The 288,358-nt window shown below is 38.8% G+C and overlaps 1 protein-coding gene and 2 pseudogenes across 1 annotated transcript; 2 read left to right on the forward strand and 1 right to left on the reverse strand.

Moving 5' to 3' along the window:
- Positions 1-11,597: 11,597 nt before the first annotated feature.
- Positions 11,598-200,173, reverse strand: LOC149264174 (putative WRKY transcription factor 4). The gene is made up of 5 exons (XM_089427553.1): positions 199,559-200,173; positions 197,440-197,544; positions 104,127-104,959; positions 103,866-104,030; positions 11,598-12,797 (listed from the first exon to the last, which is right to left on the reverse strand). Exons 1-5 carry the CDS (start codon positions 200,018-200,020, stop codon positions 12,317-12,319), a joined length of 2,046 nt encoding a protein of 681 aa, XP_089283679.1. The 5' UTR covers positions 200,021-200,173; the 3' UTR covers positions 11,598-12,316.
- A 10,804-nt stretch (positions 200,174-210,977) lies between these two features.
- On the forward strand, positions 210,978-211,633 carry LOC149264175 (CBS domain-containing protein CBSX3, mitochondrial pseudogene; annotated as a pseudogene).
- Positions 211,634-213,390: 1,757 nt separating this feature from the next.
- On the forward strand, positions 213,391-213,975 carry LOC149264176 (thioredoxin-like protein Clot; annotated as a pseudogene).
- The last annotated feature ends 74,383 nt before the right edge of the window (positions 213,976-288,358 follow it).

The following is a 288,358-nucleotide window of genomic DNA, read 5'->3' on the forward strand; positions in this document are numbered from 1 at the left end:
GCAGAAAGATGCAGAGCAGGAACAGGTTGACGCAAAAAGACACAGCGCAAAGGCAGATTGACGCAGAGCCTGCATGGGCAGCATGACATTGGGCCAGTGTGAGAAGTTTGACACAGAGTGATCCGGATTTATGTAGAAACGCAACAAATTACGGAGATAACCATAAATACAGAGATGCAGCAGACATAATACTTCATTTCATTAATGTAAAATAATGAAATATGCTTACAAACATAAATGGAAATAAATTAGCTAGGGCGATGGTAGCTTATTTCTAAGAAGAGATGTGGCGGCTACATGCCTCTGAACTGTGTTACAATGAGGCTCAAAAGCCTGTTTATTATTAAGAAGCAATGGAAAACCCTAAACATCCAAAAACCTAACCCTAGGAGATGAAGTGCCAAACTATGGGCCTCAGGTAAATTAGTACATCAACTTACCGAGGTCATAACTTTGGCATACGATCTTTGTTTGATGCGCACAATACCTCGTTAGAAATATCTATCCGAGGAATACAACTTTTGAGTGACCAACATTGGTCTATTACCCATGTTGGTCCTAGTTTTCCTAAAAAACATCATTTAGGTCAACAAACAGCTCCCAAAGTTTAGGACCCAAAAAACTGCCAAAAATAGTAAATTGTGCTACAAATAAGGAAACTGAAAAACTGAAAGAGACAGTTGTGGGGGTCCAAGTGGGATAGGCGAGTGGCCACCAACATCCAAATAGATCATTCTTGCCCCCTTAGGAAGCAATGGTCCCCATCGCGTTGAGTGCCTCCATGAGATGGGGAAACTTCCACTGAACTTGGTTCCTGGTGAGTTGTTCGGCAATCTCTTATGTGTCTAGTAATGGTGGGAAGCATGGTCAAGGGCGCTCCACATTGAACACTCGATGCAAGCCAAGGAATGGGGGAATGTTGTGCTCCAAAGCATTGTTTCCCACTGCCTTGGTAATGGTGTAAGGACCATATCGAAGTGGTCTGAACTTCCGATTGGCTCTTGTAAGGCATTCTTTCTGCAGATGCAACCAGACTTTGTCACCCACTTGAAACTTGTGTGGCACCTGATGTCGATCATTTATTTTACTTGGCATTTTCCAGAATGGAGCGACGATATATCAGCCCATTGAGTAGAGGTGCTCCAAGAGTCAAATCGAACGAATGCTTGACCTGACCGTGCAATGGTACCACTATGGGTGAGGAGAAGATGTTCTTGTCTTCTTTCATGACTGTATCCACCTGCTTCTGCTATGTGGAGGAACACTTCCCGAGGGCCATGGATGTGGCTACGATCTTCCCCTTACTTTGAGAGCGAACCAAAAAGAAAATGAATTTCCTAGTCTGGGAGATGATCTTACTGCATTTCTTAGCAGAGATCAAAGAGGTGGCGATAGGTGGGGCTACCTCTGGTATCCTGTATAATGAATTACCCAAAGAAATAACAACAGTGCGAGGCCTTGACTCATACACAGCATGTCGCTTCCATAAGTATGGTTGGCTTAATAATACATCACAAACATCAAGAGATGCAACATCACACAATACCTCATCTGTGAAGCGCTTAATGCCATAGGGAAGGCAGCGTTGCTAGCAGACTCAGAGATCTCGTCCTTGGTGAAGCCACCCGATATTGTATCGTTGTGGGTGTGGTGTAGTCGGTAGGACTAACCGCTTCATGACCTCTGCTAAAATGAGGTTATTTTGGCTGCCACTGTCGACAATGAATTGCAATGGAGAACCCTTCACCCACATTTGTGAGTGGAAAAGACGCTCCCCCTCCTCTGGATCTTCAAGGTCATTCTTCTGGATCTTGGCGGTGGCAACAGTGACGCTGGGCTCCACATCAATGATTTGCTTCCCTTTGTCATTCCTCTTGTTGAGTTCTGACTAAGGGTCGGAACATGCATCTGATTTTGAAGCCTTCAACTTAGCCACCAGCGACTGCTTGGTCCGACACTCACTTGTGTTATGAATGGGACTCTTGTGGAATTCACACCACTTTCCTATGTCCTTTGACTTTGTGGTGTTGTTATTTTCTTGCAGCTTCGATGGGTTGCCTTGGGTTGCCCCGTCTTGGCTTTGTCCTTGGTTCTGCGATTTGGGGAAGCCTTTCTCTTGCTTCGGATTCACAAATCCAAAGTCTCGCTTCTTCTGTTTAAACCTTTGCTCAGTCTTGACAGCGTATCGGTATTCCGTGTCGAGCGAGGAGATGTCTACGAACTCCATCTCATCCTGGATATACTTGTGTAGGCAGCCGCAGAGTTTGAGTACCAAATGCTGCTCAAAATCCTTGATACCCAACTTTGTGCGAAGGGTATGAAAAATATTGGTAAACTTTGACACATCTTAGTCCCTTCCCTGCCGCAATGTGGTCCACTTTATGTATTTATCCTCATAGCTTCCGACAGGGTAGTACTGCTCCTTTATGGCGTCCCGGAATGAATTCCAAGTGGGAGCGGATGAAAACAGTGAGTCTGTACTTTCATCCTTCTTCTCACAATAAGTTTCTTACCAGTCCTTGATGTGGGGTCAACTTTGAGAAGAGCAAAAATGATCTTTTCCTGGCTGGAAAAATCATGAACAGAAAAATACCCTTCTAGCATATTTAGCCATTTATCTATGGCGTCTACATCTATTTGGCCCTCAAATATGGGAATGTCAAAGTTTACTTGTACCTTAAATGGTGTGGCATTTCCAAAGTAGCTGTCCGAAGTAGCTACGTCACCCCTGGTTAGTCGCATAAAAGATTTGGGAAAAGTTGTCCATCATCGCGTTCCTCTATCGCTCGAGGGCTTCTTCGAGCAAGACTTTGATAGAATCTCTTGCGCCCTCGTCTTTCTTTTCATCTGCCATGGGAGACTATCGGGATTTGCAAGGCTGATCTTGCAAAGGTTCAACTAGATCGAGCCCTAGCTACTTATATCCCGACCGCGTTGGGACATGCATAGAAAAACAGAGAAAGAGCAGACCACTCTGATACGACTAATACGGATTTATGCAGGAACGCAACAAATTACAGAGATAACCATAAATACAGAGATGCGGCAAAAATAATACTTCATTTCATTAATGTAAAATATTGAAATATGCTTACAAAAATAAATGGAAATAAACTAGCTAGGGCGATGGTAGTTTATCTTTGAGAAGAGATGTGGCAGCTACATGCCTCTGAACTGTGTTACAATGAGTCTCAAAGGCCTATTTATTATTGAGAAACAATGGAAAACCCTAAACATCCAAAAACCTAACCCTAGGAGATGAAGCGCCAAACTGTGGGTACATCAACTTCTCGGGGTTGTAACTTTGGCATACGATCTTCGTTTGACGCGCACAATACCTCGTTAGAAAGATCTATCCGAGGACTACAACTTTTGAGTGACCAATATCAATGTATGACACATGTTTGTCTCAGTTTTCCCAAAAAACATCGTGTAGAGCCTCAAAAAGGCTTCGGAAGTTTAGGACCCAAAAAATTGCCAAAAATAGTAAATTGTGCTACAAATAAGGAAACTGAAAAACTGAAAGAGACAATTGTGGGGGTCCAAGTGGGATAGGCAGGTGGCCACCAACATCCACCTGGATCACAGAGGGACGCAAAAGGATTTCGGGGAAGAGGAAGTACTTCACCTGGGTCATAAATTTGTCAGGAAGCGTCTGTAAAATTTCTCGTTCCTGTTTTGCTGGTTTTAATTTTGTACATGAAAATTTGTTAAAGAATAATAAAATCCTCATCTGCCACACCAGTTTTCCCACATTTGTTTTTTCTAGGGAAGATTGTCCAAAACTAACTCTCATTGTGATTGTATTTGTGCTAGTATTTTTTTCCTTACATTTACTTTCTACAATGTTTTAATTGTGAAGGCTGCAGTAGAATATATTTCGATATTTGTTGTAAGAACACTGTGAATAACTTATTTCTGGGATAATAACTAGAAGAAATTATATTAATCACTACAATAGAATTTCTATTTAGAAATTTTCACAATCTAAATAATTTGCTCTATTTTGTTTTCCAGTCATTGCTTCATACCATTTTACTTACTAATTTGTGCAAGTAATTATGACCATGATTTTTTAAGCAATAATTTCCTTTTTTTATCTAAAATAATTTCATCAAGTTATTTCTGTATCCATGATATTGACTTTTGATTTTCATGAAGCATCACCTCAGAGATATCTTTGAAGTCTTCTTATTTAGAAATTTTCACAATCTAAATAATTTGCTCTATTTTGTTTTCCAGTCATTGCTTCATAGCATTTTACTTGCTAATTTGTGCAAGTAATTATGACCATGATTTTTTAAGCAATAATTTCCTTTTTTTATCTAAAATAATTTCATCAAGTTATTTCTGTATCCATGATATTGACTTTTGATTTTCATGAAGCATCACCTCAGAGATATCTTTGAAGTCTTCTTATGAAGCCATTTATCGATTCTAACTTCATTTTCATGTTATGGAATGTCAACATCTTCTTATATGGAAACATCAAAAATAATTTGTTCATATTTAACATGAAGGTATCCAGTTCTTCAAACCAAGGTAAAACGAGAATTATGTCGATCACTTATTTAAACATAGTCACAAACATGAATTGAATATACATTTGCAATTCTTAATTTTTACTTGCAAGTTCCTAATTTTGTATTTTCCTTTTGAAATAAGAGATTTATTCTCAATTATATTTGATTTTAGAATTAATAATTGGTTTACCAAATCAACATTAATATAATTTTCGTCATGATTCTCGCTAATAATAATGTCGACCTTTCTTTTCCTTTGAATACTCTAATTTAATGTATATAATCCATAACATGAGATCATGCTACCTTTATATGACAATCTTCCCTTAATCGCTTTTTACTTTCCTTTTTCTTACTTTTAAGTTAAACTTGTCATTATATATGTATGTTATTAAAAAACTACATATTTTTAATATTATTTTTATTATTATTTTTCAAGTGACTTTTTAATAAAAAGATAATTTAAAGTAACTTATTATTTTATAATTTATCTTTCTCCTTTTTCAAATTGGTTATTTTATAAAGAGTCATGTACTTTCATCAAAACTAATTATTATTTATTATTTATATTATTTTAAGGTATTTATGTTCTTATTATTTATATTATTTTATGGTATTTATGTTCATTAAAATGGAGTTCAACTTCTTCAAAAATCTTCTAATCAACTTCCTTCAATTTTGTTTTCTTTTTCCTTTTGAAGTTGAAATGTGACCCTAACTATCAATTTTTTACGTCTTTTTTCAATTCTAGATTTTATTTTTTATTTCACCATTTAGGATTTCCTCAACTTTCTTGCAAACTTCCTTTTCATGTTTTTTGATAGTATCTTCATCCACAGCGATGCTTCTTTTCTTATTTCAATCTATCAACCTCATCTAATAGTTTTTTATTATGGTTTCCTAATATGCACATTTCTTCATCTTTCGCTTTCAATTTCTCTATTGACTCGTCATTTTTCCACCTCCCTTTGCTACTATTTCCTTATTTTTATTTTGAATCTACTAATGAGTGCTTCATATCTCACCACCCTTCACCTTGATCTCTTTTTTTACTTCTTTTAACTCATCTTCAATTTTATGCATTTCCATGAGCATCATGGCTTGACGCATTAGGTTGAAATGTTAGCATCATTTCGACTTAAACAAAATTGATAGAACACTATTCTTCAAGTACTACCCATGTGGTGTTTCGTCTAATATCATTATCAATATTCATCCTCTACTTCTAGGCTTCACCAAAAAAATAAGTTCTTCCAATTGAGGAGTAATGTCATATTCCTTTACCATCTACAACCATTCCATAGGGTTGATTTTCTCTTTATCTTCATCGGCTAAGAATTCAAGCATTGTCATTTCTTATTCATTAAGTTCTTGACCAGAACCCTCAACTTATAACTTCAATATATTAACAACAATGATCTCAAATAACTATGATAAAGTTCATGATGTTTAAAGAATACCTCTTGGAGATCACTTGATCTTTTCACTACTTTAGGTATAATAATGCATCTTCCACATTTCTAAAATATTTTGATCACATTTCGTTGTATATTAGCACATCATTGAACTTTAAAATGACATAATTGTATAAACAAGTCATAAGCAATTTACTCCTTCACCTTTACAATGTTCTTGGTGCATTACTGAAGCTAACAAGTATAAACATTATGCAATGCCTATCAATTGTTGACAAACATTTTCCATCCATCTTTCACTCAAGCCAATTGATATCCCATCTTCACATCAAGCTTGGACGAACTTGGCTCCACAAACATATAGCCAAACAAATGCAATTATATGTAAGTGTGTGTTATTTTTTAAGTTAATACACATTTTCTAATGACCACAACCAATTAAGCATGTTAATGCTTCTTGATGTGAAGGTCCAATTAAAAGGAGGGATTTCAACTTTGACCACCACTTTGAAAGTAATATTCATACTTAGCACGAACAATATCTAATGGTTGAAGTATAGAGATATAACAAAGTATTATAACTAACATCAAGAGTATTAATTGTAATCAAGAAATTAGTTCCCAAACCAATAAAACACATTACTAATTAGATTTGGAAACATTAATTGCATAAAAAAAAATAATAAATAAATAAATAAATAAAATATCTTCAATAAATATCTGTAGGTTTATCAATATTTGTTATTGCATCAAGACTTGGCCCTCAATGTTTCTACTTCCTGTTGGAGAATCATTTCACATTTACACATCATTTATAATTTAATACTCACATTTCCAACTATGGGGAGACTCTCATTTCACAAGTTGCTCCCCTTCAACATAATACTATAATGCTGTTTAGATCATTTATATGTCTCGCAACATTCAATAATTTTCCAATTCATACTTGTGTTGATACCAAAAACGATATTATATTTACTAGTCAAATTATATCCTAATTAAAGTTGTGAACATGTGCCCTTGATCAATTTTGCACACTCATTTCCCAATAAACTATGAAAAAGCATATACTTACAATTAATAAAATCTATAATACACCATGCTGCAAATACAAATCAAGTTCCTCAATGATAAGGGATCATTTAAATTTACAATATCTGAGTTCCCTTAATGATGAGGGAAACATTTAAATTACAAGGTAGGAATTACAATAAGCATTTTCAAATCTCCAAGTCCTAAACTCTGTCTTCCCATTTCTATTTTTATAATATTAAAAAGAACTATACACCTCACCGAAAATATTGTTTATGTGATAGCCAATTGTAACTTCTACAAATGACACCCACCATGATTACTTGAATTCTCATTCAAGTAAGGGTACATCTAGTTATTACACTGCATTAACTATTTCACGACCTCTAAACAAATTAAGCACAAAAATACATTCTTGCTCAATCACTCAATGTCTCCCATAATGCTCATGCTCACACATTTTCTTAGCTTGTTCAACATTTTTTTTCACAGTTGTATTTATTATCCTCTGTTCTCTCCTAGGTCATCTGATTTTCCCTTTCATACAACCTTCATTTCATTTCACATAGTTATTCCTTTGTTACACTGTAATACATAGTTTAGTTATTCCTTTGTTGCGCTGTAATACATAGTTATTCCTTTGTTACGCTCTAATATATCCCTTGACCAGCCAAAAATAGGATTTTTTCCGCCATTTCCTTTATCCATTTATGTATTAATGAATCTCAAGAGTATTATCATTTAACATTCCAAATATGGTAATACTCAAGCCTAGTACGTTTAAAAATAAAGACAAAAAGACTACATGAAAGCATTATTATTCTATAACCTTCCTTACAACGGACCCCAAAATGGAGCAAATTTCAAACCTAGTTTCTTCAATAAGCGATCTTATAATCCCAAAATCCTTGATCCATTTTCCATTTAAGTAAGATTTTCAATTTTGATTGTAAATGAAAGAGGTCTTATACATCCCAAGCAGGTTGATAGAAAAAGACGAAAAAGGCCATAAACCAAGAATTACAAGAAAACTTACCTAATGATATAACTACGTGCAAAGAGAATATTACAACTCTTATATACAAAGGTTATCACTATGTATGAAAACTAGTCAAATCCATGTTCTAGAATGAATGTTCTGCTCAAATTAAAACGTTAGTCACATTATTTTTTTGTAAGCTTCTGCAAAAGATTTATATTAATAAAAGAATGTATTACAATGAGTACATATAGCCTTCGACACTCCAAAAAGACTAACCTGAAAGAGCATGCCTTCAACCAGGTGAAACAAGAAAGAACACCATTTCTACCTAATCAAACGTTAGTCACATTAATTAATCCATGCTCGCCTTCAAATTTTCCCGTGCTCATTTTGTTATATTTCTATTTTTCCATGCTAAATTATAGATCTCGGCTTAGTATAACTTCCAATCTATTTTTCTAATTGCGTCATATATTTCTTCAGCGAAGTAGCAACATAAATAATCCTATGGTCGACATCATTATCTCGCATGTTCTGGGCCATCTTTCAGTCAACTATCCTCTTCCAAAGAAGAGCTTGTTTAAGAGTTTACTCGCCTCTTCTACGTCAACCTCAAGCTCTGATTCAATTCTGCTGTCCCAGAAGAAACATTTGTATACATCAACTTTGACTTCATATTCAACTTAGTCTCGTAATCACTAGGTTAACAGACAGTGGACGGTTTGGATCATTATACTAAACCAGGTAACGCAAAATCTGCAGTATGGTGTGCCTATGTTTTGTCTCCTACAACCAAAAAAATGATGTACCATTATAATCGTTACTTTCCGCCCCGCTGCAATGTGGATTAAACCATTATAGCATAAATTGAACAGATGTTAAATATTTATGTTTACAATTAAACAGAAGAGTGGATTAAAAGTAATACTACTAGCACTTACTAATATTCAGCAATGAACTGCCAATGCCAAGTAAACCTTAATTAGAAATAACATGATGAGCAAAAGCACCCATCAGATTCAAGGCCTGGGATTAGGCGCTCCACCTCAACTTTAAAAGTCGTATTCTGGTAATTCAATTTTAAAACAAGGTCCAGTGGTCCCAAATGACCAGTGTTCATATTCTGGTAATTCAATTTTAGAGCAAGGTCCAGTGGTCCCAAATGACCAGTGTTCATATTCTGGTAATTCAAGTTTAGAACAAGGTCCAGTGGTCCCGACTCCCAAATGACCAGTGTTATCGGAACCAGCTGATCCAACTGGTTTGGTCAAACTGGTCTAGTATGAGGTCTGAAACCAGAAATGGCCGGTTCGGTACCAAACTGGCTTTTCTTCACTAAACCAGCAGGTTCAGTTCAATGTGACTAAAGACATTCCCAATGCAATTCAGTTATAAAACAATTAAAAAACAAAACAAAACAAAAATAGTGGGACAACCTAATATTCAAGCATATAGCCTCATTGAATTTCATATGGAGAAAGTAGAATTTTAGATATCGCTCAAAATCCAGCAGACTTTACGAAATTTCAGGATTTCAAGATTAGGCAGATTGCAATGTTTCCATTGGATTTTGTCATGTACTAGGCTATGGTACTAGTATTTAATCAAGAGCACCAAGCCCTCTATGTGACTTGATGTTAGGGGCATTGGTTGTTAAACTCTATCATGACCCTAGTGCAAATGTACCCATCACTCAAACAAAATCTTGATTTGACATGCTACATTTATTCTATCTTATTTTAATGCTTAGAAGATGATATTGGTGAGGAAGATTCCAATATATGCAATGATTTTGATGACATGTAGGTATTTGTTGTAGCATGATCTTTTTTTGATGCTACAGACCATCTAGAGCCTATTTGTTGATGTATTTTCGGCTCACATATGGATTGCAATCGGTGCTATTTTGGTTATGTGCACCCTTGCATGCTATATAAATGAAAACTTTTGCTCATTTGTGTATAAATGGTTTATATATGTGTGTGTGTGTGGGGGGGTTCACGGACACTTAGTGGTCACTACATCCACGGGAAAATCCATGGAGATCAACCCAAAGGGATCTACCCACCAGCGAAACTAACAGGGCTTAATCCCAAGGGCGTCGAGGAGATTTGCCCCCGTGACCTCCCAAATGGCGAGATACTTATCAATGGGAACTCAACCAACTAAGCTATCCCTTGCAGCGTATATCAACCCGAAGGGATCTGCCCGCCAGCCAAATTAGCAAGGCTAAACCCCAAGGACGTTGAGGAGATTTGACCCTATGACCTTCCGAATAGCGAGGTACTTATCAATGGGAACTTAACCAACTAAGCTATCCCTTGTGGCTTATATATATATAATTTGAATATTTTGTGTTTTTGGTGAACTGGTTTTTTGGTCTGGGTTTTTTACCGGTTTTCAACCAGTTCCCAGTTCAGAGGGTTTTATTTAATGTGTTTTTGGTCAACCGTTTTTTTGGTCTGGGTTTTTACCGGTTTTCAACTAGTGCCCAGTTCAGAGGGTTTTATTTTGTGTGTTTTTGGTCAACCGGTTTTTTGGTCTAGATTTTTTTACCGGTTTTCAACCAGTTTCTAGTTCATAGGGTTTTCTGGTTTGGTTCCAATAACATTGCAAATGACAGAACAAATAATGCCTCACACAACCCCAACAAACACCAAGACTTAAAACAAACATAACCCATCTAGATATACTGAATGAAGACAAGAAAATGTTGTTGCCTGCAATGTCACATGGTTCGGGTTCGAGTTCAAGGTCGGTTTGAGCTCAAAAGGAATTATAGGATAAAATAGTAAGAAAACAACATCAATAAACATCAAAACTGTTGTTGAATTTAGGCCTCTGTGATCCATAACATATTTTTTAGAGGAGTTTTCGGCGGAAATCACATCATAATTCATTTGTCGACGCGTTTCAAACCAACCAGTGTGGTTCATCGTCAGGACCACTAATGAACCACACTAGTTGGTTCGAAACGCGTCGAAAAATGAATTATGATGTGATTTCCACCAAAAACTCCTCTAAAAAATATCAAAAATGTTATCATGGACATAGAAACTGCAAAGATAAATTACAAGCCTGAGATGTGACATGAAGTTATGAGTTTTGATCTATGGACTTGGTCAATGGATATAAGGTTCGATGAGGTTCGTCGAACCTCAAAACAAATGTAAGGCTCACCAAAATTCGAACCTCGAGGTTAAAGTTTGACGAACCTTGTGACATAGGTTGCCTGTAATATTTAGGTTTTTGGGGCTACAATTATTTTTACATGCAAATCTCTCTTTTCAGATCAGTCAAAGAAATCATTATTTCCCTCTATAGCAAATACCCCCAAAAACTCTTAGTATTTTGAAGTGCACCAACCTCTTACAGCTTTTCAGACTAAAAAGTGTTCATTTCGAGACCATATATTTTCATTTCCAATGCCAAGGCAAAGATCAGCACAAGAAGAAGAGTTGTGACTTATAAGCTGTTGTAAACAACAAACAAGTTAATGTTGCAAAGATAAGATCCTGCATTTATGAGTGTTTCAGTAAAAAGTGAAATTTTGAACGTTTCAAAATTTCAGAAGTGCCTGGTTAAAAACATTATCAAGATGTCTCAAATACATGTCCTTAAATTTCTGACCCCAGTTGACATGAATACAAGAAACGTCTGATCTTTCAGACCAACATAACTTCAAGGAAGATAGAGCTAAAATCATTGAGGCAAATCTTATCATGAATTTTACAAGAAACGTCAGAGACGATGCTATTTTGAGTGTCTCCAACCTTGGGTGTTGAAACATACCTAATACTGAAGTCTATGCCCAGCAATAATACCACAGAATAAAAACTATAGCACATCGCTGAAGATGCTGTCAAAATGAATAAGAAGCCTCAAAAAGCTCTACAAGAAGCCAAAAGAATTTACAGAAAAGTGTAGTATGCTGTCAAGACAGAAGGGATCACGCTAGAGCCATAAATAAATAAGAAACAGAATTCCACCTTCTGCCATTGGAAACTTGAATGCCTTCTGCCAACAAGAGGACATATGATCCAGGAAGCAATAATACAACTACTAACCCCACAAAGAAAACAAAAGTAGCACTTTCATTTTGACATGGCATTGACTTTATTTGTCCGAACGCTAAAGCCTGAGCACTTCATGGCTGTAGAATTCTTGGCGGAAATCCTAGAACTGGGCCATGCAGCATGTTTATAGTCCCTGCAGTCATAAACGGACATCATTTGGTGAACCCAAAGTAATGGTAATACAGTTTAACTCCATGTGCAAACTTCCAAGTACACCACCAAATACACATTGGAACCATATCATTTGTGCCCATACTTTGGCTCAAACCCACAAATTCTTAAAAAGGGTTATTGTTCTTCCTTTGGTCTAATAGTCCCCAACACTTGCACTGTTTCTGAAAGAGGTACATTAACACCACCACCAAAAGACCCTCCTGTATTTGTGTATGTCAATAATGGCACACTCGTTGAAACAGGGGCAGTATTCTTCATATTTTCACTATGGCTCTTGTCACAAATGGCTAGCACAGGTTCTCCACTTTCTTTATTGGCATCATTCCTCCCTTCAGGAGTGCTCTCTGAAATCCTGCTGAAGGCAGATTGTTTGTTTCCCATCTGTTGGCTCATCAATACATTTGCTCCAACACTATGATTTACGGTCTGAACCTGTGAAACAGCTCCTGCTACATCATGGCTGCTATGTCTTGCAGCTGGCACATCATGATTGTGCTTTCCCTCGTATGTCGTAATAACAGCTTTGGCATCAGTTGATGCTCTTTCAACATGTTTACGCACAGGACATCCAAGATTGGTACACTTGTAATAACTCCTGATAAAATCAAACATAGAGGCATTATCATGTTAATATAAATGTACAACATGGCTAATATATGCTAAATGAATACACAAGAAGATCTGCCATGGAAACAAGAAGTCTTACAAAGTAATTAATAATATATTAAAAAAAGGCATTAACCAATTCCTTTTTCGAAAGTAACTATTAGAACTAAAATCATGTGCACAAGGGTATCATAACCATATAAGATTGTTCAAAGAAACAAAATGACAAAAAGAGTGTTAAGCTTCTGGTTTCCCTTTCACATTTAGCTCCAGCACATTTTGAAAAGTATACTAAGAATATTTAAACACAATGAATTCCAGATATATCATTTCAATATAGAACGAAAGGAAGACTGAAAAGAAAATGATCAAGCCGAGAATTGTTCTACTTGGTTTTCCAGAGAAAAAAGGTATGGAACAGAACTTGAGAAGAATTTCTCACAAAATTTCACTTCAAATTATGACTTCATATTGCATCATAACACAGATTTATAATACACAATTTGTTTCAAATTTGGACAGTGTATTAATTCTCCATCCCATGATAGACCAATGCAAAATTGTTTCACCCCTTCTAAAAATGTCAGCCATTTTGAAACTTAAGTCTACCCTATCATCTATGTGAACCTCCATGTGTTCCTTCTTTTTGCATGAAATGCCATATTCTTTGCTAGTTGAATCGCACTTTATGTGTCACGATACAGGGGTCTGGCTTGAGTTTGTTTAAAGCATAAATCACTGAACACCTGGCCATATCACTTCACACATTACTGCAATTCTTTGTTAGTTGAATCGCACTTTATCTGTCACAATAGAGGGGTCTGGCTTGAGTTTGTTTAAAGCATAAATCACTGAACACCTGGCCATATCACTTCTCACGTTACTGCAATTCTTTGTTAGTTGAATCGCACTCTATCTGTCACGACTCACAATAGAGGGGTTGGGCTTGAGTTTGTTTAAAGAATAAATCATTGAATACCTGGCCATATCACTTCACACTTTACTGCAACCACTTCTCTATACTCTCTTTTTTGGAGGACAATGCAACAGTTGTTCTCTTCTTGTAACCAACAAAATTACTCCTACACCCATCCTGAAAAAGCAACCTATGTTAGATTTTCTTTTAGCAATGCAATATATCTAGTCCTAGTGCATGGACCCAACCCTGCACACATGTAAATTCACACCATAATATTGATCCCAAGGGAGATCAGAGGCTAGCTAAGCCCAGGACAGTTTGGATTCATGCCAAAGAGAACAGGAATCTAAGTATAGAAGCACACGCCTCGTTGGTTTCTTCTTTATAAGAGCAATTTGCATACAAGAAAAAAGCACAGGCCACACATCACATACAACAATATTGAACAGTTTCAGAGTGGTAGACAGAATCACAGGAGCCACTAAAAGACAGGTCACACAGTCCAGCACTGCAACCCAGTCACACATTAAGAGGTTCCATCGTGGTAATACTTTGTCACACAGCTGAGCACATTGGCTTTATCACAGAAGCCCAAGCAGAACAGCACAAAGCAGACTGGTGCGATTTGACAGCTCAGCAGAAGTCCACATTGAATTGCAACAATAGCTACGGACGATCTTCCTGCAACCCTCTATTCCTCTTTCTAGATTTCAATCAAATACTGTACTATATCGGATATGAACAGATGAGAGATGAAATGTGATGTGTTACATAAATATTTCTACTTCTTAGGGCAATATAAATGGGGTTAGCTGAAGTTGCTTAGTTTCTAACAGGGTTCATGTTAGCTTTACCTGGTTGCTCACTCACTTTTCTCCTTCAACGTGGCCATAAAAAGCAGATCATCCTCCAGCATTGGCACTCTCAGCAAGTACTTGCCTTCGTTCCTATGGGGTTAGCTGAAGTTGCTTAGTTTCTAGCAGGGTTCATGTTAGTTTTACCTGGTTTCTCACTCACTTTTCTCCTTCAACGTGGCCATACAAAGCAGATCATCCTCCAGCATTGGCACTCTCAGCAAGTACTTGCCTTCGTTCCTGTGCACAGCAGAGGGGGAAATGGGGTGATGGCCGAGCGCATATCTTGGAAGCAACACAGCAGTTATGGAGACAGAGGTAGAGGCACATGCATGCCTCCATCATGCATGTGCCAGAAATCAAGAGATACAGTTTCAGCCTATCTTCTTTTTGGAGTGTTGTTCCAGATTTAGATTGAGTGTCAAATTTATCTTAGCTGCTGCTCTAAACATAGATTAGATACAATGCATGAAGATAATCTACTCCGGGAAGGAGGCACAGATCCCCAAAAGGCACATGCATGCATGCTATAGCTTTCTTCAGTTGGAGTGCACTATTTCTGGCAATTTCATCGAGCAGGCATGTGCCAGTGTTCAGAGATTCAGTTTTAGCCTATCTTATTTTTGGAGCATTGTTCCAGATTTAGATTAAACACTTAATTTATCTTAGCTACTGTTCTAAACTTAGATTATGGGCACTGCATCAGGGTAATATATTGCAGGAACGGCGGCAGATCCATAAAAGGTGCATGCATGCAAACTGCAGTCTTCCTCTGTTGGGGTGCACTATTCCTGGCAGCATAGTCCATGGGAGAATTAAAGTTAGGGATTATATTTTTAGCAAAGGCTCACCACAGGGATGAGAAGAATAATTTTTGTAGCCGCAGCAGGTGCACGCTGTTTGGGATAGATACAAATTTGAGAGACAGCATGTGGTCTTGAGTAGTTTGTGAAGATTTCAACACTGAAATTCTATTGCAGTGACTGGAATTAATTCTTCTAATTGTGAATTAATTTAGCAGTTTATTGTTACAGCAACAACGAATTAATCACACTACAATCTTCACAAATAAAAATGCTACGGAAGATAAACTGGAATCTGAGAAAGTACTAGCACACACACAAAAATTTGACATAGTTCTTTTTGGACAAAAGTCCCCGGAAAAACCCAACATGGGGAAACCAGTGCAGCAGCTGAGGGTTTTTATTATTAAGCAGCAGTAAAAAATTCTGAGTACAACAAAGATCATCAAATTGGCAAATCTATCCAAGAGAAATACTAGCAAAAATTATCTGAGGTAATTTACCCTCACTCGAAGCAATCCCGGCACTTGACTGCCTCTGAAAATCTCGTAGTCCAACTAGGCCCTGCGCAGGCCCTACACGTCACCCTAGCTCAGTCCCTCAAATGCTCTGCCTGAATCAGCTGCCAATCTAGTCGTCCTACCTGTTATTGACTGGGAAAACGCTTCTTCGGCCCTCTGGAAAGCTTTCCCAGCCTCTGGAACTGAAAACACCATCCTCTTCAGTTGGAACAAATTGCCTTCTTGAGGCCCTGCGCTACCTTTGTGCTGCCTCCTGGAGAAAATCTCGGCCTCCTCTTTCTGAGTCCCTGAAACTGGAAGAAATTCCTCTGCACTCACTGTCTTTGTCCCTCTTCGTCATTGTTTCTCTTCTTTGGCTCGAACTCGTCTGGCAACTTCTGCTGCTCTTTGGAAAATCAAATTGCCCAAGGAAATTGATCTCAAGTGTGTGTATCCTCCATCTACCCATCGACCTCCTCTTATAATCTCTAGTTGGGACTCCAACGGCCAAGATTAAAACATAATCGATGGCTGAGATCATTTTTGGATCGATCTGTGCGAACTTTTATATGATTCACACCTTTCTCAATTAACACTGATAAATTAATCCCTATTCCTAAGTTTAGACATAAGAAATATTTAAAAATAGGCTAATAATCTAATTGAGACACTTCTAAGTGAATTTCCAGAAACGATTTTTGGGTTATGGAAAACTCCTGTGTTTTAGCCTCTCCACAAAGTTTTGAGACTATAACACCTTTGATGCTACAAAAACTAACACTCCCTCTAAGCGAGGAAGGTGTTCTAGTGTTGCACTATTGCTACAACACTTTGTCTTTGTATCACCCTTTGTCACATTGTTGATGTCTGACCACTATGCATGACTACCACTGCACACCAACCACTGCGCAACTCTGATGTTGCATTTATGTTGCTGCTGACACTACTACATTGTTGCCAACTCTGCATCTGCACTGCAACTCCCTCTCAACTATTGTTGTTGCTACTGCCATCGAGAAGCATCCAAAATACTGAATCAACTGTGTTTGTGATGCATTTGTCTCCTGAGCATCTAACTGCTACTAGCCTTTGCATTGTCCATTGGGGAATTTGCGTTGTTTCTAACTCTGCTACTGAGCCTCCTGCTCTATTACCAGCACTGCACTGCTCCTCAGCACCTGACTACAACTAATCTGCAATTGTCACTTTGGTATATGATTGCATTAACTCACACTAATCCATCCTGCTACTGTATTATACTATGGACCCCCCGTAGCAAGGTAATGATCCATGAGGAGAGCACCTCAATGAACTTTGCCCAACCTCTGCTTTGCTCTAGGACTATAGCTCCATATCGCCCCACCTCACTCCTGGAGGTATAGCTGCTATCATGGCAAAATCTTCCTCCAACCTAGAGGACACCTTGTCTATCTTTGTAGACATTGTCCCCTGATCCTGCTTCTCCTGCTTATCCTTCTTCCTGAGAGGACACTGGGTACTGTAGTGGCCAAACTCGCCACAACATAAGCATTTGACCTTAGATAGGTCCTTCTTCTTCTTCTTCTCCCCCTCTCCCCAACTAGGACCCTTTTATGCTAGGACCACATTCTCCTCTTCCTTCTCACCCTTTGTGCCCTTGTTGCTACTTGTGTTGATGGTGCTCTTTAATATAACTTGCCTCAACTCCTCCTACTATAGGTCTGACCACATCCTGTCCCATCTAGGCAAAATGTCTCGGCCACTCCTCTGAGACATTGTTCAGTGCCAACCGTACAAGTTTCGCTGGTTGAGGTGCTTCCCAAACAGCTGCAAGCTAATGACAAACCCCCTGAATCTTGGTGATGAAGGAATCTATGCCTTCACCCATCTGCGTCCTAATGCTTCTCAGCTTCTCCTGCAGGAACATCTTCCACTACTCGGAAGTATTCTGATATAGTTGGTTGAGAGCGTCCCACATCTCCTTGGCAGTGTTCTTGCCAAATATATGAGAGACTATATGGTCCCAAACTCCATCCAAGATCAACCGCTTTGCCATCGCCATCTCTTTCTTGTATTCCTTCAGTTGATCTGCATCCTGGCGAACTGCCACCACATTTTCTACATGGGCTTTCAAGTCATATTCATCCAGAAGGAAGGACATCCTAGCCTTCTAGATGACAAACTTGGATGCCCTTGTTGAAATATGTAACTAGGTTTGGTCTTCAGATGGCATATGTAATCGTGATTTTATGTATTTAATGAAAAGAGAAAAAAAAAATTATTATTCTTGAGGCATGGGTTTCATGTTGATTTGGGGTAGCGTTGAATGTGCTCTAGCCACAAAAATTGGTGGAGAGGCTAAAGCACATGAGATCTCCATACCCAGAAAGGGTTTGGGCAGATTCTAAACAGTTTGGGAGATATTAAAATAATTAATATTTTTAATGGAGTCCAGAAGTCTAAACTTAGGAAAATTAAAATATTAATGTGAATTAATATAAAACTGTGTTAGAATGGTCCAAAAGTCATGGATCAAGCCAGATCTAATCTTAGCCGTTGATTAGGGACTTAATCCCGGTCGTTGATTTGTCAACGAGAAAAGCATAAGAGGAGGCTTGAGGGTCACTTGGAGAACACACCAAGAGATCAAGATTTCGATTTTCTGGGGTTGGGTTTGCTGAAAAGGTTGAGAGAGTGATCAGAGTTGCAACTGAGGGGCAATGAATACAGAAGCAGAGAGGCAAAGATAGCACCGGGAGGATCAGCACAATAGCCGGAGAGAGGGACACAGAAGCAGCCAAGGGTTCACGCAGAGCCAGCCAGGGCTCACGCAGAGGCAGCCAAGAGTTGCACAGTGCTTCAGAGGGTCAGCGTGGGTGACGCAGAGGGCTAGAGAATTGACGCAGTGCCTCCAGAGGCTGACGCAGACCAAGCCAGAGTGATGTTGGGCTAACGTTAGGCCAGAGAGAAACTAACGCAGTCCCTAAAGGCTGACGTTGGGGTTTCATGGGGCAGATTGGAGCTATAAAGCTGCCAGAGTGTTTATCCAGGGTTTCAACCAGAATATCTGCTTCCGAGTAGAGAGGTACTACTAGCCGAGATTTTTCTCTGTTGGGTGAGTCGGATTTGGCACCCAAATTGTATTTTGAAACTACTTAATAAATCAAACCAATGTTACTTGGGAGCGGGAGCGGGAGCAACCATTTTCAGAAGCTCCTGGTTTGGGAGCAAATCTCGGAGCGATTTTTCAAAAAAAAAAAAAAAAAATATATATATATATATATATATATATATATATATATATATATATATATATATATATATATATATATATTGATACATATATGTCAACAAAAACATGTAGAATGATGAATTAGATATAAAAAAAAACATTAAAAAAACATAGATTGATCATTGAACCATATCACATCAATCATCTAGAAATTATAATCTTCATCAACTATGTCCACAAGTTAGTAAAATACATATTACAATTGCAACATATTGAGTCTTGTGAATCATGATTCATCAAATTCAATCTTAAAGTTTCAACTTCAAGCTTTCAAAATTGAAAATTCAATATATAACATTTATCATCATTGATCACAAAAGTTGTACTTGTAAGCTAATTTTAACCATTACAAGAAGTAATATCTTAGATATTTCTAAGTCCTAACTTCTAAATGTTAACATGAAATGAAATGTTATAAAATGAAACATCAATAATGAAATGAAATGAAACATCTTTAGTCTTTCAGGAAGCATCATATTCATAATTCACAATCATTACCAATGAGTTATAATTGCCAACTTCAAACTTCAAATTTTCATTGTCACAGTGATATATTGTTTACAAAAAATATCATTATGATATGAAAGAGTCAAGAGTCAAGGACTCAAGACTCAACAGTTATGAAAACTAATAGAAACTAGAAAAGACAAGTAAACTATAAATCTACATGTGGTCCTTGCCACGAGAGTCTCCAGGAGTATGAGCAGGTTGTGGTGGTCTTCTAGGAGTCTCCCGCACAGACCGACGACCAGAACTAGAAGGCACTGCCCTCCACGTGAGGGTGTAGATGGAGGTGGCGACAGCAAAGGAACAAGGCTTGGACCTCGAGCACTGTTACTGGATGGTGGAGGTGGAGGTGGCATGGCTGCTACAGCTGCAGCTGCTTCATCTTCATCCCTTATAAGTTCCTCTTCCAGTTCTTCAAGATGCACTATATCATCCTCCAAATTGTCATCCTCTGGGTGATTGTCCCAAATTTTACATGTGGGATCCTCATAAGCCCGATCACAGTAATGACTCAACAACCTCAAGTTGTAGTGCACATAAACCAAGCTTTCTGCTCGGTTTTCATTGAGTCTGTTTCTTTTCACATTATGTATGAAGTTGTAGGTGCTCCAACACCTCTCTGCAGAAGAAGTATTCACAACCTGTGATAGAATTTTTTTTGCCAATTTTGGCAAAGTCCATGGCTGCCATATGTTTCCCACCATGTGAGAGCATCAAATTTGTCTTTGTCTTCCATTGCATGGAAGGTACCAAACAAACCAATGCCACTGAAGTATTTGCCTATTTCAAGGCGCACGGATGCACATTCCTCCCTATCAGGTATCAACTTTTCTGATGCTTGCAAATATCCACTAGTTACCTCTGCATCTAAATGGGGTTTGGTCTTAATCCCACCCCCTAGTGCAGGTTGGCCCAACCAAGATGTAGAGTAGTATTTTGGCGTAAGGATATACGCCAAGCAATATTGTAGAATATTAAGTCTATTCCACCGCTCACACACACAATCATGAATCAGTTTGTACAAGTCGGGATCTCTGTTATGAACAATATCTTTTATTTGCCCCAACATGGTATCCATCTGCTCATACACCTCGCCAATCACTGGTTTGTCTATATCTGCAAACCGAATCATGTGATAAATGGGCTTGGTGAAATACAATACTTGCCTCACACTTGTCCAAAACTGACCATCAAGAGCAGCCTCCTCCACCAGTTCAAAACCTCGCCTGTCAGCTGCATTTGTAGCCCTTTCCTTTAATACCTGCCAATGTGGACTTGATACCATGCTAGCCAATGACTCTCTTACCTTCAAAAGGCACCTGAAGGTGAGGTAATAGCTACCAAATCTGGTCTTCGCAATCTTCAACAACTCCAAATCTCGAGTGACTGCGCAAAAGGCCATGGGTATTGCTATGATTTGTAATAAATTTTATCATTTGTTTGCCTTTCTTGTACAAATCACCAATCCATTTGTATTGTGCATTTTTGTTCTTGACAACATCATGCATCAGAAAGTTCAATGTGTAAACCAAACATCCAGACCAAAATATGTTGGGGTATTTATCCTCAATAATTGCTCCCGCTACATTACAATTAGGAGCATTATCAGTGATGACTTGGATGACATTGTATGGCCCAATACGATCAATTGTTTCAAGTAATGCTTCTGCAATGTTGATGGTGATCCTGAACTTGTTTGAGTAATCATGTGCAGTTAGAAAGATGGCACCACTAACAGACACAGCAAGAACACTTATCAATGGCTTGCCTTTTACATTTGTCCATCCATCAGATACAATGGACACCCCATGGTCAGTCCAAGAACTTGTCATTCTATTCAAAGAATGTGATATTTTTTATTTTTCATGATCAAGTCCAACGGTTCTTGCCTTGTCATACCCAGGGCTCTTGTATCCTTTAGGGGCATCATTTATGGCAAAAACCATTTCGTGTCAATAAGGTGAGTGAAGAACATTGAATGGTATCCCACATGCATAGAGAAACCTGTAAACCTTTGAATCCACATCATTCCTACACCCCTCATCAAGGAAATCTGATATGGTTCTACGCCTTAAAGCTGATGACCTTGTGCCTCCATATCCACTACCTTGGGAGGATGTTGAAGGAGTTCTTTGTGCTTGTGATTGTGAGGTTGGTTCAAAGAAACCCCTTGATTTTTTTGATTTGTATTGGGCTTTCTCCTCTTCCCTTATGTATTTGGCTCTATCCGCTGCTGACACCGCTAGACAAGTTTTGATTCCTATTTGTTTGTCTCCATCCCATGGCCTTTTCCCGCAAAGGTGTTTTCTGGCACAGGTGTATGAACCTGTGTAATCATTGTTGCAATGGGGGCAATGAAATTTAGTGGTTCCACCCCCTCTCCCTACTTCAGGCCTGTTAACATATTTCCACAATAGGGTTTGGTCTTGTTTAGTTTTTTGAGAGTCATGTTCACCCTCCTCCAGCTCCTCCTCACTGGGTTTTCATCAAATCCACTTTCTTCAGCGTCTTCATCCCCCTCTTCATTTTGGCCCCTCCGTTTCCTACTCTCCAGCACCATAATAACCATAAAAGGGACCAAGAAGAGGAAAATGCCAAGAAATATAGCCAGGTCCATGATGTTTGATATTTGTAGGCTTTTGAATCTGCAAATTAATTTAATTTAGATTTATGATTTTTTTACTAAATATAGCTAATAAACTAAATAAACTAAATTAAACTAACTAAACCACTACCTAACTAAATTAAACTAACTAAACTAACTAAATTACTAAGTTACTTACCTCTTTGCACGCTTGCTCCTTGCTCCTCGCTTCTCCTCGCTCCTTTGCTCTTGCTCTCATTCAAGTGATAATGAAATATTTTTGGCCCCATTGTGTTTTTAAAACATAATTTTTTTTTAAAATTTGATTTTTTTTTTGGCGTCTGCAATTTTTTTTTTCTGCCGGATCACTCCCGTCGTCGGCTAAATCGCTCCCGGAGCGAAAATTTAAAGCTAAGGAGCGATCGCTCCTGAGCTGTAATTTTCGCTCCGGGAGCGACGCTCCCGATATCACTCCCGATTTTGGCAGGGAGCGGAAATTTTTTTATCGGGAGTGCGCTCCCGAGCCACTCCCACCCGAAGCGCGGATTGGGAGTGGGAGCGGGGGGGGAGCGCTCCCCCGCAACTCTGAATCAAACCCTTAGATAGCTGCACTAGTTTTTCCACATTGGGTTTTTCCAGGGACATTGGTCCAAAAACAACGGTGTCACTTGTGTGCTTGTTTTGTTTCCTTCAGTTGATGATCAGTAATGTGTTGAGCATGCACTTGTATTTATTTCCAGTATTTACATGGTAAATAACTTGTTAATTAACAGAACAAGTAGGTAAGAATAAATTAGAAAGTACATGAAGGGTTTCTAATAGGTTATAGACTTAGAAATTACAACATGGTATCAGATCGAGGTTGCAGATCACAGGAGAACTGAGGACATCAGTCGAGCAGAGCAGCAACAGCAGCAGCAGAAAACAGTTGCCCCGAGTAACAGAAGTTGTTCCTAGCAGAGTAGCAGCAAGGAAGGGGTGATGCAATGCCTGCATCATCAAGATAGAGCCAAGAAGAGGCAACGCAAAGGTTGAGGGGGGCAAAGACAGGCTCACGCAAAGGCCGGGAGGGTTAACGCAGTTGGCTGAGGAGGCTGATTTGCCAATACCAGGATTGCGCAGAGCCTGGGAGCTCTAACCTTCAGTTTGTTGGGGTTTATGAGGTTGTGAGTAAGTGGAGCTGGTGGGGTATTGTAGTCAGAACAGTACCTAATAGGGCAAGACCAAGGTAGAGGGAGTTCTTGCTGAGACGGATTTCTAGCCAAGGAATTCAGATCAGTGTTGTTGTTGCACAGACGATCAGAGAGGGGACATTTGACGTTGGCAAAAGGATTTCAAGGTGGGAAATCGAGACTCAAAGGGAGTCCAGAAGAGAACTTCCAGCAGGAAGTAGAGAGACTCAGCAGGAGTCAAACTGAGAACTTCCAGACATGAAGCGGAGAGACTCAGCAGGAGTGGAACCGAGAACTTCCAGATGGGAAGTAGAGAGAATCAACAGGAGTGGAATCGAGAACTTCCAGACGGGAAGTGGAGAGACTTGGCAGGAGTCGAACTGAGAACTTCCAGGCAGGAAGTAGAGAGACTCAGTAGGAGTCAAACAAAGAACTTCCAAACGGGAAGTAGACTCAACAGGAGTCGAATAGAGAACTTCCAGGCAGGAAGTAGAGAGACTTGGAGGAGTAAACAAGAAGATAAGAGAGATGGCCATGAATGGGCTGAGGGATCAGGACAGGTTGGATGAGGCATCCAACTTTGTCATCTGGAAGGCCAAGATCCTTTCTATTCTGTGTGCCATAAGTGCACACACACTACTTCAGTGAAAGTGGGGAGACATCGAGCTGTAGTCAGGCAAACTACAAGCGATGAGGGCCAAGATCCTCAAGGTACCAGCGTCTTGGATTAGACCTTGCTACGGGAGCCCCAAAGAGGAGTAGCAGTATTGTCGATGTCAATAGAGATAGATGCAAATGGAGCAACAGAGGGAGCTACAATGCAGGATTCCCAGGACAGCGCGAGGCTAGCAGGCTGCAACAGTGCGAGAGGCACGAGAGTGTTGTACCAGTGCAGGATGGCATAGAGAGGTGTGCAACGGTGCGAGATACATGGAGTTGTTGCAGCAGCATAGAGGTCAGAGAGGGAGCACTTGTCAGCGACAGAGGAAGCCTCAGCATCAGGAGTGTTTCTAGCCTGATGGAGATGTCAAAGTTGTGAGATCAGTTACTTACTTCTCAGTAACTGAGTTACAGTGCAGCAGTTAGCAGTGGTAGTGCTATGCGCAGCACGATGCAGCATGATGAGAGAGGTTGCAGTGCCGATGCAGTGGTGGCAGTGGCAAGGCCATGGGCAGTAGCACAGATGCATAAGGAATTTTCGTTATGGATGCAGCAGTGGTAGTGATAGGGCCATGGGTAGCAATACAAGATGCAGCAGTGTAGGGGATGTTGGGCAACAGGCCTAACATCAGCATAAAGACCAATGACAGATGATCAAGGTGATGCTCAGTGAAGAGTATTACTAGAGCACAATTCTCACTAAGAGGGAGTGTTGATTTGGGGTAGCATCGAATGTGCTCTAGCCACAAAAATTTGTGGAGAGGCTAAAGCACATGAAATCTCCAATGCCTAGAAAGGATTTGGGCACATTCTAAACAGTTTGGGAGATATTAAAATAATTAATATTTTTAATGTAAGTCTAAACTTAGGGAAATTAAAATATTAAAGTGAATTAATATAACACTGTGTTAGAATGGTCCAAAAGTCATGGATCAAGCCAAATCTAATCTTAGCCGTTGATTAGGGACTTAATCTCGGTCGTTGATTTGTCAACAAGAAAAGTATAAGTGGAGGTTTGAGGTCACTTGGAGAACACACCAAGAGACCAAGATTTCGACTTTTTGGGGCTGGGTTTGCTGAGAAACTTGAGAGAGTGATCAGAGTTGCAGCTGAGGGTATTGAATACAGAAGCAGAGAGGTAGAGATAGCAACGGGAGGATCAACGCAGTAACCAGAGAAAGGGACGCAAAAGCAGCCAAGGGTTCAAGCAGAGCCAGCCAAGGCTCACGCAGAAGCAGCCAGGAGCCACATAGTGCCTCAGAGGGTCAGCGTGGGTGACGCAGAGGGCTAGAGGACTAACACAGTGCCTCCAGAGGCTGACGTTGGGCTAACGCTGGGCCAGAGAGAGGTTGACACAATCCCTAGAGGCACGTTGGGGTTTCATGGGGCAGATTGGAGCTGTAGAGTTGCTGGAGTGTTTATCCGGGGTTTCAGCCGAAATATCTGCTTCTAGGTAGAGAGGTACTACTACCAAGATTTTTCTCTGTTGGGTGAGCCGGATTTGGCACCCAGATTGTATTCTGAAACTGCTTAATAAATCAAACCCTCAGATAGCTGCACCGGTTTTCCCACATTGGGTTTTTCCGAGGACATTGGTCCAAAAACAATGATGTCACTTGTGTGCTTGTTTTGTTTCCTTCAATTGATGATCTGTAATGTGTTGAGCATGCACCTATATTTATTTCCAGTATTTACTTTACATGGTAAATAACTTGTTAATTAACAGAATAAGTAGGTAGGAATAAATCAGAAAGTACATGAAGGGTTTTTAACGGGTTAGACATAGAAATCACAATATTTCATGCTCAAAGGAAATTTACTTTTAGGTTAAGCACCCATTGAGTGCTTCTATCATAAAGTCAATTGAGTCATTGTCATGTATTGAAGACCCATTTGTGCATGTTACATATTGTAAAGAAATTTATTTGAGTCAAAATAGAATCAAATGACCCTCCAAGACCTTGTCATGGCACAAAGATCAAGTCGGCCTACATGAAGGGACAAGTTGACCTAAAGAGAGCAATTCGTACCCCTCACAAGCCTATAAATAAGAAGGAACTTGACCTCATTGTGACTCACTCAAGCAAGTTTGATCTTCTCAAGATAGAATCTGGAAAAGAACGAAAGGAAGGAGAAGAACTAGATCGAAGTTTTTGGGCTTCTCTCTCTCTCTCTCTCTCTCTCTCTCTCTCGTGTAAGGGTTTCTACATTTGATGGGCAGAAGAATTTGCTGGACAAAAGAATTTGTTGGGCGGGTTGAAGTTGCAGAAGCATTTGTTGGGTAGGTCTAAGTTAAAGAAGAGTTTGTTGGGCATATCGAAGTTGCAAAAGAATGCATTGCGCAGGTCAAAGTTCCAGAGGAATCTGTCAGGCAAGTCGATATTGCAGAAGTTGTTGGAATCAAGGTTTGACTTGGTCTTCGAGTGTCTTGGTCAAGGGTCATAGGTCTTAGAATTCGTCAATTGAAGTTCTATAAGAAGAGAAGAATTCTTGTGGTTTTTCCTCTCAGTTGGAGAGGTTTTGGCCCTGGTTGATCGCCTACACCTTCTATCCTATTGTCTCTTTGATTTTATTGTTTGCCAATTGTTTGATGATAAAGAACACTAATAATAATCAAGTGTAAGAACAAGCTAATCAAGTTAAGTAAAAATACATCGCAAGCAGTTATCAAACTAAGAGAAATCACCTAATCTAGTTGCCCTAGATTTCTCAACAACCCCCTCCAACCTATCCTGATCTCTAAGCCCAGTTGTGGCCATCTCTGAATCTGATCGAAATTCTCCCTCTTCCTTTGCTCAGCGATCGATTCAGCTATTCACACTCCCTTCTGGAGAAAGAAAATATGCTTGCAGCTACTGTCGACTACAACTAGAAATTTGGATTTCTAGGCAAGAAACCCTCTGAGAGAAATTTCCCTCTGTATGTGCTCTTCCTCTTCCACTCAGCGTTGATTCCGCTACTGCAAACTACTACAAAAGCCTTATGCACCCAAACAAGGAATTTGCCCAATGAAAATACTGGATTGTTGCTCCCACTACCGGCTAGAATCACACAAACTGGCAAGCCGAATTTTTTTGCCCAACCACACTAAAAAATCTAACTTAGTCAAGCAACTCGTACTTCCTGGCTTAAGCTCTGCGTAGCTTCCAGAAATTTGTCCTGTTGCTCCCTTTGAACAACGAATTTCTGCCTCCACTTTAGAGCTTCACAGTCTGATCAAAATTGCTCTGATACCATGTGAAAATTTCAACACTGAAATTCTATTGCAACAACTGGAATTAATTCTTCTAACTATTAATTAATTTAGTAGTTTATTGCTACGGCAACAACAAAATAACCACACTGCAATCTTCACAAATGAAAATACTGCAGGAGATAATCTGGAATCTAAGTAAGTACTAGCACTCACACAAAAATTTGACAATATTGTTTTTGGACAAAAGTTCCCGAAGAAAACCAACTTGAGAAAACCGGTGCAGCAACTGAGGGTTTTTATTATTAAGCAGCAATGGGAAATTCTTAGTACAATAAATATCGCCAAACTGGGGAATCTATCCAAGAGAAATATTGGCAAAAATTATCTCACGGAATTTATCCTCACTCTGAGCAATCCCAGCGCTTCACTGCCTCTGAAATGCTAGCGATCCAACCAACTCTGCAAAGGCCCCGCATCACCTAGTGCAGGCCCCACGAACACTCTACCTGAATCGGCTGCCAATCTAGCCGTCTTGGACAATACAAGGATGCACAATATATGGGTGAGTTGTTTATTAAAGTTATTGAAGATGTAGATGTTGAAATTTGTGTGCAAATCATCACAAATAATGCACATGTTTGCAAAGTCGCTGGCTTGATTGTGGAAACTAAATATCCACAAATATTTTGGACACCATGCATTGTTTATTCGAATTTAGTGCTCAAATCTATTGCTTCAGATGTGACATGGATTGGCAATCTTATTGAGGATGCATGCCATATACGAAATTTTGTACAAAACCATACCAATGCCCTCACAATATATAAAGAGTACACACATCTATCATTGTTGAAGATTGCAGATACTCGGTTTGCTTCCTCATTCATCATGCTTAAGAGGTTGAACGAGGTGAAGGCCACTCTTGGGGCCATGATTGTTTCAAATCTTTGGTATTTTTGGAGAAAGACGGATCAAACTGCTTCAAAAAAGGTAAAGGACACAGTGTTAGATGATGGTTGGTGAGAGAGGGTGGATCTTACCATAAAGATCATAAACCCTATCATTTCTTTCTTGTAGTTTGCAAACACAAACCATCCCATCTTAGGAGAGGTTTATGAGGGTTGGGATTTCATGATTGACTCTGTGAAGACTATCATTATGGAGAATGAGTGCCCTGGATATGAGACAACAGCGGAGAGCTTACGGTCCACCATACAAGATATTCTTATCTCTAGGTGGGATAAGAATTGCACACCTTTGCATTGCTTAGCTCACTCTTTGAATCCCAAGTACTATAGTCAAGAGTGGCCCCGTGGTGGGACCTCACACAGATACCCTCCTCACATGGATGGAGAGATTTCATAGGGGAGGAAGAAAGAATTCAGAAGGATATTTCAGGACAGAGCATCTTTTCTTGAGGTGGAGGAAGGGTTTGTAGAGTTCTCCACTGGCACCAGGAAATTGGGGGGGGGTATGATATACTTGGAGATAGGGGGGTCAAAGATGCCTATGCTTGGTGGGCAACTCATGGGGCAGCATGCCCTATTCTACAATAGTTAGCCTTGAGGGTCCTCTCTCAAATTACTTCATCTTCTTGTTGTGAGAGGAATTGGAGCACTTATGGTAATCTATATAGTTTGAAAAAGAGCAAGCTTGAGCAATCCAGGGCGAGACAATGGTGTATGCGTACACCAACTTTCGTCTTATTTACAAGCAGACACAGGAGTGGTTGAAGGGAAAGACAAAGACGTGGGATGTGTTTCCTGATGATATGGGCTTGGATGACAATGTTGAGTTGGCATTAGCCAACATGGATCTTAATGACCCAGTGCTAGAGCTAGTGACTTTTGATGATGAGCCAGAGTATCTTGAGGGGTCATCCTCCACACCAATAAATGCAGCAGCAGATCTTGGATTGGGCATAGAGGAGGAGGACGGAGTAGAGTCAGATGATAGTGGCAGCGATGGTGATTATGACATAGAGGACATGGACTATTGATAGAGTGATGAGTCATGGACTCATGCCTCACTAGCTAGTGGCTAGTGACTCGTGAGTCAAGACCAATACCATTGACGAGTCACGACAGTGACGAGCTATGATATTCCTACTTATTTTGTATCTACTCTTTTGTATTTTCCAGTGGCATTCTCTCAGGAGTCAGTATCTATGTAAACAGTAATACATTTTGATTTTGATGACTTAATGGAAAATCTGCATTTTACGGTTTTAATATCTAAGTTCTAAATTTATAGTTAGTAGTTTCTTATGTGCTTGTACATGAACAATGAACATTGAACATTCAAGAATCAAGACCAAGCATATCACATTCTAATTTCTAAATTCTGATTCTATTTATTTTTTTAAAATGAACTATGAACTTTGAAGTAATTATATTTTAATTTGATTAGATAAGCTGCAGCCTGCAATTTAATATGGATGAAAAACTATATTTCGGTATATATATATATATAAAATGTGTCCCTCGTGTCCTGTTTCCAGGTCGCTGCGTTTCGTATTGAATACTCATATTTACATGTCCTCCGTGCCTCGTGTCATGTGACTTAAGCTAATAATCTAATTGAGACACTTCTAGGTGGAATTTCCAAAAACGGTTTTTGGGTTATGGAGAACCCCTGTGTTTTAGCCTCTCCACAAAGTTTTGAAACTAGAACACCTCCAATGCTACAAAAACTAGCACAGTTTGCTTTGTTCTCCCTTTCAGATTTATAGACAGTTCTGTGAAAGGATCGCTGTAGATTTTAGACTTGCTGTCATAATTTAGAGAACACTATTTTATGCAGATTAAGACAACAGTCTGTTGTTCTGAGCGTTCCCACATAATGCAGTGTCCAGACTTTTAAGCATGAAGTCCTGAATTTTAGTGTAAACACTGTCTGCATAGCTGAGAGTAGTGTAGACAGTTCTAGTTACGATTTTGCTCATCAGTAGTGCAACCTGTGTACCAGGAATTAAATTTCAACATGGTATCAGAGCATGTTTTCTGAGATTTTCCAGATCCATGTATAAAATGGGCCACTGTATGAGAGGGAGCTCTTAGACAATATCCACAGGTGTAATGCCATAGCTTAAGTAATTGATGTTGATCCTTGTCATTGGCACTTGGACCTGTGAGAGGATTGTGGGTGAAATTCCCAGGATATGTAATTCCCTAGCTTAAGTAATTGAAGATGATCCTTGCCTGAGAGAGGCACTTCGACCTGTGAGAGGGTTGTGGGCGAAATGCCCAGGATACTCCAGTGATTCAAGTGTTGTTTATGCACGAAAGAGGTGATCTACACTGCAATAGGATGTTGATCTGATTTATTTCCCACCATATCTGTTTGTTTAACGTGTGTTCTTGGGATTGCAGGTATGACTAGTCTCAGTCTTGCAGAGTGTGACCAGTTAGAAGGTGCTTCCAAATATACACCTTGAAAGCACATAATACAAATGTTGTTGGAGGAGGTTCATCTCTAGTGGTTGTGGAAGCTAAGGTTATAACTCCTAATCAATTGCATGCAGATGGCCAAACACAACAAGAAGACAGCCAAAGCAAAGAGACTCATCCTTGACTCTACGAGGAACCATTCGACCCCCCTCACATCATGGAGAAGTCGGCTAAGGAATCAAGGATATGTGTGATGCCTTGATCACTTTGTACCAGAGTGTAAATCTCTCTCACAAATGCCACTAAAGAACAAGTTTGCTATTACAGGCATGAGCAATACAGAGTCACAAAGTCACAAGCTACCTACTGAAGATCACTGAAATTCACAATGAGCTTCCTGCAATCCAAATGAAGGTGGGGCATGAGGAGTTGGTGTCCATAGCACTAAACGGGTTCTCTTCATCTTGGGACCTGTTTGTTCATGGTCTCTTTGCTCGCAAAAAGTTTTATAATGATTTCATCCAAGAGGAGACTAAGTTAGAGACAGTTTTAGCTTATTGTGGAGGAGATCTGTAACATAGCCCTCATTGAGAAGGTGAGGAGAGGATGTATGTAGGACCCAAGAGAAGCAAGAAGGAAGCTTCAGATTCTTCAAACCAACGGAAGGACTTCAGTCATGTGAAGTGTTTCAAGTGCCACATTATGAGTCATTATGCCAAGTAGCAGTTTCTAGGAGTGTAGAAGCTTCAATCATAGCAGATGGTACATCTCGACTTGAGACATCTTTCTCCATGGTATTGTGCCTTCCCTCTAATACCATTTCCATTTCGGATATAGGGTGATATGTGCACAGTGGATCTTAAGTCACCGCATTCATGTTTGTGTTAGAGTTCGACAACTTTGAAATTCAAATAGAGTTTGACACTTAAAATTTTAGCGATAAAGTTCGACATAAAATTTGACATATAGGAATTATATATATATATATATATAATTCAATTCAATTAAAGTTTAAACTTTAACCACATATATATGGCTGAAAAACACACATACACACAAAAAATATATATATATATATATAAACAACTATTACTGCTTTTGTTTATATAAAAATGAATTTATAAACAGTTCATAAAATCACAGTTATATATACATTGACATATAAAATCTACACATTGACCAATGACATATATACAAGCTGCGACAGTAACAGAAAATAATATGAACTCCACCATCGCAAGGCAAAACCATTAACAGGTTATGCTACTTCAACAAAATAATATGCAAGAGGAGATACAATTGTAGGCGTGCTTTCAAATACAATTACGAAGTATATATAATACAGGTTGGTATGAGCTTAACAATTCCACTGCATAACTCAGGATTAAAACATGATAATGACAACCTTGAACTCTTCATACGTTATTTTCTCTTTATAACTAATACTGTAGCATGTTAAGTTTAAGCTTAATGTTCAAATATAATGTTGCTCGGTTTAATTGCATTCACTGGCAGAGCCTAGAGGGTCGCCGGGTTGAGTGTGCAGTGTGTACTGTGACTGTGGATGCGGGGATCGAGTGTGAAGCAGCAGGGGTTGAGTGTACGCAGCAGGAGTCGAGGGTGGACCGGTGGAGTGAGGGAGTCTGGTGAGTGAGTCGTTTTGAGTCTGTGGAAGTTTTACCCTTCGAAGTTTTCCATTCTTTTCTTTTCTTTTTTATATAAACCGTAAAAAACCACCAAACCACTAAAAAAAATGCCCAAAAAAAAGAACCCTAACATGAATTTCACAAGTTTTTTCGAGTTCGTGAACGTATTTGGGTTCGAGTTTGCTTCAAGTTTGAGTTTGTATTCAAGTTCGGCAAACCAAATCGAATAAGTTTGAACTTTGGATTGCTTTGAAGTTTGGCGAATTTCGAATCCGAAGGATTTTGTTCACCGAACCCAGTGACTTAGAGTGGATCATCCACACACGACAGTCAACAAGAGGCTTTCTACAGACTCAAGAAAAAGATGCAAGAACACAGGTGGAGATTGGTGATGATGTCAGATATCCAGTGACCAGGATGGGTTTTGTCTCATTCCGCACACCTTCAAAAGATGTACTAGAGTTACCTGATGTCTTGTATGTTCCTAGTTTATGAAAGAACATTCTTTCAGCTATTTGCATCACAGATCTATAGTGCAAGGACGGGTTTAATGATCATGTCACTTGCACTATGGAGCACTACTTGTCTTGGAGAACATGCTGCAAGGATTGCCAAGCAGTGTGCAAGCTCTATGCACTTACTAAGCATGCCACTACTATTTTCTCAAGTAGTGAGTATAGATCAACATAGATTCTTGCTAATTTACTGAGACGTGGGGAGTCGGTGAGTAATCCACAACATGCATTTGACCATGAATCTTTGGGAACAGGCACGCAATACAAATCTCCATAGTCTGAACAAATGTCCTCACATCATATTGAATGACAGAACACTAGAGCAAGCCTTCATTGGTGGGAAACCTTATGTATCACACTTTCATGTATTTAGTTGTCTTGTTAATATTCATGTCTCTAATGTAAAGAGGACTAAGTCTGAACGCCCGAGTGACAGGGATATATCATTGATATAAACAAGGCAATGATCCCTGACATGGATTTGGCCATGTCATTGGGCAAAGGCATGCAATAAGCTTTCCATAGTCTAAACAAATGTCCTCACATCATATTGAAGGACAAGACACTTGAGAAAGCCTGAACTGGTGAAAACCTCATGTATCACACTTTTGTGTATTTGGTTGTCATGTTTAGATTTGTCACTAAGGAAAAGAGGACCAAGTTTCAACCCTCAAGCATCGAAGGTATATTTGCCAATTACAGTGAAACTCCAATGCTTATCAGAAATCCAATCCAGTGAACAATGACAGTGGTAAGTCAAGATGTTAAATTTGATGGGGATGGATGGTATTCTATGTCTCAAGAGCCTCCACCAGAGTTTGGGAAAGGAGATACGTTGATGTCCCAAGTGCTAATCAGAAAGAAAAAGAGAAATCATATTCAAAATAGCAAGTTATAATGAAAGCAGAGATGCCTCAACAACATCCAGTTCAAACAAGAAATCAAGATGGCTTACCAAGGCATTACAAGCGTGACAAGAACAAGTATGAGCACCTAAAGTTTCATTTTGGATGGGTAATCCTCCTAAGAAGTTTGCTACTCATGTTGCATCAATGACTTATATTCATATGACAGAACCTACCATCTACATGGAAACAATTAATGAACAGTGATAGCAAGATGTCATCACAATGGACTCTGATATCTGGAAAAAAATTCAAGAACCCATTGTGGAATTAGTGATTGATTCCAAACATATCTATGTCCAACTTTTGGAGGGTTATCTCAAAAAGACCATGTGCACCTTGTTGAAACTTGTGCTCCAGTTGTGAGAGTTTTAAGATACATGGGCACAATACCCATGATTGCAAAATTGAAGATATCAGCCCGAGACTTTCATTTACTGAATTATTTCTGTTTATTTAAGAGATCTTCTTAGAGTGCAAAATGGAGCAGTAGTCCTCTTTTACATTTCTTCAGATTCAGAGGCAGTAAACATTCTTTTGAAAAGCCTAGGAGAGGAGATGTTTGAGACATAGCGATAGTATCTTGGTTTGTTGGAATGTACTTTTCTCGTAAAGAGAACGCTAGTTTTACCTCATTGTTCGGTCACTATACTCCTTCAATGCAGCAATACATAACACATTGTCCTCTAGCATTGATGCTCTTGAAAGGTACTTAATTCAGCTCCTGTGCAAACCAGAGAGGGCACTGGGATGGTGTTGCAGCACCAGTGTGTCTTGGGAGGCACTCAATAGTGACACAGACTGGGGTAGCACCATAGCAGTACACACGTGCCATCCTTGGAGAGATTCCAATTTTAACTTTTATGTTTGCTACAACCATTTATGCAGTCATATAAACTAAATAAGAATCATCAAAATTGACTAAAAATCATCTAAAAATCACTCAAATTGATTAGCTAATCATTGAAGCTTATTTGGCATTAATATTTAGGCACCTTGTTGGTTTATTAAGGACTGAATCACTGATTTTCTGAGTTATTACAGATCTGATATACATCATTTTGAGGTCTGATCTGAGCATAATAAATCTGATCTATAGTGTCTAAGCAGTCCTATAATCAAGTGAATATCATTGGAAGTTAAATGCATTGATTTTCTAGCTTATCTTTGGCATATTGCATCACTTCTTGAATGCTGATATAAAATTGCAGACCTCTGAATACAAGGCTGCAGCAATAATAAATCACATATAATTCTCTAAAATTGGGTAAGGAATTTTTACAATTCATAATCATTCATGTGATTTGGGCTATATTTTAGTCATTGGCATCTTGTACTGGAAATCGCTGGCTAATTAGATAAGTGCTCTAAGTTTCCTAAATTGTTATCATTGTTATCAATCTTAACTCAAGTCTCACTCATAATCCTTGCATATCATTCTAGGAATATTTTTGCATCTAATAATTTACCTCCAAGCATAAGCTTGGTTGATAGACATTTAGAACAACCTTTCTCACCTAACATCAAATACTTGAATCACATAAACAATCTTAACTCGACTCGCTCATAATCCTTGCATATCATTCTAGGAATATTTTTGCACCTTGCATCACTTCTTGACTGCTGATATAAAATTGCAGACTTCTGAATACAAGGTTGCAGCAATAATAAATCACATATAAGTCTCTAAAATTGGGTAAGGAATTTTTACAATTCATAATCATTCATAGTTGAAGTGATTTGGGCTAAATTTTAGTCATTGGCATCTTGTATTGGAAATCATTGGCTAATTAGATAAGTGCTCTAAGTTTCCTAAATTGTTATCATTGTTATCACTTGTTGGTCAATATCTTTGTGGAATTATTGTAAGAAGATCTTTGGTTAGTTCTTGGCACTTGTATCATTAAGCACTTGGTCTTGTTTAAGATTGTCTTTCAATATATTGTTAAGTACTCTTGTTATAAGATAATCAACATCAAGTACTTGAATCACATAAACAATCTTAACTCAAGACTCACTCATAATCCTTGCATATCATTCTAGGAATATTTTTGCATCTAATAATTTACCTCGAAGCATAAGCTTGATTGATAGACATTTAGGACAACCTTTCTCACCTAACATCAAGTACTTGAATCACATAAACAATCTTAACTCAAGACTCGCTCATAATCCTTGCATATCATTCTAGGAATATTTTTGCATCTAATAATTTACCTCCAAGCATAAGCTTGGTTGATAGACATTTAGGACAACCTTTCTCACCTAGCTTGAGGAGCCTAGCACCTCTTTAGTGGTTAACACGGTGACCTTGCAGTCGTCAGAGCCACAGTCTCTACAGCGCCGGAGGCATCGAGTGGTTAGAACACAGGGGGAGGTATCGTTAATCAAACTTCTGCTTGCTTCTCGTTGGCTTCTATCCCACAACCTACTATGGAGACTAGTTCCAAAATAGTTAAGAGGAATGAACCATCTAGAACAGGCATATAATTAAAAGTAACCAAGATTCTTGCATTTCACGTAAATCTTGGGATTTGCACAGCATATAGGTTAGTTAAGCATTCAAGCAATGGTTGTTCATCCGGCCATTTGGTCCTTAATTGATATAAAGCAAGTAAGTTGACTCCATCAGACACTGGTCTAATTGATAGTTAAATATAATCTCTAAAATCTTGCTAAATCAACCAAGTGGCTAGGCCATTCAATCGTGTCTCCCGGACTCGGTGGTTGCAAACTTGTCTTTCATTTCTATCTTCCATAGGGATTAACCCCCATAGCATGTTGTTAGGAGATAGCTAGAGCGGGAGTGGGTGGAGATCAGAGTGATAGCCCCCGCCCTGAGTCGTCGTCGCACCATGCCTGTACAATCTTAGCGACAACAGCTCCATTGTTGCCCTTGACCTAGCAGTTGCCCTTTTAAGATCCCCTCCTAGGACCCCTGCTAGTTTGAGTGGTAACATGTCTCAAGGGGTCGAACTAACTTGCCCAGGTCGACTTGCACTTTTCTGCACATATGGGTTTCACCTTCAAAATTATATTTTTCCTTGACCAAATTAAATTCTTCCAAGGGCTAGTGGGGGCTTCTTTGGATGAGAAAGACTCTCCAATGGAGGGAATTTATCCCTGAGCTGCTAAATTTACAACTCTAGAGGGAGAAGTCAAGACTTCTCCAGCAACCCTTACTTCTCACTTCAAAGGGAGATCACCTCAAAATTCAAGATGAAGGATCTTGACTTGATCACTAATAGCATCAATGGCAGAGGGAACAAATTAGGATTACTATAATAGGATTTGTTTAACAAAGAATACCCTGTTAGGGTAACTGATGCAACCAAGATGATGGATCAATATCAGTTTATGGTTGAGCCAAGCAATGTAGCTCATGTGATGAAGTGTCATCCGGTCATGGCATAGTCATATATGGTATCAAACAGAGAAGTACAGTTGCAGGGTAAGGAGTGCTAAAAACAGAGAAGGATCGTATATCGCTTTTGATTGGGCCTTGATCTCGTGGATGAGTAAGAAGCAGACATTTGTTGCACTTAAAGGCCAAGTATGTTACAGCTTGAAAGGTGAATTATGAAGCAACATGACTGCAACTCATAGGATTGGTTGATCAGGTGCAGTTGACAGCATGATGACAAATCAAGGCACCTTGAGATCTAGTACCAATACATGGTAAGAGAAGACAGCAGTGAATATTGAGTATATCTCAACTGATGAGCAGACAGTTGATATTATGATGAAGCCATTATCCAGAGAGACGTTCGTGTACTTCAGAGACAAGCTAGAGCTTGTGGAGATTACCCCTCTCATTGAGAGGGAGTGTTGATGATGACAACAGCATGGATGGATATTCTCTGGATAAGGAGAATGGTTCAAGAGGCCCAAAGTGCTCACCATATAAGATTGAGTAAGGAGACCTAATTACTCACCATGAGGGGTTGAGGAAGGTTTGTACCCGATCACACACCGAAAGGGTGTAGTGAGGTCTATTAGCATTTGGACCCGATCACACACTAGGGAAGGGTGTAATGAGGTCTTTCAGTATTTGGACCCAATCACACACCAGGGAAGCGTATAGTGAGGTTTGTTAGCAACAAGATCCGATCACACCCTAGGGAAGGGTTGAGTGAGGTATTTCAACATCAGGGTTGAGTGAGGTATTTCAACATCAGGGTTTAGAAGTACTCCCCAGGAGGATTGAGTGAGTGCTTGCTAGTACTCCCCAAGAAGGTTCAGTTTCAGCATTTTGGCCTAGTGAGAGGCCTTGGGATTTAAGGACAGATCATTCTAGAAGAGTGAATCCTGCCTCTTAATATGTTGATGATAAGCTATGGATTAGGTACCACCATAGATATGCCTACTAGCAGATGTTGATAGTTAGACAATGATGCTTGTGATGATGATACTGAGATGCCTACTAGTTGACGCTGACATTGTGTCAGAGATTCCAACTAGTGGATGCTAACGAGATGATGTTAATGATGTCAGAGATGCTGACAAGGTTGGTGATAATTTGTTAAAACCTTTTCATAGAAAAATTTGTCAACATGAGAACATCTAGATAGTCATTATGAATACCTCCCTAGTCAAGAAGGAGTGTTGATTTTTGTAACTATGGTCGCTCTTCATAATGTATATTTGAGTCATTAAACTTTTAAAGCATATTTTAAATGCTAAAGAGTCAAAAGAAAAATATGTGTGTCAAGTCCCGTTTGGACTTTCAAAGGAAAGAAATTTGAAATTTTTAAATTGAAGTTTTTGGCTCCAAAAGTAAAATTGGCCTCCTACTCAAGTCGGCCTTCTCAAATGGTCTAATACCATGTTGAGAAATCAATGCTAGTAGATATTAAGGTTTGATTCCTCTTTCTTGATAGTTACTTGTGAACTATGTTGGCCTCTTTAACTTCTTTATTAGATTATCTTTTATCAAGCAATTACCAAATTGTATGTGTATCACAAAAACAAGAGACACAACATGTAAGCGCACAGGCAGGGCAAAACCCCTATAGGAAAACCCAGTCAAGAACTCTTTCTTCAGTGATTCAATTCATGATGAGACACTTCCAAACTTCTTAGACCTAGACAAAGACTTCCTCCAACCACCAAGTCAACCCTTCCCTGTAGTAGATAATCTTGACGAAGTACTCCAAGTGCCAAGTTCCCAGTACCAGCTTCAGTACAGATTTTCAGCCCCCCAACAGGAGAACTTCGACCCCAGCTTCAGAATTTCGGACATGTAGTAGAGACAGATTTTTGGCCCCAACAATTGCCCAGAAAACTTCACACGTGTGAGAGAAAGATAGCCCAAAACTTCAACTTCGGGTTTCCCAACAAACTTCGTCCTTCTCCAGCGTCTTCACTCTCTTTTTTAGCTTCTCTGTCTTGTAGACCGAACTTCTTCAGTGAGTGAGTGAAATAGGGTCGAATGCCTCTCCTTATATAGCCTTTCTGTTGGGTCGAATTTCCCTCATGTAGGCCGACTTCTTGGGGACAGGGCCGACTTGGTGTGGAGGTGACAAATTATCTTTTTGACTCAAAAATAATTATTTTTACATGATACAAAAGCCCAAGAAGGGTCTAATAAAAATGACAATGACTCTAATGACTCAAGACAAAACCTAGAAGTCCACAATGGGGACTTTGACCTAGAAAACATTGACGCAAGCATGAAACCCATACTTTAATAAGTCATTTTCTTTCATAATAAAAATTATTTTGACAAGTAAAATTATGAAGACCGAAGCTAGTTACATTCTTCAACAAAGCAGGCTACATTCATGCTGAGTTTCCTGGTCATTTTCAGGTCGAGTTTAGGCTCAAACCACTGAGAAATCTAGCTTGAAATCTTTGGGTAAGCAATCCCAGGATACCTCAGTTTGTCAGCGAGTTCTCTGAGGTTTCATCAGCCCGAGATTGCAGGTGGCTTTCTGGCCGAGCTCCAACAGAGAAGAGGTCGAGTTTCATGGGAGTTTAGGCCGAAAATACTGTTGAGATTTGTCACAGTGAAAAGGAAGACTGTCGGTCTGTATTCTGAGCAACGTTTAGGCCATGACTTGTGGAGTGGTCTGGCTATGACAGTGAAAGGAACAGCCTAAATTTTCTGGGTGAGTATGCCTAGACTAGAGTAGCTTGTCAACATAATTTATGGTCTCTTCTAACGTAGAAATCAAGGCTTACAGGATAGAGGTATTGGCATGAGTTTCCAAGAGGATTCATTGCTTTTGTTGACTCAGAAATCGAGCTACAGTCACAATTTATGTGCACAAAATAGAAGCTAAATCACAGTTGTGTTGAAGATTGTATGTGGGCTCAAAAATCTATGCATTGTGGCAGACACTTCACCTATCTTAAAGGGAGATAAGTGTTTTTATCTCCACGTTGTAAATATTTCCTTAATTGCAATCTAAATCCTCCTTGAAGACTGGTTTTCCCCTTGTGGGTTTTTCCAGGGTCAATTGACCAAAACCAACTATGTACAGGTGTAAAATTTCTGTGTGCGAGCTTGTTTGTTTATTTCTTATGTCAGCTGAAAAAGTGAAAGGGTAGAGTAGTCTTATGATTCATATTAAATTCAAAATTAATGCACATATCATTCATGTGCTAATGATGGGTTTTGGGCATTAAACCATGCAAAATTTTGAGATTGCGTTAGCCTACAGCACTTGCATATTTTTTTCTACATATGGAAACTCTCCACTTGCACTAATATTTGGCATTGCAAGTTTTGGTTGTGTTTAAGTAGGTTGCCGAGTGCTTTTGGAAATTGGGGGCGTCTTTGGTTGGACTAGCCATCTCCATCAATCACAAGGAACTCATAAGTCATTCAAGCCAACGACTTTCCAATGACATCAAGAGATATTGAAAGGGGGTTTCCATATGCCCTACTTGCTACTTCCATCGCATTAAAAATCAAATTATATCTCTTTCTTTTCTGTAAGTATTTTTTTATCAAACATAGAAGGCTAAAGTGTTGGGCTTAGTCCCGACTTTCCATTCATTAAATCAGCTCATGCAAGTTGGTTTAGTAAGGATTTTCTTGTAATATAAGTGTATATGAAATTAGCATTTGATCCATAATTTCTTTCCATCTCATGCACTCGAATTCCTCTTGCATATTTTAGTTTTTTACTTCTCTTACACACTAACTTGTCCTCTTCCTTTTGCATAGGTAATGGAGGTAGATTCGAATTGGAGAAGGGTTTGGAAGAAAATTTGATTGGAGAAAGAGAATTAAAGCACATACCTTGGAGGCCTTCTCACATCCAAACCCATCAAGATTACTACCACTTCCTTTTCCTATTTCTTTTCCTCTTCAAAAGCTTCACAAGTTGTGAGGAGTTGTAACTCTTACATTTCATTGTTCAATCAAGGCTTTCAAGTCTCTCTCAAGGAGAGTTTTCTTATAACCATTTCTCAAAGATTTCTTGATCACTCATTGTAACTCTTGGGAAAAGAGTAGTTATGCCTTTCATGAACATTGTAAACGCTTCCCAAAATAGTCCCTCATCTCCATAAGAGGGCACTCACGTCACTAAGAAAAAGGAATCATTTTTCTTTGGGAATTTTGGGATCCCCTCCTTGACATCCCATCCTTCTCTCTTTTGAGGGAAGGAGATTTTGAGTGTGCTTATGATTTTCCTGTTTTATTTCTTTCCATTTCTTGCAAGTAGATTAACTTACATTTCCTTTTGTTTCATGCTAATGTTTGTGAACTAATTGCATGCTATCTCTCCATTTACTAATGCGCATTTGATCTTGAGCTAGTTGGTTATTTTATGTTTCATCTCATTTGACTATCATTACATGCTAAGTTTCACTTGATCATTTACATGTTAATGCTCTCAACAATTTGATCTCATTTCCATTCAAGTGTCTTCTTACATGTTAGTTTAGTTTCATTTACATGCAATAACATCTAATTCCCAATTTCATGTTCATTTGATTTAGCTCACTACAATTTGTTTCATTTCATTTGCAATTTTGCTTTAAGCATTCTTCACATCTTAAGTAATTGCAATTGATCATTTTGTTTCACTAAAACCAACCTCCAACGTAACTTAGTTGTATAGAGAATAGGACACCTTGATCAATATTCATTTACCCAAGTTGGAGAAAGGTGACTGTGTGACTTGGTAGTTCAGGCTTGGCTTGCCCAGTGTTGGAGCGCTTGCACGTGGATTGACTTGGTAGACTAGGTGGATACTCATTAATGAAGCTCAGCTTCTTCACTTGAGGCTCCTTGCAACCATCCCTATCCTTACGAGGGTAAAGGTTTAGAGAGGAAGTCTCACTTTAGAATAGGTCTAATAAAATAAACCAAAGAGTACTCTACATCACACATTACATCATTTGCAATATCTCTATGTTTATGTTATTTCATGCCACTGTTGATCAAGTTTCAAGCAGCATTTTACAATTGCAAGTATTTCAAATTTATTTTCAAGCATTTCCATTCTTGTACTTGAATTATTTTCATTTGAAGCTCATTTGCTTACCTTGAAGTATCTCTTATTCCATTGATGCAATTTTACTTTCAAGTATATTTCATGTGAGCAAATCTTACTTTCAAATGCAATTGTATCTCAAATATTTTACTTTCTCTCTTCACTTGCATGTTCTTACTTTACAAGTACTATTTCTTTCCTTGAGTATTTCATTTCGCAAGTTTACTTATTTGGCACTGATCTCATCATTTTAATCCTTGCAAAGTATCCTTAATATTGGTATTGTCGCTTTGTATATTTGTTCACGAATGGTTATCTCTATATGTTCACAGTGATCTTACTTACTTTTTGAGGTATTTACATGTTTCAAGTGGTTTATTGTAAATTTGCAATTTGATGGTTGATGTATCTCTTACCTAACTTATCATTTATCTCCTAGAACTTGCTTAGTGTAGCATTGACCAAGCCTTAGATTTTCCTTAGGGTCTACCCCCGTTGGCTTCGACTTGGAGAGAGCCTAGACGGAGGAGTTGGGAATTGGGTGACAGCCCCAACTCACAACTTGCCCCCAAGGCCACACCAAGTGGAGTTAGGGATTTTCTCCATGCTAACCTTAGGTGTGGATTTAGGCAGCAACAAAGTCCAAGAGACCTCTTTGAATATGAAACCAAGCATCAAAAAGACATGTATTGATATGTATATCATGTGAATAATATGTATCACACACTTATCAATATGTCCATTTTCACGTGTGTATTAAGAGTGGTATCAGAGCATACCACAGATTTTGTAGCCTTAGGGCTTGTGAGCCACGAGTTCTATGGCCTTCTTTGAATTAGGCACCCTACAGATGCAATCCTAAGTGTGTTTTTGCTTGGTGCCATTCTATTCTCCATTCTTTCCTCTTATCTGCTCCTCAAAGACTGTTATTCCTACCAGATTCGACCTTAGACAATTCTCTCTTCAACGGTGTGTTTTTTCCATAGTCCAATTATGAAGAGATTCCAAGATAGATCAACAGGTTCTACAAAAAACATTCAGCATTAACCTGTTTAGGCTATTAATGGCAAAATACCTCATTTTTAGAATTCCAATCAAGAAGGAAAAATTGCAACACAGTGAGATTTCAAAACTGTTATCACTTTGAGAGAGCCCTTGCATCAAGTTTGTCTCTCCAAAGAAAATACGTAGACTATCAGGAAAATAGAACTCCTGAATTAGTAGCATAGTTATGCATAAAACTGAGCGTTCACATTGGTAGTAACATTAAGTTAAGGTGAGCACGTTGTCGATTTCCATGTATTAAATTTGGTTAAGAATTTGAAGCATCTCATCTTCCATATACGGATGTTTCCAAATCATGAGAAAATGGTCTCTTGCAATAGGAACTATTTGAAGAAGGCATCCCATCAAACCAAGTTGCATCGTATTTGTTGATCTCTATCTCTGTAATTGAAGATTAGCATGTGGATACATTAAAGATGCTAGTATTGGATCTTTTCCTACCTCCTCAAAAATTAGTTCTTTGTGCAAGTATAAACGCTTAAGGTTAGGAAGCCTTGGGAGAAAATTTATGAAAGTAACAGCAATCCTCTTTTCCAATGAACTACACACCCAAGATGGATGACAAGCACTTTCAATGGTCTCAATGTTCCCACTATTTCAAGAAATTTGTTCAGAGAGAAATTGTATCTTGGATATGCATCTAAATGCAACAACAACAACTCAATCAAATCACTTACAAGCTCCATTTGGAGCCTTTCGATGGTGGAGGAAAGCTCATAAAATGCCATTCAATTTACTCTCAAGTCTTCTATGTATGTGATTGATTATCAATCTTTTCATTGTCACAAGGCATATAATTGTTAGTTTTTGTAGCATCGGATGTGTTCTAGCCACAAAAATGAGATCTCCAAAACCCAGAAACCGTTTTTGGAAATTCCACTTAGAGATGACTTAATTAAATTATTAACCATTTTTAAAATACTTCCCAAGTCTAAAATTAGGGAATATGGTTAATTAATCAGAATTAATTGAGTCAAGGTATGAATCATCAAGAAACTCACACGGATAGACTCCAAGATGATCCTAGCCATTGATTAAGTTTTAATCTTGGTCGTTGGTGCTCCAACAGTGGACTGTAAGAGGAAATCGATGGGCACTTGGAGAACATACACCAAAACACCAGAAGTTTGATTTCCATGGATGATCGATTTCCAAAGTAGCAGCAGTCAGTTGTCGGAGAACCAGAGATCAAAGCAATGAGTGAGGAGCAGGGATAGTGAGTCCGGAGGAGATTTTCCATATCCGGAGAGTCAACTACAGGAGGGTCGAGTTTCCTTAGTGAGGTTGCACCAAGACAGCGCGGAAGCTTCAGAGGTAACAATTCGATTTGGCTAAACAAAGGGTCGATTCAGTCACTGGAAGGCAAGAAGATTTCCAGAAGGGACCAGCGAGTCATTCTTAGAGGCTAGATTGGGCAGACGGCTTGATCAGTTGCAGTTCCAGGCAGAGAGTACCAGTGGCTGCGCAGGCTTGATGCAAAGGTTGATGCAGGAGTTTCGTGGAGCCCATTCAGAGCCAGTTTTGGAGTTGGATTAGTGCCAGGTGAGACAAAATTTGTCTCACTAATTTTTGTGCCCAGTTTCTACTGTAGTGGATTACCAATGTGTGCATCCAAATTGTACTCAGATATTTCATTGTTGCTTAATAATAAAACCCTCAACTATTGCACCAGTTTTTCCAGGTTGGGTTTTTCCAGGAACAATTGTCCAAAAATAACGGTGTCATTTTTATTGTGTGTGTGCTAGATTTTCTCATTTTCCAGCACTATTTTTCTTCCGATGTTTATTTGTGAAAGTTGCAGTGTGATTTATTTGATATTTGTCATAGCAAATAAATTGTTAAAATAATTAACGATTAGAAAAATAAATTCCAATTGTTGCAATAGCATTTCATTTTTGGGAATTTTCACATGGTATCACAGCGCGAGTGATCAATCGAGAAGCTCATAAGTGGAGGCGAAAATTTCGTTGCTTAGAGGGAGCAGCACACCGAAATTTTCTGAGGCAGCGCAGTACCTTGGCAAGCAGACGAGTTGCTGGAGCAGAAAATTCAATTTTCAGTTGCAAGGTTGAAGAAAAGTCGATTTGCCCAGAATTGTAATTCCAACAGTTAGAGGGAGCAATTGCAGCTTAGATTTTCGCTGAGAAGATTTCTTGGTTGGACGCAGAGGGTTTTGCAGTAGCAGAACTAGTGTCAAGTGGAAGAGAAAAGCACACACAGCAAAGGGAAAAATTCTCTCAGGGAACTTCGAGTCTCAGAAGTTCGATTTTTCCAAGCATATTGGCAGTAGCAGCTAGCAGATCTGCGCATTCCAAAAGGGAGTGTGAGTAGCAGAGCAGCAGCCATGCAGAACGAAAAAGGGGATTTTCAACAATTTTTGAGATGGCCATAGCTGGACTTAGAGATCAGGATAGGTTGGAGGACTCCTCCAACTATGTCATCTGGAAGGCCAAGATGTCCTTCCTATTGGATGAATATGGCCTAAAGCTATACATAGATAGTGTGGTGGTCGTTCCCCAGGATGCAGATCAGCTAAAGGAATACAAGAAGGAGATGGCACGGGCAAAGCGGTTGATCCTAGATGGAGTCCAAGGCTATATAGTCTCACATATAGATGGCAAGGACACTGCCAAAGAGATGTGGGATGTTCTCTCCACGTTATTCAAGGCACTTCCATGCAGCGGAAAATGTTCCTGGAAGAAAAGCTGAGATGCATCAGGATGCAAAAGGGGGAAGGCATAGATCCCTTCCTCACCAGGATTCAGGAGGTCCGAGACCAGGATCCAGTTGCTGGGGCAGTGCCTCAACCAACAAAGCTATCGAGATTGGCATTGAACAATGTCTCTGAGGAGTGGCAAGTTTTCGTCCAAAGTATATTGGGGAGAGTCAAACTACCAGAATGGGACAGGATGTGGTCAGACTTGCAGTAGGAGGAGTTGAGGCGAACTCCGTTAAAGAGTTCCATCAGTGGCAGCAATAGTAGGGAATCGAAGGTGGTGAAGGAGGAGGAGAATGTGGCCCTCGCATCACAGGGTCCAAGTCAGGGGCAGGGGGAACAGAGAAGGAAGGAGGAGGACCTATCAAAGGTCAAGTGTGTTGATTTCTGGTAATATATTTTGCAGGGAGGCTTGCGCACATGTATTCCAAAGAACCCAGAAAGTGTTTTGGGAAATTCCACCGGGAGGTAGTTTTATTAAAATAATTAATTATTTTTAATGGGACCCTAAGTTTAAACTTAGGAAAATAAAATAATTAATGCATATTAATCTAACTATGTGTGTAACTTCTAGAAGAAGACGAGGATTAAGCAGAAATGATCTTAGCCATTGATTAAGGTTCTAATCTAGGTCGTTGAATGTCAACGAGAAGATTATTAAGAGGCTTGAGGGTCATTTGGAAGACACACAGAGAGTTGACCAGTCAAAACGAATTCCTAAAGCTAGAGGTAGCGCAGTGATTTGTAGTGATCACGCAGAGAGGGGCAGAGGGAGTTTTCGCTAGAGAATCTTCTCCAGGGCCAAGGATACTCACCAGAGAGGCAGAGAGACAGAGAAAGGAGGCAGCGCGGAGGGCAGAGAGGGTGATGCAGAGCCAGGGAGGGTTCAGGCAGGCCCCAAGCAGAGCAGCGCAGTAGCTTCCAGCGCAAAAGTTCGAGTTTGCTGAGGAAACTAGCGTTTCTGAGTCGGGAGGGCTAGAAACGGCTTATGAAGGCAAACCGATTATTAGTTGAGATGACGCAGTGACTTGGAGACTGATGCATGGCCCACGCAGGGGCGGTGCAGAAGTAGCTATGGAACTCCTAGTTCAGCAGCCGGATCAGTCGAGAGTTGCAGTGTACAGTGAAGTAATCTCACCAGTTTCTTCTGCTAAGTGATTTTCTTTGTAATTGGATTGTCGGAAGCCATCCAGTAGTTGTATTCAGAAAATTTCAACTTAATAATAAAAACCCTCAGATCTGTTGCACTGGTTTTCCCACGTTGGGTTTTTCCGAGGACGTTTGTCTAAAAACAACTGTGTCATTTGTGTTTGTTATAGACATTTTTGGGCACTACAACCCCAATCAAACATGTCTATAAACTAAGGGCTCCTAAGTCCCTAAAAGTGTTGTTTCATACCCTAAAAGAACAAGGTCAACTGATTACATCATCTCCCAGAAGTTCTCCACAGGAAACTGCTCAGAACTGGTCAAAAATGGACCATACAGGTTGCTCAGTGCTAAGGGTGCGATGCATCCCACCTGCCCAGTGTAAAAGGTGCGATGCATACTGAAAATCCCTTCTGTAGGGTGCGATGGGCGAGAGTGGACAAATGGCAGAGACAGTTTGCGAGGTGGATGATCATAGAATCTTCCAAAAACTTCTCCTATGACACTTGCCTCTCTGAATTCGCCCAGGGATGAGTAAGAGATCATCAATCTCCAAGTGGAATCAAGAACTATCAGAGAGAGGACACTAATCAGAATCCCAGAAGCTGACTCACCCCCCTGCAATCATCTATATATGGATCCCTCATCCCAGAGATCCAGAGGCTGGAATTTTGTATCTTGTAAGGAAGTGTTGTTGGTTTCTTGTTGGAATATCATAGTGTTGGGTGATCTAAGCTTTTCATGAGGTGAAAGAAGGGCTTTCATGCTGGAGGATGACGTTGGGTCAGAACAATTGGTTGTAATCCTCTTTGCTATTCTTGATATTAATAAAGTTATTCAAGTTTTCCTCCACATTCTTGTATGTTTGATGATATATGCATTTGTGTGGTCAATATATATTTGGTCCTATATTGTTTATGATTGTAGATCTCTGTTCTTCGATAGTATTATGCTGCTTTGATTCCACAGGTGCTCTTTGAAGCTGGGTAGACGAAGGAGAAGCGGCAAGGATCTATCAGAAGGGAGAGGAACCGAGCAAGGAACCAAGCGCAAGACTGAGGTTGGTGTCCTTCATTCCACTCTTATCTACTTCTCATAAAGGAAAACGAAAGTAGTTTTAGTTTGTTTGTTTCTAAGATAGCTACCAGTCTTAGTGGGACTAGCAGCTCCTAGTGGACACTAGATTTCCCGATAACAAAATGGCGACTCCACTGGGGAGCGAATAGATTGTCTGTTTGTCTATATTTGTTTGTTTTATAAACTTACAGATGAAGCCTGAAGTCAAGCCAACTAGCCTTCGAACTGCATTTGCTATGCAAGTGCAAAGTAGATCAATGTTGCTTTAGTCTATCTCCGAGTTTTGTTTATAAACTGAACAATCAATTTTCGAACTTTCTAATTGCCCTAGTGGTGGCTCTAGTAACCTCATTAGATCAGCCCCTGTGATTTATATTTACTAAACATCACTTGCTCGACCTAAATCCCTGAACTGAGCTGCAACTGTGACCCGGAACCCACTTGAAGTCTCGTCCCTGGACCATCGCATCTTCTCCTCTTGGAAATCTGGATGCATCGCACCTCCCGTGTGCAGTGGGTGCGCTGCATCGCCCTTTCCCTATGTTACAGGTGCACTGATCAAACAAGACCTCTTCTGCTCTCAGATTTTGGTTTCTGTGCTCACTCTCTCCAGCTCTATTCAGGTGTTTTGTTGTCTGTGATCAGTATACCACTGTGGAAACCCCCTTCCTTTCCATCATTCCGCCTCCATTGTGCATAGAATTGTGAATGTTTTTATGTATTTTGCGCCATTTTCAGTTCTCTTTTACAAAGTAGTAGCATAATCAAACTGTCGTCTTTTGATTTGAAAGTGTCGCAAGTGTCGTTTTCAGTCAAAGAAAAGAATTCTACTGTTCTTGATGGTCGATTATATAGTTACTCTTGTATTTGATTTGAATTAGTAGTTTTTCAAGTGTCGAAAGCAGTTTTCAATTCAAAATAGTAAAGTGTTGTCATTATTGTCCTTTCATTTTTGAAGAGAAATTTGTTAGTACAGTCACTTTGAAAAGATAATTCAGATTTGTACTTAGCATTCTTCTTGTCATTCACACATTAAGAAAGCTGAAAACAAATACATGCATGTGCATTTGCATTTAGACTGCTTGTTGGTTTGATTTAGGACAGTGCATCTAGTGTGTGCTCTTTGCTCTATGTTGAAAGAATATCGTCTCTCTTTCTTTAGTAGTTAGGATTTTCATTGCAAAAAGAAGATTAAACGATTGTTTATCATCTTAGATTGCATTTTAGGAATTGTATATCTACATCACGCGGTGAACCTAAAAGGCAAATTTCTTAAGAAAAATCAACTGTAAAATAAATTCAATGAACATAAAAACGCTTTGGAACCTAACGCACAACATCTAGAAGTCTAGGCTAGAGACGTATTCCGATGTCGTAAAGCCTGGTAACTGTCGTTTTCACTGTTGGTTGGGTGATTCCTCTTCTTTGAGACGACAAGTGCCAGTACGAACTTGTGCTCCCGCGTACCGTCGAGTATATATTGGGAGACCACAATAGGCTATATCCTTTATCCATAGGAAACCGTGTCTGCCACCCTACCGATCGCAATGCACTGAACACAACATTCGGGAAGATTGACTGTCATACCGTAAAAAGTATTCTGCAGTTTTGCGATTGGTTTGGTAATCCCTCTGTCTAGATTTCAGAGTAGTCTCTTTCGTTCCTTTTCAGACTCCTTAAAGGAAAAGGTCCATCTGAGCACTTGTCACTTCAAGCTCATTAAAAATCGAAGGCAACTAGAGTCATCTTTTGTTTTTCTCGACTCTTAAAAATTGAAAAAACAAGTTGTGTCAAAGCGTCTAAAATTTATTTCAATCGAAATAATATCACCATTCCCACGTTGGTCTTAGGTTGAGGAAAATGGAATCCACCAACCAAGGATTTCCCCTTGGAGGAAATCCTAGTCCTTTCTCCTCTTGGGGAGATGTTGGTGCACCTCATATGGCCACATTGTCACTTCCAGGATTGACTATTGGCTTGCCAATATGGCTCTTCTCGACCTCCGTCGTTCAGAACACCGTGATTCCTGAACAATCAAGTCAGTAATTGGATGATACTAAAGTTACCCCCCAACCTTCTACTTCATCCGATTCTCCCTCTCCTCCTTCCTCTTCGCTTGATAAAGCTGGTAAGGCCAAAAATCAAGTAACTAAGAAGGAGAAGAAGGGGAAGGAGAAGAAAGACAAGAAGAAGAAGGAGCCAAAGACGAAAAGGGGTAACCAGGCATCGTCTAGTGAAAATCCACACACTAAACCATCTAAGCCTAAATCTCCATGTGTCATTTGTAAAGAAGACCACTATCACCGAGATTGTCCCTGCATCCCTCGGATCTTAAGGGACTGGTCTCCTCGTTTGCACAACCCGGTGTCATCAACCTCTGAAGATCATGTTGAAAGTACACCGTCAACTAGTGAAAGCGAAGCATTTGGACAAAAAAGGAAATTTAAATTTCCTTGTAAATTGTGTGAAGGCGATCACGTCGTCCATCGTTGCCCCTTCCTAGACAAAGCTAAAAGAGTTTTGGATGACCGTCTGGCTTCATCGCTACGGCTTCCTCCTGGATATAAGAAATTCTTGCCGAGTCCGTCGCTACTTGAAAATCCGATTGACACGCCATTATGGTCGGTCGAAGCATCTGCCATTGAAGATAAACCCGCTGAATCCATACCAGACCAAAGTCAAAAGGTTGAAGCGACAGTCGACCCAATCTTGTCTTCGAAAGGTCCATCTTCAAATGACACAATCACCGAAGAGAATGAGAACGACATCGTTCAAAATTCTTTTCGTAAACACAGACTCCGACAAACATGGGGGCAGTCTACTCGTTCCTTTACCGCAGGAAGGAAGTTCGTCAGAGTCATATCCGGCCATCTATTCAGTCCCACCTCCAAGCAACCTAGTCGTTTCCTTCGATTGGAATCTACTAGGCAGACCCCGTGTACCGACTAATCTACCATTCTGAATCATTGTACAAGCTTACAAAATGATCATGGTCGGTACCATCATAGATGAAGGGGCTTCTGTGAGTATCCTTTCCTCAACTACTTGGGAAGTGCTTGGCTCGCCATCGCTTCTACTTGAGATGAGAAATTTGACAGGCTTCGACAAAGGAACCAGTCGACCGTTAGGGATCCTTCCCAATGTGCCCACAACGTTGAGAAGGAAAACCGTTTACATGAACGTAATGTTAGTCCGAGGACCTCTAGATTATAATCTACTCCTTGGACGCGTCTATATTTATAGCATGGGAGCCATTGTCTCATCACTCTTTAGAGTAATGTGTTTTCCGCACGAAGGCAGAGTGGTCAAGCTCGTAGACCAGCTGTCGTTTCCCAGCTCACACATAGCTAATAGTCAAATGCCATCCCTAAATGGTCTTTTCACGCAAGGAATGTCTCATCAATCTCCAGTCCGTCCACCTAAAGAGCGCGAGTGATTCGGGAGGACATGACTGAAACCCAGGGGGGCATGCACCCTGGTCTGTTTTGGCAGGAAAACCTTGGGTATAGGGTAGGTTTCCGCGGAGGATATATGACTAGTCTGACACACTTGTCCGTTTAGGAAAATGGGATTAGACTGGAATAAGATTCCCTCGTCAAAGTTATGTGAGTGGAGGCGACCGCGCCACTCACCTTTGTCTATTTCGGTAGACATCGCCAAAGAAGCATTTTGTCTGCAACGCGGATGGAGAGCTTTCATATGGTAGCCTGGAAATTTTTTGCTATACCTGGGGCATGCAAACCCTTTTGCGTGCAAGCTAAGAGCGACCATTTTTTTCTTAGTTTGTAGTTTCTCAACCCTTTAAACTCGTAGGATTGGTCGTTCCTAGCTTGCATAAAGAAAAGATCTGGGGCAAAGCTTTGGAAGGTGCAAGCTCCATAAAAAATGGCATCTTAGATGAGATATCCTTATTATACGACTGGCACGAGCAGTTTTTTATGTGGAGTTCAAGCTCGTTAAAAATTAAACATAAGCAATGAGCAATCGTTCCCCCAGAGTTTAAGCTCATTAAAAAATGAACAAATTTCCGGTAAATAACCATTGTGAATGCATTATCATCACCTTTTGAGCCCTGGTCATGTTCTCATCATCACCTCCACTCTGTTTTAGCCGATCATTCACCTCCATTTGATTGTTTACCCCTTTCGAGGAATCGCTGCGAAGAGTGATCCTGTTAGCCATCCTTGTGACACTGCCGTGATTGGAAAATTCCAAACCTTACTTGGAATCAACTGCTACCTGAAATTATCACTCGTTCCTCAAAAAACGAGTCTCCTTTAAGCTCTTTTCACCTGACTTGTAAAATATGAAAAGATTGTCGAGCAATTGGCCTCTCCAGCGCGTTAAAGCGACTGGAAGTGCTATCCCTCCTCTAGATTTTAATCTTTTTGGAACTGAGGGACTATTACACAAAAAGGTCGAGCGCTTGTTTTATTCGGCTCGTTAAAATTACCAAAAATTCATCCCTTTTGTATTATTTTATACTTTTTCGGACTTAAGGGATTACATGACGAAAAAGGATTATTGGAGTTTCCTTTACGTCCCTTTCAGACTCTCTAAAATTGAAAAGGACCGAGTTATCTTTGTCGTTAAACTCGTTAAAACCGAATAGCGACAAACTTGTCCATACAAACAAGAACGAGTTTCACTGTCGCTAGGCTCGTTAAAACATAGCGACGGGTTTGCCCGAAGGGAAAATTATAGAACAAGCATATGTTATCCTCCTCAAGCTTGACAAAAATAAAGAGGTACTGGTCAGCAATGACTAGGGAAAAATTGGGAAGAAAACTTGAAGAAACTTTATTGGTAGCAAGTCGCTCTTGAACATGACACTTTCACTCCGCATCCGAGTCGGGTTGGGTTGTTCCATTCACCGGTCATATCACCATTGGTCCACCGCACCATCCATATTTGGGGTTAACGCTACCAATCCATGTCAGTGTCGCCGGTATTTTCAAGAGAAGTCGCTCAGAGAATTCACCTGTGTCTCATCCGCTGCAATACATTCACGCTCCATTCTTTCATGACCGCCACCCTGAACCCTATATCATCAGATCATTTTCACCTCCAAAATCATTTACTATGTTCCGTGTCGTAGATGTGGAATTCATTAAGGCCCTCCTACGACGGGTCGCTTCTTGTCGACATCAGCTCATTATCCAAGAAGTCGACTTAGGAACAACCCTTTCAGTACTTTGAAGCTTGCATGCCTCAATGGCAAGTTTCTCACTTCCGGCGATAGGTTTACATCAATGGCCTTCGACCGAAAGATTTTGCATGGTGTTCGACGCCAAGTCCCTTTTCACACCATGCGAATTGTACTGTAGTACCTTGAGGGTCATCATCATTATCGGTGATTCTTCTCGCGCCTATTAACAGCTTACATCATTGGCTGGTAATCAGGCGATGTCTTTCCATGTTCGACTCCAGAACATCTTTCACATGGATCGACTTGTACTCCGAGTGAAGATTGGACGAGTTTGAAGACCCCAGATCTAGTTTCATCCATCCGGGCTGCGATATATTCAAGAAAATAAAGACATCAAATGTACATTGTCGCTGCACAGATGATCATCCGAATCAAAGGATGATGACTCTATCAGAATCATCAGTCTCCCGCACAGACGGTTGTCTGTCTTATGTACATGAAAATGAATTTATAAAGCTAAGCATGGGAATGGCCGCCTCAGCTAGATCATGAAAAATATTATGAAGATAATGTATTGTATTGTATCTTATTACAGGTTGCCTTCCAGCTCGAAAAAACTTCAGATCCTCATGATAAAGCATTTCACCCGACATCAAAAGATTAACGACATCGTGCTTTAGGGGGCAACTGTTATAGTCATTTTTGGGCACTGCAACCCCAATCAAACATGTCCATAAACTAAGGGCTCCTAAGTCCCTAAAAGTGTTGTTTCATACCCTAAAGGAACAAGGTCAACTGATTACATCATCTCCCAGAAGTTCTCCACAGGAAACTGCTCAGAACTGGTCAAAACTAGACCATACAGGTTGTTCAATGCTAAGGGTGCGATGCATCCCACCTGCCCAGTGTAAAAGGTGCGATGCATACTGAAAGCCCTTCTGTAAGGTGCGATGAGCGAGAGTGGACAAATGGCAGAGACAGTTTGCGAGGTGGATGATCATAGAATCTTCCAGAAACTTCTCCTATGACACTTGTCTCTCTGAATTCGCCCAGGGATGAGTAAGAGATCATCAATCTCCAAGTGGAATCAAGAACTATCAGAGAGAGGACACTAATCAGAATCCCAGAAGCTGACTCACCCCCCTGCAATCATCTATATATGGATCCCTCATCCCAGAGATCCAGAGGCTGGAATTTTGTATCTTGTAAGGAAGTGTTGTTGGTTTCTTGTTGGAATATCACAGTGTTGGGTGATCTAAGATTTTCATGAGGTAAAAGAAGGGCTTTCATGCTGGACGATGACGCTGGGTCAAAACAATTGGTTGTAATCCTCTTTGCTATTCTTGATATTAATAAAGCTATTCAAGTTTTCCTCCACATTCTTGTATGTTTGATGATATATGCATTTGTGTGGTCAATATATATCTGGTCCTATATTGTTTATGATTGTAGATCTCTGTTCTTCGATAGTATTATGCTGCTTTGATTCCACAGGTGCTCTTTGAAGCTGGGTAGACGAAGGAGAAGCGGCAAGGATCTGTCAGAAGGGAGAGGAACCGAGCAAGGAACCAAGCGCAAGACTGAGGTTGGTGTCCTTCATTCCACTCTTATCTACTTCTCATAAAGGAAAACGAAAGTAGTTTTAGTTTGTTTGTTTCTAAGATAGCTACCAGTCTTAGTGGGACTAGCAGCTCTGAGTGGACACTAGATTTCCCGATAACATTGTTGTATCTTTCTCTATTGTTTAGTTTCTTGTTTCGGCATAGTATTTAATTGGTGTAGGCTACAGTGTATGTATTTTGATGTTTGTCGTAGGAAACTGCAAATAACTTGTTCATGTAAATCAAACAAGTAGGAGAAATATCATCAATGTTGCTGTAGGAATTCCCAAGTTTAAGTAATTTTCACATGGTGTCAGAGCAACGCAGGTGAAGCAAGAAGAACAGTGCCACAGAACTCAGCGTTCAACAGAAGAGGAGGTCGAAAAAGCTTCAGGAGGCAGCAATTTGAATCCCTGAAGGGGTTTGCACAGTCCTCGTCGGAGGGTTGAATTTCGAGACAGTCTCTCTCTGAGTGAGTCAGCAGAGAGGAGCAATGCTGAGCCTCTGCGTGAGGAAGAGCTGATGGCACGCGGTTTTTTCTGCAGGTCATTTTGCTGGGTAGAAAGATGTCAAAAGAGAAGAGAATCACAGTAAGGGAATTTTCCCTCAAAAGACTTCCCGCCAAGAAGTTCGTTTTCTTATTGGTTGAGCAGCAGCAATAAGAAGCAGAGAGGGCAGTTCGACAGTTTCGTGGCAAAGATGGCAACCAGTGGTTTGAGAGATCAAGATAGGTTGGATGGGGCATCCAACTACGTCATCTGGAAGGCAAGAATGTCATTCCTTTTAGATGAGCATGCTCTCAAGACATATGTCGACAGCGTGGTGGTTGTGCCTGCAGATTAGGATCCGTTGAAGAAGTACCAAGCAAAAATGGCGAAGGCAAAGAGAATGATCCTCAACGGAGTGAAGGATCATGTAGTCTGTTAGTATGTTACATCGTTGGCAGAGGGATTGCTAATGAGATGTGGGATGCGTTGTCTACGTTGTATAAGGGATCTTCCGAGCAACGGAAGATGTACTTGGAGCAAAAAATGAGATCTACACAGATGCAAAAGGGGGAGCGCGTAGATTCGTTCCTCACGAAGCTTCAGGAGACCCGAGATGAGTTATCAGCTGTGGGGTCTACACCTCAAGATCCCGAGTTGGTTCAAATGGCCCTCAATTTTGTGTCAGATGAGTGGTAAGTCTTTGTCCAGAGTATCCTGAGCAGGGTGACTTTGCCGAATTGGGATGAGATGTGGGCAACTCTCAAGAGGAGATGAGGAGAGACTTGGTCAAATGTAAACTTGACGGAAGCAGCAACAGCAGTGGGTCGAAGCCCAAGGAGGAGGATGAGAATGCAGCCCTTGCATCGAAGGGGCAACAGGAGCAGTGGAGGCAGAAGAAGGACGTCTCAAAGATCAAATGCTTCAGGTGTGGTGAAATGGGTCACTACGCAACATAGTTTCGTCTCAGAAAGAAGGACAAAGATGAGAAGCACGATCTGAAGGTTGCACCCGCGAAGATCAAGGAGGCAGAGTTCGCCATGACAGCCAAGATACCTCCAGGAGGGAGGTGGGTTGATTTGGAGTTGTAATTCGAAAGAGCTACATATGGGTAGGATCCTTGAGGAACCCACCTCTCGAATCAATTCCTTGGCACGGGAGCCCTGATCAGTAGTAGCAGGATAGACTAAGTGTCAGATGGTGCAAAGGAGTGTTGGAGCGACAGATGCAGTGGCTAGAATGCTAAGTATGAGTAGCGTAGTGCAGAGTTGCAATAGTGCAATAGCAACAACAACGCAGTGGCTTCAATGGGGCAACGTGGGACTAGCAGCAGTCGGATCTTCAGCATCGAGATGCATCTATATGAATAGTAATTTGGGATGTTTTTCCATTGTAGATGCAGTAACAGCAGCAGTTTGCATTGCAAGGGCAGTTGGTTGTGCCAGTGCCAGTGCCAGCAGCAGCACGAATGCAAAGATTCAGAGGGAGTTGCAGTATGGATGTAGTGTTGACAGTGGCAGGGTCAACCGCAGTACATGCAACATTTGCGCAGTAGTTGGTGGGCCGCATGTCAGACATCAAAAGCACAGAGGACGATGTTATGAAGTCAAGGTGATGCTTCAGTAGGAGGCATTGCTAGAGCACATTCCTCGCTAAGAGGGAGTGTTGATTTCTGGTAGCATCAGATGTGCTATAAGTCTCAAATTTTGCAGGGAGGCTTGGGCAGATGTATTCCAAAGAACCCAGAAAGCGTTTTGCAAAATTCCACCCGGAGACAGTTTTATTAAAAAATTAATTATTTTTAATGGGACCCTAAGTCTAAACTTAGGAAAATAAAATAATTAATGGGTATTAATCTAACCGTGGGTGTAACTTCTAGAAGAAGACAAGGATCAAGAAGAAATGATCTTAGCCATTGATTAGCTTCTAATATGGGTCGTTGAATGTCAACGAGAAAATTATTTAAGGAGGCTTGAGGGTCATTTGGAAGACACATAGAGAATTGATCAGTCAGCTCGAATTCCTGAAGCTAGAGACAACGAAGTGATTTGTAGTGATCATGCAGAGAGGGGCAAAGGGAGTTTTCGCTGGAGAATCTTCTTCGGAGCCAAGGATACTCAACAGAGAGGTAGAGAGACACACAGAGGACGCAGCGCAGAGGGCAAAGAGGGTGACGCAGAGCTAGGAAGGTCTCACACGCAGAGCAGCGCAGTAGTTTCCAGTGCAAAAGTCTGAGTCTACTGAGGAAGCTGACATTTCTGAGCCGGGAGAGCTAGAAAAGGCTTCTGAAGGCAGATCAATTCTCAATTGAGTTGACACAGTGACTTAGAGGATGACACAAGGCCCACGCAGGGGTAGCGCAAAAGTAGCTAGGGAACTCCCAGTTCAACTATCGAATCAGTCGGGACTTGCAGTGTAGAGTGAAGTAATCTCACCAGTTTCTTCTGCTATGTGATTTTCTCCATAACTAGATTGTCAGGAAGGCATCGAGTAGTTGTATTCAAAAATACTTCAGCTTAATAATAAAAACCCTCATATCTATTGCACTGGTTTCCTCGCATTTGGTTTTTACGGGGATGTTTGTCCAAAAACAATTGTGTCATTTGTGTTGTATCTTTCTCTATTGTTTAGTTTCTTGTTTTGGTATATTATTTAATTGGTGTACGCTGTAGCATATGTATTTCGATGTTTGTCGTAGGAAACTGCAAATAACTTGTTCATGTAGATCAAACGAGTAGGAGAAATATCATCAGTGTTGCAGTAGGAATTCCTGGGTTTAAGAAATTTTCACAAAGTGCTTCAAGTGTGGTGAGCTCGATCACTACAGCACACAATGTCCTCTCAGGAAGAAGGACAAGCAGGACCAACAGGCAGCATTAGCTGAGATCGACAAGTTGTCCTCCAGGTTGGCGGAAGACTTCGCGATGTTGGCAGCCATACCTCCAGGAGTCAAGTGGGGTTACTTGGAGTTGTGGCCATAAAGAGCTACAGAGATCTCCTTGAGAATTCCACCTCATGGATCATTACCTTCCTACGAGGGCCCACAGTATTTAGTAGCAAGATGAACAAGTGGCAGTTGATGCAATCAGTACTAGTGTTACAATTGTAGACTAGTAACAATCAGGATGTTGAGGAGTGTAGTGCAGTGTTGACAGCAAAGCAGGTGGCTCAGTGCAAAGTTGGCCGCAGAGCAGATGGCTTAGTCCAAAGTTGGCAGCTGCTAGTAACATTCAGGACTCGGGAGACATATGCATCATACTGAACACAGATGATTCAATATTTTCGATGCTTCTCAATACAGTAGTTGCAGTTGCAACGGCAATAGATGAGAGGGAGTTGCAGTGCAGATGCAGTGTTGGTAGCAGTATAACAGTGTCAGTAGCAGCACAGATACAGCGTCAGAGTTGCGCAGTGATTGGTGGGCAGTATGGCCAGAGATCAGCAGCGTAACAGAGGTGATACAGAGACAGGGTGTTGTGGCAAGATGTGCACTACTAGAGAGAGAACAAAGTCCTCACTAAGAGGGAGTGTTAGCTTTTGTAGCATCGGATTTGTTCTAGCCACAAAAATTGGTGGAGAGGCTAAAATACATGAGATCTCCAAAATCCAGAAATCTTTTCTAGAAATTCCACCTAGAAATGACTTAATTAAATTATTAACCAACTTCTAAATATTTCCAAAGCTTAAACTTAGGGAATATGGTTAATTAATCAGAATTAATTGAGTCAAGGTGCAAATCACCTAGAAACTCACATGAATCGAATCCTAGCTGATCTTAGCCATTGATTAAGTTTTAATCTTGGTTGTTGGTACTCCAACAGTGGATTATAAGAGGAAGTCGATGAGCACTTGGAGAACATACACCAGAACACTATAAGTTCAATTTCCTTGGCAGATCGATTACCAAAGTAGCAACAGTCAGTTGTCGGAGAGCCAGATATCGAAGGAATGAGGGGCAAGGATAGTGAGTCAAGAGGAGATTTTCCAGATCCAGAGAGTTAGCTACAGGAGGGCCAATTTTCCTCGGTGAGGTTGCGTAGAGGCAGCGCAAAAGCTTCAGAGGCAACAATCCAATTTGGCCAAACAGAGGGTCGATTCAGTTGCTAGAGGCCGAGAATATTTTCGAAAGGGACCAGCGAGTCAGTCTCGAAGGTTGGATTAGGCAGGTGGCTTGATCAATTATAGTTCCAGGAAGAGCGTACCAGTGGTTGCGCAGGCTTGATGCAGAGGCTGACGCAGGGGTTTCGTGGAGCCCATTTAGAGCTAGTTTTGGAGTTGGATCAGTGTCGAGTGAGACAAAATTTGTCTCACTAATTTTTGTGGCCAATTTCTCTTGTAGTGGATTGCCAGTTTGTGCATCCACATTGTACTTAGATTTTTCACTACTGCTTAATAATAAAACCCTCAGTTGTTGCACCAATTTTCCCAAGTTGGGTTTTTCTGGGGACAATTGTCCAAAAATAACAGTGTCATTCTTATTTTGTGTGTGCTAGTTTTTCTCAGTTTCCAGCGCTATTGTTCTTCCGCAATTTATTTGTGAAGGTTGCAGTGTGATTTATTTGATATTTTTCGTAGCAGATAAATTGTTAAAATAATTAACAATTAGAAAGTAAATTCCAGTTGCTGTAATAGGATTTTAGTTTTGGGAATTTTCACTATAACTAAATCTGTAAGGTTGAGAGCCAAGAGTGACAAACCTCTATAGGGCATAACAAAGCCACAGCTTCAACTTATGAAGAAGAGGGCAACATTAGGTTAATGAAAGTTGTGTAATGACTTCAACACTACGTTCCATGGAGTAAGGAAACCCTAATCATCTCCACAAGTCCAAAAACCTTAATCTAACCGACCATTGGAGAATTTCAACCCTCCCATATGTTGTAGTGGGAAAGATTGTTGGCTTTGCCAAAACAGAGGTAATGGCTCTAACATTCTCTACCATCAATCCTATCACTCAAGTTTGCAATTCCAAATCTTCTCTCAACTAAAGTCAAGTTTTGTTCTCATCTCGCAACCCCGAAATAGCACAAATAAGCGTTCTACTCATCTCATGTGATCAAGCTCTCGCATAATGGATTGGATTGGACTATCAAATGCACCACCTGGAGAAACATGTTTTTTCCAGTGTTGTGAAAAACGCGATAAAATGAAAAAATCGCGATTTTTTCCTTATGCCGATCAAATCGCGATAAATATACAAAAAAAAAAATCGCCAGTATTTTTTTCTACCGACTTTTATTGAAAAAATCGAGATAAAAACGAAAAAATCGTCGGGGGTCGCAACAGCGTGGTTTTATAACGTTTTTTTGGGTTTTTCATGCGCTCATTTGCATAGTCGCGAGCGAAGGGAGGAGGAGCTCTTGGAGACCAAGCTGAAGAGGCTTTTTAGTCAAATCTAAGTGCTTAGAGGAGAAAATCAAGAGAAGACCACTGATTTCTCCATAGAAACGGTATAAGGATTAATTTATTTTGTTTTCATTGTTTAAAAACATTGTTTTTGTATGTTTTTCATTGCTTTTGATTGGGAAACTTGGTATGGGCACCATTTTTCTTTTGTTTTCATTGTTTTTAACGATGTTTTTGTATTTCTTCATTGTTTTCGGTTGGGTAACTTGGTATGACTATGGGAACCAATTTTTTTTTGTTTTCATTTTTTTTAAACATTGTTTATGTTTTTTTCATTGTTTTTGCCATTTGGTTGGGTAACTTGGGTTTGGAATGGTTGGGTAATTTGTGTTTGAAACTTTGAACTTTGGAATGGTTGTTTTAGGTTGGGTTACGGGTAACTTGGATTTTCATTGTACAATCATCAATGTAAAAATTAAAAATTAAAATACTAAATTGTAATTTGTAAATTTGTAACTTGTAATTTTGTAAATGCTAAATTGTAATCCTAATCCTTATTTTCCCATAGGTTCACAACTGCACCAAAACACCATTCAAGACTTCAAGTTTGCAACTTCAAAGTTCAAAAACAAACATGCCAAGGAAATTGGATCCTTTCTGGGAATATGTTGTACCTGATGCTCCGAATGATAGAGTAAACTTGAGTTGCAAGTTGTGTGGAAAGGGGATGTCCGGGGGGGTGTACAGGTTGAAGTTTCACCTTGCAAAAACCCCTGGACATGATGTGGAGCCTTGTACAAATTCAGCTTCTGAACTTATCCAAAAAGCCATGAGAGCATTGGAAACTTTAGAGCAAAATAGAGAGGCCAAAGAAGAACTCAAAAGGCAACTAAAAAAGTCAGTTGAAGGAAGTGAGCCAAGTGGCACTGGTTCTACTGCAGCATCAGGCAATCCGGTAGTTGCATCATCATTTTTTGTTCCTCAAACCACACCTGGTTCACAGCCATTTATCGGTTCAATGCTAAAAAGAACTGAGAAAGAACAACCTGACAAGTTGCTGGCAAAATTTCTCCTCTAGAGTGATATTCCTTTCAGCGTTGTAAGAAATAATCCATTCCTACTATTGATGCTATTGCCAGTGTTGGCCCGGGGTACAAAATCCCTTCTTATCATGATTTCAGAGGCCAGATTCTTCAAAATGAAAAGCGTGACTGCACCCAAAGATTGGAGGATTTTAGGGCATCATGGGCACAAACAGGATGCACTGTTACGTCAGATGGTTGGACTGACCAAAAGGGGAGAACCCTTATAAACTTCTTGGTTAGTTGTCCCAAGGGGACTATGTTTATCAAATCTGTTGATGCATCTCATCAAATCAAAGATGCAAGAACTTTATGTGATTTGCTGGATGTGTTTATTTTGGAGGTGGGTGAACAACATGTTGTCCAAGTCATAACGGACAATGCTGCAAATTATGTTGCTGCTGGTAGGATGCTTATGGACAGGCATCCTACTTTATTTGGACACCTTGTGCTACCCATTGTATTGATTTGATGTTAGAGGACATAGAGAAAATTCCCTTTGTCAAAGATATTGTTGACTCATCAAAAAGCATTACAAAATTTATATATAATCATACATCTGTGCTTAACTTGATGAGAAGATTCACCAACAACAAAGAGTTGGTGCGCCCCGCCATTACACGGTTTGCCACCAGTTTCATATCTCTTCAATACCTCTTGATTTCTATGTGGGATGTGAAGAAAATGTTTCTTTCAGAGGAGTGGCGTACTTTACCAATGAGCCGCAAACCAGAAGGAGATGCCATATGCAGACTAGTTTCATACCAGGAAGACTTCTGGGCGGGAGTGCAGGAGGTGTGCGCCGTTACTGAACCTTTGGTAAAGGTTCTTCGATTGGTTGATGGTGAGAAGCCCGCAATGGGCTATTTGTATGAAGCCATGGACAGGGCCAAAGAAGCCATTCGGGCCTCTATGATGATAAGGGAGATGATGGGTTTCAGAAACAACTCCTTCTATGGGGAGTGATTGATGAGCGATGGAACAACACACTCCATCGTCCCATTCATGTTGATGGGCTTTTCTTGAACCCTGCATTTTCTTATGCATGTGGGTTTGATTTTGATGCTGAGATCATGGATGGATTCTTATCTTGTGTCCAGAAGATGGTGCGATCTCCAGAACAACGTATAGAGATCTCTAAACAAATTGAGACATATAGGATGGCAAGTGGCACATTTGGCTTTGAGATGGCTATCACTAATAGGGCGATTAAAATGCCAGGTATTTTTTAGTTTGTAACTTTATTTCAAATTTCATTGTCTCTTCAAATTCCATTTTTTTTCTTATGTTTATTTAAAATTTTATTTGTAATTTTGTTGTAGATGCATGGTGGAAAATGTATGGTGGCAGAGTACCCCTTCTGCAAAAGCTTGCGATTTGCATCCTCAGCCAAACATGCAGCTCCTCAGGATGTGAGCGCAACTGGAGTCTATTTGAAAAAATACACAACAAGAAGCGCAACAGGTTAACACTTAAACATTTAAAATATTGCAAATTTCCAAATAAATTTTCGAATTCATTAAACAATATGTTTTTTATAATATTAATTATTAATTATTATTTCATGATCTTTGTACAGGTTGGAGTCCCAGCAACTTAATGACATGGTCTACGTCTACTACAATCTTCGATTGTGTGTGAGGCAACTTGAGAGGACACCTGATGTGGATGCCATCTCATTGGATGGGATTGACACCACTGTTGCATGGAGGGTTGAGGCCGAGAGGCCTCTCATGGATTCTGCTGATGATTGGTTAGTGCAGGATGTAGTGGAGGGGGAGGAGGAGCAGGGGCAGGAGCAGGTGGAGGAGGAGGAGGAACAGGAGGAGGATGTGACACCGCCTGCCCGGGCTACCATTGCCACTAGTATAGGGCGTGGTCTACCTCCTATAGCTCCTACTTCTAGTTCTTCAGCTTCTAGAGCACATCAGACTCCATTGCCAGCTCCACCAGCACAGGCACCAGCGTCTACATCTAGAGGGAAAGGGAAAGCTGTGGCATTTTCTCGTAAGAGGGGCAGAGGAAATCAATAGGATTAGACTTTCATTTTATTGTATATGACATTATGACATGATGAGATACATTATCATATTTTTTGTTGATATTTTGAGGCTGAGTTGGGGCTCAGGAGTCAGGACTTACTATTCAGGACATGATTCAAGGTTATGTGTGATTTTAGTGCTAGAAATGATATTAAACATCTTATATATTAGTTTTTTTATCATATTTATGTGTCAATATATTTATTTTATGTTGTAGATGGTTTAGATATTAAAAAAATTGAAAAAAAAATGAAAAAAAAAATTAATATTTTTGTACCAAACAATTTTTTCCCGATTTTTTCCCGATAAATCCAATTTTTTCCGATTTGTCCCCCTTCCGATTAATCCCGATAACGATTAATGCAACATTGGTTTTTTCAGCGACCTTTGGCCCATTTCTTCAACGAAACCAGTCTTGTGAAAAGCGTGATTAAATCGCAATTTAATGAAAAAAATCGCGCTTTTTCCCCGCGCTGATTTAATCGCGATTTTTACATGAAAAAATCGGCTTTTTTGCCGATTTTTTCCTTAAAAAGCGCGCTTTTTTCGATAAAAATTGCGGGGTTGTCGTGCAGCGCAATTTATAATGCGTTTTTGGGTTTTTTGTTTGTCATTTGGACAGTGGGCGCGTGCGGAAGGAGGAGGAGGTGTTGGAGAGCAGCTGAAGAGGGTTTGTGACCAAATCTAAGTGCTTAGAGGACAAATTCAAGAGAAGACCACCGATTTCTCCATAGAAACAGTATGTGGATTAATTTTTTTTGTTTTCCTTGTTTAAAAACATCGTTTTTCTATGTTTTTCATTGTTTTTGGTTGGGAAACTTCATATGGGCACCATTTTCCTTTTGTTTTCATTGTTTTTAAATAATTTTTTGTATTTTTTCATTGATTTGGGATGGGTAACTTGGTATGACTATGGGAACCAATTTTATTTTTTTTTTCATTTTTTTTAAACATTGTTTATGTTTTTTCATTGTTTTTGCCATTTGCCATTTGGTTGGGTAACTTGGGTTTGGAGCTATGGATTCTAGAAATTTGTAACTTGTAATTTTGTAAATGCTAAATTGTAATCCTAAATTCCTATTTCCTGATCCTTATTTTCCCACAGGTTTGCAAATTCAAAGTTCAAAAACAAACATGCCAAGGAAATTGGATCCTTTCTGGGAATATGGTGAACCTAAAGCTCCGAATGATAGACAAAACTTGAATTGCAAGTTGTGTGGAAAGGAGATATGCGGGGGGGTGTACAGGTTGAAGTTTCACCTTGCACAAATCCCTGGACATGATGTGGGGCCCTGAACAAATACAAATCCTGAACTTATCCAAAGAGCCATGAGATCAATGGAAGAATTAGAGCACACTAGAGAGGCCAAAGAAGAACTCAAAAGGCAACTAAAAAGGTGAGCTGAAGGAAGTGGGCCAAGTGGCACTGGTTCTACTGCAGCATCAGTCAATCCGGTAGCTGCATCATCATTTTTTGTTCCTCGAACCACACCTGGTTCACAACCATCCATCGGTTCAATGCTAAAAAGAACTGATAAAGAACAAGCTGACAGGTTGATGGCAAAATTTCTCCTCTGGAGTGATATTCCTTTCAGCATTGTAAGGAATAATCCATTTTTCCAACCTACTGTTGATGCTATTTCCAGTGTTGGCCCGGGGTACAAAATCCCTTCTTATCATGATTTCAGAGGCCGGATTCTTCAAAATGAAAAGCATGACTGTACCCAAAGATTGGAGGATTTTAGGGCATCATGGGCACAAACAAGATGCACTGTTATGTCAGATGGTTGGACTGACCAAAAGGGGAGAACCCTTATAAACTTCTTGGTTAGTTGTCCCAAGGGGACTATGTTTATCAAATCTGTTGATGCATCTCATCAAATCAAAGATGCAAGAACTTTATGTGATTTGCTGGATGTGTTTATTTTGGAGGTGGGTGAACAACATGTTGTCCAAGTCATAACGGACAATGCTGCAAATTATGTTGTTGCTGGTAGAATGCTTATGGACAGGCATCCTACTTTATTTTGGACACCTTGTGCTGCCCATTGTATTGATTTGATGTTAGAAGACATAGGGAAAATTCCCTTTGTCAAAGATATTGTTGACTCATCAAAAAGCATCACAAAATTTATATATAATCATACATCTGTGCTTAGCTTGATGAGAAGATTCACCAACAACAATTGTTGACTCATCAAAAAGCATCACAAAATTTATATATAATCATACATCTGTGCTTAGCTTGATGAGAAGATTCACCAACAACAAAGAGTTGGTGCGCCCCGCCATTACACGGTTTGCCACGACCTTCAATCCCTCTTGAATTCTATGTGGGATGTGAAGAGAATGTTTCTTTCAGAGGAGTGGCGTGTTTTGTCAATGAGCCGCAAACCAGAAGGAGAGGCCGTATGCAAACTAGTTTCATACCAGGAAGACTTCTGGGCAAGAGTGCAGGAGGTGTCCGCCGTTACTGAACCTTTGGTAAAGGTTCTTCGGTTGGTTGATGGTGAGAAGCCCGCAATGGGCTATTTGTATGAAGCCATGGACAAGGCCAAAGAAGCCATTCGGGCCTACTATGATGATAAGGGAGATGATGGGTTTCAGAAACAACTCCTTCTATTGGGAGTGATTGATGAGCGATGGAACAACACACTCCATCGTCCCATTCATGATGCTGGGCTCTTCTTGAACCTTGCATTTTCTTATGCATGTGGGTTTGATTTTGATGCTGAGATCATGGATGGATTCTTATCCTGTGTCCAGAAGATGGTGCGATCTCCAGAACAACGTATAGAGATCTCTAAACAAATTGAGACATATAAGATGGCAGGTGGCACATTTGGCTTTGAGATGGTAATCACTGATAGGACAATTAAAATGCCAGGTATTTTTTAGTTTGTAACTTTGTTTCAAATTTCGTTGTCTCTTCAAATTCCATTTTTTTCTTATGTTTATTTAAAATTTTATTTGTAATTTTGTTGTAGATGCATGGTGGAAAATGTATGGTGGCAGGGTACCCCTTTTGCAAAAGCTTGCCATTCGCATCCTCAGCCAAACATGCAGCTCCTCAGGATGTGAGCGCAACTGGAGTGTTTGAAAAAATACACAACAAGAAGCACAACAGGTTAACACTTAAACATTTAAAATATTGCAAATTTCCAAATAAATTTTTGAATTCATTAAACAATATTTTTTTATAATATTAATTATTAATTATTATTTCATTATCTTTGTACAGGTTGGAGTCCCAGCGACTTAATGACATGGTCTACGTCTACTACAATCTTCGATTGTGGGTGAGGCAACTTGAGAGGACACCTGATGTGGATGCCATCTCATTGGATGGGATTGACACCACTGCTGCATGGAGGGTTGAGGCCGAGAGGCCTCTCATGGATTCTGCTGATGATTGGTTAGTGCAGGATGTAGTGGAGGGGGAGGAGGAGCAGGAGCAGGAGGAGGAGGAGGTGACACCACCTACCCGGGCTACCACTGCCACCAGTGGAGGACGTGGTCTACCTCCTGTAGCTCCTACTTCTAGTTCTTCAGCTTCTAGAGCACATCAGACTCCATTGCCATTTCCACCAGCACAGGCACCAGCATCTACATCTAGAGGGAAAGGGAAAGCTGTGGCATTTTCTCGCAAGAGGGGCAGAGGAAATCAATAGGATTAGACTTTCATTTTAGGTCCCTACATTGTCTAGAAGTGCACCAGCAACATTCTTTATGACCATTGGTTCAACAAGAAAATTGCATTTTCAACGATAGAAAGAGTCTTGGACCTTGTGACTTTCTTTCACCATGCATTATTATTTTTCAGCAATAATGTAATCACTTCATTTATTTTAGATCCATTGAGCATAACACTTGGATGGATCACTTGAATTAACAACTTTGGCAAAATGTCGTATTCATAACAGACTGCATGATAAGATAAGATAATTTTATTAATGTCCAACAAATGACCACAAATGTAGGTCAATGAGACTGAAGAATACATCCAATATGAATACAATGTGGGAGTGCAAACACCACTGCTACAAAATGCCAAAGCTAGCTGAAATAAAGAACACAACAATAATAGGGCAATCTTAAAATCATGTATATAATCAGATCAAAGGGCCTGATGACGTGGAGGACTAGGTGAGTAAGTCCAAGGTTGATGACGTCAAGGATGTCCAAGTCTAATAGACAACGATTGGGATGGCAACAGTGGTGTTGGCACACTATCAGAGTCCTCTGGATCCAATGAGGAATCTGGCCACAGGATCCTTGGGGGATGTACGAGCAACGGATACTCCTAACATCCAAGGCCAAAGGAAAAAAGCTATGAATAAGTGTTTGGTTGCTCTGTTGGGGATAGGGAGTGACTTGTTGGGAACTAGTCCCTCTAACGCTTTGGGTGTCAGTGCAATGATGTGCTCTTCAGCACCTCCGTAACGATCTCGAGGACACTGTTTGGCCTCGCAGGGGAGGAGGGTGGGGGGCGCACGCTGAGATGGAACACAATGTCTCACTGCTTTGCTATCTGAAATACTTTGCCTCTCAGCTCGTCTCTTATTGTTTGAGTCACCCAAATCAGCTTGAAAATATGATGTGCTTGTGTGAATCGTCCCTAAATTAGTCAGGGCATGTAGGATCTAAGATCTATATCTAAAAATCTCCCTAATGAAGAGGGTTAGGCATCTCTGGTTAGGATACCGGAAGAAGGTAGAGAAGAATCATCCTGAATATCTATATAGGCAGTGATAGCACCCCCTAATCTCATAGTACATTAGGCACCTAAAAAGGAGGTGTTGCCATGTCTATGGTTCTTGAAGGTGACATAACTGTCGGATCCTATTGGATCATGGTATGTGGTGGTCAGTCTCCACTCGAAGCCGATGAGAGCCAACCCAAAGCTACCTCAACGGGATCTTATTCTTGATTAAGTGCATCCAATGTCTACATGCATATGGGGAGCGAACAATGATGCCATCCTATATCTCCAAGAAATGTTTGAGGTAGAAGGACATCTTCGGGCCCAAGTTTGTCAAAGGGGAGGTCCAGGTGACCTAAATGTACAATCTGTAGATATCCTCTTTGATGGACTGATTCAATATCTGGCTGGGCAGCATGCGATGGATAGAAGCAGCAAGGGAGAATCTAAAGAGGGGAAGACACTCTAGGGAGATGGTCAATGTCTGGAGAAGTCGAGAAGCATTGGAGAACCACCCTAGCGTCCAACCTAGGAGTGAGCCAAATTAAGGGGCTCTGATGAACAAAGTGCAAGATAGGGGCATCGGTCTATCCTGACCTCTAAATCTCTGAAATATCTAACTCTGTGGAGGAAAGAAACCAAGCGAAAGATGACCTTGAGTCGAAAGGAGTGGGCACCAAACTCTATTTGGATAAGGGGTTGTGGAACCATATGCTTATATCTGATGATGCGCCTAAGAAGCAAGATCTAGACTCTCTCCATTTAGGCCCAATCTATTTGTACCAAGCTCGACCCCCAAGTCTCGGAATTATAGACAACCATTGGTTTAATAATCACGTCCATGATGTGGAGTCCGGACAAGACGTCCTAAAACTAACTCTGGAAGAATTATCTCTCGATAAGGACCAAGTAACCATACCCTTTGCTAAATCGAGGTTGGACGACCTGTCGCATACTAAAATGAGGTCTTGTGAATTGTACTCCTAGGTAGATGTATGATGTGGTGACCTCGATGTCTTCCCCACGAAAGTAGATATCCATGTCTAAAAGTGTTTTCTTTGAAGAACTGAAGATCGTAACCTTGGTTTCACCTAGGTTGACCATCAACTGTCGAAGGTCAACAAAGTTGGCCAGGGCATCTATTTGTCTTTACAGTATCTCAGGAGTAGATGCCAACAATATTAATTCATCTATGAAGAGGAGCAGAGAGATCAACACCTAATGAAGAAGACAACCATCCCCCTCATGGATGTGCTCATGCAGGAAGAGTTCTAGCTCATCGATGTAAATCCCAAAGAGGGTCAGTGAGAGGGGGCACCCCCGCTTTAACCCCAATGGTACTCTAAATGAAGTCAAAAAGTCCATGTGCCATCTGCATGCGAACCAAAATTGACTCGTATAGTCTCATGATGGCTACTAGGATGGTCTCAATTATACCGATATCCCGAAGTCCCTGGAATAGTGCCTCCCTAGGCATAGTATCAAATGTTTTCTGAAAGTCTACAAAGCAACAATAGGCTTTCGAAGAGCATGACAAGCCTCCTCAATAATGGCCCAAACTGTGAAGATGTGATCAGTCGTGTAGTAACCTAGATAGAAGCCTACCTTTCCTCTAGCTTTGAGATGTTGTACCTCTAGCTCCTTGGAAAGCCACTAATGTCGTAGCTCTAGCTCCTTGGAAAGCCACTAATCTAAGACCGTGGCATAGAGCTTAGAGAAGGTATGGCCCACCATGATAGTCTTGTAGTTGTTCGGATCACCACTACTCTCTAATTTGTGGATTGGGTGGATAAGATGGCTTACCCAAGGAAGGGTGAAGCCAAAACAAACCACATGGTTAACTAAGCTAGCAATATAAGGCTCAAGAGGTTGGCTACCATGCTTCAGGAATTCTGCCTGAAAGCCTTCCTCATTCGCTGCTCATTTATTGCTCATAGCTCTCACTAAACTCTTGTTATACCGCTCAGAGAAAATATGACATGAAGAGGGGGGATAAGAAATAAGTGTTGGGGGTTGTTCAGGGATGTCATAAAGGGAGGTGGTATAGGAGAACAAACCCTGGGGTTAAAGGTTAGACGGGTTGCCATGGTATCTAGGGAAAAGAGCACGCCAAAATGCTTAGGGAGATTGGCGGAGGGCTACACAAAGTTCATGTCTTCGTTGGGAGAGAAATGCATGTTTTTTATGATGAATTTCATGGCAGGGAGTGCAAAGATGCGAAAAGAAAGGGCGCCCATACGTGAAGGTAAAGCAGAGTCTCTTGTGGAAGGATTTGCATGAGAAAAATGAAACACTATACTACAAGGTTCTTATAGAATACATTGAAGAGTTTGCTCCAATAATCTACACTCCAACTCTAGGATTGGTTTGTCAAAATTATGGGGGGTTGTTCAGGCATGCTCGTGGAATGTATTTTAGTGCACTAGTGCTATCAATTGAGGCTAGGTATTCTACCTTTTGAGCCCTAACAGTAATAGTTGGAATATTTAAAGGAAATTCCCACTAAACACATATTCGTTGTGATGTTACAGGTATAGGAATCCATGTTGCTTAGTATATATACAATGGCATTGTGTTAATATATTAAATGCGTAAGTCACATAACTCCATGAATTTTTAGCTTCTAGCCACAAGTTGGTACTTGCAGCGTATTGATTAGAATATCAAACCCACTTTGTGCAAATTTATAATGTCATAAGAGTGACACAGCGTACATCAAGGACTCATCTAGAGCATTATAGAGGGTAAAACTTATGGAATCTATGGGGTGCACGGACTCGGATCTTAATCCACCAGGGTCCATTTTGTGGCACTATTACTTGATTAATTGTGAATTTGAAACATTGGGTAGTCTAATTCGTAGGGCTTCTCCCCCAACAGTGTATGTTGAATGATATGAATTAGTTTATCTAGTTTTGTAGGCATCATGTGGGGCTCTCCAACTCGCCAACACGTGGTGCATGTGGGGGTATTTTAATTTTTGTTATGTAAGCCCCCACACCAACTACTACTAGTCATGTGCTAGGGGATTTCATTTATTTCTATCAAGTATAACATAATATAAGAGTCTTTCCACCGCACTCGCATATTTTCCAAGCATGTCCGCGTTTCTACTCACCCAATTTCGTTTCGAAATCCCATTCTTCTTTTTACTATTGGTAGTGGTGGGAAGGTTCAGTGCAGTGTTGCGGGGGAGCGCCCCCCCCCCCTCGAACCCGCTCCCGGAGCGCGCTCCGGGCCGGAGCGGGTCGGGAGCGCGCTCCCAAAATCGCTCCCGGACGGGAGCGATTTTCGGGAGCGCGCTCCCTTAAAAAAATTTACGCTCCCTGCTCTGATAGGGAGCGTTTCAGGGAGCAATCGCTCCCGAGCTCCCGGAGCGCTTTTTAATGCCCGGGAGCGATCGGGGAGCGATCGCTCTCTGATCGCTCCCGGGCATTAAAAAACGCTCCGGGAGCGATTTTTAACCGGCCGGGAGCGGTTCGGCGGGAAAAAATTCCGCCGGACCCGAAAAATCAAAAAAATTTAACTAATTTTTTTTTGTTTATAAGCCCAATGGGCCAAAAAAAACTCATTTCAACTTCATTGAGCTTGAGATTGAGAGCTGAGCAAGAGCAAAGGAGCAAGGAGCAAGAGCTGAGGAGCAAGGAGCCAGAGCTGAGGAGCGAGGAGCAAGTGCCAAGGAGCGAGGAGGAAGCTTGCAGAGGTAAGTAACTTAATCATTTAGTTAGTTTAGCTGGTTAATTTGGTTAGTTTCATTTACCTGTTTGAGTTTAAAGATCATTAATTTAAATTAAATTAAATGAATTAATCCCAATAAACTAAATTAATTTGCAGATTCAAGACTCAAACCCTACAAACATCAAACACGATGGACCTGAGCATTTTTATTGGCATTTTCCTCTTCCTGGTCCCCTTTCTGGTTATTATGGTGGTGGAGAGTAGGAAACGGAGGTGGCCTGAAACTGAAGAGGTGGATGAAGAAGCCGGAGGAAGTCAAATGGGTGAAAACCCCAGTGAGGAGGATGTGGAGGAGGGTGAACATGAGGGTCAAAAAACTAAACAAGACCAAACTCCATTGTGGAAATATGTTCACAGGGCTGAAACAGGGAGAGGGGGTGGAACCACTAAATTTCATTGCCCCCATTGCAACACTGACTACACAGGCTCATACACCCGTGCTAGAAGACACCTCTGCGGGAAAAGGCCATGGGATGGAGAGAAACAAATAGGAATCAAAACTTGTGACAAGGTGTCAACAGCAGATAGAGCCAAATACATAAAGGAAGAGGAGGACGCCCAATACAGAGCAAAAAGATCAAGGGGTTTCTTTGAACCAAGCTCACAAAGAACTCCTTCAGCATCCTCCCAAGGCAGTGGATATGGACATGGAGGCACAGGGTCATCATCTTTACGCCGTAGAACCATATCAGATTTCCTTGATGAGGGGTGTAGGAATGATGTGGATTCAAAAGTTTACAGGTTCCTCTATGCATGTGGGATACCATTCAATGTTCTACGCTCACCTTATTGGCACGAAATGGTTTCTGCCATAAATGATGCCCCTAAAGGATACAAGAGCCCTGGGTATGACAAGGCAAGAACTGTTGGCCTTGATCATGAAAAAGCAAAAATATCACATTCTTTGAATAAAATGACAAGTTCTTGGACTGACAATGGGGTGTCCATTGTATCTGATGGATGGACAAATGTAAAAGGCAAGCCATTGATAAGTGTTCTTGCTGTGTCTGTTAGTGGTCCCATCTTTCTAGCTGCACATGATTACTCAGACAAGTTCAAGACCGCTATCAACATTGCAGAAGCATTGCTTGAAACAATTGAGCGTATTGGCCCATACAATGTCATCCAAGTCATCACTGATAATGCTCCTAATTGTAAGGCAGCGGGAGCAATTATTGAGGATAAATACCCGAACATATTTTGGTCTGGATGTTTGGTTCACACATTGAACCTTCTGTTGCATGATATTGTCAAAAACAAAAATGACCAATACCAATGGATTGGTGATTTGTACAAGAAAGGAAAAAAAATGATAAAATTTATTACAAATCATAGCAATACCCATGGCCTTTTCCGCAGTCACTCAAGATTGGAGTTGCTGAAGATTGCGAGGACTAGATTTGGTAGCTATTACCTCACCTTCAGGCGCCTTTTGAAGGTAACAGAGGCATTAGCTAGCATGGTATCAAGTCCACATTGGCAGGTGTTAAAGGAAAGGGCTACAAATGTAGCTGACATTGCAGGTTTTGAAACGGTGGAGGAGGCCGCTCTTGATGGGCAGTTTTGGACAGCTGTGAGACAGGTATTGGATTTCACCAAGCCAATTTATAACATGATTCGGTTTGCAGATACAGACAAACCAGTGATTGGCGAGGTGTATGAGCAAATGGATACCATGTTGGGGGAAATAAAAGACATTGTTCATAACAAAGATCCCGACTTGTACAAACTGATTCACGATTGTGTGTGTGAACGGTGGAATAGGCTTAACCTTCCACTACATTGCTTGGCGTATATCCTTACGCCAAAATACTACTCAGATTCTTGGTTGGGCAAACCTGCAGCAGGGGGTGGTGTTAGGACCAAACCCCATTTAGATCGAGAGGTAACTAGAGGATATCTGGAAGCATTAGAAAAGTTGGTGCCTGACAGGGAGGAATGTGCAGCTGTGCGCCTTGAAATAGGCAGATACTTCACTGGCAGTGGTTTGTATGGTAACTTCCATGCAATGGATGACAAAGATAAATTTGATTCTCTCACATGGTGAGAAACATATGGCGGCCACGGACTTTTGCGAAAATTGGCAATAAAAGTTCTTTCACAGGTTGTAAATTCTTCTTCTGCAGAGAGGTGTTGGAGCACCTACAGTTATATACATAATGTGAAAAGAAACAGGCTCAACGAAAACCGAGCAGAAAGCTTGGTTTATGTGCACTACAACTTGAGGTTGTTGAGCCATTACTGTGATCGGGCTAATGAAGATCCCACATATAAAATTTGGGACAATCACCCTGAGGACGACAATTTAGAGGATGGCATTGTACATATGGAAGAACTAGAAGAGGAGCTTGTACGGGATGAAGCTGAAGCAGCTGCAGCAGCCATGGCACCTCCACCTCCACCATCCAGTAGCAGTTCTCGGGGCCCGAGTCTTGTTCCATCGCTGTCGCCACCTCCATCGGCACCCTCGCGTGGAGGCTCTAGTTCTAGTCGTCGGTCTGGGCGGGAGACTCCTAGAAGACCACCACGACCTACTTATACTCCTAGAGACTCTCGTGGCAAGGGCCACTTGTAGATTTACAGTTTACTTGTCTTTTTTAGTTTCTATTAGACTTGTCACTTTAGTTTTCATAACTGTTCAGTGTTGAGTTTTGAGTCCTTGACTCTTGACTCTTGACTCTTTCATATCATTATGACATTATGATATTTTTTGTAAACATTATATCACTGTGACAATGAAAATTTGAAGTTTGAAGTTGGGCCTTGGCAATTATAACTCATTGGTAATGATTGTGAATTATGAATATGATGCTTTGTGAAAGACTAGTCACTAAAGTTGTTTCATTTCATCTCATTATTCATGTTTCATTTTATAAATTTTTAACATTTCATATCATGTTAACAGTTAGAAGTTAGGAGTCAGGACTTAGAAATATCTTCGATATTACTTCTTGTAATGGTTAAACTTGGCTTACAAGTACAACTTGTTACTTTGGTGATCAATGATGATAAATGTTATTGAATTTTCAATTCTGAAAGCTTGAAGTTGAAACTTTAATATTGAATTTGATGAATCATGATTTATAAGACTCAATATGTTGCAGTTGTAATATGTATTTTAATTTTACTAAGGTTGATGACGATTATAATTTCTAGATGATTGATGTGATATGGTTCAATGATCAATTTATGTTTTTTTATGTTTTTTATGTCTATTTCATCATTCTACATGTTTTTGTTGACATATATGTATCAAAAATTAAAAAATATATATATTTTTAAAAAATCGCTCCGGGATTCGCTCCCAAACCGGGAGCTTCTGAAAATGGTCGCTCCCGCTCCCGCTTCCGCTCCCGCTCCCAAGTAACATTGGTTCAGTGTTTTGAGTTCAAGGAAACCAAAGAACAAAGAGTGTGTACAAGAGATGTGCGGTAAACAGACCAACCCTAATCAAGTACACTAGAGAAAACCAAATAAGCAGTGGGACGCACTTACCATAGCTAGGGAAAGCCAATTGGGATAGCTACGAGAAGAAATAAGTATTACATCTTAGTAATTACAAATATATTGATTATTAAATTACATATTAATTAATTAATATATTACATATTGTCAAAGGGTGGTAGCACAATTGGAAAAAAACATGTTGGCAAGCCCTTTTGTATCCAAGTGATAGGAAGTTCAATTCCCCCGAACATGTCTCACCAGTCGAACCAAAAATTTAAAAAAAAAAAATTATATATATATATATATATATATTTATTGACTATTAATATTAACATGATTAATTCTAATTATAATCTATTAATCTAGGTTTCATGATTTTAATACATTAATTATTTTATGTAAGTATTTCATATTATAGATATATATAACTTATATTTTATAAATTTTATAATTTTCATATAAATTTTACTTTTAAAAATTATAAAGAATATATTTTATTATTTGTACTCATTGTTTCCCCACCATATCTGGATCCTAACTTTTCAAACAGCTAGTGAATCCGTAGTTGAATTTGGATCCATAATTGGATCTAGATCCCAGTAACTTAGGGGTAAACTGCATAGCCAACTTTATATCACAAGCTAAGACTAACACCCGAAGAAACTTGTCCTTTAATCCATTCCATGTGTCACATTTGTAAGTTGGTCATGAGAGATTTGTGTCAGTAGAATTCAATTTTATCAGAACCAGACCAGTCATCATACTAGTAGAACCCCCGACCAGGAACGGATTAGCACTGAACGAAAACTGGTAAAAAAACCAGGCCAAAAAACAAATCAACCAAAAACACATAAAATATTCAAATTTTAAATAAAACCACATATATTCATGTGCATCCATATGAACCCAACCATTTATACACAAATAACATTTATAGAGCATGTAAGGGTACACATAACTGAAATAACACCAAGTGCAGTCCATCTTTGAAATGAAAATACATCAAAAAGCAAGACCTAGATGACCTCTAGCATCCAAAAAAAAACATGCTACAACAAATACCTACATATCATCAAAATATTTGCCTATATTGGGATCTTTGTCATCAATATCACCCTCTAAGAATCAAAATAAGATAATAAATGCTTAGCATGCCAATCCAAGATTTTGTTTGAGTGTGTTGACCACTACGTGTCAACGACCCATAGCAGTACACTGCCTTTTTTCCGCAAAAGGGATAGCACTTGATCGATGTGTCCATGTCATCTAGCTATCATCATCAGCTTGACTTCCAAGATATTATGTAAACCCTTTTTGCATGTGTATAATGTAAATAATCTTAGCAGATCCATGTCAAGTATGTAATGACCTAGGTAAACCTACTTTTCTAGTGACGATATCCTTTTTGGGAGGTTTTTATCTCACCGATCCATTCTTAGATGGTCGGCAGAGTTTTCCTCCAGTCTTACCCCAAAGCTAGAATGGATTTTGTCGCTAGGATCTTAAGCTATTCCTAGTGTTCTAGATGGAGTCTATGTAAAAGTGATTTGGGAATAATCCTAACTATTTACTTATTTTATTTTATTAAATAGTGTTTGCTCTGCTGGATTATACTTGTGTCGTAGAAATGGGTAGTTCGTGAGGGTCTATTACAAATGGGTTTTCCCCCCATATGATATAAAAAAAACGGAAATCATGATGTAAAGTGTCTTGCGAGTTGGAAAAATAATTTATCCCCTCATGGTTAATTAATTAATTTTCTGGCCAAAAATTAATTAAAATCCTAAGCCAAAAATCTAAGTAATTCTAGGTCCTAGGTAAATTTAAATTCTCTAAAGGCAAAATTCGTCGGTCCTAAAAAATTAAATTTTAAAAGATTCCTGGACTAAGGTAAATTAATTATTTTGTTAAATTTTAAACCTTTGATCCCTGGGGATTAAGTCAAAGTCAACTTTTTGTGGAAATTAACTCAAAAAAATTATTTTTGAGTTAAAAAAAAATGCTTTTAATAAAAAAATTTGAATTTCCCCAAATATTTAAATATTTCGACAGATGAGATTAAAAGAAATTTTAATCTTCATCAACGGTCGAGATTGCTTTGACGAGGATAACTCGAACTAGTCATTGGAAAATTTATCTTTAAATAGGAGGTCATTTCTCAGTCGATTGATCCGACCTTCGAGTTGTGTGCTTAGCAAGAAACTCGTGTAATCTTTTTTTGGATAATAAAGAAAGACTTTGGGGTTAAATTCTGTTGGTGTTACTCTTCATGGGAATACTGTAAAATGTGTTGTTTCCATGCATAATATTTTTCTAAAGCCATTGATGATAACTTATGAAGAGTTATTTGAGTACAGTTATCTTGCTCAATCACTGGGTTTGAATAATAATCTAAATTTTGAACATAATAGCAGGTATCTCTATTTGTTTGAATTTTATTATTGTTTTCTCGCCTCTATTTTGATGGTTGGATTGAGTTTTGCAAGGAAATTTTGATTGTAGATCCTCGAGCTTTAGGGGAAGTTTTCAGTTGGACCAGCCAACTCTCAATCTGTGTTTTCTGAAAAGCCCAGTGAAATTAATCCCGGGCTTATCATAAGATGTTTTTTGCTTTATTGATGCATGATGGTTTTGAGTTAGCACCTTTAAAATTTAAAAATCTTTTAATTTATGTATAGCATAATGGTGGATCTTGCTCATTAGAGCCTACAGTTCGTAAATCTTGTAATTATTTTTCTAACATGGGTTTTTCTGGGTTTTAGTTTTTATCATTGTATATATCGTTTGGGTGTTGTTTTCTTGTTGTCGTGCAACTACAAATCTGACAAAGAAATATGTGTAAAGTCCAGATCTAGGCCCTGGAGGGTAAGATCTAGATCTCTAAGGTTTATCAACATAATTTTCCAGGGATATTATTCAAAAAAAAGAATTGCAGTCCAAGGGTTTAAAATTTATTGGATCTGGAAATTTTCATAAGGGTTTCAGGGATAAATCTGAAGCAAAAGGATTTAACATTTTAATCTGAATTTCTACAAATGTTTTAAAGGGTTTTCTGGCTACCATTTATCAATTGACTGAGTTTTCCCATCTGCTACCTAGGTTTTCGATTTGCTACAAAAATTCGAAATTTTTTTAGAGAAAACCCTTTTGTTGTGGCCTCCCTATTCGACCCTCCAAAGCCCCTCGAAACTCCTCTCTGATTTGCATCTCGACTTGTGTTTTCCTTCACCCTCGCGTTGCCTCATTCCCTATGCAAACCCTTTCTTCCTTCTCTTCTCTGGGTGCTCTTTCTGTACCTCTTCCCTTCAACATTCCCGCAGTCCTTTCCCTTCACAGTCGTCCAAATGTTGCATGCATTAAACCCTCACTCCTGTTGCCATCATTGCCCTCGTCTCTTACTGGTGGCTCCTTCAAACGCTACCCCTTAGCTCATCAATCCACGTCCCCTCTCTTCACCTCCGTTGAGCTCTCCTCCCTACCTCCATCGACCTGCAACTCCCCCTCGCTCAAACTCCTCTGTCGTTACAGCGCTTCCTTCACCCTTGCCGCCGCCAAACCTACAAAAAATACTAACATTCAATTTCGTTTTTCCTTTGTTTGCTTTATGTTTTAACTTTTGGGTTAGGGTTGGGTTTCATGAATTCGATTTTTCTTTTATTTTTTGTTTATTTTTCTTATTTTGTGGATTTGTTTCTAATTTAATTTAGATTTCATTTTTTTTGTTTTATGACTTTGCGCTTTGATTTTTTTAGGTTTTATTTTATTTTATTTCGTTTGTTTATGTTAGGATTTATTTAATTAAATTTTACTTTTATTTTTGACTTTTCAATTTTTTATTTTTTATTTTTACTCTTTGATTTTTGTTTTGATTTCGATTTCATCTAAAAGCAATCTAAAAAACTAAAAAAAATTAGAAGTTAAAATTGGGTGATTTTGAAATTACGAATGAATTAAATCAAAAGAATTTGAGCTTTTACATTTAAGAATTTTTTTATGTCGCCTACAACCCATAAAAATTTAACTTTGATTAAGGTCTTTTGATTTGATTTTTTAGTCATTTGGTTTCTTCATTTACCACATTAAATTAATTGTCTAAGGAATAATTAAATTGTTAATCTAAAGTTTCTTGGTGTCCTTTCATGGTAGTGATTTCTCTATTGTCAGGTGCGATTAATGTTTTAAAATCATTGACTATTGGGGCATGGTAAATTATTCTAGATCTGGGTTATTCATGAAAAGTATATTAAATCTAGAATCATTGCTTAGCATTTAAATTTCATAATTCTTCACAAGATTTGATTGCTAGAAACTATTGCATGATAAAGTTTTGGGCGTTGACATTTAATTGTTCATGATCGTCGTTTTGCCACATTTATAAACTACTCGAGATAACTTGTTTATGTTTACTCTATGGTTAATTGAATGCAAAGGCACTTGTCTAAAATCATTTCTTTCTTGTGATTGTGTCTTATTTGTATTAATTGTTTAATCTATCCATCTCAGTTGACCAAGATTTGTTCTAAATTCATCAAGTTGTCCATCTTTAAGTCTCCTAGACCCTGTGTTCCACGGGCTATTCTCATTCATTCACCTTAGGGACTACCCCCCTTGACTTGTCTGGAAGAGAGTCTAAACGGAGTAAGGATTAGAGTGACAGCCCTTACTCTAAGCATTGTCGCGGTGCCTAGGCACTTTCTGCAACAACATTTTTTGGCGCTGTTGTTGGGGATCAATTTAATGGACCTTGGCTTTGCGACATTCGTCTTAATCATCTTTATCTTCTCAGTCTTTCATCATTTCTTATCCCATCAACACAACATTTCATGGCGTCATTTGATCTTTTCATCACCTTCTCTTTCATCATCTCATTAATCATTTCATTCGCACTTTTGGCACCTAAACATTTCAGTTCGTTTCTTGTTTGGGTGGCGATTCCACTTATTCATCCATTATTTCTCAAACAAGAAACCTTCCCTGATAGCCCTCTGTTTCTCCCTGACCAACATTTCAGTTTTTGCCTTTTGGGTCTTAGAGCTAGATTCTTGTTCAAGTGGCGACTCCACTTTTTTCATTTCTTACAAGAATTTCTACTAGAAGTTTGCTTCTTGTGGATCTCTTGATTTTCTTGAGCAGGGGTCTCTCTCTAGCATCCATTTGGTCCCTCCCTATCGCTATAAGCAAGACATCATGGATGACTTGTTTGCCCCGTGTCATTTTACTAACTTTCTCCATGATATGCCGGAAGAGGCCATTCATAAAATGCCTTTGTTCTCGAGTGGTGATTCAGCTACTGCTAGAAAGCATCTCTCCGAGGTTACTCATATAATAATCAAATATTGTCTTTCTTCACAATATAAACATGAAGATGTCAAGATGCGTCTATTTGCCTTTCCCTTAGAGGGTGATGCTTTGAATTGGTTTCATAATTGTCCTGAAGATTCTTTCGCTTCTTTACAAGACATCATCAATGGTTTTAAAGATAGATATGGAGATCAAGGTGGCTCGCCTTGTGCCCCTAGTACTATGCAACAAGATTGAAGTGATCTTGTAAAGGATCCAATTGTCAATGAAAGATTTCAAGACAATTCTCCATATCAAAATGTGCCATCCACTTGTACTGTTGCAAGACGAATCCATGATAGTGGAAAAACATGAACAAATTGTCAAATCATTGTCGATAATGAAAGGGAAAATGATAGGCATCTTATACAAGAACTAAAGCAGTTGGTTAAAGACATGCAATTCAAACAAACACAACTGGTAAAAAATATGGAGCTTAATCAAGATAAATTGATAGCTGATTACGCCAAGGATATGATAACTTTGTACACCCTGCTGGAAAAACGTGATGAAGAGATGGAAATCATGAAAATTAAACACTCCGATCACATAGCCACCACAATAGAAAAGTGTGCTCATAATATGTAGGCTATGAGGACCCACATGCAGAGTCATCATGAGAAACAAATGAGTACTATTCAAGTAAATCATAACACAATGATGGAGGCCATGGAAGCAGGTCATGACAAAGAAAGGACTTCCATGCAAAACTATTTACTTGTCATGAGAGAAAAACATGCTAAGGAAATGGAAACCACGGAAGCTAATCATGGCAGAAAAATGAGCTCTATGCAAAATTGCTTGATGACCATAAAATCAAATAATGACAAAGTAATAAAAGATATGGAAGCTGGTCAAATATGTCTTCAGAATAAGTTATTGACCATGGAGGAAAACCATGCCAAGGAAGTCAGTGTTATGAAGGTTGAACACTCTAACCAAATGGATGCCATAACAATTGAAAAGATCACTCCTCGGAATAAGTTGCAAGTAGTGGAAAAGATATAGGTACAGAAATTTCAACATCGGTCAGAGGATGAAAGAAACAAGGAAATGTCAACAAATCATAAGCCTTCTTGTCTGCTGCAACAAGCTCCATCTTATGATCAGAAGATCATTTGTTCCATTTAAAAGTGGCTAATTGAAGGTGACCCAGATAAAATGGAAATTGATAAGAATCAGAGTGATGCTTACATGGTTGATCCACCAGTGATAATAGATCAGGTTCATCAAGAAGCGCAGGTCACAAAAGTCTTGAAAGTTCCAAATTTTCCATATGAGCGTTTTTTTGGATCAAGAAGGAAGTTGTGCGCCAACCACATCATCATCAACATCACACCCTGCCACAAAGAAAAAGAGCAAGAGAGAGAATAAGAAAGCAATTTGATCCATCTAATGGCCGCGAGAAGCTTGACTTTTGGATAGGAAAATGTCCTACAGTATGCAGGATTCGACATATGGCACATCTGCGAAACAGCCAACAAATTTGCCTGAAAGCAAGCAAATGCTCAACATGCACTACATTGAACGCATCTGATGCCATTGGGCATCCTTTGTATTGTATTCCTAACCCTACACCCTTTTATTTCAGTATTTTATTTTTGTAGGTAGATGTTTCTCATGTTATTAGGATAGTTAATAAATGAAAATCTTATATATTTCCTGTGCTTAACGTTATATGATGATTTTTGGATGGACGCTACTTATGTTATCATGTGTGTTGCGTGGATGCAGATTCTGGATTCTCACATTCCTCCGATACAGCAACGTGTCCCCAAGTAGAGCCAAATGTTGACCACTACGTGTCAACGACCCATAGCGATACACCCCTTTTTTTCGCAAAAGGGATAGCACTTGAACAATGTGTCCATGCAATCCAGCTATCATCATCAGCTTGACTTCCAAGATGTTATGTAAACCCTTTCTGCATGTGTATAATGTAAATAATCTCAGCCGATCCATGTCATGTATGTAACGAACTCGGTAAACCTACTTTTCTAGTGACGATCTCCATTCTAGGAGGTTTTTTGTCTCACCGATCCATTCTCGAATGGTCGACAGAGTTTTCCTCCAGTCTTATCCCAAAGCTGGAATGGATTTTGTCGCTAGGATCTTAGGTGATTCCTAGTGTTCTAGATTAAGTCTACGTAAAAGTGATTTGGGAATAATCCTAACTATTTACTTAGGTCATTTTATTACAAATTGTTTGGTCTGTTGGATTATATTTGTGTCGTAGAAATGGGTAGTCTGTGAGGGTCTATTACAAATGGGTTTCCCCCCCCTTATGATGTAAAAAAAACAAAAATCATGATGTAAAGTGTCTTGCGGGTTGGAAAAATAATTTATCCCCTCATAGGTTAATTAATTAAATTTTCTGGCCAAAAATTAATTAAAATCCTAACCCATAAATTTAATTAATTCTAGGTCCTCGGAAAATTTAAATTCTCCAAAGCCAAAATTCTTCGCTCCTAAAAAATTAAATTTTAAAAGGTCCCGAGACTAAGGTAAATTAATTATTTTGTTAAATTATAAACCTTTGACCCCTGGGGGTTAAGTCAAAGTCATATTTTTTGGGAAATTAACTCAAAAAAAAATATTTTTGAGTTAATTAAAATGCATTTAATGAAAATTTTCGAATTTCCCTAAATATTTAAATATTTCGACAAATGAGATTAAAATAAATTTTAATCTTCATCAACGGTCAAGATTACTTTGATGAGGATCACTCATACTAGTCATTGGAAGATTTATCTTTAAATAGGAGGTCATTTGTCTGTCGATCGATCCGACCTTTGAATCGCATGCTTAGCAAGAAGCTCTTGTGTAATCTTTTTCTAGATAATAAAGAAAGACTTTGGGGTTAAATTTTGTTGGCGTTACTCTTCATGGGAATATTGTAACATGTGTTGTTTTCATGCATAAATTATTTCTAAAGCCATTGATGATAGCTTCTAAAGAGTGATTTGACTACAAGTATCTTGCTCAATCGTTAAGGCTTGAATAATAATTTAAAGTTTAAACGTAATAGAAGGTATCTCTATTTGTCTGGCTTTTTTATTGTTTTATCGCTCTATTTTAATCCCTCGATTGAGTTTTGCAGGGAAATTTTGATTGTAGATCCTCGAGCGTTAGGGGAAGTTTTCAATTGGACCAGCCAAATCCCGATCCGTGTTTTCTGAAGAGCCTAGCAGAATTAATCACAGGCTTATCATAAGATTTTCTTTTGCTTTATTAATGCATGAGGGTTTCAAGTTAGCACCTTTAAAATTGAAAATATTTTTATTTATGTGCAGCGTAATGGTAGATCTAGCTGATTAGAGCCTGCAGTTTGTAGATTTTGTAATTATTTTTCTAACATGGGTTTTTCTGGGTTTTGGTTTTTATCATTGTATATATCGTTTGGGTGTTTTTTTGTTGTCGTGCAACTACAGATCTGAGGAAGAAATTTGTGTAGAGTCCAGATATGTCGGAAGAGGCCATTCATAAATTGCCTTTGTTCTCGGGTCGTGATTCAGCTACTGCTAGAAACCATCGCTCCAAGGTTACTCATATAATAATCAGATATTGTCTTTCTTCACAATATAAACATGAAGATGTCAATATGCGTCTATTTGCCTTTTCTTTAGAGGGTGATGCTTTGAATTGGTTTCATAATTGTCCTGAAGATTCTTTCGCTTCTTTACAAGACATCATCAGCGCTTTTAAAGATAGATATGGAGATCAAGGTGGCTCGCCTTGTGCCCCTAGTACTATGCAACAAGATTGAAGTGATCTTGTAAAGGATCCAACTGTCAATGAAAGATTTCAAAACAATTCTCCATATCAAAATGTGCCATCCACTTGTACCGTTGCAAGACGAATCCATGATAGTGGAAAAACAGGGACAAATTGTCAAATTAGTGTCGACAATGAAAGAGAAAATGATAAGCATCTTATAGAAGAACTAAAGCAGTTGGTTAAAGACATGCAATTCAAACAAACACAGCTAGTAAAAATATGGAGCTTAATCAAGAAAAATTGATAGTTGATTACGCCAAACATATGAGAACTTTGTACACCCAGCTGGGAAAACGTGATGAAGAGATGGAAATCATGAAAATTAAACACTCTGATCACATAGCCACTATAGTAGAAAAGTGTGCTCAAAATATGGAGGCTATGAGGACCAACATGCAAAGTCATCATGAGAAAGAAATGAGTACTCTTCAAGTAAATCATAACACAATGATGGAGGCCATGGAAGCAGGTCATGACAAAGAAAGGACTTCCGTGCAAAACTACTTACCTGTCATGAGAGGAAAACATGTTAAGGAAATGGAAACCATGAAAGCTAATCATGACAGAGAAATGAGCTCTATGCAAAATTGCTTGATGACCATAAAAGCAGATAATGACAAAGTAATAAAAGATATGGAAGTTGGTCAGTTATATCTTCAGAATAAGTTATTGACCATGGAGGGAAACCATGCCAAGGAAGTCAGTGCTATGAAGGTTGAACATCCTAACCAGATGGATGCCATAACAATTGAAAAGATCACTCTTCAGAATAAGTTGCAAGTAATGGAAAAGATATAGGTACAGAAATTTCAGCATCGGTCAGAGGATGAAGGAAACAAGGAAATGTCAACAGATCATAAGCCTCCCTGTCTGATGCAGCAAGCTCCATCTTATTATGAAGAGGTCAATTGTTCCATTGAAAAGTGGCTAGTTGAAGGTGACTCGAATAAAATGGAAATTGATAAGAATCAGGTTGATAAATTGGACAAGTTTGTTCTAGTCCTGATAACACTAGTACAAATTAAAGAGAATTTTTGTTTTCGAGAGCAAGGGTGAAAATGAATTGATTTGGCTTGAAAATTTTGGTGGTATATTAAGTCATCTTCTTTAATAGAATTGTAAACTAGGGAATTTTTAGTAGAATCTAACACACTTCATTTACTCAGTTTGAATTGTTTGAAAAATGACTGGAATTGATGAGTTATTAAAGTTACGGAATACTCTATTGCTCTCAATTCTTAATACATTCAAAATTGACAAAGCCACTTTTGTTGATGTTAAAACCTATTTTCAAGATGTACAAGACAAGATCGAGTTTCTCCAAAATGAATAACAATTCCAAAGACATGAACTAAAACAAAGTAATAAATGCTTTGAACCATTTTTTGTTCAAAACAATTCTTTGTTTGAGATTGATTCCTATTAAAAACCAACATATGATCAAATCAATAATGTGACTTCATGTGCAAATTCAACAGAATCTCATCTTGCAATTCCCAAGCCCATCATCAGACCATGGGAATAAGTTATCAACAACAAGCATAGAACCTATCTTTTGATATGAAAAGTAGGTAACCCTTCACATTAGAGACTACTCTAACCCAATCCAGTTTAATAGTGTTGGGTTTATTCAAGAAAGCTCATCTTCCCCTACTCCACTTCCACATCAAATTTAGAGATGCTAGCATAGCATCAAATTGGCCACCTAAAAGACCAATGCTTTGATCTTCAACCTTGTGAGCAATGTGGAAAACATACTCATCATTCAAACAAATGTTCCAAAAACAAGACTCCTGCAAGAGCAAAGATTCACTTTGGGTGGATCGCTTCTTGGCAATGGTCACCAACATCCAAGAAGATATATCACTCGTACCATAGAATTCATTCTCAAGTATTGACACATCTTGCAATGGAGAGATTTGCACATTCTCACCTTGTATCTGACAGACAAACACTTAAGAGTTTGCTACTAGTTTCGAAGTCATATCAAGCTAGCTTGAGCCACAGCGAGAAGCAAAGCCAACAGCCGCAACCTAGAACCAAAGTCAGCTAGAACTTGAGTTAGTGTTATAGCCAAAGACATAATTATGTTCCATGAGCACCATATGGTTTGTGGTCCCCCTTAAACCACCACTTAGTAGAAGAATTACTACCTCTACCATACAACAATTTGTGGTCATCTTCAATCCACCATTTCAATAACTTCTGGTTATCTCTAAACCATCATCAGGGAGCACTTCCCTTCGCAGAAGACATCAGATTTCAACCACATTCGAAATCGTAGCAAGCACTGCTTCAAGCCCAGTTCCAAAGTTAGTCGTTAGTCTTAAACCACCACCAGTAGAAGACTTTGGCTTCTACTACCTATTTGGTTTGTAGTCTTCCTTAAACCACCATATTCTGAGAGCACATCCAACCATTTGCTGCTATCCACCTCCATATTTTAGTTCTATTCTTGGATTTACATATACCCCTTCAAATTAAGGGGGGAATATTGGAATTGTAATCCTCCTAGATTATGTGAAACTGTATTATTCACTTGAAAGAAAGGCAAAAAGTCTCAAGTGAACACAATCAGTCATGAGGAGTCGACGAGACCTCTTGGAGTATGAAACCAAGGGTCAAAAAGACATGTATTTGTATGTATATCATGTGAATAATGCATATCACACTCTTATCCATCTCTATCCATTGTCTTGTGTTTTAATAATGACATATTGAAGCGAATACATTGTCCCCTTGGAAATCTCGCATTATATAAAGAAATTATCAAGAAATTTGAAACATTGAATAAAATAAATTATCCAAACAAAGCATGGATGTCAACTTAGTGTCTAGTCTAGAAAAGATACTACTCCCTTTGATGAATTATGGGCTCAATGTATCTTGGAAGGAACTAGCATAAGGGCAAAGGATGACACCGAATCAAATGAGAAATCTCAAGCCTTTATTGTAAAATCCAAGAAGAAGAAGAAAAGAAAGTTTGGAAAATCTAAAGGGAAACCAGATATGTCCAAGATTCAATGCTTTGGATGCAATGAGTATGGACATTTTAGGAGGGATTGTCTAAACAAGAAGAACAATAAAAGGAAAGGAAGGAAGCTCACATAGCTGAAGAAAAGGGAGAACTTGGGAAGAAACCGAAAGGAGAAGATCCCAAAGATCTTTACTATTGAAGAAAGCTCCATCTCTATCAGGTTCATTATGCAATTTGTCTTTCCTGTTAGTAGAAAGTAGAGTAGCATGCATTGTTGCATTGCCTAGAAGCGTCTTGATTTTTATAAAGCATGGCATCATAGAAAGAAGCATATGATAGTAAATGAATTAGAGTCTACATGATCAAGTTGCTTTGAAAGAAGTTATCTAGCTTTACAAGAATCATAAGTTTGGGACCATATTGCACATTATAGTTCATCCAAGCATTTTCTAACATAACGTTAGAGGTATTCATCTTGCAAAGAGGGATCATCAAGATCCGATGAGAACCATCATTTTAGAAGGTTCTTGGAAATAGTATTATGACTGGTATGTATTCCATCTAGTATGGAAACAATAGTCTTCAAGGATTAAGGTAAGCAAAATGGTCAAATGACAGTATGAAAGGCAGAATTGAAGTCTTTCTACTCTTAAGGAACGAAAGCTCATCTTCAATAAGATACAAACAAACTCATTCAAAAGTACAACTAGATGATTATATGGAAGCAAAGGTGTTAATTTTAGGTACGTTCTATGCTAGAGCAATTTATTTCAATTTTCACAGTTAGCTCAATATCTTTTCCAGATTAGCACTCACATCAGCATTAAAGTAAACTGCAGATAGAACATAAACATAAATAGCAGAAGACAAGCTAAGACAAGAGGACACAAGATGTGGCACTAGCCAGGGACAAACCCCAATGTGGGGAAACCCTTGTTCAATTCTTCTTATATGTTCTTCAATAGTTTAGTAGAAAGAGAGAGAGACATAGTACATTTACAACAGAAGTCAACACTTCGACTTATCTAGATAAGAACATAGATCATCTCTAAGAAGATGATACATGAGATCAGTTGAAGACATGTTGCTTCAACTAATTCTCCAAGGTGACTCCTCCACCTATCGTTGTGTTGCATTTCATCATCATGATGCACCTCACTGTGTTGCACCATGTTGCACCCATCATCACTATGCTGCATCTCATCACACTTCATTAACCATGACTGTACCCATCACTGTACTGCATTATGTTCCATTGTTGCACCATGTTGCCATCCTAACCTATGTGTTGGCTGCACCTTGCTTGCTTGTTGTCCCTAGCATGCTTCTTGTCTTTAGCATGCTTCTTGTCCTTAGCATGCTTATTGTTGCATGCTAGTTGTCCCTTGCATGCTGCTCTCCTTTGGAGACAAATGCTCCGGCTATTTCGACAATTCTGGCAGTTCCGGCTATTCCCAGCAGTTCCGGCAGTGCTGGTTGTTCCTGCCAGTTCCAGCAGTCCCGACAATTTCGGCTTTTCCGGCAGTCTCGGCTTTTCCAGCTTTTCCAGTAGTTCTGGCTTTTCCGACAGTTTTAGCTTTTCCAACAGTTCTGGCTTTTCCGACAGTTTTAGCTTTTCCAACAGTTCTGGCTTTTCCAACAGTTTCGGCAATTCTGGCTTTTCCGGCTTTTCGACAATTCCAGCTTTTCCGACTTTTACGGCGTTTTGGGCAATTCCGGCTTTTCCAACAGTTCCGGCTTTTACGGCAGTTTCGTCAGTTCCAGCTTTTCTGTCAGTCCCAGCTTCTCCGGCAGTTCTGTCTTTTCTAGCAGTTCTGGTCTTTCCAGCTTTTCTGGATCAGGGCAGCGTTATCCCTTAGGATCTCTCCTCCTACAAAAACCCAAAGACAAGTAGAGAGAGGAAGAGATCCCAAGTGTGTTGAAATGACTTAAAGACCACCTCTATTTATACTAAAATGTTGAGCACATGTGGGGTTTATTTGGTTGTTAGTCGACCTTGACGAATTGTCTTATAACACAAATAAATTCATAACTCCATGAATACTTATCGGAATCAGAGGATCTTTAGATCAATCCTACACCTGAGGGATCCAAGAAAAATATCAGCTGCCATAAATAAGATGACCCACATGGAGTTTGGGCCTAGTTGCCAAATTTAACAAAAGGTATGCTTATTTTTTTAACTCTACTCTAAGATAGGGTTCATATCTACAAGAATCTTGCAAAAAGAGTTGGTTATAAAAATGTGCTTGGTAAGTCTTCCATGTGGTTACTCTATGCTTGATAGAAGAAATTTGAAATGTGTTAATTTTTGGTATGTTCTATGCTTAGAGCAATTTATTTCAATTTTCACAGAAGCTCAATATCTTTTCTAGATTAGAAATCACATCAGCATTAAAGTAAACTGCAGATAGAACATAAACATAAATCGCAGAAGACAAGCCAAGACAAGAGGACACAAGATGTGGCGCTAGCCAGGGACAAACCCCAATGTGGGGAAACCCTTCATCAATTCTTCTTATATGTTCTTCAATAGTTCAGCAGAGAGAGAGAGAGATAGTACATTTACAACAGAAGTCAACACTTTGACTTATCTAGATAAGAGCATAGATCATCTCTAAGAAGATGATACATGAGATCAGTTGAAGACACACTCCTTCAACTGATTCTCCAAGGTGACTCCTTCACCCATCATCGTGCTACATCTCGTCATCATGCTGCACCTCCTCGTGTTGCACCATGCTGCACCCATCATCACAATGTTGGACTTCATGATCGCTGCACCTAATGTTGCACTGCGGTCCCATGTGCCATGGTTGAATAATGTTGTCATACTGCAAGTCTCATGTGCTTACAACACCATCCCCATGCTGTCCACACTTGCCATGCTGCACCATGCTTGTTGTTGTCCATTCTTGCTACTGTCATGTCACAGTTGTTGTCCCACTTTGCTGCCATGTCATATCACAGTTGTCGTACAATGTCTGTTGTCATATGTCATAGGGTTGTCCCATCATAGTTGTTGTCCATGTATTGTTGCTATGTACATCTACATTGTTGTCCCATTGTGCCTTATGCATCATGTACTTGTTGTCCATGTATTGCTGCTATGTACAGCTACACTGTTGTCCCACTGTGCCTTGTGCATCATGTACTTGTTGTCTATGTATTGCTGCCATGTACAACTACACTGATGTCCCATTGTGCCTTGTGCATCATGTACTTGCTATCCATGTATTGTTGCTATGTAGAGCTATATTGTTGTCCCACTGTGCCTTGTGCATCATGTACTTGTTGTCCATGTATCTCTGCTATGTACAGCTACACTGTTGTCCCACTATGCCTTGTGCATCATGTACTTGTTGTCCATCTATTGCTGCTACGTACAGCTACACTATTGTCCCATTGTGCCTTGTGCATCATGCACTTGTTGTCCTGCTATGTACAACTACATTATTGTCCCACTATGCCTTGTGCATCGTGTACTTGTTTCCCATGTATTGTTTCTATGTCTGTGACTGGTTAGGGCATATTTGCCTATTGTAATAACCCTTGATTAGCTACCAAAACTACCCTTATTGATTGCGGCTTACCCTTAGAGAAGTGGTGACTCCCATCACTGTTGTTCTAAGCATAGAGAGCCCCTAATATGCCTCCACGGTGCCCTTTTTTGGAGTGGTTAGGCTTGCGGCCTTCCATAGACCTCCGCTGCCACCTACAACCCACTCAAACCACCATACGTTGTCCTACAAACAGTTCCTAGGGCTGCGGCTTACCCATAGCAGCCTACATTGCCCTTTACCAAGCGTTGGGCACTTAAGAACACCTCCACGGTGTCCTGAAACAGCCTGCCCTTGTCTCAGCCCTCAAAGGAGCTACCTCGGCCTCCCTTACAGCACCTCGGCCCTCCAAAAGACCCATGAAACATACCTTCCTTTGTTGCGGCCAAGACCTTTTCTTGACTGCGGTTAGGGCATCCTTCAAGTCTGCGGCTAGGGCATCCCTTAGGACAGTGGCTAGGTCAGCTTATTTAGCCTTCTTTCCTCCTACGTCTAGGGCTTCATCCTCCTAGATTTCTCTTCCACTAAAACCAAAAGCGAGTGGAGAGAAATCAAGAGTGAAGTGTGTGTGAAATGACTCTCAAGTCATCTCCTTTTATACTAAATGTTGAGCACATGTGGGTGTTATTAAGTTGTTGGCCGACCTCGATGAATTGTCTTATAACACATATAAATTCATAACTCCATGAATACTTATCGGAATCCGATGATCTTTACATCAATCCTACACCTCTCGATGAGAAGGATCCAAGAAAAATATCAATTGCCATAAGTAAGATGACCCACATGGAGTTTGGCCCTAGTTGCCAATTTTAACACTCCCTCTCAACTAGGGAGAACTCCATCTATTCATCCATCTGCCAGACTGTACAATCTTTGCCATCAGTGCCCTGCACTGCTCTGCTCTGCTGAACCTTGAAAAAGAAGAATTGATCGAGAATGTCTCATACCATTCTATACTAACCCGAAGTCAGTTCCATATGAAGAGAGTGTGTCATACCACTCTTACTGACCCGTAGTCAGTTTCATTAATCCCGGATAAATATCACAAGAGAGTGTCTCAAACCACTCATACTGACCCAAATCAGTTTCATTGATCCCAGATCAATGGAGGTCATCCTAGTTTATGGAGTACGGTAGATACAACGATGCATCCATCGATAGTACTACTATGGTCCCTAACCCCATTTTCCTGCTCATTGGCCAGACGAGAGGTACTTCCCATGAGTCCCAGACTACATGCGTAGGATGCCTCGACAGAAAAACTATTCATCCTATCCCTAAGTCACCTTGGGGTATCACAGGGGAAGGCTGAGCCATTCACCTGGTACAAAGCGCACCATTAGGGGAGGGTGAGTCGCCATATGGTCGTGTGTTGCTCCAATAGTACCCCAAGCCCCCCGAAGCTCCCAGAGCTCAATGCATGCAACATGCAGGACCCTCATAAGAAGGTCTCTCAACGACTCCAAGTCATTTGATAAAGTCACAAATTTGACCTTTGCCCGAGGCTTTGACAGAATGTCTGCGACCTGTACATCAGTCTCAATGTGATAGAGCCTCCTCACTCATCGATGTACCATATCCTAGATAAGGTAGTATCTGATTTCTATATACTGGAGCAATCATAGAATACAGGATTCCTCAACAATCGAATCCCCCCTGGTTGACACAGAAGATCACAGTGCTATCCATCATGTGTACAAACAGCTCACTGAAGAGCTCCCGCAACCAGGCAGTGTTACACAAGGTCATACTCATAGCTATGTATTCAGTCTCAGTGGTGCTCAAAGCAACTATCTTCTGCTTCCTGCTCATCCGGGATATCGAGCAGAACCCAAAGAGAATCAGCGCTCAGAAGTGCTCTTGAGATCCTCCACACTGCCTGCCTAGTCAACATTCGAATAATCATGCAACTTCACATTTCCGGCAGTGTATCTCAATTCAAGAGACATTGTGCCCCAAAGATATCTCAAAAGATTCTTGGCACCAATCCAGTGAGGCTCAACCATATATGAGTTCATCATGATAACTACAAAACATATGTTCGAACGGAAGTTCACCAAGAACATCAATGCTAGTATGAGTTTGTGAAACTCATAGGCATTTCCCAAATCTGGTCTAGCATCACTACCACATAACTTCTGAAAGTTATGCTCCATCGAGGTAGTCACGGGCTTGCAGTTCACCATTCCAAATCCGGAATCCAACTCCCTCTTACTTTTTCAAATGAGAGGGTTTGCACCTATCAGAAAGAGGTCATCCTCAGAAGATGCCAGTTTGAGAGGTCTATCATCCACAACCTTCAAGCAAAGGTTTGGATCGGCTTCACTCCTAGTGAATCTCAGCTTCATCAGACAGCTATCAATCCTCTCATACTATGCCCGAGGTGTTTTGCTTCAAGCCATAGAGGGCTTCCTTCCACCTGCACACATGAAATTCTCAATCATGAATCTCAAACCCCTTGGGTTGTTCCAAACCTGTGAACCTGCTATATGAGGGGAATGGTCCCCTTATACGATTTTACTTCAGTGCATCTCCGACATGTACCTTCATGCTCTTCTTGAATTCAGGCATCCCTATCACCATCTGACTCACATCGGGTAGGGCCCCATAATAAGTAGACCTCCGGTGCTATAGATGAGATGTGACAACTGACATGGTCCCCAATGGACCATCCTGCAACTTGATACAACCCTGAACTCAAAAGCATCTTTGAAAATTCCATTTTCAAATACATACCTTTCCATCGATGAATGCCACCCTGAAACCTTTGACTTCCATTACCGAAATGGACACCAGGTTCTTCTTGCGATTAGGTACACAAAAGAGATTCTTGTAAATGAATCGAGTTACCCTCATTCAATTTAGGGGTAACATTCCCTATACCCTTTCCGAGATAGGTGGCATCGGCTCCAAGTATAGTCCCACGATTGTTTCCATCTCTACTAAATTAGAGAAAGCACCCTTTTGTCCGATGAAGTGCCTTGAAGCACTGCAATCAATAAGCCATATTCCCAAAGAATCTGAAGGAGAGGGCCAAGACAAGATAATGCTTCTCAGAAACAACATTTGATTCGTCATACTTGGGGTTCCTTGCTTTCTTGAAGAGTCGGTCCTTTCCTTGATGACCTGCATTACCTATCATTCCTCTGATCATTGAAGATATCCCTGGAATGATTGCTATCATCATCAACTGATGTGTCCCTACCATTCGGACACTCCTTCACATAATGGCCGAACTTATTACAAACAAGGCATTTGCCTTTCCTTTCACCCTGAGATCCGGACTTCCCATTGAAGTGATCTGTAGGTAGTCCATCAGAAGTTTCCTTTGCGCCACTCTAATAATATACTCTGCTTCGACTTCACCCTTGGTGAATTTGAAGAGGGATGAGGAATCCATTGATCCTTTTGTCCTTTCCCAACTGTCTTTGGTGATTCCTCTTTCACTCATGCTTGGGCTTTGTCTTCACCTCAGCTCTGATACCATGTTAATTTTAGGTATGTTCTATGCTTAGACCAATTTATTTCAATTTTCACAGAAGCTCAATATCTTTTCCAGATTAGCAATCACATCAGCGTTAAAGTAAACAGTAGATAGAACATAAACAGAAATTGCAGAAGACAAGCCAAGACAAGAGTACACAAGATGTGGTGCTAGTCAGGGACAAACCCCAATGTGGAGAAACCCTTGATCAATTCTTCTTATATCTTCTTCAATAGTTCAGCAAAGAGAGAGAGAGAGATAGTACATTTACAACAGAAGTCAACACTTTGACTTATCTAGATAAGAGCATAGATCATCTCTAAGAAGATGATACATGAGATCAGTGGAAGACATCCTGCTTTAACTGATTCTCCAAGGTGACTCATTCACCCATCATCGTGCTGCATCTCATCATCATGTTGCACCTCATCGTGCTACACCCATCATCACAATGCTAGACCTCATGACTGTTGCACCTAATGTTGCACTACGATCCCATGTGCCATGGTTGAATCATGTTGTCACACTGCAAGTCTCATGTGCTTGTAAAAACATGCCCATGTTGTCCACACTTGCCATGCTGCACCATGCTTGCTGTTGTCCCACTTTGTTGCCATGTCATATCACAACTGCGGTACAATGTCTGTTCTCCTATGTCATAGGGTTGTCCCATCATAGTTGTTGTCCATGTATTGCTGCTATGTACAGCGACGCTGCTGTCCCACTGTGCCCTGTGCATCATGTACTTGTTGTCCATGTATTGCTGCTATGTACAACTACATTGTTGTCCCATTGTGCCTTGTGCATCATGTACTTGATGTCCATGTATTTCTGCTATGTACAACTACACTGTTGTCCCATTGTGCCTTGTGCATCATATACTTGTTGTCCATGTATTACTACTATGTACAGCTACACTGTTGTCCCATTGTGCCTTATGCATCATGTACTTGTTGTCCATGTATTGCTGCTATGTACAGCTACACTGCTGTCTCACTATGCCTTGTGCATCATGTACTTGTTGTCCATGTATTGCTGCTATGTACAGCTACACTATTGTCCCATCATGCCTTGTGCATCATGCACTTGTTGTCCATGTATTGCCGCTATGTACAACTACATTGTTGTCCCATTGTGCCTTGTGCATCGTGTACTTGTTGTCCATGTATTGTTGCTATGTTTGTGACTAGTTAGGGCATATTTGCCTGTTGTAATAAACTTTGATTAGCTACCAAAACTGCCCTTATTGACTGTGGCTTACCCTTGGAGAAGTGGTGACTCCCATCACTGTTGTTTTGGGCATAGACAGCCCCCAATACGCCTCCACAATGCCCTTTTTTCGAGTGGTTAGGCCTGCGGCCTTCCACAGAACTCCGCTACCACCTACAGCCCACTCAAACCACCATATGTTGCCCTCCAACCAGTTCGTAGGGCTGCGGCTTACCCACAGCAGCCTACATTGCCCTTTACCAAGTGTTGGGCACCTAAGAACACCTCCACATTGTCCTGAAACAGCCTGCCCTTGTCTCAGCGCTCAAAGGAGCCACCTCGGCCTCCCTTACAACACCTTGGCCCTCCAAAATACCCATGAAACAAACCTTCCTTTGTTGCGGCCAAGATCTTCTGTTGACTGCGGTTAGGGCATCCTTTAGGTCTGCGGCTAGGGCATCCCTTAGGACTATGGCTAGGGCAACTTGTTTAGCCTTCTTTCCTCCTGCGTCTAGGGCTTCATCCTAATAGATTTCTTTTCCACTAAAACCCAAAGCGAGTGGAGAGAAATCAAAAGTGAAGTGTGTGTGAAATGACTCTCAAGTCATCTCCTTTTATACTAAAATGTTGAGCACATGTGGGTGTTATTTAGTTGCTGGCTGACCTTGACGAATTGTCTTACAACACAAATAAATTCATAACTCCATGAATACTTATCGGAATCGGATGATCTTTCGATCAATCCTACACCTCTCGATGAGAGTGATCTAAAAAAAATATCAGCTGCCATAAGTAAGATGACCCACATGGAGTTTGGCCCTAGTTGCCAATTTTAACAACATGCTTTGGAATGGCTAAAGATCAAGACTCCCACAAAATTGCATGGTATAAATCAATATCAAGAATGGTCTCCTAAAAAAAGAAAGGGAGTTGATAATGACAACTTCAAGGAAGATATTTCAGCTTGTTGGCTAGTTTGTTCCATGGGCACTTTGATTACAAATAATTAGCATGGCAAAGGATCTTTGGTAAAAGATGAAGATAGACCATGCAAAAGGATGTTGATCTTAGATGTAAGTAGAATCCATAGAGGTCATCATAATGAGGTAAGTTTGATATTGATGTCGTGGTTTTCGTTATTTGGTCAATATAGGTTTTGCTACCTGGAAAAATGTTGCAAGAATGCATCATGGCAGTGTAGGAAAGCACAACTCAATGAATATATGAATTGAGTGTATGGATTTGGAATGATTACATGTTCAAGATATCTACATCATCTTGAAAGGTAGCAATACAAAAGGATAACCTAATATTTATATTTCAATGATATTGAAGATCACTTTCATAATTTAAAGAAGCTATGTCTAGTTCTACCTTAATTGGCTCAATACAATACTTTAGTTTATAATGAATAAAGGAAAGTGCTATGAAAGGTTGATGGCCTGAACCCTGTCGTAGAAGAAAGTTTGGCTGCATTACAAAAAGCTCAATATGATGAGAAGCAGGGGAAAGGAGGGGCCATACAGTGATTTGAAGATCTTCGTGAAGAACTAGTAATTGATGCATTGACAAAGACACACTAAAGAATTTTGTCACAATGACTTCCCAATAGAAAGGAAGTAAGAAATCTCCTCGATGCTTAAGAGGGAGTAAGAAGTCTCCTTAAATGTTGAAAAACGAGCAAGGATCTATTCCCTAATTAAGACGGAATAGGGATATCCTCCCTAATTGAGAGGGAGTGATGATGAACATTATATTATCTTCTATCATGTGTCATGCACTAGGCCAGGATTAGCAGCCATATGTCTAGTGAAGCCCATGGTAGGGAGAATTGAGGATTGGATAAGCATCTGAAATTGATACTCCTTGAGAATAGAGAATCCAAGACAGGAAGTTGACCGACACACTTTGAGGATTGGATAGGTATCCAAGACAAGAGTGGTTGAAGAGGACCGATATTCTTTGAGGATTGGGAATCTCACATAAGAATAGTCCTAAAAGGACATAACTAAAGAACATTTGGATGGGTATGTACCTTGAAGAGGTAGTGTGGTGTCCCACGTAAAGCCTTCAAGCGTTATACTCTAATATAGAGCTTGTCAAGTTAAGGCCTTACTATTTGACAATGTTAGTCATGATGTTGATGCTTAAAGATGGCTTACCAATCTGACTCTTCTTATGAGAACTCTTCAATTTGAGAAAATCCTTGTACCGGTTGTACAATTACGAATACCTCCATAGTTTAGAGGGAGTTTTGGAAAATGTCAATAGTTTCAATCTTCATAATTGTCATTGTACTCATGCCATTATGTATATCTTATGTTACAAGAAAAAGACGAAAGAAAAATATTATTTTAAGCATGGGTTTCATGCTTCATTTTATTGGTCAACTAGGTCAGGCATACATTTCATGCTCCTAGTGTTTGTCAAGTCAAAAGAATATTTTTCTCGAGTCAAAAGAGTCTTTGTCATTTGTATAAGACCCTATTGGGCAATTTGTAACATGAAAAAGATACTATTTTGAGTCTAGAAAATCTATATGAGCCTCCAAGCACAAGTCGGCCCTAACAGTGAGAAGTCAGCCCTACCAGCGAGAAGTCAGCCTAGAGAGGGCTAATCAACCTCTTGAAAAGCATATATATATAGAAGGAGATTCGACTGATTTGGATACACACTTTTGCCATTCGATCTCAACCAAGAGAAGCAAGATAAGAAGAGAGAAAAAGTTAGAAGGCAATGAGAAAAGGCTAAGCGAAGGAAGGAGAATCGATTTCTATCTAAATTGTCCACACGTGCGAGAGTTTTAGGGTTTCTGCAACTGTTGTGGGGCCGAGGTTGTTGGTCTGAAGTAAGTGTCGAAACTTTGATTGGGAGCAGATTAAAGAAGGGTTGACTCTTGTTGACTTGAAGATTTTGACTTGCTTAAGGAAGGCTTTCTTGGAGGGTTGACTTGGTGCTTAGAGGAGATCTTGGTCTAGAGGTTTGGGTCTTGGTTTTCTCATTTGAAACAGATTCCATAAGAAGATGAGATTATTTTTGGGTTTTCCGCTTTGCGGGGTTTTGCCCTTGCTTGGAGCCTACTTCTTGTGTCTATTGTCTTTATTGTTTTTTGATCTTGACAATTGTTTGATGAAAAGATCTAATAAAGAAAAATAAGAAGATAACGAAAGTTCACAAGCAATTGTTAAGGTTAAGGAGAACTAGTTTGAATAGTTGCCCTACTACATTCTCCAACAAGGTCAACATGAGGTCTAAATTACAATCACCCAAGTCCCTTCTAGGTGTCCCTCCTATGGTCCAAATACGTGATTTTAGCACACCAACCTACTCTTTGGGTTTCATTTGATTAAACTAGGGAAATTAGGATATCTCCCTTGGTTGCTTGATGAGTTTTGGACACATATCCCCCCATCTAAATTGGTCTTTAATCAACTTGCACAATGTGAGGCAACTTTTCACCCCAAATATTGCTCAAAATAGTCATAAATCCACTCTGTGTAGGATGGGATCTCCCCATCCCTAGTACACACATACTACTTATTGGTTATGTTACAACAAAATCTAGCACCCATCTATAATGTATTATGTGGAAGTCCCAAGCATCAAGGGGCAAGTCTTGTGCAACTCAAAACAGCTACCCATTGTCACCTCAGTAGCTCTTCCTCTCTCCTTTGGTTGGCTCTTTTCCAACTGAAGGGAGAATTCTAAAAAGATATGACCAAGTGCCTCATAACACCATGGGAAACAAAGTCATGGGAGCATATAAATCAAAGAGGGAAATTGCACGAGAATGTATGGCAATAGGGGCTGTTATCCATGTCACAAATCAGCCTTAGGGTACTGATCTTTTATAGCAGAAAATTACCTTGGAAGGCTATGGTGCCATACTTAAGCATTTGTTGCTAATGAGAGGTTATGTTAATCTAACAAATATTTAGTTTATCATATGAAAGGTTTATCATACAACAATAGAAATAAGAGAGACAAATCCTCACGTTATTCCATCCAAATGACACATAGCTCATTACAAGGCACTCACGGCATGCTACAAGAATTTCTGAATATAAAAAAAAAAACCATGTAGAAAACAAGTGCACAAAGAAAGCCTCACATAAAATTATATACCTCCAATTGTTGAGAAAAAGAGGGTAACGAAGAAGTGCTTACTACTGCATTCTGCCTTTTGCCTAGGAAAACACATAAGACACCTTTTTAGTGGGTGACTTTATGAGCTATTAAAGTGTTTTAGTAACTTTATAAAGTTCAAAAAGTACTTAGTACCTTACTATATTAAAGTCTGTTTATAACATTAAAGTGATTTTATGTTTTTAAAATGACTATGAGAAAAAGTGCATGGTACAACCTATAGTTATAAAGTGACTAGGGAAGTCATTAATGAAGGAAGTGTTGGAGAACGCAATAGGGCAGCTATTAATTTAAATTTTCCTTAACCTTAATAATTGTTTGTGAACTTTAGTTATCTTCTTGTGTTTCTTTATTAGATCTTTTCATGAAACAATTATCAAGAGCAAAAACAATAAAGACAAAGGACACAAGTATTAGGCTCCAAGCCAGGGCAAAACCCCTCCAAGGTAAAAACTTAGAAAATCTCTTCTCTTCCTATAGAATCTATTTCAAATGAGAAAACCAAGACCCAAAGCCCTAGACCAAGTCCTCCTCCAAGCACCAAGTCAGCCCTTCTGATTAGTTCAAACATCAACCAAGACAACAAGAGTCAATCCTGCTTCAACCAACTTCCAGCTTCAACTTCAGCCCCTAGCTTCAATCTGCTCCTAATACAAATTTTTCCCATGTCCTCTAAAAATCAAATCAACAATATTTTCAACACAAGGAGTCCAAAACAAGGTCAGATGACTCAAAGTGAGCAACTTGCCAGCAACAACATAAATAGCAGTGTTATTCATTCTGACTTGGACAACATTCTATGGACCTATCTCTTGAATGAACTCATCCAACAACTCAAATAATAATGTCTCATCTTTAACATGTGCAGATGCATTAATGGGTTTAATAAGGAATGTCCTCCTAGGACAATTAAACAAGAAATTAAGAAGAGTTTTTACCTTCTAATCAATCCAACCATTTGACATCATAGTGCATCAAGTGACTTCCATGATTCCTTAAGCTCCTCCAATCTACGAATGCATTTGAACTTTTCATTTTGAAGGGCAGGCTCCAATCTACATATGCAATCTAGCTTTTCATTTCAAGGATAGGCCTTTTCAACTAATCATAGGTAGGGGCCTTGTACCTTGGCCAAGAATAGCAATAGCATCTAACATAGACTTGTAGAATGGATTGGCCATGGCAATTCTAAAAGGAATGTCACTCCATGGGAAAATTACCCATGGACTGTCAGCTTTTTGCTTCTCCTTTAATTTCACCACTGACCTAATAGAAGGTTGTGCACCACCAGTGGTCCTCAGCACCAAAAGGGATGAGGTCATTGAGGGCATTGTGAAACACATAGTCGAATAAAAGTTGTCACTTCTCACCCCCTTGAATCTTGCAATTTCTTCCACTGCTCGCTCAATTCCTGCAACATCCTTGTCATCTCTCTTTTTGCCCAGATCCAAAAGTGATTTACTAGAAATATGAATGATTTGCAGGGTTGCAACTAAACAAATTCCCACTTCATGCCCCAGAATTTGTTCAAGATGGTATTTCAATCGATTGATTATCCCCATTATTTCCTTCCCACACAACTTGCAACTCAATTTTTGTCAATTATACCCATCATCAAGATCACCATATTCCCACATAAGGTCCAAAGCTTTTGGCATTTTCAAATAGCAGTGACTAAACCTAGGGGAAAGAGATGAAGATCAAGATTCAAAAATCAAACTACAAAACAGTTGCATATAAAAAATAAAAAAAAAAAAAAAGATGCATATTCTGAATAAGTGGTAGATTTCCCACAGTCCACTAATAATCAGCAAAAAGAGGGTAAACTAATGCCCATTGCAAAATCTATCAAAAACCTCAATCCAACAAAACAAAACCCACAAAATAAAGCAAAAAACAAAACAAAACATGTTAAAATTGTCATACATACCTGCAAATATAGAAACCACTGATGAGTGTCAATCACCACTCAATAATAGATTGTCGATGGCAAATAAAAACACTCTATTTCTGATCCTTAGATCAAAGAAAAATGCAGGAGACCTCCTTTGCTCTCAAACCTCTTCACCTGTTCTGAAAATGAATGAAAACAAAAAGTGAAAAATCCAGTTAGAAGGCAGACTATCCCACAGCATGAGTGATCTTTTCCATCAATTCGCAATAATATCATGATTTTTCAAAGGCATCAAGATATTTTCAGAGCAGAAAATGTCATGATGTTTTGTGGTGATATTATTGCTAAGGGGATGTCACGACATATCACAATGCCAGCGATAATTTACAATCTTTGAAACGTCAATATGAATGGGGTCAAGTACCTAAGTTGCCCTGGTTCTAAATTTGAGACGACGTTGTTTTCCTACCAAACATGCCTCACAAACTCCTTTCTCCTCTTCAATTTGAGATAATCCATTCACCAACCTATTTTTATATAGTAATCCCAAATAAAAATAATTTAAGTGGCCACACCTTTCATGCCAAAGCTGATTTCTGAAGCAGATCTTGTCAAAGAAAAAACTAATGTTTGTTTGGAACACCTTCAAAGCTGTACATATCATTACTCCTCGCTTCTGTAGCAATAATTATATTATTTCACTTCTTAATCAGAAATTGTTTCTACCTTTCGTACAATTGTCTTCTTTGTCATTGGAACTACTTATCATCTCCCTGAAAAGGTTGAGAGGAAACCAAAGCAGTTACAGTGAAACACAGCTCCCCTTCTACTTCTACCCTACCCTTGTCAAGAAAAGGCCCCTTTTCTTAATAGCGATGGTAAGACATGAATAATGGAAAATGAGGATTAACCAAGAACAATAACAACTACAGCAATTATGATCAAGAAAATAATTTAACAGGTAAAGATCTGAAAATGCAATTAACAAAAAGCAATATACCAAAAGCATCTCAAACGAAAATTGTCAATATGACATTCTCACAAGCAATCATCGAAGGAAATAAAGAGTGTCAAACATTCAATTTCCAAGTAGAAATCGCCTTTGCTACCCGGCTAATAAAGACCATGATGATGTAAGGAAGTGTGTTCACTCAACATAACAATAGAATAGTCAAGATAGTGGAAAACAAAGGCCAATAGAACATTGTATTTTGACAGAAAATCCCACTGTTTAGCATGAAATTATAGACTTGCCACTTGCATTAAGAGAAATTTTCAACTTTCCAACATACAAGGAAGCATAGGGACGATCTGATCATCGCAACCTTCTTCTTTTGCCTTTTCTTGGGCTGCTGCTATTTTCTTAGCATTTTTTCTGTAATATCATTTAAGACTGTTTTATGAGCCAATTGCTGTTTTCCCGTCTTATTGTGTGTCATATCTAGAAGCACATTACTAAAATAGACTTAAAAACTGATTTATTAATAGGCCGACATAGAGGACTAGATGTTTTATAGAATCAAGCATACATTTACACTATTTAACCACTTTATCTATGTTTCCACAACTCAATACTCAAAAAGTTCCTTGTGTATTCCCTATTTCCAAGTAAAAAAATGCACAAACCAACATGCAGATGTTGAAGCATAAACATTCAAAAATCATTGTAAAATGTGTTTGACAGAAAAGATACATACCGAGGGTGAGGATTTCCCTTAACAACCTTTTGTCCATATTTGCGCCAGCGATAACCATCATCCAGAATGTCCACATCACTTCTTGTTTGGACAACCACTCGGGGTTCACGAATAGTCCTGAGAGGTGCAACTACGAGTACTTCCTTTGACTTTGTGTCCTTCTTACTATGCATGCAAAAAATACACTTGTTATGATTTAGAAAGAACAAAAAAGACAAGACAAAAACACTGCTCTTCAAAGTTAGTGGTTCAAACAACTACCTTCGTTTGGAATCTGGCTCATCATCACATCCCTCTTCTGCCCCATGTCGATCATCACTTGAACCAGATGATCGCCCAGGACTCCTATTCCCAGTGTCATGTAGCTTCATAGATGTTGAAGGATCCGAACCATCCACATTCCTTCCATTTCTGACATTTGGATCACCTGAAAATCCTGAATTAGATCCATTAGTTCTTGAATTCATATCTCCACCCACTGAATTTGGTACCTCTTGTCCACCCTCTGAGAGATACTGATGAGAAACAATAGACATGCGCCTTGTAGGGTGAGGTTTGGGATGATTGTGCTCTCCTTTGTACACAATTTCAGTCACTTGTCCATCATGAGAGCGCTCAACCTTCTTCTTGACTGGACAATTTGGATGGGTGCATTTATAATAGCTACGGGGATATTCACTGCCCTTCACCTGCTTCTGCCCATATTTGCGCCAATTATATCCATCAGCAGATGGTTTCCCTACAACAGAAACAGGTGGAACAGAAGCTGGAGCTCTTTTGTTTGATTCCTTACTTGATATCACAATAGCTTGCTTTGCTTCTGATGGACTATCTATGTCCTTTGGAGGTGGAATTGCACTGGCACTAGCACCACCAGCACCAGCAGTAGATAGCATCGTACAAGACGATGTTGGCTGAAGTGATGATGATGAAGTCAATGATGATTCAGGGGCATGACCCGCTGCAGGATGATCTTGCAATTGAGCCTGGGGTTGGACCTTGGCTTGAGCCTGGGACTGGGCCTGGGCATGAGCTTGAGCAGCTTGAGCCTGAATCTGTGCAAGGACTTGCTGGTGAGAAATTTCAAAGGGTCCCTGTTCACAAACCAAGCCAATTAGCCATGGACATTATAAAAAAGTATAACCTCTTGTAAAATACCAACTCCCAAGTTTTAACAGTTTAACCTGTTGAAGCTGAAAATGTTAAAGGTTGAGTATTTCTGTAAATACTAAATAGATGAGAGGAAACCAAAATCAAGAGAATGTTTGTCCCTCAATGCAGCTAAAACGCATCATTAAACTGCTGACATTAAATACATTTCAAGTTTTGATCTAGGAAAAATCAAAGTTGAGTAGTTGGAATAAATTTTGCTGGGAATGGTTTGATATTTATTCCAATTGTTGATTACTGCAGAGACCTTAAATTGGACACATAAAAGAAAAACAAGATTTTAATGAAACTATTGCATTCTGATTATGTCAATTCCTCAAAATTTGATACAGCATCACCGACTACTTTCATAGACCAATAAATATAATTTAGTATTCCCATAATGGAATAGCATAAAATAAAAATAGAATCAAAAAGACATTCTGGACAACCTTAATTTTTAAACCTGGGTGAAACTCAAACGCGGCCCGTGATAGAGTTAACCTAGTTGAATGGTCATATCATTAATATTTATGAGGTGCAAGTGCTAGATAATGAAGTGTCTTAGGAGATATACCAAGCTCAAAACAATCTAAGTGAGCTCTGCTAAGATTCTCCCTAGGTATATTTGTCTCCTGTTTAATATGGCCTCCTCCCTTGGTGGCGGCAATGGTTCCCCTCCTCTCCTGGGCCCCTGACCAGGGACCTGACTCGACGTTGAGGCAGCCAGCATCTAAGAAAATGGTGACCACAGCAATAAAGAAAGCTCAAAGCACAAATGCAAAACATTCACACAGATTAGAAAGACATATGGTGTAAACCCTCAAAATCCCCACCTTTGTCATGATTGGGCAAAAAAATTGCAATAAGTTAAATGGGAAACATCTAATAGAGTTTCCAAATGTAACCACTCCCATGCATATGGCCGTTTTCCTGAAGACAGTCTGCAAAAATCAACACAAGCCTCCCCTGAACAAGATAAAGAGGAAGACAAAAGAAAACTTCATGCCAAAAACAGATGAAGAATAAGAAGACAGACCCAAATTGTGCAATACAGCAAGAAGAGCCAGGATCCCTAATTCAAATAGATTTAGCATTTTTGTTAATGGTGCCTCCCCAGATGGGGTTCCAAATTAACATGACCAAGAAATACAATCCAACAGCTAGACATGGGAATCAGGGGAGGAAACCTCATCACAGAAGGGACAGGAATCAGGATACAAGTTAAATGAGACTGCTTTCTTGGAGGCGATCAATCAACTGACAAAAAATGAACCTAAGGCCCTTGACATTGTCAGATCCACCCCCTCTAAGAGCATACATTTCAGAGAACGACATGTTAACCATCAATGGAAAATCCCCCAGGAAAGAGGCAGTCATTTCCCTAGGTGGAAGTGAATAACATGACTCCATTAAACAACTAGGAGCAGAGAGCAAAACACGGAACTTGGCAGTCCACCTGCCCAACTTAGATAGACAGACGACTTTATATCTCATGTGAAAGGAAGGAAAAGGAGGATAAAACCCCTCAACGAAGGAGCAGCCAAAATAAATCCACAAGAACCCAATCTACCCTGGCACAAGTTTATCAAGGCACCAAAAATCCTAGACCATGTTTGAATGAATTTTGAAAGCTCTATTCTAGAATTATAGGGGGTTTAGGAAGTAAATAAAAGAAGAATGGACCTGGACAACTGATTATAACTGAAGCCTGCAATAGTCCTCTGCGGGAAAGCAAACTAGAGGAGAGCTACTTTAATAAAAACAAAAGTTTAATTTTAAAAAGATAGATTAGGTATTTGTTAGAATCCTAGACTATTATCAGGTGGGATGGAAACACTTTGGGAACCATCAATTGTTATTATGAATAGAATTCTGATGGCTAATCATTGGATTACAGTGGTGTTTACTATTTCTGATGATGCTCAGAGTATGGAAGTGAACAATATTTATAACCCCAATAATTGATCAAGACAACTCCCCCTTGAAATAGAATAGTGAAGGAACTTTAACCTGATACTAAATGACAATGAGAAAAAAGGAAGGGCATAGATTAGGGACCTGCAAGTAGATAGTACATGAAAAAATCAGGGAAACTAATAGACATCAAACCAAGAAAAGGAAGGTTCACATGGACAAACAGAAATATATGAGAAAGATCCATTGAAGAACCCCACAACAAAACTCTGGTACAGGTCTCCTCTTTGGATGTAAGAATCTCTCTATCCTCATCATAATCCCTAGTGCCATATCAGACCATAGGCCACCTTCTTAACAGCCTCCAGTCAGAGTCTTAGAACCATTCCCAGTGAGTATAAAATCCAGAATGGCCTGAAGTTTCATATGATTTCTTGCAATATTTAGATTTTCCTTTAGTGTTTGAAATACTTTTTGAGTTTCTTCTAGTTGATCTTTTACCGCTAGGAATTTTGTTTCGACAATGGCAAATTCCTTCCATTTAGGGGGGTCATAACTGTAAAGAGCTTGAAATGGAGTCATTTTGGTTTGTATCACCATTCAGTGAAGTGTAACTATTAAGCTCACTTATTTTGTTTGTGTTGCATAAAAATAAAGGTAAGCTTTTAAACACTTATTGACAATTTATATTTGACCGTTGGTTTGATGATGATAAGTTGAACTCATGTAACTACACATCTATTGGAAAAATTCCTTCCAAAAATTCCCTTTAAATTTGGTGTCTCTATCAGTAACAATGAATTTTGGAAATCCATGTAATTTGTAGACATTTTTGCAAAATATGTCAGTGATTTGCTTTGTGGACTCTGGTTTCTTTATTCCCATGTAGTGTGCATACTTGGCGAGTCTGTCGACAACTAAGAGGAGTTTGTCTTTTGCGTCCAACATGGGTACACCTCTAATAAAGTCCACCAATATTTCTTTCCACTTTCGGTTTGGAATATTTAGAGGATGGAGCAATATGGGGGTCATAATGTTCTCATTTTTATTTCTTTGGCATTGATGACACATTGCTATTTATTTTTTAATATCATTATTTATCCCCTTCCAAAAAAATGATCGGTGTGCATTATAGTAGGTTTTAAAGAAGACCACATGTCTTGCTGCTAGCGAATCATGGGATTCCTTGAGAACTTTGGACTTAAATTTTGAATTTGGGCTTAGATAAATTATTCCTTTATACCAAAGAATCTTGTTTCCGCATTCAAATTTTGAATTTAAGCACGATTATTGATTATAGTGAATGTTTTTGGACCTTTTGCATACTCACTTTCAATTTTCTGAAGCCATTATGGGACTACAACCGAAATTGCAAGCAATGGTGACTCTTCATCTTTTCAAGATAGAGCATTTGCTACTACGTTGTCCTTCCTTTATGTAATATATCCTTGTCAAAAGTGGCAATTTTTTTGATCGATTTTTGTTGTTTTGTAGAAAGTGTCTTTTGTTGGAGGAGGTGTTGAAGACTATTATGATTTGTTTGTATCAAAAACATACTTCCCAAAAGATATTGTCTCCATTTGGTTAATGCGTGCATAATGGTGAGCATTTCCTTGTCATATGTAGATTTTAGACATTCTCTTTTATTGAGTTTCCTACTTTCAAATGCTATTGGATGGCCATCCTACATCAACACTGCTCCTATTCCAAAACCTGAGGTGTCACATTTGATTACAAAAGGTTTTGAAAAGTCTAGAGTTGATAATACAAGTGTAGTGGACATAATTCCCTTTAAGATTTCAAAACACTTTTTTGCCTTGTCATCCCATTGGAGTGAATTTTTTAAAAGGTTTGTTAGGGGTGTAGTTACATGAGCATAGCTTTGAATAAACCTTCGATAGTATCCTGTTAAACCCAAAAATCCTCTTAATTTAGAAATGTTAGTTGGTTTGGGCCATTGTGTGATAGATTTAATCTTGTTTGGATCTACCTTCACTCCTTCCTGTGATATCACATGTCCCAAATACTCTACTTCTTCCTTTATGAAGGTGCATTTCAACATCTTTGTGTAGAATTGGTTCTTTTCCAGAAGAGAAAGAACTTGCTCCAAGTGTTTAAGATGTTCATCCCATGTTTTACTATATATCAAGATGTCGTCAAAGAAGACTATCACAAATTTCCTTAAGTGCAGTCAGAATACTTCATCCATGTTTGCTTGGAAGGTGGTCAGGGCATTAGTTAATCCGAAAGGCATAACCTTGAATCGTACTACTCATCATGAGTTCAAAAAGTAGTCTTTTCCATATTTTCCAATCTTACTCTAATTTGGTAGTATCCTGATCTCAAATCCAATTTAGAAAAATACCAAGCTCCATGTAGTTCATCCAACATCTTGTCTATAAAGGGAATAAGAAATGTGTATTTTCTTGTTATCTTATTCAATCTTGTACAATAAATACATAACTTGAAAGATCCATCCTTCTTCCGATGAAGGACTTCTACTTTTTGTAATGATACTACACTTTAGTAGGCCTTGGATTATCTTTTAGATTTCTTTTTTTTTATGATGGGGGTACCGATATGGTTTGGTGTTTAACAAGATTTGAGTCTGCTTTGACTTCGATATTTTGGTCAATCTCTCTTCCAGGAGGCATGTCTAGTGGTAAAACTTGGAATACTTTCACGTGTTTTTTAATAAACTCATGAATCTCAAGGGGTTCTCACTAATTAATTTTTAGGTCAATATTTCCATTTGATGACATTGCATTGTATATGCTAGTGCTCCTTTTCAAATCAACTTCACCATTTGATGGGATGATACAATCTGATTTTTAGGTGGTTGAAAACCATATAACTTATATTTTTGTCCTTCCCATCTAAACTTTATAAATTGTTTTTGATGGTTGGCAGAGTAAGTGCCTAAGGTTTGTAGCCATTGGACACCTAGGACCACATCCGCTCCTCCCAGCAATACAGTGTAAAATGGGGATTCTAAATTGTAGTCCTGAATCTGCAATTTAAACTTATGGCATTTCCATACTCCTTTGCTTTTCTTTCCATCTGCTACTATCACTTTCATATTAGGCATTGGACATGTGAAAGGATCAACCTTCTTGCAAGATTTGTGTTAAAAAATTATGAGTGCTTTCTGTATCTATTAGAACCATTACATTGTTCTTTTTGATATGTACTTTTAACTTTAACGTTTGGGGTTGGGTGTCCATGGGGTCTTGGATAGACGGTGATCCAGTTTTTTGAGCCCTGACTCAAAGATGTGGATGAAGGGTGCCAATCCCAATGACCAACTAGTACCAACCCAAATAACGGAGATGGATAATCGAGAGAGATGGAAGGTGGTATGTATTGCCTTGGACATGTTATATCAATCATTGCTTCCCCAATAGTGCCCTTCCTAAACCCTAAAACCTCCGAGGAGGTTGCACTAAACTAGAGAGAAAGACTAACCTCCCAAAGTGTGGGAAAAAGAATACAATCGAGATCAGTAAATTATCCAATTTGCCCCATGATCAATATTACTATGCCCCATCAAATGAAAGCACATGATTGCAAGAATGGTCAGAGTACCTGTCAACAAATGACCCACCTTCTATAAAGAAGAAAGGCCAAATGGAAGAGAGATCTGACCAAAGAAATATGCAAAAAATCCTAACATAGTGTTATGTGATGACCATCATGGGGTTGTTCGTTGGATGGTTGTCAAATGAGGGGAAAAAAATTCTCCTACGGATTACCCACTTTTAGGTGGGTAATAGGCCACATTAAAATGGGAAAAACCCTTTTAATGCACAAGACACTAACTTAACCCAAGAAAAAATTACACTATTTTGTTTGAAAAGAGAGAGAGAGAGAGGATGGAGTTGCCCCAAATAAGGGCACTAATCTACAAAACATCCCCTTAAAATTGATAAAAGTACCAAAAAGTAACAAAGGAGCAAGGGATTAGTAAAAGATAGACCAAAAACCTTAGAAACCTATTTGTTGTACAAAAACTAAGTGTTAGAACCCTAGTTGTAGAACTATAACGACATTATATCAGCACTAGAAACCCCAGTGTCAGTATGAAACAATACTAGGTAAAGAAAGAAGAATCCAAATTGGCTCTGATACCATGTTGAAATCATAAGACAATCTATTACAACAAATTCTAGCACCCACAAATGATGTAAAGTCCAAAGCATCAAGGGGCTAGTCTTGTGCAACTCAAGAAGCCTAGCCATTGTCATCAATGTACCTCTTCCTCTAACTTCTACTTGGCTCTTCTCCAACTCAAGGGGGTATCCCTAAAAGGTAGAATTGCTAAGGCTATAGAGTGGAGGCATGTGGTAATTTAGTGAAGACCAAGCCAAGTAAACAAATGGGCGTAGTAATGTGGAATAACGAGTGGTGTAAGAACAAAAGATGAAGGCAAACCTTGAGACCATGTACCTAATCACACCTTGGAAAAATGGAGCCAAAAAGGTATGGATCTAAACAAGTGAATGCACTAATGTGTAAGGCAAATAAGGGTTGACCACATGCCACAAATTAGCCTTAGCTTGCTTAAAACTAAAATGGAAAATTAACCTTGAAGATCTATGGATGCTACTTGAAACCAAAGTCATCAAGGTGATATTGTATCAATTCAAGCAACAAACTAGTTCGTTAGATGCTAGCTTTATGTAACAAAAATGAACATAAATGCACGTAGTATATGTGGAATAGTGAGTGGTTTGAGAACAAAAGATGGAAGAAAATCCAAAGAGCAAGTGCCTAATCACATCTAAGGCAAAATGGATTCAAAAAGGGAAGGGTGAATGCATTAATGTGCAAAGAAAATAAGGGATGATACACATGCCTCAAATAAGCCATAGCTTGTTGACCCAATTGTCACCACAGAAGCTCTTCCTCTCACTTCTAGTTGATTCTTCTCCAATTCAAGGGGGTATCCCTAAAAGGTAGAATTGTTAAGGCTATAGAGTGGAGGCATGTGGTGATTTAGTGAAGAGTAAGCCTATGCAACACAAATAGATGTAGTGTTTGTGGAATAATGAGTGTTGTGAGATGAAAAACAACACCATGTTTCTAATCACAACTTTGCCAAAATGGGGCCAAAATGGCATGGATCTAAGCATGTGAATGCATTAATATGTAAAGCAAATAAGGGTTGATCACATGCCACAAATCAGCCTTAGCTTTGCTTAAAGCTAAAGCAAAAAATAATCTTTGAGAGCTACCTAGTTTGTTAGATGTTGTAATGTCCCTGATTTTGTGAGTGCTGAAGTTACTAAGGAGTTTGCCCAATTTTGATGAAATTAATAAAAAAGAGGGCAAATATTATTTTGTTAGAAAGGGGCGGAAAATATTATTTTATTAGGAAAAGGTGGCAAAATACACAGGATTCTATCAAGGAATGCTCCTCTTTCATTCATCCACCTCTATCCTCAACTTGGCCAAGAAAAGACATAAAACAAACCTCTTCTTCAATTTGGCTAGCCTCCTAAAGTCTTGTGGTCAGATCAGTCCATCTTCTCGATGATCTTGCCATTCGATGTGCCTTGAATGAGCTCCAATGGGTTCTTATTTATACTAATTGATGGAGGAGTCTAGGGGTTGCCTTTGAGCCATCATGAACCTTCATTTTGTAAAGTTGACTAGGTGAAAACCCTTTTAATTTACACTTAAATATATTTACCAAATACTTTGATGATCACTTGCCCAAATTAAGTTGTCACATCAAAGAGGAGTGCCAAGAACACATCAATATTAATACTTTCTTTTTACCAATTTGAATTCTTCCTTTTGGGCGAGATGGGCTTCTTTTGGGGTAGTTGGGTTTCTCATATTAAATTCATCCCATCACTACCCCAAATTTGAACATGTGAAAACAAAAGATGTAGGATAACCCCAAGACCAAGCGTCTAATCCCACCTTGGACAAAATGGAGTCAAAAAGGCACGGATCTAAGTGAGCGAATGCATTAATGTTTAATGCAAATAATGATTGATACACATGCAACTTGCTAAAAACTAATGCAAAAAGATTAATCTTGAAGAGCTATAGAAAAAGTCATGAAGGTGATATTGTAATTTATAATATTTTAATTCAAAAAACAACCTAGTTTGTTAGACGCAAGATTAATATAACAAAAATAAACATAAGAGGGATTGAAATCCTCACATTAATTATCCAAAAGGTAGATAATAAATTACAAGGCCTTCAAGACTAGTTACAAGGGTTTCCTACAACAAAACAACATGTCAACAGATTGAAAACATAAATCCTGACATAAGATAGCAATACCTCCAATCCTTCATCCAAGCTCCAAGGATATGATGTACAAATGAAGTCCAAAGGGGAAGCTCCTCAATCCCCAAAGTCCCAACAACCATTATGATGGACAAAAAGCTCCTCCTTATAGCCTAAGTCTCTCCTCTCAATCGATTAAAAAACATTATTTGCTAGTTAACTCCATAACAGGTCAAAGCAATAATATCAAATTAGGAGTTGTTAAATCTCTCCTTAATCAATGGTTCACTGTGTCACAACATGTGGACACAAGCCTATCATGGTGAACTATACTTCCAAAAGCAAGAAATTAGTTACACCAAGAAATAGGCATGAGAACTAGGTCAACATGCAACATGTCCATCCCTCCGAGAATGGATCATTGTTCGACCTGGAATTATGTGCTCAAGGGCCCACCTAGGAAAGCTTGCAAAGTGCACCCTCCAAGGTGCATGAGAGATTAAACAATAAAATATTCCTCCTAGGAGAATGCTCCATAACCAACCTCCAAAAATAGGCAAGAAGTTACACCAAGATTCTCCAAGTGTATGTACAACTAAAAATCAAAATGAGAAATAGGTCAGCATGCAAGATGTCCACAAGAAATCACCCGCAAAGAATGGATCATGCAAAATATTATTAATTAATGTTCAACCAAGAAGGATTTGCTCAAAAATTCACCTAGGAAAGCTCACAAAATGAGCTCTCTAAGGTACATGAAAGATTAAACAATAAAATATTCCTCCTATAACAATGCTCCATAACCAACATCTAAAAATAGCAAGTGCTCCACAAGATGGTGTAACCAATCCACATGTGTGAATCCTAATGCAATCAACTCCATGGATGAATGTGCAAGGTGCCAAGTAGATGGATCATTCTACAAAAAATGAAATAGTCAAACCCCAAAATAGCAAGTGGACCATCTCCACAAAACAAATCCAAGGAAATAAGGACCAATTAGGCTTTTGACCATACCAAAACTCCATGAAATAATTAAATACACATCTCCAAGAATAACAAAAAAATGTCTCCACAGGTACGCCCTCCAAGAATATGCTCCAAATATAGTAAGACCAAACAAGAGCATGCAAAAGACACATGTGTCCCTCCAAGTATGCCACACACCTCCTAATAAATGTCCTCAATAACCACCTCACATAAAATAATATAAGTTCCAAGTCAAAAAGGTGAAGTCGCAATGACAAGTGAAGTTCAAATATTTATCCATTAGAGATGAGAGAGAACCAAGGAGAGGTGCACCCTAAAAAGATGTGCCACGTAACTACATCAACCACCATGGGGAGAAGTGCCAAGGTGGTTAGCACCCTTCAATATCCATGCCAAAAGCATGTGTTGATTCCCAATGCCATCAACAAATCCCAAAACCATGTGCACGAGAGAGAGTGCACCCTAGGAGAATATGCCAACGTCTCCAATAACAAAATAATCATAAATGTCATGGAAATTGTGCTCAAAGGGGAGAGCTCCACAATAAAGCCTCAAACAACCTCCAAATAACCCCTCCAAGTGTGAACAGCTACCAAGTGATGTAGGGTATTCAAGTTATTAACCTCCAAGATAATAAAATGGATTGATTTAACATTCAACCTCAACACGTGTGTAGAAAATTAAATGCACAAATAAAACCATTGTCCATCCTTCTAATAGACGCTAAATGATTAAATCTACATGAACATAAATGCTAATGAAGGGGGATGTGTGCCAACAAGTGTTGTCCCATGAAAACATGATATATTTCCTAACAAAAACCACCATGATAACAACATAATGACAAAATAGAAGCTCCACCTACGTCTGAACCTAGTGCACACCACCAAAGGACTATAACATAATAAACCCTCACTAGTTGGTTCGAAACGCGTCGAAAAATGGTATTCCATGTGATTTTCGCCGAAAAATCTCTCACAAACATAATAAACCCTCATCAAACCTTAGGACAAGACTTGATCATCAAACATCTATCTGGTATGTCCCCCATTCTAACTCAAAGTTAAGAAAAAGTACAACAATGAGGGTACTAACATCATCAAACGTATTGCCACCTAAGTGATATCTAGCAAATGTTAAGTCGTATCACGTAGGGAAATCCCACCAATGCAAAGTGTACTACCACAACACATCTATTTTCAAACCACATCAACATCATAATAGAAGGGCACAATATAAACACTAACCCCTCCAATCATCATGTATGTCCCCACCATACAACATGAGAGGACCACGTAAAATGCCTCTCCTATTGACACCAACATCATCACATTAACACATCATGCAAAAGTCACTTGGAAACTCCGACAATGTCATGAAACATCTATCTCCTAAAACCATCACATCTAACCCCTTTAGGGTCTGGAACCATTATCCAAAAACAAGGTGTGGCACATCCAAGTTAAGCAAGTAAACCAAAAACCACACCATAATGAGATAGCATGCTTCAAGATACTAGCAAATATGTAAGCAAGAGCTAATCAACAAGGAAAGCATGTGTCAGAAGACCATCAAACGATCCAACACAATCATCCATCCAAGGAGATGTGAGAACCCCCAACATAGATCTCCATCAAATTATCTAATGCAAGGGAGAGAAGAGGCTCCATGAAGATGACTCCCTACAAGTCATTGCAATGTTCCATGATACCAACTACAAATGCCCATCAATTAATGAAAATCACAATATGGAACCTCATACAATATGAGGTGTAAAAGGATCTATAGTGAAATCTCCAATAAACCATAATCCATCCAAGCAAAGACAAAATAACAAATGAATAAGAGTAGCGCACTAGAGGAATATTTCCCTTAGACCTTCATCAAATAATAGCTTTAGTAAATTAATTACAAATTAGGAGTATGCATCGTATACATTCCCAAATGCATTATTTGGTCCCATTTAGATGGGAAAAAGTTGTTTTGATGTACAAGATACCAACTTGACGCTGAAAATTTTACATTATTTTGGCTAAAATGAGAGAAAGAGGATCACACGGCCCCACAAGAAGGCCATAAATCTACAAAAATATCCCCTTAATTTCACTAAAAAGACCAAAAATTACCAAAGCGGGAGGGTATCGGTGAAAGAAAGGATAAAAACCCTAGAAACATGTTTGTTGTCCAAAAGGAGTGTTACATTATAGACCTGAAACAGACCTATAACAATAGTACAAACCCTATTTTCAGACCTAAAACAATGCCAAATAGAGAATTATGAGTTCACATTGGCTCTAATACCATGTTGAAATCATAAGATAGTGGATCTATGATGAAATCTCCAATGAACCCTAATCCAACCACATGAAAAATTAAGTAGAAATTAAATAGCACATGAACATAAAAATATAGAAAATACAATAAAATGGGTTAATTACCCATATCAGGACTCTAAAGCCATGAATTCATCAAATAGAGGGTCAACACATGGCCTCAAGTGAAGATTAACAAAAATCTCCATAAAGAACACCAAGTACTACCAACAGCTAACTAATGAGATTATTTGCCATATTTTGACGAGATCCAAGATGCTACAAAAGAACACCCCTTCACTGAATCATGTTGTAACAAGACAAAAGCACAAGAGAACCTGCTAGCAACTATTCCAAAAATCCTTCAAGAACAATACAATGAATCCTCCAATCCCTTGTTTCCCTTAAAGATATATAAGTAGCCCTAGGGGACATGAAACTAAACAAAGCCTTTACAACTTCTCAACTAAATTCTACAAACAAGCTTCAAGCATTAACAAAGGGAACCTACTCAAATATGTGTAGGTAGTAAAGCAACAAGGAAGGATATGAGGAACAATCTCCTCGTTCCTCGCACTTAATCCCAAGGATACAAATCCTAGAAATTTCTCCAAATTCTAGCCTATTTCAATAAGGAATGTGTCATATAAGATTTCTACAGATATCATATTGTATAGATTGAAGAAATTGATATGAAAATTGATTTCTAAAGAACAAAAGGCATTCAAACCAAGCAAGCTAACCTATGAAAACATTATTACAATTCAAGAGGCCATCAATAGCTGTAAAATGGTCAGGCATGGTAAAATGGTAATTAAATTGGTTAGGCTAATGCTTTTGATATGATAGGTAATTCATGACTTCCTATGCAAAGCGTTGGGGAAGTTTGGATTTGAAAAAGCAAGCAAGGTAATCTATGAAAACATTATTTTTGTTCATGGGGCCATCCATAATGGTAAAATGGTCAAGCATTGTGAAATGGTAATTAGGTTGGACTGACCAATGCTTTCAGTACAGTATACCATGAAGTCCTATGCAAGTGTTGGGGAACTTTGGATTTACAAAAAAACAAATAGCATTGCCCCATGTATGTAATATTGCATTGTTGCCCTAGTCAATGGCAGGTCCTAGACTCTAGAGGGATCGAACAAGGATGCTGATAGTCCCCTTGTATATATTAATGGTTGAAGCTTAAAGAAGAAAACCATAAACTTAATAAAGGGACCTACTTTCAAGAATTAGCATTTAAAAGGGGTGAAAGCATTCGATCATTCCCAATTTATGGATAACACTTTATTCCTTGTAAGTTTTTTCGTCATAATAATAGTCAAAAAGGGTTCGAAAAGATCCTACACACCTTTCTACATGCCTCAAGAGGAAAAATCAACAAAAAGCGTAAAATCTTTGGTTTGAATACTCCAACCATAAAGATCACTAGTGTTGTTCATGTCAAAAATCTTCAACAAATATATCTTAGAGATGGTAGTCCATATAGCAATGAAATCCCTATGGAAAAAAGAATGTCCCTCGAACAACAACAAAAAATCGAGAGGAGGATTTTTGTGTGTGTGCATAAGTAGTTAAACCTCCATGGGAGAATGATTCTAGTCAAAACAATCTCCCCTCCCCCTCTCCCTTCTAGCAATGTACTTTCTAAGTTCTTCAAGCATCTTATAAGAAATTTGTAAGCTTATGAGGGGTAAAGCAAATTAAAGGAAGAAGTCTTCATGAATAAATTGAAGCAATGTTCTCAAATCCCCTGTAAATATTGGGTTGGTAAACAAGGACCAAGAGTTGATGAACCTTGCACTTTGAATGAAGATTCACAGGAACACAATTTCGAAGGAGGAACATTGGCAAAAAGAAGCACTACATAAAAAATACTTCTAGGTCGTTAATAGGCAAGGATATTTGCAAAGTGCTATGCAAAATTCATGGGGTTCACCTATGCGAAAGCAAAATAGTAACTTTTTCCATATTATAATCTAATATGTGATTGCTCCAAAGGAGTGGGAAAACCTAAACCAACATTGAAAGAAAGAGTAAGCACCCAACATATTCAAAAGTTTCCTAATAACTATCATATTATAAACATTGGCAATATGGGAACAGGGTTCTCATCAATGGATCATATGGAAATTGGTTCTAGGGCTAATCGATCCATAAATTCTATATCACAATCAATTGCCACAGACAACCCTCAAAGGACTTGCACCAATTACAATGCATAGCCCTGACTTAGTGATTTGGTGAGAGGTCCCAAGAGAGGTCCCAAAATTTTCAATTACCAAATCTACAAGTCTAATTTGAATATGTGAATTTCACTGCCTCACAAGCCAAACAAGTCAAAATGTTTCGAGAGCAAGTCATACTAATGTTGACTGAATTTGATTCGACACAAACGATTTTGATTCGAGTCATTGCAAGTCCAACTTACTTTGACCCAATTCATATTCAATCAACCAAAATTTGACTCACCAACTTGACCATAGATGCCCAAAAACCGCACCAATCTATATTACTTTATATTTTTGTATTTGTCAAGTTGGCAAGTTTTGCCCAAAGAAAGTCAAAATCTCACTCTTTTATCTTGTTTAGATTTTCCACAAGTCAAGTCTAGTAACATCGTTGGAAATACATCTGTGTGAAAGACTCACTACCCACAGTTGACGACTTTTTTTACTTCAAGCACATCAAAAACTCCTTTAGTTCAATAATATGGAGAAGAAATGTATCCAAACCTCCAAAGGGCCTTGAAAATGAGATGCCCTTTGTAAAACAAATGCAAAATCTTGTCAAGATTGATTTTCAACTACCAAATAACCAAAAAAGTTTGGAAATTGTGATGGAGGAAGCAAGCATACTAGATCCCATCAAGCCTTAGGGCTAGGGGAAACCTAATCAAAGCTTGGCACTCTTCATATCTAGGTTCTCTTAAAGGGAAGTCCATCATATCCAAGCTTTGCAACCATTTGCTTAGATTTATTTTTTGGAAGTTATGGCTCAGTAGATATAATCAAATCTTCCAAGGAAAGGAGTATAATCTAAATAAAATGGCAGATCAAGTATTTCCATTGATTGGTGTAAAAGAAAATCTACTAGTTGAATCACCAAAATTTCGAGGACCAATTTAATAACCCACAACTCCCAAAGTCCATCCTAGTTAACCATACATCTATTTGCCAATTAAAACCCCCGGAAGAAAACATCCAAAAAATGTGTGAGGGGTAAAATGAAACATATCCTCTTCTTTTACAAAGCTCAAAGAGAAACAGAAGACAAGCAAGAGCAAGCAGTCCCATCATTGACCCCGTGCAATGTGCAATTTGTAAATTTGCCTAGGGATTAGAAAGATCAAAACACAAAATTGTGTAGGTCATACCAGCTCTCCAAGGCCTCCAACACTTACGAAGATACACCTCTACTTAGTATGTGTAGGAGATGCAATAATCACTATCCTCTTTCAATGAGAGAAATCAAAACCTTCCACCTTCCAAGAAAAGTAATTATATGACAAAGGTTGTTTATTATTCAAAAACTTTAAATGATTAAGAAGATTTTTCAGCAAAAATCACATCCTCATTCATTTGTCGACACATTTCAAACCAACGAGTGTGGTTCATCGTCAGGACGAGTTGAAGAACTAGATCATGGTTGCATGTTAAATAGAGAGAGCAGGTCATCCAACGGCTCTATTTGACTGGGAAACTAGAGTGGACCAACGGCTACTAAGAAATGGCTATGTTTGACTGGGCAACAAGACCAAGGGATAGGGAAAGGAAAAAAATAATTAGTTAATTAATTTGTAAGTTAGTTTAGTTATATTTATTACCATATTTGAATAAAGGAGATGCTAGTAATTAATTATTAAGAGTATGAATCAATTATCTAAAAACTAAATAGACAAATAGTTAGTTAATTAATTTAAGGGTTAGTTTGTTATATTTATTACCCTAAAAAATAAATGTTTGTATTTAATTACCAAGATCCATAACCTATTAATAGATCCATTTATTATTATTAAAACTATCTAAATGAATAAAACATATATCATTAAATTTATATGAAATAATAAGAAAAATTAAAATAGATAACCTATTAAATTAGTTAAATAATGACCTCATACTAACTATAAGGAATCCAACATTATTGGATATTTATCAATTTTAACCACTTTATTACACATATATATATATATATATATATATATATATAAAGTCCAATAAGTAATAAGGTAATAATTACTCACTGGGGTCGCAGGATAATAATTAATTTGTAAGTTAGCTTGTTATAATTATTACCCTAAAGTTGAGCAATAATCTATTAATAGGCCTTTTTATTAAAACTAAATAGATAAATAGTTAGTTAATTAAATTACTGGTTAGTTTGTTATATTTATTACCCTAAAAAGTAAATGTTTGTATTTAATTACCAACATTTACTTTTTAGGGTAATAAATATAACAAACTAACCCTTAATTTAATTAACTAAATATTTATCTATTTAGTTTTAATAAAAAGGCCTATTAATAGATTATTGCTCAACTTTAGGGTAATAATTATAACAAGCTAACTTACAAATTAATTCTTATCCTCCGACCCCAGTGAGTAATTATTACCTTATTACTTATTGGAGGTATATATATATATATATATATATATATATATATATATAATAAAGTGGTTAAAATTGATAAATATCCAATAATGTTGGATTCCTTATAGTTAGTATGAGGTCATTATTTAACTAATTTAATAGGTTATCTATTTTAATTTTTCTTATTATTTCATATAAATTTAATGATATATGTTTTATTCATTTAGATAGTTTTAATAATAATAAATGGATCTATTAATAGGTTATGGTTCTTGGTAATTAAATACAAACATTTACTTTTTAGGGTAATAAATATAACAAACTAACCCTTAAATTAATTAACTAACTATTTGTCTATTTAGTTTTTAGATTACTGATTCATACTCTTAATAATTAATTACTAGCATCTCCTTTATTCAAATATGGTAATAAATATAACTAAACTAACTTACAAATTAATTAACTAATTATTTTTTTCCTTTCACTATCCCTTGGTCTTGTTGCCCAGTCAAACATAGCTGTCGTTTCTTAGTAGTCATTGGTCCATTCTAGTTGCCCAGTCAAATATAGCCATTTCCCAGTCAAATTGGTCTTGTTGCCCAGTCAAACATAGCTGTCGTTTCTTAGTAGTCATTGGTCCATTCTAGTTGCCCAGTCAAATATAGCCATTTCCCAGTCAAATAGAGTCGTTGGATGGCCTTCTCTTTCTATTTAACATGAAGCCATAATCTGGTTCTTCAACTCATCCTGACGATGAACCACACTCGTTGGTTCGAAACGCGTCGACAAATGACTTAGGATGTGATTTTCGCTGAAAACTCTTCTCAATAAACTTGATATGGATCACAGAAGCCTAAATTCAACAAAAACTTTAAATGATCTCAAATTTTTCAAGTAAAACGCCAATATAACAAGGATTCATATTCAAAGTCCAACAAGGCAATCATTTCACGGATAGATTAAAAAAGCACATGTATTATAGATAAATAAATAAATAAATATATATATATATATATATAAACAAGGACTAAAAAAAAGAAATAATTAAAATAAAGGGTCAAATAGATATATTGGGAAAAAAAATGAAGATAAATAATTAAAAAAATAGAATATGTATAAAAAAAATCAAAAAATAAATTAAAAAAATAATAATAATAACAACAAATTACATAACAAACAATATATATATAGAGAGTTATATTTCAAAAATAAAAACCAAAAGACATTGGGCCACCAAAACTCCCCACCAACCACCTGTTGCACGCAGCCACCACCCTACCATCTGGCCTTGCCCTGTCATCTAACCCCTGATTCCTACAGCAAACTCCTTGTCGTCGCGCGTGCATCCAACCACACCCATCAACCAGAGTTGCTTCCCCTTGCACATACGTCGTCGCCTCTGTGCAACACGGTCGCGATAGCTATCGACCTCTAACAGCCACCTCGTCCCCTTCTAACACCATTTCACTGCCCCACATGTTAATCACACCACATAACATGCCATCCAACCACACCCCTTTGACAAAATTCAAATCAGGGTTGCCATATGATTCGATTAAACCACCCTTGCCATATTCATCACATTCGCGTCCCCGTTGGGAGCAATCAAACTATACAGCGAAATTATCCAAGTGAATGTGTGAATTGCCACATCTTTTCATCATTGATAGCTATTACATTAATTTGGAAAATAATTAATAAGTGTATAGAGCACTTAGTATAAGATAATCTAAGGAAAAATTGTATATTATCAAAAAGAATAAATTAATGATAAATCTCCAAGTTCAAACGAAAAGGGTTGTTTAAGCTTCAATTCAAATTATAAAGGGTCAATTCGAAAAAGGAAGGTCAACATTTATACAAGGAGGAAGGTCAATAGTTACACAAGGAGGAATTAAAGAGAAAATTATAAAACCTTTTATATATATTGAGGCAAAGTGAGAAAATTAACTCATAAAAAGGAATTTATATGAGTAATTCGAGGTTTTAGAATACTTAATTACCAAAGATTGAAAAGGTGAATAATAAACCCTTTTATTTAAATTTAAAAAAATAATAACAATAATAAAATATACAAGTATAAAAACTTAAAAAGGTATTCTTTTTAAGTTAATTAAAGTGTTAAGCTTAAAAAAGAAAGAGAAAAAAGAAGAAAGGAAGTAAAAAGAATATATTCTTATATTCTCAAATTTCATATAAAGGGAAAATAAAAGAAAAAAGAAGTGAAAAAAAAAAAGAGCAAAAGATGAGTTCAACATATAAGTCAATAACCAAAGACAAAAAAACCCATTTTAATCTAGAAACGAAGGAAGATTTTCCTACAAAAGTCTTTCAATTATAGATCATTGATTTATAAATTAAAAGAAAGTATCCAAGGGAAAGAAATTAATATCACTATCAACACAACCAATGAGAAAAATTATATAAATATTAATTTGTCGAATCAGCTAGTAATTCAAGAGCCAATCATTGGTGAAAGAAAAGATATTTTTGGCTAGAAACAATATGAAATATTGACTTACAAGTGGCAATTGATCATTATGAATGCATTTCTCAATTCAGTGTCGTAATTATGGTTAAGAAAGAGATTGACATAATTCTCACTCTACCTTGGTTTAAAGAAGGGGGTACATCCTTGTTGAACATAGAGGAAAAAATTTTGATGTTTCCTTACAAAAAAAAATTGATCACACTCCAGGACATGGTAACGATGTCAAAGATGATAATGTCATCATCAGAAAATTTTAAAGATTTTTTGAAATTGATGTTTCAAGATAATCAAGAAAAATATCAAAGAAGCAGAAAGAGCTTGAAACAATAACCTCTAGTAAAGACAAAGAAATTTCACACCTCAGAGATCACAGTGAAAAACTACTCGAACAAGTCAAGAAAGCTAAGGCCATAAAGAAAGAACTCAAGAAGCACCTATCAAAACAAGAAGAGGAAAATTTACGTTTAAAGAACCTTAATCAAACATTATTAGAACAAATCAAAAGTTTAAAAGATGAGGAGAAGGACATTAAGAATAAAACCAACAATCCAGAAAGCGATGAACTTTCACGTATCAAGAATCACAATCAAAAGCTACTCACGCAAATCAAGAAACTTAAAAATGATAAGAAATCATTGGAGAACAAACTAGAAGAAATTATGACAAAATCAAAGTCTCCAGATGAAACAACTCAAGTTGAAGAAAAAGGAACGAATATTGATCCAGTGAACATCACAATTCAAGAAGATGACAAACCAGTAGAAGTGAAAACATACTCAAATGTTACAATTCAAACGACAGAGATTTCAAGTAAAGATCCAACAATTAACCAAGTGACTTTTGTACCTGAAGGAAATCAGATACCTCAAGTAAGTCAAGAAATCGTCACAAACATGTTTAAGGGAAATCAAATCACAAGAATTCCTTGTCAACATCTGAATCACAAGAGCAAACATCTCCATCAGTTTACAAATATGTATCGCTCATAACGAGTACTACAGACATATGTTCCGAAGAATACTAATGTCAGCACAATACAATCTTGTGATAAAAATTCATCTGAAATATCCAATAACTACAACATTCCACGGAAGATTAATCTAGGATGGTCAAATCCATTCTCAGTTCGACAATTTTGTTTATCACTCAAAGGATCATATCGTCTTGTATCAACGAAGATAACAGTTCCGAGATGAGAAGACATTCGAAACATAAAAAGAGATCAAGCCTTTTCATCAGTAAGCTTTGAGGACAAAGCTTTTCTAAAGGGGAAGGCAATGTTATGAATAAAATATATATAAATAATATAAATATAAATAAATAATAAATGTAATAATAGTTAATTAAACAATAACTATTTAGTATTTACTGAAGAAGCATGTCTCTAAGGACATGACTAGTCATAAAAGGGCACCTGCATAGGTATATAAGTTGGCCCCCATTTGTAACAATGAATCATCTCATATCTTCTATACATTTTTTTATATAATAAATTCGTCCTATAATGGATATTTACATATACCAGATCTTCTGGGTATTCTACAGCGTATATGAACTTTGTTCGTTGCAAAGGACCTTCTTTGAGCTCATATTAGATGACCTAAGCTAATAGAACAACCATAAGATCCTTTGAATTCAAATCTTGAAATTACCTTCAAATCTACCATAAACCTTGATTTTTTTATCCTCTTGATTGGTGGTGATAGGAGTAGAAGCCTTGAAGGGCTCTTCACTTGGTTTGACTAGGCCACTAGATCCTAATGATCTATTGGGGAAGCTACTCTTGTGTTGGATTGCAACAATCACTAAAATGAGGGTATTAGTTACTAAGGTGAGAGTGGTGACTCTCCCATGTTACTCATTATCTTCATCACCTAGTGAGGCTCTACACAAAGGTGCAAGATTTCATTGTAACAAGACATAGTGCCAAGAATGAAAGGGAAGTCAGATGTGAGTTCTAGGTGGCTCTACAAGTTCAAGCATGATGCAAATGGTAGTGTAGAGAAGTTTGAAGCAAGGCTTCTAGTGAGAGAGTTCCCCCAAAGAGAGGTGGTGGACTACAAGGAGACATTTTCTCCAGTCACCAAGTACACTTCTATTAGAGTTGTTATGTCCTTCTTTTAATGGAGCATACATCAAATGGATGCAAAGATAGCTTTCCTTCATAAATGTATATAAAGCAACCTTAGGAATTTGAGGTAAATAGGAAGGACTCCCATGTGTGCAAGCTTAAGAAAGCCTTATATAAACTCAAGCAAGAATTGAAAGCATGGTATTCTAGGATTGATGGATGTTTGTAGAGTAAGGGCTTATCAAAAACTAAGTAGATTCTACCTTATAATATATATATTTGTTCGAACTAATCTACTTTTCTTGTGTTATATGTAGATGAGTTGTTTTTGACAAGTGCAGAGAAGATTCCCATGTTTGCAAGCTTAATGAAACCTTATATAAACTAAAGCAAACACCAAAAGCATGGTATTCCAGGATTGATGGATGTCTATAGAGAATGGGATTCACCAAAACCTAAGCAAATTCTAACTTATATTATATATTTGTTCGAATTAATCTACTTATTTTGGCAGAAAAGATCATTATAGGGTACAAAGAAAACATGGTAGTTGAGTTCGAGATGAATAACATCGGTTTAATGCATTACTTCTTGGGGTCAGAGGTTTGGCAGAGAATAGGGGAGATTTCCCAATTCAAACCCTAAAGAGGTTTCAGATGGAGAATTTTAAACCTATGGCCATACCCATGATCACTAATCTGAAGAAGCTAACAACTTCAAATTCAAAGTTAGTGGATCCCACAATGTATAAGTAGTTTATAGGTTCCTTAATGTAGTTCGCTAACACCAAGGCAGATATATATTTGCAATGAACACCCTTAGTCAATTCATGGTGGATTCAAGGTTGAAGCATTAGGTAGCAACAAAACATGTGCTTAGGTTTTTGAGGGGCACAATGGTGTATGGTCTAAGATATCTTAGAGATGGCAAAGCGATGTTATATGGTTATTCAAACTAAAATTAGGTAGGAAGTATAGCAAATAAGAAGAGCAACTCAAGGTGTTGTTTTCGCTTGGGATCGACTATGGTATCATGGGTCAGCAAGAAGCAAACATGCATGGCACCTAGCTCAACAAAGGCAAAATACATGGTCATTAGTATTGCTAGTTGTGAGGCCATTTGGCTTCACAAGTACTTACAAGATTATTTGATTAAGATTTGCAACCTATAGTCATTTTCTGGGATAATAAGAGTTGTATCAAACTCTCTCAAAATCCAATGTTTCATGATAGGTCCAACCATATAAAGATTGAATATCACTTCACGCAATACAAGGTTTAGAACGAAGCAATGAAGCTCCAACACATTTCCATGGAAGAGTACATAGATGATATTCTAACCAAGCCCTTGGCAGAAGGGAGGTTTGAAGCATTCACAGACAAACTTAGATTGGTGCAAAATTCCTTCCTCGCTAAGAGGGAGCGTTGCCAATTATAATTCGAACAAGAACTTCCATACATGTTTAAAGTGAACATTTAAGAAGTAGTTAGACATATCTTCAAAGAATAATTATATTTCTGCAACAATACTTCTATTTTGTAATTCACTTTAGTTAGAGAAACAAAAAAAAGGTGAAAGTCTTATATTTAGCGATTGAGTCTAAAATTGAATCTCCTGCATGCCTTAGGCTAGGAGAAATCTTAAAAATAGATTCTCCAATAAAAGTATAAACATACAACAAGGTAGAGGCTTTCAACACACGTGAACAATTGCAAAAGTTCAGTGATAGAGAAAGGGAGAGAACACATGCAACTAGGGAAGAGGCATTTCCAATCAATGCACAAGCCAGTGCAACTTACAGAAAATACCTTACAAATCCATACGACACAACTATACAATCCATATAACGAGGTTGTATAGCAAAAAAATATTGTCTCTCTTTTATTCAAAAATTGTAACTCTCAAGTAACATGTAAAAGCTCAAATTCAAGGTCATTTTGGTAACCGTGAAATGTTATTTTTGGGCAACGTGTGGAGGCTTCCCTGTAAGATTTTCAAGGGGATGAAAAGCTTATCTAAAAGAGTAATTACATATGTGTGTGTGCCTGAGAAATTAATTTTTATGCTTTTGTTGTTTAAATTCTAGCTATTGTGTGATTTGATACTATCGTCTAAATTTAATTTCAACATTAGTTAAATTCAGCAATCCATTTGTTTGATGGAAATCACAAGGACATTAGTCACTTAAGGCTTAAAATTTTTAGACATGTATCTAAGAAGAACAGGGTGAAGGAGAAGTTTGATGCCCCAGTTAATCTTTTCAAGATTCGGAAGATAAACAAGAAGATGATATTGCAAAACAAACTAAAATCCATAGAGATGACTAGATAAGACAATCATTAGTTACTTTATGAGTATCACACAAATTTGTGATCAAATTGCGACAACTGGGGAGAAGGTTGAACATGTAGAGCTAGTGAACATGGCAATGAATGGCTCTGAGCTTCATAGGAACTATTTCACCTACCAAAAGTGGGTAACCTGTAGGAGAAAAAATTTCTACTCATTTGATAGCCACCCAACAAATAGCCCTATGATGGTCTTTAGATAACTTTATGCCATAATTCTCCACCTATTGCTATGATCAGTTCTCTCACACCTCTAGCATTCTTCTTTAAGGAACGTGAGTCATCTATCAACAGGTACTTTAACCATTTTAGCAATCATGTGCTTTCATTTAATGTTATAGGCATATTAAAATGAACCACGAAGCAAACTAGATGATTGACCACTCCTAATCGTATCCTTGTCCCCATAATTCACCTGGGAAGTTAGCCTTTGAACCTAGTCCAACGGGACCTCTTTTAAGGCCTTACGATTTCAGAAAGGTATTAATAAGAGGCAATGATTGATATAGTGACTCTATAGTAATCCAAACTTACCACTTCCCATCCTTCCCTGTTATTCATCTCCATCCTTTGGGTTGATTAAAAATGGTCATTGGGATTGGCATCCTATATTTGCATCCTTGAACTGAGGCTCGTTAACTTGGCCCTGGAGGTTGATGTAGCTAAAAGAACTGTAAAAGCATATAAATCCACAATAGAAAGAAAATGTAAAATGCAAAAGATGGCTAGGGCTTATTTGACATATGGGAAAAGGCCTAGCATGAGTTCTACCCCCCTTAGGTTAGAATTTTTCTCGAACCCAGCACTCGGCATTTAATTCCAAGTAACAAATTACTAAACAAATGCACAATTAAGTTCCTAACAAAAATATTAAACAAAATCAAAAAAACACGATCTGAATCGCAAGAATCACAAATAGATTTTTGCCCAACAAATCAATTCATCATTAATACAATTCAAAGCTTACTTAGGCTCTTGTCCTAGGATAATGGCCCGATTGTGAAATTCATATTACAATACTCTGGATCCGATCCAAAATCTGCTCTCTCTTGCAGATCTGGATCTCCAACCTTTCTGCAGTGTCTCGAACCCAACACACACTCACGGAGATATTGCTCCCAATCTTTTGTTATTGTTGTGTCTTTGCCTCAACACTTAGGCTCAATTTATAACTTTTCTAAGCTAAGATAGACAGCCAAAATTAACTCGTCAAGTTTACTGAAGAAAAATTACTTTAGTTAACTTTCTTTTCTTTAGCTTTCTTTACTTCAACTCAAGTACCAGTCATAAATTTAGCTTGCATTACACGCACGTCTCATGCATGTCACATGCAACCCATCTGAATGCATGCAACTCACTTGCACAATCCACATGTCGCATAAAAGCTCCTAAAGAGGCAAAACAAAGGTCCTAGTCAAGACACAAGGCTAGAAGTACCTACCCGAGGTACAAAAATCAACACTCCCCCTTAGAGATGCAAGTACTTCTAGAAGAACCTCCTCCACTTGGATCTATCTTCAATACCACTATGTCATCCGTTGTTCTAGTCACTCCCTCTAAATTGGAATACTTCCCTCGTACATGCTTCAGAATCTAACCTAAAGACTTGTTCCTTCCAACCATGCTCCTAGGAGCATGCTCCTGAGCACCCACCAATGTTAGCTCATACCAACCAGTCTTGAAAAATATGGAAGAGGCCTCTTGCCCATCTTCCAAATTAGAATGTTGAGTCCCCGGTATCAACTCAAAGTTCAGAGCTTTCTGCTCAATCTCTATCACTAACATCGATCCACTATCCAAGATCCACTTGGATCTACTTACAAGTTGGCCCTGCAAGTTGTACAACTTACTCCAAACCTAACTGTTGTGTCCTAGGTAGTTCCCTCTGAATGTATGAGTACAATTTTCCCTTATGGTACTCAACATCATGCACTACGTCCTCCAAAGTTGAGACTAAGAGCAAGTTCGACTTTAGCCATGGGACATATAACACCTCTACCACCTCCAAAGATCCTCCTGATTCCAACTAGAATAGCATTGTTCCAACCCCTTTCACTATAGGTATGGTACTCATACCAACTCTCACATGCATGTCTAAATCTGTCTCTGAAACACTAAGGAACACATCCCTCATTCCCATCATATGGCAAGATGCTCCACTATCTACGAACCATGAATGGTTGTCCACAAACCAGACACTTCTAACACTAGTGCCAGAAAGACAAGTAGCCACTAATAAGAACTCAAACTTTGCTGCAAAATTTGTAATCTCGGCTGATGTTGCAACCTATGCTTTCCCTTTGTTTTCCTTTTTGCTTGGACATTTGCTCACATAATGTCCTGCCATGTGACAATGCAAACAACTTGACATTATTGATGTCCTTCTTCCCATCCTGAGAGGATCCTCCCTCCCCTTTGTTCATCTTAGTAACTCCCTTGCCCTTTCTTATGTAACTTGAAAGAGCAATGTTCTCCCCATCCCTTTCAACTTGTACCTAGTTACCACAAAGAGCCTCCTCATGAGTCTCCTCTTGGGTGAAGTCATCCCACAACCTATCCCAGGTTGGGAGCTTCTCCCATGCCACAACTCCTTTAACGAAGGCACCCCACTACTATGTGATCTCGTTTAGAGTTGTCCTGACTCCTTACGAGTTCTAAGTCGGACAACTTTCTCCCCTACTACAACAAGCTCATCTTGTACTTGAGACCATTCTGGTGACATAAGAAGAAATCGTTTTGTTTTTAAACATCTTGATGCCACTGAGTTTCTCTCTCAACACCATCTTCCAATTCTCATTATCGCTTTGGTATAACTTCATCAATGCCTCACACATTTCTCTGGTTGTTTTCTTCTCAAACATATGACGGATAATATGGTCCTTCACTCTGTCTAGGATAATCCTCCTAGCTTTCACATCCTTATTATGGGTGGACATATGTGTTGGATCAGTTGGAACTCCCAAATCTTGTTCTCATCTAACACCAATGCAATCCTCTCCTTCCAAATATTGTAGTTGGACAAACCATCCAGACGATCTTCAAACCTAAGACCGAGTGTCATCCTATCCAGCGAATCAAACTTTCTAAAAAACAAATTCACTGATGAAGAAGTTTCATGTGCATCTATGACCATCGTATAGTTGTCTTCTATGTTGTTTGTTGCAACTTGCACAACCCCGAGTTGTTGCCCCTATCAACTCTGCATGTTGGCATCTGGGACAAACCCACAACTTCCCCGCACAATCCTACATTGTTCCTTGTAAGGTTTTTTTTCTTGACCCACGCATTGACTTTTCTTAGCTGACAAATCTACCATGAGGTCTTTGTCAATGGGTTCACCTTCCTCGACACACCCTTGGGCATCGTCAGCCTACCCACAGTATCTCTATCAGTTGCTAATCAACATTGCCTCTATCCCTTGCACCCAAGTGACCATGGGAGTTCCTTGTGCATCTACCCATAACAACCCTCTACAAACTATGTGTTCTATCTAATCTCTTGTCACGGGCTCCTTCAAGCTAGAGCAACTCCATGTGACCTCTATCACCCTGGACTCCATTTGCAAGTTCTTAGCAGCCCCAATACTTCTCTTCGTCCTCAACTATCTCAACATCATGTCTCAAAGCAATCTTCGAGCCCTGTCACGGTGCATGCCACCTCAATTGGTTGGTCAACTGCTGGCTGCAGCTATTGACCTTTGCCCATCAACACCTGATCTAGCACCCAGACCTTTGCACGCCTCTACCACGAGATGTTCCTTCATGACCACTATGGCTCAAGCTACCACACATGACAACACAAATTGCAACCTAACTAGAAACACTTTCCTACAGCCCGACGGCGTCCTCCCTCCACCTATGCTCATGCTCCCTACTACTTACAATTCTACCAACCTGGCCACCATTGGAAAGTTTTTGATGATGATGATGAATTAAATAGGTTCCTTCAAGTCATTGATAAGTTTTCTGAAATGCAAATTGACCAAGAAAACGAAGCCTTGGAAGAAAACCCCCAATCCCAGCTTAGGAGCAGAATTGGCAAAAATAGCATTGTTCAACTTCCCAGCAATCATATTCCTAAGGGTTTAATTCCTCTTGAAACATTGTTTGACCAGAATGACGTGCCTTACAAGGCTGCCCAAAAAGAAGATCAATCTGCAGTCTGTAAGCATGATATAGGGAGTCCAGGTCAGCCTAGATACATAAATCTGTCTTCCCATCTGTTTACTGACCAAAGTTCTGAATACTGCAAACTAATGAAGCAATTTGTTGATGTGTTTGCCTGGGAATATAGTGACCTGAAAACCTATGATAAAAAGATCATCCAGCACAAAATCCCTCTAGAGAAAGATACCATCCCCTTCAAGCAGAAGCTGAGACCAATAAATCCTTTGCTTCTTCCTCTGATTGAAAAAGAAATAAAAAAGTTGTTCGCTGCCAAGATCATAGTCTCTCTCAGATATTCAAAATGGGTAGCCAATTTGGTTGTGGTGAGGAAGAAAAGTGTTGAAATCAAACTATGTGTTGATTTCAGAAACTTAAACAAATGCTTTAAGAAAGACAACTATCCTCTACCCAAGATGGAGCATTTGCTGCAAAAAGTCTCAGGAGCCAAAGTAATGTCTTTTTTGGATGGATTTTCGGGGTTTAATCAGACTGTTGTGCATCCAGATGACCAAGAGAAGACTGCATTCGCCACTCCTTGGGGCACTTTTATGTATGCCAAGATGCATTTTGGATTGATGAATGCTGGAGCTACCTTTCAAAGAGCTATGGATATAGCATTTGTAGCAGAAAAGAATAAATTTGTCCTCGTCTACCTAGATGATATAACAGTATACTCCAGCAGTCATCAAAACCATTTGCAACATTTGAAAAAGGTGTTCCTAAAGTGCAGAAGGTTTGGGATTTCAGTCAATTCTAAAAAATCACAATTTGCTTTAGAAGAAGGCAAGTTGTTGGGACATATCGTTTCTACTACAGGTGTCCAAATTGACCCAGAAAGAGTAAAAGCAATACAGGCCCTAACTGTCCCGAGATCAAAGAAGGACGTTCAGTCCTTTCTGAGCAAGATTAATTTTGTGAGGAGGTTTATACCAAATTTTGCAGAACTGGTGAAGCATGTTACCTCCATGTTGAAGAAAGGGTCAGAAGTTAGAGGGACTGATGTCGCAAGAGAATCATTTGAGTCTATTAAAAAAGCTATTATGGAAACTCCCACTTTAATAAGTCCATCTTACAGCAAGAAGTTCCATGTATTCTCATTTGCCTCTGAAGAGACCATTGCAGCAGTTTTATTGCAAGCAGATGAAGAAGGCTCAGAGAATCCGGCAGCATTTTTCAGCAAAAACTTAAGGGATGTTGAACTGAGGTATGACATTATTGAAAAACAAGCATATGCTTTTATCAAATCCTTGAAAGCTTTCAGAGTTTACAATCTGCATTTCAAGATAATTGTATATGTACCCTCTGCTGCAATAAAAGATGTCTTAACACAACCTGATGCTGATGGAAGGAGGGCTAAATGGATTGCAAACATGATTGAATTCAATATAGAACTGAAGCCCACCAAGCTGGTCATAGCTCAGGGTCTTGCCAAGTTATTGGCTGAAGAAAATTGCAGATCATTGGATATTGATTTCCTGTGCACAATTGCAGAAACCGGTCAGTCAGATGAAGACGAAGAAGCAACTGAACCAGAGAGAAAGCAGTGAGTGGCCGAAAATCTAACTTCTTGTGATTGGTATTCTGCAATAATTAATTTCTTGCTGAAGCTAGAAATCCCTTTAGGATTTACTCAGAGTCAAGCCAGAACTATCAAGCTTAGAGCAACCAAATATTGCATTAATGAAAATCTGCTCTACTAGAAGGATCCATCTGGAGTGCTTTTGAGGTGCCTGGACAAAGAACAATCAATAGAAGTCATGCAGCAGTTTCATTCCAGCATGTGTGGACGGCACCATTATTGAAAAACTACAGCCCATAAAATCCTCAGCGCTGGATATTACTGGCCCTCCTTATTTTCTAATGTATTTTCATTTGTTAAATCTTGTGACAGGTGCCAAAGGTTGGAAGGAAAACAGCAGTTGAAGTCCATGCCCTTAAAACCAATACATGCAAAAGGACCTTTTCAGCAGTGGGGCTTGGATTTCATTGGAGAAATCAATCCACATTCCAATGGCCAGCACAAATGGATATTAGTAGCCACTGATTATTTTACTAAGTGGATTAAAGCAATCCCTACCAGAAAGGCTGATCATAATGTGGTCATGAAGTTTTTAATTGAAAATATCTTTACCAGATTTGGGTGTCCACATAAATTAGTCACAGACAATGCAGCAGCCTTCAGGCAAAAGAATTGGTGGAAATGTGTGATTCAATGGGTATTAAACTGATTCATTCCACCTCATATTATCCCCAAGGAAATGGTCTAGCAGAATCCTCTAATAAAAGCTTGATAAAGATAATTAAGAAGCTGTTAGAGGACAACAAAGAGAATTGGGATTCTAAGCTCAAGTATGCACTGTGGGCTGACAGAGTGACCATTAAGAAATCCATAGGGAATTCTCCATTCAGGCTGGTATATGGCACTGAGGCTGTGTTTCCAATTCAGTTGATTCTCCCTGTGGCAAAATTCCTGCAAGAAGAACATAGTGAGGGAGAAGACATGGCAAAAAGGATCACTAATTTAGCAGAGGTACATCAGATCAGAGAACAGCTAGTTGAGAGGGTTGCAGCACATCAGAGAAAGATCAAGGAGGCTTTTGACAAAGGGACAAAATCAGATAATTTTCAGGTTGGAGATCTGGTTCTGAAGTGGGATGCATTGAAGGAAAAGAAAGGCAATCATGGGAAGTTTGATGCATTCTGGACAGGGCCTTTCATTATTTCTCAGATTCAAGGGAACAATACCTTCATACTGAAAAGTATGGGAGGAGAGGCAGTTTTTGATGGCCTAGTTAATGGGTGTTTCTTGAAAATTTATGTGATTTAAGGTCTTTTGGCCTTAAAGTTGTAAATATTTTGTTTTATCAGTTTAGTGTAGGCAAAGTAGACTCCATGCCCAATGGAACACTAGGGATTTTTGCTAATTTGTTTTTCATCAGGAAGGCATTGATCTGCAGGTTCTTGAGACTTCACAGGGAGGATCTCATCCCCAGAAAGAGCCAGTGTTAGCTCTGCTACATTTTTTCAATATTTGGAAGTCATAAGCAAGCCTGGCCGTGTTGCTGTTGTTCTAAGAGGGCTCGCATTTGTCATTCTTCCCCTGCCCCTTCACTTCACTCACACTCCCATACCCCCGCCGCTAGCCCTGTTTTCCTTCCAAAATCGGCATGAACCTATATTTCACCATGAACCTGTATCTCTTTAAGCCCCGGGCACTTAAACCACGAAACCGCACCCATATAACCCTCCGCCGCAATCGCAGTCGTTGATCTGCCGCATCCCGATCTAACGGTCTCCGTTGCTTTTCCTGCTCGTTAACCCTTTATCGCTTTCCACCGTCCGATCATTCCTGCCGCATGATCCAACGTCATTCGTTTCCCCCGCTCCCATAACCTACTCGCTCGTTAACCCGCGGGGAAAGCGGTTTGCCGCCCGTCCCATCCGCCACGTGTCGGCCGATTATTCGCATCGCGCGCCCGCGTACGAATACCACCGCAGCTCCGGTGCGGGGAGACCACTTACCGTCGTCCCGCTCGTTAACCTCCGCATACTTTCAACCCCCGATCACCGTTGGATCTGCCCGTATAAGATCCAACGGCCCTCGTCCATCCCGATCCCATACCCTCCCGATACTCCTTATCAAATGATCCCCGTCGTCGATCCAACGGCTGAGTTTTGTCCCCGTGGATGATCGCCATACTGTCCGTGCCACCCTTGAATGCTCTACGCTGCTGAAGGACGAAGGCGATCATCCACCAATACTCTGCGTAGTTAACCATCAACAACCGCATTTAAAAGAAAGCATGGCCAAGGAGAAAAAGGGACAACTTTGAGCAGATTTGAGCATTTATCAGTTATGGAATGTCTTCCATATTGCACTCCACCTGTTCAAAAAGGACAACCGAGCACCAGAAAATGTCAAAATTCACTCATTGAAGCAACAGATTGTATCAGAGATCCGTATTAGACAGTTAATGTGTTTGGTGGTCAATTATGACCCCTCCACGCATAGAACAGCAGGATATTTTTGTAATGAAACTCTATATATACTCAAAAACAAGATGTAATGAGGTTGATGGTTGTAGTTTTGATGTAAGGTTCAACTTATGGAGACTGTAACTACTGTGATACCTGCAGCATCTGGTCTTCATTTTCAGCTAATACAAACTTCTTTTGTTGTTAATTGCTCACATTCCACTTCTATTCTGTTCCAGGCTGTGCCTGTTATGTATTTTTCATGTGCTCTTGATATTTAGCATTAGAGGGGCTGTCATCCCACATCTGTGTTGAAGTCTAGTGTGTATCATTGAATGTGTTATGCAGGTTTCTGTTTACTTAGTGCCAGAGAACTGTCACCCTGTCTGTGCATTAGGAAATAGATTTACAGACCTTTTTACTGGTTGTAGCCAGCCATCACATGGTCTTGTGCATCTGCTGGTGTGGTCAATATTCTCCATATTCACCTAATCCTCAAACTGTGAGTAATTGGTGGTCTAAAGCCTTGTCGTCTGGGGGTGTTCACCCATGTCTGGGGTTAAGCATAGTAGAAGTGGTTATCTAGCTTGAATATGCATCATTCCTTCCATTCATCCATTTCCAACATTTTTTGAGTTTGTAATGTTCCCGAGCATCTCTGAGATACAACCTAGAAGAGTTTCTTGGGGTGATAACACTACCTAGGACATGTCACTCCCCTTGGGGACTAGAAACACCTAATAGGGTTACCGATCTAATCATCCCTAATATGAGTAAAGTAACTTGTTTACAAATCTTGAGCTAGTTAGACATTTGAAGGTAAGTCTTGTGTGAAGCATTCCCGTGCCCCTAGCATTAGATATGGTCCATTGTGATGCTTTAAGGGTTTTGATCCCTAATGATGTCGATCTCACTTGATCTTGAGAGGTTTGTTTAGCTGGTACCACACAAGCAACAGGAATCGCTTGAAGGATGGCTTGACTCCTTTCCAGCACATTCCATAGGATGCTTTGCCTCGTTCTAAGAGCAAATGTGACCTTGTAGCCCCAACATTGCCCCTTTAGAAATGTGCTTTGAGTGAATTCCACATGGTTCCACACTTCTTGATGTACCTCCAAAAGTTGAAACACTCACCCAAGGAGCTTGGCTGTTGGCTTGATTGATGATGTGCCTAGATGGACCCACGACACCCCCAGGCTAGCCTTGACACTATTTAATGTACATTGCCTTGTTCCAGAGCCCAAATGAGGATGGATGTTACCGAGATGACTTGGGAAGACTTTAATGGACATTGCATTGTTCCAGAACCCAAATGAGGATGGATGTTACCGAGATTACTTGGGAAGGCTAGCACACCATGACTTAATGCTAACACTTGCCTTAGATGATGCCACACCATCCCTAGTGCCCTAGGAGGGTGATGTAAGCCTCTTTGTGGATGACATCATGGTGGAGGAGGTGCTTTTTTTAGAGGTACCCATACACTTTGATGATTTCCTGGAGTGAGGAGAACTCGATGGACGAGGTGCCTTTTTGAGATGTACCCATACACTTGGATGATTTCCTGGAGTGAGGAGAACTCGATGGATGCGGTGCCTTTTTTAGATGTACCCATACACTTTGATGATTTCCTAGAGTGAGGAGAACTCAATGGACCATTTCATCACTTGCTTGATGGAGATAGATCATCCTTGGAGGAAGACATCATGGTGGATAGTATTATTTCCCACACGTGGGATATTTTTCCATTTTTATTATGTTTTTGAGATATCTCAAAGTCGGCTTGTGAGCTTTGACCTAGTTGAACATATAAAGCAAAAGTTTTAGAGCTTTTCTTGTAAAATTATGGAAAAGTGACTCGGTTTCCCTCATATAAATAAAGGGGAGTCACTTGCCATTATCCATCATCATCACTCATCAGAGTTTTCTTCTCTAAGAAGTGCGCACAAGCTCAAATCTTTGTTCTTGGATGCAATGTGACCATTTGCGGAGTGAATTGTCTTGGGAAGAATATCTTTGCATGGGGAGACTTTTGGAATTGATTGAAGTGATTATAGTAGGAATTGTGTAAGTTTAACGTCTATGTTCTTCCATTTTGCATGCTATATTTCTAAAATTTGGGTTTCTATGTGTGCGATATTAAGAAGTAAAAATCCTTCCTTGCAATCTTGATTCTTTATGGTATGTGAAATTTGTCTTGTAAGAATCCATCAAAGGAACCCAGTTAATGGATCCTTTGACCTTAATCTCCCTATAAAGGATTTTTAGGGTTTCTAAGAGAGGAAATATATTCTTTCGCCCTCTTCATCCAAGGCCCTTATCATTGACCTTGCTCTAATTGATTCCATTGCCCAAAAAGATGAAGCCATTATTCTAGTAGGTGTTTATCAAATTAAATTTCTCTTTCTTTCTTTTAAATTTATGTTGGCTAGGGTTAGGGTTAGCACAGAAGCTACATTGATAGAAATTGTATGTCCATATATTAATGCCCTATTGGAAGGTATTGCATTTAATAAATAATAAAAGGCTAAATCTAGCATTACATGCATATTTCAACCCTAAAATTAGGGTTGACATCTTGATAATTTATTGATGATATATGCATTTTTCAGCCATCTAAAACCATTGTTTACTTAACCTAAGTTTGCCTTTCTCATATTGTATTGAATCTTTGTTGATCTTATCCTTTACAAGTTATTTTATATAGTTGTTATATGCCATTGTGTGCCCTAAATATGCATATCTTACAAACCCTAATTTATAGTGATTCTCTTTTAAATTACATAGGCCTTAGTGAAGTGTGTTTGAACTACAGGCAATTCTTATCTTAGCGTTTCTAGGTTTTGCCAATACCTTTCCCTCAAAACATTAGACCTTGTATCACCATTAAGCCATCAATTGAATATCTTAATAGGGAAGCCTCGCTTGTGGGATTAATTTCACCACTAAATAGCTAGAGAGAAGCCATTGAGGTGATAATGGTGGCCAAGTGGGGCTTTGCACTAGGTTTGCTAGATTTTGCAGTAATAGGAACCATTTGTCAAAAGTATTTGCACTATGAGAAAAATCTCCAGACTTTGAGAGGCTTTTTTATGACTATATCCACGAGGAGACTTGAATGGAATAGGGAAAAGGTAAAGGAATCAACAAAAGTAAGAAAGAGTGAGGAGTCAACCTCACAACCAAGAAAGGACTTGAGTAAAATCAAGGACTTCATTTGTCATATGTCATCATGCATCATAGTTTCTAGTAAAGAAGAAGGGTAAAGGGAAGCAGCAGCAAAACCAAGTAGTAGTCTTTGCGAAAACTCAATCAAACAAGTTTCCTATCAAGTTCGATAAGGATTTCTCAATGATATCTTGCCTTTCTACCAACGCAACTCCAAAGGATGCATGGTATGTGGGCAGTGGAGCATGTCGACAAATGACATCAACGCAACAATTGTTTTCCTGTCTAGAGAACCAAGGCTCGAGAGTATAAGTTGAGGTTGGTGATGATGCCAAGTACCCAATCAGGTTTTGAACCAATCTACATATCTAACCAAGTTTCAAACCGGATTTGAAAAAAATACATAAAATAATTATTTTTTAGTGAAAATAAAATATTTTTAAAATTTCAATCCAATTCCAAACCATTAGAGATCAAATATGCAAAGTTTGCTCATTTATATACCATGTAAGGGTGGATATATCAAAATGGCAATTAGTGCAATACATATCAAAAACAAAATACATAATCAATGAGATTGCAAATGGCCTGTAAAGTCCAGAAACATTGCTACAAGCTATTGGGCCACCGGCCTAATACAAATCATTAATCAACATGATCACTCATCAAACTCACCATTGATTAACCACTACTAGAAATTGTATCATCAACAAGAGCTACATAAATATCATCGGGCTCAAAGTCTTCAAACTTAGATTCCTCAACTTATAATCTAGTAGAAATTGAAAAAGCCTAACATGCCTAACCAATGATTTTGGTTTGAGTGAGGGATTCATCTCCTCAGCCTTATAATATGGTAGAAAAATCTTAGCATGCCTAAACAATTGTTTTGGTTTGAGTAAAGGGTACATTTTTCTTAGGGTCGTGGCAAAGTAGTTCAACAATCAATACCACCAACATCAAGGTACATAAAGGGCTTCATGCTCCTAATTAAATGTCAAACCCATACCCTCATACATCTTAGAATTCAATGAAAATGATGCAATCCTACCAATCCTAAAATCCTAAAAATTGTTAAGTCTATTTAATTTTGAGTGGGATATTTAATTTTGAGTGGGATATGAAATTCTAATTTCTCCAAATGAAGTCTTGTAAGGTTGGAACCACTCTAAAACATCCTGAAACAATTGATGGTAATGTTAAAACTTTCAATAAAAGGATAAAAAGGAAAGACAAAGGAAACTTAACATTACCATTGATTATGAGCATTGCTAGGGTTGAGTTAGGTTTTTTGTTTAGGTTTGGGTTTAGGAGGGGGAGGGTTGGTTTTATAGCTAAGGGGGGGAATATTTTGGGAGGGAAACAACCCCTAGTTTCCTCCAAAACCACCTGAAAACCGCCACCAAGGATCTCGAACTCCCCACACACATGTGAGAATTGGTTAGCCTGTTAGGGTCGAAACCAACCAATTAGGTACAGAACCAATCAATTTGGTATCTAACTGGTACAAACTAGCCCTCCAACCAGGTATTTCTACCTATTCATTACCCAGACCTTTCTAACGGGTCGATTTGATCGTTACCAGTTCAAACTAACCAATTTGACTATTACCAATTCGGACTGGACGGTTTTTAAAACCATGCTTCTAGCTCAAGTCAGGTAGTTCGTTAGATTTTGATTATGTCTTGTTGGTTCCAGCTGAAGTCAAGTAGTTCTTTAGATTTTGATGCTTTTAATTTGGGTTATGGAGAGTAAAGGCTCTATAATTGAGTTGAAGAACTGGCAAGTCCTCATCAAGCCGAAGGATTCTAGCCCAAATACAATGTAGGTAATAGGGGTTAAAGAAGGTAATTTTACAAGTTGCATGGTGAACCTGTTCAAGCCTTGGTGCATAATAATGATAGCTTGTGCAAGTTGTGGCACAAGAGTAAGAGGCACATGCATTACAAGGTGCTTCCAATTCCAAGGGAGATAGTCATAAGTCTTTTATAGTTTAGTATTGTGCAGCATGGTGTATGCAAAGGTTGCACGCTTGGCAAGCATGCCAAGGCTACTATCCCAAGCAACAAGTCTAAGGGGATTCTAGACATATAACACAATGTTGCACTAATCCTTATCGGGATATTATTGGCGCGGGGAAAAAGTCGGAAAAAATCGTAAAAATCGGGGAAAAATCGGTAAAAATCGAGAAAAAATCGTAACATACAAGCGATAAAGAAGATTACTATAGATAGCTGGTGTCTGATGGGCTTACCTTATAAGTTCAGTATGGTACTCTTTCTTATTTGTGAGGTAGGTTCATGAAGGGTCGAATTTGATAATAATCGATCGTATCGTGCGAAATATCATATAATAATATAAGCCAGCTGGTTAAGAAAAGAAGCTTTCCTCCTGGGTGTGAACCGTGACAGCGACACCTTAATCAATCGTTGGAAGAGAATGTTAAGGCGGTGGGACTTCGAGCCAAGGAGATAAGAACAGCCGATTCGAGCCAAGCCCAGCCCAGCCAAGGATATAAGCGAGCGAGGCAAGGCGTATTTGAAGAAGCCCCGGCAGCAACACTTATTTCCTATTCCAATAGGATGGAAGGTGTCTAATAAAGGCCTCTAGCAAGGGCACTTTATTATTCATTTTTTTGCAATTTTTTTAATATCTAAAGCATCTACAACATAAAATAAATACATTGACACATAAATATGATAAAAGAACTAATATATAAGACGTTTAATATCATTTCTAGTGCCACATCACACATAACAGTGAATCATGTCATAAATAGTAAGTCCTGACTCATAACTTCCAACTCAGCCTCAAAATATCAACAAAAAATATAATAATGTATCTCATATCATGAGCCATAATGTCATATACAATGAGATGAACCAAATAACTAAAGTCTAATACTATTGATTTCCTTTGCCCCTCTAGATGTAGATGTCGATGGAGTTGGCAGTAGACTCTGCTATGCTCTAGAAGCTGAAGAACTAGGAGCTACAGGAGGTAGACAACGTCCTCTACTAGTGACAGGGGTAGCTTGGGTCACCTCCTCCTCATTACAAACAACAGAAGAAAAAAATAAAAATTCCACGATTTTTTCATAAAAATCGGCTTAAAAAAAACTCGATTTTATCGCCCGATTTTATCCTTGGCGATTAGTGCAACACTGTTATTATATATTATTATAACATTCAGATATTTGTAGACCGATGTCAATTGCATCAATAACAAGAAGCATGTATTATGTTTCCCTGATGATTTCTCTTAAGACTTGGATCTACTTCTTAAAGGCCAAGGAGGAGGTATTTAGCATGCTTTAGCAGTTCAAAACTCTAGTTGAAAACTAGGCGAGGAAGAACATCAAAATCTTGAGTTTTAACAATGGGGCGGAGTATACAAAGAGGCAAGAATCAAGAGGGAGTCAACAATTCTATACAACCCGCAGTGGAATGGGGTTGCAAAGTGCAAGAATCGATCCGGGTTACTAAGGCCATAATATATTAATAGGGCTTGTTGATGTTTCTTTGGGCGCAAGCATGCAACATAGCAGTGTACATCCAAAACAAATGTCCTCATAGGAACTTGGAAGTTGAGACACCAAAGTAGGCACTCACTAGTGAGAAGCCAAAGGTGAGAAAATTTCACATCTTTTGTTGTCCAATTTATATCCATGTACCAACAAAGAATGGGACCAAGTTGGAGGCCCCAGCATGAAGGGTTTACATTAATTTTAGTTAACAATGGCATGTTCTATGCTTAGCACAATTACTTAAATGTCCTTTTAGCAGCCCAATGACACTTTCCAATTTAGTTTTCCAATCGCAGTGACATTACCCATAAATCACATTGACAGTAACTCTAGATAGAACATGAATAACAAAATGCAGAAGACAAGCCAAGACAAGAGAACACCAAATTTGGCGGATGCCAGTGGAAAAACCCAAGATGGGTTAAACCATTTATCAATTCTTCTTATTATTATATCAAATGTTGAGCAGAGAGAGAAAGTACAAAAGTCAAAATTGACTTGACAAATCACAGTCAAAGCAACCCTGTCAAATCTATAGTCAATGACGGCCAAATTCTGCCCTAACCAAAAATTCAACGATGGTCAACACAGCAGCGAATCATCCTTTATGCAGCTCGGTCAAAAGCACTCTAACTCGGCCTTCTGAAGTGGTCAAAGTAAGCCCAAAACAATCACTAAATCAGCGGTCAAACCTGTTCAAATTTTGCACTTGAAGTCTACAGTCAACTATGTGGTCAACGCCGTTCAATCGCCCAGAATGCCTCGGTTCCTGTGCCAACCAATGTGTCCTTCCATAATTGAATTTCTGGCATGAAAAACGCAATCAAAAGAGGTCAATATGACCCTAGTCAACGTTGGTCAAACATATAACAGTTCCTAAAATTTTCAGCTCTGTAATCTGCGCTGAAATTTGCCCTTCTTGCCACACGTGTGAGAGAAAAGATATGCACAACAAGTTGTACAATCCAATCAGAGAAGGAGAGAGAAGAATGTGTGTGATGAATGATGCCAAATGAGGTTTGAGGTCTCTCATATTTATACAAGTTGTTGAAGTCGTTGAGGGTGAAGTGACATTTCCATTGGGCTTCATGAACCTATATGATGATGTGACCGACCTTGACAATTTGCATGTGTGGGTTTGACCTCAAAAACCTATTTTCCCTTGTCCAAATTTGATGATCTTTAGGTCAATTTTGGGCCTCTCGAAAAGAGGAATTCAATGCAATCATCATCTCCATCAAATGAGTTGTCCAATGTGCAATTTGGCCCTAGTTGCTAATTTTAACACTCCCTCTCAACTAGGGAGAATCGCACCTACCAATCCATCCATCATCATGCCATCCTGTCATCATGTACCATCTTTGCATCTCATCTCAACTCTGTTGAACATTGATGTAATAATGAAGAAGAATCTATCGAGAGTGAGTCACAAGACCTTGACACTCTCCACTACCCAAAGTCAGTCCAGGGGCAGAACCCCAATCAGACTTGATCCTAGATCAAGTTGTTGAACACCATGCATCCTAGACATAGGAGTACAACAATACACAATGCGTCCACCTGTAGTGCTATGGTTCCTATCCACTTTTCCCAACTCATTCGCCAGATGAGAGGTACTTACCATGAGTCTCGAACTACATGGTTAGGATGTATGTTGGGGCATCCGCAAGAGAAACCACACATCCTATTCATATGCCATAAGAGAAGGTGAACCACTCATCCTATGCATCAATCGTAGGGGAAGGTGAACCATTCACCCTACACACATGTCAACCATCATGAGGTTTCACAGGGGAAGGTGAACCACTCACCCTATACACAGCACACCTATAGGGGAAGGTGAACCACTCACCTTATGGTCGTGCATAGCTGCAAGAAGTACCCCAAGCCCCCAAGAGCTCCCAGAGCTCAATGTCCAACTCAAGCAGGACCCTCATGGGAAGGTCCTTCCACGACTCCAAGTCTCTCTCGAAAGACTAAGAATTTGACCTTCCCCAAGGGCTTCGTGAGGATGTCAGCAACCTACTCATCAATCCTGATGTGTTGGAGCATTATTGCTCCCCGTTGTACCATATTCCGGATAAAGTGGTACCTTATTCCGGATAAAGTGGTACCTGATATCAATGTGCTTAGAGAGGTCGTGGAACATGTGATTCTCTAAAAGGTGAATCCCACTTTGGTTGTCACAATAGATCACGGTGGTTCCCAGCACGTGCTCAAATAGCTCACTGAAAAGCTTCCTCAACCAAATAGCTTCCCAACAGGCCATACTAGGTGCAATGTATTCGGCCTCGACGGTGCTTAGAGCAACTGATTTCTGCTTCCTACTCATCCAAGAAATTCAAGCAGACCCCAATGAGAAGCAACATCCTGACGTGCTTTTTCGATCCACCACATTGTCGACATCAGAATATCCATGTAGCCTCAAATTCCTGGTAGTGTATCTCAGCCCATAGTTGATTGTGCCACATAGATAATTCAAGAGATTCTTAGTAGCAATCAAATGTATGTGATGAGGCTCAACCATAAATTGACTCAACGTATTCACAACGAAACATATGCCTGGTCGGGAGTCTACCAAGAACATCAGGGCCCCCACAAGTTGTCGATACTCAAAACGGTTTGCCAATTCGGTCCCAACAGCACTTCCACATAGCTTCTTGAAGTTGACTTCCATCAGAGTAGACACAAACTTACAATCCACCATCCCACATCTATGTAGTAGCTTCACAATGTATTTTCCTTGAGAAAGGAAAATCTCACCTACCTTTTGCCAGACCTCCAGGCCTAGGAAGTAGTGCATCAGTGCTAGGTCCTTCATCTCGAACTCGGAAGTCAAATCCCTCTTGCATTGATAAATGAGAGGATTTGCACTAGTCCGAAAGAAATCATCAACATAAAAGACCAAAATGAGAGGCACGTTTTTTTCAACCTTGAAGTGTAGGTTAGGATCAGCATAGCTCCTCGTAAATCCCAGCTTCATAAGATAATTGTCATTCCTCTCGTACCAGGCCCTAGGGGCTCGCTTCAACCCGTAGAGAGATTTCTTCAACCTGCATACATGTGTCCTTTGATCTTGTACTTCTAACCCCTGAGGTTGTTCCAAGTAGACTTCCTCCTTAAGCAACCATGTAAGAAAGCAGTCTTGACATCCATTTGATGTAGGCTCCATCCTTGATTGGCAGCGAGAGCAATGATAGATCAAATAGTGGTATATCGAGCAATCATGGCAAATATCTCGTCATAGTCCACTCCTTCCTTTTGAGAGAAGCCTCTAGCAACAAACCTAACCTTATATTTTCAGCACTCCCATCAACTCCATGTTTGATTTTGTAAAGCCATTTTGAGATGACTACAAACTTGTCTTCGGGTCTAGGCACCATGTCCCAGACATCATTCTTCATGATTGATCCGTATTCCTCATTCATCACATCCTTCCATACTTGGTGCTTTACAGCTTCTTCGAACATGCACGGTTCAACTTGAACAATAGTACTCATAGCAGCCAAATATCCTTTGTACCTATTCAGTTTCTTACTTTCACGAAATGTCACTCTTAGAGCAGTATGTCTTTCAGCATCTTCGAGAGTATCTTTGAGCCATAAAGGTCGTTTCCTTGAGGTAGAGGGATCACTCAGAGGTGGAGCAATAGGATCCATCGAACCATCAACATCAGGCATAGGTTCATAGATAAATGAAGAGTTGATTTTGAAAGAGTATTTTCCTATGCAATGTACATCCTAGTCTATAATGGTTTTAATTCCTTTTATTTTCCGAAATAGAAGTAATGAGTGAATGGTAGAATGTGAGACTTTCAATTTAATTCTTGTTTTTGTTGGGTATGTGTTATATTCTTTACATGACTAATTCCAGTTACAAGGGGGCTGCAGACCCCCTATTCGGGGGGTGGCAACTGGGCCACCCCCATATTTGGAGGGTTCACAAGGGGCTGGAATCCGCCCCTTGCATGAGTTTGGCGATAGCACCCCCATAAAAAAATAAAACAAAAAATGGGCAGTTTTTTATGTTTGTTTTTTGGTGGTCTTCAACACACATTTTGCTAAAAGCGGTTTTGTGGCGCATGGTGGTTTTGCCTATGATTTTGTAGTTTTGATTAAGAAACTACAGTTGTATTCTAATCTAGGCTAAATGGATTGGCGATTCATGGTTATTGGGATATATATATATATATATAGAGAGAGAGAGAGAGAGATCTTGTTGATTTTCCCATTTTTTGGGTTTCCAAGATAAAATATTTTGTGTTAATCCAAGTGTTTTTCGTTTCATCTTTTCTATTTTAATTAAAAATGTGTTTGCAGCAATTAATTGTACGGGGTTAAAACCTATAGTTTTCAATGAGTAATAAACAATGATGTGATTTGAGTTTCAGATCTATGCGCTTTCTTTCACTTTCTTCAATGATATGTGTTTCAGTATGTAGTAGATTTCATATGGCACTTCTAAGAGAGATTTCAGTTTTTTGTTGTCCTAATTACATAGGTTATAAATCCAATGTTCCATGAGGACATGTCCCCCAGGGTGGGGTGTGTTGAAGAATGTAACTAGGTTCAGTCTTCATAATTATGCTTGAAGTCAAAATGTAACATATTTGTCAAAAGAAAAGCAAAAAGAATTTTTCTTATTATTGAATTTACTTATTAAAGCATGGGTTTCATGCTTGGGTCAAATGTATAGGTCAAGCCTCCATTGTAGGGTTTAGGTTATTGTCAAAGTCAATTTGTGAAGACCCATCCATCCATTAAAGTCTCCATGTTGTTGAAAGAATCTCCATTAAGTCAGCTTCCATAAGGTGATCACATGTCAGCCTATATAGACACAATCATTTGAATACTTGTGTCGGCGTAATTATATTGGACAACCACTATATATAAAAGCACAGGGTCTTCGCATTAACTTCACAATAGAGAAATTCAGATAGGGATTTCAGAGACATGTTTCGGTGTCTTTACAGTGAAAAGTTCGGATATCACAGTGTGCACAGTTTCAGCTCAGTGCTATTTCAGAAGGAAAGGTTTGATGTCATTACAGAGATGAACTCGCATTACAGTGCCTACATGATTCAGTGCTATCACAATGACCTCAATTTGGTGCTCTCACATGACCACAGTGACATCATCTCAGTGCTATTACAGTGACCTCAATTTGGTGCTCTCACATAATCACAATTGTATGAATACTCGTGTCGGCTTAATTATATTGGACAACCACTATATATACAAGCACAGGGTCTTCGCGTTAACTTCACAACAGAGAAGTTCGGGTAGGGATTTCAGAGACATGTTTCGGTGTCCTTACAGTGAAAAGTTTGGATATCATGCCCATGGGGCTTTGAATTGACGGTGAATGGGTGCACTGTTACGGCACTCCTTGTGATAGGTCGCTGGTTCAAATCCCCCATGGGTGCTTACCTACCAAAAAAAGAAAAGTCCAGATATCACAGTGTGCACAGTTTCAGCTCAGTGCTATTTCAAAAGGAGAGGTTTGATGTTATTACAAAGATGAACTCGCATTATAGTGGCTACAGGATTCAGTGCTATCACAATGACCTCAATTTGGTGCTCTCACATGACCATAGTGACATCATCTCAATGCTATTACAGTGACCTCAATTCGGTGCTCATCATCTCAGTGCTATTACAGTGACTTCAATTTGGTGCTATTACAGTGGTGCTTTCACAGTATCTCGTTGTTATTATAATCGTGCTATCACAGTGGATGAAGGAGCTCGAATTAGTTGCGGAGGTTAAGAAGACTCACTGCTACATGAGCAATAGAACTGAAGCATGACAAGGTTGACTTGATGGATGGAGGTAGTCTCGAGTCTAAGTCGTAAGGGTCTTGGTCGTCTCATCTTGAATCTACTAAAGGAAGAATTTTGACTGGGTTTTACCCTAGAGTGGGGTTTTGCCCTGGCAGCATGCCTGCATCTTGTGTTCTCTTCTATTTGTTGTTTTGGCATTAGTCTAGATGATAAAAAAAGATAACTCGAAAGAACAAATAATAATAATGAAAAACATCACAAGATAATGTCATAATAAGATAAATCCTCTAACTGCCTCACTTTGGATTTCTCAACATGGTTTCAGAGCTATGGTCAAAGGTAGTTTGAAGAATTCTCAAAGAAAGGTTTTGTGTATATTAAAGAATAAGTCAGCTTAAGAAGGAGGGTATACCTCACTCCACAAAAATTGGGTCAGTCAAGTCTCGGAATAGTCACAATACAATAAAGATGTGACTTCATTATCCTTTGCAGAGAAAACTTCAGTGGAATTAAGTTATAAAACCTCGCAATCTACACAGAAGAATAAGCTCAGATTATCTCTTAAATAAGCTCGGTAGACTCTCTTGGAATTTCTAAGTCTAACTGTTAGAAATCCTACCTGTACTTTCTAATTTACTTCTTCCTACTTGTTCTGTTAATTAACAAGTTATTTACCATGTAAAAATTGAAAATAAATACAAGTACAGTCTCAACACACAGATCATCAAATGAAGGAAAAACAAGCACACAAGTGACACTGTTATTTTTGGACTAATGTCCTCAGAAAAACTCAATGTGGGAAAACCGGTGCAGCTATCTGAGGGTTTTATTATTAAGCAGTTTCAGAATACAATCTGGGTGCCAGAAATGGCTCACCCAACAAAGAATGCCCTTGGCAGTAGTACCTCTCAGTTGAAGACACATATTAGCCCCACTCTGTCCCACGAAATCTCCCAACATCAACCTCTAGGGTTTGCGTCAGCCTCTCTGGCCCTGCATTAGCCTCTTGGGGCTTTGCGTCAGCCTCTGGAGCCTCTGTGTCTCACACACTGGCCCTCCTCAGGCTCTGCGCATCTCCTGGCTACCTCTACGTGGCCTCTGCCTACTTCTGCATGGCCTCTAGGTGGCTCTACATCAACCCTCTCCCGGCTTCCGCGCTGATGCTCCCGGTACTATCTTTGCCTCTCTGCCACTGCATTCACTGCCCCTCAGCTGCAACTTTGATCACTCCTTCGATTTCCTCAGCAAGCCCTGCCCCAGAAAATCGAATTCTTGATCAACTTGGTGTGTTCTCCAAGTGACCCTCAAGCCTCCTCTTATACTTTTCTCATTGACAATTCAACGGTCAATATTAAGTCTCTAATCAATGGCTAAGATTAGATCTGGCTTGATTCATGACTTTTGGACCATTCTAACTCAATTTTATATTAATTCACGTTAATATTTTATTTTCCCTAAGTTTAAACTTAGGGACTCCATTAAAAATATTAATTATTTTAATATCTCCCAAACTGGTTAGATTCTGCCCAAACCATTTCTAGGTATTGGAGATCTCATGTGCTTTAGCCTCTCCACCAATTTTCGTGGCTAAAGCACATCCAATGCTACCCCAAATCAACAGACTCTTGGTGCAATCACAATAAATATCAGGTCAGTTTGATTAAGGTAAAATCATTGTTTCGGTCACGGGGTAATCACTGTAACACAGTCTCGGTGCAATCATTGTTTCGATACCACCATAGTGAGAAGATTTTGGTGTAATCAAAGTATGTGAAGGGTTCAGTTTCAACACAGTAAGAAGGTCTCGGTGCACCACAGAAATGAAGTCTCGGTCATATTACAATGATAAGGTCAAAGCAGTGAAAAATATTTTGTCTTCCACTCATTGAAGGGATGGAACTTGGTACAGCTGCCTACGAAGATCTATCATGCACAAAGAGAGTCAAGTAAGTATTCCATACTCAACAAGATGCACTTGCAACAAGTCCAATAAAATCAGAGGTATGTAATTCACAAGGTCTGTATTTTTGTGAGCTTTCAGATTTTTAAATCTTAGATAGTCCTAGTTTACAATTAGTCTAAAATGTAATCCCTAAAATGATATTCAAGAACCTTAAATCCTTATCTTTATAAGTAATCTAGAATGTCAAGAAAATAATCTTAGTATTAATTGGAAGGAAAAATAAATTTCATTTTTATATAAAGAATTACATCCTCCACTATTAGAAAATATAGATTAGGAATTAACATCATATTCTAGGTATCACATATTTTGCCTAGAAGTATTTGTTGCAAGTACAAAGTATCATGGCACGTCAAGGAATCCCTACAAGGTTTGTTAAGGAAAATCTCCAAGTATGACTTAGACTATACACCTTGTAAAATTCTCTTAATATAGAAGGTATATTCATCTTATTTTGAAATTTGTGTTACATTACTAACATCGTTATGTCTAGTTGTATTGAATCATAATGATTTTTGTTTGGGGTGATTCATCTTTTGGAAAATGCAACTTCCCACACACTTGGGACAGGGGAACGCCTAGGGAAACAATTCCCCACGTCCCCCTTTTGGGGAGACGCAAGGGGAAATGTTTCCCTAGTGTGAGGGATGTGTTTCCCCAAAATGGGTGCTTGTGGGCATTCCCCTCCAAAAGGGCTAGGTGTCCACCCTTAATTTTGCTTGAAAACAATAATTTATGAGTGGGGAAGCTTAATATTCAACCCTAGGGCCCTATTAACGCTATATAATTAATGGTAATGTTAAATTCTTAAAGTAAAAGTGACAATCTCATTTATCTTTCATTTTCATCCTTTGACTTAATTTTTTAATAATACCATTAATTGACTCAAAGTGTTTGAGAGTGTTTGATAAGTCTAACTATGTCAGCAAAATGATTGACCATCTTTCTAATAGTGGTAGTTACATCAAGCTTAAAAAGAATCCCATTAAGTCTGTGTCTAAGGAAGTAGTTATCGCCATTAAATCGAATTTATCGCTTAATCCTCTTTCCCTAAAGCTTATCAAGAGCAATCCCCTCACCCCTATGATTTATGGCCTTCCAAAGATTCATAAACCTGGGGCCCCTTGAGACCTATTGTCAACACAATAGGTGGACCTACGTATCTTCTTGCTAAATTCTTGGCTCTTAAGCTTAAACCTCTTGTGGATTGCATTGATTCCTACGTTAAGGAGTCTGCTTTCTTTGTTAAAGAATGGAAGGATATCAGGTTGGACCCTGGGGATTTGTTGGTAAAGTTTTGACGTTGTTTCCTTATATACCAAAATCCCCATTCAAGATGCCATTGGTGTCATTAACCAAATCACTAACTAGGACACCTACCAAATTGGTTGGCCTCTGCCTCACCTCGATTTTCTTCAATTTCCAAGGTGAGTTCTATGAGCAAACGTACAGTGTTGCGATGGGTTCCCCTCTTTCCCCTATTGTAGCTAACTTACTTATGGAATATTTTGAGACCAAGGCTTTAGCCTCAGCTCAATTTCGCCCTAAAAAGTGGAAGAGGTTTGTTGATGATACTTGTGTTATATGGCCCCTTTGTCGTGAGAAGTTGGATCTGTTTTTGAACCCCCTGAATTCCCAATCAGACTCCATCAAGTTCAAGGTGGAAGTTGAGGTGAACGAGTGCCTCCCCTTCCTTGACATTCTCCTTTCTAGAATGGATGATGGTTTCGTTTCTCACCAAGTTTTTCGCAAAAAAACTCACACGGAACAATATCTTCATGCTAGCTCTCATCATTTTCCTGCTCAAAAATTTGGTGTTATCAGCGCTCTTGCTACATGTGCCCTGAGAATCTCTGACGAAAACCACCTCGAGTTCTCGTCTTCTTGAAGTTTTTAAAAATAATGGCTATAGCAGAACTCAAGGCCTTTAAAAGAGCCTATAAGGGTTTAAGAGTAAAACTGCTCATGCTAATCTTATCACCAAGGTTCATCTCTTGTTTATCCAAGGGACCACGAACAACATTGCCCATATCCTTAGGAGGAATAATGTATCATCTTCATTCAAGCCTCTCAGAACCATTAGAAATTCTCTTGGATCTATTAAAGACCCTGTTGACCCTAAGGACATGAAAGGTGTTTACCTAGTTCCTTATTCCTGTGGTATTCCCTATATTGGAGAAACGAGTCAGTCCATTAACCAGAGAATCCATGAGCATGCAGCAAACATTAGGCACAATTGTTCCCGCTCATCGGCTCTAGCTGAACATGCGGAGAAATCCAAGCACCATGTTTGTAATATGTATTGAAAGACTCTAGAGTCATTGCTAAGGTTGATCACTTCCACCATAGAAAGCTTAGAGAGGCTATGCTAGAAATCAAGAGGCATGCTAGAAATCTTAACATGGATAATGGTTGGAAATTGAGTAAGAACTAGATTCTGGCCCTCTCTTCGTGATTCTGACCCTTGTCTCTGTCCTCGATGTGTCTATTTCTAAATATTATTTTTTGTAATATTAGTTACCTGTTGTGTTTTACCATTTACGGTCCCTATCTCTTTATTTTAAAATTTTGCCATATTATGATTTATTTTATTTAACATAATTATTATAAATATACTCCTAACTTTTTATTTTTCTTTTTACATAAATAATATTTTATAACCTCTTCTTAACACTTTATCTTTATTCATTTTCTGCAATATTATAAATTTATTTAATATAATTAAAATTATTAAATAAACTCCTAACTACTTTACAAATATATAATATCCTTGTACCAATTCTTTTCCCTACTCTTTAAAAATCTATTAAAATTTTATTATTATAATTAGTTTATTTAATATAATGAAAACCCCTAACAACCACTTTATTTTAAATATACCAACTCTTGTTCCTTAGAGTTTCCTTTTTAATTAATTATCCTTGCTTTATTAGGAATTATTTTATTGAAAATTAATAAACTCCTAACAACTACTTTATATAGATAACATTTTGCAACCATTCTTAACCCATATAGGATTATTTTAAATCTAGAATTTTTTTCTGGTGTGCCTTAAACCATAAGATTCCTACCTGGGAAGTTCTACAAGCTCGCTTTAAACAGGGCCCTGGAAGATGCCCTTTGTGTTTTGCGGATGATGAAACCATTTCTCATCTTTTCCTTTCATGTCCGTTCACAAAACAGGTTTGGATAGAAGCGGAAAGGCTCCTAAATGTAAAATTAAGATGGGAAGGGGTCAGTATGACTGCAGCTTGGGAATACTGGTGGAACCATTTTCAGGGGAGGAATCTGAGAAATTTGCCCCCCATCCTCTGCTGGGGTCTTTGGCTTGCAAGGAATCGCAGCATTTTCAGAGAAAAGTTGACTCCTGTGGCAGCTGTGGCCATTCAAAGTACCGCTATTCTCGACAGCATTCCTTTGGATGAGGAACATGCCAATCATAACCAGAGGAAACAACCCAGCATTAGGGATGGGATACCGTGGGCTTTTTTTGACGGTGCCGCACAAAACAATAACACGGGTGCTGGGATATGCATTCACATTAGTAACTCTCACTCAATCAAGGCTTCGGTAGGAATTGGAATGGGCTCAAATAATTTCGCTGAGCTCTCTGCTTTAAAACTACTGCTCTGTTGGCTCATCCAAAAAAATATCCTCACTGTTCAGATTTATGGAGACTCTATGAATGTTGTAAATTGGGTTATTGGAAAATTCAGATGTCAGAACTATATGTTGATGCCTCTTTTAGAAGAAATTCAATCCTTAAAGCAGCAGTTTAATGTTTTTTCCATTGAACATATATACAGGGAATTCAATGAGGTTGCAGAGGGGCTTTCTAAAGCAGGTCTTCAACAAGCTGTGGGCTCGTGGAGAATAACCGAACAGATCCAGGATCAGATCCGTGTGTCGGATCACCCTCCATATTCATAGTGTTTTACTTTTTTTTTCTATATGCACTAGATGATCTGTCTGTTCATAGGATATCTGGTGGCATATGTTTTAACTTTTTACTATGGGTTACTGTTCACTTTTTATATACTATGATGCTCTAGTTTTTAGAGCGGACTGTGGCTATTATATATCGGTATGGGATCAGCTGGGTCGTTTTCCTCTAGAAAGGAGGCCCAGCTGGATTTAGGATTTCTGATCATGTTTTTCCTTCTGGGTGCGGCTGTCCAGGCCGAGAGTATGTGTTTATTTTTGAGCAGCACGGTGTAGGGGTGCTGATGATCCTCATTAGAGGAGGCTGGCCTTTTATAGGCAGATCATTTCAGAATGTTAACTCATATGCTTGTAACTTTTTTACTTCTTATAAAAAAGTTCGCTTTTTTCCTTGGAAAAAAATATAGGATTATTTTAATTAATTTAAGAATCATTCTTAATTTATTAAATAAATAAAAAAATAAAAATAATTATGATTCTAACAGCGACTTTATGACTTAATATATAGTATTTTTAATAAATAACTCCTAACTGCCATTTTTTAAGAATATTTTATTTACCTTATTAACTAATCACTAACAGCTAGTTTTTCAACAGCTAACTTTGGGCAATGATGCATCCATGCTATTTATTCTTGAAGATTGATTGATTTTTTCACCTTGTCCTGAGGATGAACCACATTAGTTAGTTCAAAACATCGACCAAATCCTAATAATGTGATTAATCTAAAAGACATTTATCTACAATATGGATCACAAAAGTCTTATAGATCTAACTCATTGGCTTTCATATGGAGAAAGTAGAATTTTAAATCCCACTCAAAATCCATTAGACTTCACATTTTTCAAGATTTCAAGGTTGGGGGAATTGCAGTGTTTCCATTGGAATCTATCATGTATAACGGTCTGGAACTAGCGTTTAATCAAAAACACCAAGCCCAAAAGCACCCATTTTGAGAGGGGATGTGTCCCCCTCAAATTTGTCTAATAACCCTTGAAATTTATAAATTATAAAAATTAAAAATTAAAACTAAAAACAAAAATACATAACAAATATCAAAACCTAAACTAATTTGCAATCTAACTCACTCATACAACTTATCAAGCTTATCTTTATTGTGCTTACCACGTTGTGCTATCTAAATTACTAGTTAATTGTTGCCTCTCCTCCCCTGCGACACTCCTTCAATGCTCATTGTCCATTTTTAATTTTCAGTTTTTAACTTTCAAGTCTTGACTCTAGATATGGATGACCTGAGACTGATTCTGTGACTTGTCACTCTTTACTATTTTTGAGTTTGATCTGTATCAATTTACTATTCTAGTATTCAAACTTCAATATCTACTATAATCTATTTTGTTTAGTACTAATTAGATTCTAGAATGATGAATGATGAATTTAAATTTTAAATCAATTTAGAATCTAGAATGACGAATTTAGTTTTTAAACCAATGTAGATTCTAGAATGGTGAATATGGATCAATGTATTTCATTATTGAATCCCGTGGTGTATGGATGAATGGTATATTATCAGTATGAATGATGAGTATGGATCAGCGCATTTCATTATTTAATTCAATTATGTATGGATCAATGTATTTATGCTTTCATTATTGACTATGAATCCGAAAATATATATATATAGTATATACCCCGATGTCCCCCCATCCGGAGTCTTGGTGGAGCATTTGTATAAAATAGACTAAGACTGTTACCATATGCTGAAAAATTTTAACAAATTTTAACATCTATTGTATGACCAATTTTGTTTATCCAAAGTAGAAAGCTATTATGTTGGGAGTCAATCTAGAAAACAAGGGAACTCCACATTCAAGATGTATACTCAAACCTTCAGAATTTTGTCATGGGTTATATACATCTTCATAAATAATATCTATTTTATTTTTGGCAAGGTCTTTTAGGGCATGCATAATGTAACAAAGTCTCATATCACTGATAAAGGTGGTCCATAGTCCAGACCCTTAATATGTTAATTAGGCATCCATTCTGTCCTGGTTCTTAAGTCAAAAGTTGGTTGTATGAATGATTGTCTCCCTTGTGAAATATATGTGTTCTGTATTTCATTCAAATATTGAACAATACAAGCCAATCTCTTCCTCTACCTCTCTGCAACTTGCATTGAGTGTGCATAATATTGTATGGTATCAAAGATCTAATGGAATTTACACAGTTTAGAGCCATGTTCTAAGGAAAATGGTTGGTCTTTGTGATTACTGAAGACATCATTGTCAAGAAAACAGGATTAGGAAAATTGACACAGACAGTAGGCAGATTGGACATGAGGCACTCACAACGTGATGCATGTGAGCAGTTGTTGGAATTCACTGGAGGTATTTACTGTTAACAGTTTTATATTAAAAATAGATCTAATACTTTGCAAGTTTGAACTTAGGAAAGACTACAATGATTTTCAAAAAACGGAGACATCATGTGGCAAGGAAGACAACCATTAAATATCCTCAGTTAAAGCTTAGGAAAAACAGGCAACATTATAATAGAATAGCTCCAAGAAAACGTCTGACAACATAGCCGCAAACAGCAATAGTCTGACAGCCATTATGCCCGTATCCAGAACAATAGCTGCAGCAGCGTGCGTATAACAAATTGTATACAGCATCAGGGTTGACAGCATGCATTCCCATGGGATAAACTAAATTAGAAAGCAGCATATGATTGCAGGCATCATGACATAGCAGCAAAGAAGTAACAGTGTCGTCAACAGCATACATCTCACATTAGCAGCATACGAGTTGGATGCTCAAGATTATTTTCTGACGGGCATACATATTGGACACCAGCGTGTATCTCCAAATGGGTAACATATCAGCGCACACAACAATAAAAATGCACTAATGATTTTGAGTTTGTATGTTTCTAACTTAAAAAAATACAACATGACAGACAAATAAAAAACATTAAAGGTAGCCATGTGAAACAGCAGCCAGGCAGAGGCAATAAGAGAAGAAACACATCAGCATTCTGAACAAAAATGACATGGTAGACATTAATGGGAGGTCAAGGGACAGCAACAAACATAAATGATAAATCCAGAACACATGCAGTCTCCGTTGATGACAGGATTAACATTGCTAGAGAATGTGATGAAAAACAATATTGTTGAAACTTAAATTCATATCAAGAGGCAGTGATGATATTTTGGATTTGCATAGAAAACATCACAGGGGTTGTTGATGCAATTTACAGCCAGAAATAAAAATAGTGGCAGGCAGTAAATTGTGAACCAAAACATACATAGTTGTGTATTTTTATGAGGCATTATGTGGACAGAAACATGTGTTGTAGGATCTGTGTTGGGAGGTGTTGCAATTGGTTCGTGTTGGGTGTGAGGCATATAAAAACTCCCAGCAGTGCATGATGTGGCTTGGAAACACTCAAGCAGGGCATGTCCAGGACTGTTAAGAAGGGGCCAACACAAGCAAGGTGTACAGCACAGACAACATGCAGATGTGATTTAGAAAGATCTATGCAGTAAGTGATCGGCATCAACTGAGTTTCAGTCTGGATACCATGATCAATGGGATCAAACTTACTTAACAGAGCATAAATTTGCAAGTCATCGGTACATCTAAAGTTCTGGGCAGATATGTAAACCAGGCAGCAGCTGACAAGAGATTTATCTTATGAAATTTGGCATGGGCAGACATTAAATTTTATGCCAGAGAAGGTGGCATGAGTAGTGTGGATGTGAAGAACAACATTTGAAATCAAATGTGGGTGCCAAAAATAGGTATGGTGGAGACACAGTTGTGGGTCGCAAACCTGGAGCAACAGAGAAAAACAGGTTTTTTGACTCAGACTCAGACAGTTGGAAAGCTGGGACATAGCATCCATAGAGCTAGCAGATTTGTGCTACAAGTAAATTTTTTAATATCACCATGTCAGCCATAGAGCTGGAAGAATTTTGTTGGCAAGGAGATATTGCCAGGTAGTACAAGACAGCGCTAGTGTTCATTCACTAATACACTCCAGAAAGCAGCCACAGTGCTGTATAAATTGTAATATCTATTATTTGCTGGTAAATGTTTTCCAGCCAGGGGAGAAGCACATAGGAGGTAAGTTTGTTCTAGGGTTAAGATTTGAGAGTTTTTTGCTGTAGTTAGATTCTTTCTTTCAAGAACTTTTTTGTTTACAAAAGGCAAGCCTGCAAATAATGGTCAGGATCAAAATATGTAGAATCACGTGAATCAGATGACAGAATGTTTCAGTGTATGAAGCAGATGACTGGATTTTTTTTGGCTTAGAACATATACACCAAATAGGAATGATTAAATAAGATAAGATAATTTAATTAATGTCCAGCAGATGACAACAAAGTAGGTTAATGGATTATGGGACTGAAGGATACATCCAGTACATGTACAATGTGGGAGTGCAAACACAACTAGAAAATGCCAAAGCTAAAACTAGGATAAAATGTAAAGAGGGATACAACAATAGAACAGCCCCAAGAACATGTATATAACCAGATCAAAAGTCCCCGGTGATATAAGTCCAAGGCTGGAGGTCGATGATGTCAAGAATGCCCGAGTCTAAGAGTCCATGGTGATGGGGGCAATAGTGGTGTTGGCTCGCTATAAGAGTCCTCTAGAGCCAACGAGGTATTTGTCTGCGTGATCTTGGGGGTGTGTACAAACAAGGGATACTCCTAGCATCCATCGAAGGAAAGAAGCTCTGGATAAGTCTCGAGCTATTCTGTTGGGGCTAGGGAGGAGTTTGTCGCAAGGGGGGTGCACCCTACTCAAGAACTATCTAGAACTAATTCCTACGACGGTCTGGGTGTCAATGAACTGATGTGTTGTCCAACACCTCCGCAATGTTCTAGAGGATACCGGTTGACCTCCCAAAGGGGGGGGGAGGGGGGAACCAAGGTCTCACTGTTCTACTATCTGAAATACTTTGCAACTTAGCTCATCGTTTGTTGCTCCAATCAAACAAATCAACCGAGAAGTATGATGTGATCATCCTAATCGTCCCCGAGTGAGGCAAGGTATGTAGGATCTCAAATCTGTCTAAATATCTCCCTAATGAAGAGGGCTAGGTATCTCTGGTCAGGATACCGAAAGAAGGTAGAGAGGGATCCTCCTAAATCTCTATAGAGACAGCGGTAACGCCCTCTAATCTCGTGGTATAAGGGGCACCTAAAAATGAGGTGTTGCTCTGTCTCTAGCTCCTAAACGTGACATACCTGGCAGATTCTATCAAATCTTGGTATATGGTGGTCAATCTCTGCTCAAAGTTGACGGGAACCAACCCGAATTTGGCCCAAAGGGATCCTGAGTGAGCACATCCAATGTCTAAGTGCATATGGGGGCGGACAATGAAGCCATCCTATAACTCCAAGAAATGCTCAAGGTAGAAGGACATCTCAAGCCTAAGCCTGTCGAGGGGAGGGGGGATTCCAAGTGACTTGAATGCACAATCTGTAGATATCCTCTCTAATGGAGTGATTCAGTACCTATTTAGGTGGCATGAGATGGCTCGATGTAGCAAGGGAGAATCTAAAGGGGGGAAGACACTCTGGGGAGATGGTCAGTGCCTGGAGAAGTCAAGAGCATCTGAGAACCAACCACGTGTCTAGCCTAAGGGGGGGTGACGAGAGACCGGAGGTCCCACTGTTCTACTATCTAAAATACTCTTCAACTCATCACTTGTTGCTCTAATTAGCCGGATCAACTTGGAAGTATGATGTGATTGTCTGAATCATCCCCAAGTGAAGCAGGGTATGTAGGATCTGAGATATATGTCTGAATATCCTCCTAATGAAGAGGGTTAGGCATTATGGCCAGGATACCGAAAGAAGGTAGAGAGGGATCCTCCTGAATATCTATCGAGGCAGTGGCAACGCCCTTTGACCTCGTAGTATAGGGGGCACCTAAAAAAGAGGTGTTCCTCTATCTTTGGTTCCTGAAGGTGACATACCTGACAAATCCTATCAAATCTTGGTATATGGTGGTCAGTCTCCTCTCGAAGTTAATGAGAACCAACTCGAAGTTGGCCCAAAGAAATCCTGAGTGACTGCATCCAATGTTTGCACATGTATGGGGGGCGGACGTTGAAGCCATCCTATAACTCCAGGAAATACCTAAGGTAAAAGGACATATTTGGGCCTAAGCCTATCATGGCAAGAGTCCAAGTGACCTAAATGTACATCCTGCAGATATCCTCTCTAATGGACTGATTCAAAACATGTCTAGTTGACATGAGATGGCTCGATGCAGCATGGGAGAATCTGAAGAGGGGAAAACGCTCTAGGGAGATGGTCATGGTCTAGAGAAGTCACGAAACATCTAAGAACCAACCTCATGTCCGGTCTCCATGAGCAAATCAACCAAAGAAGAAGGAAAAATCCAGGGTCTCAAACTCACCCGGAATGGAGATGCCTTGGCTCATCAACGATTTGTGGATGATAATATGCTGCAAGGTACACCCACGATCAAAAAAGCTAAAGCTTTCAAGCAAATCCTAAACGACTTTGCTATGGCCGCTAGTACAGAGGTAAGCCTTACCAAATCTAAGATTTTCTTTTTTAATACTGACATTGCTATTCAGAGGAACCTCACCAGAATTCTCAGCTTTCAAAGAGAACAGCTACCCTCCAAATATCTGGGAATACCTCTAACGGACAAACCCCTGAGCAAGGCAGTTTGGGAGCCAATCACTAATAAACTCCAGGACAAAGTCCAGAACTGGACAAACAGGTCTTTGAATTTAGCAGGATGGCTAGTCCTAACAAAAGTTGTCCTACAAACTATTCCCATCTTCATGCTCTCTGTCATTCCTGCTCCTAAAGGAGTTATGCAGCACATCAGAAATATACAAAGGGACTTTCTATGGGGCAAAGGGGAAGAGAAAAAGAAATGGGCCTTGGTAGCATGGGATAAGATCTGTAAACCCAAGACACATGGAGGTTTGGGGCTACATGACCCTGAAACCCTAAGTAAAGTTTTGGGGGCCAAATTATGGTGGAGATGGCCAAAGGAATCGGCAACCCCTTGGGCAAAAATTTGGAAACAGAAGTATGCAAATAATTGGCAAGAAAAGGACCACATTCAAATGTCTGGGCTCATCAAAGGCTCCCACATTTGGAACAAAGCATGGGAGAACAGAGCTATTGTTTAGAAACACAGTTTCTGGGAGATCAGAGATGGAAACCTAGCTTGGTTCTAGGAGGACAACTGGCAACAGGAACCTAACCTGGTAAGAGAGGAACTTGCCAATCTCAAGAATGACACTGACAATAAAGGTTTACTCAGGGTAAGTGACTTCTGGGATCAGTCTAGGAACAATGGCAAATGGAGAATATGGAAGGACCTAGTATATAGTGAAGGAACCTCTTTGAAGGCCCAGGCAGAAGCACTTGCAGTGATCTTGGAACAGAGAAAGATTTTGATATCAACATCGTCAGACCAACTGAGATGGGGAAGAAACAACGAAGGCAACTATAACCTCAAAGAAGCCAAGAGAATAGCCCTGGGGCTTGACTTTACAAACCCTAATAAGGTTTGGAGGGATCTCTGGCAGAGCCCACAGTGGATGAAAATCAATCTGTTCATGTGCTTGGTGCAACATAATAAAATTCTAACGTGGGAAAACCTTCGAAAAAAAGGTGTAGCAGATCCATCTAGATGCCAGTTATGTGAAGTACAAGAGGAGACCATGGAACACCTACTCAACCTATGCCCTTTCACCTCCACCTTGTGGAATTGGGTGGCCTCAATATTCAAACAAACAGGCAAGGACAATTTCAGCATCACGGATACTCTGAAGAATTGGAGAAGAAACTTCTTTGAAAATGATATAGTCAATAAAGCTTGAGCATTGGTTCCAGGCTTTCTAATCTGGGATGTCTGGAAAGAACGCAACAATAGGATTTTCAAAAACAGCATTGGCTCATCCTAGAGCATCATAGCTCTGATCATTAGACAGCTCTAAGAGAATGTAGGCACCCTGCTAAAGAAACCCCCTGAGAACCCACCTCAAAACCAGGATGCTCAAATAATATTGCATTTGGGTCTAAAGGTACCTTCCCCACAGGGCATAAGCAAGATGGTAAGTCATATAACAGCAGGTAAGGATTTCTGGCAACCTCCCCCTTATGGCTTTTTGAAATTCAATATAGATGGTGCCTCTAAAGGAAACCCTAGGGTGGCTGGTTATGGCGGAGCCCTAAGAGATGAGCAGGGTAACATAAAAGTCATATTTCATAGTCATTTGGGGAAGGCTACTAACAATATGGCAAAACTTATGGCCCTAGAGCAACACTTAGAAATCTTGAAGAAATCAAAATTGCAGAACACCATCATTGAAGCTGACTCTGAATTGATAATTAATTCGGTCAAGAAAATATGCAATGGCACAGCACCAGAAAGAGTGTCCAAACACTGGCGATTATTGCAGGTCTATCATCGCATACAATCTCACCTAAGAACCCTGAGAACCCTCAATTTTGTTCATGTGCGTAGAACAACCAACAGTTTGGCGGACAGGTTGGCGAATGAAGGGGTACTCTGTTCGAAAAGTAATAGAAGATATGAATGGATGCTTACTCCCCCAAGGAAATTGCGTGAAGACTGTCACAGACAGGCTACCAAAGACAGGGAGTACTTCCAAAGCATGAGAAGACTAGTGGAAATTGATGAAAATGGAACAATCACAGGTTAGTAGCTTGTGGTAAATAGCGGGCAGTAAGGCAAGAAGGATGCAGTTACCTGACTAAAGTTGGCCTTGAAATATATCTTCCTATGGATTTCGGGCGGGAAATGGCTCGTAGGTCAATTCTGCGGGTCCGTTTGTTATGATAAACAGTGGGCAAGTTACCGGGATCGCCCTCTTCCTATGGATTTCAGGTGGTAATTTGCAAGTTCGTTACTTCTCCAGTCAGACCGAAAACGTTTAGAGAGGTGGCATAGGTTTCCTTTTGGGTCCGCATGTTTAGGTAAACAGTGTGCTAGTTGTCGCGATTGCCATCATCCTATGGATTTCGGGCGATTAGTTGCACGTTTGTTATTTCTCAATCCGGACCTAAAAATCTTTAGGGTGGAGGTTTGTTTCTTCTTCGGTTCCGCCAGGGATGTTATTAAACGTGCTAGTTGACGAGATCGCTTTTGATCCCCATCATCCCGTGGATTTCGGGCGGAATAGATGCACGACATTTATTTATGATTTTGGACCCGAAATAGGTTAGAAAGGTGGCCTATAATTCATTTCGGGTCCGGTTTTCGAGTTTTAGTACGGGCCAAGTGAAAGCCCGAAAACAGTTTCTAACTGTTGGATCTTTGATGGGTGTTTCGCTTGGTCTTCAGACTATTCCGGTATTCGAAGGTCTTGGTTGGTCTTTGGTGCAGCTATATAAGCCTCAGTTTTGTGGGCTTGGAGGTTGGGGTACACGGTGGGTCTTTTGATCCACAGCATTTGGGACAGCAGGTATCCAGGTCTTTGGTTGTCCAGTCTAATGCCTTGAGGGCGGATTGTTTATTGAATGTTTTGTGTGGGCTTTTCACAGCTTTTTGAGATAGGTTCAGGTTTAGGAGAGTCCAGTTGACTGTGGTTCTTTCACAGAGCTAGTGTTACTCCTTTGTATTGTGTACATTATTTATTTTTATAGATGAATAGAAGGTCCGACTCATACTTGATCAAAAAAAAATTAATCAAAACAAATAATTCTAAAAACTTAAAAATAAATAAAAATAATAAATGTTCAAACTTAAATAAAAAAAATGGGTCAAACCTAAATAATCAAAACACACTAAAATAAAAATAATATTTGAGTCAAACTTAAATAATCGAAGCAATTAATTCTAAAAACTTAAAATAAATAAAAATAATAAATGGTCCAACTATATATATATATATAATTAAATTAGATAAATAACTAAATAAATAAACCAATAATGAAAATAATAAAGTAATTAATCGTTTATTATTAGTCAAGATAAAAATAAAAATTAAGAATTTAGAAATATGTGTTGACATCTTTTTGGAGAAATCACATCAGAGATAATTCATCAACGCGTTTCGAACCATCCAGTGTGGTCATCGTCAGGATAAGATGGAGAATCAGATCATGGCACCAGATTAAATAAAAAAACCAATGTAGAGACCCTTAATATTTTTAACCGTTATTCCCGGATGCGGGTGTGGCGGACATGTGTTGATGGCACTGACCATCACGTGGGCAGATGGCAGGCCCGCGTGGTTAAGGGGCGTCATGCAAAGCGGGATATTAACCCGCATGAGGTTGGGCAGCACAAGGCATTAATGCCTGTCCTCTCTGCTCGCGCGAAGGGCATGGCGATCGATGCAATGGAGAGATTAAATGGAGGTGTGTTTGGTATGCAGCAGAACATGGAAGAGCTCTGTATTGAGGCCCTGCTCCGCTCAGAGGGGAATGAGAGTGAGGATCGGAAGAGCGCTCCACCGGTTGCAGGGCAAGGAACCAGCATACCCGGCCACGGTGCTGAGATAGAGTTTGTTGTCATAGCGGGAGGAGTTCCGGGTGACTGTGTAAGGCTGCAACTGGTAAATTTAGAAATGTCGAGGGAGAGGCCGCGTCTGTGCAGCAGAAGAGGAGGAGCCAGGGGCAGGGCCTTTACGCAGCGGCAAGATTACAATTCGCCCTCCTCCTCTATAGAAGTAACGTCAATGCCTCAGAGGTATCAAGGCAGCAATGAGGAGGATGGGGGTCATGACAGCAGACGCCCACGTTCAGAGGAGGGTCAAATGGAGCTCCCCACGCTCAGGTATCGGCTCCCCTGCCCTCAAGCTAATTCTACCCTGGTTGTCTCTATTATGATTGAGCCTGGCATTTCTCAAAACGCGGAGGCAGAGCCTTCACCGGCTGGGCAACGCTCCAGCAGCGAGGAATCCCCCATTGCGTGCCTTCCGGTTGGGGTAGGAACCAGCTGTATGGCCCCTGGACGAGAGCTCGAATCTGAATTCGTGAGCCCAGCTACAAAAGGCGTCTATGCAGCAGGCCCTTCAGCGCTCGCAGGTCCAAGTAGGCCTGCTCAGGATGGGAGCCCTGACGCGGTCATTCAGCTCTCTGACTCCGAAGATCCTCCTTGTTTCGGGTGCCGAATCGAAGAAGCGCCCCAGACCACCGATGATGAATGAACTCACTCCCGGTAACTTCAGCAGTTTTTTGGGTTTTCTGTGGATGATTTTGCCAAGCGGCTTCTACAGCTTTGTCAACTGTGTCGAATGTAATTGTTCATGTGTCGGTTGTACGTGTTTAGGTGTCTATCTGTCTTTGCCCGGGTCATTCTATGGCCCTGGTGTCTGTTCAGTTTCTCTGTGTTATGTCAATGTATTTCCAGTGGTCAAGCATCAAATTCCAATTTTGAATCTGCTCAATTTTGGAACTGGAATCAGGGCAAGGAAAGGGTTGATTGGCAAAACTTCATAGCCTTGCCCACTGTACTCTATATGTATCTCAGTTTTGTATGATAATAGAATTAGTCGCATTCAGAAAAAAAAATATTTTTAACCGCTATATTAAACAGCGAGTTTTGAAAAAAGGATTTTTAGGATGTTAAAATTGACTCAAGTCAAATTTTGAAAAAGTCAAATATTTAGATGAAGACTCAGTTAAAATTTTTTGATTAAAATATAAATAAATAGGAATAAAATTGAAACTAAAATAATATTTTATTATATAAAATCAAATATTTATATTGAATTATATTAAAAATAAATTCATTAATAAGTTATGGTTAGATATTGCCCACGAGGTTTTAGATTGACGGTGAATGGGTGCATTGTTAAGGCACTCCTTGCGATAGGTCACTTGTTCAAATCCCCCGTGGGTGCTTACCTACCAAAAAAAAAAGTTATGGTTAGATATGAAGTAAAATATTTAGATTCAATTTTTTTTATTTTTTTCTATGTTTTTAGAATTAATTGTTTCGATTATTTAAGTTTGACTCAAATATTATTTTTATTTTAGTGTTTTGATTATTTAGGTTTGACCCAAATATTTTTTATTTAAGTTTGAACATTTATTATTTTTATTTATTTTTAAGTTTTTAGAGTTAATTGTTTTAATTATTTAAGTTTGACCCAAATATTATTTTATTTTATTATATTGTTTTATTGGTTTGATTATTTATGTTTTACCTAAATATTATTTTTATTTTTATTTTTAGATATTCATTTCATTAAAAAATTCCTTTTGATTAATTATTTTCTTTAATTCAATATTAACAGCTACTAACAATTATTTCCTTATATTAAAATATTATTTATTTAGTCAAATCTAACCGTTTTATTATAACGGCTAAAAAAATGTCTCTTCATTTATGTAACTTGATGCCTAGATCTGGTTCTTCGTCTTTTCCTGACGTTGATAATATCGTTGATATTCATAAATATCACGATATTTTCGGCAACACGAGATATCGCCGAGGAAGTATTGCGATATTTCTTAAATATGGGCAATATCTCGGCAAAATATCGCGCGACAATGGAATTTATCGCCGAGAAAGCTAGATCACAGCAAAAAAACCAAAATCTTGACTTTTATTTGCTCATTTTGCTTTGTTAGTATTGGAGAAGGAAGGGGAAGAGCTTTGTGGTGGTTTTCAAGGAGGGATCGAGGATCAAACAACCATTATGATCAACAACCAAAAAACTTCATTTCTTCCATTAACATGTATGTTCTTAAAAACCCCTATGTTAATGATTTTTTCAAGGGTTATGCTTGCTTGCCTCTTTGCCTACCAACAATTTGCTTCTTTGTTTTTTTCCATTTGCTAATATTTTCATGTCCATGAGCCAACGCAAGGGTTTTCTCCATATTTGGACAAGAAGCTTCATTTTTTTTAACTTTCTTATGCACCCTCTTATTGCCATTATTCATAGCAAATAATGTAGTAAAAAAATTATTTTTTACAATAAGGTGATTGTTATATTTTTTGCGTATGGGGTTTAATGCCAGGTTTTTGTTTTTTTTGGTGCCCTAGGTTTGAATTTTGATGATGTGCATTAATCCACTACAAATATGTCAAAGCCCTTGGACCCATTTTGGGAGTATGGGGAACCTGGTGGTGGGACAAATCGGGTATATCTATCATGTAAACTGTATGGGGACAAGATGACAAGATGGGTTACCCGATTGAAATACCATCTGGCTAGACTCCTTGGACATGATGATGGGCTTTGTACGGTTTCTAGTGCAAAGCTTATATAAAAAGCTCTTGAAGCAATTGATGAAAAAGGCAGAAATAAACAAGGTTGAACGTGCAGGTAGATCTTTCAGGATATCTTCTTCTGAGTCTGAGGCTGAGGATGGTGGGAGGGGCTCCACAGCGTCACCTGCTGATGTTGTTGGGAAGTCATCCTATTTTGTTCCACGAACTAGACATGGAGTACAACCTTCCATAAAATCAGTCGTTAATAAAAAAGGAGAAGCAAGAAGCAGATAGAGTTATGGGGAGGTGTCTTTTCTGGAGCGACTTACCTCTCATCATCACCAAAAACAATCCATTTTGGTAGTCAATGTGTGATGATATTGCTATTGTGGGCCTAGGGGACAAAAGTGCTACATATGAGGAGTTGCGGGGGCCAATTCTTCAAGCATAAAAGTAGGACATCAACTCTAGATTGGCTGAGTTGAAGCGAACATGGGAGGTGTCTAGATGCACAATGATGTCTTTGTAGAAGAATGTGACTAGGTTCGATCTTCATAAATGTATTTATCAAAAGAATGAAAAAGGGATTTTTATTATTGTCAAAGTGACTTATTAAAGCATGGGTTTCATGCTTGGGTCATCACTTTATTAGTCAAAGTCCCCATTGTGGACTCCTAGGATTAATATTGAGTCATTAGAGTCATTGTATATTTTATGAGACCCTTCTTGGGCTTTTGAACGATGTAAAAAGAATTATTTATTAGTTTAAGATGAATTATGTAACCTCCACCCCAAGTCGGCCTCAACTGGGCAATCTGACCTCACCAAAAACCTATATATTGGAGCAAATCAAATTCATTTGGACACACTCTCTCTCACAAATTTGATATCAAAGAAAACGCTGGGAAAAGTGCCAAGTTGAAGGAGGCTAAAAGGAGTGCGAAGTTGGTCAAGAAGGAAGGGAAGGACAAAATCGAAGCTATGGGATGTCTCTCTTTCTCTTGTGTGGGCTAATTTAGGAGATCAAAGTCTCTTTGTCAAAGTCAAAGCTGCTACTGTTGCATGTTGTTGCCAAGTCGAAGTTGTTGGGGTCGAAGTGTTGTCACTGCTAGGTCGAAGGTCAGATCGAAGAAGGAAAGGTTGACTTGGTGTGGAGGAGGTCTGTGAATAGGTTGAAGAGTCCCATGAAAAACTATTGAATGAAGAAATTTTCACTGGGTTTTCCCCTAGATAGGGGTTTTGCTCTGGCAGAGTGCCTACATCTTGTGTCATGTGTTTTTGTGATCTTCATGCACAAATAATTTGGTAATTGCTTGATGAAAAATAATATAACAAATAAGTAAAAGAAGCCAACATAATTCACAAGTAATTATCAAGAAAGAGAAATCTAACCCTAATTCTACTAGTATTGATTTCTCAACATGGTATCAAAGCTAAGGTCGAAGAAGATTGAAGGTCACTTCGTTGGCTTGAAGGAAATGATTACTCCCTCTATGATAAGAATGGGATTCAATACTACAGGAAAAAGGATCAAGAAGATTGTCTACTACTTATTCAACAAGGTCAAAAGTCAAGGGTTCTTAGTTGCACCTACAAGATGACTTAATGATCATAATGCATGGATCATTGACAGTGGAGCATCAAGACACATGACAAGGGAAAGTAAACAACTTCAAACTCTATCAAAGGAACCATCTTCTCATGCAGTGGAATTGGGAGACAACAAAATCGATTATGTTAGAGGCACGAGATCAACATCTTTGAAGTTGGAGAATGGAGCAAAACTACATCTCAACAACATACTATATGTTCTAGGTTTGAAAAGGAATTTGCTTTCAATTTCTTGCTTAGAAGATAACAAGGATAGAGTTTCTTTTATTGATGGAAAGGTCTTGGTTTGGGGAAAAGATTCAAGTATTGATAAAGCTAGAGTTATTGGAGTTCGTGAAGGAAGCTTGTATAGAGTCATTACACCACCTCTTCAAGCCCTAGTTCATATGGAAATCAATCCCATTGAAGTATGGCATAGAAGATATGGCCATCTTCATTACAAGGTCATTCCCACTCTTAAACAACTAGTTCATGGCATCCCTGATATCAAAGAAGATCATGGAGTTTGCAAGGGATGCTCTTTGGGAAAACATACAAGAAAACCATTTTCAAATAGTGAAACAAGGTCTAAAGAAATATTAGACCTCATATCTGATGTGTGTGGGCCCATGTATGACAGATCACTTGGAGGTCATCTTTACTATGTAACATTTATTGATGATCACTATAGAAAGACATGGCTCTACCTTCTCAAGAAAAAGGATGAAGTACTTGATAAATTCAAGGAGTTCAGATGTGAAGTAGAAACCCTAACCGAAAGAAAAATAAAGACTTTGAGATTCAACAATGGTGGGGAATACACTTCTAAAGAATTGATTGCATATTGTAAAGAAGCGAGAATTAAGAGGGAGCTTATTGTACGCTACTATCTTAAACAAAATGGAGTGGCCGAAAGAAAGAATAGGACAATTGAAGAAGGTATACGAACAATGCTCCTTGATCAAGACTTACCAAGATTTCTATGGGGAGAAGCAGTAATGACAGTCGTATATATCCAAAATCAATGTTGCACGAAACGGGGACGTTTTTTGGAAGCGGGGACGCGGAAGCGTCATTTTCCAAAAATCTAGGAAGCGAAGCATGTGCAGAAGTGTCTGCTATATATATATATATATATATATATTTGCATTTATACTCAAAACAAACATCCCAAATACCAAATTAGTTGTAGAAGACATGAAAACATGCATATTTTTGCATAAATCAAGATAGATATAGCATTCATTGTACACTAATGATTAATTATTCGAGCATCAACCATTTAGATGCATCAACCATCTAGAATCTAGATTCTTCTCCTCTTGTCTAGCCTTTGCCTCTCCCTCAATTGTCTAGGGATATTAGTCAACATTGCCCAATTTTGATTAAACTACCTAATCCAAGACTTAAAATATGGTAGAAAAAGCTTAACATGCTCGATCGATGATTTTGACTTGATTGAAAGGTAATTTTTGCTAAGGGCGTGACAAAGGAGTTCAACAATTAACACCACCAACAATAGGGTACATATAGGGCTTGGTGCTCTTGATTAAATGCTAATCGCATACCTTCATACTTGATATAATCTAATGAAATGCCACAATCCCATTGATCCTGAATTCCTGAAAACTATCAAGTCTGTTGAATTTTGAATAGGATACGAAATTCTATTTTCTGCATATGAAGTCCAATGAGGTTGGAACCACTCTCAAACATCCTGAGTCATTTCATGGTAATGTTAAAAATTTAAGTAAAAGGATGAAAATGAAAAATAAAGGAGAATGTCACTTTTACTTTAAGAATTTAACATTACCATGAGGGATGAATGGGGGCTTTATTCCCTTCATTCCTCAACCCTAACCCAAGGTGGACCCACCCCCAACAAGCAAACTCGCCAAAAAATAAAAACAAAAAATTAAAAATTATCACTTATTTTTTTAGGCCGCGCGGCACACTTTTCCGAAGCGTGTACGGAATCGTACTGGAACTGTACGATTCGGCCTCTGAAGCGTCGCGCTTCGTACAGCCGAAGCGCCAAACACATTTCAGAAGGATGCTTCCAAAATTTCCAGGAAGCATCATTATCAGTTCGAAATGCATTTCGGAACCGCGTTTCGGGAGGCGCTTCCTGGACACATCCGTACGGACCGCGTTTCGGGGGTTAGATCCGGGGGGGGGACGTTTCCTGCAACATTGTTCAAAATAGAAGTCATCATAGAAATCTTGAAAATATGACACCTGAGGAAGTATTCACAGGAAAGAAGCCAATTGTGGACCATCTCCAAAACTTTGGGAGTCCTGCCTATATCCACACACATTCCAAAGAACAAATGAAAGAAGTTAGATTCTACAAGCATCAAAGGGATCTTCATTGGCTATAGTCTCTTCTCAAAGGCATATAGAATATACATCAAGGGAGACACATCGAAGTAAGTAAGGACGTTATATTTGATGAAAATCAAGCCTACAAAAGATCCAAGGACATTCCTATTGATTTTGATGGCGAAGATCTACCTATATTTGAAGAAGAAGTACAATCCAACAATCCATCTACAATTCAAGAAGAAGAAGAGGGACCAAGTGAGCCTATTCAACCTGTGAAACCCAAGGAAGAGGCCAAATTGGTTTAAAGTTACTCTTGAAGATGTTGAAGGACATGGAGCTGCGAAAGGAACCTTTAGAGAAAGCAAAAAGACGAAGAGATATTATGGATATGTTGCATATATGACAAGACTAATTGAAACCGAACCATCTACATTTCATCAAGAAGTGTGGAAGAAAGCTATGCATGAAGAATATCAATCCATCATGAAGAATGGGGGTTTGGGAAATCGTTCCTAGACTTAGCGACAAATCGGTGGTCACCTCAAAATGGATCTACAAGATCAAACATGTTGTTGATGGAAGTATAGACAAATACAAAGCCAGGTTTGTTGCAAGAGGTTTCCCTCAAAAGGAAAGCATAGATTATGAAGAAACTTTTGCACCCACTGCAAGGTATACTACCATTAGATCTTTGGTTTCATTCGCTGCTACAATGGGTTGGAATATTCATCTGACATCAAATGGACGTGAAAACAGCATTCCTAAATGGGACCATCGATGAAGAATTATACATTGAGCAACCCGAAGGCTTTGAAGATAAGTTACCAGGATTCCGATCCAGATTCGGATTCAGATACGAATCCCTCAATTTTTTGAAAAGTCGGGATCCGGATATAGCAAGTACAAACAATATAAAATATTTTATAATTTTTAAAAATAAAATTTATATAAAAATAAAATAAAAACATATATTAATTTTTAAATATATAGTTTTTATATATAGTACCTACAAAAATATATGTTAATAAATAATATCAGAATTAATATATTATTTATAAATATTAATTAAAATTAATTAAATTTGTATAAAATAAAATAAAAAATTATAACTTCTATTTAAAATTTTAGATATAAAACTTCTATATAATACTTTTAAAATAATTATTGATTTCAAGTGAAAAAAAAAATTATTAATTTATTAATATTAAAATTAATGCATCATAATATTGAAACATTAACTACTAGTTATTATATTTAAATTAAATGAACTTACTTTATAGAACTTACTTTATGAAACTCACCTTTTAATAAACATATAATTTAATTAGAACTTCCAAACCTCTGCATCTTATAATCTTGAAATAAAGTTTATAATATAGTCAACCAAGCAAAAATTAATGAACTCCCTTGTTAATTATTCACGCAGCTAATTTTTCCAATATCGCGAGCGTTATTCATCCGCTAACATTTTCATTCTGGAATTCTACGCTGAGATATAATTTGGAAATATATGCCGACATCAAACAATTTTACACACAGACAAATGTTGGGCGGATCTTCGTGGATCCTGATCCAAATCCGTCTCTGATCCAAGGATCCAGCCGTTGGGCCTGACAGATCCGGTAATGTAGTTTTGAAGTAAATGGTAAAGATACTCATGTTTGTAGACTCAAGAAGGCCCTGTATGGTTTGAAGCAAGATCCTAGGACATGGTATGCAAGAATGGATGCATACCTTCTAAGAATTGGGTTCGTGAAGAGTTCCGCAAATCCAAATTTCTACATCAAGGTTGTGAATAATGAGCTAGTCATTATTCTATTATATGTGGATGATCTATTCATTACAGGTGTAGAGAGAAAAATACAAGAATGCAAGAAGATGTTGACAGCTGAATTTGAGATGAAGGATCTACGATTGATGCACTATTACCTAGGTCTGGAAGTATGGAAAAATCCTAGGGTGATATATTTGGGGCAAGGAAAATATATCATCAAGTTGTTGCAGAAATTTGGGATGATAGATTCCAAGCACATGACTACTCCTATGATCACCAATCTCAAGAAGTTGAGGAGCTCTAACTCAAGTCTCGTAGATCCTACCTCCTATCGTCAGTTGGTGGGTTCTCTGATGTATCTAATAAATACTAGGTCGAATATATGCTTTGTTGTGAACATTCTTAGTCAGCTTCAGTTGGAGCCTCATCGTGATCATGTATAGTTGCCAAGCATATATTGAGATATCTTCGTGGCACAATACATCACTACCTAAAGTACAATAGCAAGGAAGTCAAGCTAATTGGCTTCACAGATTCTGATTGGGGTGGCAATGAGACCAATGGAAGAAGCACTACAGGTGGATGTTTTAGTTTGGGATCTGCCATGATCTTATGGATGAGTAGAAAGCAAGATCATGTTGCTTTGAGTGGTGTTGAAGCAGAGTACGTGGTTGAACGTGAAGTAGGAAAGGTGGTTGTATGGTTGAGGAAGCTTCTGATAGATTTGTTTGAGAAGCCTCTGGATCCTACTGTGATAATCAAAGTTGCATCAAAATGTCTGGAGATCTTGTGTTTCATGCTAGGACGAAGCATATCAACAATAAGTTCCACAACATTAGGAACTTGGTGCAGGATGGGATCATATAGCTACAGTAAGTCCCAACAGACGATCAGGTAGCTGATATACTAACAAAGTCTCTTCCTAATAAGAAGTTTGAATATCTTAGAAGCATGCTTGGTTTAGTTGATATTGTTGATCTTGTTGATAATGATAAAAGTTTGGAAGAGATTTGTTGAGGCTTTGTGTGTGAGACACATTGCCTGGGAGGACATCTGGCCGGCACTATGTGTTGATGTCTAGTTCCGAAGTAGGGAGGGTGGCGTTGGTCATGGAGCTCTGACCTCGGATACACACCTAGATCCATGGGTTGATGGTTAGCAAGTAAGTTTGATGGTACCTAGAGAGGTTAAAGCTTTATTCCATCTTAGTCCCACTCAGATAGATTGCTCTGATCAGAAATCTAATTTGTCGAATTGCAGTGCCTAAACTGTTGAGAGACCTTGGATAGATTGCCCTAGTCAGGAATCTAGTCCATGGCATTGTGGTGCCTAAACTCTTCATAGTTCATATAGTTTGAGATCTTTCTTGTACTTATTATGAATACCTCCCTAGTTAAGAGGGAGCATTGAAGAATTTAACTAGGTTCGGTCTTCATAAATGTATTTATCCAAAGAATGAAAAAAGAAATTTTTATTATTGTTACAATGACTTATTAAAGCATGGGTTTCATGCTTTGGTCATCATTTTATTAGTCAAAGTCCCCATTGTGGACTCCTAGGATTAATATTGAGTCATTAGAGTCATTGTATATTTTATGAGACCCTTCTTGGGTTTTTGAATGATGTAAAAAGAATTATTTTTGAGTCAAAGATGAATTATGTAACCTCCACACCAAGTCGGCCTCAAGGAGATCAAGTCAACCTCAACTGGGCAATTCAACCTCACCAAAAGCCTATATATTGGAGCAAATCAAATTCATTTGGACACACTCTCTCTCACAAGTTTGATATCAAAGAAAGAGCTGGGAAAAGTGCGAAGTTGAAGAAGGAGGCTAAAAGGAGTGCGAAGTTGGTCAAGAAGGAAGGGAAAGACAAAATCGAAGTTTTGGGATGTCTCTCTCTCTCGTGTGGGCTACTTTAGGAGATCAAACTCTCTTGGTCAAAGTCAAAGTTGTTGTTGCTGCTAAGTCGAAGTTGTTGGGGTCGAAGTGTTGTTGCTGCTAGGTCAAAGGTTGGATCGAAGAAGGAAACGTTGACCTGGTGTGGAGGAGATTTGTGTCTAGGTTGAAGAGTGTTAGGAAAAACTATTGAAGGAAGAAATTTTGACTGGGTTTTCCCCAGTGCCTACGACTTGTGTCTTGTGTTTTTGTGATCTTCATGCGCACATAATCTGGTAATTGCTTGAAGAAAGATAATATAACAAATAAGTAAGAAAAGACAACATAATTCACAAGTAATTATCAAGAAAGAGAAATCTAACCCTAATTCTACTAGCATTGATTTCTCAACAGTCTTATGGTTGGACAGATAGGAAGGGTAGGACCCTTCTAAATTTCTTGGTACAATGTCCTAAAGGTACCATGTTTATTAAATCAGTCGATGCATCAGCACATATAAAAAAATGAGCATTAATATGTGAGTTGTTAGATGGGCTCGTTTGGGAGATTTGTGTGCAGAATGTGGTGCAAGTCTCAACAGATAATACATCTAATTTTGTGGTTGCCAACAAGATGCTTATGGAGAGGCACCGCACATTGTTCTAGACTCCATGTGCAGCACATTGTATCAATTTGTTGCTTGAGGATATGGGGAAACTCTCATTCATCAAGGAGGTGATTGATATGGCTAGGAGCATCCCCAAGTCTATATATAACCATGCTTTTGTTCTTAGACTCGTGAGGAAATACACCAGAAACAGGGAGTTGCAGCGTCATGCAACTACACGTTTTGCCACCAACTTTATTACTCTTCAGTCTTTGCTTCGATGCCAGTTTTAGTTGAAGCAAATGTTTGTTTCTGATGAGTGGTGTGATTGTAGATACAGCATGAGACAGGATGGGAGAGCCATTGCAAAAATGGTGTACACTGATACAATTTGGCAAAGAGTAGAAGAAGTGTCCTCAATTAGTGAACCTATAGTAAAGGTTCTGAGATTGGTAGATGAAGAAAAGCCTGCAATGGCTTATTTATATGAGGCCATGGATAGGGCCAAGGAGACCATTCGTGCTTATTATGCAGACAAGGGTTTTGTCTGGCTTAATAGACAGATGATGTTATGGGATGCAATTTACAGTCGGTGGACAGGGATGCTTCATCGACCCATTCATGTAGCAACGCTCTTCCTCAACCCCGCATTTTCATACAAATGCCGCTTTGATTTTGATAGTGAGGTGATGGAAGGGCTCCATTCTTGTATTCATAGGATGGTACTTGATCCCGAGCTTCATAGCAAAATCAATCGCAAGATACAGTTTTATTGGGATTGTGTTGGCCTATTTGGCTTTGATGGTGCTATTCAGGAAAGGACCTCTTCATGCCACGTAAGTGACAAGTCATGACTCGTTAGAATTTTCAATTTAGAATTTACTAATTCATAACTCTAGATTTTTTAAATTCAATTATGTTTTATTTGAAAGTTTAAGTTTTTAACTTTTTTCTTTCTTCATTTTGTTGTAGATGTTTAGTGGCAAAACTATGGTGCAAGGGCACTAAATTTGCAGAAATTGGCCATAATAATCCTAAGTCAAATCTGTAGCTCTTCAGGGTGTGAGCACAATTGGAGTGTATTGATAAAATACACTCGAAAAAGCACAGCAAGTGTAATTTTGAGCTTCAACCTTCAGTTTAGCAATTACATTTATTGTAATTCTAATTTATGACTCTCAAGTGTCAAGAGTCAAGACTCGATAGTTTTTTTGACACTCTTACAAGTTGGAGTTCTCAGGCGTCAATGATTTAGCGTATGTGCATTACAATCTCCGACATCGAGTGAAGCAAATAGAGAAACCAATGGATCCAAATGCCATTTCCTTAGGCAATATTGATGTATTGTCTCAGTGGAGGGTGGAATCTGAGGTGTTAATAATCCTAAGTCAAATCTGTAGCTCTTCAGGGTGTGAGCACAATTGGAGTGGATTGATAAAATACACTCGAAAAAGCACAACAAGTGTAATTTTGAGCTTCAACCTTCAGTTGAGCAATTACATTTATTGTAATTCTAATTTATGACCCTCAAGTGTCAAGAGTCAAGACTCATTAGTTTTTTTTGACACTCTTACAAGTTGGAGTTCTCAGGCGTCAATGATTTAGCATATGTGCATTACAATCTCCGACATCGAGTGAAGCAAATAGAGAAACCAATGGATCCAAATGCCATTTCCTTGGGCAATATTGATGTATTGTCTCAGTGGAGGGTGGAATCTGAGGTGTCCGTCTTGGAGAAGTCACCTACATGGTTAGAGGAGGAACCATTAGTATAGGGGCAGCAAGAGGAGGAGGACTCGAGGGAGGAGCAGCAGCAGGAGGAGGGTAAGGAGGAGGAGACTCTAGGAGCGTCAGTGTCAGCACCATTTGCTACAGATATAGGAGAGCACAGATCCATACCCAGCAGTCATTATTTGACATTAGGTGCAGGGTCAGGGCCTTCTACTACTAGGAACAGGCCTGGCAAACAGTCCATCATGTTTTCTCATAAAAGGGGGAGAGGGCACTGATTTCAGATAGCTAGCTGCTAGTTTTATTTGTTTTGCTACATATAACTCATGATGATGAGATATTTTTATTTATGTGATGTCATTTTGTATTGGTTCTCCACATTTGAGTCTTTGATTGGACAATTATTAGGGATCAGCAAGATTTGGTATCGCCTCTGATGTATCATTTTTACTTTACATCCACTACATCATATATATTAATGCTTTTTTCATATTTATGTGCCAATGTGTTTATTTCATGTTGTTATTGCTTTATATGTTTAAAAATCTGAAAAGAACGAATATATTATGCATTTTTTATGTTTGCCGATATTACCGCATAGATGTTTGCAGGACCCTCACTGATATTTTGCCAATACTGATATTATCAACACTGGCTTTGACTGCTCTCTTCCACATCAGAGGCTAGGCCTAAGACTCAAGCATTTTGTTATAAGCAACGACAAACCCCACATGGTAGAAGGCTGGGAAAATGTACAGCCTGAAGTTGGCAAGTGATGAGAGGTTTATATTCATAGATGTTATTTTAATTCCTGAATAAATAAAAAGATTCTGTCAGTCAAAGTCTGCATATTAAAGTCTTGTTCAAAGTGGGCAAATGGCCAGTGAAGGACTAGAGGAACTGAAGGATTATTTCTAAAAGAATGGACTCAACAGATTTCAGGATGTGGTAGTAACAGATTCATTGGTGCTGACACCCAGTGTTGATTCTGATGTCAGTTTTCTTCGGCAGCGAAGGTATGGGTATATTCATTCTCTCTATTTTTTCTCTTCTTGGTAAGCTAAATATGATTGCTGGATTGACTTTTATCCAGAAAGAAGAATAAGTGTGGTAACATTTTGACAAAGGAAAAGCATGAGGCTTTTGATGTAAGGAAACTTTTTAAGGCAAAAGTTATATTGGAGCACGTGCATACAAAGATATTTGATCCAATGAATACACTTTCACTAGCAGGTGACAGGTGATTTTTCCCTTTTTGTTGACAATTTTTCACAGGAAATGTGCATTTATTTTCTTAAGGAAAAGCATGATGCAAATAGATGTATATGAAAAATACAATGTTGTAGTTAAAGATGGATCTGATAATAGGATACGGTTCTCCAGTCAGATAACTGAGTGGAGTCTTTGTGACAAATGGATAGCTTGAGTTTTAAAAGAAGTAATACATATGCAAATTGCAGTGATTGAAAGAAAAAGACGATTCGTTAAAAAGATAGCACTGCAAGGAAAGTCACTTCCAAATATATATCAGGAAGAAGCAGTAATAGAATAGTTTATGTGCTAAATAAGAGTTATACATGATAATTGATACATGTCACACCTAAGGAGGCTTGGTCTCAAAAGAAACCAAGGTAATTCCTTTGAAATGATTGGCTCTGTGCACATAACATGGTTGCAGAAGAAAATACATATAGATTCAGGCCACATGTAGAAAATTGTTGTTCAATAGCTATTTGGACCAAGTTGGAGCATATGGGCCTTGTAGTCCTTGGGCAAACTATGTTGCTGTCAACGAAGATGTGGTGATATAAGAGAGTTCAGATCTGAATTAGGTTATCCCGGGCTCAACTAGTTGCGAAGCTGGAAAATAAGTTAAAGTACAAGGAGAACAAGTGCAGGCTGATAGGCAATCATCAGGAGGTGTTGTGCAAGTTGCATGGGAGATTGTAGATGACATGATAATAAACAATATTATTATTAATGTCCAATGAATGACCACAAAAGGTAGGTCAATGGGACTAAAAATGTACATTGAACATACAGTGGGAATGTAAAGGTAGCTCCCTATAAAAAGTGTATAAAGATAAAGATCTAAGAAATTAGCTAAAAGGAGATGTACAAACCTAACATAACGCATAATAGTACAAGAGGGATATGAAGTAAGTCCTACTAGAGCCAAGTGAAAGGGGAAAAAAGTAAGCTCCTCAGCATGTCATCCATCACTGTCAAGGGGGTCAACGCATTGTTTGATAATGCCATCCAAAGGATGTCTATAGTCAAGGGACCCTAGTTGAAAGATTTTGGCAGGGGCACTAGAGTAAGAGTGTCCATCTATCCTAACATCCAAGGTCATGGGGAAGAAGCTCTAGGTATATGAACAGCTACTCGAGCAACCCTAAAGAAAAATAATCTACGCGAGGGGGGAGGAACTGTAGGATCTCCTGGAACTAATCCAACTATTGGATTTCTGATCTAAGTCCTTCGATCTAGAGCAGCAGCTCCTCAGGGGTCCTGAGCAAGTTGTTTGACCCAACTAGGGAGGAGATAAGACAAGGAAACCTGAGCTCCTGCTCATATGGAAACAAAAGAATTGTATATCTCGACATGTCGCTTGTATGCCCAAACTAACAAGGCAACCAAGAAAAGATAGGTGATCCTCCTTATGGTTTTCAAGAACGTGGGGTTAAGAAGACATTTCAATCTATCTTAAAATCTCTCACAAAGAGAGAGAAGAAACTCTAGTCTGGATAACAAATGAAAATGGAGAGGGAGCTCCTAGAGTCCTAATAAAGGTGATCATATTTCCTTTATCGTCTCATAATAGATGGGACATAGGATAATAAGTGGCACCACTGGTAAATCCTATCCAACCATTGGATGTGGTTATTGGTCTCCACCCAAAACCAATGTGAGCCCACACAAAACCAGCAAAGGAGTTAGAATCAGAGAAAGAAAGAGAAGGAAATTGATCTATAAACTTTCATGGATATTTCATTAAACAGTTAGTCACGACAGATCTGATATAAATATATATTTAAAAATCCAAAATCTACACTATTAAGGGTTTTGTCTCTTTTGATTTTTGGATTTGTAAATTACTGTTAATTGTGTATGCATGTAAATTAAAATTATGCAAAAAATAGAGAACAATGAAATAAAAACTCACAAACACATTTGTCACAAGATATGACCTAGGAAAACCTTTTGGAAGAAAACCCAACTGGAAGGTGAAGTCGCTTTGCTTTCTTTCTCTAAATATAAAATGGTTGTGAGTACAAAGAAGAGTGACTTATGACCCGTGGGCTACTGTAGTGCACAAATCCTCTCAGTGTGCTCTATCTCCTACCCCTCTCAGCTATTTTGCTCATTTATGGAACAAATGCACTCGAAAGAATGGAACCCCCTTTTCCTCCTTGTGGCCTGGTTATAACACAAACCGATAGCCTAATAGTGGTTAGGTTTGACGACCTCAACTCTTAACCAGAGTTACAATAAGGAATCTTCTAGAGTCCTCTTCATCATAATCACGTGGCTAGCCCATTTTCCATGAATAATGGGGGTTGACGTTGTATCCTCTCGAATTATGGTGGTGAAAACAGGAAAGTCAACTTCTGACTGGCATAACTTTTGCATACGGTCTTTGATTGACACGATTCTTGTGTTGTTGGAAAGGTCTTTGTCTGTAGAATATGAAACAAAAGGACAACACCAAAGCGGCAAAGTTTTAACCCAAAAAACGTAGTTTGATGCCTCAAAATGCTCCTCAAAGGTTTCAAACCCGATTTGCCAAATTGGTTCCCGCCAGTAAAAATGGTCCTCTGAGTTGATTCCTCCACTTTTTCCACTCTAAAAGCATTGAGATAGGATGACAAACAATATAATGATCCAATTTGGATCACACCTCCCCATTTTAAGAGGATTTTGGTCCCCAAAAGCTTCTACTGAATAAGGAAATTTTCCCTCCACCTTCTCTCCAGTGTACCATTAAGCTTTGCCTAGAAGTTGTCCTTTCAACCCAATCTACCAAAGGTCATGCTCCCCATGTCTCATAGTTTTAGACCTCTTCTGCAAAATTGTATCTTTTGTCAACTTTGCTTGAGCATTTGGTGTCAAATCCTACATAGGTGGTAGGACCTGTTCCTCTTCCTAATCTAGCATGGATGGCTCTTGGAGTTTCAAATTCTCTACATTCACAATTAGGTAAATGTGCATGTATGGTGGTAGACTAAGTCGATAGGAATTATCGCCCACCTTTTCCAATATCTCAAAGGGACCATACTGTAGAGCCTTGATTTTCTTACCAGGACATTGTAGAAACTCCTTGTTCAACTGTATCCATACTCTATCTCCCACCTTGAATGATTTTTCTATTATGTGTTGATCATGCCTGGCCTTATATTTTTCCTGTGACTTATGCAGTGTCTCTTGTATTTGTATATGGATCTACCTAATCTTCTCTACAAAATTTTCAGCCCTCAAGGCGTCCCCTGTAAGATCCTCTCTCACTCCTTGCTACCCATATGCAATATCCAAAGGTGAAGGCGACAAATATCCAAAACAAGTTTCAATTGGGGACTTACAAGGAAGACGTGTGGACTGCTCTATTATAAGTGTTGTATATATATCAGATTTTCATCCCAGGTCTTGGGATGCTTCTGATTATAACCCCTCAAAAGTTGCACCAAAGTCTTATTGAATACTTTTGTCTGCCTATCTATCTATGGTTGGAATGTTGTAGACCTCTTTAACTTGGTGTCCATCTTCTCCCATAATGTAGTCTAAAATGCACTAAGAAATCTCGTGTCCCTATCTGAAACGATCCTCCTTGGTATCCCAAAGTGCACCCAAACCTGTCTAAAGAACAAGTTTGTTGCTTCTTTCCCACTGATGATCTTTTTATAGGGCATCAAAACACACATCTTGTTGAACCTGTCAACTACCACGAACAGGTAGTCATCTCCCTTCCCAATTGTTGGTAAACCTCCCACAAAGTCCATGGAAATGATTTCCCAAGGACGAATGGTTACAAGTAAGGGATGATATAGACCTCGTTTCTTGTTACTAGGCTTGCTAGTACAACAAAGCATGCATCCTCTTATGAACCTAGCTACCTGTTCTTGCATCTTGGACCAATACACATACCTCTGCAAGTTGGCCATTGTCTTCCCTACACTAAAGTGCCCTAAAACCTTGGAGGTGTGAGCCTCTCTAATCAGTTGCAATGGCTCACCTTTAGGAACACATAGCTTACCCAGCCTGTAGAGTAACCCATCCTGGAGATAGCAGTCAACAATGATTTCGCCATCATGCACATGACTATGACTCTAAAACTGTTAAAACACCTCCTTGAAGTCCTCATCCTGTGAATATGCCTCTCTATATGCATCATGGGTTAATGGATCTGTGTGCATCAGAGTTCCCAAAGTTGTGATATTTGACATCAGTGGCCTTGAAAGCATGTAGGCCAACTTGTTTGTGTTGCCCTTCTTGTACTTAATCACTAAACGAAATTGTTGTAGAAACCCCATCCACTTGTAATGTTTGGTCTATTGTAGCTTACTTTCAGCCCCCGGGTACTCTAGTGGCAGGTGATCTGTGTGGATTACTATATCCTTTCCCATCAGATAATGCTTCCATCTCTTCACTTCTTGCACCAAGGAATAGAGCTCCTTGTCATAGGTAGGGTAGTTAAGAACTGCCCCATGAAATACTTCATAATGGTAGCATACAAGCCTTCCTCCCTACATCAAGACCACTCCCATAGCATACCCACTCACATTTGTCTCTACTTCGAAGGGCTACTGCAAGTTTGGTAATGCCAAAACTGGTGCTTGACTAATCTTCTTGTTTAGCTCCTCAAAGGCCCTTTGATAACCCTTTCCCCCTTTGAAACTCTTTCCAGTTACTATTACAGCATGAAGTGGTGTTGCTACTACTGAAAACATGGCTATGAACTTCCTCACATACCGTTTTTCCCCAACGAAACTCCTAACCTCAAAAACATTAGTAGGCACTATAATTTCATGATGGTCCCCATCTTGGCAGGATCTATTTTTAGCTCTCCACCTATCATATACCACAAATACACCGAAGGTTGTTGTGCAAACTCACACTTCTTGAGATTTGCTAGCAGTTGATTCTTATTTAATGTCTCCAACACCTACGTCAAATGTAACGTGCTTCTCTCAAGTAGTATTGTATACCAGTATATCATCCAAATAGACAATAACAAATGAAACTATAAAAGGGTGTAGTGTATCATTCATTACCCTTATAAATGTAGTTGGTGCATTACATAAGCCGAATGGCATGACTAACCACTCATCCAAAGCTTGACTGATTTTCAAGGCGGTTTTCCAAGTATCTTCTTCTTTGACTCAAACCTGGTGTTATCCAGAGTTTAAGTCCAGCTTAGTGAAGTACTTCATTTGCTAAAACTGATCTAGCAAATTGAGTTTGATTTTGTTCAATGCCCTGTAATCAATACACATCCACCAAGTCCCATCCTTCTTTGGCACAATGATAATGGGTGACCCACATGGTGATGTGCTCAGTTGAATTACGCCCTAATCCAATAGTTGTTGCAATTGTTTCTTCACCTCACTTGCTTCTATAACAGATTACCTATACAACCCAATATTTAGCAATGGGGAGTCTGGAAATAGGTGGATCTCATGCTCCACTTCCCTCTTAGGTGGTAACCATTTCGGCTCCCAGAACACATCCCTATACGCCTGTAGCAACTCTTCTAGTTGTTGTTTATGTTTCTTTGCACACCCTTTGAGCAGTGCCTTGCATCTTACAAATTCTTCTACAAATCGATTTTCTCTTAAAAACAGTGAAACGTACTTCTTGCTAGAACTAATCAATTTCTTCGCTTGATTGGCACTTACCAATGAAATTTTTGACTTGCCTTTGTGCGCGTTGATGGAAACATTTGTCCATCCTTGATGAGTTGGTATTAATTGGCTCTCCACGCGAATATTGCATCTCATTTGTACATGTAGGGACTTCTAATTTCTAAACACCACTCTGCATACATCAATGGGAACCACATCTAGTTCTACTTCGCTAATAAAATCAGCACTAATAGCAAATCTAATTTTTCACTATTTTGTTACCTTTAACTTTGCATCCTTATTTACCCATCCCAAAATATGGGCTTCGATGATCATGAAAGTCCAATCCCAATTTGTTGATCAGCTCTGCTATAATGAGATTTGTCTGCGATCCTAAGACAAATAGAGCATCAATCTTTGTCTTCTTGATTTGTATCTTTATGTGGAAGAGTTTGATCATTTCTTTCTCTTCCTTTCGTTGAAGGCTACTTAGATTCACCTCCTTCTGCACTGACATACAAACAATCTTCTCATCCACATCTAAGGTGCTTTCAACTTGGTTGCTCGAATCGACGACCATGAGTTTCTTCTTCTTATTATCTTTCTTTTTGTTCTTTGAGTTAAGCTTTGGATGCAACTTTCAGCACTTCTGCTTTGTATGGTCATCAATGTTGCAGTGGTTGATGGGATCTTTGCACTGGTGCGTTTTGTCTATCATCTTTTTATCTTTTCCCCCTTTCCACTTCTTCTTCCCCTCCTTAGAAGCGTCTTGTTGCTCCTTCTACTTGGATCAACTCGATTGCCCTTTCTTTGGGCCTATATTCTCTAGGCACTGTGCCAATACACAAGCCTTGTCCACCGATCTAGGCATGAACAGCATCACTTGCTTTCGCAGATGGCTATGTATACCCCCTAGATACTTTAGGAGTAAATTTGGATTCTTTGGGGGAGATACCTAGCATTATATCCATCTTTATAAACTTTGTCTCCACGGTCTACTACTATATGCTTTGCCCCTTGCTTTTGCCTGAAATAGTGCCACTAGATCCATTGGTCGTCTACATACCCAATAGGGTAAAATTGTGACTTTATAAGGGTTTTGAAGTCCTCCCACTTAGTCACTGGAGGTTCTCCCTCCAACCTAAGGGTCTCCATGTGGCTTTCCCACCATGTGAGGGCATGGCCCTCTATTTCAGCCACACAAATGAAATCTTTTGTTCTTCCTCAACATGATGGACACCTAAGTCACATGATACGAGACAAGGAGGACACGTAAATACGAGTATTCAATATGAAACGCAGCAACCTGGAAACAGGACACGTTTTATATATATTTATTGAGTATTCAATATGAAACACAATAACCTGGAAACAGGACACGTTTTATATATATTTATTAAATATATATATAGTTTTTGATCCATATTAAATTGCAGGGTGCAACTTATCTAATCAAATTAAAATATAATTACTTCAAAGTTCATAGTTCATTTAAAAGAAAAATAGAATCAGAATTTAGAATTTAGAATGTGATATGCTTGGTCTTGATTCTTGAATGTTCAATGTTCATTGTTCATGTACAAGCACATAAGAAACTACTAACTATAAATTTAGAACTTAGATATTAAAACTGTAAAATGCAGATTTTCCATTAAGTCATCAAAATCAAAATGTATTATTGTTTACATAGAAATCGACTCCTGAGAGAATGCCACTAGAAAATACAAAAGAGTAGATACAAAATAAGTAGGAATATCATAGCTCGTCACTGTTGTGACTCGTCAATGGTACTGGTCATGACTCACGAGTCACTAGCCACTAGCCAGTGAGCCACGAGTCCATGACTCATCACTCTATCAATAGTCCATGTCCTCTATGTCATAATCACCATCACTGCCACTGCCATCTGACTCTACTCCATCCTCCTCTACACCCAATCCAAGATCTGTTGCTACATTTGTTGGTGTGGAGGATGACCCCCCAAGATACTCTGGCTCATCATCAAAAGTCACTGGCTCTAGCACTGGGTCATTAAGATTCATGTTGTCTAATGCCAACTCAACACTGTCGTCCAAGCCCATATCATCAGGAAACACATCCCACATCTTTGTCTTTTCCTTCAACCACTCCTCCCTCTACCTATAAATAAGACGAAGGTTGGTGTGCACATACACCATTGTCTCCGCCCTGGATTGCTCAAGCTTGCTCTTTTTCAAACTATATAGATTCCCATAAGTGCTCCAATTCCTCTCACAACAAGAAGATGAAGCAATTTGAGAGAGGACCCTCAAAGCTAACTATTGTAGAATAGGGCATGCTGCCCCATGAGCTGCCCACCAAGCATAGGCATCTTTGACCCCCTATCTCCAAGTACATCACACCCCCCAAATCTCATGGTGCTAGTGGAGAACTCTACAAAGCCTTCCTCCACCTCAAGAAAGGATGCTCTATCTTGAAATATCCTTCTGAATGCTATCTGCCTCCCCTGTGAAATCTCTCCATCCATGTGAGGAGGGTATTTGTGTGAGGTCCCACCACAGAACCACTCTTGACTGTAGTACTTGGAATTCAAAGAGTGAGCTAAGCAATGCAAAGGTGTGCAATTCTTATCCCACCTAGAGATAAGAATATCCTGTATGGTGGACCATAAGCTCTCTGTTGATGTCTCATATCCAGGGCACTCATTCTCCATAGCAATAGTCTTCACAAAGTCAATCATGGAATCCCAAACCTCATAAACCTCTCCTAAGATGGGTTGGTCTGTGTCTGCAAGCCGCAAGAAAGAAATGATAAGGTTCATGATCTTTATGGTAAGATCCACCCTCTCCCACCAACCATCATCAAACACTGTGTCCTTTACCTTTTTTGAAGCAGTTTAATCCATCTTTCTCCAAAAAGACCAAAGATTTGAAATAACCATGGCCCCAAGAGCGGCCTTCACCTCCTTCAACCTCTTAAGCATGGTGAATGAGGAAGCAAATTGAGTATCTGCAATCTTCAACAATGATAGATGTGTGTACTCTTTATATATTGTGAGGGCATTGGTATGGTTTTGTACAAAATTTCGGATATGGCATGCATCCTCGATAAGATTGCCAATCCATGTCAGGTCTGAAGCAATAGATTTGAGCACTAAATTCAAAGAATGTCAATGAACAATGCATGGTGTCCAAAATATTTGTAGATATTTAGTTTCCACAATCAAGCCAGCAGCTTTGCAAACGGGTGCATTATCTGTGATGATTTGCACACAACTTTCAACGCCTACATCTTCAATAACTTTAATAAACAACTCACCCATATATTGTGTATCCTTCTATTGTCCAAGAGCATCAACTGCTTTCAAGAAGACCAGTCCATTTTGAGAATATACCATGAAATTGATGAGAGGATGGCATGTTATATCTATCCATCCATCAGAAACAATACTGACACTAGATGAGATCCATGATGATTTAATAGGTTGTAGAATTTTATCCACCTCCTTCTTTGCCTTAACCAACAATGTGGTTCTAAGCTTCTCTAAACTTGGAGGCACATACCCAATTTGAGCCATATCAACTAGAGCTCGACACATCTCGATTCTCAATAAACAAAAGAGACAATGCAACATTAAAAGAAATGAAGTTGAGATAGAAAAAGAATGTCATTGTAAGATCAACCTCATCTCACTTCTCACGCTGAAAAATCTTGTCCATTGGACCACCACAAGTTTTGGCTGCCCTCTTTTTTGTTCGCTGAATTTTAGCCCCTCTCCCAAATCTACTACTATTAACATTCCTCAAGAATGGAAGAGGATCTTCATTTTTTCTAATTTTCCTGCTTGCTACCACCACATTCCCAAAGCCACCTGCATCCTCCCTTTCCAAATCCATTCTTTCTTTAGGACTGATCTTTTTGCATGCTCCAATTCCACAAGGAAGGCCCAACAAATGGCCCTTAACTCAAAAGTAAGTGCTCTTAAATTCACCCTTGCAAAAATTACAAGACCAAAGCACATTCCCTTCCGCACCAGCCTTTAGCCCTTGTTTCTTGGTTACATACTTCCATAGAGGGTATTTTCTTAGTTGTGCTTGTTGTCTTGCTACAACAACATCGTATGTTAATGTCAACTGAGAAGCACCTAAAACTTCACTTGAAGCACTTGGGGCACTATGACCAACAGAAGGTGAAATAGAAAAACTTGGAGGAGGGACCACGAAAAGCACCACCCTTGTCTTTCCTTTGAACCTTGCCAGTTGCCTTGGATGGTTGAGCCATTAATCTTCTTGCAGTTATAAAGTTTACACTCCACGGGTGTAATAAAAATGACTTGCAAGTGAAAGTTGTCAGTTGCAAGTTGCAACAGTCACCAAATCCTTCACCTACAAAAAAAAATATGATTAAACAATTAGCTATAAATATCATTCTGGGTTTTATATATAAATATATCAAACTTCAGTTCAAACTTCAGCAATTGAATGTTTCTACTTTTGTTGGGACTACCACAGAGTCAGACACTTATTGTTGCTTGCATGACTGTGATTCAAACAAGGCTTTAATAATTGAAAAGAGATAGAAACCACGAAGAAAAGAGATAGAAACGACGAACAAATCTTTGATTCAGATCCAACTGTGTTTTAGGGGGTCAATAATGAAACAAAGATTATAAATTTATAGATATGTACTTTGATATTAAACTGTTAAACAGTAGGTACACTGCAAGATAACTCTTTTGATATAATCGTAACCAGAACAAATTTGATTTCAAAAACCAAAGAAAATTAATAGCTCGAATGAAAACCTAGTGGGTTGAAAATCGTCAGACATAATCATTATTATATTATCGTAACATTTGATTAGATGACAATGTGTCTGAGTAGACTTATTTATATTTGTATACCGACCCCGAAATTCGACAGTGTAAGCTGCACACAGAATGTTATTAAGACACCATAATAATTAAGGTATTTTAAATAGAGAGATAAATAGTGTAGTAATCAGACAAGTGATAAGTAGCCTTACAGTATGCAATCTTGGATGTTTCCTTTTATGTTTACATAATTTCTGAGGACACCTTCTCGGGCAAAGCCTGCCTTATGGAGAACTCTTTGGGAAGCAGCATTTTCTGGCATAACCAAATACATTGTTTCCTTCAATTGTATATATATTGTTTAACTAGAACTGGTTTTCTAGATATCAAAGAAGAGGGAAAATCCTGGGTGTAAAGAACGGTGACAATGGACATCTTATTTTATTATAGCCTCAGGCCCTCAACTATTCATTGCTATGAATCAAACGCATTTTTAACGGGCTTGCCGCTTATGTTTTAACTTCGTCTATGCCATATGGTCTACGGCTTACCTGAATCTCACACACGCTGCCAAGTTGCCAAACTTTCCAGCGACCAAACGATTCCACAAAGATGACTCGACTTTACACGACGATTATACAGCGACGAAGAGCGACGACATTGGAGGAAAATAGCAAAAGAACCCCGAAAAAACAATTACATGGGCTTTAAAGCTATTGATTTCGTGGGGTACGTATTCAACTGGAGAAAAGACATTAGGTCAACACTTTTTAGACTCAGAAAAGTCATTTTCCATTACTAGGACATGAAGAAAACGACAGAGTATGTTTTACGTTTTCCAGGACACGTTCAAAAACGTTTTCAGCACGTTTTAGGGCGTTTTTCGTGTCTGGAACATTAAATATGGGACGCGAGACCTTGGAGGACGTGTCCTGTGACTTATGGACACTAAAATAAACTTCTAATTATTGCAATCACTGATTTAGCTTCAAAGCGTCAATCTCACCTTGTTACGATTTGACATCAACCTTCACTTCCATTTTGAACAGGGACTATGAATGATTCACAATACTTGAAATTGGTGATCTTTTTTAAGTCCTTTCTTCAATTGGTTCCCTATTTCTTCTCAATATTTTGATCTCCACTTCGATTTGTCCTCTACATTAGAACCCCCATCTTCTCCAAATAGCCCATGCTTATTGCTCAAGGGCAACATGAGGACATTCATATTATGGCTTATATTTGCTACTTGTGCTTCCAACCATGAAAACTCTCCTTTGCAAGATCACGAGGGTCATTCACAGATTCGTCAACCGTGATTAGAGTTTTACGACTTTTGGCTTAGCCAATCTAGATCCCCTGCAAATCCCCCCAATATACCCAAAGAAACCTACTCTGATACCAATATGTCCGTAAACTATCCACTGGACAGTTCACACAACAGATCTAATAAAACTATTTTTAAAAATCCAAAATTTACGCTATTAGGGTTTTGTTTCTCTTTAGATTTCTAGATTTGTAGATTATTGTTAATTACATATGCGTGTAAATTAAAATTATGCAGAAAATAGAGAACAAAGAAATAAAAATTCACAAACAAACTTGACACAAGATATGACTTGGGAAACCCTTTCAAGAGAAAATCCAACTAGAAGGTGAGGTCACTCTACTCTCTTTCTCTAAATAGAAAATGGTTGCGAGTATAAAGAAGTATGGCATATGGCCTGTGGGCTACTATAGTGAAATCCTTTCTATGTGCTTTATCTCCTATCCCTCTTGGTTATTTTTGCTCATTTGTGGAACAAATGCACTTGAAAGAATCTAGTGGCCTGGTTATAACACAACTCGATAACCTACTAGTGGTTAGGTTTGACTACCTCAACCCTTACCCAGAGTTACAATATGGACTCTTCTAGAGTCTTCTTCATCAGAATCATGTGGCTAGCCCCTTTTCCATGAATAATTGGGGCTAACGTGGCATTATCTTGAATTATGGTGGTGAAAACAGGAAGGTTGACTTCTAAGTGGCATAACTTTTGCATACGGACTTTGATTGACACGATTCTTACGTCGTTGGAAAGGTCTTTGTGTGTAGAATATGTAAAATAAGGAAGGGCGCTAAAGCAACAAAGTTTTACCCCCAAATGCCTCAAAATGCTCTGGAAAGGTTTCGAACCCCGATTTGCCAAACTAGGTCCCACTAGTAAAAATGGTCCTATGAGTTGATTCCTCCACTTTTTCCACTCTGAAAGCATCGAGGTTGATGACAAACAATATAATAATCCAATCTAGATCAAAAGTCCCAATAAAGGCAGTAATATCTTATCACATAGTGGATAGGAAATTACCTTATCTCATAGTGGATAGGACATCATAAAATGTGTCGTTCTTCTAACTCAATCCACTGTAAATCTTCTCTACCTACTACATGCTGTGATTGGTCACCAATTTGTGGATGTGGTGAAAATATTTGAATGAAGTGAGACATGACATTGATCCAACTAATAATGGAAGTGCAGGTCTACAGATGTGGAGGAGGAAGAACTTCTAAATCTCAATGGTGAGGAGATAAGTGTGAGGCCACAAAAAAGGAGGTAAGCAAGGTGTACAATAGGTTTCTTTTGTTTTGTTGTCCATTGACTTATATTCTTTTGAACCCCAGATTAGTGGAAAGGCGAGAAAAAAGATCAGTGGAAAAAGACAATAATATGATTGAAGAAAAATTTGATCCTTGATCCAGATTTAAACAAGAACACAATAAAGTACAGAAATAACCATAAATACAGAGATGCGGCAGAAATAATACTTCATTTCATTAATGTAAAATGCTTAAATATGCTTACAAACAAAAATGGAAATAAATTAGCTCGGGCAATGGTAGCTTATCTCTGAGAAGAGATGTGGTGGCTACATGCCTCTGAACTGCGTTACAATGAGGCTCAAGGGCCTTTTTATTATTGAACAACAAGAGCAAACCCTAAACAACCAAAACCCAAACTCGAGGAGATGTAACACCAAGAGTTTATGGGCCCCGTTGGGGTTGGTTGGATAGCCAACTTCCCGGGGTCATGACTTGGTCATGTTATCTCCATTTGACGAGCATGATACCCCGTTGAAAAGATCTGCGATAGATTGCCAAAAAAACGTCGTTTAGGGCCTCAAACCAACTCCAGAAGTTTGGGACCTGAAAAACTGCTAAAAATTGCAAACTATGCTACAATTAAGGAAACTGAAAAACTGAAAGAGACAGCTATGGGGGTCCAAATGGGATAGGCAGGTGACCACCACCATCCACCTAGATCGTTCCTCCCCCCTTAGGAAGTTGAGTGCCTCCATGAGATGGGGAAACTTTTGGCCCCTAGTAAGTTGTTCTGCAATCTCTGATGTGTCCAGTAATGGTGGGAAGCATGGTCGAGGGCAATCCACATTGAATACTCGGTGCAAGCCAAGGAATGGGGGAATGATGTGCTCCAAAGCATTGTTTCCCACAACCTTGGTAATGGTGTAAGGACCATATCGAAGTGGTCTGAGCTTCTGATAGGCTCTTGTAAGGCGTTCTTTCTGCAAATGCAACCGAACTTTGTTGCCCACCCGAAACTTGTGTGACACTCAATGTTGATCATGTCATTGCTTGTCCTTGGCACTTTCCACAATGGAGCGACGATATATCGGCCCGTTGGGTAGAGGTGCTCTAAGAGTCGGATCAAACGAATGCTTGACCTGACAGTGCAACAGTACCCTAAGGGTGAGGAGAAGATGTTCCCGTCTTCTTTCATGACCATATCCACCTACTTCTTCTGCGTGGAGGAACCCTTCCTGGGGGCCATGGATGTGGCTATGATCTTCCCCTTACTTTGATAGCGAACTATAAAGAAAATAAATTTCTTGGTCTGGGAGATGATCTTACTGCATTTCTTAGCAGAAGACAAAGAGGTGGCGGTAGGTGGGGCTACCTCAGGTATTCTATATAATGAATTACCCAAAGAAATAATAATAGCGCGAGGCCTTGACTCATACACAGAAAGTCGCTTCCACAAGTATGGTTGGCATAATAATACATCGCAAACATCAAGAGGTACAACATCACACAATACCTTATCTGTGAAGGGCTTCATGATGTAGGGAAGGCAGCATTGTTGGCGGACTCGGCGATCTCGTCCTTGGTGAAGCCCCCCGATACTATACAGTTGCGGGTGTGGTGTAATCGGTAGGCCCAACCACCGCTAAAATGAGGTTCTTTTGGTGGCCACTGTCGACGATGAATTGCAGCGGCGAACCCTTCACCCACATTTGTGAGTGGAAAAGACGCTCCCCCTCCTCTAGATCTTCGGGCTCATTCTTCTGGATCTTGGCGGTGGCAACAGTGGTGTTGGGCTCTGCATAAAAAATCTGCTTCCCTTTGTCATTCCTCTTGTCGAGTTCTAACTCAGGGTCGAAACATGCATCTGATTCTGAAATTTGAAGCCTCCAACTCGGCCACCAACGACTGCTTTGTCCGACACTCACTTGTGTTATGAGTGGGGCTCTTATGGAACTCACACCACTTTCATGTGTCCTACTTTGACTTCGTGGTGTTGTTATTTTCTTGCAACTTCAACAGGTTGTCTTGGGTCACACCGTCTTAGCTTTGTCCTTGGTCCTGCGGTTTGAGGAAGCCTTTCAATTGCTTCGGATTCGCGGATCCTAAGTCTTGCTTCTTCTGTTTAAACTTCTGCTCGATCTTAACGGCATATCAGTATGTCGTGCCGAGCGAGGAGACGTCCAGGAACTCGATCTCGTCCTGGATGTATCTATGTAGGCAGTCGCGGTACTTGAGTACCAAACATTTCTCAGAACCCTTGATGCCCAACTTCGTGCACAGGGTATGAAAAACATTGGTAAACTCTGACACATCTTGGTCCCTTCCCTGCCGCAGCCTGGTCCACTTTATGTATTTGTCCTCATAGCTCCCGACAAGGTTGTATGGCTCCTTAATGGCGTCCCAGAATGAATTCCAAGTGGGAGCAGCTAAAAACAGTGAGTTCGTACTTTCATCCTTCTATTCACAATAGGTTTCCCACCAGTGCTTGATGTGGGGCGGCTTTGAGAAGAGCAAAAGTAATCTTTTCTCGGCTGGAAAAATCATGAATAGAAAAATATCCTTCTAGCAGATTCGACCATTTATCTACGACGTCTGCATCTATTTGACCCTCAAATATGGGGATTTCAAAGTTAACTTGTACCTTAAAGGGTGTGGCATTTCCAGAGTAGCTGTTGGAAGCAGATGCGTCGCCCTTGGGTAGCTGCTGAAGGATCTGGGCAAAGTTGTCCATCATCGCGTTCCTTTGTCGCTTGAGGGCTTCTTCGATCAATATTTTGATAGAATCTCCTACCCCGTTGTCTTTCTTTTCATCCGCCATGGGAGGTCATCGAGATTTGCGAGGCTGGTCTTGCAAAGATTCGACCAGTTCAAGCCCTAACTCCTTATATCCCGACCTCGTTGGGGACATGCAAATAAAAATAGAGAAACAGCAGACCGCTGTGATACCACCGATCAAGATTTAAACAAGAACACAATAAAATACAGAAATAACCATAAATACAAAGAGGCAGCAGAAATAATACTTCATTTCATTAATGTAAAATATTGAAATATGCTTACAAACATAAATGGAAATAAACTAGCTCGAGCAATGGTAGCTTATCTTTGAGAAGAGGTGCGGTGGCTACATGCCTCTGACTGCGTTACAATGAGGCTCAAGGGCCCTAAACAACCAAAACCCTAACCCAAGGAGATGTAACACCAAGAGTTTATGGGCCTCATTGGGGTTAGTTGGACAGCAAACTTCCCAGGGTTGTGACTTGGTCATATTATCTGTGTTTGACGCACATGATACCCCATTAGAAAGATCTCTTCGAGGACTACGACGGAAAAGACAATTTTATTAAAAAACTCGTTGGCAATAGATTGCCAAAAAAAGGCCGTTTAGGGCCTCAAAAGGGCTCCGGAAGTTTAGGACCCTAAAAAACTGCTAAAAATAGTAAAATGTGCTACAATTAAGGAAACTGAAAAATTGAAAGAGACAGTTGTGGGGGTCCAAGTGGGATAGGCGGATGGCCACCAACATCCACCTGGATCAATCCTACAGCAAAGTTGGACATATCCAGCTCATAGTGCCAGCAGTGGTGCTACAATTTTATTGGTGGATTTGTAGATTCGACATAAAAAGTAGTATGTGTATAAACAGCCACAAGATTTGAAAAGGTTTGAACTTTTAAGTATACTGGTAAAAGGGATCCTGCAGACATGAGTCTTTACAGGTTAAGGAATGACCCCCAAAGCCCTGATTTTTTAGTGTTGATATACTTTGCTACCTATGTCTGGAAAAGAGCCACTTATTGGAGTTCAAATCAACTTCTACATCTGCAGTAGGTGAATAGAAATTGTCAGCCAACAATGACTCTAATAACACTATTTAGTCAAAGGTCAGACAGATGGTTGGTGATTTGACATATCTTGCATTAAACAGTCCAGATACAAGTCATGCAATCAGTGTTATTTCTCATTTTGGAGCAGCATCAATATTGATTTTGGAATGCACATGAGAGGGACATGTGGTGCATGCTGAATATGTCAGAATGTAAGTTATTATTTTTTCTCTTTCTTCTTCTTTATTTCCTTTTTTTTTCTTTTTTTTAACTACCAGAACGAGGATTTCTGGAGATTCAGTAACAATCGGCTGTGCCAGTATTACATTGGATACAACTATTTCATAAATGCCACAAACAATCCAGTTACAACATGTCCCCAGAGACTTGAAGCCACGCAAGTGGGGAAACAAATTGTTCACCAAACCACTCGAGCTAAGATCCTTTGACAACATCAGAATGTAAGTTGCAGACAACATAATGGAGAGATTTGAACATGTTGATATTAATCATCACTTTCATTGGATGACCCAGAGTGAGGATCTCAAGCTGCATCATGACACAACTCAGGATCTGGTTGTGACCATCTTCATCACTGCGCTTGTTGTAGATAAGATTGTGATTTTTTGGCCCAAGCATTCGTTTCGTTTCTCATGTGAGTTGTATGCCTCGCCTTGAAACAACTCTCTTTCTCTATTTCTAGAACTTTGTATTGTGTGTGTGCATTATATTACAACCCACTCAAATCAGATAAGTGATTGATCCCTACTAAACAGCTAATGTTTGAGTTATATTCAGTCACAGTGTGTCTTTAGAAACTCTGCAGATAAAGCGGGGACAGCATATCTTAATATAAGGAGATGACTTGCTAAGGGTTGCCACAGCAAGCAGCTAGACGCCCTTTTAGAAGCCAATGCTTTTCTATTGTATATAGAGGTCCATGGGCAGCTGAGGGTCGTGTAATTTTGATGTTCTGAACTAATAATCTGAGTTTTTTGGAGCAGTTTTCTCTGTGGGCATTTTCCTGGAGCCTAACCCCTCTATGGATCTGACATATCTTTCCTTCTTCTACTATTCTCTGTTAAGCTGCTGTTTATTTTATTAAACTGGTTTATATTTTTAATAGAAGCATCAATCTGTTGTTGATTCATTCCATTTAAGTGAGGAAGCTTTCTAAAAGCAGAACTTAGTGCAAGGGGCAACATTGAAGGTAAAATAACCAAGGTAAGCTCAAACATCTTAAGATAGTAAAGGTCGAGTGCCTCTGTCGTTTGCATCTACCTTTCATATCAGAACGTGTAATATTTTGTTCAATTAAATCAATATATAAGATCTACAACAGTGACCGCATGTTGACAATTACCTCCAAATCCTTATTATAACTTTAAAAAGACAGTTCATCCATCAAAAGCAAACCATGTAGTACACAAATGAAGGCCTTAACCAAAAAAAAAGTCAAAAAAGAAAAGCTTACACACAGACATGGACAAAAATGCCCATCAATACTATTTATATCTCCAAACACCGTCGTGCAAATCATATATTGGTTACTTAATGAAAGAATTATGAATTTATGCACTGGGTACTTTTTGATCATGAAGGATGCTTCTGTCAAAACACAAACCATATTTTGACAATGAACATACACAATTTTCACTCATCAAATTCAGACATGACAAGGATAGTTTAACAGAGTCGGCATATTCAAATGTAATTTCGAGAACTTCTATTGCAATAGACAATTATAAGTACGCGTTACGACCACAACCACGCACAAAGACCCCTTCAAAGGTTGGTATTTTGGATGTAGTAGTGCCCACCTTTGGGAATGGTTTAAATACATAATTTAATCCACTTTCCTGATCTGAACTCTCTTCTTTAATAGGAGCAAGTGGAAAGTTACCCGTTGTTGGTGAGGGCTCAACCTGTTGATCTCAAACAGACAACTTTGTCAAGTCAACTATAATTCTTTTCAAATGTAAAATCAATAAAAAATTTGACTAATATATCATCTAATATGCAATTGGAAATGCAAACATAATATTTATAGAATTTTAAAGGCAAACTAGATATCCCACACAAATGCGTAATAGTAAAGTTCGTCGAAAATAATTTTCACGGAAACCTTTCCTTTACAGTTACTGAAAAAATATTTAAAGTCTCGCGACTACTGAAAGCAAAAGCCGCAGTTTGACAACTCGTGGATATACAATCCAGGACTCGTCAAGGACATTCTACAAACAACAAATAATCATGCATTTTCCTACTTCACAGATTCAAGAAAAATTCAGCTGCAATCTCGTGCCAGAAGTAAATGACAGGTACAAGTCATTACGCAGGTGACAGCCGAGAACCAGTATAAGGTCTGAAATCTTATAAGTTAAATAGTAAGAATTACCTAATTATATTTATAAAATAAACACTTTCATGTGACATGTGACTCAAGGTTTGACAGATCAATCAGTCAAGGGGTTTTGAAATATAGTACTCTTTTTCAATTTTCTAGATCTGTTAAAGTTCTGTTTGCATATATCGAGGTGGAAGGGCGGATATATATATAATATTCTATATATCACGTATTATAATGGAGTCCTCTGCGGAGGCCGAGGAATGAATTGCCCGGAGGCGGAGGAAATTGAGGAATGAATTGCCTGGAGTGGAGGAAATTGCCGGGATTTTCAAAATTGGTCGGAATCTGTATAAAAATATTTCAAAAAAATTTGTAGAGACAGTATTTGAATCATATTTTTTTTATGGTGGAAATAGATTGAGCACCATCAAAAACTTTTGTACTACCTAAAATTTTAAAAATTAACCACTGTAACTTAGATTTACAAGCCAAATTTTATTATCAAAATATAACTGAAATTTCTATAACTTTCAAAGGAAAAAACAGCCTCATTAATTTCTTTAACTTTCTGGGCCAAAAACAGCCTCATTGATTTCCTTAACTTTCTGGGCCAAAAACAGCCTCGTTAGACTGCTGCTATTATAATAGATATTATATTTTATATATCACATTTTTCATAAACTTACGCGCACATACAGACCTTGTAAAAAATGTCCACCATCAAACTTTTCAATACTTCTATGAAATGGCAACCAGAGGATGCAAAATTAGCTTTTGTTTTCGGAAGGTGGTTTGGGCACACAAAACCAGCAATTCATTTCCAAACGGCTTCAACGTACAAATTGAAGAATTTCTCTACGGTCGATCACTAAAGACAAAATAAAACAATTTTAACATTTTTAAGGTGATACAAGCTCCCGGCAAAGATAAAAGGTAAGAGGGATAAAGCAAGATAAAGCAGTAACATATAATTCTCAACAGTGCATATACTACTCAGTTTTGTATAACACATCAATACATTTAAAAAATAAATAAAAACGCAATTTGTCAGCCGAGACCAAAAACACAAATAGGCGTGAAGAAGGCCATCGCTGCATCAAGGTTGACATCTCAATTCAACCAAAGAAACAAATTCCCTGCACTAGCCCATGAAATCAATGTAATGATCATTGCGAAAACCTATAAAAATCACGTTTTTTTATGCAAACCCAAATCGAAAACATAACTTCGTCCCAGGAAACAAAGCCCCAGTGTTAACTCATGATCCAGTCAAAAAATAACAATTGAAAAAAAAAAGAGTTTCTATACTAAACGGTGTTCAAATAACACAAATTCGGCCACCGACATTAAAACAAGTTTCAAGTAATAATACATCGATCCACTATTAAAAAAAAAAAACCAACTGCGAAACCCTAAACAGAAAATATTCATTATGCGCAACCCAATTCAGAAAGCTCAAATTCTACCCAAACATACCAGAAAAAACATGGTTTTATACGGAGCACAGTTCATCGGACATGAATTCCATCGAAAAAACCCCATCAACAGAATTGTATCCAATTTTCCAAAACAAAGTTGAGAATACTGACCTGAGAGTTTAAGAGCATAGGGGAATCCAGAAGCGTGCTGGGGCTCAAGCCATGGGGCAAACTCAGAAAAGGGGAGCGCGGAATTGGAATGCTGGAGGGAGGCATGCACTTAAACTTGGCGCTACAGGAAGACCCCTTGGGAGGGGGAGGATGAGGAGGGTTGGCCTGTGAGGAGCTCGTGGTAGTGTTGATAGTGGGCTTAACATCCTTAGCAGGGGGTGGAGAGGCCATTGCACCGGCCAGGAGCTGCGAGAAGGACTTGCATTCGGAATCGGGGTCGTGGTCGGAGAAGAAGGAAGATGCCAGAGTCATGGGACCGGGGCTTATGCTGGTGATGCTTATACCCCCCTCGGGGCGTGGAGGGAGGGCTAATGAGGGGCGGGAGGGGGCTGGTTTGGTGAGCAAAACGCCCCCTCCTCCATCGCCAATGGCAACGGAGGACCTGCTTTCTTTGCCTTCCATGGAACCGTGGGAAGTAAAGCTATGCTCGCTCACTGACGAAAAGATGAGGATCGGACCTTTGTCCGAAGAAGACTACTGGAAATCTGCAAACTTTCCTCGTATGATATTTTTTTGTGGTATTTCTATGTTGACAAAAATGTAATTTTTGTGTTCCCAATCTCAGTGGACAATCAATGAAAGCGTATATGGTCACTCTAAAGCCCCATTGTGCACTTCACTAGGATTGTAAGGATTGTGACTTTTATTGACTTCCTTTTGAGTTCTCTGCATTTTGCCTTCCTAGAGAGCTGCTTGTCATGACAAAATTGACAATAGTTGGGTTTGTATTTTCTGGTTACGAGTTTGTATATATTTATGTATAAAACGTTTCTAAGTTTGATATTGTTGGGGGAGAGGAGTGTTTTTAAATTTAGAATGGTATGTTAGTATGTAGAAGATGTTGTAATATCTGTAAATATTTTGATTTAATAAAAAATAAACTAAATTAATAATTATAAATATTAATCAAAAACATATTCATTTGGTCAAATTACAAAAAGAAAAATATAATAAATATAATTATTAATTATTGATAATTAAATTGGCCTAGATTCATCTTAACTCCAAATCTATCAAGTGCCAAGAGAGATTAAATCTCTAGAGGCATAAACAATTCCCCTCTTGGCACTTGATAAATCCAAAGTTAAAATAGATCTAGGTTGGTTATAAAGTTTGAATTTGTGTATATATTTCAGTTTAAAAGGTTTCAAGAACTTTGATATGGATAAGTGATTTGTTGTTACATAGTTTGAATTTAGCATTATACGGAATAGATAACCACATCATGATACAATTACTTTCAATTATTATATGGATTTATGTTTATGCATTGCAAATGTTAATTCTTGAAATAGTTGTGAGTTTGAATGATTATGTGATTCAACAAAGGTCTTGGGTGACCTTTTGCTACATAGATATGGAGCCAAACCTAGCAGTGGTTAATTTGGAACAAGGAGTATGGCTAGTTGGCAAAGGTCTAATCAATGACAAGCTCGTTGACATATGTTCAATCAACATATACATGTCGACAAAGGCCACATTGACATCATGCTCATCAACAAATATCTTATTGAGGGATATTGAGCTTGTTGACAGAAGTATTGTCAGTGAAGATCTTGTTGACATTTGGCTTGTCAACGGTTGTCTTTGAATGGATAGCTCATCAATGAAGGTGTCAATGACATCAAGTTTGTTGTCAAACACTCTATTAATGGAAGTCTCATCGATAGCAAGCTCCTCAACAAATTTCCCATTAACAAAGGCCTCATTGAGATTTGGTTTGTCGACAATTGCTCTGGTGATGGATATCGTATCAATAGAGGGTTCATTGACATATGCTCATTGTGAAGGTTTTGTCAACATCAATGCAAAGACCCTTGACTAATACCAAGGGTGTATTATATAAGAATTTTAAATTCTTAAGGGTTGCAAAAATGCCATAAAGACATAAATCAATACTAACGAAAATCATGTATACCAATTATTGAATAACACGTAACAATGGAGCACATCATGAAAAAGTTTGCAAATTTCAATATGAAGTACAATATTTTGAATGGTGGTACTCCTAAACAAGTTTTTCTTTGACTTTTTAGGGCCAACCCTCTTCAAAAGGTGGGAAGGAAGGGAAATTGTAATAGAAGATATATAATCAAAAGGCACGAATTTGATTTATGTAACTAAAAAGGAATCAAACTTGAATATATGTGAGTACCATGGAATTTAATTAATGCAACGATCTACCTACTTCACTTAGGTGATGGAAGATAAGTAATGTAGTGATTTTCCTAACAATTAAATAGTCTAAGGGGAGGCAGGTGCAGAGGAGGTCATCATTGATCTCAAGGGAAACTAAGGAATCAATTTTGCTTAATGGTTTGGAATTGCAATGAATAATGAAGCAAAGGTATTAGCATTATATCATGAACTATATTTACTAAGGAAAAGAGGAATAAACCCCCTAATGGGGTTGAAAATTCCATATACCACTTGCTCTCAAGATCATACAAGAGAGGGTATGCAACTCGAGGTTCATAATGGAAGCCAACTAGGATTTCAATCATGGATGGCATTAAGGTGTCCATTATTTCAAGAGAGAAGAAGATTCACTCTAGTGCTTAACCCTCGCACAACGATTGATCTATAATGAAGATGGGTAATGAATGCAGTGGTATTCCTAAAGGATATTGTTGGAAGCATAACAAATTTCTAGGAATGTTCTATGGTTAACATTGATTTATGCCTATTAATTTGCTAAAGCTTGGAATCAAAGTTGAATATATGTGAGGACCATGGAATTTAATTAATGCAACCATCTACCTACTTCACTTAGGTGATGGAAGATAAGTAATGCAGTGATTTTCCTAACAATTAAATAATCTAAGGGGAGACAGGTGTAGAGGAGGTCATCATTGATCTCAAGGGAAACTAAGAAACCAATTTTGCTTAATGGTTTGGAATTGCAATGAATAATGAAGCAAAGGCACTAGCATTATATCATGAACTATATTTACTAAAGAAAAGAGGAATAAACCCCCTGATGGGGTTGAACATTCCATATACCACTTGCTCTCAAGATCATACAAGAGAGGGTATGCAACTCAAGGTTCATAATGGAAGCCAACTAGGATCTCAATTATGGATGACATTAAGGTGTCCATTATTTCAAGAGAGCAGAAGATTCACTCGAGTGCTTAACCCTTCCACAACGATTGATCTATAATGAAGATGGGTAATGAATGCAGTGGTATTCCTAAAGGATATTGTTGGAAGCATAACAAATTTATAGGAATGTTTTATGGTTAACATTGATTTATGCCTATTAATTTGCTAAAGCTTGGAAGTGGTAAGGAAAAAGCTCTGCGGGTGGAATCTTCATCACAAAGAAAAATGAAGGATCAGACCCTCCTAGCCTGGTCCCTTTACTTCTTGAGTTTGTGTTAGTTATTGGCACTCACTCTCAACCATCATTGTTGTCGAAGCTTCATCACCTTCAACTCTTCCCAAGTGCACTCCAATCGGCATATGCTTAAGGTTTATCAGTGTTTAGCATTTTCTTATCTCTTAATTTTCACTTGGCCACCCTACAAAGGTGCAACAACTAGTCTCTACAATCAGTATTGGTGTACGGTTATTTGGGTTGTCAGTGCTTCTACACTCTCTCTTTGCTATGCTTTTTCTCTCTCCTTTGCAGTTAAAATGCCCAAAGAACGAGCTTGGGCTCATCGTAGGGGCAAAGGTCATCGTACTAACTCTGGAGTGAGAGCCCAAGCCCAAGCCTCCACAGATCGTTTTTTGGATCATACACCATTGGGGGTCCAACAAGAGATCTCTGATATTAAACAAGAATTGGTGACTGAGCAGCTAAAACTCCTATATTTTGAAATTATGGGCAAGGTGGAACATTGGACTCCGAACTTGGGCACTCCTAGAACAAGGCATAACTAGTATTTGCACACGATGGACTTGTATTGGCACATTAAGATTTTTTTGGGCGAAATGTTTTTTTACCATAAATGAGCTTCTCCTTTGCATGGAAGAGTTCCACCTATTATACCAAATTATGGATGAAAGGATGCAAAGAATGGAGACTGCACTCATGCATAACATAGACCAACAAACTCCTAGTCCACTAGCTAACCCCGCTCTAAATGTTTAACTTCGTGAGTCTTCTTGGCATGGTAACACGAGTAGTCTATCTATCATCTTTTTTGGTATCCAACACCTATGTTTATAGTCTCTTTTATTTTTTTTCATTAGGTTTCTATGGATTTCATAGCCAAAAAATTGTAAGTCATGTTACTATGAGCTTGACATCCTACTAGCTCCATATGTCCAATCATGGAAATTTCAGTCAACCCTTGATCAAAGCTCTTGGAGCCATTCCATATTAGACTTGATCAAGCAGTTTATCTTCATGATGTATTGAATATATTTGCAAATATAATATAAAGTATATGAGCTTACAAAAAAATAATAGAGGAATAGATCAAATCATAGTGTTGGGAGACTCTTCAACCTTAATTTTCCATTTGTGGTATCACACGATCCCTTTAGATGCATGAGTGAGTAGATTCGTTCAAAGGTCTCAAGTATAATAACATTAAATTCTTTCAAGTTTTAAGAGTTCATAACATCTCGACTGGCTTGAAAGCCAATGAGGTTGTAATAATCAAAGTTAGAAAGGTTATGATAAATAGAGAGGGGGTTATTCATGTCCCACCTCCCATGTTTTACTCCTTAATAAGAATAGTTATGATGCATGTGGCTTGGAGTGACAATTGTCGCAGTTCAAGATTATAGTTGTGATGAACATTAAAGTTGTTATTGGTAGGTTTACCTCTATATCCTAGTTTGCCTAAGTTTAACACTAAAATAATAGTCAAGATGGGATGGTTATAAGCATGAAGATTTTGATATGTTCCTTGTACTTTGTTTAGTGTTCATAATTGATTAAAGGGAGGTGTTGTTTTATTGATATCTACTCGATAAAGTCTTTAATGGTGTTCTAGTGGTTGCTCCTTCTCTTCTAATTTAAATTTCTCATCTTCAGTGGAGAAAGCTAGGGGTGCAAAGCACAACAACATTTTTTTGGGTCCTGTAATAGAGAAGGTACTTAGTTGGAATTACAAGTAATCTAAAAAGGAATTGGTCCAAATTTGGAGTCTATATTGGTTTCTAAAGGGTGTGATTTGACTATTTTAGAGTCGTGTCTAATTGTCCTTGTAATTGTGTTCAATGTGCACTTCGTGAGACAATAAACTGGAGAAGGGATACGAGGAGGTGCAAGCACCACGAGTATGAGATTCAAGATTCATTAGCTATTTCAATCAAGAAATGTGAAGACCCAAAAGATGATGGGAGTATAAGGTTATTATGGACCCACAATAGAAAAATAGGAAAGTTAACAACACTTCTCTTTAGCATGAAGCTCGTATGGAAGGAAAATAATTTATAGCCTTCGTGGGAAAATAGAGCAAAAAGCATGAAATTCTAGAAGCAAGATTTGACTCCATCCATTAAATGGTTTACAAAACTATATATGGGTTGTGATCTTCTAGAGGAACCTTACAATTTTTGTGCACACTGCCACCACACCCCCCCCCCCCAACCCAAACTATATATACATTGTTTCAATTTATATGAAGCAATTAGAGTGAAAGAGGAGGACACAATATACCAAGGCCAAAGCCTAGATGGTGACATGGAAATGGGACTAATTGAATAGGCAACCAACTCCTAGGTTAGTTTCAAGTAAGTAGCGCTTCATATGTATGGCTTTACATAATACTTACTCTCTGTAATCTTCCCAAAATAGTTTTATTATGAATCAATTTACAATGTCATATATAAGTTATGTTCATGAGTATAATTTTAGGATAACAATCTTAGCTAAGTTATTGGGTAGGAACTTTGAAATTTTAGGATATGATGCAACAATGATGTTGAAGCTTTTTTCTTGTCTTGTATTAACTTGTTATATGGCTCAACCATGACCTTAATACATATTATATGTCCTCTTGTTTAAAAAAATTAAATGATGTACTTAAAACCAATACTATGTAGTTGTACTAAGAAGTATATTGACTAGAAGTTGGCATCCTTTGGCATTAGTCCTTATTTTTTGGTAATGGATATAAATTCATCTTTCATCTATACTTCATTTTAGAGTTTGAAGTTGCAATTCTATGATAACAAGAGCTTGAATATATGACTTGTTCTTTGCTTTTTAAAGTAAATGTATCTCCAAGGACCTAAGGTTGGCCGAAATTATGATTTTGATTTATAATCACCTAAAATTTCCTCTTATAATGGAATATTAGGAAACTCATTTCTCATACCATATTGTGTATTAAAGCAACCAAGATAAATATAGTGACTAATTTAGTTACTTGTCTTCGGCTTTGTGTTAATGTTGTTGTGGAGGAAAATAATGTTTATTCAATTGCCTTACTTAGGTTTATGACTTGGATCTTTTAATGTTCACTTGACAAAATTCTTAAACCACCTCTACACTACAAAACATCATTATACATTCCTTTAGCTAAGGTTATTGGATTACCTTTGCCTTTGCAAGATATTTTTTTATTGTTAATAAAAAGTAGTTATGGCTCCTCTTTCAGATCAGATTTTGTTTCTTCATCGAATCTCCTCCTCTTTTGATTCAAAAACTTGACTAATGTGCTTGGATGAAGATGAATGGTGTCTCGACTTGCTCCAACTTTTCATACTATGGGGATATCTTACAGAATAAATTACTTGTGTTCTTCGAAGTTATAACTCCATTCCCTAATGGTATTAGATATTAGGGCTATGTGACCAAAGATGACAATTTGGAGCATTCACCAAAAATTTTCTTTGAGTAAAATTATTGAGCTTTATTGCAAGAGTATGAGATTTATTTGAATATTTTGATACTTTTAAAGACATATTTTTTTAATCGAAGAAGCATGTATCTTAGAGTGAGAACAATGTTACTGATAATTAACTCGTAGCCTTTGGATTTTGATTTGGGGAGAGATTTAAAAGTTAGCATGTCTAATGATAAACAAGCCACCCACTTCATTAGAAAGGATGCTCATCGTCTAATGTGAATGCATTGGAGGTCAAATTGTTTCTTCAGCAATGCCCCCAAGTGGATTTTATGTTGATGTGCTTATCTTTCCTATAACAGTAGGGAATATAATTATCAAGAAAGGACCAACTTTTAGAAAGGTTGACTAATCAATATCAACCCTTCTAACTCTAGATTAACCAAGACCTTGTGTTCACTCAAGTAAACCAAGCCACAACACCCCTACCTTATGTTTACAATCATCTTAATTATTCAATGATAATAACATATATTTATTTGTATTCAATGAAGTTATAGAAATATGATATATTTCATTGCAACATATTTTGTAAGATGGTGTTGGGTTACACTATACTAGCATAAATACATATAATCTCAACTTAATATGCACATTAAGATTTTAAACTTAATGTTGCATATTCAAAATTATAATATTCAATACAATAATCATCTATGAAAATTTAATTTATGCTACTCAACTTTAAAGTGTTTTTGAAACTCACATTTTGATGTATTTTTGCCAACAACAATATCCAATACACCTAATACTTCATGAAACTCACATTTTGATGTAAATTTGCCAACAACAATATCCAATACACCTAATACTTTTCTTTTTTTATAGTTAACGAACAAAATATTGATAAATCACCCATTGTCCATGAGTAAAAGCGTCTCACTTCTTGGTATAACAAGGAGGGTTTCTATGCAACAAGTCTCTACCTAGGGAGAAGTGTACAATCGAGCAGGAAGTGTACGTAACAGGGTTCACCAAATCTTTTTGGCAAGTTCCTCTTGAAAATAGCAACAAGAAATGATAAAAATAGAATCCAGAATATTCCAATTTAATTTGTCCTTTAATTAAAATTGAGAATTCAAATTCAAATTTAGTCTCACCAGCTGCTTGGAAAATAATTATCATCTTGAGTTAGTTAGTTGGATAAATTCAAGCTAGAAGTATTTGTGAAGTCATGCAACAGTTATCCCTTAAATTAAGGAGATTATCCCTTAATTAAGGAGATAAGGAGGAGTTGTATTTGAGTTGTAATTAGTTAGCTCATTTTACTCAGTTAAGTCCAGTTAGATTAGTTCCAAACAGTTTGAGGAACTAATTGTGAGTTCAATCAGTTAATGCATGCATGCATCAAACTAGTGTACTCCAGATAACTGGAGATTCTCTCATAAATAACTCATGCATGTGTATTTTGAGAAAGACCTAGTTGAGATTAAAGACAGGGACATTGTATTTTCAATTGCATGAGTTTTCCTATAAAGGAAACTCATCCATGCAGAAGAAGAAGGTTCCTTGAGTATTGTGCAATTTTGACAGTGTGTTAGAGCAGTGTGTGAGAGCAGTGTTACACTGGGTGAAGGTGATCATCCCAGAGGTAATTGCGCAAGGAAATAGGAGCTTGGAGGGCAGAGGAGAAGGCTTGTGAGAAGCTTTGATTGCCTATGAGCATCCAGGAGGATTGTGCTGAGAGATGGTTAGCTGTGAGAGCTAAGGCTTTGTATATTTCTGATGTATTTCCACCTTGTATGATAATACAGATAGTGGGGTTTTTAGCTGAGGCTTTCCCCTTAGTATTTTTTGTGTTTCATGTGCATTGATTCTTCTTCTTATGGTTATATGTGTTCAACTTTGATTCAACTCGATCTTTAAGCTTCTGCAAGTTTGATAGTATAAGTAGATTATAGTATTTTGCTTTGGTATATTGCATTATTGGGTTAATCTACAGTTAGATTTTATACATGATCTTAGTGTGAGATTTTTAGAGAATTTGCAGAATTTCTACATGGTATCGGAGCTAGCTGATCTAAAGAGAAATTTCTACATGGTATCAGAGCCCAAGTTTAACGGAGCCGTGAACAGTATACAGAGAAGAGAATTCAAAGTTTGAAGTTTAGGGTTGCAGGTGCAAATTGAATTCATATCATACTTCAAGTGAGATGGGACATTATGCGACTAATTGCCCATCGAAGAAGTCCAAGAAGGGATCCTCGAAAGGATCGGAAGGTGAGGCATTAGCCTCTCAGTTCAGAATGGACTTTACTCTCATCGCATGCACGGTGTCATTGATGATGGGTTGTGGTTGGTATCTTGACAGTGGAGCATCATTCCACATGACTGACGATAAAAGTTTATTTAGTACCTTAGAGGAGAAAGACCTCAAGATTTGCATAGAGATGGGTGACGATGAAAGGCATGGTGTTTCAGGAGTGGGCACGGTTGCTTTTCAGAGGGAGCATGGATCTCCATCACCTTGACAGATGTGAAGTATGTGCTTGGACTGAAGAAGAACTTGGTATCGGTCGCGATGTTGGAGGACAAAGGCTACGATGTTGTCTTCAGTAAAGGAAGGTGTTCCTTAGACACATCACCATGAGACAGGTGAAGCAGATTGGTTCATGAGTCAATAACCTATATGCTCTTGAGGTTCAAGATGCATACAAAGCCTTAAGGAGCAAGGAAAATGTTAGAGAATTGGTGGTTGAGAGGGAGAGTAAATTACCTCTCAACATGCAGACCCAAAAGAAGTCTCAAACAATTGTGGAGGAGCCACAATTGGAGATGCTAAGAGGAGACCGAGTGGAGGCATCCTCTCATGCAGAGACCTCCAGTAGGGGGGGATTTTGAGCCAAGTTAGTAGAGGGAGCACATGCAGCCATACCTCCAGGTGTGAGGTGGGGCGATGTGAAGTGATAGTCCCATGAAGGCTAAAATTGGGCAGGGTCCATTGAGAGGTTTTATCTCATGGATCGTACCTTGCTACGGGAACCCAAAGTACATAGTAGCGGGAGGAATCAGTGGGATTGATGCAGTTAGAGATCAAAGTGACAGAGGCTAGAGCAGTCATATATTGAAGAGCACAGAGAAGCGCTGACAACAGTGCAGTAAGGCAAAGTCAACAGAAGTGTAAAGTTTTCAGTTGACAGAGGCAATAACAGTCAGAGACTTTGATGACAGATGCATCATACTGATTCAGGTTGGATGTTTTTTGGTTCTGGAGTTGCTGAAGCAACAACACTAGAGAGAAGTGTTGCATGCAAAACATTCCAAAGGTTCACGATCGGGATCGAGTTGAATTCCTTTCTTGTTGAGAGGGAGTGTTGAAAATAGCAACAAGAAATGATAAAAATAGAATCCATAATATTCCAATTTTAATTTGTCCTTGAATCAAAATTGAGAATTAAAATTCGAATTTAGTCTCACCAGCTGCTTGGAAAAAAATTATCATCTTGAGTTAATTAGTTGGAGAAATTCAATCTAGAAGTCTTTGTGAAGTCATGCAACAATTATCCCTTAATTAAGGAGATAAGGATTAGTTGTATTTGAGTTGTAATTAGTTAGCTCAGTTTACTGAGTTAAGTCTAGTTAGATTAGTTCCAAACAGTTTGAGGAACTAATTGTGAGTTTAGTCAGTTAATGCATTCATGCATCAAACTAGTGTACTCCAGACAACTGAAGATTCTCTCATAAATAACTCATGCATGTGTATTTTGAGAAAGACCTAGTTGAGATTAAAGACAAGGACATTGTATTTTCAATTGCATGAGTTTTCCTATAAAGGAAACTCATCCATGCAGAAGGAGAAGGTTCCTTGAGTATTGTGCAATTTTGACAGTGTGTTAGAGCAGTGTGTGAGAGCAGTATTACACTGGGTGAAGGTGATCATCCCAGAGGTAATTGCGCAAGGAAATATGAGCTTGGAGGGCAGAGGAGAAGGCTTGTGAGAAGCTTTGATTGCCTGTGAGCATCCAGGAGGATTGTGCTGAGAGATGGTTAGCTGTGAGAGCTAAGGCTTTGTATAATTCTGATGTATTTCCACCTTGTATGATAATACAGATAGTGGGGTTTTTAGCTGAGGCTTTCCCCTTAGTATTTTTTGTGTTTCATGTGCATTGATTCTTCTTCTTATGGTTATATGTGTTCAGCTCTGATTCAGCTCGATCTTTAAGCTTCGCAAGTTTGATATTAGAAGTAGATTATAGTATTTTGCTTTGGTATATTGCATTATCGGGTTAATCTACAATCAGATTTTATACATGATCTTAGTGCGACCTTTGTAGAGAATTTGCAGAATTTCTACAGTTCCAGAGTGGGGAAGTATGCAGTTTCTGCATCCATAGTTTGACCATCTAGAGCTTAATTAGCTTCACGTTGCTCTATTTTTTCAAGTTATAAAGATTCACATTTAGCAAGAGAAATTCGGTAAAGATCAAGGCTGAGTTAAAGTATTTGCAGGTATAAATCATATTTAAGCTATCTCACGAGAGGATGAGTCTCTCACCCGTCTAGAAGAACATAGATTTGATGCTCTCCGATCATTATTTTAAGTTAAAATGAAAGGTGCACTTCGAGAAATTCAGTTTCATGGAGGTAGCTTTAAGAAATCAATTCTGCAACATGTTCATGTTGTTGAACCATCTTTCAGATCTAATATTATAGCTTGTTATGAGTCTATTTCTTGTGCTCGTTTGGAAGAACATGGTTTTGAGAGCACAACAATTGCATGCATTTTGAAATGAAAGGGAAAGAGTGCTAATGGATCTTGGTTGTGGTGCACTACATAGGACACATTATATGATGCAATGAAGTCTATGACTCAGACAATGTAGGAGCATTGTTGGTTGTAAAGCCAACAGAGGAAAAATCAATTGCAAGGATTATCGCAAAAATAAATTATCTTAAAAAGATAATTGTACAGGGAATATCTTCGAAAACAACCAAAGTTGGGGATATCATGATTGAGGAAAATAATCTTATAATAGTAACTTCTGATACAAAGGTATTGAAGGCAATGCAACCTATGACAGACAATCGTATCAGGCATATCCCTATTGTTGAGGGCAAAAACATGCTAGGAATGGTATCAATAGGAGATGTCGTTCGAGCAGTGGTAGATGAGCATCGAGAGGAACTGAAGCACTTGAATGCATTCAACCAAGGTGGATATTACATGATGTTGAAAACTTTGAAGGACAACTGCAACCTGTGACTAGGCAGAGTCTTCTGCTTAGCCTTGCAGTGTGAAAAAGGGTGCTTTTGTTGTATAGTTGGTGAGTTTCAGATGTTTGGCGTGTTTAACTAATTATTAATCACATCTTTTCACATCGAATGCAGACAATATAATAAAGTGAGAACTCTTGAACTAGTTTTTTAGAACTTGCAAAAGTATATATTTTATAAATGTTTGTATATTGATGGAAATTGGTAGTAATATAAGTGTTTTGGTGTTGAAAAAAATCATATTTAAGCTAAATAATTTAAATATAAACAAATTTGGTGACTGCTTAAGTTTTTTCAAGTTAGCGAGAGAAATTTGGTAAAGATCATAGCCAAGTTAAAGTATTTGCAAGTATAAATCATATTTAAGCTAAACAATTTAAATATAAGCAAATTTGGTGACCAGTTGTGTAACTAAGAGTGAGTTTTGGATATCTATCTATTGTAATATCTCAAACCTATTTTTGCAGGATGGAAGCTACCTCCTACGATCACCTTCTAACTAGCTGCTCTATTTAGGACTGACTGGTTATTTGATCAAGCAATGGCAGAAATACTTATACCGCTGTTATACTTGAGCAAGCAAAGAAGATCTCATCAATTTGACTTACTCTACGTAGGCTGACCTATATAGATATCAACAATTTCTCAACTATCTTGAGCTATGTATCTAAAAGAGCTTATAGATAGAAAGTAGGTATTATATATGTATTTTATTTTTTAACGGCTGAATTCGAATCAATTTCTTTTCAGATGGAATGATTAGTAATATATATTCGGGCTTGGATTGATCTGGGAGATGAGGTGATATAACGGTGAAACAGAGGGGTCCACTACTACACCCAAAGATCGCCTCTTTTGTTGCACCATGATGGGAAGATTGTCATACTCGATTAGCTTACATATTACGAGCCCCACATGTATTACCCATAAAAGTCAATATAATAATCATATTAATTACACGGTCTTGAGGGTATATTTAATTAAGCAGATATTAAGTAAGACAACAGGGCTTATAGTCATTCATGAGGTATACAATAAACAAAATGAAACATGATACGCGCTAGACCATGTGGACTCTCACATGAAGATCATGAGTCCTCACTGCTCCATCTTCATAACATAGGGTGTAACCCTTCTCCATAACATAGTGTGTAAGCCTCAAGCACACATTTAACATTCAAGCACACAAGTTAACATTGCATCATGCTAATTTTTCTTGGCTTGAAGTATCTGTGTTAAATTGAAATGATTTCTCAATTGGCGGACTCGTGAGAGAGAACTGTCCAGTTTCATTTTGCATAAAAAAAATACCCCAAAACCATGAAAATTGTGTGCTCCCGCAAGTCCTGAGATTCATGGCAGCTACCTAGCTCCCCTTGCACATGTGAAAATGGTCAATTAAAATAAATGGTGAATGCAGCTCCAAGGACAAGAGAGGAAGCAAAAACTGCCTAGTTCCTGCCTTTAGCTGTTGGAATGCGAATTGGTTGAGTGATGGCAGAAAAATGGTGATGGGTCACATGACTCGTATTCTTTTCTCTGCATTGGTAGGTTTTTTTATGCATCTGTTGCTCTCAGCACAACATGTTGGTAGAATTAAAGGTCTCTTTGGGCTTTGTGATGGCCCTCTTTCACTACAGGGTCGCCATCCAACATAATCATATGGATGGATGGACTCAGTGAGAGAGTTTACTACCTTCTTATTGCAGTTGTTTGGGAAACAACATTGCAGATAGGGTAGAAACCATGGGTTTTACTCAGATTGATGCAACTCCTGAAAATTTCTCCACCTTGTTTGAATCCATCCAGACTAACAAGTCACGTTACTGCTTTTCTTGGTGGACAAATATCTTGCTTCAGGCCTCAGCTAGTGTCCAGGTTCTCATTTCTAATTCTCTCAATCCCTTTATTATGTAGTGAATTTATACAAACCTAGAAACCAAGATTGAAATTGACAGTAAAATTAGCTGTAAAGGAAGACCTAGAGCTTAAATTTTTGGACATTCATAAATGTATCTTTGCAAAAATTGTTGGTAAATTGAAACCCTCAACTTTAAATTTTACAGATTGTTTTAATTTTATAGATTGTTTAGGGTAGAGCCAGTGATTTATAAAGCACTGGAGAAATCCGAGAAGAATGCAGTTCTCCTCAGGGCCTTTGCTGGGAACCGACCTACATGGCAAAATGCTAGTCACCCATGGAGGGTGGATGAATGCTTCCGATTGAAAGGGTTGCCTACCCTTATCCGTTGGAAAGACGGAGCCATTGCAGGGCACCTGGAGGACAACGAGGCGCATATTGAATCTCGTATTAGTAAGCTGCTTGAGTAGGGTTTGTGGGTGGTAGTATATTAGAGAAATTTACACTGTTAAATTTGTGGCCAATAATGCGATAAGAAACTGGCATATGTAAATACATATTTGTGTGAAATCCAATAATTTATTGTGTATTGTGAGAATTTGAGTTTATGTCTTCCACAATAAGTTTTTGTCTTATGTTTTACTTCTGAATCATCGTCGACACCCACACATGAAGTGTATATTTAGCACAAGTTCTCATACTTATTTTAATCAGTGCTTAGTAACAGATAAACCACCCTTTATCAGAAGAATTGAATCTTATTACAATTTTCTAGTTCTTTTATCTGCATTGTTTTGCTTAAGAAACTAGTTATGGATCCTACTCTTTTGCTGGGTGGGCACCTTGTCTTCAAGAAAGGGAGTCTTTTGTTATAAGAAAACCTCATTCTACGATGGGTAAGAGCTCCCTGAATGAGAGTTGCAGGAGGATCCAAGCAAGTAGCCTTTTCTCAATGGTCAGCTCATCATAGCAGCGTACATCTTCGTGGCTGCTTCCAGAAAGACCTGTACAAATATAATTAGATACTTATTTAAACCTTGAGCCACTAAGGACGCTAACATAGAGAAAGTAATTATTCCTGTAGAAAATCACGATTCCTGTAGAAAAGCACACAACGATACCTGGGAATGATTCAATTTCCTGAAGGTTCGACGCTGCTTGGGGATGATTCTTGTAGAAAAACACGATTCCTGTAGAAAAGCACGCATGCAACGATAATATTGCCAATTGCTTGAAGGTTCGATGTTGCATGGGGATTCTTCCTGTAGAAAAGCAAGCAGCCATAAAAACAACACCATACATCAATAGAGCAAGAGCAGCGGGACGCGGCGAGCTGGACAGTGCGAAGGAGAGTGAGAAATTGGTATTATATTCTACACCATCTGCGTAGTTACATCATTTACCTAGTTCTTCCCTTAACCATCTACGTAATTACAACATTTACCTAGTTCTTCCCTTAAGCTACTCCAATAAATTATCTTAATTATCTTTCTATTCCAGATATCTAAAATAAATCTGGTCAAGGCAGATGTTCTTGCAGGTGTTCTTGGTTTTTTTGGCGTATTCTTATTTTCTTCTAGCCCGAGGCGCTAGAAAAAGAATGACAGTGTAGGAAGTGTATGACACGTGTTACATTTCCCTATTACATCCAGAAAGAATATGTGGCACCTATTATGTTTAACAGAATCCATGGGAGGCATACATGTAGCCCATGGCACTTGTTACGTTTAGACAAAATCCGTGGCAGGGATACAAGTAGCCGTATTAGCATGGTCTTGTTAAAAAACACTTTGAAAACTTTGCCAGAAATAATATATAGTCAAAATCAAAGTATAACATTTAATGTTTTCGAGTAATGCTAACATTAGTTTAGCGATTTCAAAATGTGAAAGAAAATGATGAATATAACATATGGTTATAGCCTCCCGCCTCGGGAAGAGGCCAAATAAGACTGTGAAAAAAATTTGCAGTTTCGAAAATACATTCGACCCTAAAAACATTGGTTATTAGTCACAGTGAACATTGAAACTAATGTTATTTCCTTCGATTTCGATTACTGTAGTCCCTGCCTTCCTTGCGACAGGGACTAATAAAGAATGCTAATGAATGTAGTGAGAAATTGCAATCATAGGGCTTAACTTCTCAATGATATTATAAGTGAGAATGTTAAATGGACGTTGATTTAACTAGAAATTAATTCTCGATATGCATAGAAAAAATGTTATCACATTTTAAAAACAATTAATTAAATAGAGGATTATCCCATCGTCGATAGGTAAAGATTTTGTTGAAAATATAAAATTCAATTCTCTTCTCTCATATTAAATTGGATATGAGTGAATATGTGTGTGAAATTGAGAATTATAAATTTTCATTGTCCACGCTTTTCAATCCAATATTGTAGAGATATTGTAATGTAATGTAATGTCATGTAAACATTTTAACCAGGTCAAAAAAAATTATAATTATGAGTAAAACATTTTGACTATCTCAAATTACATAAAAATAAAATATAAAATACAAAATTAACAAATATAATTACAATTAATTATAATAAATAATTAAACCAATTTAGATCCATTTTAACTCTTGTATATCAAGCGTCGAGAGAGATCAAATCTATTGAGACACAAACCTCTTTGAAAGTGAAAAGAGATTTTATGTCTCTCGAATCTTAGTAGATCCATAGTTAAGATGGATCTCGGCTGGGTAATTAGTGAAAAGTTTTCATATGCCAACTTATAGAAATTAACTTTTTGAACATCATATATAGGTGTGTGATGTGACATATTCTTGTGTCAAGATTCAACCTTTGAATTCTTTACAATTTAATTGAATTGAATATAAGTTAATATCTGTTAGATCCAACAACAAAATACTCGCTTAGCCCGCATAGAGAGGCACATTCCATGCCTTCCACAGATTGAGCTGCTGGGATCTAGTGCTAAAGACCTAGCACCAATAGAATCTTCAGATGATTAGTATGTTCCTAAGTATAATTTGGACACTCAATTTGTTATGTATAGATGAGTAGCAAGATGTTTATGTTTTTACATTATAGGCATATCGCCAGTAGGAGGCACAAACACATTTGGATTTATATAGCTTTGTTAAGCATTCTCAAACTATTTAGATTTTGGATGGCTTGTAATGTTGTTAGACGGCCAACAAACTTGGTTTTCGAATGGGCAGGTTGAGGCCATTTGATTGTGGCTGAGATTTTGTAACACCTACCTATTTTTGAAAATAAAATAGAAAGAATCTGCCAAGCTTACAAAAAAAAGAAGAAGTTAATATCAACTTTGGTAGGTGACTCAAAATTGGTTAATAAGATTTGTGGAAAAGATACTCAAAAACGAAAACATGGTGATAAAATGACTTTAAAAAATAAGGAAGCAAGTAGACCAAAAATTAGTTTGAAAATGTACTTAACACAGATAAGAAAATAAAAATATAGAAAGATACAATGTTGTGTTTCATCAAATGTTTATGAAAAAAATGAGAAGACCCATTTCTCCCAATATATTAAATTAGGAAATAAAGTAATTAAAATAACTCTAAAAAAGAGGAAGTAAGTAGATTGAGAATTAGTTTAAGAAGGAACCCAACTAAGATGAGAAAATGAGAAGTACAAAGATACAATACAAAAATTTCCAATGACCAAATGTTTATGGAGAAGGATGGGAAGAACATTCTCTCTTAATATATGAAATAGGAAAATGATGAGTAACACCTTGTAAGGGATGAACATCGTTGGTTGTCTCTCTTTTGTATAAGGCAAACATCTATTTAAAACTTATGTGATTTGGGATATGATGAGAAATTTCTTCCAAATCCATTGCATAAATAATTTGTAAATCAACATTTTAAAACATTAAATGTGGTCCATCTTCAAAAAAAAAGAAAACTATAATTAATAATACAAAACATCATTTTTCAAACTATTTAGGTAATAAATCCAGAAAAGACCTCTCACCATAACTTAAAACTAAATTAGTCCATACATTTCTTCATATCTATTTAAATAAAAATAAAAGAAAAGAAAAGACCGAAAACAAAGCTCCACGTTTCACGTGGAGTAAAGAAAACTTTCATTGCAACTGAGAAGTCTCTTTCAGGTTGAAATTATTTGTTCCATTAATATTAACAGCCCCTTTAACTCGTGCATATGTTCCTTAAAGGCTATATTATTATCATTATTTTATAATGTGTTACATATGTACCAATAAAATGATGCACATGTAATGCTCAAATATTTTACAAGTCAAGCTTATGATTCACCGAGGTAACTTTTCACTTTGTATTCGTTAAACATCACCAGAGATTAAAAAATAGAGATATATAAATTTCTAAGTATTTAAATGATTTTTTTGGGTGGTTAGCAGGTATGGAGTGTTTATTATATTTATGGGAAAATTAAGGTAGATCAAGTCAAATTAGCAAAGCCTATTCTCAAGAGTCTCAAGGAGATTTGAGCCCTGACTTCCTGACAGACAACGAGATATTTAACAACAAGAATTCAACCAACTAAATTATCCATTAAGACTTAGTATTTAAATGATATTAAGATAAAATAGTTTTACAATAATTTAATATTTTAAAATATTCGAATAAAAAAAATCTATAATTACATTAATAGGTTTATAAGTATTATCTATTAAGTATTTAAATGATCTTAAGATAAAATAGTTTTACAATAACTTAATATTAAAAAAATTATAATTACCTTAATAAGTGTGTTTATTTTGGAATTGGGTTTTCATAATTTTAATTTAATTATCAATAATTATTAGGTGGATAGTAGGGATTCAACTTTCATGGAATTTTCTAGAATATTTATAGAAAAGATTGATTTTTTTCTTAAGAGTAGTTATGTCTTTTTTGCCTTTTTGATTAAATTGATTAATTTAAAAAAATGTCACATGGACAATTGTCATATGAAGCGAGTTATGAATTTTTAGGTATGTGGTATTGATAAAACCATAGTATTGTAACAAAACCTATTTACAATTTAAAAGTCTTTATAGTAAAATGGGGTAAATCTGTATGCTTAAAAATTTTGTTTTATAATTTTTTTAATATATATATATTTAATTTATATAATAATTATTTTTATAATAATTAAAAAAGTTATAATTTGATAAAAAAAAATAAATTTTTTTTTAGTGATATGACCTGTATTATGAAATTAGTGTTTTTTTAGATTAAATTAATATTTAGCAATGTTTACCACCTATTTAATTTATTGTTTTAATAATATAATACTTAAAAAAACACTATAAATTAAAATATTATTTTAAATTATATATATATATATATATTTTTTTTTCCGAAGGTGGTAAAACCTATCAACTCAGGTGTCAAACCAACAGTGAGGACAGCCATCTCTGGCTGCTATCCGCGAATGCTAGGTTTGACTCATCACTGTTAAATAGGAAAACCACGCCACCTGGCATAACCCTGCTGGTGGTCCGTAATCGGGAGCAGGCTCTCACTCCTGCCAGATGCCTCTGGGTCTTGGGCCGTTAACCTGTTTCCTTACGTCCGAGGAAGACGAGCTCTTAGCCAAGCAGAAGCAGTTTTACGGCATACTCCAGGCCGATTTTTTAAATTATATTAATGGTAAACATAATATTGAATTTCCAATAATCTCTTAATTTTCCATAAAAAAAAAATCAAATTTCTCTCATTATGAAACCTTCACCATAACACTACTATCATATCTTCAATAATGTAAAAGTGCCCTAATGTCATAAAGTCTAACTTGCCGTACTTGTACCACGCCTGAAATTTACGAAATAGTCAATCATGGCAGTGTTTTCTGCGACAGTTTAACGCAGACAGCTCAGTGGTAAGGGTACCATAAAATTGCAATAATGTGAAAGTAAGACTCTTAAAGAGGAGACTCTAATATTATACAGAGGAATTCATAGGGCCTCCAAAAATGGTAGCTTGTTGCTATAATAAAGTTGTATTTTTTTATAACATTTTCGGGTTTAATTGTTTTTTTCCGATATAAAGAAATCTTAAAATGATTTTATTTTATATTAATTTAATATAATTATTAATTACATATATATATATTTTTTTGTTAAATGGGGTTATTTTGGGTGATCAGGTAAAATAGTTATTATATTTCCTAACTAAGTTCAAATTTTTATTACCAATATGATGAGTTCTAATGCCTTGATAAATATTGTTGTAATAGTTTCATGCTTATGAATATCATTATATTGGTTTTAAGCTTTGTAAGCTCTTAAGTGAGTATACATGTGGGCAACTTCACTCTAATCCTCAGACTCGCTCACTCTAATCCTCAGACTCGCTCAGAAGCAATATATATTTTTTCATGTCTAGAGAAAGAAAATGTTTAATGATATCTCATAATGGAATAAATATACATGATAAAGTATCTTTTTGGTACTATGGAAAATAAGTATTTTCCATTCCTTATAACAAAGTATGTTTTATTATATATTTTTCAATAGATTCTAGATTATAAATGTCAAACCAAAATACATTAAAAGTCAAACAAATTTAATTAATATCAAAATATTTTATAGATAAATACCTTTTTCTTTTTTTTTTGAATTTTTTTTTAGTAAAGAATAAAAACCTCTTTTAGCAACTCTCCTCCTCTTGTTTCAATAAGAACCGTCATATCCTCTTGAAGAAATATTGCTTTTTAGAAAGCTTATATGGCTTTCCATTGAGCTCTCTAAAGACATGGTGATAGGATATAAATACAAAGACATTTCTTACATCTTTGGTTTTATCCATGATTGGGAGAAGAATTAAGTTATCCAACCTGTTATTCCCTCTTGCACAGTTGATAATGAAATTGGAATTTCTCATGATCTAGACACTTTTTATATCTCTCTAACATGTGAATTTTAGCAACAACTACAAAGCACATATAGTTCAACCATATTATTAGTGCCTTGACCAAAAGCAATTGAATAAAATAGAATGACTTTCTAGCTCATGCTCCATAGATACCTAGGGAACCTTGACTTACTCCATCAAAGTATTCCCAAGCCTTTGAAGTGTCTATGTTTAGAGCCTTTAACAATCTAGGTTCCTTTACTTGCTTACGGTTCCAAATTCCACCATAAGCATATTTAACTTGGTGGTTGAATTATATGCAAGATCTCTACATTCTTTAGAATGTCATTTCATTTATTGGTAGCCAAAGTGCCCAAGCAATGATATAAGGCAAAACCTTATGTGTTGAAACTATTTTTGGTTTGTTAGATCATTATATAATTTGCATCTATCTTGATGCTTTCAAAGTGGATAAATCAACTTGTGGGATCAATTTTATCGGTAGGACCTAGTTTGGAGAATTGGGGTCTAAAACCTTATCATTTTGAGGTCTTCAATGATTTTTTTTGGGGTTAATTTTTTTTTGCTTGAGCACTAGACCTTGTGACATTATTCTACACTCAAAGACCTTTTGAATGGTGCAATAATTGTACCAATTGGAGTTTATATGTAGAAGTGCCTCTCGGAAGTTGACCTATTGTGTTTGATCACCATGGCATGAGTGGATGCAACTCAACCCTTGTTACTCATGGAAAAGGGGATAGCCACATGAGGACTATGAAGAATACTTTAGAAAGGTCAAACTTGTAACTCTAGTTGAGAGTTGAAGGATCAAACCTAACCCCAAGTTGACTATCAAGTTGTAACAACCCATGGTTAAAAGTTAATAAGGGCAAAATAAGACCACGGTTAAGGGACATGTATTCCAAGCTGAATGTTGGGCAAGACATCCTAGTGTGGGTGTTCATTGGTTTATTAGGGCTAAGGAAATTGGCAAAGACAAAGGCATTAAAAAGGCAAAAATGCATTTTTGGCACATTTATTTATGAAAATAAAGGAAAATAGGAGAAAAGGGAGGCGAAAGGTCATGTGTTGTATGTGAGGAGAAAATTGAAGGAAAATAATGGAAAATGAAGAAAATAAAGGTCTCATTGATAAAAATGCTTCTGAGGGTCAGTACACTGACTTTTGTCAATTTACTTTTGGACCTCTCTTATTATTCTCTCTCTCTCTCTCTCTTGGATGCTTAGAGTTTTCTTGGAGCACTATAGCCTTGGAGCAAGGAAGGAAAGCAAGGATCAAGTAAGGAAGAGAAGGATCAAGCAACTTCAATAGGAATACTTGCAGGTAACATATTCCATGTGTGATTTGCTAGCTGGTTTTGACATGCATGTTGGTGTATGGTTCTCTTATTGTCGGTGGCATGGTTTTGCCAAGTTATGACAGTGGTTTTCAACCTAGCCTTGCCTTTTTCTGGATAGCCATGGTGTGATGGGATTGTTTTCTTGGTTTTGAGATTTGGAATTGCTTGATGGTTTCAAAATCTGGGGTGGAGGTGGTCTAAGGAAAAACCCAAAAGCCTAGGAATCCCTTGACCGGTTTTGGCAGGATATGTGGTAAAGCCTGGGCCCTGAGGGTGGAGTCTCGGTTTAGGGCTTAGTGATCCGGTGTGGATTGCGATAAAGCTTGAGAGACTAGTGTCTCAGTTTAGGGCCTAGTGAACTGGTGTGGATTGCGATAAAGCCTGAGAGACGAGGAGACAGAAAGTTCCTTAAGGATAATGAGGGAGTCAGAAGGCATTCTTAGCTCGGTTTGGTTTTGTGATCTTGGTGCTGATTTTGGTGAGATGACAGTTTGGTGAGGGTGGAGGTGGAGGTGATTTTAACCTTTAGATTCCCTTGGTTGTTTTTGGATTGGTTTATCCCTGAGATCCCACGTTCATGCTGGGAATATGGCACGAGGGTGTCTGGCTGAAATAAAGATCTGGTTCAACCATGTCTATGGTCAGGTGGTACGTGGAAGTCCCAAATCTGGTCGGATTTGCCTATGTTTAATAAAAGCTAAGTTCTATTGCTTTTGTACTTATTAATATGTGGCTTTAATGGTTGTTATCTCATTGTTATTTTCATGGTTTAATGTTGGTTATATGACTGATTATTTGTCATGGTTATTTCATGTATTTACTTGTAACTGAAAGGATAATGGATGCAACATCTAATTGATGTCAAAACAGTTAAGGGAAGAGGATGGTGATCCTTCTTGTCAAGTCTCATATGAGTTATCAATAATTTATGCTCTGTCTTGTATTCATTTCCTATAGATTGCATTGATGCGAAGTGTTTGACAAAATGTCAGTCCTAGTTGGGGATGGTCAGACCTAGTCCTAGAGTCAATTTTTTATTTGTAAGACTTTTTATTATGTAAAATGGATTCTGAAAGTGTCATTGAGTTTTGGGTAGAAAAGTCCCTGGACTCTAGCACATCCATGTTGTTCATGCATCTAGAGGCCCTCATACACACTCTTGCCCATATCAAGGGAGCGTCTGGAGGTTTAGAGGTCTAAAAGTTTAGTGGGACCTAGGGGTTGGTCAAGGGAATGACCGGGATGCATTTTGGGAGTCTTGTAGCAGGTGCAGAAGGTCTAGTATGGTATGTTTACATTGATTCCACATAATTAAGGTCACTTAGGAAGTTGAATCATATCATGGTAACTTCTCATCACATGTTTACCCCGGTTGGTTGATTACTTGGGTATATGTGGGAGGACGACGTTACACAAGCTTTGTGATAACTGAACCACTGGGAGGAAAAGGGGTTCCATTCTATGCATTTGTATCTTATTTTATAGTAGAGCAACAATCGTGAGTTGGAGTTAGAGAGTATTACAAAGGAGTTTAGTAGTAGTCCAATAGGCCACAAGTCTCAAGTAACTCCATAGATAATTCTTCTCCTTTGTACTTGCATTATTTCAATCCAAACAGAAGATAATAGACTAACCTAAACTTCTCGGCAGATTTTCTCCCATAAGGGTTTCCCAGAGCAAATATTTGTGTTCATCGTAGTTGGTGTGTGATTATGTTATGTTATTCTCTATTTTCCACATTTTATCTATTTCACACATAAACAACAAGTCATTAATTAACAAATATGAAATATAAAAGAATTTAACATTCACAATATATATTTTTAGTTTATTTTTATCATATTTGTTGTGACAAATTGTCAAGTGCAATATCCATCATAGTTTACATATCAATTTTATCTTTATATTGTTGTTTAAAACATTCATAGATATTCTAGAATTTTCATTTCCTATTCCCATTTATCAAAGTTATGTCTTAATGACAAATTTCTTTTATGAAGGACAATTCACTAAAAGGCCATATATTGATTTATCATTAATTTTGCAAAGAATACATCTGCAAGGGCCTTTGTAAGTTATTATCTTACAATTTTTCATGGATTGTTCATCTTCAAAATTGACTTCCACAACTATTTATTTTCTCCCTCTTCATCATGTTCCATCATAGATTCTATCCTAACTTTACTATGTAGCTCCTAGAGGTATTATTCTTTGACTTTATAATTTCATCTTCTCCGTGCTTCAATCTAATAGCAAAACATTTTAGATTAAAAATGCATCATTATGATTCATTTGTTATCCTCCCTTGCAGATCTAGTTGTATATTTTTCTTCCACCCATGATTTGCTACATCTGCTAGACTATATATCTCCAAGTGATGTAAAGCGTTATGTAAGGTTTGCAAAGCCTAAAAATGCCTAAGCATCCCATTCAAGGATCCTCACCTACTCTTACTTTGTTCCCTCTACCTACCTTCTATACCAACCACTTCCCTAACAATGATAATGCTTTCACTATAGCCTTTCATATAACTTAGGCCCCTCTAAGAACCTTAACCTCTTTTTTTAATCCAATCCTCCATTTTCCTTAGTGATATATTTTGCATGCATTAATTTTCCCCAAAAGTTATCAAGAGTGGATAATTATATTATTTTTCATCCATCTCGATGGTTTTAGAGTGGAAAAAGTGGAGGAATTAGCTCATAGGATCAATTTTACTAGTGGGGCCCAGTTTGGGAAATTGGGGTTTGAAACCTTCAAGAAGTCATTTGAGGCGTAAAATGGCATTTTTTGGAGGTAAACCTTTGTTTATGAAGTGTTGCACCCCCTAATGTTATTCTACACACAAATTTCTTTCCAATGACGCAAGAAATCACCTCAATTGGAGTCCATATGAAAAATTTATTCCACTCAAAAATTGACCTTCATGTTTTGATCCCCATGATTCAAGAGGATGCCATGTTGGTCCCTATTATTCATGAAAAATGGGCTAGTCATGTGATCATCACGAAGAAGACTCTAGAAGAGTTGATATTGTAACTCTAGTTAAGAGTTGAAGGAGTCAAACTTAACCACTAGTAGGCTATTGAGCTATGTTATAATCAGGCCATTAGGTGGGAAAAGGGCTTTCATTCTATTGGAGTGCATTTTGTTTCATAGATGAGTAGAGTAATGGAGAGTGGATAGGGAGAGAGAAAAAAAGAGGGTTTTTGTATTGTAGTAATCCATGTGACACATGTCTCACTTCTTTGTACTTGCATCCATTTCCATTTAGAGAAGGAGAGATTGGAGTAGCCTCACCTTCCAGTTGGGTTTTCACCCGAAAGGGTTTCCTAGGTCATATCTCTTGTTATTGTGGTTTTTGAGTAATTGTTATATTTGTTCTCTATTTTCTACATAGTTGTAGTTCACATGCATACACAATAAACAATAATTAGCAGATTTAGAAATCTAAGGAGAAAAACCCTCATAGTGTAGATTTGGGATTTTCTAATATATTTTAGTAGATTTGTTGTGATGAACTATCTAGTGGAATATCCATAGTAGTTTATGGATAAAAAATCCTTCACATCGCATTAATTTTGAAACTTTTTACAACCAATGCATGTCCAAATAGGTGAACATTCTCCAAGCCCTAGCCTCCCACCTCTTTTGACTTTGCAAGCTTTTTCCACTTAACTATGGGTATAACTCCGTCTCTCTTTTTCATGTCCATGGGAAGCTAAAACAATTTTTCCTAATTTTATCCAATATTCATTATAGTATATGGGCCAAATATAGCCAAAAAATAGGAATCCTTTTCAATAGCTAGTTCACTATTATCAACTCACCTCCCCTTGATAGCCACTTGAAGAAATTATTAGTTAACCTCCATTCAATTTCCATAAATCAAATACTGATATTTAAATATAAAATCATTAAGCTTGAGTAAAAACCTGAGGTATTTTACCTTATTGCCAAATGCACAAAGAAAAAGATAACATTTTAGCACATTATCGTTCTACTCCTTCCTAAGTTCATTGAATAAAATTGAGGGCTTGTGGGCATTCACCTCCTTCTTTTAGTTTTGCAATACATATCCAACATTTCCTTATACTTTTTAGCTTCCCTTACTAAACCTAAGACAAATAGAATGGTATCATCAACAAATAATAAATGAGACAAAGATAAGGGTTCCTCCATATCGATGCCTCTGATATTACCTTCTCTTTGTGTGTTGTTACCATCCTATTTAACCCTTCAACTATCATTAGGAATCGAAAGGGAGACATAAGTCACGCTTGCTAAAGACACCTTGTAGCATAAAAGAACTTGGATGTTAGATCATTTATCATAATCACAAATGAGTGATATGTAAAATGCCATGGATATTCCACTCGACAATTCGTCACAACAGATCTGATAAGATATACTTTAAAATCTAGAATCTACACTATTATAGTTTTATTTCTCTTTTGATTTATAGATATGTAGATAATTATTAATAAAAATGTATGCGAATTAAAATTATGCAGAAAATATAGAACAACAAAATACAAAGCTCACACACACATTTGACACAAGATATGACTCAGGAAACTCTTTCGAGAGAAAAACCCAACTGGAAGGTGAGGTCGCCTTGCTCTATTTTTGAATAGTAATATGGTTGCGAGTACAAAGAATGTATGGAATATGGACCATGGGTTACTGTAGTGCTCAAATCCTCTTTGTGTGCTCTACATCCTATCCTTCTTGGTTATTTTTACTCAACTATGGAACAAATGTACTTGAAAGAATGAAACCCCCTTTCCTCCTAGTGGCTCGGTTACAACATAACTCAGTAATCTACTAGTGGCTATATTTGACTACCTCAACTCTTAGCCAAAGTTATAATAAATATTCTTCTAGAGTCTTATACACGATAATTATATGGATATCCCATTTTCCATGCATTATGGGAGTTGACATGGAATCCTCTTGAAGTACGGTGGTGAAAAAAGGAAGGCGAACTTCTTAATGGCATAACTTTCACATACAAACTCTGATTGACATTGTTCTTGCATTGTTTGAAAGGTATCTGTGTGTAGAATATAGCAAAAAAGGTATTGTGATGAAGCTACAAAGTTTATACCCCAAAAAATGTTGTTTGATGCCTCAAAATGCTCCTTGAAGGTTTCAAACCTCGTTTTGCCAAACTGGGTCCCACTAGTAAAAATCGTATTGTGAGTTGATTCCTCCACTTTTTCCACTCTGAAAGCATTAAAATGTATGAAAAATAATATAACGATCCAATATGGATCACACATCCCATTTTTGAGGCTTTTGGTCTCCAAAAGATTCTACTGAATGAGGTGAGGAAAATTTTCCTCAACTTTCTCTCTAGTGTACCATTTAGCCTTACTTGGAAGTTGTCCTTTCAACTTAGTTTTCCAAAGGTCATGTTGCTCTTGTCATGTAGTTCTGGACCTCTTTCACAAAACTACATCTTTTTCCGACTTTTGTTTAGCATGTGGTGCCAAATCCTCCATAGAAGGTAGGACATGTTCCTCTTCCTGATCTAGTATGGCAAGCTCATATAGTTTCAAATTCTATACATTACAACTGAGTAAATGTGCATATATGGTGGCAAATTGAGTTGAAAGGCATTATCACCGACCTTTTCTAGAATCTCAAAGGGATCATACCTCGGAGCCTTTGTTTTCTTACTAGGCCCCTGTAGCCTCTCCTTGTTCAACTGTAACCAGTGTTGATAATATCGACATTGGAAAAATATTGACGAGGGTCCTGAAAACATATTTTCGACAATATCGACAAAAATATTGGAAAACATCGACAAACATTAAAAAATGCATAATATATTCATTTTTTTCTTCAAATTTTTAAATATATAACACAACAACAACATGAAATAAACACATTGCCACATAAATATGAAGAAAAAACTGACATATATGGTGCAACGGATGTCAAATTAAAATGATACATCAAAGGCGATATAAAATCTTATTGATCCCTAATAATTGTCCAGTCAAGGACTCAAATGTGGAGAACCAATACAAAATAAGATCACATATATAAAAGTATCCCATATTCATGAGTTATATGTAGTAAACAAATAAAACTAGTAGCCAACTATCTCATATTGGTGCCCTCTACCCCTTTTACGGGAAAAGATGATGGGTTGTTTGCCTGGCTTGCCCCTAACAATAGAAGCCCCTGCCCTGTACCTAATGTCAAATGATAACTGATGGGTATGGAGTTGTACTATACTATATCTGTAGCAGATGATATTGTTGTTGATGCTCCCATAGTCTCCTCCTCCTCCTCCTCCTCCTCTTCCTCTTCCTCTTCCTCTTCCTCCTCCTCCTCCTCGTCCTCCTCCTCTTCCTCCTCCTCCTCCTCTTCCTCCTCCTCCTCCTCTCGTTCCTCACCTGGGTCCTCCTCCTCTTGTTTCCCCTGTACTAATGGTTCCTCCTCTAACCATACAGGTGAATCCTCCATGATGGGAACCTTAGACTCCACCCTCCACTTAGGCAATACATCAATATTGTCTAAGGAAATGACATCCACATCCAATGGTTTCTCTATTTGCTTCACTCGTAGTCGGAGATTGGAATGCACAAACACCAAGTTATTGAGGCATGAGGACTCCAACCTGTAAGAGTTTCATAAAAAAATTAATGACTCTTGACACTTGAGGGTCATAAATTACAATAAATGTAATTGCTCAGTTGAAAGTTGAAGCTCAAAGTTATAAATTATTGCACTTATTTGAGTGTATTTTCTCAAATACATTCAAATTGTGCTCACACCTTGAAGCGCTACAGGTTTGACTCAGGATTCTGAGGGAAAATTTCTATAGATTTGGTGCCCTTGCACCATAGCTTCACCAAAAAACATCTACAACAAAATAAAGAAAAGTTTAAAGTTTAAAACTTAAGCATAATTAAACTTTAAAATAAAACATAATTGAATGTAAAAATCTAGAAGTATAAATTGGTAAATTGAAAATTCTAATGAGTGATGACTTGCCATGTAATTTAAACTTTAAAATAAAACACAATTGAATGTAAAAATCTAGAATTATAAATTAGTAAATTGAAAATTCTAATGAGTGATGACTTGTCACTTACGTGGCATGAAGAGGGTCGTTTCACGAATAACATTATTAAAGCCAAATAGTCGAACACCATCCTTATACATGTGTATCTTGCCATTCATTTTATTGTGAAGCTCGGGATCGGGTACCATCCTATGAATACAAGTATGGAGCCTTTCCATCACCTTGCCATCAAAATCAAAGCTGCATTTGTATGAAAATGTGAGGTTGAGGAAAAGTGTTGCTGCATGAATGGCTCGATGAGGCATCATTGTCTATCGATTATCAATAAAATCCCATAACATCATATGTCTATTAAACCCAACGAAACCCTTGTCAACATAATAAGTACAAATGGTCTCCTTGGCCCTATCCATGGCCTCATGCAAATAACCATTTCGGGCTTATCCCCATCTACGACTCTCAAAACCTTTACTATAGGTTCACTAACTGAGCACACTTTTTCTACTCCTTGCCAAAATGTGTCAGTGTACACCATTTTTGCAATGGCTCTCCCATCCTATCTCGTGTTGTTTCTACAATCATGCCACTCATTAGAAACAAACATTTGTTTCAACTCAAATTTACATCGAAGCAAAGATTGTATAATAATAAAGTTGGTGGCAAAATGTAACCACCCCTCCCACATTTACCCACTATTACCTACCTATTTGGGTATACATGAGTTGAGGGATATTATGATAGGACTCATCCTCCTAAGTATAGTTAAGGAAGTGGAATCGACAAACTGGAACCTTATTGACCTTCCTCAAGAGCTACCGAACAATCAAGAACTAAACAACCACTCCCAGTGCCAAACATTGAGCTGGAATGATTTTTTAGTGAACTAGGCCTACAGTTGCATGCATGACAAGGTTCCATGCGGCTATAGGACTCTAGCTGCATGCATAAGCCTACAATGGGGAGACTATGGCCCAAAACTTCGAGTTAGGAGGGTGCGGTCTCAGATTATTAGCCACCTTTTTAAGGCTTGTCTCCAGACCATTGCCCAGAACTCAATGAAACTTTCTGGAGTAATAAATAACATCAGGACAAAACCATCCATACAAAAATTGGTCAAAGACTTGACCTAACCAGGTCTAACCATGACAATAATTTTGTTAAACACATTAAGAACATGTAATCTACAGGTCATGAATGCATATTTGAACATAGGGGTCTGATACTTATATGAGAATCATCAAGAAGGTCTAATTCCCTCTCATAATAGGTTCAATAACATTTGTTAGCTCATGCATTCATTATACGTCCATCAAATAATCTAATATATCAAGAACCATAGTCAGAACCTATTATGGAACGATGCTTATAACCAACATATAACCAGAATAATAACCATGATAGAACAACCATCAAAGCCACATAATAACAAGTACAAGTGCTCATGAAATATAAGAGGAAAAGTGCTCATATTAACATATGAAAACACCAACCAAGTTAGGGATTTCCATGTACCACCTGACCATAGATTAAGCTAAACCAAATATTTATTTTATCCAATCACCTCCATGCCATATCCCAAGCATGAATGTGGGACTCAAGACAAAAGAAACCAGGGATTTTCGGAGATTAAACCACCTCCACCCTCATGCTCCCGCAATCCCGCCAAAACTAATCAAGAGATCACATAAGAAAACCAATACATAAACAACCAGGGATTCCTGAAGATAAGACCACCTCCACCCTCATGCTTTACCACAATCACGCCAAAAACGATCAAGGGATTACTAGACCCAACACAAGCTTGGATACCTCAAAATTTCTTCACCAATACCTTACAAAATTTTCCTGTCTCCACCCTCAGGATTTACCACAATCCCGCCAAAACTGGTCAAAGGATTCCTAGGCCCTATTAGGATTTTCCTAAGACTACCTCACCTGGTTCAGAAACCATTCGAAAATCTAAAGCTCAACCAAATAAAATAACCCCATCACACCATGGTGTTATAGCTCCAAATATCACCCTTGGTATTTGTGATGCTTGGTTTATGGCCTATGGCAACCCCTCCTTCCAGACTTGGTCCAAATATTTTAAAAACAGTGTTTTACTCCCTGTACGCTACTTTTCCCTATGATAAAAGCGTGTACATGTGGGTTAGTCAATACCCAACCTGCGTATATGTGTTAAAACACTTAAAAAAATTAAATTTCCTTAACTATGGGTGGAGGTCACGGGTTTTACCTGTTGATTACCTCCTAGTGCCCATGGCCCAACTGTTTCCCAACTAAAAAACTAATTGAGAGCAGTATAAATATACTTCTATGGGAAGGCCTTGAGGAGGAGAAGAGATAGAGTTATTATACTGAGATTATCCCCTGACCGAGTCTGAAGTATCCTTGTGCTTCAAGCACTTCCCCAAGTTTCAGGAAACCCTTGTTTCCTTGAGTGTTGATATTCTCCCACTTGCTTGAGATATCATGGTATTGGTTGTGGAAGGAGGTTGTTGAAGACGGGGACTAGATGGACCTGGAGGACGATTCCGCTTGGAGCCGGAAGAAGAAGACTCAGGTGAATTCTCTCCATGTTTATTATAGTTTTTTACAATAAAAAGAAATGTTGTCTTGTTCCCGAGATTGACCTTGTTTATGGATCAGATGTTGTTGTAATTCATGTACAAATGTCATTTTGATGTATAACTAATCATCTTACTTATATGATATAAAGTTGATTTCATTAAAATGCTTTATCTATATGCTGCTATGTATGTTCATATTGCTTGATTTGCAGATTTGAAGATTATTAGGAGTTGCAGAGTATGTTCATCCTTGCATAGTTTGTTTATTTAAGCATGTTGCCTAAGTTGTATGTGTGTTTCTTGTTGTATATTACTCTTGCTCTGTTGGGGTTCTAACCCAAAGCCCTAGGGTACTTATTCCCGAAACAGAATTGGCGACTCCGCTGGGGAATAAGTACCCTGGGGCTTTGGGTTAGAACCCCAACAGAGCAAGAGTAATATACAACAATAAACACACATACAACTCAGGCAACATGCTTAAATAAACAAACTATGCAGGGATGAACATACTCGGATGTTCTTCGTTTGGGTAGTTCCAGCAGGGTTCAGACGCTCTGCAACTCCTGATAATCTTTGAATCTGCAAATCAACCAATCCGAACATACATAGCAGCATATAGATAAAGCATTTTAATGAAATCAACTTTATATCATATAAGTAAGATGATTAGTTATACATCAAAATGACATTCATACATGAATTACAACAACATTTGATGCATAAACAAGGTCAATCTCAGGAACAAGACAATGTTTCTTTTTATTGTAGAAAACTATAATAAACATGGAGAGAATTCACCTGAGTCTTCTTCTTCCAGCTCCAATCGGAACCATTCTCCAGGTCCGTCTAGTCCTAGTCTTCAATAGCCTCCTTCCATAACCAATACCACGATATCTCAAGTAAGTGGGAGAATATCAACACTCAAGGAAACAAGGGTTTCCTGAAACTTGGGGAAGTGCTTGAAGCATAGGGATACGTCAGACTTAGTCAGGGGATAATCTTAGTAAAATAACTCTATCTCTTCTCCTCCTTAGGGCCTTCCCATAGAATTCTATTTATACTTCTCCCAATTAGTTTTTTAGTTGGGAAACAGTTGGGCCACAGGCACTAGGAGGTAATCAACAGGTAAAACCCACAAACTCTGCCCATAATCAAGGAAATTTAATTTTTTTAAGTGTTTTAACACATATACACGGGTTGGGTATTGACTAACCTGCGTGTACATGCTTTTATCACAGGGAAAAGTAGCGCATAGGGAGTAAAACACTATTTTTAAAATATTTGGACCAAGTCCGGAAGGAGGGGTTTCCCTAGGCCATAAACCAAGCATCACAAATACCAAGGGTGATATTTGGAGCTATAACAGAGGCCCCCTAATATATGAGATCATAAGGGGCACATGATGACCGAAATGTATTAAGTATATGGAAAGGAAACTTGTCAAAATTGAGAAGGACTTCACCAGATTTCAGCCTGCCAAGCCATCAAAAGAAGATTAGAAAGAAACAGTTATTTGAGACAGGCATACCCATGCTCAGAGAAAGTAAAGCATTTCTGCATATCAAGTACAAGTGGATCCACTATGTATACAAGTATAAAGAACTGAAAGTACATAATGGATCATCTGATCATGATCAAACAAGTACATGTCTAAATATCACATATAAGAAGATGATTAATGAAGTTGATCACTTATGTCAAAAACTGATCTCAATAGTACCAAATGAACATGATGGAATAAGATGATAATACATCGCAACTTGGATGCCAGCATATAAGATGTCGTGGTGAAGGACTGCAACATATAATGTGGACAATGTCGACTAGCAGCAATAAGAGCAACTGACAAGTGAACCAAAGAATGTTGATGCAACCCGAGGTCTTCACCGACCACTGTGGTACATTTCTACACAATGGGAATAAATGATCTGAAGTCGACCATGTGAGAAATCATTTGATTACTGGTCATTGTTGTATACCATCAAAAAACGCGAGACTACTCATCGATAATGATATTGAGAGTCAAGGTACCTAGTACAATCTAACAAGTGCGAATGAATGAGCTGAAGTTGAACACCTGGAAGAATCTATCAATTAGGGGACAATGATGGTTTCCCACTGTCGATAGTGAAGGAATCTGCCACTGATGACTGCAAACCCCAAGGTACTGCCAAATGGACTCTAGATCTTTACCCATAGCAATAAGTCGTAGTCGATAGGAAAAGATCTGCTAGAAGGAAGGCATTAAGGCATCCTTCATCAATCTAGCGCGAGTGTAACGCGTAGGCCAATAATGTCGAAGGAATTAGATGAAAAAGATGTAGTAACCCAACTGAAGCACGTTTCTGGCGTACACAAGATGTAGCTAGCGCACGATAGAAACCCTATGAACCAACCAATAATGAAAGCTGACACAGAGGCGAGGAATCCACCAATAGGGTCAAATGGAAACCAAGGCATTGCAGGAATCCCAATGTGTGATAATGAACGTTGATGTTGAACACAAGGGAAACCACTCAGTCAAATACCCATGATACTCATCGATGATGAGCACAAGGTAACCTATCAATAATAAAAATAGGGTTAGGGTGCAGCTCTAGGCCTGCCCTCAGAGCAATATGTCATTGTCGCTAAGGACAAGACCCACCAACAAGAAGTCAATGGAGACCTTCTCAAACCAGCATGAGCAAAGGACCAATATAACTGATGTGATGACAAACATGATACTGACAACCAGGGATGGTCGACTAAAAAATAGGTTAAGAGACACTGCAGAGAGGTCGACTCAGGTTTACTTCTCTTGAACAACAGCATGACTTAATGATGACAATGTGGCAACATATGATAACTCTGTATAAGTTCGTCATGTAGGAGGCACGAGCGAACTCTCCATATGATTGGAAGAGATAACCAATCGGAGGAGAACTGACTCAATATCAAGGTTAAGGTGTACCTAAGTCAAACTATATCCCGCCCAAAATGGAGGAGAGATTTCTTTTGAGTGCTTTGTTCAAGGGAAACACAACTGACTCTAGCTACAAACAATATATGGAAATTTTGTCTCGTTCCTGCTCTTTTTAGAATATATAATTTTTTTTGTCTTTTTCTTTAAGCTGGAAAAAGAATAAAAAAATGCTATAGTACAGTGGAAAGAACGAGTGTCAGAGAAACAGATGATCTAGTTCCTGGGATGGGAACAATCTTATGCTTAATCCAGGGAGGCGAAACTGGTGAAGGACACTCAAAAGGAATGTTCCTTCCAAAGGTCAAAGGGTGTGTCAAGTTGCAGAAGCTAAGTGATTGCACGGTTGATTTTGCAGAAGACATGGTCAAATAAGTGGCTTAAACACGAGTCCAAGTGAAGCTGGCTCAAGGCCAAAAGGTGCAAATAGTCAAAATGAAATGCAACAGTACAACTCAACACAAAGGAGCCTCTAGGGTATAAGGCTAGAAATAAGCGTAAAAGCAAGGAGAATGTGTCTTCAACGCACAAGTCATGGCGGGACTAAAGAGGACTCCCGATCCTAAGAACAAAAAATCAGCATGGGTGCCAAGTGACAACAAGGTACTATCTAGGGCACCCATGATAAGGTAGGCTCTACCACACAAGTCATGATACTCCTAAGCAACGAGAAGGTTATGCACCATAACTTGGTGGGGTCAATCCTAAGGCCAAAATGGGAAAGGAAACTGATAAATGCATGATGCAGGTGAAAAATCCTAACCTATACGCTAGTTTCAAGAACCAATACCTATCAGAACGGATCAACCATAAAAATTTCCAAAGGAGAAATCTTCCAAGTTTTGTAAACATAAATAGGAACACTAGACAAGAAGTTAGTACATCCCACATATAAACTTCATATAAAATCTTGTGTTATAGAATACAAAACTTGAAAATACGTACCTTATATATACAATATGGTACGGGGAACCACGCAACCTTGCGGTTTACGCATAATAGTTCTTCTGGACAAGCCCCTTGCAGGGCTCAGGCCAAGGACTCCTTTGGTAGTCAAAACTCATGGCTTCAAAGAGTTCCTCCTGTGAAGGCAAATCAAATCTTGAGAAATCATGAGAACTACAAGGATCAAAAGAGGGAATTAAGGGGTCCCATGTCCCTATAGGAATAATCTCTCGGTCAACTGCTGAGATCAAGTCCCAAGAAGGAGAATAATAGGTCAAATGATCCTTCTCAGAAGTGATTGAACATTGAGGATTCAATGCCACATAATTCACCCGTGGCGGGGTAGAGTCTACTTGAACACTTGGAACAAACCAAGGAGTATTCTGCAGTAAATTCGAATTAGGATGGTGATTATTAGATGCAAGCTAATCAATAGTGACAATATTCCCTTTATGAGGAAAACACATCACTCAAAAGAGTGAAGACACCACAACATTCATACCATAGACATAATCACGCCCAAGTAGCATATTAAAGTCTAAAGGGATATCAACCACCATCATATCGATTAAGACAGTCTTCCCACCTAAAGTAATAGGCAATCGAGGAAGAACATCCATAGATTCACTAGGTCTTCTATCATAGGTTAACAATTGACTCTGAGCTATCAACAACTTTGGGGAATCCAAAGCTTTCCAAGTCAAAGAGGATATAATACTTGTAGAGGATCCTTCATCCACCATACATCGATAGACGTTTGTGGAATTAACTCTAACCTTTATTTGGAAAGGTGCAGCGGAAGGAAGATGAGGCTCGACAAGACTATCCCAATCAAAGGAGACACTCCTAGAACTTGGAGGGGGAACATTTGAAGAAACCGGAATGCCCCCTATACCAGAAGACTCTGTACTAGAAATCAAACAGACTCTATTGTTAGGCACTTCACCCCCCAAAAGAGGAGTGTAATCAGCCAGAGATTGCACTGGCTCAACCACATTATCAACCAATGGTTGATGGGACTATTGAGAAACCATATCAGATCCAGGAGTAGAAGAACTTTCAAACTCGGACCATATCCTTTGTACCTCTGGAATACCAAGGCACAAATGAGTAAGATGGTCTCCCTTGCATATCTTACAAGGGAACTTAGGTTTAAAACTTCTATGCCCAGGTTTCTTATCAACATCCATTCTGCCAACATGACTAGCAGTGGTTTGCGGAGAGCCTCGAACATGACTTGTAGAGGTCAATGACTCTTTGCCAAGATGACTTGTAGTGACTAAACTTATGCCCCCAGCATGACTTGTAGCTGCTGAAGGCTAATCTTCGACATGACTTGCAGAGGTTGATGGTGAATTGCTAGTATGACTTGCAGTGACTAGACTTGTGCCCCTAGCATGACTTGCAGTGACTAGACTTGTGCCCCTAGCATGACTTGCAGCAGCTAAAGGCTCATCTTCAATATGAATAGCAGAGGTTGATGATGAATTGATAGTATGACTTGCAACGACTGGACTTGTGCCCCTAGCATGACTTGCAGTGGCTGAAGGCTGAGCTTCAACATGACTTGCAGAGGTTGATGGTGAATTGCTAGTATGACTTGCAGTGACTAGACTTGTGCCCCCAGCATGACTTGCAGCGGCTGAAGGCTCATCTTCAATATGACTAGCAAAGGTTGATGATGAATTGCCAGTATGACTTGCAGTGACTAGACTTGTGCCCCCAACATGACTTGCAGTGGCTGAAGGCTCATCTTCAACATGACTTGCAGAGGTTGATGATGAATGGATAGAATTCTTCTTCTTCTTCATCTTCCTATTTCTCCTCTTTTTAGATCTCTTATTACAAGAAGGAGGATAAAGAGGAATCCTAGATTTCTCTTTGAAAGAAGATGAACAATTAACATCTATGTGATGCCCTTAAAATAAAGCATTCATTTGAGAAGCTTCAAGAACATCTGGAATATTCGGAGTGGACCATAGCCAAACTGGTAGTCCAACATTCAATCCTAGAATATTCAAAGTGGCCATCAAGGGAGTACCAATGTTTCCAATGAAGGAAAAGCACAAGGATCCCCTTTTGGGAGGGTACCTCGGTTGGTTTCCATGGGAATATCGGCCATATCTAACTGATTCGTAGATCTTTCCCTTACGAGAAAGTACAAATGACTTTTCAAGGAAGATAGACACATAATCAAAACCTTTGCCGTTGAGGAGGAAACTCCACAACTTTCAAAAGAAAGATCAAAAGCCTTTCAAGATCTACGGAGGGGTAGGTCAGTCACTTAGAATCTAAAGTCAAAAAGTGACTAGACTAAAATACCTAAAGCCAACTATATACAAGAAGCAAAGAACACTCAACTATAAAGTCCCTAAAGATACAACCAATCAAGCAACTTCCAAGTGTTTCCGCTCCAGGTGATGAGGACTGGACACCAAAATACAAGAAAGTGAAGTAAGGGGCGTTCCGAAGATAGTTTGGGATAATAATAGCCCAAGCCTACCAGCGAAGGTATCAGAGGTAGTTATGCTGACCTCCAAACAACAGCCTTTGCTGGTGCAAGCCCCCAAGCTTCACAAGGGTGCCCTCCAGAAGTACTGTTGAATGTGATGCAACATCAACCTCAGGTGCCACAAGATTCCCCTCCGCAGCCACTTGTGTGGATTCTTAGGATAGGCAACTATGGACACCAACTCATATCAGAAGCCGAGCGAAACAATCGTGAGGTAGGATCCGACAAGTAAGAGAGGGGGTATCTCTCGTCCTTATCTTCACTAACCCTTGTTCTTTACTCCCAGTCACAGAGCTTTCCCAGTCTCCCTAACGCTATTGGATTTCACTCTTTAATCAAACTTCTATGTTTTACAATCTAGAGTGGCCTTGGAGAGTTAACTCTCCTCTTGCCTAATCCAAGGCCCTAATAAACCTAAACTTGTTGGTGTATTCTGATGACAATACAAAAAGTTCTAGCTTATTTTATTAAGTGCTTGATTTTAAATGGCTGTTCTTTTAAGTCAAGGGATAAATGGGAGTGAAACCAATGATGTGTGTATGACTCAACCGAAATCAATGAAAAAGTAACTACATGAATGCAATCATTTTTCCTTCGATGAAAAGAGATCTCTACGTGGGTTCCACGAAACTTTTAGAAAGCAGAAAACTTTTTCTTTTCTTTTCTTGCAACACTCTTCACACACGCAAAAACTAAAAATATTACTAATGCTTCAACAATGCAAACTATCCTAATGCAAGGCGTAATGAAGGTGCAAGATCCTAAATCACTCTAAAAATGAAAGCAATTGTTTATAACCATTAACAAGCCAACTTAAGTATTGAAGATAATATAAATTTTGAATGCAAAAATTCTCCCCAAACAAGAAGGATAGATCGCAAAAGATCACAATTTACTTTCAAAAAATGAAAAAGGAACCAAAATCAAACTTGGCAAAAGAAAACAAAAACAATGTTTTTTAAGATCTTTTCTTTTTTAAGAAACAATCAAAACAACCTTTTGAAAGCACTCTAAATGCCACTTAAAACTCAAAGATCGAAATCAAAGCACAAGGAAACTTTGCAAGTTACCAATTTGACAACGAATGAAAACTTGAACAAAAAAGGCTTCAACTTGCACTAGACGACCCAAAAGGCAGCAAAGAGCTTCGACAAACTGACCAAGAAGTCAGGAAAGAAAACACTTTCAAATTTGTCAAAAAGAAACTTTCAAAAAGTAAGAAAATTTGTAAGGCCACAAAATGACGGAAAGCAAAGCAAGTAGACCAATAATCAAGCTTGACACCAAGATTGAAAACAATCTGTTGTTCTGGAGGACCAGAATAATCAAGAACCTCTATACGAAGTCTTGTGTGTCAAAAAACAAATCATAAAACTCACTCAAAAGCAAATCTAGGCCAAAACTTTTCAAAGCATAAGAGAATTCAAAACAGTAAGCTCACTGAATAATTAAATTCTAAAGACAGAAACTAACCACTCAGAAACCAAACAGACCAAGAAACAAATCTTTCTGGGCAGAAAGATTTGAAAAAGGCATGCAAAAAATGGTATACGTGACTATGTTCCAGCACAGGTGCATGTACATGCGCTTCTGTCAAAATAAACTTGCGTATACGTAGTTTCACTTTACATAAACAAGCATGTGTACGCTACTGTAAACAGACAAACGTGCGTATACTAAGTTTTGCAAGAAAAATAAAAAAACAAGTCCTGATAAAAAATATCATACTTGAGGTCTGAGTTCCTACAGGAGCAGGCAATACTGTCACAGCAAGCAAACCAAGAACTGAGCCTTGATTGACACTGAACAACCCAAACTAGGAATAACAAGATTGTTGTCCCCAATGGATTCGCCAATTATGTTTCGGGAACAAGTACCCTAAGGCTTTGGGTTAGAACCCCAACAGAGCAAGAGTAACTACAACAAGAAACACACATACAACTCAGGCAACATGCTTAAATAAACAAACTATGCAAGAATGAACATACCTTGATGTCCTTCGTTTGGGTAGTTCCAGCAGGGTTCAGACCCTCTACAACTCCTGATAATCTTTGAATTTGTAAATCAACCAATCTGAACATACATAATAGTATATAGATAAATCATTTTAATGAAATCAACATTATATCATATAAGTAAGATGATTAGTTATACATCAAAATGACATTCATACATGAATTACAACAACATCTAATGCATAAACAAGGTCAATCTCAGGAACAAGACAACGTTTCTTTTTATTGTAGAAAACTATTATAAGCATGGAGAGAATTCACCTGAGTCTTGTTCTTCTGGCCTCAAGCGGAACCGTCCTCCAGGTCTGTCCAGTCCCAGTCTTCAACAACCTCCTTCCATAACCAATACCATGATATCTCAAGCAAGTGGGAGAATATCAACACTCAAGGAAACAAAGGTTTCCTGAAACTTGGGGAATTGCTTGAAGCACAAGGATACTTCAGACTTAGTTAGGGGATAATCTCAATATAATAACTCTATCTCTTCTCCTCCTTAAGGCCTTCCCATAGAAGTCTATTTATACTTCTCCCAATTAGTTTTTTAGTTGGGAAACAGTTGGGCCACGGGCACTAGGAGGTAATCAACAGGTAAAACTCGTGAACTTCGCCCATAGTTAGGGAAATTTAATTTTTTTAAGTGTTTTAACACATATACACGAGTTGGGTATTGACTAACCCGCGTGTACACGCTTTTATCACAGGGCAAAGTAGCATACAAGGAGTAAAACATTGTTTTTAAAATATTTGGACCAAGTCTGGAAGGAGGGGTTTCCCTAGGCCATAAACCAAGCATCACAAATACCAAGGGTGATATTTGGAGCTATAACACATGGCTATCCAGAAATGGCAAGGCAAGGCTGAAACCACTATCACACCTAGAAAAACCCATGTCAATGACAACAAGAGAACCAAATAAATGCATGCATGTACCATGCATTCACAAACCAACTAGGAAATCACACATGCAACCTGTTACCTGTAAGTTTTCCTGCTAAAGCTACTGGATCCAACTTTTCCTTGCTTGTCCCTTACTTTCCTTTGCTTCCTTGTCCTTCCTTTTCTTTCCTTTCTTCAATGTTAGAATGCTCCAAGAATGCTCTAAGTGTGCAAGAGTATGAGAGTGTAGAGAGCTCCAAAAATGAATTGAAAAAAGGTTGTGGACTGATTCTCAGAAGCCTTTTTATTATTGGGGCCTCTATTTTCTTCAATTTCTTCTAATTTTCCTTCAATTTTCCCCTCGTGCAATTATGTGACCTTTCACCTCCCTTTTCTCCTATTTTCCTTTATTTTCATAAATAAAATACCAATTAATGCCTCTTTTCCTTTGCAAAGACTTCGCTAATGCATTTGCTAATTTCCTTAGCCATAATAAACCGAAATGAACACCCACTGGGATGTTTTTCCCAACATTCATCTTGGAATACGTGTTGCGAGACCTTGGTATTATTTTTCCTTTATTAAATTTTATTACATGAACCTTTAACTTGGATTGTTACAGACCCCTCCCCCTTAGGAGAACATCGTCCTCAATGTTCTATAACACCTATGACCACCAAAACTGTTGAAAACCAAAACATACTGCCCATGGAGCTTTATAACTTATCTTGATGCAGTATTTACAATGAACAACTTACTTAAAGGCAAAACCAACATGAAAAACATGGAAATATGACAACCATACTGCTTATTGGAGATTTATAACACAACTCATTGCGGTATTTACAATAACAACAAAAAATATGTATGTACATAAACGAAAACTCATTTTCCTCAACCAAAAAAAAATGAAGGATACGTAGCTCACATTCGATCAGTCATCTCCCATGTAGCTTCATTAGGCCCAAAGTGTTTCCACTTCACTTTAACTTGCTCGATTGCTCAGTGCCAAAGCATGAGATGTTTCCACTGTAATATGCATTGAGTTTCCTGCTCAAATTCTCCTTCTGGCCCCACCTGTAATATAGACCAATAAATCTCATGATCAACATATTTCACATATCTTTTAAGTAATGAAGCATGGAAAACATCATGGATTTTCATTGTTGGAGGCAGTGCAAGTCTATAGGCCACTGATCCAATCCTCTTAAGGATCTCAAATGGCCCGCAATACTGAGGTTCCCACTTGGCACGTGACCCAATCCTTAATGAGCTCCTCTTGGGCTTGATGTGCAAGTACACATGCTCCCCAACCTAAAACTCTTTAAATGCCCTATGTTGATATGCATAACTCTTTTGTCTATCCTGTGTTGCCTTTAGACTCTTCTTGATAACTTGTACTTCCTGTTCCATCTCTGTCAACATGTCCGGTCCTATCAATACCATATTCATTGGATCACTCAAGCTGATGGGAGTATTACAACTCCACCCATAAAGTGCCTCAAACATACTCATCCTCAATGGCTCATAATACCCATTGTTGTAAGCAGATTGAACCAATGGAAGATACTACTCCCACCTCCTCTCTGTCTATCCATCTATTTGTGGATGATAAGCTATATTGAGGGCCAACTCTGTACCCAAACCTGCAAATAACTCCTTCCAAAACTTGGAAGTGAACTTGAAATCTCTGTCAGATACAATGTTCTTAGGAATAACATGCAATCTCACTATCTCCCTCATGAAGACTTGAGCTACCTCACTAGTTGAATAAGTAGACTCAATTGGAATGAAGTGAGCTACCTTAATCAACCGGTCAACCACAACCATGATGAAATCGTGTTGTCTAGATGTCCTCGGCAAACCTATAATGAAATCCATGGAAATGACCTCCCATTTCCATTCCGAAATAAAAAAAGGTTGTAGTAAACCACCTAGATGCTTACACTCTATTTTACTTGTTGAAAATACAAACACCTTGCGACGAACTCACCTACCTCTCTCTTCAGGTGCGGCCAGTGGTTGAACTTCTTCACAATTGTTAGAGTCTTATGATATCCTGGATGACATAAATATAGCTTAACATGAAATTCCTTAAAGATAAGCTTCTTGATCTCACTATTGTCCGACACAGATCCTGTCCCTAAATCTCACTAAACCATATGCTATGAGATGATAAGACAAATCTTGATCTCCCGTACCCTGCTACTGTAACTTGTGCCTAAGCTCCCTGTAGCTGTCATCTTATTGTCCTGCTTGTATGATCTGATTCTATAAAATTGTCCCATATGTACTCATAAATGTTATGTGATTCACATGCACTCTTCTGCTAAGAGCATATGCAACCTTGTTCTCCTTACCCTTGTTGTACCTAATCTTGAAGTCAAACTCATTGAACGTGGCCTACCATCTAGCTTGTCTGGCATTCAGATTAGGTTGGTCAAACAAGTATCTCAACCCACTATGCTTACTCATCAACACAAACCTCCTACCAAGAAGATAGTGCCTCCACATCTTCAATGCATGAATGATCACTACCAACTCAAGATCATGCGTCACATTGTTCTACTCATTCTCATTCAGTTTCCTTGATGTAGAAATTCTGCAAATTCTCTACAAATCTTGCACTAAGATCATATAGAATATTTGATTGTAGATTAACCCGATAATGCAATATACCAAAGAAAAATACTATAATCTACTTCTACTATCAATTTACTTTGTGGAAGCTTAAAAATTGATCAAGATCGAGCTCAACACATATAACCAGAAGAAGAAGAATCAATGCACAATACACATGAAAATACTTTGGGGAAAGCCTCAGCTAAAAACCCCACTATCTTTATTATCATACAAGGTGGAAATACATCAAGAATTATACAAAGCCTTAGCTCTCGTAGCTAGCCAGCTCTCAGTACAATCCTCATGGATACTCACAGGCAATCAAAGCTTCTCACAAGCCTTCCTCTTTGCCTTCCAAGCTCCTATTTCCTTACGCAGTTCCTCTGGGATGATCTCCTTCACCCACTGGAACACTACTCTCAAACACTGCTCTAACACACTGTTAGAACTGTGCAATCCTCAAGGAACCTTGCCTTGAATGCATGCATGAGTTTCCTTTATAGGAAAACACATGCAACTGATAGTACACTATCCTTGACATTTAGCTCAACTGGGTCTTTCTCAGAATAGACATGCATGAGTTTCTGATGAGGGAATCTTCAGTTATCTGGAGTACACTGGTTGAGTGCATGCATGCATCAACTAACTGATAACTCACAATTAGTTCCTCAAACAGTTTGGAACTAATTTAACTAGACTTAACTCAGTAAACTGAGCTAACTAATTACAACTCAAATATAACTCAATCTTATCCCCTTAATTAAGGGATAATATCCTTAATTTAATGGATAACTTTTGCATGACTTCAGAAAGACTTCTAACTTGAATTTCTCCAACTAATTAATCCATAATGAATTAATTAATTAATTCCAAGTAGTTGGTGAGACTAAATTTGATTTTAATTCAAGGACAAATTAAAATTGGAATATATGGATTCTATTTTTATCATTTCTTGTTGCTATTTTCAACACTTGACTCATAGCATACCAATTGTCCCTCTTGCATCATGATTCCTCCAAGTCCTCTCTTGCAATAATCTATACACACCACAAACACTTTATTTAGATATGCAATCTTTAGAACTGGAGCATTTGTAAGCAACTGCTTCAACTGCTCAAAACTAGTACACATTCCTTTATCCATTCAAATTTCTTCCCTTTCCTTTGCAAATATGTAATGTGATAGGGAATCCATGAGAATTTCTTGATGAACCTCTTGAAATAACTTGTTAACCCCATGAATGATCTGACCTCATCCACATTCATGGGGGCTGCCCATTCCATGATAGCTCTAATCTTTTCTGGATCCAATGCTATGTCTCCTTTAGAAATAACATGTCCCAAGTAATGTACCTTTGTCTGAAAGAAATTGCATTAACTAAGCTTGGGATACAATTGGTGTTCTCTTAGCAATATTAATACTATTGCTAAATATTTGGCATGCTCTTCCTCATTCTTAGAATATATCAATATATCATCAATGAATGCAATCAAAAACTTGTCCAGATAAGGACACAGCACATTATTCATCAAACACATGAAAGTAGCTGGAGCATTAGTCAAACCAAAAGGAACCACAAACCCATAATGCCCATACCTGGTACAGAAAGCAATTTTGTAGATGTCCTCTTCTTTGATGTGTACCTGATGATATCTTGATCTCAGATCAATCATCGAGAACATTGTTGCTCCCTTCACCTGATCAAACAAGTCATTGATCCTTGACAACGAATACTTATTATTGATCGTCACCTTGTTCAACTACTTGGAATCTAAAACCCTATTTTCCTTCCCTTTAATATATCTGATCTCAAAGTCAAACTCACTGATCGTGGCCAACTATCTAGCTTCCCGGACATTCAGATTCGATTGGTAAAATAGGTATCTCAATCCTTTGTGATCACTCATCAAGATGAACTGTCTTCCAAGAAGATATTGTCTCCACATATTCAAAGCATGGATGGTCGCTACCAACTAAAGATCATGTGTCACATAGTTTTTCTCATGCTCATTCAGTTTCCTTGATTCGCCACATACCATCTGTCCCTCCTGGAATAGGACTCCATCAAGTCCACTTTTACAAGCATCCGTACACACCACAAACTCTTTATCTGGATATGCAATCTTTAGAACTGGAGAATTCGTCAACAATTGTTTCAACTGTTCAAACTTTGTTGCACATTCCTTTGTCCATTCAAGTTTCTTCCGTTTTTGCTGCACTGATGTGATAAGATAAGTCTCACTCAAGAAGTTCCTAATGAACCTCCTATAGTAACCTGCTAACCCCATAAATGACCTTACCTCATCCACATTTGTAGGAGATGCTCATTCCACGATAGCCCTTATCTTTTCTAGATCCATTGTTATGCCTTCCTTGGAAACAACATGGCCCAAGTAATGTACCTATGTTTGAAAGAAACTACATTTGCTAAGTTTGGAATACAATTGATGCTCCCTCAACAATCTCAACACTGCAACTAAATGTTCTGCATGATCTTACTCATTCTTAGAATATATCAAGATGTCATCACTGAATACTATCACAAACTCTTCCAGATAAGGATGCAATACACTATTCATCAAGCACATAAAAGTAGTTGGAGCATTAGTCAAACCAAAAGGAACTAAAAAAAACTCTTAATTCCGATACCTAGTTCGGAAAATAGTCTTGTAGATGTCCTCTTCTTTGATGTGTACCTGATGGTATCCTGATCTCAGATCAATTTTTGAGAACACTATTGCTCCCTTCAACTGATCAAACAAGTCATCAATCCTTGAAAATGGGTATCTATTCTTAATTTTCACCTTGTTCAACTGCATGTAATCAATACACAACCTGAGAGTACCATCCTTCTGCTTCACAAACAATATTGGTGCACCCTAAGGTAATACACTTGGCCTAATGTATCCCTTGTCAATCATTTCCTTCAACCACAACTTCAATTCTACTAGCTTTGGAGTGCTCATCCTGTAAGGTGCCTTAGATGCCGATGTTTCCCTTGGTACCAACTCAGTACAAAAATCCACTTCCCTATGAGGTGGAAAACCTGAAACTTTTGCGGGAAATACATCCTGAGACTGCTATAAAACCGAGTACTTTTTCAATACTTCCACATCCTCAACATCCTTACCTTTATCACTAGAAATATGCATTGCAAATAACAAATACCCTTTCCTACGACTGCGCTTTGCCTGCATAGTTGTAACTATTTTGACTAATGTAGCTTTCTTACCCTGCAAGATTATCTATTCTCCATTGTCATCGGAGCACTCAATAACCTTTTCATAAAAATATACTTTGGTCATGTGAAGGTACAACCAATCCATACCCAAAAGCATATTATATGATCCCAACAGAAGTACCTTCAATTGCTCTGATGTAGGCATACCATTCAACTCAAATGCACAAGCTCTTACCCAATGATAAACTCTCTTCTTAGTACAAGTATCCAATTGCACTAACCATGACTCTGCATGCACTTCTTTATTCAAACTACACTTGTCCACCAGGTTAGGGTTAAGATAATTATAATTAGGTTCAGGGTCAATCAAAATAGAAACAACTTGATCACAAAGCTCATTGTTCATCTTGATAATAGATGCTTGGTGGAATGCCTGCCAATTTTCCTGCATAGATCCAAGGAATGCTCTGCCCAACACCCCCAACTATCCACTCCTCTTAAGCATATATATGAGGCCTACCACCTCGATTTTGCGTACAATCTCTCTTAAAATTCTCCTTACCACATGTCCAACACTACAATTGTCTTCTACCATCACCTTTGTTCTATTGTTCTCTAGGTTGAGTTCCATTAAACTTCTTGTAAGGTAAAACATTCTATTTTTCACTTGCATCCTAGGGTCTTATTCTTTTCGGCTACCATTTACCTTTAGTCTTGTATTTCCTTTTCTAACCTTGCTAAGCTTCTATCTTACACCTTGATTTCTCATAATAATGTTTCAACTTTCCAATGACTTTTCAAGTGACTGAGGCTCATCATAGTCATTCTGATCTCTAAATGGTAAGGGCAATCCACTGACAAATATATGAACTTTGGCTTTCTCATTCTTAAGATATGGTACATACCTCAACAATTCTAGGAACTTGGTCGTATACTCCTCATCTGTCATCGATTCCATCTTTAGCTCATGGAATTCATTGGCTTCACTATCATAGTACCTTTCTAACAAATACTTCTTCTTGAAACATCTCTTGGATTCCTTCCAACTCAACTCCTATGTCTTGATGTCTCTAATATACTTCAAATCTTCCCACCAGATGTCTGCTTTCCCTTTAAGGCTGAATATGGCTATTCTGACCTTCATATTCTCTGTGTAATCACGCAGCTCAAAGAACTTCTTCATCTCAAGTAACCATGCCTATGCATCTTCCGTCTTCTTCAAATATCCATCAAATGTAGGTGGCTTGGCTTTCTTATACTCATATAGAAAGTATCCATTGTCACTCCTCCTGTAAGGATGATAGGGATGATGACCATGGTACCTATCAGAACCCGAACTATAATAGAACCTATGTCCATCACCTCCCCTATCTTGTTATCCAAGAATTTGCCATATATGATCGTGTCATCCCTATTTGACATGTGCCCACCATGAGACCTACTGCCATATGCCCCATTAGTCCTATTCTCCTGTCTATGATTGGTCTTGAGTGGTCCCTTGTTATGCTCTTAACCTGCAAGAAGATACCAGAATACCAAATATGCAAAGAAATATACCCAGAACACAGAACAATAAGAAATAACAGCATGTATTTTATTATTCAGAAAGGAAAGCAATGTTCACTTGCCTCTTCGAGGGGGCAACCTCCAATAGAGCTGGGCTTAATTTCAAAATAAGACACGATGCTCCTCAAGGGGAGTCTCTATCCTTTATATAGGATTCATACATGCAATACCATGGGTTAGTACCATGGCTCTTATTAATACCATCTATCTAATACCATGGCCCATTTGCAACTAATTGTGGTCCCTTCTTTAAATGCGGGTCAACCACTACAATTATTAATATGGGCTTTATTGACTCTTTAACTAACTATAACTATGACTTGACCCTATTGCATAAATAAGGGGGTTAGGGTTGGACCCTAACATGCCCTCCCCCATAAAAATAGCCTTGTCCTCAAGGCTGAAGCTGCGGAAACTGCTGAAGAACAGTGGCTAGCTCCCAGGTCACATCTTCTGGAGATGTGTCTTTCCACTTTACAAGGACTTGATCGTGCGGCCGCGCAGGTGCCATTCTCGCGTGTCAAGAACACGTTCAGGTTGGAGCCAGTTTGAACCTTCTTCATCTAATTCCGGTAGACTGGTTTGAATTCTGCAATGGTTCTTGTTACACAAAAATATCATCACCATGATTATTTGCAGTCAGTATGGGTTTATCATCACTTGTACTGTCCTCCTAAGCAAGTCTCAGACCTCAGCTCTTCAAGTCAAGCTTTGAAAATGAGAGAAAGACATTGAAAATCAATGAAACTCTGGTTCCGCACTTTCTCTCATTGTTACCTGCGGTCCCACACCTTCTGTTTACAAAAGCTGCGGACCTGCCTGCTCTGTCCCTAAAGGTGTGGGTGCGGACCCCTGTGAAAGTAAAAAAGGCGCAAGTTTATTCTAAAAAACTCACTTTGGGTTAATTCTAGATGATTCTAGAAGGAATTTTGACGTGGATTTGTCGCTCTTAGGTGGTTCATGCATCCCAAAAGAGAAGGAGCTAATCCCTTGATGAGAGGAGCTATCCCTTTGAAGGAGGGCTTTATCCCTTTGAAGGAGGACCTAGTAACTTCCCTCCATTGCACTATAAATTCAGGCATTGGGCTGGTTGCTGGGGAGGTTAGAAGCTGAAGATTTTTGAGGGTAAATGCTGGTGAAATTAAGACTTCCTAGTTGAGCTTAAGAGGAGAGATCACATACCTTTTTGGCTTCATTGGGAAGTGAGTGAAACTTGTCAAAGTAGAGGAGACTTCTTGCTGGACCCTGGGAGGAGCTTGTACAACGTCAAGGCACAGGTTGTAAAGTTCTTCTTCTTTTGAATTAATACAATCAAACTCATTTTTCTCAACAAGTGTCTCATGTTATTTGTTTCATGGACTCCTTGACTTTCATGTTAAATATGTTTTATGATATTGGCTTTTCAGGTGTTATTTAATTTGTTTTCTTGTTTGTGTTTGCAGATTCGCGACAAAGGAGCTCATTTGGATCGAAGGAGCGAGGGCATCCACAAACTTGTGTTGGACCTAAGGTAGGCCCTAAAACACTTGTTTGCCTTTGTTTATAAACGCATATTTAGAGAAAGATAGTGTCTGGTTGGTTTGCTTGTCATTAGGTCTTCTTTAGATGCTAGGAAAGTCTATCTTTTCCGCAAGATCGACTTATTCCGTGTGATAAAATGGCGACTCCACTGGGGACTTGATTTTTTCCTTGTTTTTACTTTGACCTGAGAAACTGTGTTTTTGTTTATGTTTTTGGCTTGTTGTGTGTAAAATTGGGTAGAGTTTGTAGATCCAGGGTTATTTTTCGTTTTTCATAGCTTTGGGAGAGGACCGCACCCTAGCCTTTTGACACAGTGCGTACCTATCCGCACCTTTGCTTTTAGCATAGAGCGGGACCGCACCTGTGTTAGCTGTGGGCCTGCGGACCTTGTCAAAATTTTGAAAAACCTAAGATTTCCTCTGTTAGTCAGCTTAGTTTTTGTTTAGAAGTTATTATCTACTGCCCAGACCTGCATATAACCTGTCAGAAGCTTTCCTTAGGTTGATTTCATTAGTGTTAGGGTTTTAGGTGAAATTCCTAGGAGTTTTGCTTGTTGGGCTTGTTTTTCATTTTGGTCTTGTAGTGGCTCTGAGCTTAGAAGCTGTAGGGACCTCAGATCACCTTGGTGTCTACTAGCCTTCTTATGAGTCTGACCATTTATGAAATCTCCCCTTGTTGAGAAATCCACTTTGAGTTTTCTCTTTACAAAACTTCCAAAAGCTTGTGTTTAAAAGTTTGGATTTTCATTTTTAATAAGAAAACGAAATTGGTTGTTCTTGACTGATTTGTGATTCTGCATAAATTGGTCCTTAGCTTACATCTAGCTAAGAAAAACATCCTTAAAAAAGACATCTTGTAGTCTTTGACTTCAAATAGGTTTTTATAGTTTATAGATCACAAAGTTAGTCATTTGCATAGTTTTGAGTGTTTTATAAAAAATAAAAAAATCTCTTTTGAAAAAAGTTTGTTTTTTGTAATGGTTGAGTGCTTTGAAACGAAAAAGGGAAATTTTTGTGAAATAACTAGTTGTCTCGTTTTGAGTGCATTGGAAAGGACAAAATCTCTTCTTTTAATTTGTTTGATTAAGAAAGATTTGTGTTTACAAAGTATTTGCAGTCTCAAACTCTTTCTTAGTTTAGAAGTTCATCTAAGAGAAAAGATTGTTTAGATCATCTTAGGTGCATTTTTAGTGATTTTGAGTCGAGTCTTCATACCAAGAGTTTCATCTCCTCACCTTTTGACTTAAACAAAAGCCAATAAAAAATAACGCTTAAAGTAAAATTCATCTAGTAACATTTTTATTTCTAGGGCTCTGATACACCAACTTAGCTTAGGCTAGTGTCTTGGAGTAGGAGAGTAATTAACTCTCCAAGACAGTAAAAAAAACAAGTAGCTATATCTTGTGGTAGGGAAGAAATCCAATTGTTGCATTTATGCTCTGGGAAAGCTCCTCTTAAAGGAGAAGCATGAGATCGTGTTCGAACCAGTGTGGGAATCAATCCTTCCTCATTGGGAATGACACCAGATATTCACGTATTAAAAACGATAAACCTCGGATTAACCATTGTCGAGGAGCCTGGGGTCGCTTGTTGGTAAACCTTGGATTATGTCAAAGAGCCTTCAAGGGGATTGAGCTTGCTACTCTGCCCTTGCGTGCGTATTGGATCGTAGACTGTTCCCCCAGGTATATTTGTTTTAGTTGGTAACCTTAGTGGCCATATTCTTTAGGATTCTTCCTGAGGTGACAGTGGTGGGAAGATCTCACTTGGATTTTCTGGGGGGTTCTCTTCACTCGAGACGGTTAAGTGGAGGAACTTGTGCCAGTCTATTCATTAAGCAGGTTGCCGGGGTAACTGTTCCAACTGCCATTTCTGTATTGAACTCTGCGACGTTGGATTTCATCACCAACAAGTGTTTTTAGTACGGAAAGTTACTGTTTGTGTGTGTTTGATCTCCTAGATTCTTTAGGCGTGTGATTCAAATTTGTTTGGTTCTTGTTGAGGGCCCCGAAATCGGGTCAACAACATAGGGGGATACCCACCCGGTCGGGAAACTGGTTGGCGGCTCCGTGCCCGTTTGGTGTAGCGGGTCCGACTGGGGATGACGGGACCAGCTTCCCGTTCTAAGGGGTGTGTGTGCGTGTAGAAAATAGTGATGTGTGTGTGTGTAGAAAATGATAGTAGAAAATCTGTAATTATTCCTTAACTAATCTAATTCTAAATTCTGAAATGACTTTATACTACTTTAATCTAACAAAAAACAATACATCTAATCTACACTAACCCGGGGCAGAATTTTTCCATTATGCAATCTAGAAAGATTTCACAGAATAACTGGTAATGAAGATTATTCAACTATTATGAGAATATAAATCAATTAAGATGAACCATCTTGCGTAAAAAGTTAAGCAAAACGGTTGTTAACAGCATATTGCATAATCAGCTATTCATGTATTAAGCACAAATCAATGACTCCACCGTACAAAAGTGCCAAATGGTAGTCCACTCATTCATACATTAACATATAAATAACATCAGCTATATATTACTCTAAGAATGCAAGCAGAAACTAGTCAAGAGATAAAAGTACCATTTATGACTGATTTTAAACTTACAGACCTTAAGCAATAATGATCTACTTCTACTTTCTTCTAATGCCTACTAAGAGTACAGAAGTGCAACATCAGTAGCAGGTATTAAAATGCAAACATAAATAAATCTTGATCCGTCCATTCATCAAAAACCCCCTCCGAGGGTGCAAAAGTGCATGTTCTGAGGACAAGTTTTTTGACAAAATTTCGGACCCTTCTCCAATGCAACGAGAAGGGTTAAATACTAGTAATCGACTAATTTACTTTACACAAATTCAGGGAACGGCTTCAAATGACCGCCCTTTTACTAAAAATAAATTTATTTCTAAAAACTGAATCTAATTTCTAACCGTTTCTGTATCTGCTCCTTAGTGTTGTAAGCAATGCGCTGTTCGCCCTGAAAGAGTCGGCTGGTTGTCTTTTCCTTTTGTTCGAGCTTGAAAATTAGAAACAACAAGCGCTGGCACCTCTTTCTGTTAGATTAGAAGATATTTTCGAAAACCTTTCTCTAGCTGGGTGTATTCGCTGTGTGCACACTTAGTACAACCCAGTTTCTTTTCGAACTGATTTTGCTGTTGCTATTTCGGTTTCCGGTCGTGCGAATGACTCAATGAGTTAGAAGTCGCGCTGTATGGACAATCCCCTGTTTCGAGAATTGTTTCCGTTCTTTGTTCCAGGCTTTTCTGGAGCGTCTTTCTTCTCTTGCGCTTCTTTCTCTGCTTTACCAAGTCTGAGCTTCAGGATCTTTTGTAAACACGCTGCTTTTGTGTGCCTTTGACTCTGAGTCTCGGACAGTCTATTTTCATCAGTGCCTGTTGGGCGATACTCTGGAATCCGCGGTTCTGCTGCATGCGTCATCCAATTGCGGAGGCATCTTCTCTCTGTTGTCTTATTGGCGCTTTTCCCTTCTCCTTAGATGTTTCCTGCATATAGATTTATATCAGTTGCATGTCTTGCAGTTTACGCAAAGAAGAAGGGAAATGACGAAAAGATTGACATGAAAGCATTAAATTCTAATGAATGTGAAATTAATGACATTCATCATAACTTGACTCTTCGATAAATGCGATGCAATCATTTCTGGATATTCAAGCATGCGGTAATTAATTTCCTTTAAGGCGCGCTTTCAAATTTAGATCTACCGTGTATGTCAGAGAGTTCTTGCGATGAGTCTTTTCTGCGATTGGTATTGCAATATCGATGGCTGCGACGTTATTTAAGTGTTATCGTAGATCGCAGATATCGCAGATCGCAGCTTCGCATGGTCGCAGATCGCAGATCGCAACATCGCAAGGTTTTCACTTTGTCATTTTGTGCTGCTCGTGTGACATTGCGACGTGCGACGTCGCATATCGGCCGTCGGCGTTTCTTTAGGTTCTCCTTTTTCAAATGCTCTTAACGCGCGCGATGCGATGGTTTCTCGCGTCGCTCCTTTTTAGCGCATTTATGCGCTTTGGGCAAGCGCTCCTTTTTCCGTTGCGACGCGATATAGCTTTTAGGGAGCTGATACAAAAGATTTTTTACACAAAAATATTTTTTGGATTTTTTGGCTAAGGGTCCCCCTTTGCTTGATGTTATTACTAATATCAAACGAAGAGGGGGGTTGTTGGTGACCACAACAATGGCGATTCACTGCGAAGAACCAGTTATCTCTGCTTTTCTATTGACCGTTCACTTCCGAAACAACAAAATTCTTATATGTCTAAATTTTGTTATGAACAGATAGAGTAGATTACCCCTCACCTTGTCAACGATACTTTGTCTCAACCTTTTTATATCTCAGTTGCTTGCTTCCTCATGGTTTTTTCTTGCATTCGCACCAGACATTACTTGGTCTTGGTTAAAGATAAAATAAGGTCTTCTCTGCGTACTGGCTTAAAAGTATACTCATTTGTCGTAGGTAGAGCCTCTGCTGCCCGCAAGCGTCCATAGCCTCGACAGGGTTACCATGTTATCCAGCAATGATCCTTTTTCCTGTTTGAGGTTACTCGCAACATTCCAGAGAAAAATCCTTTTTGACACACTTTTCCTTTTTTAATTCTCTAAAGAACAATGTCTTGGTTTGGTGGCCAAATTATGACACAGTCATTCACTTGATTTACACTTTTGCTGAACAAGCCGGCTCGTGATGAGGCCTCTTGTCTTTTGATTGCAACAATCTTAAGTCGTTGCCCTGTTTTGATAGACAGTATTGGCAAAGTCAGCAAGTTATAATATCTGTGATCATGATAAGCCGGCTCGTGATGAGACCTCTTATTCTTTGAGATATAGTGTTTTGCTTGGATTATTTCTCTGAATGCTGCAATTCCCTTTTAGCAGGGAGGAAGTCATTGTTTTTCCTTAAGAAAGCTCTGGACGACAATAATAGAGTTTTTTGAAAACAACAGCTTTGCAGAGAATACTTATTTTATTATTGATGATACCTTTCATGGTGCTGATACAAAACAATTTTTTCACCAAAGGTTGCCTTCGTCAAAGTTCTTTGAGGTTGAAACTAATATCGTAATCAAGGTGAAGTTAACTCTATTTGTTAATAATAAAATTCAGATTTTTTTCAAAAATTTTGCTATTTGTACAAGCGAAATCAAAATCTGATAGAGAATTGGCGTGCTCTTTTCATGAACCCTTTTCACACGATCATATACAACGGGTTTTATTCATAAAAGAGAAAGATGACATTTAAATGAAATATAAAAACTAAATATATCCTACAAAAATTAGAAGAATTTCTCTTCTATGGAAAATATAATTTAAGAATCAATCCATTGACAGGTAAAGAATCTCTCTTTCCTGTCAGATCCTGCAACACGAATGTGGACGGGCCTACGACTTCTACAATCTGAAAAGGGCCAAGCCACAGCTTCTGGAATTTCGTATGTTTGCCCTTTTCTTCATGTGCCTTATCCCATTTCAAAACTAAATCACCCATCTGAAAGTTTTTTCTGGTTATGATGCTTGAGTCAAAAGAAGATTTTATTAGCGCTTGGTGATGTGCATGGGTTTTCCTAGCTTGTTCTCTTTGTTCCTCTAGTTTGATTATTTCCATTTGTCTTAATTGTAATGAGGAAGTAGGTACTTCATCGATGTATTGCACTAAAGACAAAGAGGGAATGACTAAGTGAGTCGGAAGAACCACTTCCCTCCCATAAACTAAGTTAAAGGGAGAAGTGCCGATCGAAGCTTTCTTTGTGATTCTATCAGCCCATAAAGCATTTACCAGCGCTTTGTGCCAATTATTTTGGTTTTGGTCGACTGTTCTTTTGATAATTCTGATTAGGTTCTTGTTCATTGATTCAGCCAATCCATTACCTTGCAGATAGCAGTTGGCAGAATATTTCAGTTTGAACCCTCTTTTGAGCGCAAACTCAGTCATAGCATTTCCAGAAAAATATGAAGCGTTATCAAACATTAAGGCCGTCGGCAATCCAAACCTAGTTATGATAAATTGGTCTATGAATTCAATAATGTTTTCAGAATGAACTGTCTTGAGAGGAACTGCTTCTACCCATTTGGTAAAATAATCAGTTGCCGTAAGGATATACTTATACTGCCTAGAAGAGTGAGGAACGATCTCACCTATTATGTCCAAGCCCCATTGACTGAATGGTTGGTCGATGTTGACCGGTTGTAGCGGCATGGACGCTTTCCTTTGTTTTCCTGCAGCAGTCTGGCAGACTTGGCATTTCCTTACGTAATTGTATGAGTCTTTGAACACCGTGGGCCAATAATATCCTGCACGCAAGATTTTGTGTGCAGTCGCATCTCCGGCATAGTGTCCACCTGCTGGTCCATCATGAAGTTCCTGCAAAACCTTTTTGGCTTCAGTTTTCTCAAGACACCTAAGAAGTACAGAATCGTAATTCCTTTTAAATAGGACATCATTTATGAGCTGGTATTGTTTAGCTTTTAATCTCAGAGCTCTTTTCTTGGTATGATCCAGACGTGATGGAGCATACCCGTTCTTAAGAAAATAAATGGTGTCAGCATATAATGATTCTATGTCGTTTAGGCTTACCTCATACGTGTGTACCTTTTCAGACAAGTTCTCAGGGATTTGCGATGCTCCATCCAACATCTTGCAGAAGCCTTGACCTCTTACGATGTGTGCCGGCTTGATCTCAAGGTCGTATTCTTGTAAGGCGGTGATCCAATTCGCTCTCTTTTCGCCCACATCCTTCTGTATCAGGAGGTTTCTTACCGATGGAAACGGTACTATGACTTTGGTATGGGCTTTTAGCAAGAAAGGTCTGAAATATTTGATTTCTTTGAAAACGGCATATGCCTGTTTCTCGACGTCAGAATAATTGAGTTCAACACCTTGTAAGTTCGAGCTAAAGAATGCGATTGGGGCCTCTACCTTTTCGTGATTTGCTTGAGTTAAAATTGCAGCATAAGATTTTTCTGAGGCAAACGTGTATAAGATGAAAGGTTCTGAAAAATTTGGGGTAGCCAAAGATGGAGCGTTGATGATGGCTTGTTTGATTAAGTTGAATGCTTCGTGCTCGTCTAGACCCCATTTGAAATTTGAATTCTTTTTTATCATTTTTTGTAAGGGTGAAATAATACGTGAAAAATCCGGGACAAATCGTTTGACAAAATTGATCTGTCCAAGGAAGGATTGCATGGCTTTCTTGTTATGAGGTATGGATATTTTGGAAATTTCCTTGATTCTGTCGGGTTCTATGTGTATACCAGATTTAGATACTATGAATCCGAGCAATTTCCCTTCGCTTAATGCAAAGAAAGATTTCTTTGGATTGAGCGAAATCCCATACCTCAAGCATCTTTGAAAGATTTGCTTCAAATCTTGGAGATGGTTGTTTCGTTTTCTGGAGTACACTGTTATATCATCCAGATAAATCACTACTGATTTATTGACCAATCCTTTAAACGCGATGTCCATGGCTCTCTGAAAGGTAGCTCCGGCGTTGATCAAACCAAATGGCATCTTCCGATATGCATAAGTGCCCCACTTGGTTCGGAACGTAGTCTTTAACTGATCATCGGGATGCACCAGTACTTGATTGTATCCTGAAAATCCATCCAGGAATGACATTAATTCTGAGCCTGCTACTGCCTGTAGAATTTGCTCCATAGGTGGGAGGGGAAAGTTATCTTTTTGACAGGCTTTGTTGAGATTTCGAAAGTCGATACAGATTCTAATGTCTCCGTTTTTCTTCCTGACGGGCACCATATTGGATACCCATTTGGAATGCCTAACGGGGAAGATTATTCTGGCTCTCAACAACTTATTAAGCTCAATTTTTATCTGGTTTTCTAGGTTAGGGTGTATTTTTCTGAGCTTCTGCTGGACAGGTTTCTCGTTGCCAGTCATAGGGATAACATGCTGAATGATGGAAGTGTTGTAAGTCTTCAGCTCATCGTAGTTCCAGGCAAAGACGTTTTTGTACTGTCTCAGAAGGCGGATATATGCTGATTTTTCTTCAGGGGCTAGGCCTTGTCCTAGATTAACGTTTTGCGGCTTTTCGTCGGTTCCTAGGTTGACTGATTCGTAGTTCAGAGTTGAACTATAAAGCTTGGCATTAGCCGACCTTTTGAACCGACTTTTCAAGTCATATAAGTCTTCTAATTTGACCACCGATTTGGGTATAGCATTATCAATGCTACTTTGTTGTATTTGGTGATCATGACAGTCTTCGTCAATTATCTGGTTTGTGTAGGATCCTTCAGAGGTGAGGAAACTTACGATGTCTGGGTCGTCGTTGAACACTCTCCAGTTGGTGATATTGTCAGGAATGGAAGGTTTAAAAATTAATTCTATTGAAAACCTATCAGGACTAAAATCTTCAGAAGGGATAAGTCTAGAGGCTACGTTAGCTAACAGGTCTGCGCTCGCGTTTTGAATTCTTGGAATTGACGAGATGTTGAATGCTATGAAATGTGAAGTGAGATCTTGCACTAACGATTGATAATGCTTTAAATGACTAGACAGGCAATGTATGGTGTTACGTACCTGTTTTACGATGATCTCAAAATCTCCAAAGACTTGAAGATACTTAACATTCAATCCGATTGCTTTGTATAGGCCTTGAACCAAGGCTTCGTACTCCGCTGTGTTGTTCGTGCAATCGAACTCAAGTCTGCATGTGAGCATAATCTTGTTCCCGTCTGGGTTGATCAGAACGCATCCTGCTCCTGCCCCCTCGTTGGATTTAGATCCGTCAAAATATAATTTCCAAAATAAAGAAGTATTTACAGAATTATCTAAAAAACTAAAACATTTTGAGTCATCAGTTTGGGAGAAATTTTCAACTTGTGATAAAACTGAATTCTCTAAGTATGGTGAAATATGAGCACTGAAATTGCCTAGGAAAGAATCTATTGCGTAATTGCCTACAATGCTGCTATTGTATGTGATGGCTTCATTTTCTCCTTCTAGTTCTGTCACTATGTATTTTTGGTGCAACTCTCGTTCAACCTTTATTTGATTTGGTTTACCATTGTATGGTAACCACATGTGCGACCAGTCGGTTGAGAAATATCCGTGGAGTTTCTCCGACCAATCCCTGCTAAGAATCAAGCCATAGAACTCAGGGATATCGACTACCAGAATGTCGATAACCTGACACACTTTTGGGTTAGTCGACAATCTTATGGTCACCTGATTAAGTTCACCAATCACTTCGACCTGGGATCGATCAAGTTGAACTATACGTATTGCAGATTTTTGAGGTTGCACATTCAATTTGGCACATATTGACCTGGGTAAAATATTCGTTGAAGCACCAGAATCGACCAAGCAATTGTGCACGTTTTTGTTGAAGATTTCATATGTGAGAAGAAAAGGAGGAGTATGAGACCTTGATCTTCCTCCAATCAAGGCGATGTCATTTGGATCAATTTTATTTATCGTATTGGTTGGAGGTCTCCCCAGATTGTGGGAAGCCACAGCTGTAGGTAAAGATGTAGTAGGCACAACATGTAATTCTTTCATCATGATTTTCTGCTGGTGTTTCAGTTTACTCAATTCGTACAGAGTGATATTAGCCCTAGTCTTCTTCATGTCGTCAATGATGTTATAATCCATTTCATCCGACACTATTAGTGTTCTTGATGGAGGTGCTTGTTCAGATTGGACTGGGCTAAGCTGGGTCGCTTTAACAGTTATCTTTTTGGTTACGACCCTTTCTTTTGTTGCAGGGCTTGCGCCCTTTTGTTTTGGGGTAGTTTGGGGAGGATCAAGCTGATTCTTGCTTCTCGTGGTAACAAGAAATGCTTCATGATCCTCTTCCTGTGGGAGGATGAAATCCCACATTCCTTGAAGTTCTACAACTTCTTCCTCGTCGGTCTGCCCTTCAGTGGTTTTCTCTTCTTCTTCGTCTTCTTCAGACTCAACGTTTGAGACAACACTGGGTGGTTTTACCTCCATGGGAGGATTTCTTTTAAAAGTCCTAAAGGGCTTTTTCGAAGAAGTCTCTGCTACTTGTTTCTTGATATCGACCATCTCATTGGACATGGCTTTCAACACTTTTTGTAATCCTTCCAAATCGAAAGGATCTTTCGTTTGCTTCTTCTTGGTGTCTTCTTTGAAAGAGATCTTCTTTGATTTGCGTTCTTCTATAGCAGATCTCTTTTCTAGGGCTACCACGCGTTTTTCCACTGCTAACGCTTCTGTCAAGTTGTCAACTAATGTGGTCTTGTTTGCCCTATCTACGAAGATAGCCAAGTTTGGAGGTAAAGCCGTGATGTACCATTCACATCTTACTTCCTCGCTGGGTTGTGAGGCAGCGGGGATTTTGTTGAGGATCTTATTGAACCGTAAGTTAAAATCTTTAATGGGTTCTCTAGCCTCAGCCTTAAGATTAGATAGGTCATTAATCAATGTCGCTGTGGATCGGTCATCACCAAACTTAGTGAGGAACTGACTTTGAAAAATGTCCCAGCTTGTGATGGATCCGGAAGGTAACGAAAAGTACCATGACCCGGCTGTTCCTTGCATTGTATAAGGGAAGAGTCGGACAACAGCGTCTTCGTTAGTAACTCCGTTGAGATTAACAGAAAGCATGAAATTATTGATATGTTCTTCGGCTAGCATACCTGCTTCTGGGTTGAATTTAGGTAGCCATTTCTCGGGATGGGCCGGTATAGGGCTCAGGGGTGGAGGCATTAAAACTGCCCCAGGATTATTCCATGGAGACTGGGCCATCGTGGAGCTGCTAACTAATGGAAGTGCAGAAACTGACCCCTGATGCTGAGAAGGTGAAGAAATCAGGATCTTTGATGTTCGAAGAGGGAGGTTTGTGGAAGACGGGTGAGTGAGTTGGAATGGAAAAGTGGGTGGTTGACTTCGCGGTGAGGGAGTTGATATGGACGAAGTGGATGAAGGAGTCTTACTGTCAGACTCTTGAGGTGTTTTCCTTGCTCTTTTTCTGGTAGGAAGAGGGAGTTCACTTGGTTGTATGCCAAATTTTTCACTCTTTAATCTAGTAAGGGGATGAGCAGGGTTGTACTGCGAAGTCACACTGCTTTTAGATTTATCAGACTTCTGGTTAAAAATGGAGAATCCCTGGAGTTTACTAATCAAAGTTTGAATTTCAGGGGGTTCAATAATAGATTGGTCTGATATATTCGAATATGTAGCAGTGGTGGATACTCGAGCGACTTCAAATTCCGGGTTTAACCGTGTTGGAGAAGTCGAGGGAGTTGATGAGGGTGTATTACTCTCAGAATGGTATTTGGATATTGCCTTAGGTGCCATTCATAGTTCGTGCCCTCCTTCTAGCGCCAAAATATGTTGAGGGCCCCGAAATCGGGTCAACAACATAGGGGGATACCCACCCGGTCGGGAACCTGGTTGGCGGCTCCGTGCCCGTTTGGTGTAGCGGGTCCGACTGGGGATGACGGGACCAGCTTCCCGTTCTAAGGGGTGTGTGTGCGTGTAGAAAATAGTGATGTGTGTGTGTGTAGAAAATGATAGTAGAAAATCTGTAATTATTCCTTAACTAATCTAATTCTAAATTCTGAAATGACTTTATACTACTTTAATCTAACAAAAACAATACATCTAATCTACACTAACCCGGGGCAGAATTTTTCCATTATGCAATCTAGAAAGATTTCACAGAATAACTGGTAATGAAGATTATTCAGCTATTATGAGAATATAAATCAATTAAGATGAACCATCTTGCGTAAAAAGTTAAGCAAAACGGTTGTGAACAGCATATTGCATAATCAACTATTCATGTATTAAGCACAAATCAATGACTCCACCGTACAAAAGTGCCAAATGGTAGTCCACTCATTCATACATTAACATATAAATAACATCAGCTATATATTACTCTAAGAATGCAAGCAGAAACTAGTCAAGAGATAAAAGTACCATTTATGACTGATTTTAAACTTACAGACCTTAAGCAATAATGATCTACTTCTACTTGCTTCTAATGCCTACTAAGAGTACAAAAGTGCAACATCAGTAGCAGGTATTAAAATGCAAACATAAATAAATCTTGATCCATCCATTCATCAAAAACCCCCTCCGAGGGTGCAAAAGTGCATGTTCTGAGGACAAGTTTTTTGACAAAATTTCGGACCCTTCTCCAATGCAACGAGAAGGGTTAAATACTAGTAACCGACTAATTTACTTTACACAAATTCAGGGAACGGCTTCAAATGACTGCCCTTTTACTAAAAATAAATTTATTTCTAAAAACTGAATCTAATTTCTAACCGTTTCTGTATCTGCTCCTTAGTGTTGTAAGCAATGCGCTGTTCGCCCTGAAAGAGTCGGCTGGTTGTCTTTTCCTTTTGTTCGAGCTTGAAAATTAGAAACAACAAGCGATGGCACCTCTTTCTGTTAGATTAGAAGATATTTTCGAAAACCTTTCTCTAGCTGGGTGTATTCGCTGTGTGCACACTTAGTACAACCCAGTTTCTTTTCGAACTGATTTTGCTGTTGCTATTTCGGTTTCCGGTCGTGCGAATGAATCAATGAGTTAGAAGTCGCGCTGTATGGACAATCCCCTGTTTCGAGAATTGTTTCCGTTCTTTGTTCCAGGCTTTTCTGGAGCGTCTTTCTTCTCTTGCGCTTTTTTCTCTGCTTTACCAAGTCTGAGCTTCAGGATCTTTTGTAAACACGCTGCTTTTGTGTGCCTTTGAATCTGAGTCTCGGACAGTCTATTTTCATAAGTGCCTGTTGGGCGATACTCTGGAATCCGCGGTTCTGCTGCATGCGTCATCCAATTGCAGAGGCATCTTCTCTCTGTTGTCTTATTGGCACTTTTCCCTTCTCCTTAGATGTTTCCTGCATATAGATTTATATCAGTTGCATGTCTTGCAGTTTACGCAAAGAAGAAGGGAAATGACGAAAAGATTGACATGAAAGCATTAAATTCTAATGAATGCGAAATTAATGACATTCATCATAACTTGACTCTTCGATAAATGCGATGCAATCATTTCTGGATATTCAAGCATGCGGTAATTAATTTCCTTTAAGGCGCGCTTTCAAATTTGGATCTACCGTGTATGTCGGAGAGTTCTTGCGATGAGTCTTTTCTGCGATTGGTATTGCAATATCGATGGCTGCGACGTTATTTAAGTGTTATCGTAGATCGCAGATATCGCAGATCGCTAATATCGCAGATCGCAGCTTCGCATGGTCGCAGATCGCAGATCGCAACATCGCAAGGTTTTCACTTTGTCATTTTGTGCTGCTCGTGTGACATTGCGACGTGCGACGTCGCATATCGGCCGTCGGCGTTTCTTTAGGTTCTCCTTTTTCAAATGCTCTTAACGCGCGCGATGCGATGGTTTCTCGCGTCGCTCCTTTTTAGCGCATTTATGCGCTTTGGGCAAGCGCTCCTTTTTCCGTTGCGATGCGATATAGCTTTTAGGGAGCTGATACAAAAGATTTTTTACACAAAAATATTTTTTGGATTTTTGGCTAAGGGTCCCCCTTTGCTTGATGTTATTACTAATATCAAACGAAGAGGGGGGTTGTTGGTGACCACAACAGTTCTTTAGAGGCTTTAGGTGGTTTTCATTGAGATTTTACTTTGTTTGCATGTGAAGTAGTTAAAAGTTTTAAACTGTGGCTGAATTACCGAGGAAGTCCCGTAGACTTCGGGGCCAACCTCCTGGGTTTTCACCGAGCCAGCTTGAAGGCTTGAAAGTCCTCGTAACTCCTAGAGACAGTAGAGTTGGGTCACCTGAAGAAGGAGAGTCTTCTTTGGTAGTACATCCTGATTTTCAAGCGTTAGTAGCAGATTATAATCCGCAGTCAGTGTCTGTTTCCGAAGTTACTAGTAGCTTTTCATCTACTAGTGATATAGGTGAGGAACCTGAAATATCTGAACCTAAAAGTGAATTTGCCGCTACTTCGACATCGGGGTTTGCTTCTCCAGCTTCTAGTGGTCCCGGTTCACCTAGGGTAGAAAGAGTAATCACCCAAGATCTTCCTTTTGGACTTATAGCTATTGAAGAACTTGCTACTCCGGAAGAAGAAGTAGGCATCCCTATCCCTGAAAATCAACCTGTTATTGAGCTAAGGGAGCATGAATCAATTTTTTACAGTCCACCTAGGAGCAGTACTTGGTATCTTTCTTTGACTAATTTCTTAGAAAACCCAGGGTTAAGTTTTTCACCACCTCGCGTTCCTTATCACCCAACACCTAGAGGTTATTATCCTCCGTTAAATATTTCAAGACAGTCATCCATGTTTACTCAATCGCCCGAATCCTTATTATACGGCGGTCCTTCTGTTCCCTCTGGGTATCAGTCACTTTCTGGTACTTTTTCGGGAGCATCTCCTCAACCCATTGAGCAAGGGTTATTAACTGGAAGCAATGGTACTAAGCCGTTGAGTGTAGAAGACATTCTCATGATGTCAGGTTCTATTCCCAATCCTCAACCTCAAGGTGGCCAGTTACCGCCAGGGGGCAGCCTCAATTATCGCCTGGGGGGCAACCTCAAGGTACCCAATTTTCATCTAGGGGCAACCTCAAGGACAGTACATACCTACGGGACAGTATGTTCCTCAAGGTCAACCCTAGACTCAATATGTACCCCAAGGTCAACCGCAGTATCAATTTATACCTCAAGGTCAACCCCAGTATTAGTATGTGCCTCAAGGGTATCAACCCCAAGGTCAGTACTCGAACCAAGGTTTCCAACCACCCTTCGGTCAAACGTATGTTCAAGGAACGAGAAATGTACCTTTAAATTATCAATCCTACCCTCAACCCGGTTATGGTCCTCAATATTCTCAACCTGTTATGGGTCTGTACCCCGGAATGAATATAGTGTGGGATCCATCGCAAACTCAATAGGTGTTGCAGCCAAATGTACAGTTGTCATCTCAAACTGGACAACCCTTAGTTTCTGGTAGACCCCAGCAACCAGTCCAGTCTAACATTCAAACTTTTGTACCTTCGGTAGTTTCTCAGCCTGGGCCTAGTATGCCTCGTACTCCGCCTCAAACGACTGCTACGACTGCCGCAACATCTGTTCAATCTACCCCACCTACTTCTAGAGTATCGACAGCTCTGGTTTCTACTATTCCTGTATCTACTCCTCAAACATCTTTACCACTGTCTGGATCTACGATTCAAACTTCAGTTCAGATGCATGTAGGACAACCTGGTTCAAGTACGGTTGTCACAAGTCAACCAAAATTTACTTATCAATCGTACCAGGGACAATACCAATTCGGTCCTGCTGTGCAGCAGCCAGTCTATTAGTATTAGTTGTACCCTGGGTACACTTATCAACAACCTCAACAACCCCAGTACGGTCCGGTTAATCCTAGTTTTCTGGGAGGATACAATATCCCAAATGAAATTCCTATTCCTAGTTATCCTGGATATCCTCCTCCTGGGGCTGGTCTCATGACCCAGAGTTTTAGGGACCCTAATCGTCAGTTACCGTTTATCGCAACTTTGGACTTACCTGACTTGTCGCGCCTAATGAACGATCCCATTAATTATCTTCCGTTGTGGCCGCCAATGCCGAATAAGTTGCCTAGTGACATTCCTAAGTTCGAAGGTAAATCAGGAGAGGACCCGTCGAACCATGTGATGACTTACCACCTCTGGTGTGCGTCTAACTCCATTTCAGATGATTCAATCCGTCTTAGACTTTTCCAGCGCACTCTAATTGGTCTCGCAGCCAAGTGGTACATTGAGTTACCGTGAGGCACTTTTTATAATTTTAGTCAGTTAGCTACCTCGTTTTTAACTCATTTTCAGTTGCCAGTCAGGTATGACAATGGCACGGAATTATTAACTTTGTTAAAACAATCGACGTCCACTTACATTTCAGATCATATTCATGAGTGGAGACGTCGACGGCGTTTAGTGAAGGTTTTTATTCCGGATCAGATTTTGGCTGAGTGGTTTGTAAAATCTTTGTTGCCAAAGATCACTAAAGATGTAGCTAAAGCCGGAGTTGTTTATGAGGAGCAGGTAATTGCTCAAGCACAGTACCTTGACTTGGTCTATACTCAGTTAAGTACATTACACGAGAAAATCCTGATCTTCCCAAGCAAAATCAAATCGCTGCAGCTCCTTCGGGATCTCATGCCGCCGATGGTATGATTGGTACGGTTAACACTAAAAGTAAGAAGAAATCTTCCAAGAATTCTTCTCTCATCATAACCTTGCCTGATTCCCCGATAGGAGATTCTTCTGCGGAAATTTCCGCCGATATTCACGTTGTAGAGTCATCTACAGCCAAATCAAAATCCGGTGGGAAGAAGAAAGGAAAGAAGAAGAATAAAACAGACAAAAATTCAAAGGAGAAACCTGAAAATTCGGAATCCAATGATGAAAAATGCAAACCTCGTTATCCTTGTCTCATTTGTGACGATGAACATTTTACAAGAGACTGCCCTCATCGTGTAGAGGTTGCGAAGATTGTCAAAGGTTCCCAAACGCCTGCTATTTTGAAGGATCCTTTTCCAGCTCAAGACAGTAAGATGATAGGTTCTTCCTCGAGTGCCAATGAAGAACCCATACTGATGATGTCCCATGTTAGGATTGCGACTCGATCGCAGGATTATAGTAGTAAAATTCCGGTTGATGGTAAAGAAGCAGAATCTTCTCATTCTAATCCATCAACCTCAGCGCCCGGTTCCGATCCACTACAGATCGAGAAACCTAACCCAGACTTGGTAATCAAACTGCCCGCCAAGGGTATACTTCGAAAGTCAGCTTTCAATCCACATGCGAGAGCGGCTCAGAACTATAACATTGTTGAGGATTTAGCTGTTTCACCCTCAACAATTTCGGCTTTGGAAGTGCTGCAATCATGTCCAACATAGCGTAAATTACTTTTGTCGGCTATAGGAGCTATTGACGTTCAAGACTCTAACCTAATAATTTTCTATCTAGAAAATAGTACACCGCGTTTGCCTCATCAAATGGCTTTCTAGATCCTAGTGATAGTAAAAAACAGGCCTATTCATTGGACTGTGATTGATGAGGGAGCCTCAACGTGTATTATGTCGATACAGTGTTGGAGATCGCTTGGTTCTCCTTCGCTAAATCAATCCCCGACGATTCTAAAGGCCTTTGATGGCCGTGGGTTTCATCCTTTTGGCATTCTACAGGATTTGCCTATAGGGGTTGAAGGAAAAACCATTAATCTAGATGTGGAGGTGGTTGATGCCCCTATGGATTACAACCTTCTCTTGGGTCGAAGTTGGTCTTACGCCAGAAGTTGTGGAGCCAGTCGTATCTCATATCGAGCCATTGGAGCAGCGCGTCGTGCTACAAGAGGACAATTTCAAAGAAATGGTCAAATACGGGTAAGAGTATTCGCGGATCCCCCCGCGGCCAGCAATACCATAACCTCTAGCAGACCACCTAGTCACCTGCAAGGGATGCACCCGTAGGCGGTGACCCTACCAACAACTCCATAATGCTTCCTCCGCTACTAATGTTGGGTTCTCGACCGGATCGGGTAAACTACTTCGCACAATCCGCAGGATCAACCACCCCCTATGTCTTTGCCTGCCTCTAGATTACAACCTTCTCTTGGGTCGAAGTTGGTCTTACGCTATGACAAATGTCGTTTCATCGGTATTTCAGGTCATAAAGTTTCCTCATAATGGAAAGATCGTAACAATAGACTAGCTGGCTTACTTTTCGTCCGACCCAGCCTCTTCTGAAAGTATTCAGCATGTCGGTAAAACGACTATCCCGTATAAGGATGTCGGAGTAGGACTAGTTAAAGATGCGATTTACTGGGAAATTTTCCTTTTCCTTCGATCAACGCATCGTCTTCATTTGCAACCATTCATATGATTACGTCAGACACCATTGTTTATGATGATCCTTGGATCATTCCTTCTGAATCTGAGATAGACTCATTTGGTGATGTCATGCCTTTGAGTCCATATGAAATTGCGTATGAGGCCGTGCAATCGTTCACCGACCCATCTTCAACTGAAATTGACTTCATGAATGTGGTTTGTGAGGAATCACTTTTCACATCAAGCTCAGATTTAATCACGTTTTCTGAACTTGTTCACTTTGATGAGAAAATTCGTGAAATCCTATGTGTAGATGATTTACCATGGGAAGATCTCCATCACAGATCTTCGTTTTTACCCAAGAATGATCGTTTTGAAAATGATTTCACATCAATTTTTACGACTGAATATGTCAAGGAACCTCAGAATCCAATGAAACATCCCGATTCAGAGTTAAATTTGGGAAACATCTCTCAAACTATTTCTATTGACATTTTGGTTAAGCCTGGAATTGTTGAGAACATTCATATAGGTGCCTCGTGTAAAGATGGCGAAATTCAAATATATAAGGCCCTATTTCAAGAATTCTGTGACGTGTTTGCCTGGTCCTATGAGGAAATGCCAGGAATTGATCCCGCGATTGTTGTTCATGAGATCAAGACTTACCCGGACGCTAAACCCGTCCGACAACGTTTGCGTCAGATTCACCCAAGAAAAGCTGCTGCAATTAAAGCAGAAGTTGAAAAATTACTCAAAGCAGGTTTCATTTATCCGATCCCATTAACGGATTGGGTATCGAATATTGTTCCGGTTAACAAAAAGCAGGGAACAATAAGAATATGCATCGATTATAGGGATATTAATCGAGCTTGTCCAAAGGACAATTACCCAACTCCCTATATCGATCAAATCATTGATGATTGTGCCGACAGCGAAATATTTTCCTTCATGGATGGTTTTTCCGGATACAATCAAATCAATATTCTACCTGCCGATCAACCAAAAACAACTTTCATTTGCCCATGGGGGACATTTGCTTATTGCAAGTTACCTTTTGGGCTCAAGAATGCCGGAGGAACTTTTCAAAGGGCCATGTCTTATGCGTTTCATGACATCAAGCACATTGCGCAACCCTATCTCGATGACTTGCCTGCTCATTCATTACATCGAGCTTGTCCATTTACGAGCAATCTTTATGAGGTGTAGCCATTATCAGATTAGGTTGAATCCACACAAGTGTGTTTTCTGTATAGAAACGGGTCGATTGCTGGGGTTTGTTGTTTCGAAAGCTGACATTCGCGTTGATCCCTTGAAGGTCGAAGCTATTTTCAAATTGCCTCCTCCTTCGAGTCTTCGCCAACTCCAAAGTTTGCAGCGGAAAGCAAACTTTTTACGACGATTCATTCCTAACTACGCTGAGGTTACAAAGGGTTTTACCCGGTTGTTGAAACAGAATACTCCATTCTATTGGGATGAGGTAGCTCAGAAATCTTTTGATGCACTGCAACACGCGTTGACCCATGCACCGTTAACCTCCCAACTACAACCAGGACTACTTCTTGTATCTCGCCGCCTCTCATTCCACCATTGGAATGGTCTTAGTTCAGGAAGATGAATTCAGAACTGAGCATGTGATATATTACCTTAGTTGAACATTAAATCCAACTGAGCTAAAATACTCACATGTGGAGAAATTGGCATTGGCAGCTGTTCAAGCTGTCCAACGTTTTCGTCACTACATTTTACTACGTAAAACTACAGTAATTTCGGATTGCAACCCTATGATCTACATTTTGACCAAGAAATTGCTAGGGGGCAAGTACTCTAAATGGATTGTTATCCTGTAGGAGTTTGACTTAGAATTTAAGAAATCTAAGTCTAATAAATCTTTAGTCTTTGCGGAGTTAATGTGCGATTTCCCGCGTGTTGACATGGAAACTGTGGCGGAGGAGCCCATTGCGGACGAATCCTTGTTTCTGATCAGCACTTTAGATCCATGGTATGGAGATGTCATCGTTTATCTCCAGACCCAATCCTTTCGGCCAGAAATTTCAAGGTCAGAATGTCGGAAAATACTATTTCAGTCCCAATAATACAGGATTATTGGAGATACTCTTTATCGCCATGGGGCAGACTCTGTTTTTCGACGTTGCTTAACTCACGAGGAATCTGAAAGGGTTTTAAATGACTGTCACTCTGGAGCGTGTGGCGGTCATATGTCTGGGTATGCCACAACCCAAAAGATATTGTGCGCTGGCTACTTCTGGCCGTCTTTGTTTAAAGATTGTATTATTGCAGTCCGAAAATGCCACAACTGCCAAATATTTGATCGAAAGATGCACGCTCCACCTGCTCCTCTCCACCCTATAATTTCCATTGGTCCTTTTGCCAAATGGGGTATCGATTTTATTACATGTAACCCTCACTCGGCCGGGGGGCATGCGTATATCATCCTTGCGGTAGATTATTTTACCAAGTGGGCCGAGGCGATGCCTATATTTGAGGCAGACGGCAAGACAACTGCAATTTTCGTGTTCAATCACATAATTGCTAGGTTTGGTGTCCCACAAGCAATAATCACTAATCATGGGCGTCATTTTCGAAACGTTATGATGACCGAACTTATAGGCTAGCTTGGTTTGCGTCACGATAGTTCAACTCCTTATTATCCACAAGCTAATGGTCTGGTTGAATCCATCAAAAAAGTTTTAGTCATCATGATCCGACGAATCATTGGGATTCATCGGTCGAATTGGCATAACATGCTATTTTCAGCGCTTTGGGCGTATCGAACTTCAGTAAAAACATCAACAGGGTTCACTCCTTTCCAACTAGTTTATGGTCTGGAAGCTGTGTTACCCATTGAATGCGAAATCCCGTCACTGCAAATGGCCATCGAGTTACTTCCAGCGACTTCCGAAGAGGAAAAGCGTTTGTTATACTTGGTTCAATTAGATGAGAATCGACGTGATGCTGCATTGGCGATCGAGACTCACACAAAACGCATGAAAGCTCAGTATGATCGAAATGTGACCCCTCGAAATTTTTCGGAAGGAGATCTAGTCTTAGTTTACGATCAAGCTAATGACAAATTAGGCGCTGGAAAATTCGTTCCTATGTGGCATGGTCCCTATGTTGTCAAGCGAAAGCTAGCAAAAGGGGCCTATGAATTGGTAGACTTTGACGGGGACTCTTTAGGTAAACCCAGAAATGGTATTTACTTGAAGAGGTATTATGCTTAAAGGATGGGTATGGAGATTTTTAGTTAGGATAGTGTTTCTTTCTAGCTCGTGTGTTTTAGTTTAAAAAGTGTGCTTAGCTTAGAGAGTGTTGTTTTGTCATTATTCCCGCTTATCTTGGTTTTACTCTTGATATTGCAGATGTCGATGCCTCTCCAAACATACATTGGTTTCGCTGATGGTGCTTGTCGTAATACACGGAGCATTTCTTCCGCAGCTTGGGTTATCTATTCGCCCTCTGACGAGTTAGTATCTATGCATGGGGTAAGCCTCGGTCAAACAACAAACAACATTGCCGAGTATAGCGCAGTGATTGAGTTATTATCTGAATCTATTTCATTTTGGATTCGGAGTTTGATAGTGAGGTTAGATTCTGAACTCGTTGTATTACAGCTTAATAGAGTATATGCCATTAGAAATCCAGTATTATTAAGATTATTTTTGAGAGTGCGTCTCTTGGAATGTGAATTTGATTATATTGAATATCAACATATTCCAAGATCTTTAAATACATTAGCAGATGCAATTGCTTCCATAACATGATTTACAAAATAAGCCGGTAATAGTGATATATATATATATATATATATATATATATATATATATATATATATATATATATATAGGAGTGTGTCAAAAAATACATCGTCCTCGATCATAGGTTGAAAAACATCTTATGATCGGCAAAAATGATAATTACAAAAAACAAAAATGTCATATGTGCCCATAATAGGCGATCATCCTATCACTGGTGATGATCTCGATAAGAAACCACTGCACGGGCCACCTTGCAAAGGAACCTCCTAAAAGGTCCTGGGACCCCAATCACATAGCGCTGAAGTCGACGAGGAATGTCATCTATAGTGGTCTTCGGAATATCTCCTGTCAAGCGCTCGAGATGACCCTCCAACTCGGCCAAAACCTCTGTTGATTCGTCCTGTGGGGCTGGCGCGGCTGCAACTGGTTGTTTCCTCTCGTAAGGCCAGAGAGCGGCTGGTCGCTGTGGACCCACATCTGCATTTGAAACTTTTTCCATCAGTTCTGGGACGATGGAAAAATAATAAAAAAAATTAAATAGGAAAAATGTTGAAAATGATTTTACCTGAGTCATCCCACTGCTCTCCTGGTGGAAGAGCCATGTCTGGGTCACCACGAAAATCTACCCCAGCGTAAGGGAAGTCCTAAATAGAAAAGACCTGGTTTTCCAACCATTGGAAATACTCAGGTTTGAATCGAGCAACCTCTGTCCTCGTCCGGGTGACGGGCCATAACTGCGACCCATCGCATCAGTTTGGGCTCTCGAGGAAGCCCAGCTCCAATAGTAAGGTGCTGCAGGATCAACATGGGAACCCTCTCCAGACCAAAACTCACAACCATAGCCCCATAACCAAAGGTATTTAGTTGTCCGTTCTTGGCCCTGGTCAGTTGGCCTTTCACATTGGCCAACACAGCATCGCACCAGTTGAAGATGGTGCCTCGAAAGCAATCAACTGCCATACACATCTGGGATCCGGTGGCAATATGTAATGCGGCACTCCCGCAAATTCTGGTGAAAGTAAACACAATCACCATGAGTTCAGGATGGGATATGGTTTTTATATCTATCCCTTTGTCTCTAGCCTGGCTGTTGCAGAACTCTAGCCGGAGGCTATTGACAGACTGGCCACCTGGCCTAGCCCCAAACAGAGTCAAGTCTTTGCCTCTCTTAGGCAAACCAGTCAAGAAATATATGTCCGCCAGCTCGATTTCGAGCTGGTGGCCACCAATGAAGAAACACTGGTCCTGTATGCTCCATCTGTCAACCAGCCATTGTAAGAAGTCCACCTGAGCCCTCATGCCAGGAATGACCTAGAATTTGTACAAGCCGCACGCCCTCAAAGCATCAAGTGAAGGTTGATGGTTCCATGCGGCGACATCCACGTCCTCATGCTCTCGTTCACGCCAATCTAGCATGATGTACTCTTTGCATCAAGTAAAAAGATAAATCAGAATGCTAGAAATTATTTTGTTTAGTCCAATTTTGAGAAATTTTGGGTTAAAAACCCTTACGACAGGGACCGCACCCTCCGGGTTAGACACAGTGCGTGGGACCACACCTTGTCTACATGGAAGGTGCGGAACCCTGACTTTTTCCCAATGGAGAAAAAGTCGGGGTCCGCAGGCCAGTAGTGGTACACCTGTGGGCCCCGTGCGCGCGGGTTTTAAGCCTAAAAACCCTCCAAAAAATGAAATGAATGCCTAAAACAAAAAATGAAACGGTTAAAAATGAATAGTAGGATGATGTGGATTACCTGGAGAAGACGGCGTTCGATTCCGACGGTTGGATTTTCCGCAATCTTCACAGGAAGTTTTCTGAACAAAAGCACTATTTTCTCACCCAAAACTCAAACGGTAAAAATGAATTGACGAAGGCCCTTTTTATAAGTTTTTTGAGTAAATAAATTGCAAATTTTTTATGTTTCCCTTTGAAAAGGTATTTTTTCGACATTTTTATCCATTTCAAACAGGTATGAGTAATGTTTGCGTTTTTTTTAGGATAACGGATTATTCAGGCGAAATCTATCATTTTCGACGAAAAAACATTTAGAGTCACCTTTAAGCTCTTTTCTGACTCCTGAAACATGAAAAGATTGCCGAGTTTTTCTTTTAAACTCGTTAAAACGAAATTAAAAGATGGTCCACTTACAGCTCTTTTCTGACCGTAAAAACATGAAAAGATTGCTGAATTTTTGTCGTTTCAAATTCGATATTGGTTATAAAGTTGATCGCTTTTTTACTTTTTTCGGTCAAGGGCACTAATGACGAAAATTACTCCTTGGTCGTAAAAGATCAAGCGGTTCTCTCAAGTATTATTTTATACTTTTTCGGGCTTGGGAGACACAAATTTACGAAAAAGGTCAACCCTGGAGTCTTCTTAAGTTTTTCAGACTCTCTAAAATTGAAAAACGCCGAGTTTCTCCTATACTGGACTCGTTAAAATTTCACAGTAAAGGACCTGTTCAATTACAAACAGGAATGAGCCACTCCTTCTTAGGGTTCGAATTTAAACTAAGTTGGACTCATCCGAAGGATGAGCTTATAATCAAGCAAATGTTATCCTCCTCAAGCTTGTCAAAAATAAAGAGGTACTTGCCAGAAATGGTGGGGGAAAAGAGAGCAAAATGAGCCTGTTTGTCATACTTTGTAACCACTCTTCAACACGACACTTTTACTCACCTGGGTTGGGAAATCCTTTGCCTAACAGTTGATCAAACCACATTGAAAGTCTTCAGCTGGTTTCTGGGTATTAACTTTGGGTCAATTGTCACCAAGCCATCTGTTGTGTCGTTATGTGTTCAAGAGGTCACTGCCAATAAGCCATTCATCTGCAAAATATCTGTCATCCATCTTGACCATCCCTGAGTCAGTCCTTGCAACTAAATTTCTTCAACTTGATCTATGATTTCGTGTTGTGGGCTTGCCTGCGACGGATCACTTTCTATCGACTTCAGCTCATTATCTAGAAAGATGATCTAGAAATCGTCAGTACCTTGAGATCTGCATGCCTCAATGGCAGGTTTCTCGCCTTTGACGACAATTTGCATCATTGACCTTCGATCAAAGGATTCCATGACATGTTCGACATCAACACATTTATTCACATTTCATGGATTGTACTGGGTACTTTGAGAGCCCTTGACATCACTGGTGGTTTCTCTCACACTTGTTAACAATTTACATCATTGACTGGTAATCAAGTGGTTTCTACCATGTTCGACATCAACACATTCATTCACATGGATAGAATCGTACTGTTTCGGGAAGTAGAAAAGAAGACCCTTGATCTAGTTTCCACAATCCAGGTTGCGAGGAATTTGTATTCATTATATAATGGACTATTTATAAACAGATGGCTGCGTCCATACTGTGTCCACATAAGTCTATACTTGTGATGTTTTACAAGATCATTCCTGTATCAGAGTAGTAGTTAGTTTTCTAAGTCAGTTTTGATCTGAGTATGGGAATGCCTACCTCAGCGATGATATGATCTCATATATATATATCTTGCATTGAATATTTTTACAGGTTCCCACCGGGCTCTCCACAAGATGATCCTCGAAATGATAAAGTACTTCACTCTTCCTAAATGATAAATGAAATCCTCATCTACTACAGACTTCGCACTTTAGGGGGTAATATGTTACACAAAAATATCGTCACCATGATTATTTGCAGTCAGTATGGGTTTATCATCACTTGTACTGTCCTCCTAAGCAAGTCTCAGACCTCAGCTCTTCAAGTCAAGCTTTGAAAATGAGAGAAAGACATTGAAAATCAATGAAACTCTGGTTCCGCACTTTCTCTCATTGTTACCTGCGGTCCCGCACCTTCTGTTTACAAAAGCTGCGGACCTGCCCGCTCTGTCCCTAAAGGTGTGGGTGCGGACCCTTGTGAAAGTCAAAAAGGCGCAAGTTTATTCTAAAAAACTCACTTTGGGTTAATTCTAGATGATTCTAGAAGGAATTTTGACGTGGATTTGCCGCTCTAAGGTGGTTCATGCATCCCAAAAGAGAAGGAGCTAATCCCTTGATGAGAGGAGCTATCCCTTTGAAGGAGGGCTTTATCCCTTTGAAGGAGGACCTAGTAACTTCCCTCCATTGCACTATAAATTCAGGCATTGGGCTGGTTGCTGGGGAGGTTAGAAGCTGAAGATTTTTGAGGGTAAATGCTGGTGAAATTAAGACTTCCTAGTTGAGCTTAAGAGGAGATATCACATACCTTTTTGGCTTCATTGGGAAGTGAGTGAAACTTGTCAAAGTAGAGGAGACTTCTTGCTGGACCCTGGGAGGAGCTTGTACAGCGTCAAGGCACAAGTTGTAAATTTCTTCTTCTTTTGAATTAATACAATCAAACTCATTTTTCTCAACAAGTATCTCATGTTATTTGTTTCATGGACTCCTTGACTTTCATGTTAAATATGTTTTATGATATTGGCTTTTCAGGTGCTATTTAATTTGTTTGCTTGTTTGTGTTTGCAGATTCGCGACAAAGGAGCTCATTTGGATCGAAGGAGCGAGGGCATCCACAAACTTGCGTTGGACCTAAGGTAGGCCCTAAAACACTTGTTTTCCTTTGTTTATAAACGCATATTTAGAGAAATATAGTGTATGGTTGGTTTGTTTGTCATTAGGTCTTCTTTAGATGCTAGGAAGGTCTATCTTGTCCGCAAGATCGACTTATTCCGTGTGACAGTTCCCAACCACTTTCTTGAGGCATGAGACATGGAAGACGGGATGGATTTTTGCAGTGGGTGGCAAGGCTAGCTTGTAGGCTACTTCTCCGATACGCTAAAGTATTTGATACGGTCTGTAGAATTTTGGAGATAATTTCTGACAACCCTTGTCTTTGAGTGATGTTTGCTTATATGGTTGCAGCCTCAAGAATACCTGATCCCCTTCTTGAAATTTGCGCTCTGAACGATGTTGGTCTACCTGTTGCTTCATGCGATTTTGAGCTTGATGGAGATTCTCTTTGAGGTGGGCCAGCATGGTTGCACGGTTCTGTAGGAGTTGATCCACTAATTGTACCTTCAAGCATCCCTGGATATAAGAAGTAGGTGAAGGAGGGAGTTGACCATAAACTGCTTCATATGTAGTCATTTTGATGGTGGCATGATAGTTAGTATTATACCACCATTAGGCTAGAGGTAACCACTGTACCCATAGATGTTGCTTTTCTAAAGTGAAACACCTGAGGTAGGTCTCCAGACATTTGTTGACTGCTTTAGTTTGACCATCAGTTTGGGGATGATAGGAAGTACTGAGTTGTAGCTGGGTACCTTGTAGCCTGAAGAGTTCCTGCCAAAAGTTACTGGTGAAGATTAGGTCACAATCAGACACAATGGAAGTGGGCATGCCATGCAATTTGAAGATCTGGTCCATGAAAGATTGAGCCACCAAAGCTAGTGTAAAAGGGTGGGGTAGGACGCAAAAATGAGCATACTTAGAAAGTCTGTCCACAACCACCATGATGACTGACTTGTTGCCTGACTTCAGAAGACCCATAATGAAATCCATAAAAACCTCCCAGATTGAGGCAGGGATGGGCAATGGCTGTAATGTGCCTGGGGATTTGACTGTTTCGCCTTTGTGACGCTGGCATACATCACACTCAACTACAAAAGTAAGAATGTCCTTTTTCATGCCTGTCCAAAAGAATGAATGTCGAGTGCGAGCATAATTATTCTGAATGGCCTGCAGTGGGAGATGAATGCAACTTTGCCAAAATGCGACTTTTGAGGGTGGATGTTGGTGATATCACTACTTTGTCCTTGTAGAGAAGAATCTCATCCTGCCAAGAGTAGCCCGCTGTGGAATTTGGATCCACCTATAATTTATTAATGAGTTGGGAGAGCAAAGGATGTGCAAACCATTCCTTGCGAGCCTCTTCAATCCACTCTGGAATGGGAAGAGAGATTGCTAGCAGGGTGCTTTCCTCCTCAAATTGGCATGATAAGGCATTTGCTACAACATTTTCATGCCCTTTCTTGTAAATTATCTCATAATCATATCCCAACGTTTTGGCTAGCCATTTATTTTGTTGTGGCGAGGATAGGCGTTGCTCTAAAAAATATTTAAGGCTTTGATGGTCTGTGCGGATTTGGAAACATCACCCCAATAAGTATGGTCGCCAGGTATCCACTGTATGTAAGATGGCCATCATCTCCTTCTCATAGGTAGATTGTTCCAGATTTGTCCCACTTAGTTGTTGGCTAGTGAAGGACAAGGGTCGACCTTCCTGCATTAAGACAACCCCAATACCTGTACCTGAAGCATCACATTCAATCACAAAAGATTTGGTGAAGTCAGGTAGTGCGAATAGGGGAGTGGAACACATGGCATGTTTGAGAGCTATAAAAACTGTTGCACTGCATCATTCCAGAGGAATGAATTTTTCTTGAGAAGGTGAGTGAGGGGTCTAGCAATGCGACCATAATTGCGGAAAAATTTGCGATAGTAGTTAGTGAGACCCAAAAATCCTCTCAATCTCTTCAAGGTCTTTAGTTGAGGCCAATCTTGCATTGCTTGGATCTTGTTGGGATCCACCCTGACACCTTCACGCCCCACAATGTGGCCCAAATACTCAACTTCTTCCATGCCAAAAGAGCACTTGGACAATTTGACAAATAATTTATGCTTCCGAAGTAGTTGCAAGAGCAAATCTACATGCTGAAGCTGTTTTTCCCAGGTGAGGCTATAGATGAGGATGTCATCAAAGAAAACAAGGAATTTTTTTTTTCTGAGATACGGTTTGAGTAGGTGATTCATGAGGCTCTGAAAAGTGGATGGGGCATACAGAGACCAAATGTCATGACCAAGAATTCATAATGGCCTTCATGAGTTCAGAAAGCAGTCTTTGGAATGTCTACTTTCATGCAAATTTGGTGATAGCCCAAGCAAAGGTCGAGCTTAGAAAAGAATTGAGCCCCATTTAGTTCATCCAACAAATCATCAACAATCGGGATGGGAAATTTATCTTTGACCATCATCTTGTTGAGGGCCCTGAAGTTTGGACACATACGCCATTCCCCATCTTTCTTGAGCACCATGGCCACAGGCGATGAATAAGGACTAATGCTAGGAAAAATGACATCGGCTTCCAGGAGTTCCTTGGTGAGTTTTTCAATTTCATTCTTTTGGGCGAAAGGATATCTATATGGGCGCACATTTGGTGGTTGTGCCCCTGGGACCAAAGTAATGCTATGATCATGTTCCCCTCTCGAGGGTGGAAGCTCATGAGGCTTGTTAAAAACTTGCAGATGGTTGTTTAAGACCTATTTCATCTGAGGATGAATATGAAGAGAAGTGGGTTCGAAGGCATGATGGCATTAAATTGGGCTATAAATCCATGGTGGCCCTTTTTTAACAATTTTTCCATCTTATGTGAGCTGATGATAGAAGGAGCACCTGCCTGGAGTCCGTGGAGGGTATGCGTGTGGTTATTCTGCTTAAAGCTCATATATAACTCCTAGAAATCCATTGTGATTGGGTCGAGTGTGCGGAGCCATTCAGAACCCAAGACAATGTCGCACCCACCCATGTTGATGGCAAACATGTGGGTCTTTAGGTGATAATCCCCCATTTGAAGTTTGACATTTTCACAACGGCCTTCACATTTCATTGTCCCCCCATCAACAATTTAGACCTGGAAATTAGAGACTGCTTTGACAAAACAATGCACTGCTTCAACGACTCTTTGATGGATAAAGTTATGCATACTGCCACTATCAATTAAGACTACTACAGGGTGATGCTTAATAAAACCTCTAATTTTGAGAGTTTGGGGAGAAGAAATTCCTGCCAAAGCATGAAGCGAGATAACTGGTTCTTCAGGTGTAGCTAGGAGCTCATTGTCTGGCTGGTTTTCCTCATCTTCCTCCTCTGGTCCCTCAAATGGTGGGGCTTCCTCAGATGAACTGTGATCAGTAACATCAATTTGAAAGAATTTGGGTTCCTTGCATTTATGCCCCGGGGAGTATTTCTCATCATAGTAGTAACACAATCCTTGCTTTCTTCTTTCCGCCATTTCCGTTGGTGACACCTTTTGAACCTTAAGTGTTTGGGTAGTGCTCAGAGCCTGGGTGGGGCGTCCCTTGGCTATGAAATTTGGATGAGTCGATTGGGCCACTAACGTGCATTCTACTTCACGAGCTGTCTTGCAAGCTGCCAGCCATGAGACTAGGTGTTGCATTCAGACGTGGGCTTTTATGGCATCTTTGAGACCACTGATAAAAAATTCCAAGTATAATTCATCTGTTAGACCTCCTGTGAAGAAGGCTAATGCTTCAAAGGCTTTAATATATTCTTGCACTGTGCTTGTCTATCAGAGCTTAGTAAGACGACCCAAAAAGTTAGATTCATGGTCAAAGCGATCAGAAAGGGCTTTTGATAATATCTACCAAGTCATTGGCCTTGCATAGCAGCGTTGATGCCACTGCCACCATTGCCATCTTTCTTGGTCCAAGTACAAGCTTCCCACACTTAGCTTAGTTGCATCATCTCTGATGTGATTTAATGTGAAATATTGCTCCATTTGTGATAGCCATAAGGCCGGATGAGAGCCATCAAATTTATACATGTCCAGCTTGGGTGGTCGAGGCTGGGATTGTTGGTGGTTTCCATAGAAGTGAAGAGAATGACTAGACTCGCCCTCAAGGTTTTTATTAAAATCATATGCCTCTGATTGTTCCCCCAACTTGCCTTTTGTGATTGTGTCATTTATGGTCTGGATCTGCTTTGTTAATGCCTCCAACTTTTGTTCAAGGGTGTCTATATTCTCATTGGCCATAGCTTGAGCTCTGGTTTGTACCATGCACAGATCCAGTGCACTTGTCGTTACTGTGAAAAAAAATTGGGACCACCTGAAATTTTCACGCTGATAAGTGAATGGTACCACCTTGCTCAGCTCGTCGACCTGATTCTTATGGGCTAAGTCTCCTATAAGTGTCCCAGGAGGGTCTCAGATTTTTTATTTTATTTTATATATATATATACTCTAAAAGGAGTTTTACTCCTCGCTTAGGAATACTGCAGTAGCTGATTCTCAGAAAAGTTAATTCTGCCCAATGTCCTGCAAGAATCACGCCCAGGTATAGGAGCCACACAAATAGTTAGATTTGTTGGCGAAACCCTCAACAACAGAGTATGAGGAGGAACGTGGCAGTGATCAAACCCTTGCTGCTAGATCTGAATGGCAAATCTGATTGTTGTGACTGCTACAGAACCCAAACTGCTAGATTTGAATGGCGGATCTGATAGATTTGATTGGCGGATTTGATAGATCTGAATGGAAGATCTGATAGATCTAAATGGTGGAATTGATTGTTGCGGCTGGGACAGAACCCAACTTGCTAGATCTGATCTGGCAAAGATGATGCATGATCTAGAGAGAGACAAGGGAACTATGGTCTTAAGGAGTGTCAGGTGCTACAGATCGCAATATACATAAGGGTCCGGCAGTAGTACTTGGCCCAATCTTTTAGGGCACTAACCAAGGAGGATCAACCATACCCTTAGCCGTACAACCTGACTACCCTATTGTACGGTTTGTCTATGGTGAGGTTTCAAGAGAGCTTAGGAGGCTTTCGATATACCCAGAGGGTACTTGGAAGATAGTCCGTGTGCGGTTCTCTCTAGTGCGCTACTACTCGAAGGGGTACCCACGGGGGTTACAAGGGAGTCCAACAAACGTGACCACCTTTTGTATTTCCTGCGTGCATGCCTCCCCAAATTCGCAGATTTATGTGCTCAATGATAGATCCCGTGGTTTAAAGACGCCTAAACATGTCTCTAGCCAAAAAAGAAATTCTGGTAAAAATGGAGATCCCACCGGCCTTGGAAAGTGCTTTGATACCACTTGTTATGCTCTTGACTTGTGAGAAGAAACCAGAATACCAAATATGCGAAGAAATATAACCAGAACATAGAACAATAAGAAATAACAACATGTATTTTGTTATTCAGAAAGGAAAGCAATGTTCACTTGCCTCTTCGAGGGGGCAACCTCCAATAGAGTTGGGCTCAATTACAAAATAAGACACGACGCTCCTCAAGGGGAGTCTCTATCCTTTATATAGGATTCATACATGCAATACCATGGGTCAGTACCATGGTTCTTATTAATACCATCTATCTAATACCATGGCCCATTTGCAACTAACTGTGGCCCCTTCTTAAAATGCGGGTCAACCACTTACAATTATTAATATGGGCTTTATTGACTCTTTAACTAACTATAACTACGACTCGACCCTATTACATAAATAAGGGGGTTAGGGTTGGACCCTAACATCCCTATCTTTGTAAATCTGATAAACTTTAAAGGATAATTGCATTAACCTCTGCTTGTTTCTCCTATGCCTAAATGATTCCATCATTATTTTCTTTGTAACTTCTTATTTTTGCCTTCAAACTACTCAAAGTGTCTGTTATGTAAGGAGAGTACCCATCACCATGTTGCTCATTTGATATATAGGGAGAATCTCGTGAACTATAATCCACCATCTTTCTAGCCATCTTTGATCTTCTTCTTCTTCCTGCAAGTATACCATGTCAGCTAAGCGAGATTAGCATGATATATACCAAACATGATATGAAACCAACATACCAACATCATGCATGAAAACACCAACTGCATACAATGACCTCATACATGACAATCATAACCATAACCATAACACTACATGTGCAACAAACACATAGACAATGACATGCATAATAAACACATATACAACCGACATGTATGCATGAAAAACATATCTCAACAAAAACATCATCAACTTTCACATGAAAACACAATTGTAACAATGACCACCACCATGCATACATAACAACTTATACAACCTACATGCATGCATGAAAAACATATTCCTCCCATCCAGTCCAAGGGTTGAACCATGCTCTGATACCACTTTGTAACACCCTCCTCCCACACTTACCCAAGCTAACCGGTCCACCAGGGTAAACATGTGATGAATAGTTACTACAATGTGATTCAACTCCCCAAGTATAGTTAAGGGAGTGGAATCAACAAACCAAAACTAAAGTGACCTTCCTCAGGAGCTACAGGACCCCTAGGGGCTAACCAACCACTCCAAGTGCTAAACCCCTGAGTTAACTTGATTTTTAACTGAATTAAACCCCTAATCGCTCCCATGAAAATCCCTCCACGTGACTATAAAACTATATTCTTTCCCACAACAAGGCCTCCATGTGTCTGTATACTTTTTCACCCAGTTCTGTGGCAACTTTTGCGAGATTTAAGCCACTTTTTTAGGTTGGTCTCCATACCACTGCCCAAAACTTCATAAAAGTCTTAGGAATGATAAATGACACAGGGACAAACCCTTTCACACAAAACTTAAACAAGAACTTGACCTAACCAGGCCTATCCATGACAAACATTTCATTAAACACATCATGAATATGTAGTCTATAGGTCATATTACATATCCGATCATATTGGTATCATACTTATCTGAGAATCGTTAATAAGATCTGATGCCCTCTCACAATTGCTACATTATCATCTATTAGGTCATTCATTCATTAACATTTCATCTACTATCAAAACATGACGAGGGCCATAACTCAAATATGTCATTACCTATGCTTGTAAGCAACATATAACTAGATAAACAAGAATAATAGGACAACCATGATAGCCACATAATAACAAGTACATTTACACATAGTACAAAAGATAAAAAAAGCTCTTATTAACATATACAAAATCCAACTAAGGGACTTCCACGTACCACCCGACCATAAATTGGGTTGAACCAAATCTTTCTTTCATCCAATCACCCATGTGCCATATTCCAAGCATGAATGTGGGACTCATAACAAAACTGACCATGATTCTCAGGCTTTACCGCATATCCTACCAGAACCGGTCAAGGATTTCTAGGCCCAAAGAAATCCCCTATACAACCAGGCTTTCTCGTATATACTGCCATAGATCGATCAAGGATTCCAGGGCCAAATAGGAAACATACACTACCAAGCTTTACCAGAATCCCGCCATTAAACAAGCATGGATGCCTCCAAATCTCTCCACCTAAACGGTGAGGAATTTTCCCGTCTCCACCCTCAAGATTTATCGCATATCCCACCTTTATTGGTCCAAGGATTTATAGGCCTTTGGGAATGTTCCTGAGAACACCTCACTCAGTTTCAAAATGATCCGACAATCCAACTCAACCAAATGAAAGATTCCCATCACATCATGACTATCTAAAAATGTCAAGGCAAGGTTAAAAACCACTGTCACACCTAGCAAAGCCCATGCCAATGACAATAAGAGAACCAAATACACACATGCATATACCATGCATACCAAAACTAGCAAGAAAATCATACATGAAACTCGATACCTGCAAGTAATCCTGATGTAGCCGCTTAATCCAATTCTTCCTTGCTTGATCTTTGCCCCCCTTTTTCTTCCTTGTCCTTCCTTTATTTTCCTTTCTCCAATGCTAGAGTGCTCCAAGAATGCTCTAAGTGTGCAAGACTTTGAGAGAATAGAGATAATAGAGAGAGAGCTCCAAAAATGAACTGAAAAAATGGGTGAGAACTGATCCTCAAAAGCCTTTTTATCATTCAGGCCTCTATTTTCTTCAATTTCTATTAGTTTTCCTTCATTTTCCTCCTCACATGCAACTTCTGACCTTTCACCTTCATTTTCTCCTACTTTACTTATTTTTCATAAATAAAATGCTAATTAATGCCTCTTTCCTTTTCAAAGCCTTTGCCAATGCCTTTGCCTTTTGCCAATTTTTCCTAACCATAATAAACCAAATGAACACCAGTGAGGATGTTTTGCCCAACATTTAGCTTGGAATATGTGTTCCATGACCTTGGTCTTGTTTTTCCCTTTTTAACTTTATTAATTGAACTTTTAACTCAGGGTTGTTACATAGACATTGACATGCATGCATGAAAAAAACATTCTTCCCATTCAGTCCAAGTGTTTGAACCATGCTCTGATACCAATCTGTAACCACCCATCCCACATTTTCCCAGTTTCACTCGCCTTTCGGGGTAAACATGAGCTGAGGGCTACTATCAATGAATAAACCTCCTAAGTATAGTTATGGAAGTGGAATTGACAAACTGGAACCTTACTGATCTTTCTTAGGAGTTACAGGACATCTAAGAGGCAAACAACCACTCCTAGTGCCCAAACCCTGAGCTGGAATGCTTTTTTAGTGACATGGGCCCACAAATGCATGCATGAAAAAGCCTCCATGTGGATATTGGCCTCTAGGCACATGCATAAGCCTGTAAGGGTGTGGTTATGGCCCAAAACTTCTAGTTCAGAGGGTGCGGTCCTGGATTCTAAGCAACCTTTTCAAGGCTTGTCTCCAGACCACTGTCCATAACTCAATGAAACTTTCCAGAGCGATAAATAACATCAGGAAAAAATGATCCATACAAAAATTGATCAAATACTTGACCTAACCAAGCTTAACCATGACAGTCATTTCGTCAAACACATTGAGAACATGTAATCTACAGGTCATGAATGCATATTTGAACATAGGGGTCTGATACTTATATGAGAATCATAAAGAAGGTCTAATGCCCTCTCAGAATAGATGCAATAGCATTTGTTAGCCCATGCATTCATTAATCATTCATCAACTAATCAAATATACCAAGAGCCATAATTAGAACATGTTATGGAACCATGATTATAACCAACATATAACCAGAATAATAACCATGATAGAACAACTATCAAAGCCACATAATAATAAGTACAAGTACTCGTGAAATACAAGAGGAAAATAGTTATTATTAACATATGTAAATGCCAACCAATTCAGGGACTTCCAGGTACCACCCGACCATAGATTGAGTTGAACCAAATATTTCTTTTAGCCAATCACCCCCATGCCATATTCCAAACATGAATGTGGGGCTCAAGACAAAAACAACTAGGGCTTCCCAGAGATTAAACCACCTCCATCCTCATGCTCCTGTGATCCCGCCAAAACCCACCAAGAGATCACATAAGCAAACCAATACATAAACAACCAGGGCTCCCTAGAGATTAAACCAACTCCATCCTGAGGCTTTACCGAAATCCTGCCAAAACCAATCAAGGGATTCCTAGGCCCTATGAGAATTGTCCTGAGACCACCTCACCTGGTTTCAAAACCATTCAACAATTCAAAGCTCAACCAAATAAAAGAACCCCATCACACCATGACTATCTGGAAACGACAAGGCAAGGCTGAAACCACCGTCACAAACCCATGCCACTAGCAACAAGAGAAAAAAATACATATATGCATGTACCATGCATTCAAAAATCTGCTAGGAAATCACACATGCAACTTGTTACCTAGGATTTTTCCTGCTGAAGCTGCTTGAACCAGTTTTTCCTTGCTTGTCCCTTACTTTCCTTTGCTTATGTGTCCTTCCTTTCCTTCCTCCAATGATAGAATGCTCCAAGAATGCTCTAAATGTGCAAGAGTATGAGAGAATAGAGAGAGCTCCAAAACTGAACTGACAAAAGGTTGTGAACTAATCCTCAAAAGCCTTTTTTTTACTGGGGCCTCTATTTTCTTCAATTTCATTTATTTTTCCTTCAATTTTCCTCTCATGCAATTATGTGACCTTTCACCTCCCTTTTTTCCTATTTTCCTTTATTTTCATAAATAAAACACCAATTAATGCATCTTTGCCTTTCCAAATCCTTTGCCAATCTCCTTAGCCATAATAAATCGAAATGAACACCCACTAGTATGTTTTTCCCACATTTACATTGGAATACGTGTCCCATGACCTTGGTCTTATTTTTCCTTTATTAACTTTTATTACATGAACTTTTAACCCAGACAGTGACACAAAACGTGTTATTGTAGGATGTGAACTCCCTGTTTCTGGTGTATCTCCTCATGAGGCTAAGAAAAAAATCATGGTTATATATAAACTTGGGGATGCTCCTAGCCATATCAATCACCTCCTTGATGAAAGAGAGTTTCCCCATATCCTCAAGCAATAAATTGATATAATGTGTTGAACATGGAGTCCAAAACGATGTGCGGTGCTTGTCCATAAGCATATTTCCAACATCCACATAATTAGTTGCATTATTTATTATGACTTGCACCACATTATGCACACCAATCTCCTGTACGAACCCATCTAACAACTCACTTATCAATGCTGCATATTTTATATGTGTTGATGCATCCATTGATTTAATAAACATGGTAGCTTTGGGAAAACCAAGAAATTTAGAAGGGTCCTACCCTTCCTATCTGTCCAACCATCAGACATCAACATGCATCCATACACCTCCCATGTCTTCTTCAACTCTGCCAATCTAGAGTTGATGTCCCGCTTTTCTGCTTGAAGGATTGACCCCTGTAACTCCTCATATGCAACACTTTTGTACACTGGTCCCACAATAGTAATAAAATCACACATTGACTGCCAAAATGGATTGTTTTTGGTGATGCTAAGAGGTAATTCGCTCTAGAAAAGACACCTCCCCACAACTTTGTCTACTTCTTGCTTCTCCTTATTTTTAACAACTAAATTTATGGAAGGTTGTGCTCGACATCTAGATTGTGGAACAAAAAATGATGATCTCCCACTCCTAGTAACATCAACATGTGACGCTCCTACTCAAGCTCAATATTTGACGAAGATATCTGGATCCCTGAAGATTTGCCTGCATGTTAGGCCTGGTTTATAGTTTCCTCTTTTTTTTTTTTCCTGTCTTTTTCCTCAATTGTTTCAAGTGCAACTCTTATAAGGTCCACGCTAGATTCCTTACAAAGCCTAACATCATGTACATGGAGTCTATCCAGATGGTATTTCAATCGCGTAACCCCTCCCCTCATCGTTTCCCCACACAATTTTCATTTGAGAATGACCTATTTGCCCCACTATCAGGTTCCCCATACTGCCAAAATTGGTCCAAGGGCTTAGCCATATTTGTAGTGGATTAATGGACAATGTCAAAATTCAAACCTAGGGCACCAAAAAGACAAAAAAATGGCATTAAACCCCAACTACACAAAAAATAAAAACCACCTCATTTAAAAAATAATTTGTTTACTACATTATTTGCAATTAAAAATGACAATAACATGGTGCATAAAAAATTAAAAAAAAATGAAGCTTGTTGTCCAAATATGGAGAAAATCCTTGCATTGGCTCATGGGCATGAAAATCATAGCAAATGATAAAAAAACAAAGAAGCAAAATGTTGGTAGGCAAAGAGGCAGGCAAGCATAAGCCTAAATCTATGAAAAAAATCATTAACATAGGGGTTTTTAAGAACACACCTGTTAATGGATGAAATGAAGTTTCTCTCACTGATTTTGAATCTTTGATTCACAATTTTTTTTGGTTGGTGATGGTAATGGTTGTTTGATCTTCAATCCTGCCTTGAAAATCACCACAAATCTCTTCCACTTACTTCTACAAGGCCAACAAAGAAAAACAACGAAAGAAAACCACTAAATTTGCTTTTGATAGCCACAGTGTCCCACACCTCACAATATTTTAGGTCATCGCACGATATGTTGGGGATATTTTCTAGGCGAAATATTGTTTGCCAGAAAATATCACAATATTTTGCAAAATATTGTCGATATTATCAACAATAATGACTGTAACCATACTTTGTCTCCTACCTGGAACGATTTTTCTATTCTATGCTGACTATGTGTGGCCTTATATTTTTCCCGTGACTTCTGTAATGTCTCTTGTACTTGCATATGGACCTACACGATCTTCTCTATAATTTTTTTAGCCCTCAAGTCGTCTCCTATAATATCTTCCCTCACTCCTCCTGCCCATATGCAATGCCCAAAGGTGAAGGTGACACATTACAAAAACAAGTTCCCAATGACCACTTTCCTGTAGAAGTTTGGATGGCTTTGTTGTAAGCATGTTGTATATATACCAAATTTTCATCCCAAATATTCAGATGTTTCTAGTTGTATCCCCTCAAAAGATGCACCAAAGTTCCGTTGACTACTTCTTTCTGTCCATTTGTCTATGGATGGAATGTTGTAGATCTCTTCAACTTTGTGTCCATCTTCTCCCACAAAGTAGTATGGAATGTACTAAGAAATATTGCGTCCCTAGCTGAAATGATGCTCCTTGGTATCGCAAAGTGCACCTAAACATGTTGAAAGAACAAGTTTTTTGTTTCTTGCCCAATAATGACCTTTTTACAGGGCATCATAACACACATCTTGCTAAATTGTCAACTACCATGAATAGGTAGTCGTG

The sequence above is a fragment of the Pinus tabuliformis genome, chromosome 6 (assembly GCF_031772625.1).
Source record: "Pinus tabuliformis cultivar Carrire ecotype Pingquan chromosome 6, CPIR1, whole genome shotgun sequence".
NCBI lineage: Eukaryota > Viridiplantae > Streptophyta > Pinopsida > Pinales > Pinaceae > Pinus > Pinus tabuliformis.

What these genes read in the sequence shown, in the direction of transcription:
- LOC149264174 (XM_089427553.1), bottom strand. Translation starts at nt 200,020, where the DNA reads ATGGAAGGCAAAGAAAGCAGGTCCTCCGTTGCCATTGGCGATGGAGGA. An exon ending in CTATGCTCTTAAACTCTCAG is followed by an intron (nt 197,545 to 199,558) that starts GTCAGTATTCTC and finishes TGAGATCAACAG; the next exon opens with GTTGAGCCCTCACCAACAAC. An exon ending in AAGGGAAATCCTCACCCTCG is followed by an intron (nt 12,798 to 103,865) that starts GTATGTATCTTT and finishes TGATTTTATCAG; the next exon opens with GAGTTATTACAAGTGTACCA.